This window comes from Vulpes vulpes, chromosome 5, assembly GCF_048418805.1.
Source record: "Vulpes vulpes isolate BD-2025 chromosome 5, VulVul3, whole genome shotgun sequence".
Lineage (NCBI taxonomy): Eukaryota > Metazoa > Chordata > Mammalia > Carnivora > Canidae > Vulpes > Vulpes vulpes.
In genome coordinates, this window is record NC_132784.1 from 745,630 (window position 1) to 1,033,987 (window position 288,358).

Sequence of the window (288,358 nt, forward strand, 5' to 3'; positions counted from 1 at the left end):
TGGTTCAATTAAGAGTTTACTAAAGTCTTATGAAGATTTAAAAAAGAAATGGGCACTTGATGGATGAGCACTGGATGTTATTCTGTATGTTGACAAATCGAACACCAATAAAAAATAAATTTATTATTAAAAAAATAAAAATAAAAAAGAAATGGACTCACAGAAAGCATAGCGCTTAGCCGTCTGGCTGACAGTTGCTTACAAGAGCTAGATTTGCCCATGCTGCTGCCATCTGGAGGCACCCTTTGTACTATCCACTCAGGATAACACATCATCTGCTCAAAGGTCTGACCCCAAAGAACAAGAATGCTCCCTTCCTGCCTAGTTGGCCTCCTACTCAGTTTCAGGCCCCCACTCATTCCTCCACGGGCACACACCAAGCACCCAGCCTGCAACAGGTGCCCAGCAGACACCTATAGGGGCAGGCAAGAGGTACACAACAAACCAATAACAGATAAGTCCTGTGAAGGATAAATGAAGTTTCACTGAGAAGATAACAGTTGCTAAGATCTTCTTTATCCATTCATCTTTCGATGTGGTCTATGTATACAATGGAATATTCCTCAGCCATTAGAAACGACAAACACCCACCATTTGCTTCAACGTGGATGGAGCTGGAGGGTATTATGCTGAGTGAAATGAATCAATTGGAGAAGGACAAACATTATATGTTCTCATTCATTTGGGGAATATAAATAATAGTGAGACGGAATAGAAGGGAAGGGAGAAGAAATGTGTGGGAAGTATCAGAAAGGGAGACAGAACATGAAGACTCCTAACTCTGGGAAACGAACTAGGGGTGGTGGAAGGGGAGGAGGGCGGGGGTGGGGGTGACTGGGTGGCGGGCACTGAGGGGGGCACTTGACGGGATGAGCACTGGGTGTTATTCTGTATGTTGGCAAATTGAACACCAATAAAAAATAAATTTATTATTAAAAAAAAAAACAGTTGCTAAGATCTGAATATTGAGAAGGAGCCAGTACCTTAAAAAAACAAAAAGAATAGCATTCCAGGTAAAAGGAACAGTCAGTGCAAAGACCCTGAGGCTAGAAGGAGAAACAGCAAGGTGGCTACAGTGGCTGGAATGCAGAGAGCAAGGGATGGGGGAGATAGTAAGAGTTGCAGAAATAGGTCAGAACACAGAGGGTCTTTCTTGCAGGTCTGGCAAACTGTGAAGAGATGCTTCTAGAGGGCTTGAAGGAGGAGCATGAAATAGTATGATTTATATTTTAGAGCTCCCACAGGCTGCTCTCTGGAATAAGTAAAAACAACAACAACAACAACAACAACAACAACAACAAAGAAAAAAACCAAGATGTCTTCCAAGCACAGTGTGATAGTGGTAGCAGTAAAGACATGGACAACTTTGACACTTATTCTGGAGGCAGAACCCAGATTTGCTAATGAGTTGGGAGAGGTGTCTCTTGATCTGGGCCTCACGCTGACAATGACCACCTCCTTCCTGAGCAGTTCTTCCCACCCACAAGAGTTTATCTCAGAGTCCTCAACCAGAGCCACACATGAATGAACATGGGGGGACCCTCCTTGCAGTACTGCCCACAATCAGGAGCATGGGAAGGGAAGAGTTGTTCTTCCCAGGGGCAGGAAAGGATGGTAGGAGGTGTGCATTCCAGGTATGGGGGAAAGTACACAGTTTTCCCAGACAAGTAAAATAAATTGAGGGAGGGGTCTTCAAGATGCAGATCGGCCGAGTCACCCTCCAGTGCCCATCAATTAAACACCCAACAACACCATTTTTGCCTTCTGCTTGCATAGAGCTTTGTGCTTTACAGGAATGTTGGCGTGGCAATGTCCCCAGCCCCTGCGTCTGGTCATAGCAGCAGGTATTAGTGTACTCGTTTGATAGACAACAGAGGCCCTACAAGAAGAGGAGTTAGAAATCTATAAAGATACAGGGTCCTTACGGTACAGAGCTGGGAGCACATATCGCTTAGAGAAGGAGATGGGCCACAGGAGGTGGACCCCAAATGCAGGGAAGGGGAGAAAAATGACCTTTACCACCATGTACCCTATACTAGCTGGTGTGTGGCAAGTACCTCTCATTTCCTCCTCATTATCCATAATCCTTCAGCCACTTTACAACTAGCTGCGTAGGACGCGGAGGAACGATGCTGGGGGTAGGGGGCTGGGAGGGAGGGTCAGCAGCCCCGAGCAGCCCGTCTCCGTCCGTGTTGGGACTTACCGTCTCGCACGTCACCTGCACGACCCAGTGTCCTACTGTTTTCGCTTCCCAGGTTTTGCATTTCACGTGAGCACTTCTCGCTTCCTCGTTCTTACTTGGAGCATTGGAGGTGCGTCACCTTTGGAGCCCAGTGCACGAACCCACGGAGCGTTCACAGGTGTCCGGAGGGATCGGAGGGAACAGCAACGTGCTTCCCTAGTCTGCGCATCCCCCGGGAGCGGACCGCCCCTGCGGTCTCGGGTTCTGGCTGGTGCTCCCGTTTGCACCTGTGCCTGTCACTGGGCTGGCCCGTGACTCTACTTTGCAGCGTCTCTCGGCCGCGCAGGGCACCGGGCGGCGACCCCGGGCTGCCCGGCCGAGGCGTGGTGGGCCCGGGGCCGTGTCCGGCGGGCGCCCCCGCTGCAGGGCTGGGCTTGGTCCCCGCCCCGGGTGGGGCCCGCAGTCCGGGCTGGACCCTTGCAAAGAAAAGGCCGCGCCCGCCGGGTGCCCTCGCGGAGAAGGCCCCTGAGCCCACGCGGCGCTGCGGGCGAGGATGCCCCGGCCCCGCGCGCCGCTGCAGGTCGGACTGCGCGTGCCCAAGCGCGTGCCCCCGGGTCCGCGCCCGCGCCCGCACCGCACCCGCATCCGCACCCGCGCCCGCGCCCGCGCCCGCGCCCGGTCGCCGCCGCTGTGCACCGCCGGGCTGCCGGGGCCGGGGCCGGGGCCGGGGCCGGGCGCTGCGCCCCGCCGGGTCGGGTGGCCCCCGGCCTGCAGCGGAGCCGCGCGAGCCCCGTCCCTGCGGAGCCCGAGCGGGCGGCGGCCGGGAGCCTCCTCGGCGGGGCCCCGTGATGTCAGCCCGAGCGGAGCCGCGGCCGTGCGGCGGGGACGGGGACGGGGACGGGGCCGAGGACGCCGCTGCGCGCCCCTCGCCCTGCCCGGGCCCCGGCGCCCCCGCCCCGCGTCCCGGCAGCCTGTGGCTGGAGCTCGGGCCCGCCTGCACCGGGGCGCGGCACTGCCCGAGCGAGTCGAGCGGCCCGACCAGCGGCGACCTCGGCAGCAGCGGCAGCGGCAGCGGCAGCAGCAGCGCGGGGCTGTCCCCGGGCTCCGACTCGGACAGCAGCGGGGTGGTGTGCGGCGGCCGCGGGCGCTGCGGGGGCTCCGGGGGCCCCGGGGGCCTGCGCCGCGCCCTGTCGCGCTCCTGGAGCCTGGAGAGCCTGCGCTCGGCCACCGCGGGTAAGGGCGCCGCCCGCGCCCCCACCTCGCGCCCCGCGCCCCGCACCCCGCGCCCCGCACCTCGCACCCCGCGCCCCGCGCCTCGCACCCCGCGCCCCGCGCCCCCACCTCGCACCCCGCGCCCGCCCCCCGCACCCCGCGCCCCGCACCTCGCGCCCCGTGCCCTGCGCCCCGCACCTCGCACCCCGCGCCCGCACCCCGCGCCCCGCACCTCGCCGCCCGCGCCCCGCACCTCGCACCCCGCGCCCCGCACCCCGCGCCCCGCGCCCCGCACCCCGCACCCCGCACCTCGCCGCCCGCGCCCCGCGCCCCGCGCCCCGCGCCCCGCACCTCGCCGCCCGCGCCCCGCACCTCGCACCCCGCGCCCCGCACCTCGCGCCCCGCCCCCCGCACCCCGCGCCCCGCGCCCCGCACCCCGCGCCCCGCACCTCGCACCCCGCGCCCCGCGCCTCGCACCCCGCGCCCCGCGCCCCGCGCCCCCACCTCGCACCCCGCGCCCGCCCCCCGCACCCCGCGCCCCGCACCTCGCGCCCCGTGCCCTGCGCCCCGCACCTCGCACCCCGCGCCCGCACCCCGCGCCCCGCACCTCGCCGCCCGCGCCCCGCACCTCGCACCCCGCGCCCCGCACCCCGCGCCCCGCGCCCCGCACCCCGCACCCCGCACCTCGCCGCCCGCGCCCCGCGCCCCGCGCCCCGCGCCCCGCACCTCGCCGCCCGCGCCCCGCACCTCGCACCCCGCGCCCGCACCCCGCACCCCGCGCCCCGCACCCCGCACCTCGCCGCCCGCGCCCCGCGCCCCGCACCTCGCACCCCGCGCCCCGCACCCCGCGCCCCGCGCCCCGCACCTCGCACCCCGCACCTCGCCGCCCGCGCCCCGCGCCCCGCGCCCCGCGCCCCGCACCTCGCCGCCCGCGCCCCGCACCTCGCACCCCGCGCCACGCACCCCGCGCCCCGCGCCCCGCACCCCGCACCCCGCACCTCGCCGCCCGCGCCCCGCGCCCCGCGCCCCGCACCTCGCCGCCCGCGCCCCGCACCTCGCACCCCGCGCCACGCACCCCGCGCCCCGCGCCCCGCACCCCGCGCCCCGCACCTCGCCGCCCGCGCCCCGCACCTCGCGCCCCGCGCCCGCCCCCCGCACCCCGCGCCCCGCACCTCGCACCCCGCGCCCCGCGAGCCAAGCCCCCCAGGTCCGGCCTGGCCCCCCCCGCCTCGCCCTCCCCGGCTTGCGTTCCCATCCTCCGGCCCTTGCTCCCCATCGCCGCGCCCCCCGCACCCCTGTCCCGTTCCCGGGTCGCTCCCGACCTGCCGCCACCACCGCCTCCCACGTCCTGCGCGTCCTCGCCCCCGCCCGCGCCGGGCCCACCCTTACACCTGTCACCTGCGGGACCCGCTCCGCCCCCTCCCTCCCCAGCAGGGCGCGTCGTCATCGGGAAACTGAGAGCTTGAGGTGAGAGAGAATCGGGTCCTTGCTGCGCCGTGGCCCTTCCCCAAGGTGTTGGCGACCAGGCACGTGTGTGGCTTTCAGAGCCGCGGCCTCCGACCTGGTAAAACACACGGGGGAGGGCTCCTGGCCCAAGGTGGGCGGGATCCGGCGGATTTGTCCTGCTTCAGGTCACCCCCCCCCCCCCCAGGATGGTCTTGGACCTTCTGAAACAAGCCGCGCAGTTTCTCTGAGATGGGACTGTTCTGAGGCCCACAGGACCCCGTGCTCCCCTCAGCGCGCCCCTTCCTACTCGCAGGACCGAATTCTGGGCACAAAGTGAGAGGAAGACGTTGACCCTAAATATTAATTAAGGAAGTCCAGAGTGATTTTATGAATGGTGATCCCCTGCCCTTGGTTAATTGACAGCCTGGATTGTTTGTATTTTACTTCTTGCAAACATGCAACAAGTCATGCCATAGGAGCTACAAAGGAAGATACGTGCTGCCCAATAGTCTGAAAGGGACCCGGGGGACAGAATGCCTGAGCCATGCTTATACATGGGGTAGGGGTGCAGCTGCTGAGAGCTGCATGGTCCCACCGAGGTGGTGCAGGGGAGGCTCTACCGGCGCCCTGGTCAGAGCAGCAAAGCCAGAGAGGAGCAGGGGGCCCATACAGAGAGCAACCCCCCCCCCAAGAGTGGAGCACAGGCCATGTTGGGGACTGCACTTAAAGCTTGTCTCCCAGGGGTGTCTCCCAGGGGTACTCTCGTACCCTCACTGGCAGATGCAGGGTTGGGACTCTGCTCTAAAGCCAGTGGGTTGCAAAAGGCAAGTGAAGGATGCCCAGACCCTTATATTGAGCACTCTGTGATTCTCATCTGCTCTGTCCCAAAACAAACACTGAAACTCAGAAAAGTTGGGGTCTCCTCCAAATGCAAGTTTTTTAGAATTCTGCATCTCTGACTCCTTCCCATCCCAATTCCTTGAAACTCTCCTTTTCCTCCCTCCCCGGGGTGTTTAAATATAACCCGACTTGAGAAAACCAAATAAGACAATACCCTAAGGGAGACTGTAAGGAGACTGACAAAGTACCCTTCTTCCTCTGTGCCCAAGTGGCACAAGCTGTGGAAGGAATTCCACACCCAGCGTGAGAAGGCGTACCTGCTGCACCTCAGCAATTGGCAAACAGGCTCAGAGAGGCTCAGAGAGGTGGCCCGGTGCCCCCAAGAATTCCTTTGCCCCAGGGCAGGGGTGAAGCAGATGGAAATGGCAGAGACCCAGGTTTATTAGGTGACCCTGAGATTTAGGGACTCCCCAGACCACACCAGGGGCACTGAGGCCACCAGATGAGTTTCAGAGACAATAGCCATATGTATATGAAGGTGTGGGGTGGGGTGTATATGTCTGTCGAGAGGTGAAGCAAGGTCACCTAGAGTCCAGAACCTTGAGGGGTTCAGAGATGTTCCTACAATGGGAGGACAGGGTTTAAAGCAACATGACACTGGGAGAGATGATGTGAGAGACCCAGAAGCAGGTGCCATGCCTCTGACAAAACACAGGTATCGTGAGGTATATGGACAGCACACTGCCCTCGCTCAGGGCGTCCTGCTCAGTAACCAACCACAGAGGCTCAGGACTTGAAGGTATTTGAAATCACTTCTTCATCCTCTGCCCTCAGTCCCATCCCTCAGCCCTCTACCACCTGCCTTTTTCTGGGGACTCTGTATCAGTTGTATTCAATACTAGATTTGTAGTGGTGCTGCCACGAACCCTGTAGAGTTTTGTGAGCCCATGAAGCCATCTCAGCTGGGTTCCTGGGGAGGATTAAGCCCTCATGTCCTAAGACTTCTACTATATGCAATGGAGGAATTTTCTTCTCTTTTTCTAGAATGATACTAGCTATTTGCCATCCTTGAGAGGAATTGAGAAAATAGGCATTTACGTAATGCTCTTTGGATTTGTGGTTTAGATGAGGAGATCTGGTTGGATAGGCTGCCCTGGAGGGGTTTTGATGGGAAGAACAAAGGGAAAGTAATTTGTTGAGCATCATGCACCATGTTACCTGCTTTACCACATAAAAATCCAGTGAGGTAAGCATATCCTACAACTCAGGCACAAAAACAGGGTCAGAGAGATGCAGTAATCTAACTAGGCCATGTCGAACTAGAGCTTCGGGCCTGGATCGGTGTGATTTGATAAGGGCTCTTTACCAAGTTTGGAGTGGAGGCTCCAATGAAGGGCCAGATCCAGAGAGAAAAGCTTGTGTTGGGGCAGAGAGAAAGGATGGAGGGACATATTGTAATCATGTCTTGGCTACTTGCATGCTGTTATCTTTACTCGACAGTCACGGCTTTTTTCTAGATCCCAATTAACCCATTTTCAGAATGAAGACATTGAAGTCAAAGATCTGACTTCTTCTCTAATCAACTATAAAATTCCATAATTCTAGTCAGAGCTGCTGATTTGGGATGGATACCCTCCGTGAGTTGGCGTTTGCTATATATTGTATTTCTGTTTGGTCTGTGGCCCTAAGACGAAGCACATGTGTGTTTAATTGAACTGTATTTCTCTATTAAGAAAGATTAGGAATTACCAGTAAAAGATCCTTAGCAAACTTAATTATTATTTTTGTGATTTTTGTTAAACATTTTTGTAGTTGTCAGCAAAAACCAGAAAGGCTAGTACTTGAAGCTGGAATCGCAACTTAACCCACAGGGCAGAACATCAGCTAGAGAATCTAGCAGAGAACTGTAGATTCTCCTTTATTTCCAAAAGACTTCTTGAATTTTAAATGTCCAATCTTGGCATTTTCCACTGAAATTTCACATTTCCTGGTGTGGAGAGGGCTTTCCTTAAAGGCGGAATCTAAAAATTAAACATAGTTGACAAGGTGGAATTTCTACACCCTTCTTTCTGCCCCACTGTTCTCATCTCCCCCTAAGCAGGTGCCTATAGTCTCCCCGGCCCTCAGCTATGTTTACCACACTTCTGCTCCGGGGCTAAGGCTTTTCACGTTTCTATTCTGGATGCCTTGTCTGACAGGATTATTTCTCAGTTCAGGTTTCTGGGGTTGACAGTTTTCACCACCTGTGCTTTTGCATGGCTAATGCCATATGACTTCTTGGAGAGAGTGCTTGCTACTTCTGCATTCTTCTGCAAGTCCCTGAGGCAATTTTCTGACTCAGAAAGGAATCAGACTTATCAGAAGGCTGGGCCTCTCTCGCAGTCAAATGTTTATTTAACACTTATGATGTTCCAGCCATAGCACTAGGCACTAGAGATGGTAGGCAAATCATACAAGGTTCTTGGCCTTAAATAAATGACATCAGAGTGAGGCAGACAGTGACAGGTCATTATAAGGGTCCTGAGAGAAATAAACCCAGTGAGATGATACTTCAGGGGTGCCCAAGCCACTTTTAGTGGATGAGTCTCTAGAAGACCCAAAGGGCTCAGAAAAGCTGTTACACCCATGGTTCCAGTTTATTACAGCAGAAGCATACAGATTAATATCAACCAAGGCAAAAAGATGAATAGGGCAGAGTATAAGAGAACCCAGGTGCATACCTCCACATGTTCCCTCCCATGGTCACTTGGACCTTGCTTAGCTCTCCCAGAAGCTGGGAGAGTTCACCAAAGCCTTGGTGCTCAGGGTTTTTATTGGAGGTCAGTTACTTAGGAATGTAGTGTCCACAAGACTGACCTTCATTACTTAGTCTCCAGGTTCTCCAGAGTTCACATTGATACAGTACAGCCCAGGGCTCCCATCATAAATCATAAATCATACACACACACACACACACAAAGTGTGTTTTTTTGTTTTTGTTTTTGTTTTTAAGCTGAACTTTTATTTCCTCTCTTTGGAAGTTCAGCTTCTGATTTTGACCTTTGGGAAAAGTATAATGAGAAAACCAGCAGAGGCATTTCATATCCTTAGTTCCAAGGTCTGGGTTGGCTAAAGACCTGAGGTTTACAAAGTCATTGTTAGCAGGGAGGATGTTCCAGGGACTTAGAGCCAATCTCCCCAGAACCAGCTGAAGGCCAGCCCTTTCTTCCTAATGTGTCAGGTTGAAACATTCCCAAACCTTTACTGCTCAGATGAGGAAGCTCAGAAGAGAGGCACCAGACTACACTGATTGTGAGGGACAGAGATGGGGAGGAAGAAGTCAGAGAAACCTTTCAGGAGAAGGTACTGCCTGAGTCTTACTGCCTGCAAGTTAGCTGTGTGGGAAGGAGTAGAAAGAGCCTTTGTGAGGAAGAGCCAACATAAATGCAGAAAGATATATAAAGGAAGGGAGCCTGTGTTTACTGAGCACCTGTGCTAGGTTCTGTGTCAGGTGTTTTAAATATTCAAGAATTGCAAATAATAGGGAATGAGGAGCATAGGAAGAGAAAATTTGCAAGACCACGCTGTGGCTCCATGCTAAGAACTGTGTACTATTAGCTCTTGAGGCCATGGAAAGGTATTAAACAGGACATTAATGTGGCCAAATGTTTGCATACTTGCTCTTCTTATTTTTAAAGTTATGCACAGTAAAAATTACTCTTTTTGGTGTATAGTTCTGACACTTGTATACAGTCATGTAACTACCACCATCATCTAAATACAGAAGAGTTCTATTACTCTAAAACCTGAATGCTGCCCCTTTGTAGTCAACACCTCCCCCCACACCCAGCGCCTGGCCAGCCTTTACTCCATCTCTATGACTTGACTACTTCAGAGTGTCATATCCATGGACTCATATCATATTGCCTTTGAGGCTGACTTCTTTCACCCAGCAGGATGCATTTGAGGTGTATCTGTGTTTTTGCATGTATAGATAGTTGTCTTTTCCTTTTATTTGTTGAATAGTATTCCGGAATGGATATACCACAGTTTGCCTAATAGTTCACTGATTGAGGGGCATGTGGGTTTGTTTCCAGTTTTTGTCTATTATAAATAAAGCTACTGTGAACATTAGTGTACGATTCTTTGTATGGACATAAGTTTACATTTCTCTTGGTTAAACACTTAGGACTAAATTGTGGGGTCACTTTCTAAGTAAGTGTTTAACTATAGGAAATCACCAAACTCTTTTTCAAGGTAGCTACCATTTTCACTCTCACCACCAAAACATGATGGTTCCCATTGCTCTGGATTTTCTTTAGTACTTAGTACTGCCAGTGTTTCAAGCCATCCTGTTAGGTGTGTGATAACTCATTTGGTTTTAATTTGCGTATCCCTGGTGACTACTCATGTTGAACATTTTTTTGTATGTTTATTGATTGTATGGGTATCTTCTTTAGTGAAGTGCCTGAATCTTTTGCCCGTTTTTTATTGGATTGTTTATTTTCTTACCACTGCATTTTGAGAGTTCTTCATATATTCTAAGTACAAGTGCTTTATCAGATATGCAATTTGCAAATATTTTTTCCAGTCTGTGCCCTGTATTTTAACTATTTATCAGTATCTTTTGCAGAGCAAAGGCTTATAGTTTCAGTGGGATCCAATTTATAATTTTTCTTTTATGGATTATACTTCTAGTGTTGTATACTGGAACTCCTTTATTGAACCTGAAGACACAGTTTCCTGCATTTTCTTCTAGATGGTTTTATAGTTTTACATTTTATACTTGGATCTTTAATCCATTGTGAGTCAGTTTTTATATAGTTTAAGATGAGGGTCAAAGTTCATTTTTTTTTTCAAAGTTCATTTTTTTGCATACCTTTACATACCGTTTTGCATACTAGTTTTGCAGCACCATTCATTAAAAAGACTATCATTTCTCCACTGAATAGCCTTTGCACTTTTGTCAAAACTCAGCTTTCTATATTTGTGATCTATTTCTGGATTTTCTGTTCTGTTCCACTGATTTAAGGGTCTTATCTTTTTGTCCATACCATTTGTCTTAATTACCGTAGCTTTATAGTATGTCTTGAGAAAAGTATGTGAACTTCCTATTTTATTCTTCTTTTTCAGTACTACTGTAATTATTCTATTTTTTCTTGCTTTCCATTTGCATTTTAGAATCAATTTGTCAATATCTCCAAATGTCCTCCTTGATACAGATTATAATGAATCTGTAAATAAACTTGGGGATAATTGAAATCTTGACAATATGGAGTCTTCCAATTTATCAACATTGTACATTGGAGACTAGGAAGCTAAGCCATGGACCACGCACCAGTCACTGGCAGTACATATAGATTTGGATGAATTCCTCCCTTCTAAAAGTTTCCAAAATATCCTAATGTTTCTAGACCTGCCAGATAGTGACCTTCCTCCCTGACCTATAAAGCTGGGAACTCTATAAGCCCCAAATCAGACCAATTTTTTAAGATGGCTTTGTAAGCATTGGCTGCATGAAGTCAACTTTAGCTTCTTAAAAACGTCTAGGTGTATGTTATTAAATTCATATTCTTAAATATGACATTCTATTCAAGGCCTTGGTCATATAACCAAGTTTCCAGATATTCCTTCTGTTAACAAGGAGGACAGATTCTTATTAAACCTATGGGAACAATTATATTGCTATGAAAATAAGAGTACTCAGAGTATCCAAATTCTAGAGGAGTCAGGCAGGGAGAAAAAGGCATAATTAACAAATGTTTCATTTGATAAAAACATAGTCTGGCTATTTACAGCTATAAATGGCTATTTAGCAATTAAGGATAACTTAAGAGAAAAAATAAGGAGTTCCTTATGTATCAAGAAACTAGAACATTAAAATATTAACAATGTTACAAATAAAATCCACAATCCTCCTTCGTCAATTCATTCAGTTTAATGTAGTTAATTACACCTGGATTTGTGATCTCTTAAATCCACCTGCTTCTCTGCTAGAGTTTTAGAAATCCACGTTGGAATGTCAAAGTTGATTATGTAATATCATCAGAACTCTACACCCAAAAGTACCTGGCGTAGTCCCTTTCATGGGGGTACTGAGACAGTTCTTTATGGAAGAGGAAACTCTCAGGCCAATAGCTATAGCATCAGAATACAATAAAAAACTATCTGTGGAAAACTTAAGGTGGCTATGATTAAATTACTGCTAATAATTTTAAAAGTGAAAGAAGATAGTTAATATTACAGCTAATTTATTAAAATGAATGAGCATAATCTCTACAGAAAAAACTTCAGATATAATATGTAATAATCCTGGAGTTCCCTGGGTGGCTCAGGGGTTTAGCGCCTGCCTTTGGTCCAGGGCGTGATCCTGGAGTCCCGGGATCGAGTCCCACGTCAGGCTCCTGGCATGGAGCCTGCTTCTCCCCCTGCCTGTGTCTCTGCCCCTCTCTCTCTCTCTCTCTCTCTCTCTCTCTCTCTGTCTATCATGAATAAATAAATAAAATCTTTTAAAAAATAATATGTAATAATCCTGACAAGCTTATTATGAATAGACCAACCATGTAGTTAGAATACCAAGAATATCTATAAAGAGGTTAAATCAGTCTGGAGCAGATCCTAAACATCTGTATATTAATATAATTGCATAGGTTACATTATTTCAATCCCCAGTTGAAAATTACTGGCCTCTGAATTGCTAGATTCAAATTAAAGAAGTAAAGCAACCAACTTGACATTTAAAAATAAATGAAATCATCACTTATAATATTATATTATTGTCATATAGGCAAAGTAGCACCAGTACTCTGATGCAAGGGCATTGGTAATTCTCTAGGAGGTTTCCATAAAGCATACAATTTCTGAAGTATTTATGTTAACATTTTATCCATTTTTTTAAAGATTTTATTTATTTATTCATGAGAGGCACAGAGAGAGAGAGAGACAGAGACACAGGCAGAGGGAGAAGCAGGCTCCATGCAGGGAGCCTGACATGGGACTCGATCCTGGGTCTCCAGGATCACACCCTGGGCTGAAGGCGGCGCTAAACCACTGGGCCACTGGGGCTGCCTTATCCACTCATTTTTAACCTAGGAAAGTTAGGCATCTCTCTAATTTGGCATCTCTTCCCATTCAACTCATCTGTGATAACACATCAAATAAAGCTAAACATTTCCAGCACTTGTCTTTTTCACAAGATGAAAGAACAAATGCTTTATGATTTTCCAAGGACCCTCTAGGAAATATCAAAGGCAGTTTCAGGTTCTAAGGATTTAATTTTGGAAGGGCAAATATCAAAAGCTGTCAAGAGATTTGAACGCTGATTAAGATAAGATCATGCGTTACTGAACAATACCTGACTAGATGTTTAACCAAAGTAACAAAATATTTCTAAAATAAACACGATTATAAGGAATCTTAGCTCTTTTCTAACTAAGAAACTTTTTTGATCTGTGGTAATCAGAGACATGGCAAAGTCAACAGAAAACACAAAGAATGATTTTCATAATATATCGAATCTCTGCTGTCTAGGCAGATGACACAGAAAGCAACAAATAACCTTCTCCAACTTCTTATTAAGAGCAAATCAATAATCCAAGAAAATTTTGTCATTTTAACAAAGAAAACCAAATTTTTTTACATCAGTATAATATTCAATACTACAGCTCCTTTTGCAAGTCTTATAAAACCTACCAACTCTTCATCAGTTTTGACCGTAGCAAGTTGAATTCTTCCCTTACAATTTTCTAGTTCTGTGTATATCCCTTATGTTACACTTCTCAAGATGGGAAAAGGAAACACATGTTTTCACAGGCCCAATTATATGTTTGTAGTCTCTCTGTAGCAACAAAAAATAAGAACACTTAAATTTAAATTATGTTTAGCAATCAATAAACGATTCAGTATTCTATCATATTGAAATAATCTAAATATCTATTGAATATCCACTAGTTAACTGCAAGGTTGAGTGACACAAAAATCTTAGAAATTATCTTCAAGCTAACATACCTAGTGCTGAAAGAGAGTTTGTCAGAATAATGACTCAGTTTTGTTAAATACATGTACATTTTTCATAATGGTAAACATTTAGTAAAAGTAATCCTAGCTTATACAATCAGTAAGCCTATATAAGTTTAGGAAGAACATATCCAAGTAGAATAAAAACCTACACATATATTATTTGGCATTGGTAATTATTTAACATAGAGAAGACATAGTTTCATTTATTAAGTCAAATATTAAACTAGTATTGCCTGTCAAAGATTTACCTAAATTATCTGAACTTGAATAGTTAAAACTGTTTCTGAGTCATATTTTTTTCACATTGAAGATATTTGATGTTCTGGCACCTGGGTGGCTCAGTCGATTAAGTATCAGCCATCGGCTCAGGTCATGATCCCTGTTCAGCGGAGAGCCTGCTTCTCCCTCTACCCCTTCCCCCCACTCGTGCCCTCTCTCACTCTGGCTCTCAAATAAATAAATAAAATCTTAAAAAAAGAAAAGAAAATATTTGAGGTTAAATTTCTTTAACTTCTTATAATATTAGGAATATTCAGTTACTACAAATGATAATTTATTTTTAAGCTGATCAGAAAAGAGCTCCTTTAAGAGATTTTATAATCTAATTTGGTAATACTGCCTGAAGTTAGGAAAATATTATATATTTGCACAATGAGAAGCAAAGTCCTTTCTGAATTACAGTCAGGTGAACATACACACAGAGAAAGTTTATAAGCTTCGTTTATAAAATTTCAGCCATTTTACATGCATACAAAACTCACCAGTCCAGATACCACCTCCTGGTGGGCATGAGATTCTTAATTGACTTGAGCTTAAGATAGACAAACAGACAAGCAGAAGACTAACAAACCAGATTCTCTGCCATCTTCACTCAACAGTTTTCAGAGATCACCAAATGGTCAGACCATGAAACCAAAAGACGTCAGCACCAGAAATTAAGTGAGCACTCAAAAGGAGTCGGAATCGAATCCTTACCATGCTCCTGCTGGACACAGGTCCGGAGCTCAGGACCATAAGCCTGACACACTATTGTTTCTGAATCACCAATCAGGAAGGAGAGACTCATCACCATCACCTGGGGGGACCAAATTGGGATCTGAAGGCTGGCTCTGGGACGGCACAAATCACAGCACCAAAACCACTGAAGATGAAGTGCACTGGGCAATTGAGATGGTTTGATTTAAGCCATTGCAATAGGGAGAAAAGAGAGAAAATTTGGGGTTTTATTAAACAAGGGACAGAAGTGGTCTTATCTCAAGATATGGGAGATAAGGGTGGTCCTTTGTATTCTCAGAATACAGAAGGATCACAAAAGGAGGGAGGTTTTCCTGTTTTCTGGGAACACAGGGCTCAGCTAACATTCAACATTGTTGAATTGTTCTTTTCTATGTCGAGAGGAGATTATGTAGATTTGGGATTATTTTTCCTGAAGTGTTTAATGGAATTCAACAGTAGAGTTATCTAGGCCTGGGGAAATTTGCTGTTGTGGTCTTTTTTTTTTTTTTAATTTTTCAGTCAATCTAACTAGAGGTTCGTCAATTTTATTGACTTTCCAAAGAACCAACTTTTGGCTTCATTCACTTTTTTTCTGTTTTTAATCTCATTGATTTCTTCTCTTACCATTATCATTCCCTGTCTTCTGCTTTCTTTGTTTTTTTTGCTGTTTTTTCCTAATTTCTTAAGGTATAAGTGTAAATAGTTAATTTGAAACCTTTCATCTTTTCTCATAGAAGCATTTAAACTTGAGTCTCCCTCTTAAGCACTGCGTTAGCTATATCTCACAAATTTTGATGTTATATTTTTATTTAATTTAAAATATTTCTTAGTTTCCCTTGTGACTTCTTTTATCTGTAAATTACGTTGATTTTTTTTTAATTTCCAAATACTTAGGGATTCTTCCAAATATCTTTTATTGATTTCTGCTTTAATTCAATTATGTTCAAATAATTTAATTCAAATATGTTCAATAGAGAACACATTTTCTATGACTTATTTCCTTTAAAATTTTTAAAGCTTAATTTTATGGCACAGAGTATGGTCTATCTTGGTTAATGTCTTAAAAGATCGTTTTCGTTTTTATATAAGGAGAAAAATTAGGAGTCCATCCTGAACTGCACTGGGCTGAAGTTCCCACATATTGGAGTAACTAATTAACACCAGCCAAAATGAAGCATCACTCAAGCCTTTGATCACTCACTATGATATATAAGCAAGACGACAAAGCACTGGCTCCCCCAGTGTTTCATTTCCCCAAGTATCAGAGCTGGTGGGGAGAATGTCTCAGTGCTGAGAGAGGATAGAACAAAAGACTCCTGACTTGTTAGGGACAGGGGGCCAGGGTTGGGAGCAGAAGTGCTAGGTCCTGAGTCAAAGTGAAGAAAAGAGTCTTCAAGGTTTCTCTCCTCCCTACTATTATAAGGAAGTGTCTGTAGAAGCACCTGAGTAAGGCCTTGCCTGAAGGCCCCAAATAAAGAGATCTCCAAACAGAGGCACCTAGGCTAGGAATGCAAGTATATGTGGAAGCATGGCTGGCCGAGACGCCTGAGCCCTGACTACAACTCCCTTCAGAGACTGCAGGTGTAATTGCCTGTGATCAGACCTGAAAGTTCCAATATAGATTTCTGGCCAGAAGGCAGACTCCCTAGAGTCTCTTGTGGTTATCTAAGCAACACATGACAGTGGCCATGAACTAAAACACTAAGAGTAGGGGAAGACTTGAAAGCAGACCTCACAGATGTGGAGTAGGAGATGTTGCCAAAACTTGGTAATAGATTGGTGCCATGGGTTGGGTTACCTGAGAAACAGACTCAGACACAATCAATATCTATGAAATGAGAGGAAGGACCTTCAGAGTGGTCTTGATTTGGGCCAAGATGGCTAGACCTCTATCCTTCCACATAGACTGCCGGACCACTGGATAGAGCAGCAAAGCCCTGGATAAGGTGGCTCCCTAAGGCTATGACAGTCCCTCCAGGAACTGTCACTGAAGGCTACCATCACTTTCCAGCATTGGGCAGGAAGTCCTTTGTCTATGACAAAAGTGTTTGACTTGGATGCCTGGGTAGATGGAGATACTCTCTCTAAGATAAGTAGTCCGGGACAAACAGGTTTAGGGAAGGAAGATGCTGACCTAAGTTCTGAACATGTTGACAACTTGGGAATCAATAAACGGCGGGGATCAGATCCCCTTCTTCTGAGTGTACAAAGAATTGCATTTGTCACGCTTTTATTTGCGAGTGCTTTGACACTTGGGGCCTTGCCAACACTGGAGAGGAAGCCACTCCCAGGCTGCCTCTTTCCTGGGAACAAACACTCATCTGAGCCATTCTCTTTATATATTTTTTTAAGATTTTATCCCTCTATTCATGACAGACACAGAGAGAGAGGCAGAGACACAGGCGGAGGGAGAAGCCGGCTCCATGCAAGGAGCCCAATGCAGACTCAATCCTGGGTCTCCAGGATCACACCCCAGGCCGAAGGTGGCGCTAAACCACTGGGCCACTGGGGCTGCCCTGAGCCATTCTCTTTATTTATTTATTTATTTTTTTAATGGGGCAGCCCGAGTGGCTCAGTGGTTTATTTTTTTTAATAATAAATTTATTTTTTATTGGTGTTCAATTTGCCAACATACAGAATAACACCCAGTGCTCATCCCATCAAGTGCCCCCCTCAGTGCCCGTCACCCATTCACCCCCACCCCGCGCCCTCCTCCCCTTCCACCACCCCTAGTTCGTTCCCAGAGTTAGGAGTCTTTATGTTCTGTCTCCCTTTCTGATATTTCCCACCCATTTCTTCTCCCTTCCCTTCTCTTCCCTTTCACTATTATTTATATTCCCCAAATGAATGAGAACACATAATGTTTGTCCTTCTCTGATTGACTCATTTCACTCAGCATAATACCCTCTAGTTCCATCCACGTTGAAGCAAATGGTGGGTATTTGTCATTTCTAATAGCTGAGGAATATTCCATCGTATACATAAACCACATCTTCTTTATCCATCATCTTTCGATGGACACCGAGGCTCCTTCCACCTGCAGAAGAATGAAACTAGACCACTCTCTTGCACCATACACAGAGATAAACTCAAAATGGATGAAAGATCTAAATGTGAGACAAGATTCCATCAAAATCCTAGAGGAGAACACGGGCAACACCCTTTTTGAACTCGGCCACACTAACTTCTTGCAAGATACATCCACAAAGGCAAAAGAAACGAAAGCAAAAATGAACTATTGGGACTCCATCAAGAGTCATTCTCTTTAAATGCAGGCTAACCAATCCAGAGCTCACTCTCCCAACCACCTCCTTTCTGGGGCTCTTACACTCAGCACCACTGTCCTCCAGACTTAATCATCCCAGCCTCAGAGACCAGGCAACTGGAGGCAATCCCTAGACCCCAGCATCTGCTGAAATTATTCAAACTAGTTAAGTCTAAGCCTGGTTACTCCATGTCACCTTGCTTTCCCCACTGAAACCACCCATGTTTCCCCTATTCGGTGCTACCTAACATTGGTGCTTCCCCCATGTAGCCCTGTGTGGCAGATCATCTTTCCTATGTGTAGGAAACTGTATTAACTTATGCCTTCATGACGGTCATTTCCTTGTCCACGTGTCTTACCGTATCTGATGAAAACAAATCGGGACATTTTAACACACTAATTTAGGTGATCCAGACCTGAGGGTTAGGCACCTCTCCACCCACCCTCTGCAGTCAGTAGTTGAAAGAACACTGTACAAATGAGGAAGAGAAAGAAGAAATGGCCCATTAAGGATTTTTCTATGTTGTCCCCACAACCATCCTATTTCATAAATAAGAGAAATGGGAGCTCACAGAGTTTAACTAACTTACAGTGATCACATTACACAGCTGACTAATTATTTTCGAGTTGACCTCAGGTCTATCAGATTTCCATGTTTGTTCCATTCTAGCTGTCTCTAACCTGGGGCTTCTGTTTGGTCTGTTGAAAAATAAGGAAATTGGTGCATGGGGAGCTTGTCCAAGGCCATTCGTATGAAAGTGAAGCTCGAAACATGTATCCCAGAGTATGTGGCCTGGAGCACCAGTCTTGATCAATGTTCAGTGAAATATCAAATCTTTTGGAAATCATTTGGAAAATGCAGGTTACAGTGTCTCAGAACCATAATTTTCTAATCTTTATGTAGTGCTTTTTTATTTCATAATTCTTATGTGTGTGTGCATGTGTGTATGTGTGCACATGTATGTGTATGTCTGAGGAACACAGGAGAAATGCCGACTTCACTGTTCAGTTTCTTGCCTGCATCTGCCCCATGGGGTGCCGTAAGCCATTCCTGGACTCTGAGGTTAGGCTGTAGGGTGAGAAGTTATAAAGGAACCTCTGAATTATGCTCACTAGAATCAGCTGGTAATAGTGCCAGCAACTAACTGACTTTGAGGGGCAGAGTAGAAATGAAGGTGGAAACTCTTCCTCCAGGAAATTTCAGAAAATCATATGGACAGCTCTCAATGAATCTAAAAGTCTTCACTGAAAACCCGACATATGTTAAGATCCACTGAAGAAGAAAGGATGGGCTCCCATAGACTAGAGGCAAGTGATGTAAAATAAGAGATACTAGTTTAGGCAAAAGAAGGGATATGATATAAGAAAGCCAGAATGCAGTCTAGGAATCTGGCAGGTGCTTATGTGTCTTGTGTGTCTGTGTGTGTGTGTGTGTGTGTGTGTGTGTGTGTGTGGTGTCTTATGCTGCTTTTCTCTGCATCAGCTTCCGTCTTAGTCTGTTTAGAAAAGAAAGTAGTACCTTCTGCAGGTTTCCTGGAGCAGCCCACAGTGTCCGAGGTCAAATGTTACAGCCTGTTCTCATAGAGAAGTCAAGCGTCTCTCACTCCCAGTTAGCGATCCTTTGAGGAGGATCCTGATTACCTTAGCGTGTGTAACCATCTGAAGCCAGCACAGTCATAACTGCCATGTGAGCCAGACAGACATTCCAAGAGGTATGTACAGCAGGGAGTTCCTAGTCTCATTAAAAAGCTGCTATTTATACACAAAAAGCAGTGGAGACACTGTTGCTAGAAAGCGTAGCTCAGACACCCCTGCTAAGGAGGCTGAAGGGAGAGAGGATCCTGTGTAGGCTGGAGAGGTTGACTTTGAGGGCTTTGAGCCTGAGGAATGTGGAAGGGCAGCAGGTCTGTACTCGGGAGGCAGAAGGGAGCTGGCAGGGGACTGCAGGATAGAGCTCAGGACCTCCACTAGCAAACTCATGGGCAGACTGGTTTGGAGCCCAGTAAAAAGAGCTCTCCTTTGGATATGCTTCATTTCATCAGTGCCTCTGCCTCCTTTTCAGATTGCAGGCATCTGCCCCAAGAGAAAAGGATTTTAAAGGCACTAACTGATGTGAGAGACAGGTGAAATTTTGGGAAAATAATTGGCAGTAAGTGCCTAATAATTGTTGGCAAGTACCTGCTCTCCCAGATTACCCCTTCATCTGGCTTCTCCTTTCTCCTGCTTCAGGCAATTTAGCAGGTTTTAAAACAGTCTTCTCCACCTCCCTCCCTCAACACTGTCTGGAGTGCCTTGGGGTGCACTGCCCCAGGTGGTCTGCATTAATGGAGGGGTGAAGTCAGGAAGAGCACTTCCCTGGCCTTGAAGCAGCAACAGGGAGAATGAGACCCCTTCAGTGTACTGTCGCATCTCACCCACATCTCGAGTAGACCCACTCTTCTGTACTTCCAATAAGGCTCTCTTCAGGCATGTCTGCCATGGTGCTGTAGCAGCCCCATGACCAATGACAAGAGTGCAGCCAGTGTGCACAGGCAGACAGTGGAGGGGCACTGACCTTGCGCTGTGCGGCTCATGCTAGCCCATGAACATGGGGCCAGGACACAGCCCAAGGCACAGAGCGCAGCCCAAGGATGTACTGCACCATTCTGACCCTGGATGCATCAATGCAGGGCCACAGGGAGACAGCTCCATGAGGCCGAAGGCAGCCAGCCTTCTTGCTGTTCAAGGTCCAAACACGATGGTGATTCTTATTACGTAGAAAAATTTCCCCATTCTCTTGGGGGGTCCTAAGCAGAGAGCCTGCAGACCTTCAACAGTGGATGTTATGAACTATGTCGAGGCCACATTAGGTGTGGATTTTAGTGGAGAAGCAGCTTGTGAATGTGGCAAAAGATGTGGATTAATGTTCTATGTGTCAAGATAAAATTTTATCTTTTGATTTTTAAAAAAGATTTTATTTATTTTTTTGAGAGAGTAAGTATAAGCCAGGAGGAAGGGCAGAGGGAGAGGGAGAAGGAGACTTCTCACGGATCAGGGAGCCTGATGTGAGGTTTAATCCCAGGACCCGAGGGTCATGACCTGAGCTGAAGGCAGACGCTTAACCAACTGAGCCGCCCAGGTACCCCTCCTCTGATGTTTTAAAAAGAAATAGCCCATGGGAGGTACTGGAGGATTGTGAAGGACACCAGACTTGGCAGCCACATAGATCCTGGGTTTGGATCCCGGCCTCTTGCCGTAACAAGCTGACAGGGGATCTACTTCTCTGCCCTTGGTTTGTCATCTGTAAAATCAGACGCATTAGATGATTTTGAGGGTTTTCATGAGGAATGAAAGCAGTAATATGTGTAAAGTTCCTGATTTACTGCCTAGCACATAAACACTAAGTGCTCAGTAAACCTATGGAAAGAATGAATTGCTGGTAGAAACACACATCAGATAAGTCCACCATGGATGAGATCTATCTGTGCCCCAGGAGTACTCAGGGAACCTGGCCGTCCACCTGTCTGTGCCCAGGAGTACCCGGGGAACCTGGCCATCCACTTGTACCATTGGCTCTGGCCGGTGGCCAGGGGATGCATTGGCAGCCTAAGGGCTGTCCCAGGGCTCTCTCAGGAGTCAGCCTCAGAAGCTTCCTGCTGGCCTTGGACGACCAGGACTCACAGTTCCAGGCCTGCACCTGGGTAGGCAGTGTTTCATCCCTGGGAGAAGCTCAGGCCTCATCACCACAGGTTAGAGATTAGGATCACCTGCAAGTTGCAATAGATGGACACACAGAAATGAAATTGGATCTGGGGTTCAGGAGATTTAAGAATTAACTTTTCATCGACTATTATTACAAAAGCAACGTATGTTTGTTATAGAATTTCGTTTGAAAAACCACTCATAATCTCCTAACCTAGAAATCATCGCTATTAACATTTTAGTGTATATTTGGCCAACTGTTATTCCATCTATAAATTGTTTTCTTAACAAAATAGAGCTCCTACTGTATGTTTTGTTTCAGCATGTATTTTTGTTCCCTCCACTTAATATATTGCGGCTTCTCTTGATGTCATTAAATATTCCTATTATTTTCATGGCTACATTTTATGGACATATCATAATAGTTTTAGTTTATATTCTATTATTAAGCATTTAGGTCTTATTTACAATTTTTTAGTGTTTTAAACAGCACCTTAATGGGTGTCCTCCACATATATCTTTGTATTCTTCCGTGATTATTTTCTTAAGCCAAACTTCTAGAAATAGATTTGCTGAGTCAAAATGTATCTAAAATTTTAAGGTTTCTGATAATTCGAATTAAACTTTGATTGCAATCTTATTTACCTCGCTACAAATCTCTAGAACAGGATTATCTTCTATATTTTCAATAATATATTAAAGCCAATACATTTATGTTATGAAACTACACTACATCATAAATAAGATTTTTTATAAAACATTTAATAGAAGCACATTATATTGTTAACAATGAGAATGACTATGATAAAAAATATCTAAGAATGAAAAAGCATAAATAGGACAAAATTACCTGTAATCCCTTTTCCCAATTAGATTTATTCTTAACATTTTAGTATTTTCCTTCCATATTTTTTTCTATTCATTTAAACAGAGCTGAGATCATTCTATACCCTTCATTTGGTACTTCTGCTGGTATGATTTGTGTGTAGTAAAGTGCGCTTGGCCTTCTCCATCAGGTTTTTGATGGCAGGGCATATGTTTTATCCCTCCTTATGGCCCAACATTGCATAGCACTGTCACAAACACCAAGCAGATGCTCTATATAGACCTTCTCTGAACAGATTTGAGAGTCAGGAAAAGCAAAGGTAAAATCAGTGTTGTGACCATATGGGTGGGGAATTACTGCCGTGTAGTTAAGCCTCAGAGCCTCTGCCCTTCCAGGATTATCTTACATTGCTGCTTCTCAGAAGTCAGGAGAAAAACAGTTCCCTATACACAAATCCCTTTGCAGTTCTGTCAGCAAACACAGTGATCATTTCCCCTACACACTTCCACACTACTTTACTGGGAGCTTCCTAACCCCTGCTGTGTTGGGACCCATTCAAATTTGCAGCTTTGGAACGTAGAGAGGTTTAGAACCTCTTTTTGGTTTCACATAAGCTTTTAGGGTTTGGCACATTCCAGAAAAATATTTTATACATTAAATGAATTGTTATGCAAACACAGCTCAGCCTTCTGAAGATGAGCAAATTGCTAATTCTATTGAAAAAAAAAAATATTCTGAATGGCCAAGGACTACATAGTAAACTCTTTCTGCTTGAATATTTTTGCATTTTTATCCTAAATTTGAATGCATTTCTTTCCCCTTTCTATAAGTGAGCCTAGAGACTTTGATATATTTTTTTCTTTATAATTAAGTGTCAGCAGATATTGTAACAGTTTTTGTAATAAAGTAGACCTAGCATGGGCTTCAAGGTCAGACCCAGCTGAGATTAAGCCCTGTCTCCAGCCTTGGTCTGAAAAAAGAGAAAAAAAATTAAGAGACCACGAGGAAAGGCTTAGGGAAATAAATGATAGCCTCAGAAGGAAGAATCTATGTATAATTGGAATTCCAGAAAATGCCAAGAGGGACAGAGGGCCACAAAGCATATTTGAACAAATCATAGCTGAGAACCTCCCTAATTTGGAGGGGGAAACAGGCATTCAGATCCAGAAGATAGAGAGGTTTCCCCCTAAAATCAAAAAACTGTTCAACACTTTGACACTTAATGGTGAAACTTGCAAATTCCAAAGATAAAAAGAAAATCCTTAAAGTAGTGAGAGAAAAGAGATTCTTAACTTATATGGGGAGAAATATCAGATTAACAGCAGACCTATCCACAGAGACTTGGCAGGTCAGAAAGGGCTGGCAGGATATATTCAGGGTCCCAAATGGGAAGAACCTGCAGCCAAGAATACTTTATCCAGCAAGGCTCTCATTCAGAATAGAAGGAGAGAGAAAGAGCTTCCAAGATAGGCAGAAACTGAAAGAATATGTGACCACCAAACCAGCTCTGCAATAAATAGTAAGGGGGACTCTGTAAAAGAAAGAGGAAGCCCAAAGAAATAATCCACAGAAACAGGGACTGAATAGATATTACAATGGCACAAAACTCATATCTTTCAATAGGTCCTCTGAATGTGAATGGGCTAGATGATCCCATCAAAAGACGCAGGGTTTCAGACTGGATAAAAAAGCAAGACCCATCTATTTGCTGTCTCCAAGAGATTCATTTTAGACCTAAAGACACATCCAGCCTGAACATGAAAGGTTGGAGAATCATTTACCATTCAATTGGTCCTCAAAAGAAAGCTGGGATAGCAATCTTCAATCAGATAAATTAAAGTTCATTCCAAAGACTGTAGTAGGAAATGAAGAGAGACACTATATAAAACTTAAAGGCTTTATCCAACAAGAGTACCTAACAAACATGAATATTTATGTCCCTAATGTGGGAGCTGCCAAGGATATCAATCAATTAATAACTAAAGTAAAGACATACTTAGATAATAATGCACTAATAGTAGGAAATTTCAACACAGCACTTACTGCAAAAGACAGACATTCTAAGCAGAACATCACCAAAGAAACAAGGGCTTTAAATGATACACTGGACCAGATGGATTTCCCAGATATATACAGAAATTTACATCCGAACAAAGCTGACTACACATTCTTCTCAAGTGCACATGGAACTTTCTCCAGAATAGACCACATACTGGGTCACAATTCAGGTCTCAACCGATACCAAAAGATTGGGAATGTCCCCTGCATATTTTCAGACCACAATGCTTTGAAACTAGAAGTCACAAGAAGAAATTTGGAAGAAATTCACGTACATGGAGGTTAAAGAACATCCTGCTAAAAGATCAAAGGGTCAACCAGGAAATTAGAGAATAATTAAAAAGATTCATGGAAACTAATCAAAATGAAGATACAATGTTCAAAATCTTTGGGATACAGCACAAGCAGTTCTAAGAGGGAAATACATTGCAATACAAGCCTCCCTCAAAAAATTGGAAAAAACTAAAATACACAAGCTAACTAGGGACTAAAGCAACTGGGCAGTCCTGGTGGCACAGCAGTTTGGCGCCACCAGCAGCCTGGGGTGTGATCCTGGGGACCCGGAATCGAGTCCCACGTCGGACTCCCCGCATGGAGCCTGCTTCTCCCATTCTGTAGGTTGTCTTTCAGTTTTGTTGACAGTTTTCTTTGCTGTGCAGAAGCTTTTTATCTTGATGAAGTCCCAATAGTTCCTTTTTGCTTTGTTTCCCTTGCCTTCATGGATGTATCTTGCAAGAAGTTACTGTGGCCGAGTTCAAAAAGGGTGTTGCCTGTGTTCTCCTCTAGGATTTTGATGGAATCTTGTCTCACATTTAGATCTTTCATCCATTTTGAGTTTATCTTTGTGTATGGTGCAAGTGAGTGGTCTAATTTCATTCTTCTGCATGTGGCTGTCAAAATTTCATTGCATCATTTATTGAAGAGACTGTCCTTTTACCAGTGGATAGTCTTTCATGCTTTGTCAAATATTAGTTACCATAGAGTTGAGGGTCCGTTTCTGGAATCTCTATTCTGTTCCATTGATCTATGTGTCTCTTTTTGTGCCAGTACCACACTGTCTTGATGACCACAGCTTTGTTGCACAATCTGAAATCTGGCATTGTGATGCCCCCAGCTCTTATTTTCTCTTAATATTCCCCTGGCTATTCAGGGTCTTTTCTGACTCCACACAAATCTTAAGATGATTAGTTCGAACTCTCTGAAGAAAGTCCATAGTACTTTGATGGGGATTGCATTGAACGTGTAAATTGCCCTGGGTAACATTGACATTTTCACAATGTTAATTATTCCAATCCATAAACATGGAATATTTTTCCATCCCTTTGTGTCTTCCTCAATTTCTTTCAGAAGTGTTCTATAGTTTTTAGGGTATAGATCCTTTACCTCTTTGGTTAGGTTTATTCCTAGGTGTCTTATGCTTTTGGGTGCAATTGTAAATGGGATTGACTCCTTCATTTCTCTTTCTTTAGTCTCATTGTTAGTGTATAGAAATGCCACTGATTTCTGGGCATTTTTTATCTTGCCACATTGCTGAATTTCTGTATGAGTTCTAGCAATTTTGGAGTGGAGTCTTTTGGGTTTTCTATGTACAGTATCATGTCATCTGCAAAGAGGGAGAGTTTGACTTCTTCTTTGCCAATATGAATGCCTTTTTATTTCATTTTGTTGTCTTATTGCTGAGGATAAGACGTCTAGTACTATGATGAGTAGCAGTGGTGGTGAGATTGGACATCCCTGTCATGTTCCTGATCTTAGGGGGAAGGTTCTCAGTGTGGCACTGTGGGAATGATATTTGCTGTGGGCTTTTCACAGATGCTGAGGAATGTTCCCTCTACACTCTGCTCCCCCTACACTCTGAAGAGTTTTGATCAGGAATGGATGCTGTATTTTCAAATGCTTTCTCTGCATCTATTGAGAGGATCATATAGTTCTTGTTTTTTCTTGTTGATATGATCTATCAAATTGATCACTTTATGAGTGTTGAACCAGGCTTACATCCCAGGAATAATCCCACTTGGTCATAGTGAATAATCTTTTTAATGTACTGTTGGATCCTATTGGCTAATATCTTGTTGAGAATTTTTGCACCTGTGTTCATCAGGGATATTGGTCTATAATTCTCCTGTTTGGTGGGGTCTTTGTCTGGGTTTGGAATTAAGGTAAAGCTGGCATCATAAAATGAATTTGGGAGTATTCCATCCTTTTATATCTTTTGGAACAGCTTTAAGAATAGGTATTGTTATGCTGAGTGAAGTAAGTCAATCGGAGAAGGACAAACAGTGTATGTTCTCATTCATTTGGGGAATATAAATAATAGTGAAAGGGAAGAGAAGGGAAGAGAGAAGAAATGTGTGGGAAATATCAGAAAGGGAGACAGAACATGAAGACTCCTAACTCTGGGAAACGAACTAGGGGTGGTGGAAGGGGAGGAGGGCGGGGGGTGGAGGTGAATGGGTGACGGGCACTGAGGGGGGCACTTGATGGCATGAGCACTGGGTGTTATTCTGTATGTTGGTAAATTTAACACCAATAAAAAATAAATTTATTTAAAAAAAAGAATAGGTATTGTGAAGGAAAAAAAAAAGAATAGGTATTGTTTCTTGTATAAACGTTTGATAGAATTCCCCTGGGAAGCCATGTGGCCCTGGATTTTGTGTCTTGGGAGGTTTTTGGTGACTGCTTCAATTTCCTCACTGGTTATCAGCCTTTTCAAGTTTTCTCTTTCTTCCTCTACCAGTTTTGGTAATTTTTGGTTTTCCAGAAATGTGTCCATTTCTTCTACATTGCCTAAGCTATTGGCGTATAGCTGCTCATAATATGTTTTTAAAATCATTTGTATTTCCTTGGTATTGGTTGTGATCTCCCCAATTAAATGTAGTTTTTTCTTCTGAAGCTGTCATTTATTGCCCTTAACCTTTCCTCATGATCTTTTAATTGCTTTTCTTTTTTTTTTTCCTCAGCTTCCTTCCTTGCCATCAACTTGTCTTCTATGTCACTCATTCTTCTACCTCATTAACCCTTGTCGTTAGGCCCTCCAATTTGGATTGCATCTCATTTAACTGATTTTTAATTTCGGCCTAATTAGATCTAAATTCTGCAGTCATGAATTCTCTCAAATCCTTTATGCTTTTTTCCAGATTCACCAGTAGCTTTATAATTGTGCTTCTGAATTGGCTTTCTGACATCGAATTGTAATCCAAATTCCTTACCTCTGTGGGAGAGAGGACTGTTTCTGCTTCTTTCTTTTGTGGTGAGTTCTTCTTTCTAGTCATTTTGCTCAGTGCAGAGTGGCTAAAAACGAGTTGTACTGGAAAAAAGAAGAAAAAATAATAGAAAAAAAGTAAAAACAAACAAACAACAACAACAACAACAAAAGGCGCTGTGTCCTCTGCTTCTATATACTGTGAATCCCTCAACCTCCCCTGAGCTTTCCAGCGCTGTTTGGTCAAGAACTTGCTCTTCCCTTGTCCTACAGCTGATCTTCTTGGCAAGGGTCATGCTGTGCTCTCAGGTGTGTGCACAGCTCAGTGGGACCTGTTTACCCCATGAGGCCTCTGTTCCTTGGGCCCCCACTCAGTCCCGGGCACAGGGTGTCACCAGGAAGAACAATCGCACTGGCGGCTGCCAGCTCCCCAGCCCCAGAGTCAGCTACCAGCAGTAACTACCAGGCTCCCAGTGCAGATGCTGGAAGGGGGGACAGGGGGCACTGATCTGCACAGCTCCGGGGCGGGGGGCACAGATCTGCATAGCTCTGGGGCTCCCGGTGGCAGGAGCATCCTTGCTGTCCTGGGCCCTCCCAGCCTCTGCCTGTCCCAAGGGGAGTGCAGGATTCTGGGATGTGTCCCCCAGTGCCCTGGGAATCAGGGCCTACACCACTGGAATTGTGTTCCCTGGCATGCAGCCCCCTCCACCTGGAGCCGCCACCTGAGCTTCTCCCAAGGCCCTGCCGGGCGCGTGCTCCAGCCCTTGATGGATCCTTCTGCCATGTGTGGTACACTCTCCCCCAGGGCACACTTCCTTTGTTAGAGACCCCGGGAACCTGGGGGCTCCACTGCCCTTCTTGGGATCCTGCCCAAGTTCCCTGCGAGCGCCTTTCCCTCTGGCAAGAAACCGGTGCAGATTTTTAACGTTCTTGCTTCTCTGGGACTGGACTTTCCTGTCCTGGAGGCTTTCGCTGACCCCCTCTGCCTGGCTCTTCGCGGGGCCATCCCCCACTTGATTATTTATTTATTATTTATTTATTTATTTATTTTCCGTCTTCCTACCTTGTTAGAAGCGCAAACTCTTCTCTTTGTAGCGCTCCGGCTGTTCTCTCTTTAAATCTCAGGCTGAATTTGTGGGTTTTCAGGATAATTTGAAAGTTATCTAGGTAAATTGGTGGGGACAGGTGACTTGGGGACCCTACTCTTCCACCATCTTGCCTGAACACCCCATTTTAATTTCTTTTTTCCCCCGTTTTAATTTCTTAGACTTTTGTTGGTTCAAGTTTTCTTTTATGCCAGTTTTACCACTAATGTACATTTTTACTATTTAATGTACTTTTTCAGAATTTATTTTATCTAGGTTTTCAGATGTAGAATTGAACGACAAACTGAAACTACAGCAAAACCTAAAGGGAAAGATATATGCCTTAAAATAGAGAAAGGGGCGCTTGGCAGTTCAGTTGGTTCAGCACCCAGCTCTTGGTTTCCTCTGGGTCATGATCTCAGTGCCCTGATTTGGGCCCCAGTGGGGAGTCTGTTTGAGATTCTCTCTCCCTCTCCTTCCCTCTACCCCTCCGCCCACACACCTGCATACACATGTATTCTGTCTCTCTCAAAAATAAATACATAGATAAAATCTTTTTTAAGAACTACAAAAGTCTAAGAAGCAACATACAAGTCACATCACACCCTTCAAATTGACAGACACTTTAAGTGCAAATGCCAAATACTGGTAAGTATATACAGGGTCAGGAATTCTTATAAGCTGCTGGTGGTAGTGTAAATTTGTACAGGTCCTTTAGAGAGTGGTTTGCTAATATCTAGTAAAGTTGAAGATAATTTTTCTGTATAACGGATAAAGTCATCAGTACATGCATGAGGGGACAGCTATGTGTTGACTGGTATTTCAAGGTTTAGTTTTAACCAAGGAACATAGAAAAAGCAGGCTTTAGGATACATGCAGTATGATCTACTTATGTAAATGTGTAAAACAGAAATAATAGAATCCATAATAGTATACCTTTGGATATATATATTTAGTATTAGTAATATAGTACTCCCTTTGGATATACACATATTTAGTCAGATTATAGGAAGTGCATAGTGAAGTATAGGAAGTGAGAATAAATGACAATTTTAAGTACAAAGATATACCTCTGGAGAGGAAGATAAGGAATTAGCATGAAAGGTGGGACTTCAGATGCTCCCATAGTATTTTGGGAGATAGCAGAGAATACAGCAAAATGTTAATACTTGTTTAATGGAAGATTTTTCCATTTTACTTTCTATGCTTTTCTGTATATTTAGTTTGCATTTATTCAAAAAATATTTACTGAGCACCTGCTAGCTGTCAGGCTTTGTTCTGGATGCTTAGAATAGAGCAGTGAACATGGTACACATGTTGCCCAATGCTCATGGAGTTTACAGAGTTTTAAATGTTTCAGAATTTAAAAAAATAAAAGGTTTCAGAATTAAAAATTTTTAATGCTTAAGATAATTTTTTAAAAGACCCATTTGGGAGCTATTCCTTCTTTAACACTCTAATTACACTTCTAAATATATTCAGCTTCATTCTCCTTATCCCTGGAATCAGGAACTTAAAAAGCTGTGGGTAACAAACGTGCCATGCCATTCTGGTACAGAACATTGATAGAGGAGGCTGCAGGGGGCAGGGGGTGTATAGGAACTCACTGTACTTTCTGCTAAGTTTTGCTGTTGCTGTGAACCTAAACCTGCTCTTAAAAATAGTCTATTTAAAAGGAAAAAAAAAACGTGGGGAAGAAAGCTAACTGCTCCTTATAAAATTAGCCTTTTCATAAATGGAATGTAAAGTCTAAATGAGCTATTGGTCTGACTTCTGTACAAGGTTTTCAGCATTATGGTTTATACTTTTTAGGTCATAGAATGAGCACCTCAGGTCTATAGTGCTGCAAACAGTCATTTACAGGAACTGTTTTAATGAATAAACAAGGATGGCTTCTAATTACTGTATTCATGGAACAGATTTTGGGTACCCTTACTTTGTGCAAGACTAGCATACAGGACAACAGGAGCAACAAGAGGGCAACAAGCAGAGATCTGCCCCTAGAGGTCCAATAGTATTTGTAGTAGTAATGAGTACTAGTAACAGCAGCTGTGACCGTTTGCTGTTCTACCTCCTGCATCAATTCTCCAAAGACCTGGAAGATTGAAGTCATTAGAGCAATCATGCAAGGATTGCCATGCCCAGTACTCTATACCCAGAGATTAGGAAGCCAGAGACTAGGAAGTCGGTAGTGGTTGAAGCATCAGAAAGGAATGGTAAAGGGGCACCTGAGTGGCTCAATCAGTTAAGTGTCAGACTCTTGATCTCAGCTCAGGTCTTGATCTCAGGGTTGTGAGTTCAAGCCTCACATTCGGCTCCAAGCTGGGTGTGAAGCCTACTAAAAAAGAAGAGAAAACAAGACAAGACAGAAGAAAAGAAGAGAAAAGAAAAGAAAGGGATGATAAAGGAGGACCCTAAAAGATGAGCAAGTACATGCTGACAGCCTTTTCAACCAGAGGGAATGGCCTGGGTAGAGGCACAGGCCTGCCCAGAAAATGTCAGAGCAGCAGAGTGCTCAGGGGAGGGAGGGCATGTATCAAGCTAGTCATGCTTCATGGGAGATTTTTGAAACAGGGTGAAACAGAATTTTGAAACAAACATGAACAAAAGGGCCAAAGGGGAGGAAGAGAGAGAACAAGAGAAGGCCAGAGCAGAACCCCAATACCTGTGTTTTGGGGTGTGAACAGCATGGGATAAGGTAAATAAGGAACAAGTACAGTTGTCCTGTGCTTCTGGGCCAAGGGTCTGGGTGGGTATGACAGGTGTTGTGCATGCCATGGGCCTGCCAGTCTGGCCAGGACTGAAAACAAGGAGCACTGCCTGACCATGCAAACCCTGTGTACCTAGATTAGTGGGAAAAGTTCCTCCATGAAGGACCAGTATTCACAGTTGGCAGTAGTCGTGGGGCTGGTGGCATCCTGACTGAGCCATGGTACAGTTGTCTTAGCACAGACACTGACAAGAGTCATATACAGTAGGCATCAGATTGGGGTTCTAAAAGTTCTGTAGGACTTGCCACAGGCCATGTTCCAGAGCTAGTGAGGACCTATTGCCCTTGGGCTCCCTCACTCCATTCCTCCCATATGCTCCAGATGTTGTTATCCTTGGCCACGACTTGAGTTCTGGACTTTTGTTGGGTGGATGGCTTGTTCTTGAGGACCTGGTCAGTCTCATTTATACTTCTGAACATGGTGTTTGAGAATGGCCCAGAGAAAAGCAGAGACCACTATTGGCAGCCATATGTAACCAAAACAAAGCATTCGATCCGGGCCTTCCCCCTCACAATCTCAAATGAAACCACAGACCTAGAGGATGGCTGCCAAAGGAGACCCTCTGGGACCCATGTCTGGTAGTTGGAATGGTATGAGCCAGACATTTGCACCCAAGTTGTATGGGTACCCAGTGTGTTTCAGGCCTTGTGCCAGGTGGTGGGATACAGTTGGGACAAAAAGTTGTCCCTGGTCTTTACAGGAAGTTTACCCTAGTAGAGAACCCAGAGCGATAGAAAGGCAGTGAAACATACATTTGCCAGGAATGACTACAGAGGGTGAGGTTAGTATTTCTGTAGACAGAAGGGCTAGGTGCTGTAGACGTCAAGGAAGGAGGAAGCTCACTAATCTAGGGAGTCCCAGATGTCCCCGGGGACACATGAAAAAGCCACAGCTAACATCCTACTTAATGGTAAAAGACTGAAAGCTTTCCCCCGAAGATCAGGAACAAGGCAAAGATGTTTGCATTCACCACTTGCATTCAGCTTTGTAATGGAAGTTCTAGCTAGAGTAAGTAGACAAGAAAAGGAAATAAAAGGCACCTACATTGGAAAGGAAAAAGTACAACTATCTCTATTCACAGATGACATGATTCTCTATATAAAAATTTGAAAGAATACACACACAAAAAAATTAAAGCTAAAAATGATCCCAGGATATAAGTCACACACAAAAATGAGTTCATTTCCATCCTCTAGTGCTGTACAATTTGAAGGTGAAATTTAGAAATCAGTTCCACTTATAATAGCATCAAAAAGAAAAGTTTTAGGAATAAATTTAACAAACAGTCTAAGACTTATACACTGAAAACTATAAAGCATAACTGAAATAAATTAAAGAAGACTTATCTAAATGGAAAGACATTCCATGATCAACAGACTCAATGCCATCCCTATCAAAATCCCAACGGTCTGTTTCTGCAGAAATTGAAAAATGATCTTTACATTAATTGATATGGAATTGCAAGGGAACCAGAATAACCAAACAACCTTGAAGAAGAACAAAGTCAAAGAACTCATACTTCCCAATTTCAAAGTATAACACAGAGTTCTTGGAACTAAGACACAGTATAGTGCTGGCATAAGATACACATATAGGTCAATAGAATCAGCTTGGTGGTCCAGACATACATCTATACATCTATGCTAAATTAATTTTCAACAAGTGTGCTGGGACCATTCTCTGGATAAAAGACTGGTCCTTCAACAAATAGTGCTGAGACAACTGGACATCCACATGCAAAACAATATAGCTGGGCCCCTACCTCATACCGTATTAAAAAATTAGCTCAAAATGTCTCATAGACCTAAATATAAGAGGTAAAATTTTAAAAACTTCACTACACAGGGCAGGATATGGGAGACATGGCTCCATAGGAGAAAAGCTGCTGAAGGGCTTTAGTTGACAATTAAAGGAGTCAGAGATAGGGTGAGGAGAACAGGCAAATTAGGACACTCTTCCCAGCATTAGGCTGAGGTATTTGAAATCCAATTTTGGATTGATTGGTTAGACCATTGCTAAGATATTGCAGATATGTGTACTACAATGTTTGAAGGACAGAGCAATCCAGAGTGTGCTCAGAAGTGTGCCCAGGCTCACTCCGCTGTGGCCATTCCTTCTTTGAGATCTGTGTTCTGTGTGTGTGTGGCAGCACTATCGCTTTTCCTGGGTGGTGCACAGGCACACACGTTACCAGTTCCGGGTGTGCCAGGTGATGAGCAAGACTGAGAGGCACTTCTGCCTGCCGTCCATGGCTTTCCCCTGTTTGAGTGGACCTTTCCACCAGGGTTCACTTCCTCTGATGCCTTACATACATCTGCTGCTCTAAGATAGACTCTACAGTACCACCATGCTTGTTTCTGTTTGTGTGTCTGTACTCATGCATTTTGAGTTCCTTCCTCATTCCTCTCTCTTTCTCTCTCTCTCTCTCTCTCTCTCTCTCTCTCTCTTCAAACCTACCCTTCCCTGGCCATGCTAGCACATATCTACCTTTCACAGCTCCTTTCTGGGCTATTCATTTACCCCATCATAAGCATAGAGCATCAGCTGTAACATTCCGACCAGGCCTAGACAACTTCTCAGGCAGACTGCTGGGGTCAGTTATTGATGTGTATCACAGGGAGTGGCAAGATTGCCATTACCTGTTCTATTTCCAGCTTGGTTGATGTTATTTGCATTATTGCCTCATGGTGTGTCAGGCATTGTAGTTTCATTAGGCAGATTGTCCCAATTTCCATAGTTTATAGCAGGAGTATTAGGCACATGGTTATAATTCAGGAATGCCTGTCCCTTATTACCTTACCAGTTCTCCTGACTCTTTTATCTTGGGACACAATTGTGTGACTCCATATTGAAACCTGGAGCCAAAAATATTTGTCATCCAAAGAGCTAATTCCACAGGGGTTTGAAGCTACTTATACTTCTAGCAACATTCTCTGTCTTCATCTTTCCAAAGTTCTCTAAACAAATCTTCCTTCTGCAGGGCCCCTCACAGTCTTCCTGATTCCTGATTCTGCCCAAATGAATGCCTTGCCCCATCTTCTGCCTATACAAAATCCCAACCACAAGTAAGATCCAGCTCCAGTGTCTCTTGTTCTTAGAAATCTCCTCGAGCCAGCATATCTCCCTTTGTGTCTGTACATGGAAATGCCAATAATTCCTCTACATTTGGTTGTATTGTCTGTGTTCACCTTGGTTCTCACTGGAATTAGTTTGCTCTGGGTATAGCTAGACTTCACATCCATACCCTCCTACTTACTCCAAATCACAGCTGGCCTGAGCCTCACTCAGTTCCTTGTTTATAAAACAGTGGTGATTCTTGTTTCACCATCTTTGTAGTAAGTGAAATAATACATATGAAATTTTCTGGTACTTGATATCCTCTCAATAAATGTTAGTTTTATTTTCTTCCTTCTTGGGCATGAGAACTCTCTCTTAAAATTTCTCCAGTAATCTCTGCAGAGAATTCTCTTCACCGAGCAGACTTCTAGTCAAAGCAGGACACTCAGTAAACACTGTCTTATGGGAATGTATGGTTCACTGAGTCCCCAAAAGCTCTAGACAAGTGGCCCGTAGGCAGATGGCTGAAAAAAATCTAAAAGACACTCTGTCCAGACTTACTGAGTCACTGAGAAAGACAACAGCCCAACCATTTACAAGGGTATGCCCTGTCTCAGAGACTCAAGTGATGCTGATGTTAAGATTGAGATAATCTTTTCTGAGCTTCCAGTTAGCCAGCAGTCTGCCTTGCATTGGATAGTATGTGACAGCACTTGCTAAAATGCTGCTAAACTGCAGAAACATTGAGCAGAAAATAATATCTGACAACCTGGCCTAGAAATCTAACCCTAACCAAGTATATGTCCATCAGCTGGTGGTTTTCAGATCTGTCTTTTGGAGAATAGACTTTCGTAAAACTGATGGGTTTAATTGGAAAGAACTTACATAGGCTAACTGGACAATAATAATTTGGAAATTGTTATGCAGGGATCCTTTGAAAGAAGTTTTCTTGAAGTCGGACTTTTTTAAGCCCAAAGCTTTCAACAGCCAAGGGCCATCTTGGGGGGGCCATGACAGGAGCTTCACCCACAGAGCCTAGCCTCCCAGTGCCCCTGGTGGTCTGCTCGGACTCTGGGAGAGACAAAGAATGGAGGATCCTGGGTCCAGTGTAGTGTGAATTCTGGGCACATCTTTAGATTCAAGATATCCATTAGTTTTTAAAATGCATTCTGAAATGTTTCCATTCTGTGATTGTCTTTTCTCCTCAAAACAAAAAGAAAGGCTCCGGGACAGAAATAGGTTGATGAAGCTTACTCAGTAGCAGAGCTAAGCCTTCCTAGACATACCCCCAGAGCTGGTATCAATAGTCCTTCCAAGGCCATGTCCCAGACCCTGCCTCCCTGGCATGTATACTGGGGCCGCATGTATACTATACCTGCCACCTCAGCCAACCCCTAGGTATGTGCAGCGTCCTGTGTCCCACCCATATCCTTACAGAGTCCAGGCCTAGATCTCTGTACTGGTGTGAGAATGAAGCATACATGATCTGTATCCAGGGAGCACACATTTCAACTGATACCTTCTGGTGACAACATCTTCACTTTTTAATCTAATCCAGTGTTGGCATGTAGCTTGCATATTGTTTTATGGTTGCCCCATGGAGGCAGGATCAGCTCCCTGCTCAGCATCCCAAAACCTGGGGTAGATGTTGAGTCTGATGACACCACATACAGACCAAGAGATTATGGAAAATTTCATTGCTCACATAAGGGGGTTCTCTGGGAGAGCAGGGTAGATTCCCAGCATGTGTGGAATAGCTGGAGCAAAGAGTGGTTAGTGGCTGAGGATCTAATTGTAGATAGGGCTGGGCTGGAGTGAGTGCTCCTCACTTCCTCCTGACTCAGATGGGGCCATAAAATGCAGGGGATCCTCAGAGAGACACGGCCATGAGCAAAGTCATTCCTAAACTATGGAGAGGACTCTACCTTTCTGAGAGATACAATCTAGCCCTAAGCTATGCTGTAAACAGTATGAATAGGCTTATTCTATAGAAAAGATTTACTTAGAGTAGTTTTGGTTGAAAGCATGGATTTTACATTCAGGTTAAAGTCAGGTTTTGGAGCTAGAATTGCTGGATTTGAATCCCAGCTTCACCATTTCTTTGGCTATGTGACCTTGGGCAGGTTAACCTAAATGCTCTGTGCCTCAGTTTCTTTAAACTGAGATAATAGGGCTCAGTAGTTGGGCATCTGCCTTTGGCTCAGGTCATGATCCCAGAGTCCTGGGATCAGGTCCTGCATTGGGCTCCTCGCAAGAAACCTGCTTCTCCCTCTGCCTGGGTCTCTGCCTCTCTCTCTGTGTCTCTCATGAATAAATAAATAAAATATTTTAAACAAATAAACAAACTGAGATAATAGTGGCCACCAAGAGGTTTGTTTGGATTAAGTGAGAGTATAATAAAGCACTAACTGAGTGTCTAATACATAGACTCAAAAAAATTTTTTTATTATTCTGGAGGTACCAACACATGCAAGTAAAATAAGAAAATAAATCAAAGTCATAAAAATTGGAAAGGAGGAGACAAAGGTATTATAACTTGATGATTATTATTTATTCCTGGAAAACCAAAGAGAATCAACTTTTAGATGTAAATAGATTCAGTAATGTAATTGGTCACAAAATTAGTGCATAGAATTATATTTCCAACATAAAAGGCAAACTTAGTAATATATTTAAAAACCAACAATTTTGGGGGGACACCTGAGTGGCTCAGTCAGTTGAGCCTCTAATTCTTGGTTCTGGCATTAGTGGTGATCTCGGGGTCACGAGATTAAGCCCCACATCAGGGTCCAAGCTCAGTGCAGAGTCTGCTTGGGACTCTCCCTTTCCCTCTGCCTCTCCCTCCTGTGCTCTCTGTATCTGTCTCTCTCTCTAAAAATGGATAAGGGGATCCCTGGGTGGCTCAGTGGTTTAGCGCCTGCCTTTGGCCCAGGGTGTGATCCTGGAGTCCCGGGATGGAGTCCCACATCAGGTTCCCTGCATGGGGCCTGCTTCTCCCTCTGCCTATGTCTCTGCCTCTCTCTCTCTCTGTGTGTCTCTCATGAATAAATAAATAAAATCTTTAAATAAATAAATAAATATCTTTTTTAAAAAATCAAGTTTTTTAATATATTAGCAAGAATAATCCAAGAAAAGATGTCACATAAATCTCTAACCAAAATTTAAAAATATCTTTGTATCTTGAAAAGAAATATGATGGAGGTATATGAAGAAGCTTTTAAAATTCTACTGATGGGATCCCTGGGTGGCGCAGCGGTTTGGCGCCTGCCTTTGGCCCAGGGCGTGACCCTGGAGACCCGGGATCAAATCCCACGTTGGGTTCCCGGTGCATGGGGCCTGCTTCTCCCTCTGCCTGTGTCTCTGCCTCTCTCTCTCTCTCTCTCTCTCTCTGTGTGACTATCATAAATAAAAGTTAAAAAAAATAAAAAAATTCTACTGAGACAAAACTTGAAAATTAGAAAACTTCTTTTTAAATATCATAAAGTAAAACATCATCTTTTCCCCAAATTAATCTAAAAATTATTAGTTAGTTCACTCATTTATTCAAAAAATATTGAGCATTTTCTGTCCTTCAGACATTGTGCTAGAACTAAGACTGTGGCAACAAGCAGGTCGGCCATGGCATCTATCATGATACTGGAGGTAGCCGGGTGCTGGTGTTTATAACAAGTGGAATGACGAAAAAGTTTAGAACATTGTGAGGCTCGTTACACAAAAGTAGGTGCCCCAAACACAGTGGTCTATCTTTCTGAGTTAGAAGAAGCTGAAGAGATATAGCAATCAAATACAGAGTGTAAACACTGTCACCTCTTCCTGATACGTAACACCTGATACCACACCTGTCCCCAAGTGGTAGGTTCATTCATTCATCAAATTGTTGTTAAGGGATTGCCCTGGGCACTGAGATACAATGGAGACAGAAACCAGTTATAAAAACTTCTTTTGGGGAAAATTAGGAGCCTTAATGTGGCTCTAGGCTAGTCAATATTATTGAACTAATGTCAATTTTCTAATATTTGATAATAGTATTGTGCTCATGTAAGGGAATGTCCTTCATAGGAAACGTACACTGATGCTTTGAAAGGGAAGTGTTGCCATGGCCACAATTTCCTTTTAAACACAAAACAAAGTACGTGACATAAATCACTTACGTGTTGGAGGAAAATGTATGTATGGAGATAAAGAAAGACCTACAGAAGTGTCACTTAAGAGTACAAACTTTCAGGGTGCCTGGGTGGCTCAGTTGGTTAAGCATCTGCTTTCAGCTCAGGTCATGATCCTAAGGTCCTGGAATCGAGTCCCGCATCAGCCCCGCCCCTGGCTGGGCTCCCCCTTTGGCGGGGAGTCGGCTTCTCCCTCTGCTCCTCCCTTTCCCCCTCATGATCTCTCAAATAAATTTTAAAAATTAAAATTTTTTAAAAGAGTGCAAACTCCAACTAGTAGCTATATAAGTTCCGCAGATCTAATGCACAGCAAAGCGATTATAGTCAACAATACTGTATTGTAAACCTAAAAGTTGCTAAGAGACTAAAGTCTACATGTTCTCACCACAAAAAGGAAACAGTTTTGTGTCTGAGTAAGGTGTTAGCTAATGCTGCTATAGGGAGGTAATCATAGTACTATATGTAAATCATCAAATCAACATGTTGTGCGCTTTAAATGGAACTTGATATTATGAGTCAATTATACCTCAATTTAAAAAAACTAGATAAAGTAAATGTGGCAAGTGTCAGCAGTTGATGAATCTAGGTGAAGCAGTATCCTTTGAGGTTTGCCATTTTCAAAATAAAAAGTGGGGGGAAGTCCAGGTTCTCTTTCTATACAGGTACCTCCTAAGACCCCATGCCCCATTTGAGAACTGCCTTGCCAGAAGCATTTGGAAGACCTGTGACCTGAGACGGGGTTGGGGAGCTTTGATACTGAAGAGGAGAGAAAACCGTATCCCCACGTTAGCAGGTCAGCATTTGAAAGATTGAAAGCTTCTATTTCACAAGTCATGGTCACGTGCATTAGAAAGGAGTTATGCGATCTGCCTAATAAAACATTAAGAAGCTGTCACTTGTTGAGACTGTTAGATCACGTCTGGTTTATATAACTCAGAGTTCTCTGAGGGACCAAATTCCTTCATCAGTAGCAGGTTAGTTGTGAGGAGCAGCGCCTCTGGCAGCCTTCAAGAGACAGGATGTGCAAACATGAAGGGTACGTGAGAACTTAATGAAGACAGTCCTGGGTTTAAAGTTCCTAGGCACTTAGTAGAAAAGTCACTTTATCTTTCTTCACTTCCACTTGCTTAGCTTTAAAATGGGGATGATAAAATCTACTTTCTGCGTGTTATAAGGATTAAAATAAATGATGTACTCATATGTGGAATATAGGAAACAGTGAAAAGGACCAAAAGAGGAGGAGGGAAACTGAGTGAAGAAAAATCAGAGGAAGACAAACCATGAGAGACTCCTGACTCTGAAAACAAATGGAGGGTCACTGGAGGGGAAGAGGGTGACTGGATGACAGGCACTAAGGAGGGCACTTGATGGGATGAGCACTGGGTTATCCTATATGTTAGCAAATTGAATCTAAATAAAGAAAAAAAACAAGTAAATGGTGTAAAGTTCCTGGCATAAGCCTGCTATTTTAGCATTCGATGCTCAGAGTTTCCATTTTTCCTTGGATTAATGTTAAGAATCATATACATATGTATTTGTATATGAGTTAAATTTTGAAAAGCTAAATCTTGACATATATGTTCGTGTATGTGTACAGAATATGATCTAGAAAGTATGTCAAAAAAAAGAAAAATGTATGTCAAATTATTGATAGTATTTTATACAGGGAGAGTGGTGGGCAGTCTTCCACTATTTAGATACTGTTTAATATTTTTTCCTTTTTCTTTTTCTTTTTTTAAAGATTTTATTTATTTATTCATGAGAGACACACAGAGAGGAGAGAGGCAGAGACAGAGGCAGAGGGAGAGGCAGGCTCCGTGCAGGGAGCCCAATGTGGGGCTCGATCCCAGGACCCCTGGATCAGGCCTGGCCCGAAGGCAGACGCTCTACCACTGAGCCACCCGGGGTGCCCTAATTTTTTTTCAATGAAAACTTTCTTGTTTCATAAAAGAGAAAAGAAAGAAAGCTCAACTGTGTAAATGCGCTGGAGGTGGAGGTGGGTTCCCCACAACTGAAAGGAACCTTGTGATGAATCCTTTTGTAGACTTTCCTTCCATTCGCCTGCAATCATGATTTTATATGCAAGAGTTACTGTTTTTTCATGAAGTATCCTAGAGTTCTGGCTGTTAATGGGACATGGCAGGATGGGAGGAGAACAGAATGTGATTTTAAAAAAAAAATCTGTTCTGGGGCTACCTTGGCTTGTGCTCCCCTTGCCTCCTCATTTCTTTCTAAGAGGATAGGTCTGGGCTCTGCTGGAAATACTCTGGCTGTGAGAGTCAGTCTGGAGCTCTCCTCTTCTATTCAGTAACACTGTTTAATATTTATTTATACTGTTAAATAACAAGAACCCAGCTGAGGAATTTAAAAGATTGAACTGACTGATCAATTATTGAAAACTACAGCTGAAGCGAATGGGTACTATATGTTGCCAATTGAATTCAAGTTCAATAAACAAACAAACCAACAACCTGGCTTTACAAAACCATTATGAATTGGGCAGCATCCCATTCAGCAAATTGAAAGGAGCGCTGTAAAGCTAGAGAAGGGGAGGTTTTGGGGATCCCCGGGTGGCTCAGCGGTTGAGCATCTGCCTTTGGTTCAGGGCCTTGATCCCAGGATCTAGGATGAGTCCCACATCAGGCTCCCTGCAAGGAGCCTGCTTCTCCCTCTGCCTGTGTCTCTGCCTCTCTGTGTATGTCTCTCATGAATAAATAAATCTAAATCTTAAAAAAAAAAAGAAAAGGAAAGGAAAAAAGAAAGAAAGTAACCTTTTTAAAGGGAGAGAGTAGAAAAAAGGGAATTAGCAAGGGATCCATTGTTTTAAGCAAGGTGGCCCTCAGGAAATGGAAGGGGTCTGTCAGTAGTAAGGTCTATCCTAGTGCTGCCCAGGAAATTCCTGTTGATTTGAAGGCTAAAGGTTACATTCTTGGGGGGAAGAGGAGCTGAAATTGCAGATGGGTTAGATATGAAGTTTGCTGATATGGTGACTCCATTTGGGGCCTGTGGTTTTCTCATGGGACAAGCATGCAGTGGTACCACATGCAGGGAACTAAGGCCCGTCTTGTGTCTTTGCAAAGAGAAGAATATCACAAATGGCCAAAGTCCATTCTGGTTTGATCATTAACCATAAGCAAGAGCCCCTGCGTTATTACTTACATCAGGTATCTCTCCTTCTGCCCTGATGGGACACATTAGTCTTAATTTAGGAAAATTTTACCGCTTTAGAAAAAGCTTCCTCCTTATGCTGGGCCCAAATCAGCCTTCCTGTAGCTTTTCATTCTTCTTCATACCTTAAAGTAATTGAAATAAAGTTTTAGTTTTCTTAAATGTGACATACCTTAAGAAGTCTGAAAACCTTTCTCATCACTCCTGCCTCCAAGTCTTCCCTTTGCCAAGATAATCATCACTAGTTCTTACGACTGTTCCTGATATCTATAGACATATCTTTGTCCCAATTACTTTCTACCAGACACATGCTCATTATTTGTGGGGGTCCCTCTTGAAAGTGTGTGGCCAAGAGCCAGACAGAATATTCCACATATGTTCCACCAGAAACAATGGAACCCATACCTCCTTGGACCATGACAGTACTACATCTAAGATGTGTGTATGTAACTAAAGAAGTTAGAAGAATGGAGCAAAAGCTCTAAACAAGAAATTAACAAATCAAATTCTGCATTGTGTGAAAAAGGGATCATCTAACCCAATTACATTTTCAAAAATCAGTCAATAGGTACAACTACTCTGGAAAATAGTTTGGCAGTTTCTTAAAAAGTAAGCGTATACCTACTGTATTACTCACTCCACTTCTTTTGGTTTAATCAATTCCTTTTATTAAATCCCATTTTTATTTAATATCAGTTTGGCACTCTGCCTTTGCATTGTTTTGTAATGGTTGCTCTAGAGATTATTATATATATCCTTAACTTTTCACAGTCTACCAAGAGTAATATTATACCACTTCATGTAAAATGTAAAAACTTTGCAATTATACAGCCTTATTCATCTCCTTCTCATCTTTCATAATAAGGCTGCTGCATACATTTATCTATATACACTATAAACCCCATAATATACTGGTATAAATTTTGCCTTTATTTTAGAGAAGTCGGATTTTTTTAAGTAGTGTGTTGTGTATGCCCACATTTTATCACCTCTGGTGCTTGGCATTCCTCCTTGAAAATCAGAGTTTTCATCTGTTATTTCACCTCAACCTGAGGAACTTAGTATTTTTTGCAGTTATGATCTGCTCATCACTAATTCTCTTAGTTTTTATTTTTCTGAGGATGTCTTTATATAACTTTTATTCCTTTTTTCTTTTAAATTTTATCACTTATTTTTTATTTTGAAAGATATTTTTGCAATATGTAGCTGAGCTTTCCCTACCCTCAGCAATTCAAAGATACGTTACACATCTCTGTTCCCATGATGAGAAGTCAACTGTCATTCAACCAGGGTCTGCCTAATCATGTTTCTATTTATACTGCTTGGGGATCACTGATGTCCCTGTACATTTTGTCTTTTACCAAATTTTTGCAATATTTGGCTGTTATTTCTTAAGATTTGTTTCTGCCCCCATTCACCCTCTCCTCAGATATATTAAACCTCAGGTATATCATTTGATATCGTCCCACAAATCACAAAGGTGCTATTTATTATTCTTCATTATTTTTAAATCTCTTTTTCAGATTGGATCATTTCTTTGGTCCACCTTCAAATTCACTTTTTCTTCTGATATCTCCCATGTGCTAATAAGCCTATCCAGTGCATATTTTTATTGAAGGTACTATATTTTCCAGTTCTAGAATTTCTATTTGGTTCCTTGTTATAATTTCCATTTCTTTGCCATTTCTATTTCTTCACTCATTAGAAACATGTTTTTCTGTATATTTCTAAGCATTGTCACAATAACTTATTTGCTAATTCTGACATCTGGATCATTTAAGTATTAGTTTCCATTGATTAACTCTTCTCTGGAGAACCAGTCACATTTTCCTTTTCTTCATATATCTAATAAATTTGGATTGTATATTGGTCATTGAATGATAAGTTGTAGAGTATAATCTGTTTCTCTAAAGAGTATTGAAAGGGGAGGAATTTTTAGCAGGAAATTAAGGTGATTGAGTTAGAACTTCACATTCTTGTTCATTTTTTTTTTTTTTTTTTTTTTTTTTTTTTGCCTTAGCTAGATTTCTTAGTCTTCCCCATACCTTCACAGTTCAGGAGTCAGCCAGAAATTTGGGCAGTTCCACTCAGCAATTATTTGTAGCTGTCCCCTTGCAGCTCTCTCCTTTCTAGGATTGTCTTTCTTGTTCCAGCTTCTATGATCTCCCTGAATTATGTTTTCTGATTCTTCTGTCAGTGAGACTATGAATGCAAGGTTTCTAGCTGAGTTTTAGCTAGATCTTGGAGCCTGCCCTAAGGCAAAAAACTAAGAGCAGGAAACTTACCTGGTAGTGTTCCGTTTTTCTCACCTCTAATTTCTTCCTGCTTTGGGTCATTCTCCAGGGCCATCAGATTGTTGACTTTCACATTTTTTCCCAGTGGTATAATTATCCACGGGAGAGTTTTTCTGATAGAAGTTACTCCACTAAAAAAAAAAAAAAAAAAAAAAAAAAAAAAAAAAAAGAAGTTACTCCACTATTAACTGGAAGCCCTTTAAATAAAAATATCTCATTTATTGAGTAGTTGAGGGAGATATTTTTACATTCTCTGATATGGGAAAATAAGTAAATAAGTTTTGCTTGACCTTAACCATCTCTAAGTAGAATAATTAAGGATGGTTGAATCACAGTGTTAGTGTTGTAACTGAGATTAATTTATTTGCATACTTGGCATATAATAAATGGAAGTTAGCATCCTTACAGAGCCCCACATTTCATAATATTTCAGGGGACTTTCCCATTTCAGAAATCAAATTCATTCATGTTTGTGTTTTAAAAGCACCCAGGGGCACCTGAGTGGCTCAGTTAGTTAAGCACCTGACTCTTGATTTCATCTCAAGTCGTGATCTTGGGGGTCATGACATTGATCCCACCAAGCATCAGGCTCTGTGGTCAGCAGGGAGTCTGTTTCTCTCCCTCTTCCTCTGGCCCTCCCCTCCCCTCCCCTCCCCATGCTCTCTCTCTCTCACTCTCTCTCTCCCAAATTAATAAGTAAATCTTTAAAAAACAATAATAAAAGAAGATCCAAAATGGACACTGTCTTTAAGTTAATTCTTGACAGGTCTTCAGAAAAAGAAAAAAGCAAGATCTGGGTAAATTGGTAGTGCAAAGGTATGAGTGTCAGTCTTGAAGCCATAGGACTCAAGTCTGTGTGTGAGTTCTACTGCCCCTTTTTCCATGACCTGATAGACTCTCCAGGTCACAGCATTTCTCTCGTGTAAAATTAAGACATATAATTTAGTTTACATGACAGAGAGATAAATATTTGCTAACTCTGAATCTGAAAGGTTTAGATTGGACTTTCTTGATAGTAAAACAAAACAGTCGAAGCATGTTAGTACACCTGTTCTTCTAGCTCTCTTTGTCCCAACTTTAACCCCTTTACCCCACCCTCCAGATTATTCTAAGTTTCACAGTGTTCAAACCCATGACCAGGGATTTTATGGGAAATATTTTTACAATGAGAGAAAAGTAGCCTTGAGCAGATTTGTTTTATCTATCTGAAAGAATATGATGATTTGAATTGACAGCGTCAGGATTAATAGGAAAAAAGATAGTGGCAGAGAAGAAAAATGAAATTTCTAGGAAGTCTGAATGATTCCAACAAAATTTACGATTTGAGTCTCAAATATCAGGATGTTAAATATGCCTCTCTCTCTCTCTGTATCAACTACTTTGGCCAGAAATACATGCTATTAATGTCCACATTAGTGGTTTCCTGGTAGCTTGCATCAAAACTAGTTATTCCTCAGATTGGTTAGGAGCCCGCAGGAGCTGGAGAGGAGGGATAGGGGCAGAGAGAAGAAATGAGGCCAGACAAGACACAGGCCATGGGCACTAAGGTAAAGACTTTGAGTTTTACTAGAAAGTAAATGGGGGCATTTGCAAGTTTTAAGTAGAGGAGTGGTGTGATCTGATTATATTTTACCAAAGAACACTCTGGCTGTAGAGGACACAGGCTCAAACAGGGAGATAGCGAGGAGGCTCTTGGGTCACTCAGTGGAGGAGGGAACAATGATGTGATCTGCGCCAGAGGTTAGTGGTAGAGCGATGAGAAATGGTTGGGTTCTGCGGAATAAACCACCCTCGGGAAACTGTTACAATGACAGCAGTGCAAAAATGCCCAATATCTGAGTGTGAAACCAAGTGTGAGGGTGGCAAGCAAAAGATAGCTCATGCTGACACTTATACAGCCGTACACCTCAGAGCACAGCGTGGAAACAACTTTCATTGTGAAACTACTTATTCATACAGCAAGAGTCAAAGCATATTGCAAGCACATTCTACAGTTGGCTCTGTGGACCCACAATGGAAATGAAGTCTCCCAATATTTCATTTACATGTAGAATGTGAGAGGCTTACATACAAACTGCATCTTCAAGATCCAAGAAAAACAAGTCTGATTCGAATAATCACGGCAAAAGGATTCGCCTCAGCAATTACCTGGAACTAATGACAAATACAATATCTTCAAATATTAAATGGTGAAACTGAAAAATCATCAGCCTCAAAAGATCAAAGCATAAAGATACCCATAAAACCATTTATAGAGAAATGGTCATCAAGATTAGTATAAAACATAAGTTCCTCTAGGTCTCTCCAATCTAGCAATATATGTATTTATATTTGTTATTTAAAATGTTTAACTCTATGTTAGGGAGGGTCTTCTTTTTGTAATAAATAGGCTAAAGAAAGTCTGTATGAATGTCTGATTTAAACCAAAAAAAAGTGCAGGTCTTCCAAAGAGGTCAGCTAGAACGACCATCAAGGTAAAGCCCAGCTATACTGAAGGTTCCATTGTGCACGTGAAGACATAGCAGTATTACCTGAAACTAGTATAGGCACGCTCAGCCCCTATGGGCTGAACATTAAAGCTTACATGCATGGCCTCACCTTGTTTAAGGACAATTTTACCAAATTTTATTTTACTTTGTAAGAACATTTAACATGAGACATACCCCCTTAGCAATTTTTTTAGTGTACAATAAATTATTGTTGACTATAGGTAAAAAGCTATAGAGCAAGTCTCTAGAGCAATATGATCTTCCTTAACTGAAACTTTATGCCCATTTATGAGTAACTATCATTTTTCCCTCCTCTCAGCCACTGGCAACTACCATTCCATTTTTTTATTCTATAAATCTGATTATTTTTTATTCTACAAATAAGTGGAATCATGCAATATTTATCTTTCTGTGACTGGCTTATTTGACTTAGCATAATGTGTTCAAGTTTCGTCCATGTTGCATATTGCAAAATTTCCTTCTTTTTTTAAGATTGAATAGTATTCCATTTTATGTATATACACATCATCTTTATCCATTCTTCCGTTGATGGATATTTAAATTGTTTCCAAATTTTAGCTATTATGAACAGTGCTGAAATGAACATGAGAATGCTGATATGTTTTTGAGATCCTGATTTTAGTTCTTTTGGTAAATACTCAGACGTGGGATTGCTATTGCTAGATCATATGATCATTCTGTTTTTAATTTTTTGAGGAACTTCCATTCTGTTTTCCATAATGGCTGCAGCATTTTGCATTCCAACAAAAATGTACGTGGGTTCCAATTTGTCTACATCCTTTCCAAGATGTGTCTTCCATTTTTTTGATACTAGCCATCCTTAGAGGTGTGAAATCAAAACCTGGCGGTTTTGATTTGCATTTCTCAGATGATTAGTGATGACGAGCATCTTTTTATTACCTCCTGGCCATTTGTAAAACTTCCTTGGAAAAATGTCTATTCAAGTGTTTAGCCCAGTTTTTGGATATTGATGTATTTATTTTCGAGAGAGAGAACATGAGTAAGCACAGTGAGGAGAGGCAGAGGGAGAGAGAAACTCAATCAGATTCCCTGCTGAGCATGGAGCCTGACACAAGGCTCAATCTCACGACCCTGAATCATGACCCTAGCTGAAACGAAGAGTCGGACACTCACCCTACTGCACCACCCAGGTACCCCAGCCCATTTTTTAATTGGATTATTAGTTTTTATGCTATGGAGTTGTAGGAGTTCCTTGTATATTTTAATGAGAATTACCTTGTGTCAGATATATGGTTTGCAAATACTCTCCCATTCTATAGGTTACCTTTCTACTCTGTTAATTGTTTCCTTTGCTGCGTGGTACCTTTTTAGTCTGATGTAGTCCCACTTGTTTGTTTCTGTTGCCTATTCTTTTTGTGTCATACTCATTAAATCATTGCCAAGACAAATGTCATAAGCTTTTCCCCTATGTTTTCTTCTAGGAGTTTTACAGTTGCAGGTCTTACATTTAAGTACATTTAAGTATACTTAAGTATACTTATACTTTTGTATGAGGTATATGATAAAGGTCCAGTTATCCAGTTTTCCCAGTCCCATCTGTTGAGGAGACTGTCTTTTCATTGTTGTGTATTCTTGGCATCCTTGTCAAAGTTTAATTGACCATACATGGTAGAGATGAGGAGAGGTTTCCTCTCCTGCTACATTGGTCTATATGTCTCTTTTCGCCAGTACCATATTGTTTTAATTACTATAGCTTTGGGGATCCCTGGGTGGCGCAGCGGTTTGGCGCCTGCCTTTGGCCCAGGGCGCGATCCTGGAGACCCGGGATCGAATCCCACGTCGGGCTCCCGGTGCATGGAGCCTGCTTCTCCCTCTGCCTATGTCTCTGCTTCTCTCTCTCTCACTGTGTGCCTATCATAAATAAATTAAATTTAAAAAAAAATTCTTTAAAAAAAAAATTACTATAGCTTTATAACATAGTTTAAAATCAGAAAGTGTGATGCTTCCCGCTTTGTTCTTCTTTATCAGGACTGATGTGGCTATTTGTGGTCTTTTGTGCTTCCATATAAATTACACAATTTTTTTTCTATTTCTAAAAAAAAATGCCTTTTGGATTTTGATTGACATTACATTGATCTGTAGATCACTTTGGGTAGTATGAACATTTCAATAATATTAAGTGTTCCAATTCATGAACACAGGACATCTCTCCACTTTTTAGTGTCTTCTTTAACTTCTTTTTTCAGCATTTTGTGGTCTTCAGTAGACAAGTCTTTCATCTTCTTAGGCTCATTTCTAAATATTTTATTCTTTTTGGTACTATTTTATTTGATTTTTTATTTTTTTAATAAATTTATTTTTTATTGGTGTTCAATTTGTCAATATACAGAATAACACCCAGTGCTCATCCCGTCAAGTGCCCACCTCAGTGCCCGCCACCCAGTCACCCCCACCCCCCGCCCTCCTCCCCTTCTATCACCCCTAGTTCATTTCCCAGAGTTAGGAGTCTTTCATGTTCTGTCTCCCTTTCTGATATTTCCCACTTATTTTTTCTCCTTTCCCCTTTATTCCCTTTCACTATTTTTTACTATTTTAATGGAATTGTTTTCCTTTTCTTTTCAATAGTTTTTGTTAATGTGTAGAAGTGCAACTGATTTGTGTACTTGATTTTGTATGTCCTTCAACGTTATTGACTTCATTTATTAGTTCTAACAGTTTTTTCAATAGTCTTTAGGGTTTTCTATATATAAGATCACATCATCAGCAAACAAAGACAATTCTACTTCCTTTCTAATTTGAATGAAGTTTTTTTCCTAATTACTCCAGCTAGAACTTCCAGTACTGTACTGAATGGTAAGAGTGGTCATCCTTGCCTTATCCCTGATGTTAGAGGAAAAGCTTTCAGGCTTTCACCATTGAGTACAATGTTAGCTGTGGGGTTTTTATACATGGCCTTTATTATGTGGAGGTACTTCTATCCCTAGCTTGTTGAAAAAATTTTTAAAAGATTTTATTTATTTATTCATGAGAGACAGAGAAAGAGAGAGAGAGAGAGAGAGAGAGAAGCAGAGTGAGGAGCAGGCTCCATACAAGGAGCCCAAGGCAGCACTCGATTTTGGGACTCCAGGATCACGCCCTGGGCCGAAGGCAGGTGCTAAACCACTGAGCCACCCAAGGATCCCCTGTTGAAATTTTTTAGCATGAAAGGATATTTAATTTTGTCAAATACTTTTTTTTTTGCATCTATTGTAATGATCATGTGATTTTCATCCTTTATTTTGTTAATGTGGTATATCATATTCATTGATTATCATATGTTGAACCACCCCTGCATCCCAGGGGTCACGGTATATGATTCTTCTAATGTGCTGTTGAATTTGATTTGCTAGTATTTTGTTGATGAATTTTGCATCAATGTTAAACAGGGTTATTGTTTTGTAGTTTTTCATGTCATGTCTTTGGCTTTGGCATCAGTTTGGAAGTGTTTCCATCTCTTCAGCTTCCATCTCTCTCTAACAGAAGAGTTGAGAAGATTGCTATTAATTCGTCTTTAAATGTTTATGCAGAGACACCTTTTAGATACAATCAATTTAAAATAACTGGTTCAGTTATAATCTTCCATGAAAGTCATGATATTTTATTTGGTATTTAATTTTTTGTAGTGAAAATTATTTTAATAATGTATGATATGGTTCTATTACATTGCAAAGTATCAAGGTAAAAATGAAAATTTTCATTAAAGCATGTGATATCATTTTATTATACTACAGAGTATTGTATTATATTGATTACCAAAACCTTACCAAAAATTTGGTAAAAGATACTGCCTTCTTTGGATTTGTACTCCAAAAGTCCATGATCTAGAACATTAATTTGTGGGATGGTTATATTAAATGAAAAATCAATGTCATTGCCTAAATTTTGCAAGAGTCTAAACTTAGAGGAACAGTTATTTACTGTTCCTTAGCACTTCATCCTTAGCACTTCACATTTGCCTAACATAAAATTGCCATGTGTCAAAATCATGTTTTACTTCTTGCTAAAGTATGACATGTCACATTTTTAATGTAATTTCTTTCTGAAGTAATTGTGACCAGAAAATCTCTATTATATGTAAAGATCTGTACTTTGATTAATTTAGGTGCTTAATTCTGTAAGTAATAGGGAACCGTTGCACCAGTCAGGTGCAAGAGGGCGGTTGATGGGCAAGAAGGCTAGGGGAAAGCAAGGGGCCGGTGTGCTTATGAAGGCAGGACAGCAAAAGAGGTCCTCAAGAACTATGGGGAAGAGCATGGGCATTTGGGCAAGTTAAAAAATTTTTTTTATTTAAAATCAATTTAATTAACATATACTGTATTATTAGTTTCAGAGTAGAATTTAGTGATTCATCGGTTGCATACAATACCCAGTGCTCATTACATCAATGACCCCTCCTTAATGCCCATCACCCAATTACCCCTTCCCCTCCCCTACTTCCCTCCCAGCAACCCTCAGTTTGTTTCCCGTAGTTGAGTCTCTTATGGTTTGCTTCTCTTTTTGTTTTCATCTTATTTTTCTTTCTCTTCCCCTATGTTCATCTATTTCGTTTCTTAAATTCTATATATGAGTGAAATCATGTGGTATTTGTCTTTCTCTGACTGACTTATTTTGCTTAGCATAATACCCAATGATGTCCCATCCATATTGTTGCAAATGGCAAGATTTCATTGTTTATGATGGCTGAGTAATAGTCCATTGTATATAAAGCTAGGTATGTCTCCAAAGGCAAGGGAAACAAAAGCAAAAAGGAACTATTGGGACTTCATCAAGATAAAAAGCTTTTGCACAGCAAAGGAAACAGTTGACAAAACTAAAAGGCAACCTATGGAATGGGAGAAGATATTTGCAAATGTCTTATGAGATAAAGGACTAGAATCCAAAATCTATAAAAAACTTATCAAACTCAACACTCAAAAAAACAACAAATCCAGTCAAGAAATGGGCAGAAGACAATGACAGACATTTCTCCAAGAAGATGTACAAATGAGCAAGTTTTAATCCTGCCTCTGCTGCTGGCTGTAAGACGAGCAAGCATCCAACCTCTGGGAGCCTCTTTATCTGTGTGATGTGTCTAATAAAACCTGTCTCCTGAGTCAGCTTGAATCTGATGTGTAAAGCAGTCGGCACATTGTAAATGCTCAGAAAACAGTGTTTGCTCACAGCAGTGAGAGGAAAGGAAGATTAGCAGGGACAAGAGAAGTTCAAAGTCTTTCCTGTGAGAAAACCTGCAAGTAGGCTTTGTAGGACAGAGGGGAATTCAGGTTTGCTGCTAGGGAGGCCATAAAGCTTTATTTGTCAAATGAACAAAGCTCTCAGAAGCTTAAGTGAGCCTTCATGCAACCTGAATAAAAAATCTTGAGCTAAGGAGATCACTAAATGTGATACGGGACGCTGAAATAGAAAAAGAACATTAAGGAGATGCTGAGGAAAAACTAAGGAGGGTATGGACTTTAGTTAATAATAATGTACTTCTATTGGCTCATTCATTGTAACAAAAGTAGCGTAAGACCTTAATGAGAGAAACTGGGTGTGGGGTATGTGAGGACTCTCTGTACTATCTACTCAATTGTGTAAAGTTAAAACTTCTCACAAATAAAGTCTATCAATCAAAAAAAATTTTTTTTAACCTGGAAGCTGGACAATATCTAGAGCAGAAGGTCGATTCCAGCTCATGAACAAAGGCACCAGAGCAAACAAGAGCACATGAGGAGAGATAAGTAATGTCAGGGGGCCAGCCTGGGATCCAGACCAGTGAGGTATGGGCCCTGAGATACCCACCGTCTGCACCCTAGGTCCCCACTCCTGACTCCCCAGACCCGGCCTTGGAGTGCGGCGCAGGGTGTGGCTGCTGGACGTGGTTACAGCTGCGAGGAGCTGCGGGGCCACGGATAGGTGCTATGGGCTCCTCTAGCAGTAAACACAGACCTTACAAACCCTGTCTGACCTGCCACCACCCTTCGTGCAGAAGAAAAGCAATAAATGTAAACAGTCTAGTGAAAGCAGCCCAGAGATCTGGCTGGCGTCTGAGCTTCGACTCCTTGCTAACTGGGTGGTTCTTCTGAAGGAACTTGAACCTCTCTAGACTCCTGATTCCTCATCTATAGAACAAGATATATCACTTAACCTTCCCTGCCATACCACTAGGGTGTAGTGAGAAGCCCGTGAGGTGACAGGCTTGCTCAGCAAGGGACTGTCTAGGATAACACTGCACCAGCTGTCCTTCCCAGGAAATGACCATCAGACCTCACCTCTTCCCTCTCTTTACCCTTTCTCTATTCCTGGAATTCTAAGACTCTTCCATGTCCCTGGGCAACCCCACCTTCTTGCCTCTGGGGCCCGATGCTGCTTCCATTGCCTGGTATATCCTTGGCTATCCTCTCTCATCTCCCCACAGGTCCCTTCCACCTCGAGGTGTCTGGGACATCTCAGTCTCGGCCAGGATCTCCTGTGCTTGCTACTTCATGGCTCTGCCACTTGGCATCATTTAACTCCTATGTTTCCTGCCAGACCCTGAATCCCACAGAAGCACCACATCCCCAGAACCCAGCCTGTATCTTGTGGTACACACACAATGGCTGCTAAGTACTTTAGAGTGAATTCAGGCATAGATGGAATAAGTGGAAGGTCTCTGATTAGCTGGTGCTGGGGCGAACAGCCAAGGCTGCCTGTACCCCTCCAGATGCTCTGACAATCTGGAATTCCTGTTTCTACTCTGAAAGTGTGTGCCAGGCTCTTTAGACTGTTGTAAAAGGGCCCTGAGGCCACCCTCAATGACTGTATTACCTGGATCTGCTGGAGCAGAAATTTCCTAGGAGTTAGTAAGTCACTTTGTTAAGGACTGTTGACTGAGAGCAATAATCTCAGACTTTCAGCCCTGCACCTGTGTCACTTGGGCGGCTGTTAAGCACAGCTTGCTAGGTCCCACATCAAAGGTCTGGGGAGAGACCCCAGAAACCGGTGATCTGGGGACCATACTTTGAGAACCACTAATTTCCAGGGCTCTAGGGCAGTACAGAAAAGAATCCCCTGGGACTGTCTCCCTCTGTTGGCTGAGCCATAGCCTTTCCCTGTAAGCAGAGACAAGGAATTGTTTGGGTGCTGTTCATCAGAGGTAACAGGGTTTTGCTGACCTTTTGTCTAGAATCTGAAATTCGTAGCTGTGTCGCTGTCTAAATGTTCTAAATAGTTAAAATCTCGGAATGGATCAGACAGCTGACTTGGCTTCCTATATAGAAATTAAAAATCTTAAGTGAAAAAAAAAGGAAAAAAAAAATCTTAAGTGAAGACTGATGGTGTTGACCAGGCCATGTTGTGGTCATGTATTTATTCACCCGAAGATGCTCATAGAGCACTTGCTTCACCCTCTAATGCATTCATACAAGCTAACTGGTGTGAATCTTCCACTGGCCTTGCTTTCTAAGGAAGGAATTTGGGCCACCTCTGAGACGGCAAGTGACTGACTCTGCCCCTGGCTATTTGCACAGACCAGCCAGGGCCTGGGTGTCCTAACCTTAATCCTAGAGTCATTCTCCCACTATGGCTTCCACTCACCCCCAGGAATTTCCCTTTCTTTTCTTTCCCTTCTTTTAATGCAAACACCATCTCTGTCCCAGACGCTGTGATGGAAGCTGGATATTAGATGATGAGTAAAAATACTGGGACATTCATGTTGAAATGTGCTTTTCTTTTCTCTCAGGTCTGAGTTTGATAGGTGAGTAATACTTCTGTGAGCTACTGAAATCCCAGCTGGGACTGGCTAAGAAAAAAGCCAAGAAAAGTAGTGATTCTTACACAGAATCTGTTTTATTTCTCCCCAAACCACTGATTTTTAAATTCCTCAGAGAAGAAGGATGGGGGGGGGGGGAGAGAGAAAGAGACTGTATATCTTTTAAGACATATTCTATAGTATTTATAGATTAAATTATAGAATGTCTGGGATTTGCTTTAAAATAAGGCAGTGCTGAAAGAAATTTTTAAAAATCTAAATTATGGAGAGATATTTCATATTCACAGACTGGAGGACTTAACAGTCTTGTAAAGATGTCAGTTATCGCCAAATTGATACACAGTTTTGTTTTTTTTTTAAATTTTTATTTATTTATGATAGTCACAGAGAGAGAGAGAGGCAGAGACACAGGCAGAGGGAGAAGCAGGCTCCATGCACCGGGAGCCCGATGTGGGATTCGATCCCGGGTCTCCAGGATCGCGCCCCGGGCCAAAGGCAGGCGCCAAACCGCTGCGCCACCCAGGGATCCCGATACACAGTTTTAATGCAAGTTCTGTCAACTCTCAGCAACTATAACTGTAGTTTGTAACTATAAACAAGATTATCCTAAAATGTATATAAAAAGAGCTCCTGGGTGGCTCAGTAGTTGAATGTCTGCCTTGGCTCAGGTCGTGATCCTGGTGTACTGGGATTGAGTCCTGCATTGCGGTACCTGCAGGGAGCCTGCTTCTGCCTCTCCCCATGTCTCTGCCTCTCTCTCTGGGTCTCTCATGAAGAAATAAATAAAATCCTTTTAAAAATAAAATAAAATGTATATAAAAGGCAAAGCAACAAGAATAGCTAAAATAATTCTGAAAAAGAATAAATTAGGAAGAACCACTGTACCAAATTTCAAAAATTATTATGTAGCTACAGAAAACTGTGTGGGGCAGACTATATGGTATTGGAGGAATAAACAAATAGATCATTGGAACAGAACAGAGAATTCAGAAATAGTGCCAGGGAAGTATAGCCAACCAGTGTTTCCAACAGCTTTATTGAGATATAAGCCATATACCATACAATGCACTTACAGTATAAAATTCTGTGTTTTTTTGCTATATATTATTATTATTATTATTAATTTTAGTAATATATAAAAATAAAATATATATATTTTAAAAATTGCCATTTTAACTGTGTAATTCAGTGACATTATTTTCAGGTGTGCAACCATCACCACTACTTATTGCCAAGCTTTATCTCCCTAAATGGAAACTCTGCAACTATTAAGCTATAACTCCTGTTCCGCTATCTCTATAGACCCTGATAACCTCGAATCTATTTTCTGTCACTAAGAATTTGCCTATTCTGGGTACCTAACATAAATGGGATCCTACAACATGTGTCCTACTGTATCTGGCTCATTTCACGTAGCATAGTGTTCTCAAGGTTCATCCATGTTGTAGCATGAAATAGAACTTTGTTCCTTCTTATGACTGAATAATATTCCATTGTGTGTTATACCGCATTTTGTTTATCCATTTATCGGTTGATGGACTTTTGAGTTGTTTCCAATTTGGGGCTATTGTAAATAATGTTGCTATAAATACTGGTGTGCAAGTATCTTTTCGATTCCCTGATTTCATTCTTTTGGATACATATCTAGAAGTGGAATTGCTAAATCATATGGTAATTCTATGTTTTGCTTTCTGAGGAACTGCCAAACTGTTTTCCAAAGCAGCTGCACTGTTTATGTTCTGACCAATAGTGCCTGAGGAACCCAGTCCCTCCAATCCTCCTCAATGCTTGTTATTTCCATGTTTTCATTTTTTGGTGTTTTGTTCTTTTTTTTAATAGCCTATCCTAAAGGGTGTAAAGTGGTATATCATTGTGGTTTTAATTTGCATTTCCCTAATCATCACTCATGTTGAGCATCCTTTTATGTGTGAAGAAATAGCTATTCAAGACCTTTGCCTTTTTTAATTCAATTTGTTATTCTTTTTATCCTCAAACTGCAACGGTTTTTGCAAATTCTGAATATTAATTTCTTATCAGACACATGATTTGCAATTATTTTCTCCTAATCTGTGAGCTGCCTTTTCACTCACTTGAGACTATCCTTTGATGCACAATACTTTCAAATTTTAATGTAGTCCAGTTTATTTTTTCTTTTGTTCCCCAAACTCTTGGTGTTATATGCAAGAAACCATTTTCCCACCCAATGTAATAAAGCCTCTCCTCTGTTTTCTTCCTAGAGTCTTAAACAGTTTTCAGTTTTCATTCTTATGTTAGGTCTTTGATCCATTTTGAGTTAATTTTTGTATATGATATAAGGTAAGGACCCAACTTCATCCTTTTGAATATGGATATCTAGTTTTCCAACACAATTTGCTTTTTTTAATAAATTTATTTTTTATTGGTGTTCAATTTACCAACATACAAAATAACACCCAGTGCTCATCCCGTCAAGTGCCCCCCTCAGTGCCTGTCACCCATTCACCCCCACCCCCCTCCCCTTCCACCACCAGAGTTAGGAGTCTTTATGTTGTGTCTCCCTTTCTGATATTTCCCACACATTTCTTCTCCCTTCCCTTATATTCCCTCTCACTATTACTTATATTCCCCAAATGAATAAGACCATATAATGTTTGTCCTTCTCCGATTGACTTACTTCACTCAGCATAATACCCTCCAGGTCCATCCACGTTGAAGCAAATGGTGGGTATTTGTCGTTTCTAATGGCTGAGGAATATTCCATTGTATACATAGACCACAGCTTCTTGGGATCCTGGAGACCCGGGATCGAATCCCACGTCGGCACCCGGTGCATGGAGCCTGCTTCTCCCTCTCCCTATGTCTCTGCCTCTCTCTCTCTCTCTCTCTCTCTCTCAATCTCTCTCTCTCTCTGACTATCATAAATAAATAAAATTTTTTTAAGAAAAACTTCTATAAAAAAAGAAACCACATCGTCTTTATCCATCATCTTTCGATGGACACCGAAGCTCCTTCCACAGTTTGGCTATTGTGGACATTGCTGCTAGAAACATCGGGGTGCAGGGGTCCCGGCGTTTCATTGCATCTGGATCTTTGAGGTAAATCCCCAGCAGTGCATTGCTGGGTCGTAGGGCAGGTCTATTTTTAACTCTTTGAGGAACCTCCACACAGTTTTCCAGAGTGGCTGCACCAGTTCACATTCCCACCAACAGTGTGAGAGGGTTCCCTTTTCTCCGCATCCTCTCCAACATGTGTGGTTTCCTGCCTTGTTAATTTTCCCCATTCTCACTGGTGTGAGGTGGTAGCTCAGTGTGGTTTTGATTTGTATTTCCCTGATGGCCAGTGATGCGGAGCATTTTCTCATGTGTGTGTTGGCCATGTCTATGTCTTCCTCTGTGAGATTTCTCTTCATGTCTTTTGCCCTTTATCTGATAGGTCATTTGCAAATATCTTCTCCCATCTGTAGGTTGTCTTTGAGTTTTGTTAACTGTATCCTTTGCTGTGCAAAAGCTTCTTATCTTGATGAAGTCCCAATAGTTCATTTTTGCTTTTGTTTCTTTTGCCTTCATGGATGTATCTTGCAAGAAGTTACTGTGGCCGAGTTCAAAAAGGGTGTTGCCTGTGTTCTCCTCTAGGATTTTGATGGAATCTTGTCTCACATTTAGATCTTTCATCCATTTTGAGTTTATCTTTGTGTCTGGTGCAAGAGAGTGGTCCAGTTTCATTCTTCTGCATGTGGATGTCCAATTTTCCCAGCACCATTTATTGAAGAGACTGTCTTTCTTCCAGTGGAGAGTCTTCCCTCCTTTATCGAATATTAGTTGACCATAAAGTTCAGAGTCTACTTCTGGGTTCTCTATTCTGTTCCATTGATCTATGTGTCTGTTTTTCTGCCAGGACCACACTGTCTTGATGACCACAGCTTTGTAGCACAACCTGAAATCTGGCATTGTGATGCCCCCAGCTATGGTTTTCTTTTTTAAAATTCCCCTGGCTATTCGGGGTCTTTTCTGATTCCACACAAATCTTAAAATAATTTGTTCTAACTCTCTGAAGAAAGTCCATGGTATTTTGATAGGGATTGCATTAAACGTGTACATTGCCCTGGGTAACATTGACATTTTCACAATATTAATTCTGCCAATCCATGAGCATGGAATATTTTTCCATCTCTTTGTGTCTTCCTCAATTTCTTTCAGAAGTGTTCTATAGTTTTTAGGGTAGAGATCCTTGACCTCTTTGGTTAGGTTTATTCCTAGGTGTCTTATGCTTTTGGGTGCAGTTGTGAATGGGATTGACTCCTTAATTTCTCTTTCTTCAGTCTCATTGTTAGTGTAAAGAAATGCCACTGATTTCTGGGCATTTATTTTGTATCCTGCCATGCTACCAAATGGCTATATGAGTTCTAGCAATCTTGGTGTGGAGTCTTTTGGGTTTTCTATGTACAGTGTCCTGTCATCTGCAAAGAGGGAGAGATTGACTTCTTCTTTGCCAATTTGAATGCCTTTAATGTCTTTTTGTTGTCTGATTGCTGAGGCGAGGACTTCCAGTACTATGTTGAATAGCAGTGGTGAGAGTGGACATCCCTGTCTTGTTCCTGATCTTAGGGGAAAGGCTCCCAGTGCTTCCCCATTGAGAATGATATTTGCTGTGGGCTTTTCATAGATGGCTTTTAAGATGCTGAGGAATGATCCCTCTATCCCTACACTCTGAAAAGTTTTGATCAGGAATGGATGCTGTATTTGGTCAAATGCTTTCTCTGTATCTAATGAGAGGATCATATCGTTCTTGGTTTTTCTCTTGCTGATATGATGAATCACATTGATTGTTTTACGAGTGTTGAATCAGCCTTGTGTCCCGGGGATAAATCCTACTTGGTCATGGTGAATAATTTTCTTAATGTACTATTGGATCCTAGTGGCTAGTATCTTGTTGACAATTTTTGCATCCATGTTCATCAGGGATATTGGTCTGGAATTCTCCTTTTTGGTGGGGTCTTTGTCTGGTTTTGGAATTAAGGTGATGCTGGCCTCATAGAATGAATTTGGAAGTACTCCATCTCTTTCTATCTTTCCAAACAGCTTTAGTAGAATAGGTTTGGTTTCTTCTTTAAACGTTTGATAGAATTCCCCGGGGAAGCCATCTGGCCCTGGACTTTTGTGTCTTGGGAGGTTTTTGATGACTGCTTCAATTTCCTCCCTGGTTATTGGCCTGTTCAGGTTTTCTATTTCTTCCTGTACCAGATTTGGTAATTTGTGGCTTTCCAGGAATGCGTCCATTTATTCTAGATTGCCTAATTTATTGGCGTATAGCTGTTCATAATATTTTTTTTATTTTTTTTTATTTTATTCATTTATTCATGAGAACACACAGAGGGGAGAGAGAGAGAGAGGCAGAGACACAGGCAGAGGGAGAAGCAGGCTTCATGCAGGGAGCCTGGCATGGGACTCGATCCCTGGTCTCCAGGATCACACCCTGTGCTGCAGGCGGTGCTAAACCGCTGAGCCACCAGAGCTGCCCCATTATATGTTTTTAAAATCGTTTGTATTTCCTTGGTGTTGGTAGTGATCGCTCCTTTCTCATTCATGATTTTATTAATTTGAGTCTTCTCTCTCCTCTTTTTAATAAGGCTGGCTAATGGTTTATCTCTCTTATTAATTCTTTCAAAGAACCAACTCCTGGTTCTGTTGATCTGCTCCCCAGTTCTTCTGGTCTCTATTTCATTGAGTTCTGCTCAAATCTTTATTAACTCTCTTCTTCTCCTGGTGTAGGATCTATTTGCTGTTTTTTCTCTAGCTCAGTTAGGTGTAAGGTGAGCTTTTGTATTTGAGTTCTTTCCAGTTTTTGGATGGATGCTTGTATTGCGATGTATTTTCCCCTCAGGACTGCTTTTGCTGCATCCCAAAGATTTTGAATGGTTGTATCTTCATTCTCATTAGTTTCCATGAATCTTTTTAATTCTTCCTTAATTTCCTGGTTGACCTTTTCATCTTTTAGCAGGATGGTCCTTAACCTCCACGTGTTTGAAGTCCTTCCAAACTTCTTGTTGTGATTTAGTTCTAATTTCAAGGCATTATGGTCTGAGAATATGCAGGGGACGTTCCCAATCTTTTGGTATAGGTTCAAACGTGATTTGTGACCCAGTATGTGGTCTATTCTGGAGAAAGTTCCATGTGCACTTGAGAAGAATGTGTATTCAGTTGAGTTTGGATGTAAAGTTCTGCAGATATCTGTGAAATCCATCAGGTCCAGTGTATCATTTAAAGCTCTCGTTTCTTTGGAGATGTTGTGCTTAGAAGACCTATTGAGGGTGGAAAGGGCTAGATTGAAGTCACCAAGTATAAGTGTATTATTATCTCAATATTTCTTCCCTTTGGTTATTAATTGGTTTAAATATTTGGCAGCTCCCACATTCGGAGCATATATATTGAGGATTGTTAAGTCCTCTTGTTGGATAGATCCTTTGAGTATGAGATAGTGTCCCTCTTCATCTCTCACTACAGTCTTCAGGGTAAATTTTAGTTTATCTGATATAAGGATGGCAACCCCTGCTTTCTTTTGAGGACCATTTGAATGGTACATGGTTCTCCAACCTTTTATTTTCAGGCTGTAGGTGTCCTTCTGTCTAAAATGAGTCTCTTGTAGACAGCAAATAGATGGGTCCTGTTTTTTTATCCAGTCTGAAACCCTGGACCTTTTGATGGGGTCATTAAGCCCATTCACGTTCAGAGTTAGTATTGAAAGATATGAGTTTAGTGTCATCATGATATCTATTCAGTCCTTCTTTGTGTGGTTTGTTCCACTGGACTTCTTCTTAAAGGGGAATTTTAAGAGTCCCCCTTAAAATTTCTTGCAGAGCTGGTTTGGAGGTCACATATCCTTTCAGTTCCTTCCTGTCTTGGAAGCTCTTTATCTCTCCTTCCATTCTGAATGAGAGCCTTGATGGATAAAGTATTCTTGGCTGCCTGTTCTTCTCATTTAGGACCCTGAATATATCCTGCCATCCCTTTCTAGCCTGCCAGGTCTCTGTGGAGAGGTCTGCTGTTACCCTAATACTCCTCCCCATAAAAGTCAGGGATTTCTTGTCTCTTGCTGCTTTAAGGATCTTCTCTTTATCTTTGGAATTTGCAAGCTTCACTATTAGATGTCGAGGTGTTGAACGGTTTTTATTGATTTTAGGGGGGGATCTCTCTATTTCCTGGATCTGAATGCCTGTTTCCCTTCCCAGATTAGGAAAGTTTTCAGCTAGGATTTGTTCAAATACATATTCTGGCCCTCTGGCCCTTTCGGCGCCCTCGGGAACCCCAATTAAACATAGATTTTTCTTCCCAAGGCTTTCATTTATCACCCTTAATCTATCCTCATGATCTTTTAATTGTTTGTCTCTTTTTTCTTCAGTTTCCCGCTTTGGCATCAACTTGTCTTCTATGTCACTCACTTGTTCTTCCACCTCGTTATCCCTCGTCGTTAGGACTTCTAGTTTGGATTACATCTCATTCAATTGATTTTTAATTTCTGCCTGATTGGATCTAAATTCTGCAGTCATGAAGTCTCTTGAGTCCTTTATGCTATTTTCTAGATCCACCAGTAGCTGTAAAATAGTGCTTCTGAATTGGCTTTCTACATTGAATTGTAATCCAGATTTTGTAAGTCTGTGGGAGAGAGGACTGTTTTTGATTCTTTCTTTTGAGGTGAGGTTTTCCTTCTAGTCATTTTGCTCAGTGTAGAGTGGCTAAAAACAAGTTGTATTTGGAAAAGGAGAAAAAGAGAGGAGAGAAAGAAGGAAAGAAAAGAGAGAAAGAAAAAAGGAAGAGAAAAAGGAAAAAAAGAAGAAAAAGAGAAAGACAATGAAAGAAAGGAAAAAGAAAAGGGTGGGGTAGCAAACAGAAATCAAAAAGAAAAAAAAAATGAACAAAAAACAAAACAAAACAAACCAAACACGGGGGAGTATCCTCTGATTCTGTATACTTTAAGTCCCTTGACTTCCCCTGGAACTTGTCCTTCTATCTAGTCTTCTGGGGGAGGGGCCTGCTGTGCTGATTCTCAGGTGTTAGCACTTGGGGGAGCTGCTCTGCCCCTGCCTGGTGCAGGGCTCAGTGGGGGTTGTTCACCCCGTGAGGCCCCAGGAGGAACAACCACAGTGGCGGGGCCAGCTCTGCAGCCCTGGAGTCAGCTCCTGCAGTAGCTCCGGGGCTCTCCGTCTGCAGGGCCTGGAGGCTCCGGGTTGGGGCCGCTGATCTGCTCAGCTGGGGCAGGAGTGTCCTCGCTGTCCTGGGCCCTCCCAGCCTCTGCCTGTCCCAGGGGAGGCCGGATCCTGGGCTGTGTCCCGGCGCCCTGTGCTCCGGAGCCTGCGCTGTTGGATTCGCTCCCGCCCCGCAGCCCCCTCCGCGGAGCCGCCCCCGAGCCCCTCCGAGCTGCTCCGGGTCCCGCCGTGCGCGCTGCAGCCCTTAGGGAGCTCGGCGCACTCTCCCGGGGCGCAGGTGCCTGTTAGTGTCCCCGGGAGCCTGAGGGCATCCCCGCCCTCCTGGGTCCTGCTCTAACTCCCTGCGGGCCCCTTTCCCCCGGGAAGGTCGGTGCAGCTCCTGCTCCTCCGGGACGGGGCTCTCCTGTCCTGGGGACACTCGCCCCGGCCTCAGCCCGGCTCCTCGCGGATCCCTCCACCTTGGAGGCCTTTTGTTTCTTTATTTCTTTTCCCCGTCTTCCTACCTTGATAGAAGCGCGAACTCTTCTCCCTGTAGCGTTCCAGCTGGTCTCTCTTTAAATCTCAGGCCGAATTCGTAGATTTTCAGGATGATTTGCAGGTTATCTAGGTCATTTGGTGGGGACAGGTGACTTGGGGACCCTACTCTTCTGCCATCTTGCCCCTCCCTCCTCCAACACAATTTGTTGAAATGACTGTCTTTCTCCCACTGATTGTCTTGGCTTTGTCAAAAATCAAATGGCCATATGTCTGGCAGTTTATCTCTGGGATCTCTATTTTATTCTATTGATCTATATGTCTATCTGTAGGATAGTACCACATTGTTTTGATTACTGTGGCCTTGTATTACGTTTTGAAATCAGGAAATGTGAGTCCTCCAGCTTAATTTTGGAATTTTTTTTTCAAGATAATTTTGGCTATTCAGGGTCCCTTTAGATTCCATATGAATTTTAGGATAACTTTTTTTTTCAGTAAAAATGCCATTGGCATTTTGATAAGGGTTACATTGAATCTGTAGATTGCTTTGAGTAGTAATGTCATCTCAACAGTATTAACTCTACCATTTCATGAACATGGAATGTCTTTCCATTTACTAAGTTTTCTTTAATGTCTTGCAGCACGTTTGATCATTTTCACTATACACATTTTTTGCCTGCTTGGTTAAACCTATTTTTAAGTATTTTTATTATTACTTTCTTTTACACATTTTTAAAAATTTAAATTAAATTTGCCAACATATAGTATAACACTCAATGTTCATCCCATCAAGTGCCCTCCTCAGTGCACATCACCCAGCTACCCCATCCCCCCTCCACTTCCTCAACCCTTTGTTTGTTTCCCAGAGTTAGGAGTCTTTCGTGGTTTTATTATTTATAATATAACTATATTGCAATTAAATTTTTTTCCTTTTCAAATTGTTCATTGCAAGTATATAGAAATAAAGCTAACTTTTATGTATTGATTTGTACTCTGCAATTTTGCTGAATTTATTTATTAGCCTTAATGATTTATTGTGGATTCTTCAGCTTTTCTATACATAAGATCACTTCATTGGTGAATAGAAATAACTATACCTCTTCCTTTCCATTTTAGATGCTTTTTTTACCCTCTTTCTTGCCTAACTGCTCTGTCTAGGACTTCCAACACTGTACTGAATAGACGTGATTAAAGTGGGGCATCCTTGTTTTATTCCTGATCTTAGAGGAAAAGCTTTCAGTTTTTCACCATTGAGTATATTAGCTATGGCTTTTTCACACATGACTTTTATCATGTTGAGGAAATTCTCTTTTATTTCTAGTTTGTTGGGTATTTTTACCATGAAAGGGCTTTGAATTTTGCCAATGCTTTCTCTGCATCAATTGAGATGATCATGCAGTTTTTCCCCTTCATTCTATTAATGTTGTATATTGCATTGAACAATTTTCATTTGTTGAACCATTCTTGTATTCCAAAAATAAGTCCTAGTAGGTAAAGCTATATAATCCTTTTGATATGCTATTGAATTCAGTTTGCTAGTTAGTTTACTTGTTGAATTGAGCTTACTAATCCTTTGCTGAGGATTTTTGCATCTGTATTCATAAGGAATATTTGTCTGCAGTTTTCTTCTAGTGTTTTGTCTGGCTTTAGTGAGTTAAGAAGTATTCTCTCTTCTGCAGTTTTTGGAAGAGATTGAGAAAGACTGATGCCAATTCTTATTCACATGTTTGGTGAGTTCACTAGTGAAGGCATCCAATCTTGGGCTTTACTTTGTTGGGTAGTTTCTGACTACGGTTTCAATCTCCTTACTAATTTTAGGCATATTCAGATTTTCTGTTTCTTCTTGAGTCAGTTTTGGTAGATATATGTTCCTAAGAATTTATCCATATCATCTAGTTTATCTAGATGTACAACAGTTGACCAAAAAAAGAAAGAAAAAAACCCACAACTCAAAATGGATCATAGATTTACATGTAAAAATGAAAACTAAAGACTTTTAGGATGTTATTCTGTATGTTGGTAAATTGAACACCAATAAAAAAATTAAAAAAATAAAAAATAAACAAAAAGTTTTAAAAAAAGACTTTTAGGAGAAAACATAACTGATAATCTTTTGGAACCAGGGTTTGATGATGAGTTCTTAGACATGATTCCAAAGGCATTACCTGTTAGAAGGAAAAATCAATAAATTGAACTTTATCAAAATTTTAATTTTTTTGCTCATGAAAGAGGATGAAAAACTAAGCTCCAAACTAAGAGAAAATATTTGCAAATCACATACCTGACAAAGAACTCCTATCTAGAATATATAAAGAATTTTCAGAGGTGCCTGGATGGCTCAGTTAGTAGAGCATGTGACTCTTGTTCTTGGGGTTATGAGTTTGAGTCCCACACTGGGTATAGAAATTACTTTAAAAATCTTTTTAAAAATTTAAAACTTAAAAAAAAAAAGAATTTTCAGGATGCCTCACTGGTTCAGTTCATAGAGCATGCAACTCTTGATCTCATGAATTTGAGCCCCACATTGGGGATAGAGTTTAGAGTTTACTTAATACAAAAAAAAAAATTTAAGAATTTTCAAATTTCAACATCAAAGCAATAAATATTCTAACTGGAAAAGAGGCCAAAAAAATGAAGAAATACTTCAGCAAAAAAGATATATGGATGACAAATAAGCACATGAAAAAACGTTCAAAGCACTTGACCTTTGGGAAATGCAAATTAAGACCATGATGCAATATCACTATACACCTATCAGAATGTCTAAAATATAAAATTGTGACAGAGACATCTGGGTGGTTCAGTCAGTTGAGTGCATGACTCTTGGTTTCAGCTCAGATCATGATCTCAGGGTTGTGGGATCGAGCCTGGCTTTGGGAGCTCAGAGCTTAGCAAGGAGTCTGCCTGAGATTCTCTCTCTTCCTCTCCCTCCACCCCTACCTAGCCCCACTCTTGCATGCTCACTTTCTCTCTCTCTCTCAATAAATAAATAAATAATCTTTTAAAAATATATAAAATTGTGACAATACCAAATGCAGGTAAAGATTCTGAAAAACACACATTGTTGATTGTGAGGTTGTAAAATGGTACAACTGCTCTGGAAAATAGTTTGGCAGTTTCTTAGAAAACTGAACACTCAACTGCCATATGACCCAGAAGTTACAACCCTGGGCAATTGCATTTGTCCCAGAATAATGAAAATTTAGGTCCACCCTAAAACCTGTATATAGATGTTCATAGCACCTTTACTTAAAACAGCCTAAAATTAGAAATCACTTGGATATCTGTCAGTGGGTTGAATGGTTGAACAAACTTGCATATACATTGCATGGGATACTAGTAAGCAATAAAATGAATGAGGTATAGATCTCAAGGGCATTTGGCTAAGTGAAAAAGCCATCCTCCAAAGCTTACATACTGGTTGCTGTAGTGGTTACACAAATCTACACAGATGATAAAGTGATGTAGGATCATATATACACATTATACCAAGGTTATTTTCCTGGGTGTGATACTATACTAGAATTCCATAGGCTATAACCACTGGGTAAAGGGTACACAGGACCTCTGCATTACAGTTACAATTCTCTGTGATCTATAGTTATTTCAAAATTTTAAAACAAGTTTTTTAAAAGAGTTATTTATTTATTTTAGAGATGGGGAGAAGAGCAGAAGGACGAAGAGAGAATCTTAGGCAGACTCTGCACTGAGCACAGAGCACCACGAAGGGTTCGATCTCAAAAACTCTATGATCATGACTTAAGTGGAAAACCATGAGTTGGTCACTTAACCAACCATGCCCTAAAATGTTGCTTTAATGCCCTAGAGGAAAAGGTATGCCACTAAGACAACCTCTGATGGATTATAGTTTGCTTTAGATGTGTTTTGCAGCTACAATTTTTATGAAGACTAAGTCCTCATCTCTTATATAGTATAGTATTTACAGATGGAATTATGTCATATCTGGGACCTGGGGGAAGGGGATACATACAGATGGCGAAACAAAATTGCCCGCATGTTGAGAATGGCTGAAGCTGGTTAATGGGTGTACAAGATTCATTACATTGTCATCTCTCCCTTTGTACATATTTAGAACTTTCCATAATAACACGGTTAAAAAACATAAATGAAATAAAAATGATGATGGTTCCCTGGGACTCTTGACTGTGTGGACCAGGGGCAGGGCTCTTAGCTTCTGCCCCTAAGCTGGGCTCAGATCTTTGCTGCCAAAGAGCTTTCCAGGCAGTTCCAGGGACAGAGTGCTGCTCTCAAGTCTGTGTCCATATTCAGCCACATGCCTGAAGCTTTGCCTGGCATTGGCTCTGCTGTGCCTCACGGGCTCTGCCTTCCATTACTTGCCATCATCATCCAGCCAGGCCGCCCTGCATTCACTTTTTCATCTCTCCATTTTTTATTCATCAGTTCAGTCATCCCTGTGTCCACCATTCTCTCATCTATGTCTTTACTCATTCATTTCTTTAACACTTAACTAAAGTCTATATAAAGCATGGTTGCTGCCTTTAGGGGAGACAGTCAGACAACGCAATGTATAAGGGACCACAGTAAATGCCACGGCCATTGTCCGTACAGAGCACGTTGGGAGTGAGACAGAAGTGGATGTCAGTCCTTGCAGTGATGGTGTCAGATAAGACTTGCACAGAGGTTGTAATGCTTGAGATGAGTCTTCAAAGTTATTTTCACTTATGTTAGGGTCACCTGGGTAATCTAGGATAATCCCCCTATTTGAGATCAGCTGATTTGCACACTTATTCCATCTGCAATCTTAATTCCTCTTTGTCATGTAAAATAACATATTTGTGGGTTTCGGGGATTAGGACTTTGTTGTCTTTTGGAGGCCATTACTCTGCCTCCCACAAGAATAGAGTCCAGACCTTGATTTCAAGCCAGAGCAGACATTGTGGACACTTAGGAAAAGACTGTCTATCCCATAACTGGTGCTGAGAAAATTACTTATCCTTACAGAAAAAATGAAATTGGATTCTAAAGGTTCTGGATCCCATTCTCCAGTGTGTTCTCATTACCAAGCAATTTCTCAGATATCAGCAACATGTCCTACAATTCAGTGCAATCCTCACACTCTCCACCTGGAGATAGCATCAGATCCCACAGGTCAAGGGCTCAGTCCTACAAGAGTACCCTTGTTCTTCCACTTCAGACACTAGCCACAAGCCCAAGGTACTTCTGGTCAACCGGCTATAGATTGGAGGTTCCAACAAACTCCTGCCTTGGGTTCAATCAATTTGCTAGAGTGGGTCTCAGAACTCAGAGAAACATTCTACTGACTAGATTACCGATTTATTATAAAAGGATATAACTCAGGAACAACCAGATGGAAGAGATGCGCAGGCAAGGTATGCAGGAAGGACCACAGAGCTTCCATACCCTGTCCTGGCTCACCACTCTCCCCAAATCTCCGCGTGTTCACCAGCCCAAAAGCTCTCTAAACACTGTCCTTTGGGTCTTTACGGAGGCTTCATTATGTAGGCCTGACTAAATCATTGGCCACTGGCTATTAAGCCAGCCCTTGTCCCCTCCCTAGAAGTGGGATGGGGCAGCCCTATCCCTGGGTTACCTAGGGGCTTCCCAAAAGTCATCATTAACATAACAAAAGACACTTTTTATCACTCTTATCACAGGACGTTCCAAGGGCTTTATGAGCTCTGTGCCAGGAAAGGGTCAAAGACAAAATATATATTTCTTATAAATCACAGTAGCACAGATTTTTATCTACACAATACACAAAAATCATTCCCAAGTGCAATAAAAATTTAATGTCAAAAGAAAAGCTATAAAACACTTAAGGATAACATAGGAGAGTAACTTTGCAACTTGGAGGTAGGGATGTCCTAAAGGCAAAACATATAAACCATACAGGACAAGATTGATAAATTTGTCTAATGAAAATTAAGAACCTCTGTTCATCGAAAGCACCTTAAAGAGATGGGACAGGCCACAAAGTAGGAGATGATACTTGTGATAATGTGGGTGACAAAGATTTAGTATGCAGAATGGGGGCAGTGTATATATATATATACACACATACATAGAAATGTATTTTTTATATTATTGATTACATTAAAGACCAACAGCTCAATAGACACAGATTTTCCACATTAAAGGAAATACCAATGGCCCATAAATATAGACAAGGTGTTCACTTCATTAGTGATCATTAGTCATCAGAGAAATGTAAATTCAAACGACAGTAAGATTCCATTCCATATCCATCAGCTTGTCAACAATGTCTGAGGATGCCAGTCTAGAGCTGGCTAGGATGTGGTGTAGTGGGAACATTCATACACACTGTTAGAAGTTTTTCTTAAGATTTATTTATTTTAGAGAGAGAGCAGGGGACAAGGGCAGGAGGAGAGGAAAGAGAGTCTTAAGCAGACCGCGCAGATTGCAGAGCCTAAGCGGGGCTCCATCCCATGACCCTGAGATCAGGACCTGAGCTGAACCGAAGAGTCAGATGCTTAGCCAACTGAGCCACCCAGGCGCCCCACTGTTGGAAGTCTTACATGGTAGAATAGCTTTGGAAAACAATTTGGCACACCTAGGGCCCAGGGATGCCACACCTCAGTCCTACACCCCAGAGCATGAATTCACACCGAACGGGGCAAAAATCTAAGGTGTGACAATGGTTTGTGGCCTTCCAAAAGCCATGGAAAATAACAAATATACAGTATATTTGTGGTATTAATATTTCATGGGAACAATTAGGAAAACAATGTATGAAAGGCTTTTTAGAGGGTAATAATGAAAAAGGGGTTGAGAAACACTGTCTAAGGGGAAACTCTGGAACATGTACCTAGGAGGTATGTGGGTATGTTTGCAATACCATTATCCATACCAGCAGCAAGACAGAGAAGCACCCACTGCTCTCCAGCAGTGAAATGGATGTGTAAAATTTGACATATTCATAAAATGCAAGTTTGTCCATCAGTGAGAATGAATCATTCACAACTATATAAGCAGTTGAGTAAAAAAAAAAAAAAAAAAAAAGTAAAAAGCAAAAAATCCAGCCAAAGCAGAAAACCTACTCGATGGTCCCATTTATATAAGGTCAAACTATACAAGATTCAACAGAAATAAACTAAAACACAGCATGGGTGTGACTTATAAAAATATTGGATAGCTCTAAAAGAAAGAGAGGGGAAGAGGGGAATACAGTTGGAGTAGGTCATGCCGGTGGTTGAATTCTAAGATTCGGGTATTTTTCTTTAGCAGAGTAAGTACTGTGGGAGTTCATTTTATTAATCTCCAAACTATGCTTCAATGTACATACTATATATTTCTTTGGATAATATATATTTCACAATGAATGCTTAGCATTATTCCTATAGGCCTTCTACTATACCTGGCACATTGGTAGATGGTTTTGAATTGAATTCAGCTGGAGGGGACTCTTGAGTGTCACACTCTTACAGATATTTCTGTTTCCTTGTTTAGGGAGATAGTGGAGATTGAAATGGTAGGTGATTACCAGTGATGGGGCAAAAGTCGGCCTGTGCATTCTTTCAACCAGATCATGATTTGCAGTAAAAATGGTTTGAGAAACTAGTTCCCAGGTCTTCTCCCTCCTCTCAAAGTAGTAGCATTTATCCTGAAAAGGTTCATCCCTTCTCTACCTGTTCCCCTTCCTCAGCTCCTCTTTGCCAGCTGGTATCTCTCCTTCCAGCTATCCCTGATGGAGTTCTGGACACAGCCATCCGTGCTGATGAGGCGGGGAGTGAGGAGGACCTGTATGAAGACATGCACAGCTCCAGTCACCACTACAGCCACCCCGGAGGGGGTGGGGAGCAGCTGGCCATCAATGAGGTAGGGTCAGGGCTGCATGGGTGAAGGGACGGGCTGGGACAGATGGTCTGGATGTCAAGGTGAACCCAGCATGCTCACACAGGCTGTCCACAGTCTCTGTATTCCGAGCAGATGGCAGTGGCTCCCACATGCACGCAGCACAGTTTCAGCCTATGGCTCTCACTTACCCAAATACAGGACCTGCCTCTCTGCCCTCCCGAGCCTACAGAGAACCCAGAAGGGAAGGCATGACCCAAGACCTATGATGAAAGAACGCTGGTCTGTCCTACCCTATGACAGCCCGTAAGCCATCCTGGATGAAGCAAACTCTTCTTGGTAGAGTGGAGGTCACAGCTTAGCCCACCATCCCTCCAAGAAGTTGTCTGGGCAGGATGGGAAGCAAGGGAAGTGAAAATTAATTTTTCTTTGACTCCAAGAGCTCAAAAACCATTGTGGTTGCTATGACAACTGTGTGCAAGTTTGTGTGCTGGTCCTATCTAAACAGAAGAAATTAGTGACAAACTTCATCTAGGCAAGACTGGTTCCTTTTGCATTCTCCAAGCACAGAGAAATTCAGAGACCTTCACTCCTCTCTTTTTCTCACTTGTGCTCCTATTTTCTTGTCCTCTTCTCTTTTACTTAATTCAGTGGTGGGGCAGGGCAAGCCATAGACATAATGTGGTCAATCACCCACATCCATAATACCACATTCTCTTCCTGGTCATGAGTTACCGCGTATTTCTGCCTCGTCAAAACCTGGATCTGACCCCCAGGATCTTGCAGCACCTCAGGAGGGATGGATTTACAGACAGTCCGAATCAGTGAAGGGCAGGTGGGCTTCTCGGAAACCCTCGAGGAGTGTGCTGTCCCCGTTACCTACTCAGCAGATGCGTACAAACTGTAAACGGTGGATGACCTCTTCCCCAGGTCTGGGTCTGAATAATGATTTAAAACAGTCATTAGAAAATGCTTTATTCCGCATCGATGATGTGTTAAGTGACACACACCCAAGGAAGTTGACTTTTCTAATACATAAGTATCTAATAGCAGACGATTGTATCCCGGTACAGTAGTACTCTTTGATGACTATTTTGAATGAAAGATGTTCTAAAATGATGTTATTTAAGCCGAATGCACAGATAATGGTTTTCTTTTCCTTGAAGTATTGGGCCGCCCTCCTCAGTGCTGGGCCCCGGCCCTGGGGGTAGGCAGCATGGGGGGGGGGGTAGAATCTGAGCCCCGGGGCCTCCCAGACCTGACTGGGAGCTCCTCCTGCCCAGGAGCAGGTGCGGGGCTCTGAGCGGGTAAACCTGGACGTCGGGCTTACTGGACTGTGAGGTGGGACAGCCGCGAGGCTCCCCGAAGGGACCGAATCCCGTAAAGACCCCGCGAGCGGTGGGTCCCCAGTAAACTCCGGGCAGTGGGGATGATAACAAAGAGGAGCGTGGGTGCTCCCTGCCTGGCCGTGGTGCCGCCCGGCTGGGGCTCCGGTGTCTGCTTTGCTTAGCTGCGGTCTCTTACCTGATGGTGGAATTCTGGTCTGTCCCGTTTTGCTGCTGGCGAGGAGGTGCCTTCTGAGGCCCTTGGCAAGGTTGGCATCCTGTGCTTTGAACGAGGGAAGCCGAGGGCCAGAACCCTAAAGGAACAAAAAGGCTCTGGCAAACAGCACCTTTCTGAGGGCAGCGAAGGCAACTCATTATGAGTGGGATAGCAGCATCCGGGCTACTCAGGGTTTGTTTCCTATTTGGTTCTAAGGCCTCTCTTGGTATTTGAGGTTCCTGCGTAGACCAGGTGCTAACGTTGTTGCTTGTGTTAGAGCGCTCGGTGCATCCCAGCGTACTGGTCCCTCCTGGACGGGCCTCAGTGGGGAAGGACGTGTCATGTCACAAGCAGGGCAGCCACATCAGACTGAGGAGCCCCTTTCCAGGGACACAGTGAGCAAATGCAGGCTGGAGACTGGGCTCCGGACTTGGTCAGTGGCCACCAGGCTGTTCTCCTTCATGAGACACACCAGCACTTCGGGGTCCTCTTTCAGGCCAGTACAGCATAAAGGACAAGGCCTGGTTTGGAGGCTGCCAGCCCCGCATCTTCCCCCCATCCTGCCACTAGCTAGATACCCTCCCTCGGGGCCTCAGTTTCCTCTTGTGGGGTGGATGTGGCACCTGAGGCCCCCCGGCAGCTGCAGGAGGGTCACTGTGCCCAGGTGTACAAGATACTCAGGAAAGGCAGCACCTGTTATGATCCGTCGGCAGCATTAAACAGATCCGCTTTGCCAGAAACTGAAGAGACATAAACGGTGATTCTCCAATAGCGCGCTAGTCCCCTTGGCCTCCTAGAGCCGCGGAGTCCCGCTGCACCTCCCCTGAACCCTCCGACACTTACCGCTGCTCCCCATACATGGCAAGAAGACTTGCTAGGGTCAATGTGTTTCATACTCAGAGATTATAGAAGCAGCACACGTCAAAGAGAAGCCCGCACTGACGAACGTTGCTTCGCTTTGACGTCACACACTCACTCGTACTCTTAGATGCATGTGAGTAGCATGTTCTTACCTGCGACACTCTCCTGTTTGTACTGACTTCAGAAGGAGAGACCGCAGCTCAATTTCCAAGCAGAAGGGGGCTCCTGTGGCCCAAAGAGCAGTAGATGCGGGGGAGCAGTGGCACACTCTGGTATTCTGGGTACAGAAGAAAGGGGTGTCATGTGCCCACAAACACGCACATGAAGATCATGAGTGCGATGTGCGTTTGTGTATGTTGTATGCATGTGACGGATCTACCGAGTATCTCATGAGCGTCAGGCCCTGGGATTTAGGGCTGTGGTGGTAGGGAGCAGCCATTCATGGATGTGCCCTGACAGAAGCAAGCGGGGGCACTGTATCACGTTCATTCTGTATTCCCTGCATCTCACCCCTGCCCTGCCCCTCACGGTAGTCCAGACCCTGTTACATGAGTTAACTTCAGTGCCTAGAAGTGTCCCATCTTGTTCAGCATTGTCCCACTCAGTGCCTTGCCCAGATGCCCATGACCCAGGCCTGGGTCATTCTGCCTGGCTCCTCACCTCTTCCCAGCCTCTCCTTTCCTCTCAGAGCTCTGAGCATGCCCTGCTGGGCTGGGCTGTGCTCCCTGCAGTCAGGCCTGAGGGTATCCTTAGCCCAAGCATATTTTCTGGAGTTGTAGGCAGAAAGGAGGCGGTGTCTTCGGAAGATGTTATTCTCTTTTCGTTTCCACCCAGCTAGCCCCTGCTCTCTGCCCAGTTATGAGTTGGGACCAGAGGAGGGGAGGACATGGCTCCTGGCTCAGAAGTCTGGGGTCTTCTGATGCCCTCTCCATTGTGCTGTGGATGGCAGTGTCTCCCAGATGGGCCAGCTCACAGCTGCATTACAGGAGGGCACCTGTGTGGAGCTGGTCTTGCTCTCAATTCTGCCCACCGCCTGCATGACTCTGAGGGCCTTGTCATGTTCAGGTCTACTCCAAACACTGTTCTGATGTCCCTGGTCCAGGAGGGCAAGCTGGGGACTGGGGACCATTCCTGGATCCTCTTACTGAGAAGAGACGAAGTTTGAACTAGAGGGCAAGCAGACACAAATCTTGTCCTCCACACCGGAGCTCAAAGCATAAAAGGAGCTCTACCAGTAATTAGGCCAGCAGAGCAGGTGGGAAGTGAGACTGTCCTGGCCCACTAGGCCATAGGGTCACCCGAGGATAGAAGGATAGAAGACAGTCTTGCCATCCTCAAGCCCCCAGGAATTCTCTGTGGAACACTAAAAGGACATTGCAGGACACCAGACCAGCTCGTGACCACCATCCATGAAGCTAGTCTGACATTCTCTCCAGGTATTTCTGTCTTCCCCAGGACCTGTGACCCTGGGTATCCATCCCAAGGCCTGACCTGGCTCTTATACCCCTTCCTGCACCAGCTTGAGAGAAGAGCCTGATACCAGCCAGTGCTCCAAATCCCTCTTGCATGCCCTGTTGTTGGTCAACAACTGTATTTGACTCTCCATAAGGTGGGGTAGCATCGGCTTGCAGACTCCCACGGCCAGGACTGCAAGTTGTCCAGTGGCCAGCATACCCAGAGCAGCTTCCTCTTCCCTCTCCAAGACACAGTCCCCCATAGCCCAGGGACACTTATGTCCCTGCTCCATCTCCCTGCTAGTCCTGCTACCTTGGCAGCCTGGTGGGCCACTTCCTGCAGCCACCTCCACTTACTCTCCCCTCCCTGGCATGGAATTATCAAGCTTGAATCCCTCAAGGGCCTAAGGCTTTGCTTTCAAGTCATGAAACACGTATAAAAAGGATGTTGCCACTGTGTTCCCTGCTATATACCCATTTCATCAGGAGTTAGAGTCTGAGTGCTCCCAGGTAGGGCAGAGGGCACCTCTGAGTTCTTGATCCCAGTCCAGGTTCAGATGTTCTTCTGCCCCAGGTTGGTCAGCTACAGGGGAGACACAGAGGCCTTATCCCAGAACTGGGCCTTGGATGAAGCCTTAAACATGCCCCAGGAGGCCAGTACAGCAGCAGATAGAGTGCTACAGACTCACGGTGCTCAGCACTGCACTGGCCAGTGGAAGTTCTCCAGAACTTCCTTCTGTCCCTTCCTCCTTGTTATCTAATGGCTTTGAAACCAAAGGGCACAATAAAACATCTGGCCCCAAGTCAAGGCTTCCAAGCCACGCCCTATCCGAGTGCATGCCACACAGCCTCACCAGAGGAGCCCTGGTATTTGGGGTGGCAAGGAGCCTTGGATGCCTCCTCTTCCTCCACCATTCCCCTGAGAGCTCAGGGGAGCAAATCTTTTTTTTTTAATAAATTTATTTTTTATTGGTGTTCAATTTACCAACATACAGAATAACACCCAGTGCTCATCCCGTCAAGTGCCCCCCTCAGTGCCCGTCACCCATTCACCCCCACCCCCCAGCCTCCTCCCCTTCCACCACCCCTAGTTCGTCTCCCAGAGTTAGGAGTCTTCATGTTCTGTCTCCCTTTCTGACATTTCCAAGGGAGCAAATCTTGAGCCTAGTTTCCTGAAAAACTGAAGAGATGGAACAGAGAGAAAAGCTTCCTCTCACAACCAGACAGATGGGACCAGGCTGAACCTTCAGATCTGAGGAAGGCAGCCAGGCTGTCTGGATATAATCCTGACCCTCCCCTGGCACACACACAGGTACCCACATACACAAATACATCCCAGCATTTGCTTGGCATGTTCAGTGGGAGGGTGGTGCCCACAGGTGCACTCATCTGTACTCACTTACAGGCATGTTACTGACCCACACATGGAAACCTGAACATACAGAAACAAAGTCACCCACATGTGAACACCCATCTCTGCACATATTCCATGATTTCTGCCTAAGGAGGCACAGTGTTGAACATGGAACCTAGAAATCTCTACTCACTTCTTACCTGCTTTTAAATCTCCTCGGCTCCCTCCACTGCAGCCTTCTGATCCATCAGAGGGGCAAGGTGACTGTGACAGAGCCCACTGTTGAGACACCTGCACATGAGCTTTGAGCCCTACAGCATTAAGTTTGCAGCCTCTGTCAGAGAGACAGTGGAAACTCCTGCATAGCTGACATAGGGTTTTAAATTTTTTTAAAAGATTTTATTTATTTATTTGAGAAAGAGAGAGAGAGCATAAATGTGGGAAGGAGCAGAAAGAGGAAGAGAAGCAGACTCCTCACTGAGCAGGGAGCTCTACTTGGGACTTGTTCTGAAGACCCTGGGATCATGACTTGAGCCAAACACAGACACTTAACAGACTGAGCCACCCAGGTGCCCCTGCCATAGGGTTTTTTGTTTTGGTTGTTTTTGTTTTTGTTTTTAAAGCTGCTTGGGGAAGGCCTGGGTGGTGGTTGAGCATCTGCCTTGGGCTCAGGGTGTGACGCCAGGTCCCAGGATCGAGTTCCACATTGGGCTCCCTGCATGGAGCCTGCTTCTCCCTCTGCCTGTGTCTCTGCTTCTCTGTCTCTCTGTGTCTCTCATTAATAAATAAAATTTTAAAAAAAAGGCTGCTTGAACCACATGCAAAAGAATGAAACTGGGCCCTTACCTCACAACATACACAAAAATCTACTCAAAATGGATTAAAGACTTAAACCAAAAACCTGAAACCATAAAACTACTAGAATAAAACAGAGAAAGGCTTCTTTTTTAAAATTTTTTTATTATTTTTATTTTTTTATTTTTATTTTTTTCAGGGAAAGCCTTCTTAACACTGGTCTGGGCAATAGTTTTTTGGATATGATACCAAAAGCATAGGTAATGAAAGTAAAAATAGGTAAGTGAGACTACACCAAACTATAAACTTCTGTACAGTGAAGGAAACTGTCAAGAGTGAAAGGGCAATCTGTGGAATAGGATAATATATTTGCAAACCATATATCTGACAAAGGATTGATATCCAAAATATATTAGTAACTCATACAACTCAATAACAAAAAAAACCCAGATAACTCATTTTAAATGGACAAAGGACCTGAATAGACATTTCTCAAAAGAAGATATACAAGTGGCCAACAGATATGTGGACAGATGTTCAACATCATTAATCATCAGGGAAACGTAAATCAAAACTACAATGAGGTATCACATCTCTTACAATGCCTATTACTAAAAAGACAGAAGATAAGTGTTGGTGACAATGTGGAGAAAAGGGAACCTTTAGAAACTGTTAGTGGGAATGTAGATTGGAAAATATAATGGAAATTCCTCAAATAATTTAAAAAGAATAATTTGATCCAGATGCTCCAAAAGAAATGAGATCAGGATCTCAAAAAGAAATCTGCATTCCCATCTTCACTGCAGTATTATTCACAGTAGCAAAGACATTGAAGTGACCTAAGTGCCCTTTGACGGATGACTGGACAAGGAAACTGTGATGTATATACCGTGGACTATCATTCAGCCTTAAAAAAGCAAAGTCCACTATTTGTGACATCATGGATCAACCTGGAGGTTATTATGCTAAGTGAAATAAGCCAGACATAGAAAGATGAAAAAATGCATGATCTTACTTATAAATGTGTAATCTAAAAGTCAAACTCACAGAAGCAGAGAGAAGGATGGTTGCCTGGAGCTGGGGGAGGGAAAAATGGGAATATGTCAGACAAAAGGATACAAGGTGTCTGTTTTGCAAGATGAATGGGTCCTGGAGATTTAATGTGCGGCATGGTGACAGTAGCTATCAACACACTGTTGTGCACCTGAAATGTGTCAAGAGGATAGATCTTAAGCGGTGTCACCACACAGACACGCAACTGGTAACCGTGTGCGGTGAGAGAGATGGTGGTCATTAGCCCGATGGCGGTGACTACTCCACGGTGTATACCATTTCAGAATATCAAGTCGCGCACCTTAAATATCCACGGTTTCTGTCTGTCCGTCATACCTCAACAAATTTGGGAGGAGGCAGGGATGCGGCAGCTGCTTTTCCAAAGGAACAAAATGCTGCTGTGATGGAGAGGTCCTGAGTGAGGACCTTCCCGGAGCACCTCCATGTGGATGACCTACGTGTGTCCTGAGCCCAAGTCCTGACTCCAGCATCCCTGTATCCCTGTGCGACCTGATCTTTCAGCGCTGGGCTTACTCCTGCGCAGATCCCCTGTCCCCCCGCGGCTCCGCGGCCCCCGCCCTCGCCCCGAGCATCACCGCGGCCCCCTGCGCGCGGCGGCCTGGGCACAACCGCCGGTGCGCGTCGAGGTCCCCCCAACCGCCCACCACCCAGAGGCGCCCAGAGCCGCCCAGGGCCGCGCGGACTCCCCAGCCTCCTCCCTCCTCCCTCCTCCCTCCCCCCTCCTCCCCGCTACCCCGCCCCCGCGGCGGGCTCGGTTGCCAGGGCTGCGGGGCCTGGCGACGCCCCGCGCACGTCGCGGCCGAGCCGAGAAGCCCCGGGCCCGGCGAGCGCAGCGGCTCCGCCCCCCCCGCCCCCCCCGGGTCCCGGCCGCCGGCTCCCGCCCTGTCGCCGCGGGATCTCCGGGCCGCGCGGAGCCGGGAGGCCGGGCGCCATGGCCAGGGTCCCGCAGTCCCGGCGACGCCCCGCGGCCCCCGGGAGCGCCCTGCGCGCCTTGCTGCGCTGCAACCTGCCCCCCGGCGCCCAGCGCGCGGTGGTCTTCGCGGTGCTGGCGCTCCTGGTCCTCATCAACGTCGTGCTCACCTTCCTGCTGGCCTTCCGCTGACCGCCGGCCGGGCGCCGCGGGGAACCGCGCAGTGGTGAGTGGCGCCCGCGCTGCGCTCCTCCGGCCGCCGCGCATCACCCCCCCCCCCCCCGCCGCGCATCATCCCCCCCCCCCCCCCCGCCGCGCATCATCCCCTCCGGCCGCCGCGCATCATCCCCCCGGCCGCCGCGCATCATCCCCTCCGGCCGCCGCGCATCATCCCCCCGGCCGCCGCGCATCATCCCCTCCGGCCGCCGCGCATCATCCCCCCGGCCGCCGCGCATCATCCCCTCCGGCCGCCGCGCATCATCCCCCCGGCCGCCGCGCATCATCCCCCCGGCCGCCGCGCATCACCCCCTCCGGCCGCCGCGCATCACCCCCTCCGGCCGCCGCGCATCATCCGGCCTCGGCCTCGGCCTCCCAGGGGCCGCTCCGGCCTCCCTGGGCCACTGCTCCAGCCCGCAGCAGCCCGTGCGGCCCCCCGAGCCCCGCACGGGACCCACCCTGGGACGCCTCCCCCACCGGCCCCGGGGACTGAGGCCAGGCGTGCGGGTGACTCAGGGCATGGTGACACGGGTGCCGCAGGCCTTTCCACCTGCCCTTCGTGCCATGTGCGGCGTGTGTAGGGCTAAATGGTGCATCTCCGTGCACCTGAGGCAGCAGAGGCTGTTGTGGCCACGGCTGTGTGCTTGTCTGGAAACTGTACATGTGACTGTGTGGGAGAGGGACTGGGGTGGAAAATGTCTGGGAAGATGAGTCGGCTCCTCTTTACATGTCATCTGCAGCTGCTTTCCCCATTTTCAGTCTTAGGTGTCTCCATCAGCCTGCCCCCACTACAGGCAGAGCCCCTTCTGCACCCCTCCAAGGTAGGCATGCTGGCTATCCCTGTCCCCTCCTGTACAGGGACCCGAAGGAGCTGAGCCTCATTCCTTCCCAGACTGTCTGACTGGAATCCTCCACCAGCATGTGTGAGAGAGAGGAGGAGGTGGGGCAGGGTGGGCAAGGTGGTGGGTAGTCATCAGGGGGACCTTGAGGCCAAGCCTGGCTTCCTGAACCTGTCACGTTCTCTAGGGTACAGCAGTGGATCCTGCCCCCTGCCTCCTGCCCCCCACCCCAGAGCAGTTCCTTGCCTGCCTGCACCTAAACATCCCCTGTCTCACAGCCAGCTTGTGCTTTCCGCTGCCCGGCCAAGAAAGAGCATGCAAATCCTGCCCCTCAGCCTGCTGGACTTGAATCTGGGCTTCCATGCAGCTGCACATCAGACAAGGAGCATCAGAGTTTCTGCCCAGAAACTCATCCAGTGAGGGCCCTGGTGGCCTCTGGGCTGTCCTGGAGGTAGAATGCATCTCTGACCTCTTGGAGCTATATTTCGTCTTGGTGACATCACAGAAATTATTCATGTCACTGCTCTAACTTGACGGAGTGCTCCCATTTGTGGAGCTATCAAGGAGCTGTGTGGACCAGGGAGAGCACATTGTCACGGTGCATCAGTCGGAACCAAAGCACAGGGAGTTACTCACAGCTGTGTCTCTGTCACGTACCTCCTGTGCACAGCAAGGTACTGGAACAAGGAAGTGACAAAGGTGACTGCCCCCACCACCAATAAGGGCTTCTGGACGGATGACTGGACAAGGCAGATGTGAGGGCTTGTCCATAAAGGTGCCCCGAACTTTGGTCTCTCTAGGGAGCCCTACCTCTTTGTCTCATACCTAGAGTCCTTCCTCTGCAGCTGTATAGGAAACCACCTGGGGAGGATCTGTACCTCTCTGCAAGGGCTGGCAGAGAAAGCAGCAGGAGGAGGCACCGGGCCACACAAGAGGGCTCATCTGAGAGAACCTGGGGTTAGGAGGAGACACCTGACCTGGTTAATATCAGTGGGGCCCAAGCTGGGATGGGAAATGGTGGGAAGCTGGGCTGCATGGGCTACGTCTGTATTACATCCTCCCTGCTGAGCTCTGGCAGTGAGGGGCAGCCTCCATGATGTCCTGGACACCTGCCTGTGCAGCTGGTGTGAACTTAGGACGGACAGCATTCGCCTGCAGTATGGCAGACTGTTCTTGAGAGATCAAAGTGTAGCGTGCCATTAGTGAGTGTATAAATGTGTGTTGGCAGGTGCATGTGTGTGTGCAGGATGAGGGGGTCTCAGAATACCTACCTCTCAAGGGTCAAAACTACCCAAGTAGGCTATAGTCACACATTCCCTCCATTGTGATGACACACTTGCCTGAGGTCACACACACCCTCTGTCCTTATGCTCACACTCACACATGGTCACACATACCTTCTGTTATGATGCACCTGCTTACCTGGGATCACTGTCCCTGAAAGAGGACATTCACCTGCATCCCATATTCTCACAGGCCCACCCGCACCACCCTCGAGTACTCTGTTTCTTCCTTGTCTTCAGGCAAGATCCTTGGAGGCTAGTGGTGGTAGCCTGCTTGTGTGGAGAGTGCCAGCTATGGGCTGCCTAGTCTAGTGCCTGTTCCCTAGGTACAGCAGGCACTGTCATGTGGCCTCGCTGAGTCCTCTTGTCTCATCTTGTTCATACAGCAGCCAGGAGGTCTTGATCCGGGGGGCCGGGCCTTCCTGCAGGAGAGGCCATGCCTGTAGTAGATCTTTTTAGCAGGGGTGAGTGCCATGGTCCCTTGAAGAGGCATGCAGTCCCCCAGAAATAACCCAGTGCTTGGTGCCCAGGGTCCCTGGGTGGGCATCAGGAATCTGCAGCTGTCACCCCTGACATGGCTGTCGCATGTGACAGTACGTGTACAATAGGCTGTGGATCATTCTGAGGAGTGGTTTCATCAGGGTTTAGAGCAGGTTTAATCCCCAGAAAACATGAACTGGAGGTTTCTGAATGTGCTTACTCAGACTGAAGGAAGGCCTGAGTGGGTTCTGGTACCCCAGTAGCCTACCCCACCCCTCACCCTGCCCATTTGGGGGCTCAGGGAGACCTCCTAGCTACTAGAACTCTCAGCTGGAGACCCAGACAGTCCTGCTACAGCCCCGCTCTGGTCCCATTTTGGTCTGAGGAATAGCACACACACTGCCCTGGGAGCACCCAGAGAAGGCTCCACTGGACCTGAAGCCAAGGGAGGATTCACACTCATGAGTAGGGACAGGGGCAAGCAGCTCAGAGGAGGAAATAGTGTACAGGGTCTGACTGGTGATGCTCTGAGGCCTTGACTGCCAAAAAGAGCCACCCTGTGGCTGTCAAGGCCAGAGCCAACACTTGGTCCTAGCAGAGAGGGGCAGGGATCTCACCTCTTGTATAGCCCCCAACCTGCGCCCTCCTCTTGTCATAAGCCCCAGAGCCATTCATTATTCATGGAGCAGAAACTGAGCCCACATTGTGGGAGGGCAGGCATCAGCCCAACAAGAAATGGAGCTCTAAGAACAAGGCTGCTTGGGGCATGGGGGAGGAGGGAGTCCCGTGTCCCTGCCCCTTGGGGCAGGGGCCCATCCCTCCTGATGGGAGGTCCATTACTGTGTGGGAGGAAGGAAACACACCGAATTATTTCATCAGAAAGAAATTAATATAAGGAATTGTGAGCCAGGTATAAAGTGCTTGACTCCATAACCAAGTGGCAAGAACAAGCCTGAGGTATCTGTTACAGAGGTGGCAGCTGCAAGATGTACCCACCTCGCCTAGAGCTAGGGAATAAAGGAAAGGAGCTGGAACGATTAAAGCTGAGGATCCCGTGGGGCCTGGGACCGAGGATGGAGGGAAAGGTACCGCTCCGCTAGCTGGAGCTGGTGGGGGCAGCGGGCAGGGCCGAGAGGCTGGTTGGGCAAGTGTCCAGGACCACAGGACCCGACCCAGCTAGTGTGATGGCTGCGCGCCCCTGCCCGGAGGAGCAGCGCTGTTCTCGCCAGACGAACCCACGGGTAATGCGAGTCCACGGGAGGCCAGCAGGAGGGAGTGAGCCCCTTCTCCCTGCAGCCCTGTGCTCCCCTCCAGTGCCACATCAGGAGAACCTAATGGGGCAGTGGCACAGCGGAAATGCAGTTTGCCGAGCTCAGTCACAGCATCACAGAGCAGAGGTGACCAATGAAACTGGGAGCAACGACTTAATCCCTGGCCCAGGAGGTTGGGAGGAAGCTGCGCCCTGCGCAGGGGAGGAACGTGCTTGCGTCTCAGATTCTGTGGCTCACCAGGATCCTAGTGTCACGTTCACTTCAGCTTCATCCTGAGCCCTGCCCATGTAGACATGCCCGGGGCATAGTCTTGTCCCCCGAAGAGTGACTGGCTCGGAGGGAGCCTCCGCTCACTCCTCTGTAACATGAGCCGCGCTCCCCTCCGCGGGCCTTCCAGGCTTAGAGGGCAGGAGCGCCCTGTCCCACGAGTGGGCCGAGTGGGCCGATGGCAGCTTTAGTCACTGATCTGCCTGTCTGTGGCTCTCTCCGCAGCTCATCAGTGATGGCAGTGCGGTCTGTGCCGAGGCACTCTGGGACCATGTCACCATGGATGACCAGGAACTGGGCTTCAAAGCTGGGGATGTCATCGAAGTAATGGATGCCACCAACAGAGAGTGGTGGTGGGGCCGCATTGCGGACGGCGAGGGCTGGTTTCCAGCCAGCTTCGTGAGGGTACGCGCCCAGCGAGCTTCTCCTATGCCCGGAGGAGCCAACTGGCTCTGCTCGGAACTGCCAGCTTGGACCTACTCTGGGCTTCCCCTCCCGGCCCCACCCTCGGGGCAGTGCTTGGGCTGCCAGGCTGTGGGGTGGGCATAGGGTGGGAGGCTCAAGAAGGCCAGCCACAGAGCTGTGGGGGGCCCTGCTCCTGCCTGCTCCCATGCCTCCCGCCGGTGCCCGGTGCCCGCGGCGTCCAGAGAGGAGCGGTCAGGGACGCTGGTGGGTGGACTCCTGCGGGGACCCGCGGGCCAGGATCCCACCTGCACACACACTGAGTACCGGGCACTTCTGACAGGGGCAGGAAATGTGGGGGGTCCTCGCAGTGTTAATTTTCAGATGCCCTGGGAGCTGGGAACAGCCACTTGCACCCAAGAAAATTGAGGCCTGCGCCCCTAGGCCGTTGGCACAGGAGATCCCAGAAAGGGGGCCCAGGGCCTGTTCGCAGCCTTTGGTCTCACGGCGCCATCTCAGAAACCAGGCAGAGGGCAGAAGGGAGGAGACAGCCCAGGCCTTGGGGGCATCTCTTGCTTCTCTTGCCCCAGACCCCGGGGATGAACCTCCAGCCTGTCCTACCCACGGGGCGGGGCGCCAGGAGGGCTCCACCCCGCGGCCCTCGTCACAGCCTCTCGAGGGCTGGCCTGGTGCCAGCGGGCATCGTTCCCGAAGTCCCTAAGGGAGTAAGAATCTGCTCCACTCCCCGCCCTGAGCCCAGGACCCGCAGGGCAGGGGGAGGCGGGAGGGGCAGTGGGTGCTGCTGGGCCTGCCCGCCTCAGTTTCCCGCTGCGGCCGCGTGCCGGTCGCGGGGCGCTGACCCTCGGTGGGGTCGGCTTGGGGCGCTGACCCCGCGCGCCGCCGCCTTGCAGCTGCGGGTGAACCAGGACGAGCCCGCGGACGACGCGGCTGTGCGGGCGGGGGACCGCGGGGCCGAGGACACAGGGGCCGAGGCGCAGAGCAGCAGGGACCAGATGCGGACCAACGTCATCAACGAGATCCTCAGCACCGAGCGGGACTACATCAAGCACCTGCGGGACATTTGCGAGGTGAGGGGCGGGGCGGGAGGCAGGGTCCGGGGAGACACCCGACGGGCCGCGGCGGGGGGCGAGGGGGCGCGGAGAGGCCTGGGGGGTGATGGGCCGTGGAGAGGCCTGGGGGTGACGGGGCGCGGGGAGGCCTGGGGGTGATGGGCCGCGGAGAGGCCTGGGGGTGATGGGCCGCGGGGAGGCCTGGGGGTGATGGGCCGCGGGGAGGCCTGGGGGTGACGGGCCGCGGGGAGGCCTGGGGGGTGACGGGCCGCGGGGAGGCCTGGGGGTGACGGGCCGCGGGGAGGCCTGGGGGTGACGGGGTGCGGGGAGGCCGGGGGGTGACGGGCCGCGGGGAGGCCTGGGGGTGATGGGCCGTGGAGAGGCCTGGGGGTGATGGGCCGCGGGGAGGCCGGGGGGTGACGGGCCGCGGGGAGGCCTGGGGGTGATGGGCCGTGGAGAGGCCTGGGGGTGACGGGCCGCGGGGAGGCCTGGGGGTGATGGGCCGCGGGGAGGCCTGGGGGTGATGGGCTGCGGGGAGACCTGGGGGTGACGGGCCGTGGAGAGGCCTGGGGGTGACGGGCCGTGGAGAGGCCTGGGGGGTGACGGGGCATGATGGGCGCGGAGAGACCTGGGGGTGACGGGCCGCGGGGAGGCCTGGGGGTGACGGGGCGCGGGGAGGCCTGGGGGTGACGGGCCGCGGGGAGGCCTGGGGGTGACGGGCCGTGGGGAGACCTGGGGGGTGACGGGGCATGATGGGCGCGGAGAGGCCTGGGGGTGATGGGCCGCGGGGAGGCCTGGGGGTGATGGGCCGTGGAGAGGCCTGGGGGTGACGGGCCGCGGGGAGGCCTGGGGGTGATGGGCCGCGGGGAGGCCTGGGGGTGATGGGCTGCGGGGAGGCCTGGGGGTGACGGGCCGTGGAGAGGCCTGGGGGGTGACGGGGCATGATGGGCGCGGAGAGACCTGGGGGTGACGGGCCGCGGGGAGGCCTGGGGGTGACGGGCCGCGGGGAGGCCTGGGGGTGACGGGGCGCGGGGAGGCCTGGGGGTGACGGGCCGTGGGGAGGCCTGGGGGTGACGGGGCGCGGGGAGGCCTGGGGGTGACGGGCCGCGGGGAGGCCTGGGGGTGACGGGGCGCGGGGAGGCCTGGGGGTGACGGGCCGTGGGGAGACCTGGGGGTGACGGGCCGCGGGGAGGCCTGGGGGTGACGGGCCGCGGGGAGGCCTGGGGGTGACGGGGCGCGGGGAGGCCTGGGGGTGACGGGCCGTGGGGAGGCCTGGGGGTGACGGGGCGCGGGGAGGCCTGGGGGTGACGGGCCGCGGGGAGGCCTGGGGGTGACGGGGCGCGGGGAGGCCTGGGGGTGACGGGCCGTGGGGAGACCTGGGGGTGATGGGCCGTGGAGAGGCCTGGGGGGTGACGGGGCATGATGGGCGCGGAGAGACCTGGGGGTGACGGGCCGCGGGGAGGCCGGGGGGGGGGGGGCGACGGCCGCGGAGAGACACGTGGGGGCCGCGCAGGGCTACATCAGGCAGTGCCGCAGGCGCGCCGACATGTTCAGCGAGGAGCAGCTGCGCACGATCTTCGGGAACATCGAGGACATCTACCGCTGCCAGAAGGCCTTCGCCAGAGCCCTGGAGCAGAGGTTCAACCGGGAGCGCCCACACCTGAGCGAGCTGGGCGCCTGCTTCCTGGAGCACGTGAGCAGGCCCGCCCGGACCCTGCTCCCGCCTAGGCGAGCCCCTGCCCCGTGTGCCCCGTGTGCCCCTGCCCCAAAGGCCTCAGCCCCAGCCGGCCCTGGCCCGGGCTAGACCGCCCCCTGCCCGCCCTCTGCTCCGCCGCTGAGATCCACCCGCCCTAGCCCCCTGCCCGGCTTCAGCCCCCCGCCCCATCAGTTTCTGCGGGGGGGTCCCCACTCCCCTACACGCACACACATCCTGGCCCCAGCACACGTTAGCCTCCCTCTGCTCTTTCCTCCCATGCCTGCCTCCTCTCCGAAGTCGACCCTGCAGGCTAAAGCCCCAGCAACTGGCTGCTCTTTTCCAGAAGCTTCCAGGCCCCACATCCTATTGCCCAACTGCCCTCACCCTCCCACTGTTCTAGCGGTGTCTCTGCTTGTTTGGGAGAGAAGCTCCTTGGAGCAGGGGTGTCTGGGCATGTGCCTGGAAGTATGTGCTTGGGCTAGAGTAAGGAATAGACAGGGCTGGGCTGGGCTGGGCCACCTGTTGAGCATCCTCAGAGCTGCTCATACAGGTTCTGGGCTGTGTCACGCGGTGGGAAAACTGGAGTCTGTGAATATTCAGGGCTTAGTTCCCATCTAAACGCCAGTGGGCAATTAGCCAAGGTCCACTGGACTGGTCTGGGCACATGGACTCCTTCTGGCTTTGCTGGTAACGAAGGCACATGTCACTACCTCTCTCCTGTGGCAGCCAAAGGGGGGGTGGAGCAGAGGATGCCACAGCCAGCCCCTAAGGACAGTGTGGGCTCCTTCCTGCTGCTGGGAAGGCCCTGGCACCTCACTCCAGTGGCAGGGGGAGAACTGGACAGGGAGACCTTAGACTCCCTGAGCAGGAGCCAACAGAGGCTAAGAGCACCTGAATGGGTGTGACATTTGCAGCGAATCATTCAGCAGACAGGACTGTGGTGCAGGGAGGGGCAGGCACTTTGTGCATATTACCTAGCGGGACTATCACAGCAACCCAGCGGAGCCACACTGCTGTCGCCATCCTTTCCCACCTAAGTCCATGAAGTCCTCGTCACTAAAGGACTACCTGGCCTTCCTCTGGCTCCGGGTAGATGGAATTTTAAAAAAAGGGGTGGGGGAGGCCCTGTGAGTCTCACGCAGGATACACACACAACGTAGACGCACCTGTCACGTGTTGGATAAAGCAGCAGAGCGGCCATTCACGTATGAAATCGGAGCTTTGGGAAGGAGAAGCCAGACCTAGGCTGAGGATGAAAACACCACAGGGGACACAGCCAGACCCTGGCATCCATTTAACCTCTTAATCTCTTTCTCTCCTCTCTCTCCCTCCGTCTCTTCTCTTCTGTCTCTCCCTACCCCGTCTCCTCTCGCTCTCTCTCCCTCTCTCCTCCTCTCTCCCCTTCTCCTCTCTTTTTTCTCTCCCTTCTCTTTCTCTGGTGTTTGGCTTTGATAGTGCTTCTTTACTAGCATCATTGATTTCATCCAAAAACCAGACACAGAGTCAAAATACCTGCCCAAGGCCCGGCTGAGAAAGCCGGTGGTGACAGGGCGCGCACAAGGCCGGTTTGCAGCCCGCCCGCATCCCTGTGCCCAGTTCCATACAGTGTGTGCCCAGTGGAGCAGGTAGCAGAGCCACGGCCCTCTCGGCCCAGCTCCTGAAGGAAACGCAGAGGCTCCTGCTTCCTCCCGACACTGTGGCTGGGTTGCTTGGGTGGCCCAGAAGGGCGGGGGTCCCCATGCTAACGTGCGTGTGCCCCCAGCAAGCGGACTTCCAGATCTACTCGGAGTACTGCAACAACCACCCCAACGCCTGCGTGGAGCTGTCCCGGCTCGGCAAGCTCAGCAAGTACGTGTACTTCTTCGAGGCCTGCCGGCTGCTGCAGAAGATGATAGACATCTCACTGGACGGCTTCTTGCTAACACCGGTGCAGAAGATCTGCAAGTACCCCCTGCAGCTGGCCGAGCTCCTCAAGTACACGCCCCCCCAGCACAGGTAGGAGGCCGCTGGGGTGGGGGCCCGCCGGAGGCCCCGTGTGGGGCGCAGGTGGCGTGGGGGTACCGCTCCAGGCACCGGCCCGCGCACAGTACAGCAGCCCCACTGTCATGCGCTGTTGTAGCGAGGGAAGAGGACAGAGGTGGGGTATTTAGGAGGACAGGTGTGCATGGGCAGAGCCCCAGAGGGAAGCAGCTGGGGCGGGGGGGCTCTCTGCTCTCTGTAGTGCAGCCTTCTCCCATCTTGCTCCGCCCCAGGGATTTCAAGGACGTGGAAGCAGCCTTACATGCCATGAAGAATGTGGCCCAGCTCATTAATGAGCGGAAACGGAGGCTTGAAAACATCGACAAGATCGCTCAGTGGCAGAGCTCCATAGAGGACTGGGAGGTGAAGGCCCCATACCTCAGAAAATACCATGGGGCATGGCCCCTGGCTCTGCCCCTAAAAAAATCTAGGAAGGAGCCGAAGCAGGAAGCCGTGCTCTTGGGAGCTGGCAAATAGGAACTAGTGGCAGGAAAGCTGGTCCTCTGCCCCATCCAACCCACCGGAGCACTGAGCTACAGGCCTGATGGCCCCTTTCAGGGTCAAGAGAGGAGCAAATGTGTGAAATAGTTGTTGCTCCTAGTAGGGCCAGCCAGCCCAGCGGGACAGGCCAGACCCCAAGTTTTAGTTAGCGCCCGGGCCTCCCCACAGAAGGGTTCAGCCCTGCCATAGCATGACCAAAAGCATGGGTCAGAGGCCCCTGGTTCCATTCCGGCTTGCACACACCCCTTATATCTGCCAGTCTTGTCTTTGTGCTTGACCTAATGGGGACATTCCTGTCCTCCAAAGGTCTTCTATCCTGTTCCCTCACCTCCACTCACCAGCCATGAAATGTGATGAAAATACAGGTTCCTGGACCCCACCCTAGAAATAGGGAATTAGAATCTCTGGCGGTAGGGCAGAGCACTGTGGTCTTTGTTTTGTTCCGGGTTTTTAATTTTCCCGGTGACTGGTTCTGAGCCCCAGCCCTGGCTAAAGACCACTACAGACTCACTTAGCTCAAACTCAAGGGCTGCGAAGAACTCCCGGATGTGGTTTGTATTCCCCAGGAGGACCCGGAAGGGGGAAGGGCCTAACCTGAAAGTTTGAAGTCTGATGATGGGGCTTCAGGGATCAACTAGTTAGCTGGGAAAACTTCCTTAGCCCTAAAAGACCAGGCTCATGGGTGACTTCTAGCCAGGTCTAGTTACTCTCGGGAACAGCACTTCCATCCTATCTGATGGAAATATCAAGGGAGCCACGTAGGTAATCGTGTGTGTTCTAACAGCCATCTCAGAACAGAAAGAAAGCAGGCGAAATTAATTTTAATGTTTTAAAATTTTTTAATGTTTTAATTCAATATATCCAAAGTATCATTCCAGAGCGTACTCAGCAAAAAATCGTCAGTGAAGTATTTCACATTCTTTATATAGTCTTCAACATGGGTGTTCTTTTACTAGTATGATAATCTCAGCAGGGATTAGCCACATGTCAAGTACACATGCCACTGGCTGTCATAGGGCCCCATTTTGCTGAGATAGCAACTTCCAGGTCAAATGACCTTCTCACCACCCCCAGTAACCCCACCACTTCCTTGGGCTTCAAGAGCAACCCCTCCCCCGGTGGTCTGCTGCTTGCTACTTGCCAGTGGAGGCCACAGGCAGGCCAGGCCAGTGGGGAGCCTTCCCAACTCTTGATGGAGGCAGGAGGCAGGACCCAGTGGAGGGGGCTTCCAGCGTTGAGTACATTCAGCTCACAGCTCTCCTTGGGGTCTCCCAGGGGGAAGATCTCCTGGTCAGGAGCTCAGAACTCATCTACTCGGGGGAGCTGACTCGTGTTACACAGCCACAGGCCAAGAGCCAGCAGAGGATGTTTTTTCTCTTTGACCACCAGCTCATCTACTGCAAGAAGGTACCAGAGTTGCTATGCCCTGCTGGGATGAGCCATTTAGAGCAGGAGGGAAGGGGTGAAGCTGAGGGCTGGGAGTTAGCTGCCAGAGAAAAGGAGCCACACAGTGGTGGTTCCCTTCCCACCTTTAGGAGAGCAGGCTCTTCCCTGGTCAGGTCTGTAGGGGCCAGAGGAGGGTGACTGCAGAGGGAGCCAAGTAGCCCACAGACCACGGGATGGCCCTTATAATCTGGCCAGGGCCCAGTGCTGTTGAGAACAAACACCCTCCTTCCTGATCTAGCCCCTACTTGCTTCTAAAGCCACCTCTCCTGTCCCTGCAAAACTCAGCTCCCCTTGAGCCCTTGAGTCCTCTGCTTCTGCTGCTTCTTCACTATTAGCTTCTACTTCTCTCAACACATGGCTCAAGGGGCCCTGTGCATGTAACGTGCCTGGCACTGGCCCTGGGCCCAGCCTGGTAAGCCTGGTACCCTTCTTTATCATGCAACATGGGCCCTCCCCATGAGACTGTGAATACCCCAAAGACCCTCCAGGCCAGTCAGTAAATGTTCATCAAAGGAACGAGGCCCCTCCGTTATAGGTTCAGCAGAGTTGTGGGCCAAATCACACTCACTCTGCCCTCATGAGCTCACCATCTGCTGGGAAAGTGGGTGTGCCGCCCACTGGCCCTCCCAATTGCAGGGTGCCAGGTGAGGAGAGTGGTTCAGAGGCCTGGGAGGGACCCAACAAGCAGGATAGGTCAGGAGCTCACGGAGTCTCTGGCAGGACCTTCTCCGCCGGGATGTGCTGTACTATAAGGGCCGAGTGGACATGGATGGCCTGGAGGTGGTGGATCTGGAAGATGGGAAAGACAGAGACCTCCACGTGAGTGTCAAGAATGCTTTCCGGCTGCTCTGCGGCGCCACAGGAGAGAGTCACCTGCTGTGTGCCAGGAAGCCTGAGCAGAAACAGCGCTGGCTCAAGGCCTTCGCCAGGGAGAGGGAACAAGTGCAGCTGGACCAGGAGACAGGTGCGAGACCCTACTCAGCCTTGCTCCACTGTGAGAGCCCACCCGGCCCTCCTGACTCCTGAATGTGAGGTCAGGAGAGCCTTGAAACAGCGTGTCCCACAGCCCAAGGGCCTCAGGGTTTAGCAAGGTTCCAGGACATCTCTTTGTTTCAGCCCTGGGGCATGGGCCCCCTGGTCTGTTAGGCTTTGCTTCCAGAACACACACATATACACATATGCATGCACACTCCATAAAGTGGGGGCCCTCTGCTCAGCTGCAGAGACCTAGCGAAGCCCTTTTCTAGCACAATCCATTCAAGTAGGATTTGGGAACTGGCTTTGAGAAGCCTCCTCCACTCCAACATAAGCAAGGCACCTCCCACTGCATTTCTCTCTTCTTGATGGGCCCCTGGGCATCATGTTCAGAGTGACCAGATTGGCTGCTCTTGGTCTGGGAAAGGAGTCTCTACCATAGTGGAAAGGACGGACACTAGATGCTTGATACATCAAGGATTGGGTCAAGGTGAGAGATGGAGTATGGAAAGCCATGTGGGAGGGCCCTTGGGCATGTAATGTCCTCTGCCTTGTTGGCCAGGGCAGGCTGTCTGGGCAGAATGCTGAGCTTCTGCAGCATGTTGGGACCCAGGCCCTATGGGAGGTGCAGAGTACCCAGAGGATCACACAGATACCAGGAGGCACTGGCCAAGAGGAACACTGGATGGGGAGGAGGGAGGAGGCAGAAAGGCAGCCAAGTCCTCAGAGTAAGCCAAGTGCCCTTTGTGTGGCTCTTCCTCTCAGGCTTCTCCATCACCGAGCTGCAGAGAAAGCAAGCCATGCTGAATGCCAGCAAGCAGCAGGCCGCTGGGAAGCCCAAAGGTAAGTGGATGGTCCCCTCTCTTCTAACAGCAGCCCAGCCCTAGCCACGGTCAGACTCTTCTCTGACCCCCAGGGCAAAGCCAGCTAGCCCCTGGGGCCCATCTACTGCCCACTGCCCACTGCAGGTATTTGAGGCCACCAGTGACAAAGCTTTAGTGTGAGCAGTTGATTTTGCTCTCGATTCCCGTGGGTCTCCCAAAGCAGCACCGTTAGTGACATCACAGCTCCCCATGCAGGACTGTTCCTGGCACGCCTCCATGCAACCCCCTGCCAAGGAGCTCATAGCTCCACTTCTTCAGAGATGTGAAATGCCTGGCCTGGGGCCTATGCTACGGAGCAGCTCCAGGACCCACACTGTCCCTGGCCCCTTGTCCATGTGCTCTGCAGGCCAGAGGGTGGCCCAGGCCACTGGAGGTGGTTGCCCTTATAGGAAGTTCCCTCCCGTGGGACAGACCTTATCCCACTCCCCTACCAAGCAAAGGCTGCTGCTCTGCCCTGTGCCACCCGGCTCCCTAGGCACCTACGTACGATCCCTTTCTTCTGCCTAGCCCTCAGCCGGCCCTACTACCTGACACGCCAGAAGCACCCGGCACTACCCACCAGCCTGCCCCAGCAACAGGTCTTAGTACTGGCAGAACCCAAGCGGAAGCCTTCCACCTTCTGGCACAGCATCAGCCGGCTGGCACCCTTCCGCAAGTGAGCCAGCTTCCCATCTGGCAGCACTCTTGGGACCTGGCCCGGCAGTGGGCCTCCAGCCTTTTCCCCTGAGGCCCAGCGCATGTGGCCTCCTCTGCCTCATGCACACTGGAAGCTACAGACTGAGAGAGCTGCTTGGCCCCCCATTTGTGGGTTCTTCCCTACGACTGGTGCACAGAAGACACCAGCCGGAGGGGCAGGGGCCCACAGGAGTGAGCCTCCCACTGCCCCCTGGACTTCTGTGGGGCCTCCTGGGAGCCACAGTGCAGAGCCCCCGGCCAGGGCAATGTGTGTGAGAAGACTGGCTGCTCTGAACCCTCTTCCCTGGACATTTAATCATCCCTCCTCCTCTTTTCTCTGGGCAGGAAACCATCTGCCTTTAGCCTCTGCAAAGTTGGGCTCTGTACACCTCTGCCCTCCAAATGCCCCTCAGGCCCCCGGTCCCCAGCTGCTGGTGCCAGGCAACTTGCATCGCTGGAGGGTGGGAAGTAGAATTCTGTGCACAAAAATGTCCAGCCCAGAGCCTACTCATTTCTGCCTCCCAGCCCCTCTAGACACCCCTGGCTGCTGGACACCCTCCTCACTTGTGATGTGTCTGTTTATAGTGGAGAGAAAACAAAACCATAGTCACTGCATACATCTGTCAGGGTTCGTGACCAGTCCACATAGAGCTGTGGGTTGACTCCACAACCTGGTCCCATTTTTTTTTGGTTTGGATTGTGTGGTTTTTCTAACAATGGGGAAAAGAATTGTTATTAGTGACACAGAAAGATTGCCTTACCCTAAGTGAGTGTGAGAAGCCATAAGGACTGAATTCTGTGGCCCAGCACCCAGGATTGACCCACCAACCCAGAGGCCGGTGGGCATGTGAGTTAAAGAGAAGCCCACATCCCACTGAGAAGGGTTTCCCATAGTACAACCAGAACCTGAGCTGTCTCTTGCCCACGGGGATTCAGCAGCATGTACAGTCAACTCTTGCACTATACCTTCTCCAAGCCAGAAACCACATTTAATTTCATAAAAAACTTATGAAAAATAACCTGGCTGCCAGCCCTTGTTTTTCCATTTTTGTCTGTGTATTTTCTCCTTTGCATTCCCTGTTCTTCCCGTACCTCTTACCTATCTCTGCCCTGGGCATTTCCTTCAACAGAAAGGATACAGCATCACTCAGTGCTGTGGGAGCTCATTTATTTGCAGACCATGCCCTCAGAGCTTTGGTGGTAAAAAGCAGAGGTGATGGGAGAAGTACTTCAGAGGCTCACAGGGAGCTGGGAAAACAGTGTATGGCCTGGGAGCTGTCCTGGCTCAGCGCCTGCAACCCACTCAGGCCTAGAAGCCCACTGCCTCCTTCACTGCTCCCAGAGTCCATGTTTAGCTGAAGTTTAGCAAATGTGAATTTGAGGGTCAGGCAGTCTGCGATCTTTCTGGGTCTTAGCATCCTCCTCAGTGAAATGGAGAATGTGTCCCCCCAGGAGGACCCAGGCCAGAGGACCAGAAGAGGAAGAGGGCCGGCTTTCCCTCCCTTCCTCTTGGGGAGACAGTCCCCACAACCTGTTGCCTCCACACACCCTTACACCCGACACAAGGTCCCTGGGGCTGAGCACCACAAGGCCCTCTGCCCCCAAACCCTGGATTTCCTAACGTGAAAGAAGCTACATCACCTCCCAGCAAGGCCATGCCACCTCAAAATAAAACCTACAGGGGAAAAAAATTTAAAAACCGCAATATGCAACACAAGTCAATCTTTATTGAAAACTGCAGTATTAATACATAACAATTCTTGTTACAATAAACGTGCTTTTAAGAATTTTAAATCTGAGCTCATCTACTCATCAGATTGCATAAAAAATTAAAATAGTATGAATTTACACATAATGGAACTGGCTCAAGATGGATGTTCCATTCCTTTATATTGATTGACACCGTAAGTTCAATGCAGAGGTGAGGGATGCCTTTAACACTGGAAGACAATGCTGACTTAAGCTTAAAAAAAGTACCAAGAGAACGGTCTAAAAAAAACCAGTATTTAAAAATTAAAAAAAAAAAAAAAAAAAAAAAGGAACCATTTCCTAGTCAGTCTGAATCCATGTGGCTCCTTGGGGGCTCTCCTCCATCACAGCAACCCTGCCAGGAGCAAAGCAGAGCCCAGCTATTTTACTGACCACTAGTCTACATAAAGACCCAGGGGGGTACTGACAAGGCTCACCTCCAAAACACCAGCCCTGGGAGCTCCTGAAGACCACCGCAGGCTCCCTGAACAGACGCCTGCCTCTCTTCTGTCTCCCTGTCCCAAGTGAGCGGACTTTAGTCTTTGGGATTCAAATAAGGTTACCCCTAGGATTTTCTGCTCTTCAAATGAATAGGGGTGGAGGAGGGGGGACAAATCCTCTGAAACATGTTAAGATCAACTTTGCAACTTTCTACCCAAAAAGATAGACCGTCCTCTGTAGCAGGTCATCTGCAAGTCTGTTCAAAAAAAGTCTGAAGGACCTTCAGGAAAGCTCAGGCTGAATAATAACCAGCTCAGGGAAAAAACACACACAAACATTTGAGACATGCTAGAGGGAAGAGAGCTAAGCAGTCTGCTCTTCCCCTGAGCCAACCACACTCCTCTACAGATACCCCCACCCATCCTTAGAAAGCACCAGAGAAGAACCAGAAGCTGCCCCCCACCCTCAAGCCACTCACCCTTAAAACTGCCTGCGAGCCTGCTGAGGGGTCAGACAGGCATCCTGTCCCGTCTGGGCAATACTCAGGTTGGCAATGACTGGGATATCCAGCCATTAGCTGCCAGATGGGGAGAAGGTGGCCCAATTAGAGAAATATTGTTTCCAAATGTTTACAAGAACAGGTGAACAAGTCTGGATTTCCATTTTGAAGTAGGCCCCAATATAGATGTGGTTGGTGTTTGCCACTTTTTACTACCAACTGGCAGGCACACTCATAGCAACCCCTGGGCCAGATATCAGCATATCCAAAGTGCCTTAAAAATGTACTTCCTCTCATTATAGAAGTGATGGTGCCACCAGATGGAGCAAGGCACTATATGCCCAGCATGGGAAGGGCAAGATGTCCACCAACCAGGTGCCCAGCCCAAGGTTCAAGACCTCTCTCATCTCCTGTAAATACTACATTTGCATAGCACTCAAAAGACACAGATTCACAGAATAGCAACTGGCAGGCCTAATAACCATACCAACGAGAATGTTCTAAAAAGATTTAACACAAGAGATCTAAAAGGTTCTGGAAGTACCTTGCCTCTGTGCCTATCACATGAATGGACCTGGCCCTGATGATAGTCTCACTTTTCAGAGGCAGCAAGCTAATGGGACCATCGCTCATTACTAAACACTCAAGTCACCAGCCCGGATCCAAACAAAATCTCCATAACCAGAAAAACAGACCTCCCAAACCTTAGAAGAAAAGCTGTAGAACAAAATTTTTTTTAAATACCCATGACGACATCCTTGTTTAAAAAAATTAGGTCCTTTGCTTGCCTATCTCCACTTCTAAGAGAACCATAATTCAGCTGAAAGACTCTCAAATTAGGAATGTCACATTCCCCCCCGCCCCCCCCCGACCAAAGTTAAGTTTCTCTGGATGTTCCACTATTATGCTTGAGATATCAAATTATGAACTTTATAATAGAAATCTATTCCTTAATTTTACTGGAATTCAATGCTGTTAAAATTACAACCTATGATAGTTTTGCTACTATTCATATGTCCAAATTCTTACCTGCTAGACAAGATCTACCTTTCATTATCATATTTGATAGCTATGCCCTGATAGGTTCAAAACTGAAAAGATTTCCAGATGTATTCCATTATGCAAAAATATTTGATAAAGTCTTCAAACACACCTTCACAAAAGGGAAAAAGATCTTAAAAAATCGTAAGGGAAAGTTTATGAAGCTGATGTAAATGGGGGCAAAATGCAACCCACCCTCCTTGCTCTCAAAAACACCAATTAATTCAGTGCTTGTGAAAACACTCGCCCTGTGTGTGCCATGTCTTAAGCAAGCCCAATGAAGCATCCTATATAACTTCTGTTCAATTCAAATAATTCCATCCCTTACATATAGTTGTGTGTGTGTGTGTGTGTTCCCATTCTGGTGCTAGGGCTTTTTTTAAAGCATACACTAAAATCGTATTTTCTCCTAATCTATTACACTAAACTGGGGAAACTGACTTTTCTGTTACTTGGTCAGTTCAGCCCTGGATCCCTTAGAACCTATCAGATATTTATTACAAACCATCTATTATACAGATGGAATTACCAACAAAGAGTTGAAGAACTGGACACAAACCATGTGCCTGGAGTAAATGGTTCACACATATACAATCTCGCTTGCTCTCTCAAACACACATGTGGGTTAAGTGCTAATGAGCAATTTAAAGAACTTATCAGTAAGCACACTACATTAATAGACATTAGGAATAAGGAATCTTCTGTTTACAATGATCCATGCAAAAATATTCCTAAACTTCTTATAAAATAAAATGTGAAAACGAAAATTATGGGGTACTTACCATAAAAAAATAAGGTTACCAAAGGCTCAGAGTTCAGGTGTCCCACTCAACAAATGAGGCCAAATGCCAAACCAGTGCCAGAGCCCTGACCTAGCTGCCAGAGACAGAAGAGTAGGGTCCCCTCCCCAACCAAAGCCCATAACACTTGAAACAATGATGGGGTGAACAGGAGCACACCCCCACCTGACAGACTGCTGAAAGGGAACAAAACCCTCACCCTCCCACCCCTTCTTTGAACAGACGCACACTCCCTCAATACAAGCTGAGCATAAATCCTCTTTGTTTCTTATATACAATATTCAGACCTTAAACACAAAAAGTCCTTTCCAAATAAATCCCAGCAGGCAAATATATTCTGATTCTGCCTGGCCCTATGTTGTCCATACCTGCTTTGTGCTAAAAGCCCTCAGCTACAAGACATGGCAGACAAGGCTCACAGACGAGGTACCAGCCCTTCCCTCACACCTCCACAGACCCATTTCCAGGAGCCACCTCCAAACGGTTTCAGATGACAAGTCTCCATCAGGTGGATGGGCCCCAACACAGCCACAGGCCTGCCTCTCTAAAAGAAACAACTTTAAATAAAGTTTTGTTCCCGTTTAAAATAGTTCTTAAATATACAACTTTCTTCATAACAGCTGAAATCTTTGCCCTTCTTTGGCGGGGGGGAGACGAGACGACAGCAACGCCTACATACGTTTTCAATGGACTGAAACATTTCAGGGGAGGTGGGGGGGGGAATGGTTTTCTAAGCTAAATAAAGGAGAAGCCAATACGTCCTCCAAGTGTGGCTGTTTCTCCTTCATGTACCTTCCATCCCAGAAAAACAATTTATGTTCTACATAGGACTTTTCCAGTAAAGATACAGAAAACCTCTATCCGTAAGAGGCTTATTAGGAAAACTTAGATGGCAGAGAAAAGTGCTTTGCTGATACAGACACCACTTCTTGCCCCTAACTGTACTGGCCACACAACTCTACACTTTTATGATCATCTTTAAGAATGTCCATACCACAATGCCCTGGCAAGACTAAACGGCAAGAAAGAGATGCCCAGTAAACTGGCTGCATCCCAGGCAGTGGTGGCCCTCCCCATACTCTCCCCCATTCCGTGCAGTCAGTGTGAAAAAAACAGAATGCTGAAAAGTCAAAGTCCACGTTATCAACTGGCAACCCACCTCAACCCCAAAGGCTGAAGAATCATCTAAGGGATTTCAGATACTCTATGAAGAAATTCACTTTAACACTTATAACTTTAAGACTCTGGATACATTACAACAGTGCATTAGTGATACATGTTATAAAATGCTTTTCCATTCCTTTGGGTTTGCATATGATGGTTTTGCATCAGTCACTGCAGGTAGATTGAGCAAGCTTTGTTTTTGTGTTTGTTTTTTTAAACATGCATTCAACTAGATATGATTCAGAATAGATTAATACTCCCCTTTTTATCATTACAGTTAGCTAAAAAATTGCCAGGCAGCCCACAAAACAGGATTTACTTTAAGACCAACCCACAGAGTTAGTTGGAGACTAATGGCACTGGACCTGCTGGGCCGGGCCATAGTAGTGTTTAGCTAAGTGTCGAGAGCATTAAGAAGAAAGTCCAGGTTGGAGGCGCGAGGCCTGCAGCACCAGCTGTGGAACCTCCATGATGTGACTGCACAGCTCCATCCTCAAATCTGGAAGGGAGAGAGAGAGACATGGAGTCAACAAAGAGCGCCTCTGGCACCGCTGCTCCAGAAATAGAGGTGTTTCATTCAACCCAAGGAAGACAAAATCCATTAGGACCAGAAAGGGCAGTAGCAGGAAAGGCTATTGCTTCCAGTTCCCATGGACCTCAGAGACACTTCCAGTTACAATTAGAATCCTGTTTCCTACAGAAGGCAGTGGGAGATTAGAGCATGGAACAGGAAAAGAATAAAGTCTATAGGGTACAAAGCAAGTAGTCAATGGTTTCCTTCCTTCTACTTTGTAGAGTCAGTAAGAACAAAAATTTAAATACCACATTGCTCTTAGGTTAACAGGTAGCATTTTTCTCATTAGTGCTTAAAATATGGTAGATGTGCCATTCTGTACTGAAAAAATGCACCTTCGTCAAGAGCTGACACAGGCTTCCCAGTCACTTACGTTTGCAGGGTGATCACCACTGAGGGGGCACGTAGCTGTAGGTGGGAGTTCCTGGGGCCCGATATGTGGGCACAGTGACTGGGTGGGGGGCAACAGGAGTTGGGGAGTGGGCGGTCAGCAGGGTACCTGGAAGAAAGAGCAGCTGTGTCAGTGGCAGGCAGCACCACCCACACACAAGGCTGCCTGTAACCAAACAGCTCCATGCTGCCTGGCAAGAGAGCTCTGGGCTGGCCTGCTCTGAAAGTAAAAAGGGGTAATCTTGACCTACAGTGCTATCAGAACTCTGATCATACACAACTCAAAGTTGTACAAAGCAAGCTCGAATGATAATATCTGTAGAAGGCTTTGTGCCTCCCCTTCATATGAGAATACTCCGTGATTTTTATAAATCAGATGATCACTGACAAAATAAAAAAATTATTATTCAGCCTTAAAAAAGGAAACTTGTTACATACTATAACATGGATGAACCTTGAGGATGTGCTAAGTAAAATAAGTAAGTTACAGAAAGACAGAACCTGTACAGGTTCTGTACAGGATAAGGTGAGTTGTTATATTTAATGAGCACAGACCTTCAGCTTTGCAAGGTGAAAAAATTCTGGAGATCTGTTTTACAAAAAAATGTGAATATACTGAACTATATAGTTAAAAATGGTTAAGACGGTAATAAATTGAAGGGAGGGAAGGAGATTTCAAAGTACATGAGCTTCTGAGTATACAAAGATAAATGTATTTCTCCTATAACTACAGAACTCAGCAATTCTCTGAGCCCATTTGTAGATAAGAATAACCTCAAACCTAACAGCCTCACCTTGCTTCTCTTCACTTCCATCTCCCTGCCCACAACGGACCCACAGCCTGCCAACCCTCCCTCCTCCACATGCCTCAAACATGCAGTTTCTGTCTCTTCACAGGTAGGTATGGGAAACCCAAATACAATGGAGATCTGGGCAGAAAAACACAGTATCCTAACATACCTTTTTCTCTAGCACAATCTCCCTACTTTGAAGTTTGTTTTTTGTTTTTTTTTTAAAGGGAGGGGAACTTTAAAAAAAAAAAAAAAAAACAACCACAGCCACAGGCAAGCAAGTGCATCTTGTGTACCTGGCCTCCCTGCCACAAGACCTCCTATGCCTAGTGGAGGTTACCTAGTCCCTAGACATCACATCAAGCCCCCAGGGCCTCCACATTTCCAAGAAGATGTATTCATCCTACCCAGGAGACTCATCTCTCCATGGTTTATTTTTCTGACCAAGGGAAGCCTTGGGAAACAAAGTCGACCAACGCCAAAGGGTTTCTACAAGTAGCTGTTACATCTATTAACACAAAGCCAGTTTTCTTAGATTTATGTAAACACCAACATTCACACAACTTGCCCTGCAAAGGGAGCCCACACTGAAGGGAGGTACCAGAAGGGCCAGCCCACCTAGATCAAAATAATCCCCTCCTGCTCAAGTTTGGTGTGCTCCTCAGGGGGACCAGCCACTCCTCAGCCCTACTGCCAAGGGCTCAGCTCAGTCGTCAAATACAGAGATCACTATCCACTCACTCGTGCCTACAGGGAGGGTACTTGGTTCTTGGCTTGTCACTCTCAACTCCACACTCAGTCTCCTCTCAACTGAAAGGACAAGAGGAGGAAATGAAGGGAAGGGAAAAAAAAAAGATCATATGCTATTCCTTTCCTGAATCGTATGTCCTTCCATGCAATTCGAGCCATGAAAAATCAAACTAAGGATCAGAGAATTGGTGAGCTCTCCCTTCCCTTGGCTCTCATGCCATCATAAAACAGGCGACCCAGGGTCAAGGACTCACCTGCTGACATGGCCATAGTGGTCCCAGCCACCATGCCCATGGTGACGCCGTTGCCTCTAGGTGGAGGGATGGGAGCAGGGTACACTGTCGCCGGCATGCCATTGGGCTGCACCACTGTGGTGTGGTGGATGACGTGAGGGGGTGCTGCGTACAGGGGCTGTGTGTAGTACGTGCCTTGCTGTGGAGAAGAGGAGAGACAACTGCCACAGGGGTCCACGCCCCATGGATCAGAGAGCCCAGAGAGAACCAACCCTTCCCATACACACAATACCCATGAGCACCATTAAGAGACCCACAGCACACCCCAGGCCTACCTGCGCGTAGGGGCTCTGCTGGGGGTAGGCACTTCGCACAGGGTACACAGCGGTCTGGTAGGGGTTAGGGGAGGAGGAGTATGGTGGCACTGCCCCGCTGGTGGGGGAACAGGACACTTTGTAAGGTGTGCCAGGAGTATAACCTGAAACAAAAAAGCCAATGGCCATGAGAAATCCAGAGCTTTTCCTGTTAAGATCAAGAACAAGACAAGGATGTCCACTCTCATCACTGTTATTCAACATAATACTGGAAGTTCTAACCACAGCAGTCAGACAAGAAGAAATAAAAGGCATCCAAAATGGTAAGAAAGAAGTAAAACTGTCATGCAGATGACATGGCACTATTTAGAGAAAACTCTAAAAGACTCCATCAAAAATCAGAATAAATGAATTCAGTAAAATTGTAGGATATGAAATATACATAAATCTGTTGTGTTTCTACACACTAATAACAAGGTAATAGAGAAATTAAGAAAGGAGGCCCATTTACAACTGTACCAAAAAGAATAAGATATTTAGGAATAAATTTTACCAAGGAGGTGAAAGACTTGGGGAAAAAAACTGAAGGCAACACAAACAAATGGAAAAATACACCACAATCATGGACTGGAAGAATATCATCAAAATGTCCTTACACCAAAAGCAATCTACAGATTCAACACAATCTCTATCAAAATATCAACAGCGGGGGATCCCTGGGTGGCGCAGCGGTTTAGCGCCTGCCTTTGGCCCAGGGCGCGATCCTGGAGACCCGGGATCGAGTCCCACATCAGGCTCCCGGTGCATGGAGCCTGCTTCTCCCTCTGCCTGTGTCTCTGCCTCTCTCTCTCTCTCTCTCACTGTGTGCCTATCATAAATAAAAAAAAAAAAAAAAAAAAAAAAAAAAAAAATATCAACAGCATTTTTCACAGAACTAGAACAAACAATCCTAAAATTTATGTGTAGAACCACAAAAGACTTCAAATAGCCAAAGAAATCTTGAGAAATGAGAACAAAGCTGGAGGTATCATAATCTCAGATTTCAAGACATATTACAAAGCAACAGTGATCAAGACAGTATGGTACTGGCACAAAAATAGACACATAGATCAATGAACAGAATAGAGAACCCAGAAATAAACCCATGCTTTCATGGCCAATTAATCTACAACAAAGGAGACAATATACAATGGGGAAAAGACAGTTTTTAAAATAAATGGTGTTGAGAAAACTGGAGAGCTACATGCAAAAGAATGAAACTGAACCACCTTCTTACACCAGACACAAAAATAAAATGGATTAAAGACCTAAATATGAGACCTGTAATCTTAAAACTCTTAAAAGAAAATATAGGTAGTAATCAATCTCTTAGACACTGGCCTTAGCAACATATTTATGGATCTCTCAAGCAAGGGAAACAAAAGCAAAAACAAACTATTAGGACTACATCAAACCAAAAAGCTTTTGCACAGGGGTGTTGGGTGGTGTACTCGACTGAGCATCCAACTCTTGGTTTTGGCTCAAGTCATAATCTTAAGGTCATGGAATTGAGCCCCCTGCCAAGCTCCCAGCTCTGCACTAAAGGAATCTACTTGGGTTTCTCCTTTCCCTCTGCCCTCCCTCCTGTGTTCTCTTTCTCTCGCTAAAAGAAATAAATCTTAAAAACACACACCCACAAAAATAAAAAGCTTCTGCACAGAAAAGGAAACCATGACAAAACAAAGACAACCTAGTTACTGGGAGACAAGATCTGCAAATGAAAAATTTGATAGGGGGTTAATATCCAAAATACATAGGCAACACCAAATAAACAAGCAATCCAGTTAAGAAATGGACAGAAGACCTGAATAGACATCTTTCCAAAGAAGACATACAGATGGCTCACGGACACATGAAAAGATGATCCACATCATTCACCATCAGGGAAAAGCATATCAAAACCACAATGAGATCTTACCCTGCACCAGTGAGAATGGCTAGTATCAAAAAGACAAGAAATTTTAAGTGTTGGCAAGGATGAGGAGAAAGGGGAACCCTGGTCCACTGTTGGTGGGAATGTAAAACTGGTGCAGCCACTACAGAAAATAGTACGGAGGATCCTCAAAAAGTTAAAAATAGACATACCACGTGATCCAAAAGTTCCACTACTGGGTATTTAACCAAAGAAAATAAAAACAGTACACATACAGGGAAACAAGGATTGAGTACATCATTCCTATCTAGGAAACCAGCTCCACTGTCGTCAATAAATAAATATTTAACAGTGAGGGGGGGTCCCTGGCAGGTGCTAAGAGGTTCCCAGCACTTTCAGACGTAGAGCCTGGTGGAGAAGGAGACAGTCAAGTTGCCAGCTCCTGCTGAGATTCTCCAGCAGAAGCAAACTGAAATTACAATAATAAATAATAACACAACAGTAATAAAAATAATATGCTTTGACAATTATCACAAAACCAACCACACATTATAAATAATTTTCTCCTGGAGGACCTGACAGCGCAGAGAGAACAGTGTTGCTTTTCCTGGGGCGTAAGTAGGCCGCCTGGTTCACGCACCTCTCCGGCCTGGGCTTGTGCAGAAGTCCTACCAGAAAATGTGTGTTTGGTGCTGTCCTGAGGGGACAAGCAGGTTCTGATTTCCCCCTTTTTGGCTCTTCCAAGCAGCCTCTGTCCCCAGCTGCACCCCCAGCTTCTAAGGTCTTGCAAGGGTCATCGTGGTCCCTGACCCCATTTCCCCCAACACTCCTGCTTATTGTAGCATTATTTACAATAGCCAAGTTATGGAAGCAACCCAAGTATCCAAAGACAGAAGGGATAAAGAAGATATTGTACATACGTCTGTATGTGTATGTACGTACGTACAAATATACACACACAAACACACACACACAGGAGTATTACTCAGCCATAAAAAACGAATGAGATCTTGTCATTTGCAACAACATGGATAGACCTAACAGGTATTATGTTAGGTGAAATAAGTCAGATTGAGAAAGACAAATACCATATGATCCAATGATTTCACATACATGTACAATCTAAAAAACAAAATGAGAACCATGGACTCATAAATACAGAATAAAGCAGTGGATGCCAGGCTGGGGGTAGGGGGAATGGTTATGGGTAAAACAGGTGAAAGAGGATTAAGAGATACAAACTTATAGTTATAAAATAAGTCTGTCATGGAGATGAAAACTACAGTACAGGGAATATAATCAAGAATACTGTAAAAACACTGCATGGTGAAAGACGGCGAGCAGACTTACTGTGCTAAGCAATGAGCAACACATAGAAATGTTGAATCACTATGTTTGTACACCTGAAACTATTGTAAAATTTTAAAAGAAAAGGATAAAAGGCCATAATTCAAACCCACTTTCAGGCCTGGCCCTGGGAGGAACCAAGTGTGCAGTGAGGAACAAGGCAATGTTCCAGCCCTGACTGCAGCCAAAATCTGACACCACGGTGGCCTTGTCTAACCTCCACAAAAATAGGACTTCATTTCCAGACCTGATGTGCAAGAATGTATGTGAGGGGAGTAAAGGCAGGTGGTATTTGGGGGAGAAGGGAAAAACAAAGGAGAAAGTTCGACTGAGAGTATACTCAACATAAAGAAATACCTGTCCTGTGGGAATAGAAATTAGTACACTTTCCTGGGGTACAATCTGGCATTAAAAGTATGGATTGGAACAGACCAACTATAACAATGCTCATCACAGTGTTGGTTATTACAGCGAATTAAAAGGGGAGGGGGCAAACATGTCAAACACTAAGGCTACTACAGTAAAAAGGTCTGAGTTAAGACAGGAAGTTGAACATATACGTTTGCCATCCAAAGTGACAATAAATCAGATTAATAAGTAAAAGATGTAAAGTCACACGGATGAAGAATGGGAAAGAAGACAACACTTTAGAACCTAAAAGGCAAAAGTGGAAAATGAGTTGGCAGACTCAAAATAGCTGCATCGCAGCCAACAGTGAAGAGAAGCTACCAGGAACACCCTTTCCTCAACACCTGGAAACTGTTAGCACCTGCTTCCAGGAGTTTACAGAGGGCTACAGTGGAAGAGTGCCTAGAGTCTATTTGGTGAACAGGCAGAAGACGTCTACTCCCCTTCCTGCCTCCCCTTTCCAACACAGAACAGAGGCTTATTCTCAAGGGAGGCTAAGAGATGGTCTCTGAGCTGCTATGTTCATAGCAGGTTTATTCATAATGACCAAATGTCCACCAGCAAACTACTATACCCATACAATAAAAGACTAGTCAGCAACCAAAAAGATACAACTGCTGATACACACAACATAGGATAAGTCTCAAAAAAACTGTAAGATGCAGAAGTCAGACATAAGAACACATGTTGAGGGTGCTGGGCTGGCTCAGTTGGTGGAGCATGCTACTCGATCTCAGGGTTGTGAGGTCAAACCCCCATGTTGAGCATGAAGCCTACTTAATAAAATTTAAACAAATTTATATATACAAAAAGATTTTATATACACGCTAAATTCACTGATAAGAAACTCTAGGAAAGACCAACCTAATCTTCAATGATAGCAAACCAATTAGTGGTGCTTAGGGGCCAAAGGGCATGAGGGAACTTTTCAAGAGAGGGAAGTCACTTGGCTGTGGTGGTGTTACACAACTGTATGCTTCTGTCTAAACACACCACACCATATGCTTTAAAAGATAACTTTTAGTATATGTAAATTATACCTCAATAAAATTGCTTTCTAAAAGTATCTGAAAGGGGCACCTGGGTGGTACAGTTAAGTGTCGACTCTCAGTTTCAGCTCAGGTCATCATCTCAGGGTCATGAGATCAAGCCCCACTTTAGGATCTACACAAACTCAGGGGGGAGTCTGATGATTCTCTCCCTACCCTCTGGCCCTCTCCACACCTCTCTCTCTAAAATAAATAAATCTTTAAAAACAATTTTTTTAAAGTGTCTGAGATACTACTTCTCATTTATTACAAGGGCTCACTCACACTTAGTTCATGGGAATGTCAAACAGCACAACTTCTCATAAAGCTAGAGAGATACTTTCTAGAGGACCCAGATATTCACTCTTAGATATTTGCCCTAGAAGAATAAAAACATACATCCACAATAAGACTTAAAAGAAAAATGTTCACTTCACCCAAATTTATTCATAATAGACAAAAAATAGGAAATAATCCAAATGTTCATCAAAAGGAGAATGGATAAATTACACTACATCCAAATATATACTACTCAGTATCAAAAAAGAAAAAACATGAATAAATCTCAAACCATGTTGAACTTTTAAAAGATGCCAGACACATAAAAGAGCACACATTGTACAATCTCATTTTCAATACCTAGCATGCAAGTATACCTATGGAGGCAGAAAAGGGAGGGTGGTTTGGTGAGGGTGGAAGGAAAGTGTCTGGGATGATCAAAGTGCTTGATTTTGATTCAGGTGGTAATCACATGAGTATATACAATAGTCAAAATCCGTCTAACTGAATACTTAATACATGAGTGTTTGTGCATAAATTACACCTCGAGTTTAAAAACAAGTCCACCTGGGTGGCTCAGGTGAGCATCTGACTCTTGATTTTGGCTCAGGTCATGGATCTCAGGGTCCTGGGATCGAGCCCTATGTCGGGCTCTGTACTCAGTGGGGAGTCTGTTTGAGATTCTCTCTGTCCGTCTCCCTCTGCCTTCCACCTTCTGCTCACATGCACTCTCTCAAATAAATAATTAAATCTTAAAACAAAAAAGCTGAGTATTAAGAAAATTAGAAAAATTTAAATGACATTATTGGACTGTGGTTAGAAGTGTACATATATTTTGTTTTTAAGGGAGAAAGAGAATGAATAACTCCCAGGAAATTAATGTTTGGTTTTTCTTAATTTATTTATTAGAGAAAGGGGCAGAGTAGAGAGAGAACCTCAAGGAGGCTCCCCACTGAGCAATGGAGCCCAACCACACAGGGCTCAATCTCACCACCTTGAGATCATAACTTGAGCCGACATCAATAGTCAGGCACTTAACCAAGTGAGGCACCCAGGCACCCTGAAATGCACTAGTTTTAAATGATGCTTTTTTTGAGCCACAAGGATCAAGTCAGTCATAGAGGTCCTTCTTAGAACTGTCATGTACTTTGTGTGCCTTGGTTTCACTCCCCAAAATGTCCTGCATGGCATTCATTATGAAGATGCTGATAAAGATACTACTGGCCAAAATGTCACACAGTCCTGTGTAGCAGAGTGGGCACAACCCCAGATCTGGATATGAATCCTGACTCCATTGTCCAAACCAGGCAACTCCCAAGCTCAGCTACTTTCAGTTTGAAGAGTGAAAAGACCCTCCCAGGTTTTTCTGTATTATTCTGAAATTCATTTTAACTGCTATGTCAACTGTAAGTAAAAATAACAAACAGCCACTTTGCTCAGGTGGAATGCTTCCATCACCATAACTGGGCCACAAGTATGCCCACCATGTACCAGCATCTCATTGATCCCAATATGATAAACTGATTCTGCAAAAGCAGCAGCTATTTGAGGAAGTGAAAACACACAATGAATTCATGAAAAAAGTGAAGAAAATAGAGTCTCTAAAAAGTCTATCACTATTCCTTTTTTTTTTTTTTAAGATTTTATTTATTGATTCATGAGAGATACTCAGAGAAAGGCAGAGATATATAGACAGAGAGAGAAGCAGGCTCTATGCAGGCAGCCCGATGTGGGACTCAATCCCAGGACCCTGGAATCACGACCTGAGCCAAAACCACTGAACCACCCAGGGGTTCCAGCCTACCACTGTTTCTAGTAAGAAAGTCTAAGACCATTTTGTCACTATTCAAAATGCAGAAGGAGCTCGGAGCTCGGATTGCATACAAAATGGAAGTTCCCAACCTGAATGAGCCTCCACAAATACAGTATAAAATCAAAACAAGGAAGATCCAGGTATACAGCCCTTCACAGAGAGATTCTCTGACTCAGAAGCACTCTTTTGACCAACCACATCCACTGAAAAAAGGTAAAGTCCTTCACACACAACCAATGAATGGTCAACCTATGCCTTTCATTCTTCTAATGGAGGCCCAAGGCCTACTGCTGCGGAAATCCCTCCAGCTGGCCCCAAATCTCTTAATCACCTGAAGGTGTCCTACAGAAGAGGATGAGATGATTCCAAGAAGCTACTATGTGCATACACCTGTCAGAATGCAACCAAATAGTACAGTTAAAATGTGTGCATCACATGTAAATTTCACCTAAAAAGAAAACTAAAACAGAACTGCAAACAAATATTAATGATATGTACACTGAATTAAACGAGTAAAGTGTATTAACATCCACAACCTACTCCGAAACACATTAAAAAAACAAGATGCACTGCAGGTAGAGGGAGGTACACATAAGTGATACAAGTAAACTGTTAATTTTATTTATTTTTTTACTTATTTGAGAGATAGAACAAGCATGTGCACGCACAAGCAGGGAGGAGGGGTAGAGGGAAAAACAGACTCCCACCGAGCAGGGAGCCTCTATGCAGAACTCGATCCCAGGGCCCCTGGGATTATGACCTGAGCTGAAGGCAGACCCTTAACCGACTGAGCCACCCAGATGCCCTAAAATGTTAAATTTAAAAGAGGATTTTAGGGGTGCCTGCCTGGCTGTCAGTGGGGCACATGACTCTTGAGCTCAGGGTCAAGAGTTCAAACCCCACAGGGGGATACAAATTACTTAAATAAAACTTTAAAAAAATAAGTTGATTTTTTAAAGGTTTAATTTAGGGATGCCTGGGTGGTTCAGTTGGTTAACCATCTGACTTGATTTCAGCTCAGGTCATGAGCTCAGGGTCAGGAGATTGAGCTTTGTGTGGGGCTCTGCACTGGGCATAGAGCCTGCATAAGATTCTTTCTCTCCCAATCGCGCATCCTGACACTCTTTGTGCACAATCTCTCTTTAAAAAAAAAAAAAAAAAAGTTTAATTATAGAATTTTGGCAGTTTACATGTAGATGTTCACTGTGAACTTTTTTCAGTTTCTCTGTATACTGAAAATTTTCACAATAAAAATGTTGGAAAAAATAGTCACCCACTATTTCTATCAATGACAGCAATGATTTTTTTTTAAAGACTGACTTATTTTAGAGAGAGAGGGAGTGGAGACAGGAGCAAAGGAAGAGGCAGTGAGAATCTTAAACGAACTGCCTGAGCACAGAACCTAACTCGGAGCTCCATCTCAGGACCCTGAGATCATGACCTAAGCCAAAATCAGGTCAGACACTCAACAGATTCTGCCATCCAGGTGCTCCAGCAATGATTTTTAATATGTGCTACCTCATTGCAAATTTGTATAACTGTGAGCTATGTCCTAATACTGACCAGAAAATATATTTTGTTTTCTTATATAGATACTTTCTATCCAACACTAAAGACAAATCAGTTTCAAGAAAACAAATATATTTCCTAGTCAGTTAAAACGGAGTATGTGCTAGGCATCCTACTTTTTGTGTTTTATGCAACACTAGCTCCAATGTATCACACAGAATCTCAACAGGAAGCTTAAAATACACACACACACCCCTCTCATAGTATCCAAAACTGACATGGCCTATCTAAAATAATTTTTAGCCTTGTCAACCATTCACAATACAAAACCAAATACATTCACTACACAATCTTTAAAAAAAGTAATAGCTTTCCAGAGTCTCCTCTCCTACAAAGACCATCATATGAATGCAACAAAGACAACAAAATGATTAGAATCTTTCTCCGTTCACTTTTACCAAATAAGTGAGTCATTGCTGGCTAACTTCCTCTTAAGGAAAAACTCATGTAAAGGCCCACTGTTCTTACTCTGCTGTGAAGTGCCAAAAGCTTTTTACATTCAAATAGATCATTTCTTCCAAAACTGCTGTATACCACAAGAGATTTTATATAATTTTCTTAGTATAAAAGACATTTATTTAGAAACTTCAGAATAGGGACACCTGGCTGGCTCAGTGTGAGGAGCATGCAAGCCCCATGATGGGTGTACAGATTACTCAAATAAATAAAAAAATTAGAAAAAAAAAATCTTCAAAAAATATTAAAAAAGAAAAAAGAAAATCCTGAACATAAAATGTGAGAAGGAAAGACCTGCACCAAAACACAACATCAAGAAATTTCAAAACACTGGAGACAAAAATAGTAATACAAGATTACCAAAGAGAAACCCAGATTACAGTCAATCAAGCATCAGCAAGGTATCACAATTCTCAGCAGCAACAATGGAAGCTGGAAAACAATTAAGCAAGGTCCTCAAAATTCTGGGGGCCAGAGGGATGGGGACAGATAACTGCTAGCCTAGAATTCTATAACCCAACTATTAAAGTAGAAGTGCAGAACAAAATGTTTTCAGACACGAAAAAAATCACAAAAATGTGACTCTTCCATACTGTTGGGAGACTACTAAAGGAGATCCTCCACTAAAACCAAAAGGTAAACTAAGACAAGGAATCGACCAGAAGGGAAAGGGATAAGAAGTCCCTGACATATTGGAGAAGAATGACCCCAGGCTAAGGCCTAACCCAGGATACCAGGACCAGGGAAGGATAAAGCAGTTGCAGAAGAAAATAGGCACACATTCATCAAAGGATGCTCACACAGTCACAGGGATGGGAAGGAATGAGGTTACCTTCAAACTAAGTGCATGTAAACCCTTAATTAAAATGAAAGAAACAGATTACATGACCCCACGACATGCTAACATTCTAAGGCTTTTCTCTTTTTCTGGCTGCTATAAGTGAAGTTTTTCTTAAACAAACCTGCGGCCTTACTTCATGAACATAATTCAAATCTTCGCCAATTTATTCTCCATCCAGCCCTGCATGGCATGACCAAGGAAACTATTTCATCACTTAAAAGTGATGAAACATTTTTCTCCCTTTAAAATGTGTACTAGTAGGTAGGGGAATAGGTTAAATAGTTCATGGGTATTAAGGAGAGCAATTGTGTTCAATACTGGGTATTGCATGTTAAGAGATAAAACACTAAATTCTGTACTTGAAACTGATATTACAGTGTATGTTAACTGGAATTTCAAAACTTGGAAAGAAAAAAAATACCCCCTCATGTGCTAATGTAGTGTTTAAATCACTTCTTAAACAGAGTTTATTGTAGAGAACTGAATCTTCTCTTGAAGACTTCAGATGATCATTGCAAATATTAATTATAGATACTCACAACTGTAAATGGGAGAAGAGAAGCCTGAATGTGCAGCCTCAGGGTGTGCATACTGCCTGCCAGAATCCTCAAATAACACAGCTGAGAGGATATGTTAATTCATTATACAGATGCCAAAAATGAAATAAAATCACTTTCCCAGAAGTGATACAGCTACAATCTGAGCCACATCTATCTAGCACACTCCAACCCCAAACTCTTTCCAATATATTGCTCTGATTCCAAAAAAAGACAACCCACTCTGGCTGCATGGGTACTCAGCCTACTACGCTTATCCATGAGGATGAAATGAATGACACCTCCATCTCCAGGCTCTGAGTAATGGAATCTTTCAGCAAAAGACATGACATCTCATCACAAGGTTCTCTAAACCCTTGCTATGTCATACTTAGAGGAGTTAAGAAACAATAAGTGGCCTTAGGATTGCCAAAGTGCTTCAAAAGCCAATCTCCAGAAACACACCACCTGTGTGTACTACACATCAGCTTTGTCCACAAATCTGATGCTGAGAGAACCAACCAGAAGGCAGCTGAGAAAGCAGCAGAACTGAACACAAAATTTCTTTTTAACTTTTTTATTGTGACAACTCTGGCTTGCTCATCACGTAAGATAAGTAAGGCCCACTGAAAAGGAAAAATTTTTAAATTGACAATAGGAAACATTGAGCAGATGCCAGAAAAAGATAGGAGCACTGCTGTGGCCCAGACTCAAATCAGGTAGCTGAAGCACTGGGGGAACGCTGGTGGGACCTTCAAAGTGCTTTCATTTTCACATCTGCAAATTTCATATACATCTTTATCCCCAGCCTCTTCCTGCTTATTTTTTATTCTCAACTTATTTTGTCATTTACAAATTTCACATACATCTTTATTAACAGCTTTCCCTAACGATCAGAGGGGTCTGACAATACTGGGCCAGCAGTCTGGCAGCTGACAACTCTCTAATATCTGTCAGCAGATGTCCCTGTGAATACGGCAGGCACTGCTGGCAACCACCATCCCCAACAATCCCATTACTCCTACCTGCCTCCAGCTTCTGGGGTTACAACAGCAACTTGAGAGCAGCTTTGGAAAAGCAGCAAGAAAAGGACTCATCTCTCAAAGAGAAGATGGAAGACATACGTTCTACAGGTTGGCCCCAAGGCACCCCAAAGGAAGAAGCTAACCAGACCTAAAAACACCAAGCTTCCTCTTGGGGGAGTACTATACTCTCCAGGCAAGAAAAGCTTTGACAGCCTCAAACAACTTGAGGCTCTTTTTGTAAAAAAAATAAAAAAAAGAGTTGGAAGCTTTTAGCACATTTTTGTTTAAAGATTTATTTACTTGAGAAAGAGAATGCATGCGCCTGCACAGGGGGGCAGGGCAGCAGGAGAAGAGAGAGAATCCTAAGACGACCCCGTGCTTGGGACGCCTGGGTGGCTCAGTGGTTTGGCTCCTGCCTTTGGCCCAGGGAGTGATCGTGGAGACTCAGTATCAAGTCCCACGTCAGGCTCCCTGCATGGAGCCTGCTTCTCTCTCTCTCTCCCTGTGTCTCTGCCTCTCTCTCTCATGAATAAATAAATAAAATCTTAAAAAAAAGAAAAAGAAAAAGAAGACCCTGTGCTGAGCATGGATTCCAATCCTACGACTCTAAGGTCATAATATGGGCCAAAACCAAGAGTCAGACGCTTAATCAACTGTGCCATGCAGGCATTTCGCTTTTAGTACATTTTTACATTAACTTGTTGTACTCCAAGGAGAAACTGAGTACAAATGAGCTACCAGGGAAAATTCTAGAATGTGACATTTTATGGTAGTTTGCAGCATAATCACATACAGTAACAAACAACTAAATTCTTAAGCAAAAAAAAAAAAGAACTTCAATCTATTCCTCTCATCATACATAAAAAGTAAACAAAATGGGACACAGACTTAATGTAAAACTTAAAACTATAAACCTTCTAGAAGAAATATGAGAACATCTTTGTGATTTGGGTTAGGCAAACATTTTTAGAAATGACACCAAACGTATGACCTACAAATGAAAAAAACAATAATCTGAAAATTATTAAAAACTCTTGCTCTTGGGGTATCTGGCTGGCTCAATGGAGTGTGTGACTCCTGATGTTGGAGTTACAAGTTCAAGCCCTAAACTAGGTGTAGAGATTACCTACAAATAATCTTTAAAACACACACAGAACAAATTAAAAATAAAACTCTTGCTCTTTTAAAGACACTGTTAAAAGAATGAAACAAACACAACCAGGGGAAAATATGTGCAAATCATGTACCTGTAAAAACAAGTAAAACTGAAAAACAAGTAAAACTGAATAAGAAATTCAAAACTGATATACAGTAAAAGATGTACACACCTAACGAAAGATGTTACAAATGGCAAATAAGCTCATGAAAAGATGCTCAACATTACTAGTCCTTAGGGAAGTTCAAATTAAAACTGGGATGACACATTACCATACCCCTCCACCAAAATGGCTAAAATTAAACAGAATGACCATACCAAGTGTTGAAGGTATGAAGGTAAAGGAACTGGAACTCTCATACACTGCAGATGAGAATGTAAAATGGGACAACCATTTTGGAAAAACAGCTTGGCAATTTTTTTACAAAGTTAAGTATACACTTGCCATGAAACCAACCACTCCCCTCCTTTGTATCTACTCAAGAAAAATGAAGCATTACATCTACACAGACTTGTGCAGAGATATTCACGGCAGTTGCATCTTTAACAGCCCCAAACTGCAAATAATCCATAGGTTCATCAACTAGCAAATGCATAAGCAAATTGTGGTATTCCCATACAACAGAAACCCACAATAAAAAGGAACTATGACATGGATGTTAATTATGGAGAATGAAAGCAGTCCAAAAAAAAAAAAAAAAAAAAAAAGAAAAGATAAAACTACATTCCATAGGACTCATTTATACAAAATTTTAGAGAATAAGACAATCTACAGGGGAAAAAAACAGGTCAGTGATTTCCTGGATCCTGGTGGAGATTACAAAGGGGCAGGAGAAAGCTTTTAGAGATGAGAGCTATGTTCACTCCCAACTGTGAGGGTGATATACAATGCATCAAAAATTACCAAACTATACACTTCAAATATGTACAATTTACTGTATGTCACCTATACCTCAAGAGAACTACTTTATTTATTTATCTGACAGAGAGAAAGAGAGCAAGCACATGCAAGGGGAGTGGCAGGCAGAGGGAGAAGCAGTCTCCCCACAGAGCAGGGAGCCAGATGCAGGACTCCATCCCAGGACCCTGGGATCATGACCTGGGCCAAAGGCAGTCACTTAACCAACTGAGCCACCCAGGCGCCTTTAAGAGAACTACTTTTAAAACGTTACACAACGTAAGAAGTTTTACAAAAGGAGATGGACAGTGACATTTAGCTGTTAAAAAAACCAGTGAAGAAAAAAAATAAAAACAAAAGAAGAATAAAACAAGAAGCCAGTGAATAATAATATAATATTGCTAATCCCGGGAAAAGGATTTCTTTCTATAGGATCCCAAAAGATAAGCAACAAAGTAACAAGTACTCTAGGCTACGTGGGAGAGAAAGAACCTTAAGTAAAAGCTGGCAAAAACACAAAACAGAAACTATTCTGGAAAGAACAGGCCAATGTGTCAAAGAACCAGAGATTAAAGGAGAGTCTCCCCCTCAGTCACAGGAAACCTTCATTGGGGAACATTACTCTGGTGTAAGCAAGCAGGAAACATGAACTAGAGGAGAAAAGGCTTGGGAGCAAGAAGACCAAGCCAAGATCTTTGTCTAGGTGTGAGCTATTGGCTGAACAAATACAGTCAGAGTAGGAAGAGAAAAGGAGAAAGGGACAGAAGAGTCAGAGAAGGAAGAATTTTATGATTAGCAAAATAGAATTCAGGGAAAGGATACTACGCCTCTCTCTTTTTCTGTCAAAGTTAACTGTGTGCAGCTAGGGGTTCCGAGGTGAAAAAACTGAAGCACCCCAGCAGATCCATGAGGCCAAGCCTTCAGGTCAGTGTGGGCCATCACTACTGCAGCAGAATCACGAAGTCTAGTCTAGGTGAGTAAAGCCTGGAACGAGCCCACACTAGAGCATAAGCTCACAAAGTCCCACTGTCTTTTACAAAGTTCAGATCCAAAACAAGTGGACTTTCAACTGTATCACTGATTTCTAAAATCTAAAAATATTCTCACGCATTTGAAATTAAGACTTTGTTTTAAAACTATACAAGACACAGCATAGGGAATATAGTCAATGGAATCAATGGAACTGCAATAGGGTTGTCCAGTGACAGTAACTCTATTTGTGTAAGAAAAACATAAAGTAGATTTGTAGAAATCACTGTGTTGTACACCTGAAATTAATGTAACATTATCAACTACACTTCAAAGAAAAAATAATAATAGTAAAACTATAATCGAAGTGCCAAAACAGTATGGAGAAATCAGTCATCTCTAAAACCGTTAGCAACATGGAGATTCCATCTATTAACTTGGGAAAAAGATCTTTAGTTTCTAGTAATCAAAACTATTTCATAAATATGTAATCTGGTACTAGTTACCTATAAACAATGTATGATTAGAATACAGATCTATGTTGTGGAAGAACATCAGAAATGCAGTGTCTAAAGTGTTATGTGCAGTACGAATAAAGTTTTTATTTCACTAAAATAAAGGCTAAACTTATGAACCAAGAAATCAATTCAACCCCAAATCCTAATACTATACCCAACCACTTTACATTCTCCTCTCCCCCGGCCATGAGGATAAAGCACTTCTGCCGCCAGCACACATATGCTGCATACCTGTTTGGAAGGTAGGATTCGCTCCAGGGTACATGTTGGGGGAGTAGGCAGGAGCTGCAGCTGCGTAGCCCATGGGGAAACCAGCTGGAGAAAAAAAACAGAACAATGTGATGTCACCACCTGAAGGAGTTACACAATTTTACAAACATGGCTCCCACAGACTCAATCCTTCTTATCCCCTTCATTAAACTCCACATACTGATTTAGGAAGCCCAAGAGTACTACATATGCCAAGCAGTGTCACTACTAGTTGTTTCCTTTCCTCAGAATTGGGATGGATCACCGATGTCCATTAACAGATGAATGGTTAACAAAGATGTAGTGTATATACACAATGGAATATTACTCATCCATAAAAAGAATGAAATCTTCCCACTTGCAACAATGTGCATAGAACATTGCTGGGTATTATGCTAAGCAAAATAACTCAACTAGAAAAAGACAAATACCATGTGATTTCACTCATATGTGGAATTTAAGAAGCAAAATAGATGAACATTAAGGGGAAAGAAAGGAAAAATAAAGATTAAAAAAAGTGGAAGGCAAACCATAAGAGACTCTTTTTTTTTTTTTTTTTCATAAGAGACTCTTAACTATAGAGAACAAACTGGGGGCTGCTGGTGGGTGAGGGAATGTGGTAACTGGGTGATGGACACTAAGGAGGGCACTTGATGTAATGGGTGTTATATGCAACCAATGAATCACTAAACTCTCCTCTGAAACTAAAATACACTATATGTTATCTAACTTGAATTTAAATTTTAAAGAAAGAATTGGAATGGGTCACAAATATAATCAAGTCTTTTTAAAACCTGTCAGTAAATGCTTACAACTTCCTACAATTGAAAAAATTTGGGCAGCCTGGCTGCTTAGCGGTTTGGCACCACCTTCCGCCCAGGGCATCTGATCCTGAAGACCTGGGATCGACTCCCACATCGGGCTCCCTGCACGGGGCCTGCTTCTCTCTCTGCCTGTGTCTCTGCGCCTCTCTCTCTCTCTCTCTCTCATGAATAAATAAATAAAATCTTTAAAAAAAAAAATTTGGCAGAAAACTGAATTAGAATGCCAAAAAATAACACACGAACACAAACCTAAGCTGAAGTCGGGAAATTCCTAACACTTCTAGCAGCTTTATTCTAGACTGCTAATAATTTATTACTTAGCAACAATAAGAATGCTAAGATATCATGTGGTGAAGGGGCTGTTAACTGGCACCACTGACACATGGAAATGGGAAAAATCCAGTCTTACAATCCACTTGCAAGCAACCTAATCTTTATTAATATAAATGAAGAATCTTTTTTTTAATTTTTTAAATAATAAATTTATTTTTTATTGGTGTTCAATTTGCCAACATACAGAACAACACCCAGTGCTCATCCCATCAAGTGCCCCCCTCAGTGCCCGTCACCCATTCACCCCCACCCCCCGCCCTCCTCCCCTTCCACCACCCCTAGTTCGTTTCCCAGAGTTAGGAGTCTATGTTCTGTCTCCCTTTCTGATATTTCCCACACATTTCTTCTCCCTTCCCTTATATTCCCTTTCACTATTATTCATATTCCCCAAATGAATGAGAACATACACTGTTTGTCCTTCTCCGATTGACTTACTTCACTCAGCATAATACCCTCCAGTTCCATCCACGTTGAAGCAAATGGTGGGTATTTGTCGTTTCTAATGGCTGAGGAATATTCCATTGTATACATAGACCACATCTTCTTTATCCATTTAAATGAAGAATCCTTAATAACACTAAACCATAACTACTACTAATTCATGTGAATACAACAAAAATATCAAGTAAGACAGTAAGTGTCACAGTCAAAATCCTGGCTTCTTGGCATCCACCAGCAGAGGGGCAGGCCTCAGTTACCCGGCTCCTGGCCTCCTCAGAGCCTAGGGACCCCTGGTAAGGCCCATGCCCAGAACTTCCCCTGAGCCATCTGGTTCACAGCTCAAAACGCTCCATTCATGTGACAGCTGGAGGATTAGAATCTACTTCCTTATATGGGTACAGAGCCAGTGAAGATGACCCACATTCCCTAGTCTTTACTACTGTCACAAACTAGCTGTGAAAAGCTGTTAACTTGTCTATCCATTTTTCCCTTCACGGGTAAATAAAGTTGAAATGGAATGGCAGACTTCAAAAGACACCATTGAGGAGACTTAGAGGGAGTGTCTCCTAGGGATATTTAAGGTACCGTGGTTGTCAAGAGTAACCAAAGTGAAAAAATGAAAGGTAGTAGGGTAATATAAAGGAGAAAGAGATGTAGAGTTCACAGTAGAATTTCAAAACTAATCTTTGTGAGTCTGGATGTCATTTGTAAAGATTCTGGATAAAGCGCCTTACAGGAATCCCTGCAGTCTCCAGCATAGCAGGATGCCCTTGCTCTGCTGCACCTCCTGCTCTAGCTGTCTCGTAAGTTCCACGGGTCTCCTCAGAGGCAGGTACAGAAATGTTCAGTAGCACTGTTCCCAAGGGATCTCCACTTGCAGGTGCTCAGTTCTCACCTCACATACAAATCTTGTGCTTCAGAGTCACCTTCTTCTTTCTCAAAACTGATTCTCCTCTACCTCAGCAAAACCTTTTTTGAGTTTCTTTCATAAATTATCATTTTCTCACTTTCCCAATTAATTAGAAAAGAGTGTGAGGGGATGAAATGCTGAGCAGATTCACTCATTTTGGATATTAAGGGCAGATTCAACTTGAAACACACCTAAAATGGCTATTTTTTAAAAGACCAGGAAAGTGGCTTTCCTTTCTTCTTTTTTTTTTTTAGTTTTGAGTATCTAATACGTTTGTGGTTTTTTTTTTAATTTTATTTTTTATTGGAGTTCAATTTGCCAACATATAGCAGTGGCTTTCAATCTGTGTTCTATGAAGCCTAAGCAGTTCCTTAGAAGCCTCAACTGTGAGCAGCAAGAAGCCAACCAGGCTCTAGAGCCTGCCTTCAATTCACTCTGGGAGATGCTCTAACTTATCCTAGAACTAAGGAAATACTTACAAATCTTTTCTAAGGTCACACTGTTAAAAACAAAGCTTAAAATACTACTGACCTAGATCATAACTGGTAGACTTCTGCAACAATTCCCTCAAAATCCAAATGTCCTCAGCTCTACCAATAAATCTTCCAGAGGCATTGTCTGCTCTGTACTTGCCTTGTGTCTGAGAGTTCCTGGGACACTATTATTATGGTCTGCTTGGCCCTTCCTATCCTAACCTTCTAACAATGAGTTAACATGCTCTAAAATAAGAGAAAAGCCACATAACAAGTATTTAAAACAGCATAATTAACCACCAGCAATAGGACATCCTCTACTTCTATGTCCACGCACAGAAGTACACCTCCCTTGCACACAGGTCACATACCACCAGATCCCACACATACACTACCACCCTGACCCAGAACCCCAGAAGAGTTGACCCCACTTACTCTAGTCCAGAGGTTTCCACTGTGACCACACAAAACCTCCACATGGAAATCCCTGAAATGACTACCTTCCTGGATCGTCACAAGCACTGTTTTAACTGGTCCTGGAGGTAACATCTTCTGTTTCTGGATTTTTAGAAAGTTGAGAAGCACTGTTCCTTCCTATTCCTGTCAATCTTTCTGACCACAACAGTGTCTTCCTAAAAATGCACTCACAGCAAATACTATACACTATTTCCTTCAACATCAGGTCTAGGTCCCTTCTGGGACAGAAACATTGGAAAGCTAGAAACTACACTGCCCAGATACCTCTCTTGTAAGAGATTATAAGTGATCCCAAATTCTACTCATTTTTATGAAATTAATTACTTCATGAAAATAAAAACTTCAGAACAGCAGAAAATACCATGAGCTAAGTAAAGAAAAAAATACTTGCAAATTATATAGACAAAAACTTAATACTCTTAATATATAAATACTTCTTAAAACTAAAAAAACAAAGACCCAATAAAAAAATATAAAACAACAGAAGACATGGACAGAACTGCCAACTTCGAGTACACTGATGTGATTTCTGACATCAGACCACTAAAAGTCCAAAAGCTGAAAACACACTTGTTGGCAAGACTGTGGAGAAACCACCACCTCACACACTTCCAGTAGGAATACAAAACAGTAAAAATTCTATGGAGGGGAAATCAGAAGCATCTTCAAAATTGCAAATGCATTTACCCTCTCACCCAGCAATTTTATCTTAAGGAGCCCATCCTGAAGATAATTCCCACAATCAACATAAGCTGCAGCATTATGGGAATACCAAAAAACTTCAAACAACCTATCTATCCAAAGAACTGGTTGAATTAGCTATGGAAATCCCACAAGATGCAGGTTTACACAGCAGTACTATGCAAAATATAAAAGAGAACAAAGCAAACCTCTGTAACTGATGTAGAATAATTTCTAGAACATTCTGAGTTGACAAAGCAAAGCAAACATCACCACCTAAATCTCTATTCTGGAAAAGAAGCCCCTGTTCAGCCATGAACACTGCGTGGGCTGACAGCCTCTGGCAGCAGTGCCTCCTGAGGGCCTGCCTCCTCTCACCTCCAATCCTTCCCTCACAGCTCCCCCATGAGCTGGCTAAAACTTAACACGGAGCACAGTCCTGAGGTTCTCCCTACCTGATTAGGTACGTTCTTCATTAGAATGTTCACGAAGGTTCCCCCCAAAAATGCCTATTTCCCCTAATTTCATCTGAGTGTTCACTACCTTTTGTATAATGAAAGAATAATTAGAATATATGGACAAACTGGCCTGGGGGATTGCTATGAACTAAATGAGTCTCCTCCAAAATCTGTATGTTGAAATTCTAATCCTCAAACATAATAGTATTTTAAGATACTAAATTGTGGCAATCATTTCACAGTGAATACGTATATTAAATCATTACATACACCTTTAAAAAAAAACATGATGTACAACCTAAGTATCTACAATTTTTACTTGTCAATCATGTATCAATGGAAGGGGCCCCACGAGGAGCCAAGCTAAGTAAGGCCAGGCAGGGAGTGCCCCCAGGACATGAAAGCCCAGTCCCAGAGAAGCAGAAACTTTACCAATCTTCCAGGACGGTAAGGTGCTGGCAAGGAACTCGGGCAGGATCCCAGGAGGGGCAGTAGAGCCCCTAGGTTCCCAGGGTCACTAACAGAGAAGCGCGCCCCAGGGGAGAGTGTGCCACACACTGCCTGCAGAGCTCCCTAAAGGGCTAGAACATGTGCCCGCGGGGCCTCAGGAGTTCAGGCAGTGGCTCCCTGTGGAGGGGGCTGTGCCCCAGGAGAAGCTCAGGCGGTGTCTCAGGCAGTGGCTCCAGGTCGAGTGGCCTGCGCACCCCGGGAACACAATTTAGTGGTGCAGGCCCCAGAGCCCAAGGCTCTGGGGGACACAGCCCAGGATCCAGCGCTCCCCTTGGGATAGGCAGGGGCCAGGAGGACACAGGAAAACGAGGACACTCCTGAGCTGTGCATATCAGCACCCCCCGCCCCCGGAGCATCCAGGCCAGTGTGGACTGGGAGCTGCGGGAGTTACTGTGGGAGCTGACTCCAGGGCTAGAAAGCTGGACGCCGCCAGTCTTGTTGTTCCTCCCTGTATCACCTTGTGCATGGGACAGAGCAGGGTGCCAGGAAACAGGGGCCTCACAGGATAAACAGCTCCCACTGAGCCATGCACCTGGCAGGGGGCTGGGCAGCTACCCCAGGTGCACACACCTGAGAATCAGCACAGCGGGCAAGATGAGCAAGTTCTTGACAGAGCAGCTCTGGAAAGCTCCAGGGGAACTTGAGGGATTTACAGTATATAGAATCAGAGGATACACCGCCTTGTTTTTGTGTTTTGTTTTTATTTTTGTTTTCCTTTTTTCTCTTTTTTCCTTCCTTTTTCCAGTAATACTTATTTTTAGTCACTCTGCACTGAGCAAAATGACTAGAAAGAAGAACTCACCACAAAAGAAAAAATCAGAAATAGTCCTCTCTCCCACAGAGTTAAGGAATTTGGATGACAATTTGATGTCAGAAAGCCAATTCAGAAGCACGATTATAAAGATACTGGTGGCTCTGAAAAAAAGCAAAAAGGATTCAAGAGACCTCATGACTGCAGAATTTAGATCTAATCAGCCCGAAATTAAAAATCAATTAAATGAGATGCAATCCAAACTAGAGGTCCTAACAATAATGGTTATGAGGTAGAAGAATGAGTGAGTAACACAGAACACAACTTGATGGCAAGGAAGGAAACTGAGAAAAAGGGGAAAAACAATGAAGAGACCATAAGGAAAGGTTAAGGGAAATAAATGATAGCTTCAGAAGGAAGAATCTATGTATAACTGGGGTTCCAGAAAACGCAGAGAGAGACAGAGGGTGAGACAGTATATTTGAACAAATCATAGCTGAGAACTTCCCTACTTTGGGGAAGGAAACAGGCAATTCAGATCCAGAAGATAGAGAGGTCCCCTCCCCAAATCAGTAAAAACTGTTCAACACCTCGACATTTCATAGTGAAAGTTGCAATATCCAAAGATAAAGAGAAAATCCTTAAAGCAGTGAGAGACAAGAGATCCTTAACTTACATGGGGAGAAATATTAGATTAACAGCAGATCTCTGCACAAAGACCTGGCAGTCCAGAAAGGGCTGGCAGGATATATTCAGGGTCCTAAATGAGAAGAACATGCAGCCAAGAATACTTTATCCAGCAAGGCTCTCATTCAGAAGAGGAGAGAGAAAGAGCTTCCAAGATAGGCAGAAACTGAAAGACTACGTGACGATCAAACCACCTCTGCAAGAAATATTAAGGGGAACTCTGTAAAAGAGAAGTCCAAAGAAACAATCCACAAAAACAGGGACTGAATATAAATTACAATGACATTAAATTCATATCTTTCAATAGTAACTCTGAACGTGAATGGGCTTAATGATCCCATTAAAATGTGCAGAGTTTCAGACTGGATAAAAAAACAAGACCCATCTATTTGCTGTCTACAGGAGACTCATTTTAGACCTAAGGACACCTACAGCATGATATTAAAAGGCTGGAGAACCACTGACCATTCAAATGGTAATCTAAAGAAAGCCGGGATACAATACTCATATCAGATAAATTAAATTTTATTCAAAGACTATAGTAAGAGATGAAGAGGAACACTCTATCATACTTAAAGGATCTATCCAACAAGAGGACCTAACAATCATGAATATTTATGCCCCTAATGTGGGAGCTGCCAAGTATATCAAGTAATTAATAACCAGTTAAGATATACTTAGATAATAATACAATAATAGTGGGAGACATTAACACGGTACGTTCTGTAAATGACAGATCTTATAAGCCCAACATCTCCAAAGACACAAGAGCTTTAAATGATACACTGGACCAGATGGAGTTCAAAGATATTTACAGAACTTCACATCAAAACGCAACTGAATACACATTCTTCTCAAGTGCACATGGAACTTTCTCCAGAATAGACCATATACTGGGTCAACCAATACCAAAAGACTGGGATTGGCCCCTGCATATTTTCCGACCATAATGCTTTCAAACTAGAACTCAATCACAAGAAGAAATTTGGAAGAAATTCAAATACCTGGAGGTTAAAGAGCATCCTGCTAAAAGATGAAAGGGTCAAACAGGAAATTAGAGAAGACTTATAAAGATTCATGGAATCTAATGAGAATGAAATTATAACTGTTCAAAATCTTTGGGATACAGCAAAAGCAGTCCTGAGAGGGAAATACATCGCAATACAAACATCCCTCAAAAAACTGGAAAGAACTCAAATACAAAAGCTAACCTTGCCCCTAAAGGAACTGGAGAAAGAAGAGCAAATAAAACCTACACCCAGGGCAGCCCAGTGGCTCAGAAGTTTAGCACAGCCTTCAGCCCAGGGCCTGATCCCGGAGACCCGGGATCGAGTCCCATGTCAGGCTCCCTGCATGGAGCCTGTTTCTCCCTCTGCACCTCTCTCCCTCTCTCTCTCTCTATCTCTCATGTATAAATAAATAAGATATTTAAAAAAAAAAAACCTACACCAAGCAGAAGAGAGTTAATAAAGATTTGAGCAGAACTCAATGAAATAGAGACCAGAAGAACTGTGGAACAGATCAACAAAACCAAGAGTTGGTTCTTTGAAAGAATTAATAAGATAGATAAACCATTAGGCAGCCTTATTAAAGAAGAGAGAGAAGACTCAAATTAATAAAATCACGAATAAAAAAGGAGAGATTACCATCATTACCAAGGAAATACAAGACACAAGAGTCCAAGGCCAGATAGCTTCCCAGGAGAATTCTATCAAACGTTTGAAGAAGAAACAGTACCTATTCTACTAAATCTGTTCCAAAAGATAGAAAGAGACGGAATACTTCCAAACTCATTATATGAGGCCAGCATCACCTTAATTCCAAAACCAGACAAAGACCCCACCAAAAAGGAGAATTATAGACCAATTTCCCTGATGAACACAGATGCAAAAATTCTCAACAAGATATTAGCCAATAGGATCCAACAGTACATTACGAAGATTATTCACCATGACCAAGTGGGATTTATCCCTGGGATGCAAGGCTGGTTCAACACTCGTAAAGCAACCAACGTGATAGATCATATCAACAAGAGAAAAACCAAGAACCATCTGATCCTCTCAAAAGATGCAGAGAAAGCATTTGAAAAAATACAGCATCCATTCCTGATCAAAACTCTTCAGAGTGTAGGGATAGAGGGAACATTCCTCAGCATCTTAAAAGCCATCTACGAAAAGCCCACAGCAAATATCATTCTCAATGGGGAAGCACTGGGAGCCTTTCCCCTAAGATCAGGAACAAGACAGGGATGTCCACTCTCACCACTGCTATTTGACATAGTACTGGAAGTCCTCGCCTCAGCAATCAGACAACAAAAAGACATTAAAGGCAATCGAATTGGCAAAGAAGAAGTCAAACTCTCCCTCTTCGCAGATGACATGATACTCTACAGAGAAAACTCAAAAGCCTCCACCCCAAGATTGCTAGAACTCATACAGCAATTTGGCAGCGTGGCAGGATACAAAATCAATGCCCAGAAGTCAGTGGCATTTCTATACACTAACAATGAGACTGAAGAAAGAGAAATTAAGGAGTTAATCCCATTTACAATTGCACCCAAAAGCGTAAGACACCTAGGAATAAACCTAACCAAAGAGGTCAAGGATCTCTACCCTAAAAACTACAGAACACTTCTGAAAGAAATTGAGGAAGACACAAAGAGATGGAAAAATATTCCATGCTCATGGATTGGCAGAATTAATATTGTGAAAATGTCAATGTTACCCAGGGCAATGTACACGTTTAATGCAATCCCTATCAAAATACCACGGACTTTCCTCAGAGAGTTAGAACAAATTATTTTAAGATTTGTGTGGAATCAGAAAAGACCCTGAATAGCCAGGGGAATTTTAAAAAAGAAAACCATAGCTGGGGGCATCACAATGCCAGATTTCAGGTTGTGCTACAAAGCTGTGGTCATCAAGACAGTGTGGTCCTGGCACAAAAACAGACACATAGATCAATGGAACAGAGTAGAGACCCCAGAAGTGGACCCTGAACTTTATGGTCAACTAATATTCGATAAAGGAGGAAAGACTATCCACTGGAGAAAAGACAGTCTCTTCAATAAATGGTGCTGGGGAAATTGGACATCCACATGCAGAAGAATGAAACTGGACCACTCTCTTGCACCATACACAAGGATAAACTCAAAATGGATGAAAGATCTAAATGTGAGACAAGATTCCATCAAAATCCTCGAGGAGAACACAGGCAACACCCTTTTTGAACTTGGCCACAGTAACTTCTTGCAAGATTCATCCATGAAGGCAAAAGAAACAAAAGCAAAAATGAACTATTGGGACTTCATCAAAATAAGAAGCTTTTGAACAGCAAAGGATACAGTCAACAAAACTCAAAGACAACCTACAGAATGGGAGAAGATATTTGCAAATGACGTATCAGATAAAGGGCTAGTTTCCAAGATCTATAAAGAACTTATGAAACTCAACACCAAAGAAACAAACAATCCAATCATGAAATGGGCAAAAGACATGAACAGAAATTTCACAGAGAAAATGCTCTGCATCACTTGCCACCAGGGAAATACAAATCAAAACCACAATGAGATCCCACCTCACACCCGTGAGAATGGGGAACATTAACAAGGCAGGAAACCACAAATGTTGGAGAGGATGCGGAGAAAGGGGAACCCTCTTGCACTGTTGGTGGGAATGTGAACTGGTGCAGCCACTCTGGTAACTGTGTGGAGGTTCCTCAAAGAGTTAACAATAGACCTTCCATACGACCCAGCAACTGTACTGTTGGGGATTTACCCCAAAGATACAGATGCAATGAAACACTGGGACACCTGCACCCCGATGTTTCTAGCAGCAACGTCCACAATAGCCGAACTGTGGAAGGAGCCTCAGTGCCCATTGAAAGATGATGGATAAAGAAGATGTGGTCTATGTATACAATGCAATATTCCTCAGCCATTAGAAATGACAAATACCCACCATTTGCTTCGACGTGGATGGAACTGGAGGGTATCATGCTGAGTGAAATAAGTCAATCGGAGAAGGACAAACATATGGTCCCATTTATCTGGGGAACATAAAAAATAGTGAAAGGGAATAAAAGGGAAATGAGTGAAAATATCCGTCAGGATGACAGAACATCAGAGACTCCTAACTCTGGGAAACGAACAAGGGGTAGTGGAAAGGCAGGTGGGCGGGGTGATGGGGTGACTGGGGGACAGGCACTAAGGGGGGTACTTGACGGGATGAGTACTGAGTGATATGCTATATGTTAGCAAACTGAACTCCAATAAAAAAATAAATAACTGTAAGTAGTATGTTAGAGAAAAAAGAAAATGGAGTACATGAAAAAATTAAACTCAATAAACAGGTTCTATAGCAAATTAGAGAAGAATTAGCAGGCTAGTGAAAAATGGAAGCAGATCAGTATAAAATACCCACATTAAGACTCACATAAAATAACAAACTACAAAAAGGATGCAAGAAACGTGAGAAAGAGTGAAATGGTCTAATATACTTATAAATGGAATCCCAAGAGAAGAGGGAGAGCAGAAAAAAAATACCTGAAGACTCACTGCTATTCCTGGAAAAAAAAAAAAATCAACCTACTGAGGCGGTTTTCAGTGTTACTGAAATACACACACTCTGGAAAGGCAGAGCTGAGGAGGTACAACAGAGACGCTATGGCTCATAAGCCTGAAACACGTACATAAAGTCTGTCCAACCCTGCTTTTGACCAACCAAAGAATAGAAACAACATCCAGACACACACCTATGAAGCATGACAGGCAATCAATGTTTTATTAAAAAGACTATCAGGTAATGCTAAAGCCATCAGGTTTTACCTATTATTTCCCTTGATCTATATCCACTCAGGATTTCAGGAAGCTATTTGGCATTCTGTTTAAACAGAATTATTTAAATTATCTTAATAATTTAAAATTACCTTTTACCAATTCTGGAAAATTCTGTCACTCTTCTTCTATATTCACCCCTTCTGGAGCTCTTAATTCATCCCAAATCTTCTCATTGAGACATCTCGATTTCTTAACTAGTCTTCTATAGCTACCCCTTTCCTTATTTTGCATCCTGGGTCTCCCATTTAGCAGTGTCATGCTTGCAATGTAACCTGAATTTTGCTCAAATGCCATTTCTTTAAGTTCAAGTTGGTTCTTTTGGTCCCTCCCATGTGTTATTTCCCTCTTATATTCTGATTCTTTCTTTCAGATCTTCAATTATTCTCAACTTGCCCGATGTGGTATCTATTTGATGTTCTATTCCTGCAGTCTATCATAACTAGTAACTCTTTCTTGATGAAGTCACATGTTTTAAAATAACTCTGCATTGTTAACAGGCAGAATTTTGTGGGAAACCCACACTACCTGGAATACAAACATATGCCTCTACAGGAGCTCTGCTTTTGCTGCTGTCAGGTGCGGGGGATAATGCAAGCTGCAGACTATGTTTCATGTTAGTTTCTCAATTATGGACAGACACTGGAGCGCGCGCGCGCACACACACACACACACACACACCCAGTAATTACAAGTAATAACAAAATAGAGCCTCCAACATCCTTGACTGGTTACAAAGTCTGAAGAAAGATTTCCCCTTCCTAGAGCCCAAGCAGACACTAAATTCCCTTGTGGAATCAGTAAATGGAATTTTTTTTTTTTTATTCTACCTCTTCCCTGGGAGTATCACTCTCCAAGCCCCAAACCCTAAACTCAAAAGGCCTCACTTTCTGTCCCCACGTAGGTTGTCAAAATCCACAAAAAGCAAATGTTCCCAGCACAGGAACATCATTATTAGCTCAATGGCCAAATACACTGGTTTTTACGTCACTTTCATATTCAGCACAGATATTTTGTTTACTACCCTACAAGTTCAGTTATACATTTTTTAAATGTTCTGTCCAATTTTCTACAGACTTTTTTAGCAACAGGATTTGAAGATGATCTGTTCCCTCATACGATCAAAACGCATAGTTAAATTGTACCATTACAAATAATCACTCATTGGATATCACCAGGATGACCATTTGCTATTTTCAAACAACCAGTTCCTATTCCCCCAAATTTTGTTTTACCACTTCCCTCATAGCCCATGTTCAACTCGCTGACTCCCATAAGTGGGGAACGTGGGACGCCTGGGTGGCTCAGTGGTTGAGCTTCTGCCTTCAGCTTATGGTGTGATCCCAGGGTCCTAGGATTGAGTCCCAATCAGGCTCCCTGCATGGAGCCTGCTTCTCCCTCTGCCTAGGTCTCTGCCTCTCTGTGTCTCTCATGAATAAATAAATAAAATCTTAAACAACAAAACCAAACAAACAAACAAAAAACGGGGGAACATAGTCCAGGCCTCAGTTAATCAGTAGAATCCCCTCCCTGGCTCAGAGACGGAAGCTGAGTGCAATCAGAACACACCCAGGACTGGTCTGATTAGAAAAAAAGAAGCCCCATTGGGGTTTCCTATAGAACAGAGATAAAGAGGCTCATAGGGTACTGCTGACCACCACAGAGACCACAAAGAGAAGTGTAACCTGGGACCAACACTGAGCCAATCATGAGTGAGCTGAGTTCAGAAGGTAGGAACTAGATCCTGGCACTTACTGCTGGAGCAACCAGATCAAGCTTTGACCAAAGCCAGTCCTAGCTCTTGAGATTTTTTTTTTGTTCCATGAGCTGAAACATTTTCTCCTTGTATAAATTACTTTGAGCTAAATTTGTCAACTGAAAGCATTCTTACCAACATGGAAATTTCCCAAGTGTTCAAAGTTCAATAATGAAACAAAGTTTTACTTTTGCTTACCTGGATAACCAATTCCTTTGGCATTTGCATAGGGAACCCCAGAAGAACCAGGGCTATAAACAGGATTCATGATTTCAGAACTAAAAAAGGAAAGAAAAGTGATTTAGCCAAGCACTTTTATTCTCCAGTTCTCTCCAGTATCAGTCACAAAAGAAGTCCCTTCTCTAGTTTACTAAAAACAAGGCATTTCATGCTGCTGCCAACCAACACAGAAGTCCTGATGAAGGCCCACCCAAACATTGTAAACTTTCCTTTACAAATTCTTCAGTCGGTCAAAAGCTAGTAAGAAAAAACTGTTCTCTATGTCCCTGCTTAAAACAGTGAAAATATGTTCTTATAATCTAAATGTCCTTTTATTTTTTATAAAGATTTTTATTCATTTATTCATGATAGATATACATATATAGAGAGAGAAACGGGCAGAGACACAGGCTCCATGCCAGGAGCCCGACATGGGACTCGATTGCGGCACCCCAGGATCACGCCCTGGGCCAAAGGCAGGCGCCAAATCACTGAGGCACCCAGGGGTCCCCTCTAAATGTCCTTTTAACAAATAGTTAAGGAAACCAGATCTATCCAGTGTATGAAATATTATATAGATACTTGTTAAAGTGTTTAAAAACATGACTGATACTATGTTAAGTGAGGAAAAAGATAACAATGCTGCATGATGCAGTTATAATAAAAAAAAAAAAAACTGCACCTACATGTAATAACTACAAATAGTACAGGCATGTGCACTTCCAGCACAAACAGAAAAGGTTGGGAGAATATAAAAATGTGAACAGAGACAGTCTCTAGATGGGGTGGGTTTAGTGTTCTTTTTATACTTTATTTCCTTTTTCTTTATTTTTTTAAGATTTTATTTCTTCATTCATGAGAGAGAGAGAGAGAGAGAGAGAGAGAGAGAGAGAGGCAGAGACACAGGCAGAGGGAGAAGCAGGCTCCATGCAGGTAGCCTGACGTGGGACTCAATCCCAGGTTTCCAGGATCATGCCCTGGGCTAAAGGCGGCGCTAAACCACTGAGCCACCTGGGCTGCCCTTTATACTTTATTTCTTAAATAACTTCTGTTAAATATGCATATATTTTCTTAAAAATACAAGTCAGCTATAGCCTAGCAACTCTATTAACCCATTCAATGCTTTTTTCATAATCTTTTTTCCTGAAAAGTTCAAGAACTTGCATAGCCATAACCATGATTTTACTCCTTACCCAACAGAAATAGGATTTTCATCAGTATCGCCAGCAAGCTCCTCTGAATTCTTTCACCCACTATATTCTGAAAGCGTGAGTTTAAAGACTGTTCTGTATTCCTCACCTAGTAAGTCACTCACTGATTTATGTGGTAGTAAGGATTAAGGGGATCTTAAGTTTAAAATAAAAACAGCAGGGTGCCTGGGTGGCTCAGTTGGTTAACTCAGGTCATGATCCCAGGGTGCTGGGATCAAGCCCGAGGCTGGGCTCCCTGCTCAGTGGGGAAGTCTGCCTCTCCGTCTCCATCTGCCTCTCCACTCACTCATGCTCTCTCACTCTCTTTCAAATAAATAAATAAATAAATAAAATCTTTAAAAATAAAAAAAAAAAAAAAACAGCACAGGAAAGGGAGCTAGCTAACAGGCAACAAGTATCATGAGAACTCTTTACTTTCTGCTCAAATTTGCTATGAACCTAAAACTCCTTTAAAAAGTCTAATTAAGAAATCCCTGGGTGGCTCAGCAGTTTGGCACCTGCCTTCGGCCTAGGGTGTGATCATGGAGTCCCGGGATTGAATCCTACATCAGGCTACCTGCATGGAGCCTGCTTCTCCCTCTGCCTGTGTCTCTGCCTCTGTCTCTCATGAATAAATAAATAAAATCTTAAAAAAAGAAAATCTAGTTAAAAATATATAGGGGCACCTGGGTGGCTCAGGTCTTGGATTTCACAATCATGAGTTTGAGCTCCACATTGGGCTCCACGTACAGCATAGAATCTACTTTAAAATAATTAATTAAAAATAATAAAAAATAAATAAAAAATACACATATATACTAAATAGTGTCTGCCCCTACCACATCCCCAATCAGAAAGTAGGCCCATGCAGACAAGGAACAGAGACTTGGTCCTATTTACTGCAGTTACCTCTAGCACCAGTAACAGTATCTGAAACAATACAGGTGCAAGTACCTGCTGACTTTCTAAAAACATATGCACCTTCGAACATTATATAGGTATTAAATTCCAATACAAAGATATATTGTAAAAATTTAGCACTTCTTAGCTTACCTGACTCATTTAAAATATTCACAATCAACAGCAACCCTCTCAGGTCCCCTCCCTCCCCAGGAACTTTATTCTATCACTTTACTATCACTCAATAAACCTTGCATTGCTGCCCACCATAAATAAATAAATAAACAAACAAACAAATAAATAAAATTCACAATAAAAAATATACCCAGTCACATCCTTAATCTTTGTAACAAGATTTAGTCTAAACTAGGAAAAAATCGGGGATCCCTGGGTGGCGCAGCGGTTTAGCGCCTGCCTTTGGCCCAGGGCGCGATCCTGGAGTCCCGGGATCGAATCCCACATCGGGCTCCCGGTGCGTGGAGCCTGCTTCCCCCTCTGCCTGTGTCTCTGCCTCTCTCTCTCTCTCTGTGTGTGTGACTATCATAAATAAACAAATAAATAAAATTTAAAAAAATTAAAAAAAATAAACTAGGAAAAAATCGAGAAATCAGTGATTGATTGGAATGTTCTTGCTAAATAACTGTCTAATTTTTTTTTTTTAACTTCTAAGTCAAACTTACTGTGACATCCACAATTCCGGCTAAGACATAAGTCTAGATCAATGCTGGCCAACAGTACTCTGCAGCAATGAAGATGCCCTGTGCCTTCTAATATGGCAGCCATTAGCTGAAAGTAACACCCAAATATGTGGCTAGTGCAGGATCTGATTTTTCAACTTTATGGGACTGCAACTTATATTCATTTTCTTAATTTATGTATTTATTCAACTGATCTCTACACTCATTGTGGGGCTTGAACTCAAGACCCTGAAATCAAGAGTTGCAGGCTCCTCCAACTCAGCCTCAACTTAAATTTAAATAGTCATTGATGTCTAGGGGCTACAGCGGACAGCATGTGTTTACAATACAGATGAGAGAAAAGAAGAATAGGAAGAATATAAAGAAAGCAGGAGAATCTATTACGTATCTCACCACACAGTTTAAGAATAAACAAACTGGGGGCACATGAGTGGTTCAGTTGGTTAAGCGTCTGACTTTTGATTTCAGCTCAGGTCTTGATCTCAGGGTCTTGAGTTCAAGCCCTGCCTTGGGTTCCACGCCCAGCGTGGAGCCTACTTAAAAAAATAAAATAAAATAAAATAAACAAACTGGCAACCAAGCCCTATTATCCTGCATTTTTAACCCATTCTTGGTGGATCATCCACAGAAGAATTGTGGAAGGCCTTGTAAATTCCATCTATCTCCCCGCTTCAACTATGATCTGTTGAGAAAGTACATACTTCCTAAAATTGTTTCTCTATGCTGTGCCAGAATCTTATTCTCAGTTGAATTCAAGATAAGCAAAGCACTATGCAGAGTCCACAGAGAAAACAAAAAAAGCAAGTCACAATCCTGCTTCTGAGCAGGAATCTAGGAAAGTGCTTGCTATCCAATAAAACCTTCTACAAAACTGAGAATGTATGGCTACTTTCCATGTAAAGCAGCCACTAATGGCTGGCTACTGAACACCTGCAGTGTGGCTAGCACAACTAAGGAAATGCATTTTAGCTTAACTTATCACAGTCACATGCAAGTAATGGCTATTGTATTAAGAGAACTCAGGTCTATAAGATAAAAGACATGAATAATGGTGATACAGAGCAAAGAGTATTAATATTATCAGTCACATTAAGTACCATAAAAGAATGAAGTGCTCTGAAGGTTGAGTGGAGAGAGCAAAATTCAACAGGCGAGGGGAAGGATGGCCAGGAACTTGATTACAGAGGTGGTATTTCCAATGAGCTCTGAACAAGTATCCCAAAAAGCCCACAGAAGTAAAAAAAAAAAAAAAGAAAGAAAGATGCATACATAGGAGTATTGGGCATTTGGGCTTGTAGGGAATCAGCAAAGATGACTATGGAAACACAAATTAGATTCTTAAAACCATCATGTAGAGACCCTTAAATGTGGTCGGCTGAGCAAATGTCATCTACTAACTCATAAAGAGCACAGCAGTTTAACACAAGAGTTACCAGATGATCTGGTAATTCTACTCACTGGTAAATACCCAAGAGAAGTGAAAACATACATCCACACAAAAACCTGTACACGAATGTTTATTATTCATAATAGCCAAATATCGTAAACAATTCGAATGAAGCACTGAACACCACAAGTTCTCCTGCCATAAAGATCTCACAGTGTAAACCAATAATACAATTTACTATAAGCTTGCCACTAAAAAGTATATAGAGCTGTATCTGAATTCTCAATACCATAAGTTACAAACTACCCAGAAGTTATATTTCCTAAAAGCAAAGGTGATGTTTCCTAAAGAGATTGAAAAATCTTAATTAAAAATTATAGGCAAGAAACTATAATAAGATTGATAAAAGAAAATGTTGCGGTCAGTTCCCCTTCCTACTCAATAAAAGGGCTTAATATAAAGACAAACTATGTGAACTAATGTGTAAAAAACAAACAAACAAACAAACAAACAAAAAAACCTTCTTAGGTCACTTGTTCAAATAATGAGATTCTCCTCCCAAGATTCTGAGCCTCAAGGACAGGGAAAATACTTTGTTCAGCTCTCCTTCATGTATCTCACCAGTGCTTGGCATATAAGTAGCTTATATATATCTTCTGAATGTTTTTGAACAGAAAAACTAAAAGGATATATAATGTTTCACAGCAATAAATATGAAGTTCAGGGGTGCCTGACTCCTGATCTCAGGGTAACTGAGTTCAAGCCCCATACCTGGGTGTACAGTTCACTTAAAAAAAAGTTGAGACATTTATTTAAAATATAACTCAGGGCGGTGCCTGGGTGGCATCTCAGATAGTTAAGCATCTACCTTCAGCTCAGGTCAAGATCTCCAGGTCCTGAGATCAAGCCCTACACTGTGCTCCCAGCTCAGTGGAAAATCTGCTTTTTACTCTCCCTCTGCCTCTCCCTCGCTTGTGCTGTCTCTCTCTCACAAATGAATAAAAAAGGAAGTATTTAAAATATAACTCAGAACAGTTGAAATACATCTGTTTCTTGATTAGTGGCTATAAAACCTGAACCAGTTGGCCAGTTTTAACATCACCAGAAGACAAACTCTTTATTTATCATTATGTACATCCTTATATGATAGAATTACTCTGCATCACCTAAGGCGTACTGCTACAAAAACATTACAGTCCGAATCTAATGGATCTTTTACACCCAACTTCTAGTTTACAGAAAAAGAAATTGAAGGAATAAGATGAACACAATGAAGCAACCCGACAAATCCAAAAGGCAGGGCATCTTGGAGAACAAATAACCCCAGTTTCTTCAGTAAGTCAATGGTCTGAAAAATGGTGAGGATGGGGAGGCTGGAGAACAGTTCTAGATTAAAATAGATTTAGATGTAAAAACCACCAGGTAGATTTTGTTTGGATTTTTAGATTGAAAAACTAAAAAGATCTTAAGGATTTGGGGACGCAACTGATTATGGGGCTAAGTATTAAAAGGCATCAACTGTTCATTTTTTTAAGTGTGGTGATAACATTTTGGTTGTGTAAAGACACCATTTTTTCAGAGGTACATGCTAAGGCATGGAAGATTAAGACTTTAAAAAAATGACATGATGTCTTTAACAAAGTACTTTTACAAAAAAGGGAAATTACAGTAAAATGCTAATAACTGTTACACTGAAATGTTGGGATGTATATTGTATTATTACACCTTTTAAGTTAGCATAACAACAACAACAACAAAAAAAACCCAAGGAAAAACCCATCACCACCATTCTACCTGGGATCTTAGTGCCACTGTCTACCCAGAAACCACCAATTTCCCAAGTCTGATTTAGTGTAGGCCAAGGACTTGGATTCCAACACTGGGTCCAAAGAGTACCACTTTTTTTTTTTTTTAAGTTTCCTATTTAGAATCATTCAACTGCCAGAATACCTACAATACCTACAATACCTATCCAGAGAGTACCACTTTTTTTTAAGTTTCCTATTTAGAATCATTCAACTGCCAGAATACCTCCGCTTGGCACCTGCAGCGGAATAGACAACTCTCAGATTTCCCTTTAAAAAAGATGACAGCAAAAAGTTTCTAAATTTGAAAATCCGGTAATAATTAGAAACATATTAACACCCATCACTGTACTATTTTCTCTATTTTCAAAAAAGACCATGATCTAAACAAAGTTCCTATGCACAATAACTATAAAACTCTAAAAGCGTTTTATATTAGTATTTCATATCAACAAAACTAATTTCAAGAAGCTTAAATTTTATTTCTGTCAGAGACCTCAGTATCCAAGATAAAATACCCCTTAGCACAAACACTGGAAATTCTCGGCAATGTCTGATATTATCAAGAAGACCAAATAAGGGAGAAAGTTCTCAACTCCCTCAAACTCGACCTTCACTACTTAGGTTTGCAATGTACTGGCAGAAATTCATGTACTTCTCACAGGACAGGACACATCTCAGACACAGATGTAGAAATGGAACAGACACGAGAAAACTAACTATGACTCTGCTGCACGGGTGTACGACTGTTTTAAGTGTTTCCACCGGGTGCCTGGGTGGCTCAGTAGGTTCAGGTCACCAGCCCTGCTCAGCCAGGAGTCCGGAGTCCAGGAGCCCGCTTCTCCCTTTCCCTCTATACCACCCCCTTGTCATGCTCTCTCTCAAATAAATAAAATCTGCAGACAAAAAGAAAAAAGTGTTTTAATTGATCTAGGAAAAGAAATTGTTGGGGATCCCTGGGTGGCTCAGCGGTTTGGCGCCTGCCTTTGGCCCAGGGCGCGATCCTGGAGACCCGGGATCGAATCCCACGTCGGGCTCCCGGTGCATGGAGCCTGCTTCTCCCTCCGCCTGTGTCTCTGCCTCTCTCTCTCTCTCTGTGACTATCATAAATAAATAAAAAAAATTAAAAAAAAAAAAAGAAATTGTTTAAGTGAGTCAAGTCTGATAGACAAAAATTTCCCTTTAGACTTCAGAGCCTGTAGGGTGCCTTGGTGGCTCAGTCGGTCAAGCCTGTGGCGCTCGGTTTCAGGGTCTTGGGCTCAACCCCATGCTGGAGCTTCAGCTCAGCATGAGCCTACTTAAAATGTTTTTTAAACTACAGAACCAAAAAAAATTTAAAATAAAAAAAATAAAAAGTTAGAATATGTTTGTGTGAAGTTAATGTCTCTTTTCTTTTTTTTTTTTTTTTCCAGTTCTCATCCTCTACCTCTGTGGCAGTGTAACACTGTCCCGAGGTTCGGAAATCCCAATACTCTCGGCAAGACGATTCTAAGCGCAGCACGGAAGTCGGCCGAGGAGCAGATGCAGAGCGAAACAACTCCGTGTCCTAACAGGTGTGTGAGGACCCGATAGGCGGGCAGGGGCCACAGCAGGACGCGGTGATCCCCCGAGCTGCAGCCCCTTCCCTCCACACACACACACACACACACACACACACACACACACACACACGACTCTTGCACAGTCTTCCCACTGCTCGCAGGGGCAGGGGCCAGCAGGCGGGGATGCTCCGTGCTCGGACCCCAGCGGGACGCGCGGGCAGCCGCTGCCTCTGCCCCGCCGCAGCTCCCGGCCGTGCAGTCCCCGCAGACCCGCCGCTTCACGGGCCCGAAGGGACCAAAAACACCTTCACGACGTGGCCACACCAGCTTCGACGGTGGGGGAGGGAGGAAAAAACAAACAACAAAAGCCTCAGGTGGTCAGAGCGGCCGTCCCCGCAGAACAGCTGCCCCTGCGCCCCCACGCACCGAGGCGCAGGACGCGCCCCTAGAACCGCCGCCGCACGCAGTCCCCGTCTCAGCTTCCCGCGCCCGTCCCCGAAGGCCCTGAAGTGCGCGCGGCGGCCGGAGCGCTCCAGCCGCGGCCGGTCGAGCCCTTCCCGCCACTGTAACGGGGCAGGGACCCACTCGGGCCGTGGGAGCAGAGCCCGAGCTGGCGCGCAGGCCGCGGGGCCGCTCCTCGTCCTCGACGTCAACGCGCCCGGTCCCGGGCACCCCCAGGAGCCGCTCAGCGGCCGCCGCGCACCGGAGCTTCCGCCGGGCCGCGCGGTGACCCCGCCTGGCGCGCAGACAAGGCGACGGCGCACGGCAGCACCCGGCGCAGCACTGCCCGGCCCGAGGCACAACGCGGCGGCCCCCCCCCCCCCCGCCCACACGGCACCTGCCCGCCCCCCGCGCCCCGCCCGCCGCACGGGGCGAAGCGCAGCCCGGGCGGTCCGCGGCCGCCACCACGGGGTTCCCCGCCCGGGCGACGGCGGCCCGAGCCGCGGGCCCGACCTTGGCGCCGCCCCAGCGCCGCCGCACAAAGCGCCGCACTTCCGGCCAGGCCGGCCGCGGCCCGCCCGGGCACACAGGGCGCCGCGTCCCCCGCCCGCCCCGCCCCGCCCCCGCCCGCACTCACCGCGCCGCGGCGGGGGCGGCGGCCTGGACCTCGGGGACCGGCGCGCGCCGGCCCGGGGGTGGGGGGAGCTCGGCGGTGGGCTCAGCCGCGGGGCCCGCTGCGAGGGAAGGGCTGAGGCGCGCTGTGCCCCGCCGCCGCCGCCGCCGCCCCCCGGCCCGCGCTCCCCGCCGCTCCGCGCCGCGCCGCTCCGCCCTGCCCGCCTCCCCGCAGCCCGCGCCGCCGCCGACGCCGCGCAGCCACCGAGCCGCCGACCTCACTTCCGGCCGGAGCGCGCCGCGACGAGGACGCGCCGGGCACGTGACGGGACGGCGCGGGGCGCGGGGCGGGGCGCGGGGGGCGGGGCGGGGCGCGGGGGGCGGCGTGCGCGCTCCCGCCGCGCGGGGAAGGCCCCGGATGGAGGCGCGGCGGGGGCGGGGCGAGTCGCGGGGCTGCAGGAGGGCGGCGCGGACTGCGCCTGCGCGGGCTGTGCTCGCCGCCTAAGGCGAGGCGAGAGGGACGCGGCGGGACGCGGAGTCACTGATCCCCTAGAAGTAAGTGGGTCTTCGCCCTGGTGTCTTCAGAGCAGCCGCCGTATCGCCGGAGCTCGTGTGTGATGCAGGAGGCCGCGGCGCTGCCGTGTGACCCGGCCCAGGCCGCGCTGCTCCCCGGGGACACCCGAGGCGACGACCAGCGCCTCCAGGAGGCCGGGACCAGCGCAGCCGCGGGACCGGGCCGCACCGGGGCCTTCGTGGAGCCCTGAGGCCGCAGCACCGGGCCTGCGTGGAGCCCTGGGGCCCAGCACCCGGCCTTCGTGGAGCCCTGAGGCCGCAGCACCGGGCCTGCGTGGAGCCCTGGGGCCCAGCACCCGGCCTGCGTGGAGCCCTGGGGCCGCACCGGGGCCTGCGTGGAGCCCTGGGGCCCAGCACCCGGCCTGCGTGGAGCCCTGAGGCCGCAGCACCCGGCCTGCGTGGAGCCCTGAGGCCGCAGCACCCGGCCTGCGTGGAGCCCTGGGGCCGCACCGGGGCCTGCGTGGAGCCCTGAGGCCCAGCACCCGGCCTGCGTGGAGCCCTGAGGCCGCAGCACCCGGCCTGCGTGGAGCCCTGAGGCCGCAGCACCCGGCCTGCGTGGAGCCCTGGGGCCGCACCGGGGCCTGCGTGGAGCCCTGAGGCCCAGCACCCGGCCTGCGTGGAGCCCTGAGGCCGCAGCACCCGGCCTGCGTGGAGCCCTGAGGCCGCAGCACCCGGCCTGCGTGGAGCCCTGGGGCCGCAGCACCCGGCCTGCGTGGAGCCCTGGGGCCCAGCACCCGGCCTGCGTGGAGCCCTGGGGCCGCAGCACCCGGCCTGCGTGGAGCCCTGGGGCCCAGCACCCGGCCTGCGTGGAGCCCTGGGGCCCAGCACCCGGCCTGCGTGGAGCCCTGGGGCCCAGCACCCGGCCTGCGTGGAGCCCTGGGGCCGCACCGGGGCCTGCGTGGAGCCCTGAGGCCCAGCACCCGGCCTGCGTGGAGCCCTGAGGCCGCAGCACCCGGCCTGCGTGGAGCCCTGAGGCCGCAGCACCCGGCCTGCGTGGAGCCCTGGGGCCGCAGCACCCGGCCTGCGTGGAGCCCTGGGGCCCAGCACCCGGCCTGCGTGGAGCCCTGGGGCCGCAGCACCCGGCCTGCGTGGAGCCCTGGGGCCCAGCACCCGGCCTGCGTGGAGCCCTGGGGCCCAGCACCCGGCCTGCGTGGAGCCCTGGGGCCCAGCACCCGGCCTGCGTGGAGCCCTGGGGCCGCAGCACCCGGCCTGCGTGGAGCCCTGGGGCCCAGCACCCGGCCTGCGTGGAGCCCTGGGGCCCAGCACCCGGCCTGCGTGGAGCCCTGGGGCCTCAGCGCGCGCCCCGCACCCCACGACAGCAGAGCCGCACCGCAGAGCAGCACCGACCCCGCCTGCTCTGCCACTCACCGCGGCCCGCACTCATCAGACCGTCTAATACCCGCGATCATTTCTCGTAGGAGGGAACGGAGACACAAGGAGGCTGACAAGCTTTCAAGGAAACGTCACCAAGAGGCCCCCCAGGACTCCAACCCCGACGTCAGGCTCCCGGACCGTGCGCTCCTAAGGACGAGTCCCGCGGGGAAGTTTCCCACAACAGCGGTCGCTGCGGGTGCGATCAGTTCCCTGCCCGAGCCAGGAGCCTGGGAGCCCGCCCTGGGGAGGGCTGCAGTGCGGGAGTCCCACGCTGCGGGTGGGCTGGGTCCTCTGGAAGGGGCACCCCTGCAGGCAGGTGCTCAGCCGAAGGTACAGGGAGCTTGGCTCGGCGGCGACGCAGAGGACCTGATAGGGAGGGAGACTGTGTGTAGAGTCCCTAGAGACTCTTCACCTGGTACATCTGTGAGAATTCAGTGTGGGTCAAAGTAGTTGCAAACGACGTGATTTCTGGCAGTCTGCAAATGTCAACGGTTTTTTTTTTTTTTTTTTTTTAGATTTGCTTGCGGTGGGCCCGAGCAGAGGGAGAGGAAGAGAGATCCTCAAGCACGCTCTCCGCTGAGGTGGGCCGGGTCCAGAACCCCCAGATCATGACCTGAGCTGAAATCGAGACTTGGCTGCCCAAAGACGGAGCCGCCCAGGTGCCTCTGAAGATTTTTTAGTAATCTCTACACCCAAAGGGGGGCTGAAATTACCACCCCGAGATCAAGAGTCACAGGCTCCAGTAACTGAGCCGCTGAGGGTGCTCAGTGTTGACAGTTTTAAATGAAATGTTATTCTTTAAAACGACCACTAGAATATAAACACTCTGCCAATTCAACGCCCATCTCTTTCCATTTTAATTTTTACATGAGTAAGGTCTAAAACAAAAAATGTAATTATTCCGTTTTCTCCTTGACTGTTTCAATTTCACTGCCCTGCAGAATTTTACCCTAATATACTTGTGTGTTGATTACCCCCCCCTTTTTTTTAAATTATATATATCTGTCAGGATAGCCAGGAAATACTCCAGTAACAACAAACCCAAAATCTTAGTGTCTTCACACAACAGAACTTTATTTCTTACTTATGAATCAGGTCAAAAGCAGGTGGGATCATCTGAAAAACAATAGGAGAATTCAGCAACAATAAGAGAATTCAGCAACAGTAATCAAAATGAAAAAAATGTATGTAGCTACCATGCATCTACATAACAAACAATTGGAAGGTACAATGAAATCATATAAAAGAGAAATATTATACAAAGAATATATAAATATAATAATTACTACCAATAAACTTTTATAAGAATTGAAGATCTATGTGTATTAAACTTTAATCCCTGAATGGCACAGAAGAACACCTAAGCACATGGAGAAAATACACATACTCTTAGATGAGAAGGTTTAACATAAAAAAGGTATCAATGCAAAAAAAAAAAAGATATCAATGCTCCCTAAATTAATTTATAAATGTAAATAAAATTCCTATAAACGCCAATAATTATTTTTAACTAAATGAAGTAATTCTAATTTACATCTAGGAAAAAAAACAAGAATAATCAAAAGAAAGAATCTGCCAGGAAAGTTTTGAAAATAAAGAGTAATATGATGGTGCCTGGCTACTAGATTAGAAAATGTATTTAAAAGCCTCAATGGGGGCAGCCCTGGTCACCTAGGGGTTTAGCACCGCCTCCGGCCCAGGGTGTGATCCCAGAGACCTGGGATCAAATCCCATGTCGGGCTCCTTGCATGGGGCCTGCCTCCCCCCCTCCCCCCCCCCCTCATAAATCAGTTTAGCATCTGCCTCTTGAGATCAGGTCCTGGTCCCTGGGTGCTGGGATTGAGCCCTGAGTTCTCCCTGCTCAGAGGGGAGTCCGCTTCTCCATCTCCCTCTGCCCCTTCCCCTCTGCTCCTGTGCTCTTCACACTAGCTTTCTCTCTCCCTCCCAAATAAATGGATACATACACTCTTTTAAAAAGTAGAAATGAATAAAAGGCTCAATGAAGGGCACCTGGCTGCCCTTCAATCACTAAAACAACTCTTGATCTTGGGGCCACAAGTTTGAGCCTCACATTGGGTGCAGAGATTACTCTAAAAATTTTTTTTAAACCTCCAAAAGGAGCACCTGGGTGGCTCAATTGGTTAAGCATCTGCCTTTGGTTCAGATCATGATCCTGGTGTCCTGGGATCAAGCCCCACCTCAGGCTCCCTGCTCAGCAGGAAGTCTGCTTCTGCCTCTGCCCTGCTCATGTGCCCTTTCTTTTCTTTTTTCTTTTCTTTTCTTTCTTTCTCTCTCTCTCTCTCTCTCAAATAAATAAAATCTTTAAAAAATAATAAAGAAAGCCTCAATAAATCAATGTGTCACTGATGCATGAATAGACAGATCAATGATATGTAACAGAAAATCAAAAAAGATACCCAAATGATTTTAGGAAATCACCAGGGATAAAGATAGATTATTCAATAAATGGTATTGAGGGGGATCCCTGGGTGGCGCAGTGGTTTGGCGCCTGCCTTTGGCCCAGGGCGCGATCCTGGAGACCCGGGATCGAATCCCACATCAGGCTCCCGGTGCATGGAGCCTGCTTCTCCCTCCGCCTGTGTCTCTGCCTCTCTCTCTCTCTCTGTGACTATCATAAATAAATAAAAAATTAAAAAAAAAAATAAATAAATGGTATTGAGACAAAAATACAGCCATCCAAAATAAATAAAATAAAATTGGGTCCATACCTTACACCATACCAAAGTGAAACTCAACTCAAAAAAGATATGAATGTGTAACAGTGGAATTATAAAAGGACAAGAAGAAAACGAGGGAAAAAATCCTTTTTAACCTTGGAGTAAAGAAGGCTTTTCAAACTCCTGCTCAAAATCCAGAAGCCATGACTATGAAAAGCATTGGTTTGGCAAAAAACATCATGAATGTAGTCAAAAGACATGATTAACAAGGAATAAATAGTTCCAACATGTGATAGACAAAGAGCTAATCTCCATTGCATAAAGGAATTTCAGAAGTTAGTAAGAAGTCCTACAAGCCAATAAAAAACAAAAAGGACAGTTCACAGAAAAGAAAGTACATGGCTCTTAATCATATGAAAAAAAAGTTCAATGTTAGTCATTAAGAGAAACATGCAAGCTAAAACTCTTTGAGATAGCATTTTCCCTCTATTTGATTGGCAAATATCCAAAAAAAAAAAAAAATGATAGTACACTTTACTGATGTGGCTGTGGTGAAGTAGGCACATTGCTGGTCTGCAAAAGAGACTGGTGATGTACAATTACAATTATACACAAAACATTTCACCCAACAATTTCACTTCTGGTAATTTGTCTACAGAGAGGCTCTGTAGTGTGTAAAATGAAATAGGTGCAAGCTTATTCATTGCAGCATTGTTGAGAGTAGCAAAACATTAGAAACAGCCCTGCTATCTATTAATAGGGGACTGGTTGACTGGTTCTATCCATACAATAAATTACAATTCAAAATACAAATGAGCAACCTTTCGATATATTGAAATGGAAATATCATCTAGGTAGACTGTTAAATGAACAAAGCAAAGGATAGAACTGTTTTCATAGGTTGAATTATGTTCCCTTACCACATGTAAAAGCTCTAACCCCCAGTGCCTCTCAGATAACTATATTTATGGATAGGGCCTTTAAAGAAGTACTTAGGTTAAAATGAGGTCAGTGGGGTGGGCCTAATCCAATCTGATATCTTTATAAGAAGAGATGAGGACACAGACAACATAGATGACAGGACAGCCATGTGAGGACACAGTGAGAAAGTGGTCATCTATAAACCATGGAGAAAGACCCCGGGAGAATCCAACCCTGCTGGCGCCGTAATCCTGGACTTCCAGCCTCCATAACTGGGAGAACATAAATGTTCATCGTCTAAGCTGTCTTGACTGTGATATTTTTATGGCAGTCCTAGTCCACTAATACCACTGTGTTAAAGAACATCGTGTAAAAAAGGGAAATGAAATATGTATTAGTATTTACTTGTGTATAAAAACAGAAATAATTTCTTGGGCACCTGGGTGGTACAGTTGGTTAAGCATCTGATTCTTGGTTTTGGTTAAGGTCATGATCTCAGGGTCCTGGGATCAAGACCTTCATCAGGCTCCAAGCATGGAGTCTGCTTGAAATTCTCTCTCCCTTTCCCTCTGCTCTTCCCACTTGTGCTCTCTCTCTCTCTGTAAAAATAAATATAATCTTTAAAAAAATACAGAAATAACTTCTAAAATCCAAGAGACTGGGTGCATATGTGGCTTAGTTGGTTAAGTGACTGCCTTCAGCTCAGATCATGATCTCAGGGTCCTAGGATGGAGCCCTGCATTGGGCTTCCTGCTCATTGAGGAGTCTGCTTCTTCCTCTGCCCCTCTCCTCTACCGATGTGCACACACATGCACTCTCTCTCAAACAAATAAAATCTTAAAAATAAAATAAAATAAAAATAAAATAAAATCCAAGAATGATACCTGTCATGAGGCCAGGGACAGAGTTGACCCTGAGCAAATGGAGGATGGAGGGAGAAGAATAATTTTCAAGGTTTGTTTCTCTCTCGAAATATATGAATGTATTACATTTTCTAAAATTGAATTATAAATAAATAAAATCTAATATGTTTTAAAGGAGCGTAAAATGGTATAATCATTTTGGGAAAAGATCTGGTTGTTTCTTTAAAAACTACACACACCTATCCAACACCTAATACATGGTAGGTATCTGCCAAAGAGAGATGAGAACATACATCCATTCAAAGGAATTGTACAAACATTTTCATAGCAGTTTTGTTGATAATGGCCCCAAATTGAAAAAAGTATACACATCTATCACCAGGAGAATAGCTGAACAAGCTCAGTAGGATGACTGGGGTCTGCTTACAATGACCTGCACTAGCTCCTAAAAGCCAAAGGATACATTTTCAAGAATTTGGAAAGACATTTGGCAAGCACAGCCATTATTAATTATAGAAATTTGATGTTAAAAACAAAAGAAATAAATATTCAAAAACATCCTTTCCTAATTCTTGGGTTTTATTGTTGCCTGTTCTGTGAGGCTCTTTGCAGCTATTGGACCTGTCTGGTGGAAATGCTCTATAACACTAGGCTGCAGGGCTTCCTTTCTTGCCTCCCCTCTATGAGGTCACACTGTAGCCTGAAATCAACAATGGTAGGAATATCTACACACGCAATTTGTCCAGTGATACTAATCAGGACTTAATTTATTGTTTGCTAATGTTCTGGGCTTAAGAAGATAATGGAGAAAATATTAATAATGTAGATTAAACTTAAAAGGGTGTGATGTCTGTAACTGTCACATTATGAATATCACAGAAAATTTAGGACATATTCTTCTAATATCCAAAAATTATTATCTTACACAGCAAAGAAGTCACTCACGTCACTGACAAGCAACGGAAGTTCCAACAAGCTTATTTCATTTAAATCTTACTGGTTAACACAAAGGGAATTATCAACCTGGGGTACTATGCGGCATGGTAATAGCAAATTGTTTGAGGCCATTAAGTTTGGGGGTGAATTGGTTTGCAGCAGTAAGTAATCAGAGAAACCCTTTCTCTTAAACTACAGTCCCAGGTCATGAAATCAATCTGATGATTTATTGTGTGCATTTTAAAAAGTGAGCTGAATGGAATGAGCACTGGGTGTTACACTAGATGTTGGGAAATCGAACTTCAAGAAAAATAAATAAATAAAAATAAAAAGTGAACTGAACTAGAAATAAGAAAATAGAGTGCTAGCACAAAAGTATGCTTAAATATTGTTTTGTAAAACTCTGTATATATGTTTTTACATATATTATATACTGATCACTGAAAAACTATTTCATTTGTTTTAATTTGCATTTGTTAGAGTACAGGCAAGATTCATTTAAAAATGTTTGCTGCAGGGGCACCTGGATATGTCAGTTGGTTAAATATCCAACTCTTGATTTCTGCTCAGGTCATGATCTCAGGGTCATGGGATCAAGTTTTGTGTATGTGTGTCTATGTCAGGCTCTACCCCTGGATGTGGAGCCTGCTTAAAATTCTCTGTTTCTCTCCCCCTCTGCATTCTCATTTTCTCTCTCTCTCTAAAAAAAAGAAAAACATGTTTGTTGCATTTGCTTTTTCTCTTATGTGAATGACTTACTCATATATATTTCTGCCTGTTTTTGTACTGGAGTTGTCTTAGTGTTTTTCTTATTAATCTATTTGGGTTCCTTCTATATAAAAATTGAGGGGTTAATAGGAAAGCAGCATTGTTTTCTGTTCATGATTTAGCTGGATGCAAAGTTTTTGAAAGGGCAGATTTTTTGGTATGGTTTGGTTCAGCACATAGGATTGAACATAGGGATCTACTTCCCTCCTCTTCCAAACCCTATTTAGTTAAAAGAAAAAAAAAATATATATATATTTTTTATGTAGGCTCCACTCCATGCCCAGCATAGAGCCCAATGTGGAGTCCCAAACTCATGACCCGAAGATCAACACCTGAGGTGAGATCAAGAGTCAGATGCTCAAGCGACTGAGCCACCTAGGCACCCCCCAAAAATAGTATTTTTCCAAGAATCAATTCTGAATAGTCCTGGAAAACAAGTTAAGGGTATTATCATTAACCAGACGTTAGGAGACAGTTGAGCAGGATAGAAAGCATTTGGGGTTGGAGGCTTCTGACTCAAGATGGCAGAACAAACACACTTTGGCCTTCTATTCTTCCCTTAGACCTTTATGAAATAGATAGTAGGTATTTAAACATAATAAGCAACACAGCAAACGAAAGCAGTAGTAGAAGTCATAGTGGGTGGGGGGAGGAGAGGGCCTCACCTTCGTGTGGATGGTTTCAAGAAGCAGAGCAGGAGAGGGGAAGGGTGGTGAGAAATACACCTGTAAACAGAGACAGTAATAGTAAGGCTGCCTGTGCCACAGCCCTGCCCTGTCTCTTTTCCCCACTCTTGTATGCATGGACAGTTTCATGTTTATAGTGGGCAAAAACACAAGTGCTCTCCCCAGAAGAAATGGGCTCAACTACCTGAATAAAACTAATGCTTTTCAGTAGATGTTGAGAGCAAAATAAAGTCAAATTTAAACACTCAAGAACTCATTAGAGAAAGTTTCAGAATTTCCTTCTAGGAAGAGCAAAAGTACAGCAAGCTGAGTAGAAAGGCTTCCTAGTCCTGGACCAGACTTGGCTTTGGCTTGACCAAAGAGCCACGTCTGTTTCTTACTAGGATTCTGGTTCCAAGTTATGTCGGGTGTGGCATGGAAAGACATGACATATTACTTCATGTTCTATTAATTTTTTTAAGATTTATTTATTTTAAATGATTTATTAAAAAAATTTATTTATCTGAGAGAGAGAGAGAGTGTGGAAGCATGGGAGGGGCAGAGGGAGAGGGAGAAGCATGCTCCTGGCTGAGTAGGAAGCTGAATGTGGATGGAGGTTAGATTCCAGGACTCTGGGATCACAACCTGATCTGACTGCAGATGCTCAACTGCCTGAACCACCCAGGTGCCCCTATTTATTTATTTTAGTAATCTCCACACCCAACACGAGGCTTGAACTCCCAACCAAGAGATCAGCAGTCACATGCTCTACCAACTGAGCTAGCCAGACACCCAGATGTCCTATTCAATTTCCTTTTTTAACCACAAAAAACTTACACTTTCTTTTTTCAATTTCAGTACTAGTAATTGGGGCAAAAAAGGGAGTGGGGCTAATCAACACATAATTTGGCTTGAACAAGTTGAACCACACATTCTATGGAGCCATGGAACCAGGCAACTGAGGACTGCAGAGTCCCAGTGTAGCTCCTTGAAGCCTTGTTTCAATTCTAGACCAGAGGCTACATATTCAGTATTGGCAGATGTGGGGCTGGAATTTAGGTGTTCTTACCTGCAGTTGGTCTTCTTCCTCCTGCACTTTTCTTGTCGGCAAACTTGGTCAGAAAGTCAGTTTTACTGGGCACTGTTCCTTGTGAGAGAGCTCTGCAACCATCCTGGGACATGTAGCACTAGGCCCAGCGGCAGCAAGCTGGCTGTGCTGGGCTCAGAAGGACTTAGGTGGGGCACCTGGGTGGCTCAGTGGTTGAGCCTTTGGCTCAGATTGTGATCCTGGGTTCCTGGGATTGAGTCCTACTTCTCCCTCTGCCTATGTCTCTGCCTCTCTCTGTATTTCTCATGAACAAATAAATTAAATCTTACACACACACACACACACACACACACACACACACAATGACTTAGGTGATTTGGGAGCATGTCAGAACACTCCAGAGGAGACTTTGGTTTACTTCCTGCTTCCACTTATGGAATCCCAGGAGTCCGGAATGTTTAGGATCTGAATGTTGCTGTTCTTCGTATCACCCGTCACTGGTGATAGTGCACTATGATTTTCAATTCATATTTATTGAATAGTATTTGTAGCTATGCACAAGTCATAGTGCTGGTGAGTGCTTATGAACTTTGCCAATTATGGTGAAATACTGTATTAATAGCCTAATACTGTATTAATAGCCTAATAGCCTTGACCTGAATTTGGGTTAAAGAGATTAAAGAATTAAAGAAAAAAGAAAGAAAAGAAAGTTAATTTTACTAAACCAGGAAACTTACTAGGAGACCTTTCCTGCTCTAACTCCTGGAACATCTGCATAAACCAAACTGGGTTCAAATATTACTTTTTTCTGGGGCACCTGGGTGGCTCACTTGGTTAAGTGGCTACCTCTTGAACTCAGCTCAGGCCTTGATCTAAGGGTTGTGAGCTTAAAGATAGATAGATATAGGGCAGCCCGGGTGGCTCAGCGGTTTAGTGCCGCCTTCAGTCCAGGGTGTGATCCTGGGATTGAGTCCCACGTCGGACTCCCTTCATGGAGCCTGCTTCTTCCTCTGCCTGTGTCTCTGCCTCTCTCTCTCTCTATCCCTCATGAATAAATAAATATTTTAAAAATATAGATATGTATAGATATAGATATATCTAGATATAGATATATATGTATAATTTTTTCCTATTGTCTAAGTGATTTTAAAGTTAAGTGATTAATTGAAGAAAATTTGGAAAATACAGAAAAATATGAAGATGAAAGACAATGTTTGTGTATGTTTGGACACTCCAAATCCAAGCCTTCAAAGATACCTAAAACTAACACAGAATATAGGGCTAGCTTTACCACTTACTGAAAGAGATCAGGAACTTCAGTGATGTGAGGCAATTGGCTCAAGCTAGTGCTTGGGTGGTGGGACCAGGAAGAATTCTAGGTGAATCTTTGAACTGTTTGTTGACTAAGTCACACTATTTTGCAGAAGATTAGATTGGAAGGCATCACAGGATTCCCCACCCTGTATTACTCTTCAGAGAGGAGCTGGGTTAAGACGTGAGCTTTTGCCATCAGAGTCTGGAGGTTTGTTGTTTTTTTTTTTTAAGATTTATTTGTTTGTTTATTTATTTATGATAGACGTGGAGAGAGAGAGAGGCAGAGACAGAGGAGGAGGGAGAAGCAGGCTCCATACTGGGAGCCTGACGCGGGACTGGAGTTTTGAAGACCATTAACTACTGGCCTTTCCTATAGATTTTTTTAAAGTGTGTGTATGTGTGTGTGCGTGTAGAGAGAGAGTGCAAAAAAGTTTACATGCAGATGTTAAAAATGAGAAAGCAGTCCCAAAATGGAGATACTTTTGCTAAATTCCACACTAGCAAGCCAAGATTTAATACCTAACCTAATTGTAGTTTCAATCTCCCAGGAATAATCTTTAACCAGACAACATGGAATTACCTGGTAAACATAGTGAGATAATCCTCTTGATAGACCGTTGCTGATCTCCTTAGGCAGACAACCTTGCCTGAAGCAGTGCATTCTTTGCTAATAATTTTCTTTTCCTATCCCTTTTCACCTTGAAAAACCTTTCCTTTTCTACAGCTCACTGAAGCTCCTTTCTATTTGATGGGTGTGATGCTGCCTGATTTGTGAATCGTTGAGTAAAATCAATTAATCTCTCAATTTATTCAGTTAAATGTCTGCTATTCACCACAGAGAAGAAAACAAACCTGAAGTGTACAGCTCGGTAAATGTCTAAAAAATTCACCTTTTTAAAAATTCCCATAAAGGGTCCGTACCCTGATCCTAGAGGCCCCACAGGGTCTTAAAAGCATCTTAAACGTTCAGCAGTAAAGGTAACTAACGTTTCTGCTTTTTCCCTCCATGGTCTTTTTTAAATGAACTTTTTATACTGGAATACTTTTATTCGTTTATTTTAATATTTTAAATATTTCATTTATTTGAGAGAGAGAGAAAGAGAGTGAGCACAGGCAGGGGGAGCTGCAGGAGGGAGACGCAGGCTTCTGGGCGGGGAGCCTGGCGCGGGGCTGCGTCCCCAGACCTGGGGTCATGGCCTGGGCCAAAGGCAGATGCTTAACTGAATGAGCAACCCAGGTGCCCCTATTTTTTTTTTTTTTGAAGATTTTATTTATTTATTCACGACAGACACAGAGAGAGAGGCAGAGACACAGGCAGAGGGAGGAGCAGGCTCCACGCGGGGAGCCCGACGCGGGACTCGACCCCGGTCTCCGGCATCACATCCCGGGCCCAAGGCAGCGCCAAACCGCTGGGCCACGGGGCTGCCCAGGTGCCCTATTTTGGGACGACTCTAAGTTCGCAGGACAGCCCGCAGGCTCTTCGCCCCGCCCCCTAACAGGGTCCACGTCCCGCACCGTCACGGGGCGACCGTCCAGACTCGAGCTCGCAAGGACTCACGATCCATCAAGGCGAAGACTCTCTCCGGGATTCCCCAGCGTCCTCACTCACCCTCTTCCAGGTTCCGGCCCCACCCAGGACCCCGCGCTGCATCCCCCAGCGACAGCTTGCGGCGCTCCCTTGTTTCCCACGACTCCGAGGCCCGCGGGCTGCCCCGCTACCCCCGCCTGCTCCCCGCGGCCGGTCCCGGCTCCGCACCGCGGCCCCTCGCCGGTCTCCGGGGGAAGCGATCGGGCCGAGGCGGGCGGGGTCGGCGCGGGCCGGCGGCCCCCGGGTGGGGAGCGACTCCTCGGGGTTCTCGTACGCGGAGCCTCGTCTTCTCCGCATCAGGCCGCCTCAGACCAACGGATCCTCGCGTGTCTGTGCCACGCTCCAGGCGGCGACCAGCGCCGAGCATCCCCCCGCGGCTCCCACACGCCTCCGCCGTCACAGCGGCTTCCGGCGGCCCCACTTCCGGCCCCGCTCCCCCAGCCCCGCCTCCCTGCCCGCCGCGGCCCCGCCCCCGCCCCCGCCCAGGCCCGCCCAGGCCCGCCCCTCGGGCACGGCGCATGCGCGCTGGGAACGCTGACGTCGGACCGCGGCCAGGACGCAGGCGCGAGGCGGGCGGGGCGGGGCCCCTGGCGGCGTCCTGCGCTCCCCGGTCCTGCGCGGCTGCTGCGCTGCGGTTCGCAGGTAAACGCGCCGGCCCCGTGGGGCGCCCCGGGCGTCCTTCTGCCCCGCATCCCCGAGGCGGCCCCTCTGCAGCCTCTCCTGGAGCTGCCCGGCCCGACCCTGACGGGACCGCCCAGACCCGCCGCCGCCCCCGCCCGCACCCCGGGCCCCGGCTCCGCCCTCCCCGCGGGGATCCCGGTCCCCTGGCGCCGCCGACCCAGCGCCCGTCGGAGGCGACGCCCCGCCCGCCTCGCCGCCCTTCCCGGCCCCGGCCCCGGCCCCGGCGTTGGCGCCCCGGAGCCTCGGGAAAGGCAGGTCTGGCCGCTGGAGCCTGCTCCGGAGCCGCCGACCCCTCGGCTGCGCCGCGCTCACACCGCCCAGCCACGGGCCGCCCCAGAGGGGACGGTCCTCGGCCCTCGGCCCTCGGCCCTCGGCCCTCGCCGCCCGCTCCCTGGACCCGGCGCCGGACTCCTCCCGGCCCGGGTTCCCTCTCGCCTGCCTGGGGCCGGCGCCTCTGAAGCCTTCCCGGGAGCTGCGCAGCCGCGCCCGAGCTCTCCTGCGGCGCCCCCCTCCCCGCAGGTGCGGCTCCCCCCCCCACAGGTCCTCCCCCCCCCCCCCCCCGCAGCTCCCCCCGCAGGTGCGGCTCCCCCCCGTAGGTCCTCCCCGCAGGTGCGGCTCCCCCCCCCCCCCGCGCAGGTCCTCCCCCCGCAGGTGCGGCTTCCCCCCCCCCGCAGGTCCTCCCCCCCCGTAGCTCCTCCTCCCCGCCCGCACCCGCACCGGCGCCCGCACCTGCACCCGCACCCGCACCGAGACCGCCCTCTCCTTCCGGAACCCGCTCCGCCGTTGCAACTGTGCGCGGGCGGATGTACCTGCTCCTGGCTGTGCAGCGAGGGGGTCGCCCTGGGGCCGCGGTATTACGTTGTCTTTTCCCCACTTGAACCTTTCACTCAGCCGGACCGGGACCTCCGGAGCTCGGGGGTTTTAGTTTTGCGTCCGCACAGTTTTGCTTTTACCCTATATGTACAGTGACTTGCGTAGAAGAGGCCTCATTAAAGTGAAGGAAAGTAAGTTCCTGGTCTTCAGGGTGGGTGGAGGGGATGTGCTGTGATGCTCATCCCGCCAGAAAGACCTCGAGGAACGTGGGTCACTCCCATTCCCAGCCCGCTGCTCCTGGAGAATCCCTTTTTTTTGTTTGTTTGTTTGTTTTAGTGTCTCCTCTGACTAGAACAGGGTGGAGCCACTGCCAGAGCCCAGAGCCTTTGCGTCCAAAGGGAGGGAAGTACCTGGGTCTGCTGACGGTCAGCGCAGGAAGTGAGTCGTGCGACATCACGAGGGGACTTTGGGCCAGGGCCAGGGCCAGGGCTTCCTTGTGGCCTCCGATCTGTGTCCAGCAGGCGGGGACTGCAGTGTCGGGGTGTAGGTGCTTGGGCCAGGGCTTCCTGTGGCCTCCGATCTGTGTCCAGCAGGCGGGGACTGCAGCGTCAGGGTGTAGGTGCTTGGGCCAGAGCTTCCTCGTGGCCTCCGATCTGTGTCCAGCAGGCGGGGACTGCAGCGTCGGGGTGTAGGTGCCTGGGCCAGGGCTTCCTGTGGCCTCCGATCTGTGTCCAGCAGGCGGGGACTGCAGCGTCGGGGTGTAGGTGCTTGGGCCAGAGCTTCCTGTGGCCTCCGATCTATGTCCAGCAGGCGGGGACTGCAGCGTCAGGGTGTAGGTGCTTGGGCCAGAGCTTCCTCGTGGCCTCCGATCTGTGTCCAGCAGGCGGGGACTGCAGCGTCGGGGTGTAGGTGCTTGGGCCAGAGCTTCCTCGTGGCCTCCGATCTGTGTCCAGCAGGCGGGGACTGCAGCATCGGGGTGTAGGTGCCTGGGCCAGGGCTTCCTGTGGCCTCCGATCTGTGTCCAGCAGGCGGGGACTGCAGCGTCGGGGTGTAGGTGCTTGGGCCAGGGCTTCCTGTGGCCTCCGATCTGTGTCCAGCAGGCGGGGACTGCAGTGTCGGGGTGTAGGTGCTTGGGCCAGAGCTTCCTGTGGCCTCCGATCTATGTCCAGCAGGCGGGGACTGCAGCGTTAGGGTGTAGGTGCTTGGGCCAGAGCTTCCTCGTGGCCTCCGATCTGTGTCCAGCAGGCGGGGACTGCAGCGTCGGGGTGTAGGTGCCAGGGCCAGGGCTTCCTCGTGGCCTCCGATCTGTGTCCAGCAGGCGGGGACTGCAGCGTCGGGGTGTAGGTGCTTGGGCCAGGGCTTCCTGTGGCCTCCGATCTGTGTCCAGCAGGCGGGGACTGCAGCGTCGGGGTGTAGGTGCTTGGGCCAGAGCTTCCTCGTGGCCTCCGATCTGTGTCCAGCAGGCGGGGACTGCAGCGTCGGGGTGTAGGTGCTTGGGCCAGGGCTTCCTGTGGCCTCCGATCTGTGTCCAGCAGGCGGGGACTGCAGTGTCGGGGTGTAGGTGCTTGGGCCAGAGCTTCTTTGTGGCCTCCGATCTGTGTCCAGCAGGCGGGGACTGCAGCGTCGGGGTGTAGGTGCTTGGGCCAGAGCTTCCTCGTGGCCTCCGATCTGTGTCCAGCAGGCGGGGACTGCAGCGTCGGGGTGTAGGTGCTTGGGCCAGAGCTTCTTTGTGGCCTCCGATCTGTGTCCAGCAGGCGGGGACTGCAGCGTCGGGGTGTAGGTGCTTGGGCCAGAGCTTCCTCGTGGCCTCCGATCTGTGTCCAGCAGGCGGGGACTGCAGCGTCGGGGTGTAGGTGCTTGGGCCAGAGCTTCCTCGTGGCCTCCGATCTGTGTCCAGCAGGCGGGGACTGCAGCGTCGGGGTGTAGGTGCCTGGGCCAGGGCTTCCTGTGGCCTCCGATCTGTGTCCAGCAGGCGGGGACTGCAGCGTCGGGGTGTAGGTGCTTGGGCCAGAGCTTCCTGTGGCCTCCGATCTATGTCCAGCAGGCGTGGACTGCAGCGTCAGGGTGTAGGTGCTTGGGCCAGAGCTTCCTCGTGGCCTCCGATCTGTGTCCAGCAGGCGGGGACTGCAGCGTCGGGGTGTAGGTGCTTGGGCCAGAGCTTCCTCGTGGCCTCCGATCTGTGTCCAGCAGGCGGGGACTGCAGCGTCGGGGTGTAGGTGCCTGGGCCAGGGCTTCCTGTGGCCTCCGATCTGTGTCCAGCAGGCGGGGACTGCAGCGTCGGGGTGTAGGTGCTTGGGCCAGAGCTTCCTCGTGGCCTCCGATCTGTGTCCAGCAGGCGGGGACTGCAGCGTCGGGGTGTAGGTGCTTGGGCCAGGGCTTCCTGTGGCCTCCGATCTGTGTCCAGCAGGCGGGGACTGCAGCGTCGGGGTGTAGGTGCTTGGGCCAGAGCTTCCTGTGGCCTCCGATCTATGTCCAGCAGGCGGGGACTGCAGCGTTAGGGTGTAGGTGCTTGGGCCAGAGCTTCCTCGTGGCCTCCGATCTGTGTCCAGCAGGCGGGGACTGCAGCGTCGGGGTGTAGGTGCCAGGGCCAGGGCTTCCTCGTGGCCTCCGATCTGTGTCCAGCAGGCGGGGACTGCAGCGTCGGGGTGTAGGTGCCAGGGCCAGGGCTTCCTGTGGCCTCCGATCTGTGTCCAGCAGGCGGGGACTGCAGTGTCGGGGTGTAGGTGCTTGGGCCAGAGCTTCCTCGTGGCCTCCGATCTGTGTCCAGCAGGCGGGGACTGCAGCGTCGGGGTGTAGGTGCTTGGGCCAGGGCTTCCTGTGGCCTCCGATCTGTGTCCAGCAGGCGGGGACTGCAGTGTCGGGGTGTAGGTGCTTGGGCCAGAGCTTCTTTGTGGCCTCCGATCTGTGTCCAGCAGGCGGGGACTGCAGCGTCGGGGTGTAGGTGCTTGGGCCAGAGCTTCCTCGTGGCCACCGATCTGTGTCCAGCAGGCGGGGACTGCAGCGTCGGGGTGTAGGTGCTTGGGCCAGAGCTTCTTTGTGGCCTCCGATCTGTGTCCAGCAGGCGGGGACTGCAGCGTCGGGGTGTAGGTGCTTGGGCCAGAGCTTCCTGTGGCCTCCGATCTATGTCCAGCAGGCGGGGACTGCAGCGTCAGGGTGTAGGTGCTTGGGCCAGAGCTTCCTCGTGGCCTCCGATCTGTGTCCAGCAGGCGGGGACTGCAGCGTCGGGGTGTAGGTGCTTGGGCCAGAGCTTCCTCGTGGCCTCCGATCTGTGTCCAGCAGGCGGGGACTGCAGCATCGGGGTGTAGGTGCCTGGGCCAGGGCTTCCTGTGGCCTCCGATCTGTGTCCAGCAGGCGGGGACTGCAGCGTCGGGGTGTAGGTGCTTGGGCCAGAGCTTCCTCGTGGCCTCCGATCTGTGTCCAGCAGGCGGGGACTGCAGCGTCGGGGTGTAGGTGCTTGGGCCAGGGCTTCCTGTGGCCTCCGATCTGTGTCCAGCAGGCGGGGACTGCAGTGTCGGGGTGTAGGTGCTTGGGCCAGAGCTTCCTGTGGCCTCCGATCTATGTCCAGCAGGCGGGGACTGCAGCGTTAGGGTGTAGGTGCTTGGGCCAGAGCTTCCTCGTGGCCTCCGATCTGTGTCCAGCAGGCGGGGACTGCAGCGTCGGGGTGTAGGTGCCAGGGCCAGGGCTTCCTCGTGGCCTCCGATCTGTGTCCAGCAGGCGGGGACTGCAGCGTCGGGGTGTAGGTGCTTGGGCCAGGGCTTCCTGTGGCCTCCGATCTGTGTCCAGCAGGCGGGGACTGCAGCGTCGGGGTGTAGGTGCTTGGGCCAGAGCTTCCTCGTGGCCTCCGATCTGTGTCCAGCAGGCGGGGACTGCAGCGTCGGGGTGTAGGTGCTTGGGCCAGGGCTTCCTGTGGCCTCCGATCTGTGTCCAGCAGGCGGGGACTGCAGTGTCGGGGTGTAGGTGCTTGGGCCAGAGCTTCTTTGTGGCCTCCGATCTGTGTCCAGCAGGCGGGGACTGCAGCGTCGGGGTGTAGGTGCTTGGGCCAGAGCTTCCTCGTGGCCTCCGATCTGTGTCCAGCAGGCGGGGACTGCAGCGTCGGGGTGTAGGTGCTTGGGCCAGAGCTTCTTTGTGGCCTCCGATCTGTGTCCAGCAGGCGGGGACTGCAGCGTCGGGGTGTAGGTGCTTGGGCCAGAGCTTCCTCGTGGCCTCCGATCTGTGTCCAGCAGGCGGGGACTGCAGCGTCGGGGTGTAGGTGCTTGGGCCAGAGCTTCCTCGTGGCCTCCGATCTGTGTCCAGCAGGCGGGGACTGCAGCGTCGGGGTGTAGGTGCCTGGGCCAGGGCTTCCTGTGGCCTCCGATCTGTGTCCAGCAGGCGGGGACTGCAGCGTCGGGGTGTAGGTGCTTGGGCCAGAGCTTCCTGTGGCCTCCGATCTATGTCCAGCAGGCGTGGACTGCAGCGTCAGGGTGTAGGTGCTTGGGCCAGAGCTTCCTCGTGGCCTCCGATCTGTGTCCAGCAGGCGGGGACTGCAGCGTCGGGGTGTAGGTGCTTGGGCCAGAGCTTCCTCGTGGCCTCCGATCTGTGTCCAGCAGGCGGGGACTGCAGCGTCGGGGTGTAGGTGCCTGGGCCAGGGCTTCCTGTGGCCTCCGATCTGTGTCCAGCAGGCGGGGACTGCAGCGTCGGGGTGTAGGTGCTTGGGCCAGAGCTTCCTCGTGGCCTCCGATCTGTGTCCAGCAGGCGGGGACTGCAGCGTCGGGGTGTAGGTGCTTGGGCCAGGGCTTCCTGTGGCCTCCGATCTGTGTCCAGCAGGCGGGGACTGCAGCGTCGGGGTGTAGGTGCTTGGGCCAGAGCTTCCTGTGGCCTCCGATCTATGTCCAGCAGGCGGGGACTGCAGCGTTAGGGTGTAGGTGCTTGGGCCAGAGCTTCCTCGTGGCCTCCGATCTGTGTCCAGCAGGCGGGGACTGCAGCGTCGGGGTGTAGGTGCCAGGGCCAGGGCTTCCTCGTGGCCTCCGATCTGTGTCCAGCAGGCGGGGACTGCAGCGTCGGGGTGTAGGTGCCAGGGCCAGGGCTTCCTGTGGCCTCCGATCTGTGTCCAGCAGGCGGGGACTGCAGTGTCGGGGTGTAGGTGCTTGGGCCAGAGCTTCCTCGTGGCCTCCGATCTGTGTCCAGCAGGCGGGGACTGCAGCGTCGGGGTGTAGGTGCTTGGGCCAGGGCTTCCTGTGGCCTCCGATCTGTGTCCAGCAGGCGGGGACTGCAGTGTCGGGGTGTAGGTGCTTGGGCCAGAGCTTCTTTGTGGCCTCCGATCTGTGTCCAGCAGGCGGGGACTGCAGCGTCGGGGTGTAGGTGCTTGGGCCAGAGCTTCCTCGTGGCCACCGATCTGTGTCCAGCAGGCGGGGACTGCAGCGTCGGGGTGTAGGTGCTTGGGCCAGAGCTTCTTTGTGGCCTCCGATCTGTGTCCAGCAGGCGGGGACTGCAGCGTCGGGGTGTAGGTGCCAGGGCCAGGGCTTCCTCGTGGCCTCCGATCTGTGTCCAGCAGGCGGGGACTGCAGCGTCGGGGTGTAGGTGCTTGGGCCAGGGCTTCCTGTGGCCTCCGATCTGTGTCCAGCAGGCGGGGACTGCAGTGTCGGGGTGTAGGTGCTTGGGCCAGAGCTTCCTCGTGGCCTCCGATCTGTGTCCAGCAGGCGTGGACTGCAGCGTCGGGGTGTAGGTGCTTGGGCCAGGGCTTCCTGTGGCCTCCGATCTGTGTCCAGCAGGCGGGGACTGCAGTGTCGGGGTGTAGGTGCTTGGGCCAGGGCTTCCTGTGGCCTCCGATCTGTGTCCAGCAGGCGGGGACTGCAGCGTTAGGGTGTAGGTGCTTGGGCCAGAGCTTCCTCGTGGCCACCGATCTGTGTCCAGCAGGCGGGGACTGCAGCGTCGGGGTGTAGGTGCCAGGGCCAGGGCTTCCTCGTGGCCACCGATCTGTGTCCAGCAGGCGGGGACTGCAGCGTCGGGGTGTAGGTGCTTGGGCCAGGGCTTCCTGTGGCCTCCGATCTGTGTCCAGCAGGCGGGGACTGCAGTGTCGGGTGTAGGTGCTTGGGCCAGAGCTTCCTCGTGGCCTCCGATCTGTGTCCAGCAGGCGGGGACTGCAGCGTCGGGGTGTAGGTGCTTGGGCCAGGGCTTCCTGTGGCCTCCGATCTGTGTCCAGCAGGCGGGGACTGCAGCGTCGGGGTGTAGGTGCTTGGGCCAGGGCTTCCTGTGGCCTCCGATCTGTGTCCAGCAGGCGGGGACTGCAGCGTTAGGGTGTAGGTGCTTGGGCCAGAGCTTCCTTGTGGCCACCGATCTGTGTCCAGCAGGCGGGGACTGCAGCGTCGGGGTGTAGGTGCTTGGGCCAGAGCTTCTTTGTGGCCTCCGATCTGTGTCCAGCAGGCGGGGACTGCAGCGTCGGGGTGTAGGTGCTTGGGCCAGAGCTTCCTGTGGCCTCCGATCTATGTCCAGCAGGCGGGGACTGCAGCGTCAGGGTGTAGGTGCTTGGGCCAGAGCTTCCTCGTGGCCTCCGATCTGTGTCCAGCAGGCGGGGACTGCAGCGTCGGGGTGTAGGTGCTTGGGCCAGAGCTTCCTCGTGGCCTCCGATCTGTGTCCAGCAGGCGGGGACTGCAGCGTCGGGGTGTAGGTGCCTGGGCCAGGGCTTCCTGTGGCCTCCGATCTGTGTCCAGCAGGCGGGGACTGCAGCGTCAGGGTGTAGGTGCTTGGGCCAGAGCTTCCTCGTGGCCTCCGATCTGTGTCCAGCAGGCGGGGACTGCAGCGTCGGGGTGTAGGTGCTTGGGCCAGAGCTTCCTCGTGGCCTCCGATCTGTGTCCAGCAGGCGGGGACTGCAGCGTCGGGGTGTAGGTGCCTGGGCCAGGGCTTCCTGTGGCCTCCGATCTGTGTCCAGCAGGCGGGGACTGCAGCGTCAGGGTGTAGGTGCTTGGGCCAGAGCTTCCTCGTGGCCTCCGATCTGTGTCCAGCAGGCGGGGACTGCAGCGTCGGGGTGTAGGTGCTTGGGCCAGGGCTTCCTGTGGCCTCCGATCTGTGTCCAGCAGGCGGGGACTGCAGTGTCGGGGTGTAGGTGCTTGGGCCAGAGCTTCCTGTGGCCTCCGATCTATGTCCAGCAGGCGGGGACTGCAGCGTTAGGGTGTAGGTGCTTGGGCCAGAGCTTCCTCGTGGCCTCCGATCTGTGTCCAGCAGGCGGGGACTGCAGCGTCGGGGTGTAGGTGCCAGGGCCAGGGCTTCCTCGTGGCCTCCGATCTGTGTCCAGCAGGCGGGGACTGCAGCGTCGGGGTGTAGGTGCTTGGGCCAGGGCTTCCTGTGGCCTCCGATCTGTGTCCAGCAGGCGGGGACTGCAGTGTCGGGGTGTAGGTGCTTGGGCCAGAGCTTCCTCGTGGCCTCCGATCTGTGTCCAGCAGGCGGGGACTGCAGCGTCGGGGTGTAGGTGCTTGGGCCAGGGCTTCCTGTGGCCTCCGATCTGTGTCCAGCAGGCGGGGACTGCAGTGTCAGGGTGTAGGTGCTTGGGCCAGAGCTTCTTTGTGGCCTCCGATCTGTGTCCAGCAGGCGGGGACTGCAGCGTCGGGGTGTAGGTGCTTGGGCCAGAGCTTCCTCGTGGCCTCCGATCTGTGTCCAGCAGGCGGGGACTGCAGCGTCGGGGTGTAGGTGCTTGGGCCAGAGCTTCTTTGTGGCCTCCGATCTGTGTCCAGCAGGCGGGGACTGCAGCGTCGGGGTGTAGGTGCTTGGGCCAGAGCTTCCTCGTGGCCTCCGATCTGTGTCCAGCAGGCGGGGACTGCAGCGTCGGGGTGTAGGTGCCAGGGCCAGGGCTTCCTCGTGGCCTCCGATCTGTGTCCAGCAGGCGGGGACTGCAGCGTCGGGGTGTAGGTGCTTGGGCCAGGGCTTCCTGTGGCCTCCGATCTGTGTCCAGCAGGCGGGGACTGCAGTGTCGGGGTGTAGGTGCTTGGGCCAGAGCTTCCTCGTGGCCTCCGATCTGTGTCCAGCAGGCGGGGACTGCAGCGTCGGGGTGTAGGTGCTTGGGCCAGGGCTTCCTGTGGCCTCCGATCTGTGTCCAGCAGGCGGGGACTGCAGTGTCGGGGTGTAGGTGCTTGGGCCAGGGCTTCCTGTGGCCTCCGATCTGTGTCCAGCAGGCGGGGACTGCAGCGTTAGGGTGTAGGTGCTTGGGCCAGAGCTTCCTCGTGGCCACCGATCTGTGTCCAGCAGGCGGGGACTGCAGCGTCGGGGTGTAGGTGCTTGGGCCAGAGCTTCTTTGTGGCCTCCGATCTGTGTCCAGCAGGCGGGGACTGCAGCGTCGGGGTGTAGGTGCTTGGGCCAGAGCTTCCTCGTGGCCTCCGATCTGTGTCCAGCAGGCAGGGACTGCAGCGTCGGGGTGTAGGTGCGTGTGCATCCCGTCGCTCGTGCCAGCCTGCCCTTGGGGGTGAGCTTGCCCGGGCTTTGCTTCTTGAGTTGCTGATTGTTTTTTACTTGACTCCCCTCTCCTCTCCCCAACGTACTGATCTATGAGGACAGGAATCCAAAATGTCACAGCATCCCCCTGGCAGACAGCACAGTGAAGTCGATGCTCCCTAAAGGAGGCTGCAGAGAGGAACTCAGCACCTGACAGAGGCTCTTTACTAGCATATTTTTAATGGTGTTAGCACATCCTGTAAGTAAAATTCCCAATAATCTCGGGGACTGAATTTGTAAAATTTGTTCACGATTGGTAGTGGTTATCGAATGAATAGATTGCAATCTCCAATCTTCTTGTGAGAGTCGTGTTGCTTCCTGAAGGACAGACTTTCTTTTCTTTTTTTTTTTTTTTTTTTTACTCCTTCTAGAATCTTTACTATGCTTCCCAGCTTGCTACCCTGTTAATAATTGGTTTCTTTCTCCTTACTTCTGCCTTTTTTCTTTCTTACTGAGTGTCCAAAGAACAGTATTAGTGTCTGTAAGTATGAAAAACTGCAGAGTCAGCTATTAAACATGTTACAAAAAGTGGGCTATTCACGTTTTATTGGTCGTATGTTTGCATCTGAATTTGATCATGGGGACAGAAAGTCGAACTTTCTTGCCTGCCTAGTGGGTCTCCTCATTGGTAAGTGCTTGTATGAAGCTTGCTATTAAGAAATGGTTGCTGCCTGTCAGTGGCCAATGCTACAAATGAACTGACGTCTAAATGATGGGTTACCCAGTGCTTGTCCCCTGTATTTAGAGAGGCTGGAGAATTCTTATTGCCTTTACAGTATTTTTTTTAAGATTTCATTTATTTTAAAGACTTGAGAGAGTGTCTAGACAGAGTGTGCACACACAGATGCAAACATGATGGGAAAGGGCAGAGGGAGACAATCTTCAAGCAAACTTAACACTAAGTGTGGAGCCCAGCGCAGGACTTGATCTCACACTTCATGAGATCATGACCTGAGCCAAAACCAAGACTCAAGTCACTTACTTAACTGACTAAGTGTCCAGGCACCCCTAAAGATTTTTTTAGGTAATCTCTACACTCCTCATAGGGCTCAAACTCTATGGGCTCATCCCTGAGATCAAGGGTGGCATGCTCTACGGGGGAGACAGGTAGGTGCCCCCACATTATCATTTTGGAAAAACAGTTTTCCTCCATTTGATAAGGTAGTAACTTTTACAGTCGAATTACAGAGAGCGCTGGCTAGAGGAACCAGGGTATTGTGAAGGAGTCCGTCGTAGACAAGTAATTCTGAATTGCAGCTCTTTTTCTTTTCTCTCTTCTTTTCTCTTCTCTTCTCTCTCTCTCTTCTTTCTCTTCTCTTTTCTTTTCTTTTTTTTTCTTTTCTTTTTTTTCTTTCTAGGTTTTATCCATCTATTCATGAGAGACACCGAGAGAGGAGAGAGAGATAGAGAGAGGCAGACACAGGCAGAGGATAAAGCAGGCTCCATGCAGGGAGCTCAGTGTGGGACTCTGTCCCGGGACTCCGGGACCACACCCTGAGCCAAAGGCAGCTGCTCAACCGCTGAGCCACCCAGGTGTCCCTATTTACTTTTTTTGAGATGGAGGGAGCGCACACAAGCAGAGGGAGAAGCAGGCTTCCAGCTGAGCAGGGAGGCCAATGCAGGACTGAATCCCAGGACCCTGGAATCATGACCTGACCTGAAGGCAACCGTTTAACCGACTGAGCCACCCAGGCATCCTTGAATTGCACTTCTTAGGAAAAGTAATAATTATAGCCATTCTCTCCTTTTGGAGCAGCTCCTATGGGGCGCTTTGGGCTTATTTCAGTTAATTCTCACACTAACCTTATGAGATAACAGTAACGTCCTGTCGAATAGGTTAAAAAAAAAAAAAAGTGGGTCTTGGGAGGTTTAGCATTGTGCTCAAAGTCATATGTTAGTAAAAAGGTAGAGCTCAGAACTACCAGATTCCAAAGGCAATATCTTTCTGTTGATCTCTTTTGGATGCACCTGGGTGGCTCAGTCCCTTAAGCATCTGCCTACAGCTCAGGTCATGATCCTAGGACCCTGGAATCAAGCCCCACATTAGGCTCCCTGCTCAGCAGAGAGCCTGTTTTTCTCTCTCCTGCTGCACCCCCCACCCCCGCGCTTGTATTCTCTTTCTGTCAAATAAAAATCTTAAAAAAAATTGATCTCTCTTGGATTCAGTGTTTTGTTTTAAAGATTTTGTTTGTTTGTCTTAAGATTTAATTTATTCATGAGAGACACAGAGGCAGAGACATAGGCAGAGGGAAAAGCAGGCTCCCTTCGGGGAGTCTCTGTGGGACTAGATCCCTGGATCCTAGGATCACACCCAGAGCTGAAGGCAGAAGCTCAACCACTGAGCCACCCAGGTGTCCCTATTTATTTTATTTTAGAGAATGCATGCACGCATGAAGTATGGAAGGGCCAGAGGGGGAGGGAGAGAAAAATCAGACTCCCTGCTAAGTGCAGAGCCCCATGTGGGGCTTGATCTCATGACCTCAAAATCACAACCCGAGCTGAAACCAAGAGTTGGATGCTAAAGCAACTAAGCCACCCAGGCACCCCTGGATTCAGTGTTTTTAAGATAATTTCAGTTCACATTTAAAATAATTTGAATTGTTGAATATAGTTTGTATTTAAAAACTTCTATAGATTTACTGGCATGTGAGTAATGTGGGTATTTTGCAGCTAGTTTGCTGGTGTTTTATTCTGTGGAGACCACCAGCAGGCCTTTTTTCTGATGGGTTTTAGTTTATGCAATAGATCTTGCTCCAGGACATAAATAGTGAAATTTTAAGTAAGTTGCGAAGTGATGTGGAATACAGCAAGGTAAGGCAAAGAAATACTCTTGTTCCCCAAGAGAGGTATTTGGAGGGGCACCTGGGTGGCTCAGTCAGTTAAGCATCTGCCTTTGCTTAGGTCATGATTCCAGGGGCCTAGGATTGAGCCTTGCTTTGGGCTGCCTGCTCAGCAAGGAGTCTACTTCTCCCTCTGCCCCTCCCCCTGCTTGTGCTCCCTTTCTCTCTCTCTCTCTTTTAAATAAAGAAACTCTTTGGGTGGGAGGGGGGGAAGATGGATTTGGTTATGTATAATGGGAGGTTTGATTTTTTTACGATTTTTTTTTTTTTTAATTTCAGGGGCACCTGGGTGACTCGGTGGTTGAGTGTCTGCTTGGGGCGTGATCACGGGGTCCTGGGATGGAGTCCCTTATTGGGCTCCCTGCAGGGAGCCTGCTTCTCCTTCTGCCTAGGTCTGTGCCTCTTTCTCCATGCCTCTCATGAATGAATAAATAAAATCTTAAAAAGATTTCATTTATTTGAGAGCAGCAGAGAGAACACATTTGGGGGGGGGGGGCAGAGGGAGAAGAAGACTCCCCACTGGACAGGGAGCCTGATCAGGGCTTGATTCCAGGACCCTAAGATGATGACCTGAGTTGAAGGCAGACGATTAACTGAGCCACCCAGGTGCTCCTCGGGAGGTTTTTTGTTTTTTGCTTTCACTTCTAGTGTATATGTGTTCAAATTTTGACCTTCAAGGGTATCTTAATTTATTAAGTCTGCAAAGTCATTCTTCACAGCCTAATATTCTTCGGCCTTCTGGAATGTTTTGGGCAGATTTTAGTCAGGTGGCTAGTGAGGAAATATAAGTGATAATTGCTGTGTGAGCAGCTCCCATTTCTTGAGTTTTTGTAAATGTCAGATATTATGCCAAACATGTTATTTTACCCAATTTTCCAAATGTCTGTCAAGTAGGTATTGGTATTCTCATTGTACAGATCAAAAAACTAAGGCTTGGAAAAGTTAAGTAACTTGCCCAAGGTTATTTATTTACTTATTTCCCAGCCCCTGCCCCTCTTGTTCAAGGTTAATTATAAGTGAGTGAGTCAGGATTTGAACAAGTGTAAAATCTATATTTCTTGAACATATGTTCAAATCCTGACTTTTGTCTCTACTGCTGGTGTCTTTGTGATTTATGCCTTGTTTTCCCCCTAAGTCATTTTAGTTGCATTTCAGGAGGGAGCAGAGTTAGCTGTTTGTGCTCCTTATAATCCATCACTGATGTTGAAAATAGCAAAGCAGTCACTGGCATGGGTAATCTTGACATTACTGGTGTATCTTTTGTCTTGGATTCCCATTTTAAGATTTTTTTTTTTCCATTTTAAGATTACTATTGTGTTTTCTCTCTGAAAATAACTCTCATGTGAATTCCAGTGTTTAGTGACAAGAAATACAGATTTTTGCATATCTATGTAATATATCCGTTTAACACAGAGCGAAAAATGAAAAGATGGACGTTTAAAGTCGTGTGGTCCCCCCACCCCCCCCATTGTTTCCAGGTAATCTCAAGGCAGGGCAGGCTAGCAGGATCTGGGATCAGGAATTGGGCTAGGCTGATGAGTAGCGTACTTCTTGTAGGCAGTGGCATTGAGTGCTCTGTAAGGCTGAGGGGCAGGTAGGCTCAGGGATAATGTCCCTTCCTTCTCTGCTTTGTGGTCAGGATTCAGGAGCTTGGTAGGGTACGGACTCTAGACAGGAAGATGTAGCTGTGGTCTAGCTTAGGTGAGGTGAGTCATTTAAGGAGCAGGTGATAGCAGCTACTTATTTAAGGACTTGTTGCCTTTGGTGTATCTTATTTGTAGTGCCCAAGGTGGAGGGTCTCTATTGTGTTACATACTGCTTATGGGTTGGGAGCCAGAGGCTAGGATGCTCTGGCTTTGGAGGCTGAGACTAAGGCTGATGAGATAATATGCTTTCTGTGGTGGTGGTGGTACCAAAATGATGCCTTGACAGAAGAAGCTAGTAGGCACAAAGGACACACATCTCTTCAGTGGAGTTAAAGAACTTGTTTTCCAGCATTCAGATGAGTGCCCATCTGTTTTCTGTTAGTTGACAAAACGCCCTGGCCTCCAGTCTTCCAAGAAGATGTGCTGTGGTGGGCCCAGTTAGAGTGAGGATCCCACAAGGGGCTTCAGGAAGCTTTCATTATCATGAGACTTTAATATTTTCTTGGTTCCTTTTGACTTTTCTGGAGACTGTCTTGTAAATGCCTGCACAGCAAGTGCAAGTAACCAAACTCAGTGTATTCCTGAGGGTGTGAATTCAAGGCTTTCTCCTGAAAGTCCTTCTTTTCAATAGTCTAAATTTTAGGCTGCTTCAAAATCTATTCCTCCAGTCTTCTCTGCTGCCTAAGCTTTGTACACTTGAGTTCTTAACTCAGAAGTCCAGACTTTTTGCTAAAAAAGAAATTGTAGCATGTTAGCGAACACAGCAAATATCTCTTCCTATTACCACAATAACCATTTGCATTATGTACTGAGGAGAAGGTACTCTGCAAATCAGTGTTTCAAGTTTTTTTTTTTTTTAAGTCTGTCCCGTTGTGTGGAATCTGAACTCACATTGGAACTTGTGTTTTCTCTACCACATCCCATAGCATGTCTGTTCATGCCATTTGTCCATTTCTTGAATTGGATTTGTTGGTTTTTGAGTGTCGATTTAGATAAGTTCTTTATAGATTTTTTAAAATGTTTTTTAAAGATTTTATTTATTTATTCATGAGAGACAGAGAGAGAAAGAGAGAGAGAGGCTGAGATACAGGCAGAGGGAGAAGCAGGCTCCATGCAGGGAGCCTGATGCGGGACTCGATCCTGGGACTCCAGGATCATGCCCTAGGCGGAAGGCAGATGCTCACCTGCTGAGCCATGCAGGCGGCCCTCCATAGATTTTGAATACTAGCCTTTTATCTGATACGCCATTTGCGAATGTCTTCTCCTAGTCCATAGGTTACCTTTTAGTTTTGTTGATGTTTCCTTTGCTGTGCAAAAGCCTTTTATCCTGATGAAGTCCCGAGTTTTTTTTTTTTTTTTTAGATTTTATTTATTTGAGAGAGAGTGCGCACATACACATGCCAGCATGAGCAGAGAGGGGCAGAAGGAGAGGCAGAAAGAATTTGAAGCAGACTGCACTGAGTGTGAAGCCTGATGTGCGTCTCGATTCCACAAACTCAGGATCGTGACCTGAGCCGAAACCAAGGGTCAGATGCTTAACCGACTGAGCTACCCAAACGCCCCCCAATAGTTCATTTTGTTTTTGTTTCCCTTGCCTTGGGAGGCATGTTTAGCAAGAGGTTGCTGCAGCTGAGGTCAGAGAGGTTGTTGCCTGTGTTCTCCTCTAGGATTTTGGTGGATTCCTGCCTCACAATTAGATCTTCCATCTATTTTGAGCCTATTTTTGTGTATGCTGTAAGAAAATGGTCCAGTTTCATTCTTCTGGATGTGGCTGTCCAATTTTCCCAGCACCATTTGTTGAAGAGACTGTCCTTTTTCCATTGCATGTTCTTCTTGCTTTGTTGAAGATGAATTGACCGACCATAGTGCTGAGAGTCCATTTAAAAGATTTGCAAAGATTACCACAAAAATTCAGGAAACTCGTTTTTATTGCTCCACATTTTTACACAATCACCAACTGATCACTACCAGCGAAGTTGTATGACAGCATTTCAGCCAGGTTTTATATTTATTTGTATTGTGACTTGGTAGCTCTCAATAGCTGCTAATAATTTTTGGCCTATTCCCATATATTTTCTTTTTCACATGAAATACAGATTGAGAATTCACCTCATGATAGTAGGGCATTTGAGTATAATTATCCAGGATTTGGCTTGTATGAATACTGTTTTATTAGATGTAAAGATTAGGCGTAACACCACCATAAAGATGTAATGCTGTCTATAACATTGCATCACCTATCTTTTTAATTTATAAGTTTAACCTGTTACTTCTACAGTGTAAGCTACATGAAAACAGGGACTTTGGCTTGGTCACTGCTGTGTCCTTTGTGCCTACAAGACTGGGCTCATATTAGCACTCAGGGAATATTTGTTGGGTGAAAATATGATGGTGTGTGTTTGGAAGGTTTTAGGCTGCGAGGTGTTCTTTTGTTTTTGTTTTTTTTGGCTACAACTTTTAGGACACCATTTCAACCCACGTTAAATAATTATCTTTTTGCCTAACAGAGAGCCTTGGATTAGGATGGGTTTCCTGGTCAGTGATAGGTGGAATTAGCCCTACAATCAGCTGCCTTTGGGCTAGTCCTGTCCAGTCAGCAGTGAGTGGAATCCATATCTACTGGGAGATAGGGGAGAGACTGCCTTTCTGTTTCTGGTTTACTTGGGACTGTATGTTTGAGCACCTAATTGGGAGAAAAATGAAGAAAGGTGAAAAACTTACTGACTTTCTTGGAGATGACAGACAGCATGAGTTGGCAGAAATCACAAGGACATTAGGAACCTTCACAGTATGAGATTTTGGAATGCTGGAGTATAGGATGAACCAAGCTTGTACAGCTCTTTTTGTAAAGGTTTGGAGAAAGGTAAGAATTGGGGATCCCTGGGAGGCTCAGCGGTTTGGCGCCTGCCTTCGGCCCAGGGCATGATCCTGGAGTCCTGGGATCAAGTTCTGCGTCAGGCTCCTTGAATGGAGCCTGCTTCTCCCTCTGCCTGTGTCTCTGCCTGCCCCCCCCCCCCCCCCTCTCTCTCTCTCTCTGTCTCTCTCACATTAATAAATAAAATATTAGAAAGGTGATAATTTAGTTATACTTAGAAATGGAAAAATTAAAGGGTTGTGGGGAGACTTGTTTTTTTCAGGTGCACACTTAGGCTTTTCTTCCATTTTGCTATCCAGCCCTTAAGGAGAATACCTAAAAATGCTAAGTAGAAAACAGTTTGGCCCAAATAAAATCTCCAAATAAGATCTATTTTTTTTTAAAGATCTTATTTATTTATGGGAGTCACAGAGGGATAGGCAGAGACATTGGCAGAGGGAGAAGCAAGCTCCCTGCAGGGAGCCTGATACAGGACTCGATCCCAGGACCCCAGGATAACAACCTGAGCCAAAGGTAGAGGCTCAACAACTGAGCCACCTAGGTGCCCCAAGATCTTTTTTTTTTTTTTTAAGATTTTATTTACCTGTTTGAGACTGTGAACACAAGTAGGGGGAGGGGCAGAGACAGAGTGAGAGGGATAAGCCAACTCCCCACTGAGTTGGGACCCTGACTTGGGGCTTCATCCCAGGACCTCAAGATCTCAATCTGAGCCAAAGTCAGACACTTAACTGACTGAGCCACCCAGATGCCCCTATTTTTTTTAATTCAAAAAAATTTAAAAGTAATTCCTATTCCCAACATGTGGGCTTGAACTCACAACCCCAAGATTAAGTGTTGCATGTTCTACCAACTGAGCCAGCCAGGGGCCCCTAAAATCTATTGATTAAAGAAAAAGGATATAACACATGCAAATTGTTAAATTTAAGTATTAGCAGAAGGGTGTAATAGGACTGAATAGTCACTTTTTTTTTTAAGATTTTATTATTTATTCATGAGAGAGAGAGAGACAGAGACATAGGCAGAGGGAGAAGCAGGCTCCATGCAGGGAGCCCAATGCTGGACTTGATCCTGGGACCCTGGGATCACGACCTGAGCCCAAGGCAGAGCTCAACCACTGAGCCACCCAAATGTCCTGTCATCTTTTTTTTTTTTTTTTTAATTTATTTATTTTAGAGCACACATGCTCGATGAGGGTGGGTGACAGGCAGAAGGAGAGAGAGTATCAAGCAGTCTCTGCACTGATTGTGGAGCCTGACGCAGGGCTCAGTCTCACAACCCTGAGCTTGCTACCTGAGCTGAAACCAAGAGTTGGATGCCTAACCAGCTGTGCCGCCCAGGTGCCCCTAGTCACCTTCTTTTGTGATACATACACAGTGTTGCCTCATTTCTTTGCCCAGAGATCCATGTCATTAACAGTTTCTATGATTCCTTGCACAAAACGATTGTGTGGGTATCAGCACGCTTTGTTCTACATCCTTTTTCACATCTGCATACTGATGTGTCAAGTATGGAGGTGCCCTTTGAACTGTCTTCCAATATGGATCACTTTGGTTGAGGCTACTGCTTGGCAGTCCAAGTGATGCTGCCGTGGATATACAAATTCTCTGGGTCAAAGTTCATGAACATTTGAAATTTTGATAAATGTCAAAACTTTTTACCAGAAGTCTGCAAACTTCTTCATTTCTGCCATTATGCTTACTCCTTTCTGGGTATCAAAGTCTTTGTCATTTGTGCCCATGTGATAGGTAATATCGTTAACTTGTGTTTTGATTTTGTCTTTTGAATTGAAAGAGAAATTGAGTATCTTATGAGTTTATTGGCCGTTCATGTTTCTTTTCTTGTGAACTACCAGATGATTGTCATTTCTCTTGTTTGTGAGCTTTGTACATGAAGGGAATTAGCTCATTGCTGCCATATAGTTGTAAATGTTTTTTCTTAATCTTTGTCTTTTTGACTTTCTTTGCCACTCAGATTTTTATTTTTATGGAGTTAAATTTTTTTTTTAAAGATTTTATTTATTCATGAGAGAGAGAGAGAGAGAGGCAGAGACACAGACACAGGCAGAGGAAGAAGCAGGCTCCATGCAGGGAGCCCGACATGGGAATCGATCCCGAGACTCCAGGATCACGCCCTGGGCTGAAGGCAGGTGCTCAACCACTGAGCCACCCAGGCGTCTCTGGAGTTAAATTTATCACAGTTTCTCTTTACTTCCTGGTATTCTACTCTGACTAGGCTACTCTGCCTATTGACACCAGTGCACCTGTATCTGCCTGGGCTATGTTAAGTCCACTGGGCACACCAGGTATAAAGCTGAGGCAGGACGCTGGGCATGTTAGGAGAAGCCACACGTCCCTGACGGAGCTAAATCTTAGCGTTCCTGGCCTGTGTTGTTTCTGTTGAGTGGCGTTCACATTTGGAAAGCTGGGCAGAGTATTGAGGCCAAAGTCTGGAGTGGGAGGTGGCGGTGGTGGGGAGGAGGTGGGGTGAGGAGTTGTATTGGTCCCACTGAGGAGGTATTAGGTAAATGCCAGATGGCCGGTGAGGTAGAATGGCTTTGGTCCCTCCTTCGGGTGACACAGAAAGGGATCAGGATGGAGAGTTAGACCAGATGGCTGTGATTTGGTGATATAACAAGAAATATGTGAACTTCTAAAACCCCTGCAATTTCCTGATAGAGGTGCTTAGATTATCTTGTTATTCATAATAAACCCTTTTCAACCATACCTAACTCTATGCAAATGAGATTGCTCTTGGTAGGTTCGTAGATAACTTTAGGATAGACCAGCCGGAGGGAGAGAGGCTGGGGATTTAAGTTCAGTCACCAGTGGTCAGTAATGTAATCAATCACGCCTACCTAATGTAATCTCCCTTAAAACCCTTAAAGGCCAGGGTTCTAAGAGCTTCTGGGTTAATCACATAGAAGTGTTCAGAGGGGGTGGTGTGCCTGCAGAAAGCATGAAAACCTTCTGTAGTTTTACCCGTACTTTGCCCTGTGCCTCTGGCTCTTCGTGAGTTGTATCTTTTTCCAAGAAACAGGAAATAGTAAGTAAAATGCTTTCTTGAGTTCTGTGAGCCATTCTAGCAAAATTATCAAATTTGAGGATAGGCTATGGGAATCCCCAGTTTGTAGGTCAGAAATAGCTGTGGACTTGTCTCTAAAGCGGGAGCTCTTGGGGAGCTGAGCCCTTAACCTGTGAGGGCTGATGCTAATTTCAGGTCAGAATCCAGGTGGATCAGTAGATTTCCAGTTGGTGTCCTGAGATTTGGAGAATTGGTTGTTAGTGTGGAAAGACCCCACATGTTTGGTGTCAGAAGTGTTGTGAGTGAAAAACAACTTGTATGGGCCATTCTCTTTTCTCGGTATAACCTTGAACCCGGCTGTTTCTTTTATAGGTGAAAGATGGCGTTTGTGAAGAGCGGGTGGTTGCTGCGACAGAGTAAGTACAGGACCTGAGGCCGGGGGCCTGGGATCAGTGTTGCTTTACAGTATGTGTTTATTTCTTTTGCTGAAACAGATCACACCTAAACAAATGGCAAAGTCTTCTTAATGATGTTGCTCTGGATTTCCCCTGGGAAACTTTTAGAGCCCTATGAACTGTGTTTCTGCTTACACAGAGTTCCTTCTTGGTCGCTACCTTGACAGAGACCCGGGAGTCGTGGTAATAATCCCTGCTGGTCTCTTTTCTCACTAGCATGCCCTGTTAGGCATGGCTGACCTGAGTCCCTGTTGGAACCTAACTGAGCTGAGCTCTGATATATCAGCATGGAGGTCCTGCTGTCTTTGTGGGAAATACCTGTCTTATTTGGGGATTGAACAGCGATTAAGATTCTCAAATACTAGAGACTTTAATTATAGGGATGAAGATTTGACTTGAGGGAATGAGTTTATCTAAAACTAGACTTTTGGCTCTCCAAAATAACTGCAAAATAGAATCAATTCTTTTTTCTTTTTTTTTAAGATTTTATTGTTTATTTGAGAGAGTCTGAGATAGTGACAGAGATAAAGACAGTGTGAGTGAGGCCGAGAGAGAGAAGCAGACTCCCCAGTTAGCAGGAAGCCCGGTGTCGGACTTAAACCCAGGACCCTGGCATCATGACCTGAGCCGAAGACGGATGCTTAACCAACTGAGCCACTATCAATTCTCGGTGCCCCATCAATGCTTTGTTTATGGGACTGAGATCACTTCTTAGATTCACCTGTGTGTGTGACTATCTTTCATATACTGTCTGCTTATTTCTGAGGCTGCTATCAGTAGTAGGATTCCTGGTGTGTTCTAAAGCAGGAAGAACCAACTCAGTTTATTGGGGAAAGAGTAAACAGATCATTCTGCTGTCCTTTTAGAAAGAGCAGGGTTTAAGGGAAAGTGACCACTATATCATTTATTACTAGCTGGAGTTAATACTGTTTATTGTTCAGATGTAAGTTTCTGTTGGAGGGATACCTTCAGAACTTAGCGAAAATTGAGACTAACAGTAAAGAATGGGCAACATGTACACTTTGGATGATTTATAAAACCTATTATTTATGAAGGTTGGTTGTGATCTGGTTATACTGATTTTACATATATTACATAATTATCATAGGGGCTCTGTGAGGTAGGTGGCATTATCTTGATTTCTAGTTGAGGAAATTGGCTTTCAATGATACTAGGTAACTTATTAACACTGTGGGTGGCAAAGCTGTATTCAGACTCAGGACTGTCATTTCAACATTGACACACTTTCTACTAGGAGGCAAGCCTTCGGTTTATTTCCTGTCACTAGTTCTGTATTCCCAGACCCACAGCTGAACCAGGTGTCCTTTCAACGTCTGTGACAGGTTTTGTATTCTAAGAATAGAGTTGTTACCATGTTGGCTTACTTATTTTTTAAGAGATTTAATTAATTTATTTGACAGAGAAGAGAGAGCACAAGCAAAGGGGAGTGGGAGCAGGAATGGGAGGGGGAGAAGCAGGCGTCTGATAAATAGGGAGCCTGATGCGGGGCTCCATCCCGGGACCCCGGTATCATGGCCCAAGCTGAAGGCAGACATTTAACTGACTGAGCCACCCAGGTGCCCCACGGTGTTGGCTTTAAAAAGAAAGTCCTGGTATATTGGAGCCTAACCCCCATCTTTGTGTAAGTTTCTTTTCTTGGGTTTTGTGGTCCCATCCTTCCCCAAATTGTCAGAGGATGCAGAGAGCCTTACTTGGACCTTGAGGATGTGCCTTCCTTTCCTGGCCCTTTGGGTGTCTTCTGATTTTGTCTTTAGGCTTTACTGTGCCCTTGTTTGAAGGCAAGCTTTCTTTTCTCCACTATAACTCAGTGCAAATGTTCTGTCAACATAAATGAGCAGTGGCCATTTTGACGACTATTTTTGCTCTCAAAATTGATTGCTCCCAGTCAATGCCCAGCATAGTGACATACACAAAATAGATGCTTTTTAGATAAGTTGTACAGACTTTTCTAATGTCCTGGTCCATGGAAATCTTGAAGTGTATATTAGGAGGGCTTACTCCATTTCCTCATCTTTCAGTGTATGAGTTGATTTTCCTTTGTGAAAATCAAAACTGTCAATCACAGTAAAATGAGATGAGATGTATTATATTCACTGGGTAGCAGAGGTACACAGATGGTTACATGTATGCAGAGTAGTCTGGAGGATTCCTTTTATTGCCATTGCCACACAGACACTGAGGACTCTGGAGGACAGTCTGATTTGGGAATCTACAGTCAGGGCTTTGGTGGCAGGTGATGGGTAGAACTCCCTAATCTGGTGATTTCATCTGTCTGTTTTTGAGTGGCTTTGTTTGGTAGTTTGTGTATAGCTCAGGAGCTGCCAATCAAATGAATGCTGAGTTACTTACTTATCAGTTTGGGGCAGTGCTGTAGATGCCCCTCTTAGCAAGGAGGGTGCCTGATAATAGTAAAAGAAATTTGAAAGGCTGATATGGTACATATTTTAACACCCCACTGGTGGCTATGGAAGCATAAGGAGGGGTACATGGAATGGGGTTTGTACATGATGGCCAAGAAAAGTGGAATCTATAGGAACAAAGGATATAGGTAGGCAGTGTCTTGGTGTGAGGAAGGGGTAAGGGTGACCGACTTGGCCTTTTAGTTTTCCCTTTTGGCTGATAGGGAAATTGAGATTCACAAAGTTAAGTGCCTTGTCCAAAATTAAAAACGATGGGATGAATTCCTTAAACTGATAGGGACGTGTAAGGTAGCAGGACAGATGCACACAGAGTGGGAGTCAGCGTCCTGGCTGTGGATACACTGTTTCTCCGTCTGTCTGAGGCAGGGAGACCCTCCCATACTATTGGCTTTAAGGGAAGGTGAATGTTAGAGAAGAATATACCTGAAAACCCTTTGAAAAAAAAACAAAAACAAAATGGTATTTTTCCAAAAGAGGAAAGTATTATTGTTATTTGTATATAGAAACTATACAGTCCAATGCTCTCTGATTAGTCTAGCAAGGTTAAATACTCCTGGGAAAGTGTATACTACATTGGAAAATTAAATATTACATGTTTCATTATCTTAAAATGAAGGATTTTTAAAATAAATTTATTTTTTATTGGTGTTCAATTTGCCAACATAGAGAATAACACCCAGTGTTCATCCCGTCAAGTGCCCACCTCAGTGCTCATCACCCAGTCATCCCCACCCCATGCCCACCTCCCCTTCCACCACCCGTAGTTCATTTCCCAGAGTTGTTTACAATTTTTTTTAAAGATTTTGTTTTATTTAATTAATTTATTTTTTATTGGAGTTCAGTTTTTTTACTTATTTTTTTTTAATTGGAGTTCAATTTGCTAACATATAGCATATCACCCAGTGCTCATCCTGTCAAGTGCCCCCCTCAGTGCCTGTCACCCAGGCACCCCAAACCCCACCTACCTCCCTTTCCACTACCCCTTGTTCATTTCCCAGAGTTAGGAGTCTCTCATGTTCTGTCACCCTCACTGATATTTCCCACTCATTTTCTCTCCTTTCCCCTTTATTTCTTTTCACTATTTTTTATATTCCCCAAATGAATGAGACCATATAATGTTTGTCCTTCTCCGATTGAAGATTTTATTTATTTATTCATGAGAGACATAGAGGCACAGAGAGGCAGAGACACAGGCAGAGGGAGAAGCAGGCTCCATGCAGGGAACCCAACGTGGGACTCCATCCCAGGTCTCCAGGATCACACTCTGGGCTGAAGGCAGAGCTAAACTGCTGAGCCACCCACGCTGCCAGAGTTTAAAAAATTTTTTTGAAAATAATTGGCACAATGTTACTTTGGTTTCAGATGTGCAACACTGTTTTGCTATGCTGTGCTCACCACAAGTGGAGCTGCCATCTGTTTCCATGCATCACTATTACGTTATCATTGACTGTATTCCTTAGGCAGTGCCCTTTATTCCCAGGACTTATTCATTCCGTGACTGGAAGCCTGTATCTCCTGTTCACCTTCCTCTGTTTTGCCCATCCCCTCAGCCCCCTTCCCCTCTGGGAACCATCAGTTTGTTCTCTGTATTTATGTGTCTGTTTCTGACTTTTTTTTTTTTTTTGAAAGATTTTATTTATTCATGATAGAGAGAGAGAGAGAGAGAGAGAGAGAGGCAGAGACACAGGCAGAGGGAGAAGCAGGCTCCATGCCAGGAGCCTGATGCAGGACTCGATCCTGGGACTCCAGGATCCCGCTCTGGGCCAAAGTCAGGCGCCAAACCGCTGAGCCGCCCAGGGATCCCCTATTTCTGCCTTTAATGTTTGTTTATTCATTTGGGTTTTTTTTTTTAGGTTCCACATGAGTAGAATCATGGTATTTGTCTTTCTTAGTCTGACTTATTTCATTAAGCATAATACCCTCTAAGTTTGTCCATGTCGTCACAAATGACACAATCTCATCCTTTTTTAATGACTGCATAATATTTCATTGTATACAAACATCACATCTTCCTTAATCCATTTGTCTGTTGATGGACACTTAGCAACTTAGGTTGCTTCCATATCTTGGCTATTGTAAGTAAAACTGCAATAACATGGCACATATATCTTTTTGAATTAGTGTTTTTGTTTACTTTGGGTAAATAATAGTGGAACTATTGGACCATATGGTATTTCTATTTTTAATTTACTGTTTTCCACAATGGCTATACCAATTTACATTCTCACCAACTTGGTTCCTTTTCTCTATATCCTCACCAACACTTGTTATCAAAATCAAGGTTTTATCGAGCTTTTAAAAAAAATTTTGGAAAAAAAAATTGGGGGGACTATTAAGTTGACAGCATTTTTAGTATCTTTAGTGTAAGCTGCATATAGTCCTTCCTGGTACGGCATGGGTGTTTGGGCCTTTGGAATCTGCTTTCATCTCCATTTTGATGTAGTGCTCTGGGCAATTGTGTGCCTGATACTTACGGGGCCAGAGGAAAGTTTTCTTTGTTTCTGTTACCTGTGAACTAGAGGATAAAGGCCTTGCTTTTTTGGCTCCAAGCCAACCTTTCCTGTTTTTTTCAGGTACTATTTTGAAGCGTTGGAAGAAGAATTGGTTTGACTTGTGGTCGAATGGTCACCTGATCTATTATGATGACCAAACTCGGCAGAGCATTGAGGATAAGGTCCATATGCCAGTGGACTGCATTAATATCCGCACCGGGCGGGAGTGTCGGGGTGAGTCTCTCATGGCCAGCTTCTGTCCTCTACCCTTCCCCATTCTTAGGAATTGAATCATCCTCCTTACTCATTTTGCTTTTATTAACAGACCAAAGGAGGGTTTCATCTGGGAGGTGATACAGTGGACACCCAGACACTTGGATCATAGATCATACAGTTAGGGCAGATTACTTTTCTCATCTGAATCAGATCCAGCAGTCCACATTCCTTGTTCTGTCATGGAGAAGGTGGTGGAGAACAACCAGAGTGCTGAGATCCTCAAGAAAGATAGAATGAGCCTGGGTAGTTATAGGTTTTGTGACTCAGAAAGGGGCATCTTATTGATAACACCACCAGTCACTTAAAAATCCATGATGCCTTGGTTTCCAGGAGTTATTCCTTATATTCATTTTAAAGGAATAGATTTTTAATAAGTATGGACTTCTATTCAAGGGCATATGTAGACTTCCCTGTTTATTAGCTCTGTTTCTATTTGGAATAAAGAGTCTGTTTTAATAAACAGTAATGTTTGAAATCTTGTTTCTAAATAATAGTATTTAAGTTAAAGGGTCACAGATGGCATATCTGCTTGTAATAACCATTGGTGTTGTAACATCTTGCCCTTGCATTTTTTCTTAAAGATTTTATTTATTTATTCATAAGAGACACACAGAGAGAGGCAGAGTCATAGGCAGAGGGAGAAGCAGGCTTCCTGTGGGGAGCCTAATATGGGACTCCGGGATCACACCCTGAGCCGAAGGCAGACGCTCAATCTTTGAGCCATCTGGGCATCCCTGCATGTTAGTTCTTGAAACACAAGTGTCCATGGACTAACTAGCTGTTTAAGTATCTACCTAAACCAGGCTCAAATATTATAGACCTTATTTCTTGGTACACAGAGCTACTTTAAAAATATGATTTTCACTTTTAAAGTAGTGATCCAATTTAGTAGTTCCTGTGAATAAAAGTAGGTTTTATCTGATGCTTAGTAACAGTTTTCATCGTTTGGGACTTATTCTTCTAATATCTGGACCGTTCTATACATCCAACTGTATGTGGAGATAGGTCTCTTGAAGAGGCCTGCTTTTTCTTCCTGCAGGAAGTTTAAATTGGAACAGAGTTGTGAATCATATGCTTGGTTCTACAGAGCAGGACAGAGATGTTTTGTTTTTGGAATGTTTTGAATACTACTGGTCCTTTGCTTATATGAGCTATTAGGTAAGAAATCCTTTAAAAAAAAACTATATAAATATTCCTTTTTTCTACTTATTTTTCATAGATATTCAGCCTCCGGATGGGAAGCCAAAAGAATGTATGCTGCAGATTGTTTGCCGAGATGGGAAAACTATCAGTCTTTGTGCAGAAAGCACAGATGATTGTTTGTAAGTTTTGGGTTTTTATGTGTTTAATTTAAATAGTTTTCTTTGTTTTGTTTTTTATGTTTAAAGGTTTTATTTATTTATTTGACACAAGAAAGCATAAGCAGGGGAAGCAGCAGAGGGAGAGGGAGAAATAGGCATCCTGCTGAGCAGGGAGCCTGATGCGGGGCTCCATCCCAGGATCCTGGGATCATGCCTTGGGCCAAAGGCAGACTCCCAATGGCCTCAGCCATTCAGGTGGCCCAAAAAGTGTTGTGTTTTAATTTCCAATTGTCAGAAGGGAAAAGAATGAGAATGGAGTTTTCCTTTAGGCAGAATAAGTGACTAAGAGGATGTGTGAAAGAAATGTAATAGGGCCTTACTCCATGCCTGATAACCCTGGTACTAGTTTCTGCCTCTCCAGAGCTGTCCAGGTCAGATCCTATTACAGTGTAAATGACAAAGTCTTTGTATATAGCTAACTTTCCACCTTTTTTCATTATTATACGTACATTGGGTAATGGACATAGTTGAAGGCTTCTTAAATCTTGTTCTTTTTATATAAATACCTTTTTAAAAATACTGACATCTGTGTATGTAGTCTTTTTCTTCCTTTGGTGGCTCCTCCTCCATTTGTCATCTCTGAAGAAGGAATGAAGAGTTACAAGGAAGAAGACCCAGGTTTATCAGTTCTCAGCCTGTTAAAACATTGGCAGTGAAGTTGGATCAGAATCTTGAAAACACTGATTAAATACGATTTGGGAGTGGGGGGGCACCTGCCTCAGTTGGTTAAGTGGCTGACTCTTGATTTTGGCTCAGGTCATCCTCTCAGGGTCCTGAGATCAAGTAAGTTGGGTGTGGAGCCTGCTTAAGTCTCTCTCTCTCTCCCTCCCTCCCTCCCTCTCTCCCTCTCCCTCCCTCTCCCTCTCTCCCTCTCTCTCCCTCTCTCTCTCTCCCTCACCCTCCTCCTCTGATGGAGCACAAGTACATGCGTGCTCTTCCTCCTCTCAAAAAAAAAAAAAAAAAATTTTGAGGGAAAGAATTTTTTTCTGACCACTCTATGTCACTCTCATGAGTTAACTCTAGGTTTTGTGAAAATCGACTAACAGATTATTGTAATATTCATTCATATTTAAAATATTCATATGTAGGTGACTATTTTCATAAAATCCAAACCAGTTTGTCAGAGTGCCTGCTCCACATTTCACATATATGTTTACCTTCAGTATAAACATTTATTTCATGCCGAACTCAATAGAGTTTACTTTAAATCCCATATGTAGCTGTTTTTTTACAGTCTTCTGGTGAATCTTAAATGGTACTTCCTGGAAGACATACAGCCTTTCCTATAGACTGGTGGAGAAATTACCACATGTAAAGTCAGTTTGCCACTTTTTAATAAACTGGACCTGTATTATTACTACTAAAGAATTTACGTATGTTGAACACTTACTTGGCACTAAGCACTGTGCTAACTGCTTTATATATGTTTTTTAATCTTCACTATATCTTATATATGCTCTTCTTGTTATAAGAAATTTAGGCCTTGAGATGCCTGAGTAGCTCAGCAATGGAGCGTCTGCCTTCAGTTCAAGGTGTGACTCTGTGGTCCCGGGATTGAGTCCCACATTGGGCTCCCTGCATGGAGCCTGCTTCTCCTTCTATCTCTGCCTCTCTCTCTGTGTGTCTCATGAATAAATAAAATCTTTTTTTAAAAAATATATTTTTAAAGATGTTATTTATTCATGAGAATACACAGAGAGGAGAATGAGAGAGAGGCTGAGACACAGGCAGAGGGAGAAGCAGGCTCCATGCAGGGAGCCTGACGTGGGGACTCGATCCCAGGTCTCCAGGATCACACCCCAGGCTGCAGGCGGCACTAAACCGCTGAGCCACCAGGGCTGCCCTGAATAAATAAAATCTTAAAAAAAAAAAATTTAGGCTTAATGAGGTTAAGTAACTTCCTGTATCACTTTTTTAATGTCTCTATAATAAATTACCCTGAGCTTAGGGGCTTCAAACAATACAAATTTGTGATTGCATTTCTGGAGGTCAGGAGTCCAAACTGGGTCTTATAGTGTTGTCAGGGCCATGGTCTGTGATCCCTTTGAGGCTCTGGGGGAAAATCTGTTGGCTTTCCCTTTCCAGCTTCTAGAAGCTTCCTAGTTTCTTGGCTTCTGGGCCAACCCCTTTTCTTGTGGTCGTCTCTTTGGTTCTTTGCAGCTGGGGAAGGTTATATATTTTTTAAAGACTTAATGAGGGGATCCCTGGGTGGCGCAGCGGTTTGGGGCCTGCCTTTGGCCCAGGGCGTGATCCTGGAGACCCGGGATTGAATCCCACGTCGGGCTCCCGGTGTATGGAGCTTGCTTCTCCCTCTGCCTGTGTCTCTGCCTCTCTCTCTCTCTCTCTATCATAAAAAAAAAAAAAAAAAAAAAAAAAAAGACTAATGAGTAGTGTGGACCAACCTGGACAATCCAAGGTAATCTCCCCATCTCAAGGTCCTTAACCTTCATTACAGCTGTAGAGTCCCTTTTGTCCTGTCAGGTAACATTCACAGCTTTTCAGGCTTAGAATCCTGACATTATCCTGTCTACCACACTTCCCAAGATTTTAGAGCTAGTAGACTAGATTCAGGATTTGAACCTGTCTCCAGAGCTCTTTGTTGTACTATACACTGAGGTGTCACATGGAATGTTTTTTATAAATAGTGGAAAAAATATCTGGTACGAGCAGTAATTAGTCTGATGATGTTTATGATCTCAGTAAATGTGAACTTTTTAAATTATCCTTAAAAATAAGATCTGAGATTGGGTAAAAAATACAAAGTCTAACTATATAGACTGTTAAGCTACACACTTGAAATAAAATGACTTAGAAAGGTAAAAAGTAGTTTCAGGAGACAGTTTCCCATGACTGTCACAAATTGGGTGCCTTAAAACAACAAATGTATTCTCTCACAGTTTTGGAAGCTAAGAGTCTAGGCTCAGTGTGTCAGCAGAGCCATGCTCCCTTTGAGACTCCTGAATAGAATCCTCCTTCCTAGTTTGGGTTGTGGGTTGTGATCCTTGACATTCTTTGGCTTGCCACTGCATCAGTTCAATCTCTGCCTCTTTTGTAATGGCATTCTCCGTGTGCGCCTGTGTCCAGATGTTCTCTTAAAAGGGACACCAACTGTATTAGAGTAAGGAACCATAATTAATTCATTAATTAATTGAGTCCCTCTGTAAAAATCTTTCTTTCTTTCTTTTCTTTCTTGGATTTATTTATTTTTTTTTTTGAGAGATAGAGCACGTAAGGAAGCACATGCGCCTGGGAAGGGGCATTGGGAGAGGGAGAGAGTGTCCTAAGCAGACTCCATGCTGAGTGTGGAGCCTGACATGGGCTCACATGGGCTCAGGATCTCATGACCCTATAATCATGACCTGAGCTGAAGTCAAGAGTTGAACACTTAATTGATTAAGCCACCCAGGCACCCCAAGAATTTATTTCTTTTTAATTTTTTTTTATTATTTATTTATGATAGTCATATATATAGAGAGAGGCAGAGACAAGGCAGAGATAAAGGCAGAGGGAGAAGCAGGCTCCATGCACTGGGAGCCCGACATTGGATTCGATCCCGGGTCTCCAGGATCGCACCCTGGGCCAAAGGCAGGCGCCAAACCGCTGCACCACCCAGGGATCCCCAAGAATTTATTTCTAAGTAAGCCAAAGGTACTGGATACCAGTGCATTTTTTGGCAGAGGACAGAGTTCAGCTCATAACTGAGACCTTTGAGTAGAAGTGGTGAAATGAAGGAGAAATCTTTCAGCAGTAAAGAAGTTCAGCTTTAAGCATCGTGTACAAATAGTGATGGCCAACGAAAGAAATAGGAGATTTTATTGAGATGTATCATTGTTTTTATCCCCAACTCTCAGAAGCAGTAAGGAGGAGTTAAGTCTTGTAAATTTTCAATAATTGTGAGAGGGATGTTAATTAAAAGAATAAGGTGCTTTTGGGGAGAGCTAAGGAAAAACCCTTGGGAATAGGATATCCTTAGGACCTCAGTGGAGAGTAGTGGAAGGTTCCCCTCAGGGTTTGTCATTCCAGAGCCACTGGAAGGGTTCAAAGGTCACAGGAGTAGGATAATTCTGTGGCTGGTGAAGTGAGCCCTAGCATGAGACATTCAAGAGAATATGCTTGGAAGAGTGTAGAAGCCAGGTTTTTCAGAAAGGACTTAGTGCTACAAGAAATTTTATTCTCTCCCATTATTATTCCCTCTGATTAAAGAAAAGTGATTGAGGGTAACATCCAGTCATCACATTGTTGGGGTGGAGTGAGGTGGAGCTGCCAGTTGATGTCAGATTAGGAAGGGTGTCAAGAAGAAATAACACATAGTATAGCAAATCCAAGTTTTAGGTGTCATTTCCCTTGTTAAACACAAGACACAAAGAAATGGTGTGACAACTATACTGTAAAGGAAGAATAGGAAGGAAAATATAAGAGCCTCCTCATCTGTGGGAAAAGAAAACCCATGAGACAACGGAATTTTCCAAGAATGCTTTCCTGGCTACCAATTTAAAAATATAACCCCCTCCCTTGCATCACTCACACACACACACACACACACACACACACACACACTTAACCATCTAACGAGCTGCTTGTTTACCGTGTTTATCTCTTTTTATTAGAGCATAATCTTCATGAGAGAGAGAATTTATGTTTTTTTGGTGCCCTTTTGCATCTGGGTAACCACGGTGGTCCATCATAGGTTATATCTGCCATTCATTTTATAATCTAATGTAAAGGCACAAATCTTGGCTCCCTTCCTTGGGTTACAAGCCCATCTAAAAAATGAATTACTGGCGTGAAGGAAGGGCTTGAGAATACTCTCAGAGAAAGCAAGGGGAAAAGATTAAAGACTTTAGAGAAAAGATCAGAACTATGTTAGACAAGTTAACAAGTTAAACAAGAGTTTATCAGGAAGATTATTGATGTCTGAAAGGTGCAGAACCCAAGAAGGTAGTTAGAAAGTCAGTGCAAGAAAAATTTTCTGAAATAATAGAAGGGAATTTGCAGACCAAAGTCCATAAGAGACAATATTAAATCCAGATATAATATATTCACAATCAAATAGGATACCCTTTATTTAGTGAAATAAATGACAATAGTAAAGTGCTTGTAAATCTTTTGGGGAATTTTGCAGCTTTACTGCATTCATTAGAAAACCAGAATGTTTGAAAATAACTCACCTTGAAAATAACTTAGCAAAGCTTTCAACTCAAGGATGTAGTGAAATGGCAATAAAACAGAAAAGGGAGGCACCTGGGTGGCTCAGTGGTTGGGCGGCTCAGTGGTTGAATATCTGCCTTTGGCTTAGTTCATGATCCTGAGATTGAGTGCTGCTTCTCCCTCTGCCTGTCTGTGCCTCTCCCTCTGTGTCTCATGAATAAATAAATAAAATCTTAAAAAAAAAAACAAAACAAAACAGAAAAGAAACTGGTATAGATGAGAGCAGAAGGATGGGGAGTCATTAAGAAAGGGAAGGGTAAAGGGATGAAGGAGGGAGAACTGGAAATTTGTGAAATTTAAGACTTAGGGTCTAGTTTTTGTGATTGTATATGGGCAGTTAGTAGGAACAGAATTCGTTACAACTTTTTCCCAGGGTCATTTGGCAGTACCCACTGAAGTATGTTTATATTTCCTGACCCAGCAGTGTAACTTGTTGGCATTTTCCCTATAGAAATGTTTACATAAGGGTGCAAAGGTAATGAGAATGTCAATATTAATAGTAGCATTATTTTTATATTGACCAGTCCACCGCTAACGTATTTAACGGTGACAGGTTGGAAGCTTTCCCACCAAGATTAGGGATAAGACAAAGATTGCCCACTCTTACCACTTCTATTTAATACACCAGAAGTCTTAGCTAAAGTAGTTAGGCAAGAAAGAGAAGTAAAAGACCTCCAAACTGGAAAGGAAGAAGTAAAATGATCTTTTTATAGATGATTTGATCTCTATATAGAAAACTCTAAAGACTCCACCAAAAAATTGCTAGACCTAATAAATGAGTTCAGTAAAATTACAGAATATAAACCCAACATACAAACATCAATTGCATTTCTATACACTCACAAGGAACTGTCTGAAAAAGAAACAATCCCATTTGTAATAGCACTAAAAATAATAAAATACTTAATAATAAGTTTAACCAAGGAGATGAAAGCTCTGTACACTGAGAATTACAAGCCATTGATGAAAGAAATTGAGGATGATACAAATGGAAAAGATATCATGTGTTTATGGATTGGAAGAATTAATATTGTTAGAATGTTCATACTCCTCAAGTCATCTGTAAATTCAGTGTAGTTCCCATCAGTTTAAATGCCATTTTTCAAATAGAACAATCCTAAAATTCAAGAGCACAAAAGACCTTGAATAGCTAGAAAAAGAACAAATTTGGAGACCTCGCAATTCCTGATTTCAAACTTTATTACAAAGCTATAGTAATCAAAACAGTGTGGTACAGGCATAAACATAGACACATAGGCCATTGTAACAGAATCAAGAGTCCAGAAATAAACCCATGCGTATATAGTCCATATATATTTTTAAAATTTTATTTATTATTTAAGTAATCTCTACACCCAGCATATGGCTCAAACCCATGACCTGAGATCGAGTGGTGTGCTTTTCCGACTGAGCCAGTTAGGTGTTTTTGATGAGGGAGCCAAGGATACTCAATGATGAAAGGATAAACTATTAAATGATGCTGGGAAAACTGGATAATCCCATGCAAAAGAATGAAATGGGAATGCTAACTTAGACCACTCACACAGATTAGTTCAGAGTAGTTTAAAAACTTAAATATAAGAAGAGCCTAAACTGTTAAACCACTGGAAGAAAACATAGGGAAAAAGCTCCTTTTCTCTTTTCTAAATTCTTGTAAGTTAACATATAATGCTGTATCACTTTGAAGCGTACAATACAGTGATCCAATAATTCTGTACATTACGTAGTGTTCATTGTGATAAATTGTACTTTTAATTATCTTCACCAATGTCACCCATATCTCCCACTCACCTCCCCTCTAGCAACCATCCACTTGTTCTCCATGGTTAAGACTCTGCTTTTTGATTTGTCTCTCTCTTTTTTCCTTTGTTCTTTTATTTCTCAAATTCCTCAAATGAGTGAAATCATATGGTATTTATCTTTCTCTGACTGGCTTACTTTGCTTAGCATACTACTGTCTAGCTCCGTCCATGCTGTTGCAAATGGCATGCAAGATGCCATTCTTTATGTCTGAATAATATTCCTGTGTGTGAAAAAAAAAAAAAAATTCCTGTGTGTGTGTATACACGTTATATACACACGTGTGTACACATACATACTTGTATATGCATATACATAACATTCATGTTTAGATATACATACACACACTACTTTATCCATTTATCTATTGATAGACATTTGGACTGCTATTTGGCCACTGTAAATAATAGTGCGGTAAACATAGGGGTGGCATATACCTCTTCAAATAAGTGTTTTCATATTCCTTGGGTAAATATTCAGTAGTGCAATTACTGGATCATAAGGTTCCATTTTTAATTTTTTGAGGAACCTCTGTACTGTTTTCTGTGGTGGTTTCACCAGTTTGCATTCCCACCTTCAGTGCAAGAGGGCTCCTTTTTCACATCTTCACCAACACATATTTTTTTGTGTTGATTTTAGTTATTCTGGCAGTTATGAGCTGATATCTCATTTTGGTTTTGATTTGCATTTCCCCAGTGATGAGTGATGTTGAGCATCTTTTCGGCCATCTGGATGTCTCTTTGGAGAAATGTCTTCATGTCTTCTGCTCTGTTTAATTGGATTATTTGGTTTTTGGGTGTTGAGTTTTAGAAGTTCTTTATATTTTTTGGATACTAACCTATATCGGATCTGCCATTTGCAAATATCTTTTCCCATTTGGTAGGTTTTCTTTTAGTTTTGTTGGTTGTTTCCTTTTTTTTTTTTTTTTTAAATTCTTATTTATTTATGATAGGCACACAGTGAGAGAGAGAGAGGCAGAGACACAGGCAGAGGGAGAAGCAGGCTCCATGCACCGGGAGCCCGACGTGGGACTCGATCCTGGGTCTCCAGGATCACGCCCTGGGCCAAAGGCAGGTGCTAAACCGCGGCAGGCGCTAAACCGCTGCGCCACCCAGGGATCCCTTGTTGGTTGTTTCCTTTGTTGTGGGGAAGCTTTTACCTTGATGTAGTCCCAATAGTTTATTTTTACTTTTGTATTCCTTGCCTCAGGAGATATATCAAGAAGTTCCTATGGCTGATGGGTCAGAGAAGTTACTGCCTGTATTCTCTTCTTAGGTCCTTAATCCATTTTGAGTTTATTTTTGTGTATCATGTAAGAAAGTAGTAGTTTTGGGGGGAAAGCTCTTTAACATTGGTCTTGGCGATGATTTTTTTTGTATAACTATAAAAGCAAAGGGTAAAAGTAAACATGGACTACAGCAAATTGTAAAGCTTCTGCACAGCAAAAGAAATGACAGAAAAATGGAAAGGCATCCTATGGAATGGGAGAAGGTATTTGTAAACTATCTACATAATAAGGGCTTAGTATCCAAAATGTATAAGGAACTTGTACAACTTCATAGCAGAAACCCACAGTTTTATTTCAAAATGGGCAAAGGACTTGAATAATTTTCCAAAGATCTACAAATGGCCAACAGGAAAAGATGCTCAGCATCACTAATCACCAGGGCAATGCAAATCAAAGTCATAATGATATTACTTCACATCTCCTAGAATGGCTGTTATTAAAAAGATGAAAGATAAGTGTTTGTGAGAATGTAGAGAAAAGGGAACTCTGGGCACTGTTGGCAGGAATGTAAATTGGTACAAGCCACTATGGATATATTATGGTGGTTCCTCAAAAAACTACCATATGATCTAGCAGTCTCCCTCTGGATATACGTCTTGGAGGAAGTGAAATCATTATCTTGAAGAGATACTTGCACCCACGTGTTCAGTGCAGCATTATTCACATTTTCCAGGACATGAAACAGCCTCAGCAGTTGTTGATGGATGAATGGTTAAAGAAAATGTGACACACACACACCCGCGCAATATTTAATCGTGAAAAAAAGAAGGAAATTCTGCCTTTTGCGATAGCATGGATGAACCTTGAGGGCATTGTGCTAAGTGAAATAAATTAAAGACATACTGTATATTCTCTCTCTCTTTTAGAATCTAAAAAAGCCAAATTTCTAGAAATAGTAGAATGACTGGTGGTTTCCCAGGGCTGTTGGTTGGGGGAAATGGAGAGATGTTGGTCAAAGGGTACGAACTTTCAGCTATGTGATGAAGAAGTTCTGGGCATCTAATATAGTATGGTGATTATAGTGAACAAATGCTTTATTATATACTTGAACAGGTTAAGGGAGTAGATTTCTAATATTATCACCAGAAAAAAAAAAAAAAACAAAGCAGTTATGTGAGGGGATGAAGGTATTAATCTTACTGTAATAATCATTTTGTTATATATATATATATGTATATTTATGTATATAAAACAAAATGATTATCACAATATATATATGAGATCATCATGTTATATACCTTAAACTTAAATGTTATATGTCAGTTTCTAAAGGTAACCAAAAAAATACCAGCATTATTTTCAGTTACCAAAAAATTGACAATCTAAATCTCATATCATGGAACATTATGTAGCCATTCAAAAACAAATGCAGTAGATCTGTGTGTGACCTGAACTGAATAAAGCAAGTTGCAGTATAGTAAGCAGAGTGCGTTTTCTATTTACCAAAGAGTGAAGCAAAAACTGTATAGTAATAGATTATGCTTTAAATATTATATAGTGTATATACCACAGATATGTATTTTTTGTGTATTATGTATTTCTTGTGCATGTCTCAAATGCTTTGAATGAGTCTTGGGGTAAGGGCTGAAGACTTGTTCTTGAAACAAGTGTTTTCAGAAATTTTGATACCAACACAGGCTTGAGAATCATTGAACTAGATGTTGGATTGCTTTATATGAAAACATTCCTTTTTCTTTTCTCTAGAGCCTGGAAATTTACACTCCAGGATTCCAGGACAAACACAGTAAGTTGCTAAAGGCAGTCACCAGAAACGTTTTCATTTAGTCTTGCTGTAACAAATGAGAGCCTGAGGGATTAGGAAAGGAAAATGGGGATGGGTCTCTTGGCCATGTAGCCATGGCTGGATAGTCATAGCTGGGCGGGGCACCTTTTGCTGATATGAGAGCAAGTTAGATTCTGCCAAACCTTTTAAAAAGGCAAGAGGAGCCCTCTGAATATAGGCAGCACTGGTTCAAGTGTTAGCTCCTAGAAATGTCTGTTATCTAGAAATTTTTGCAACACTTTGGGTTCTGTGATCTACAGGGATGGCTCATAAAGGACTGCAGAGTCCTTTCTATTGCATAGCATCTCAGCCTTGTGAAACAAGCATTTTTGGAACTTGTACTTGACTCCAGTTCTGCTTCTGAGGTCACTGAGACAGGTAAATCCCATTTGTAGGGGCTTATAATGCCATGCTCATGTGTGTCAGAATCAAAGCAACTTTTGTGGTCAACATTTTTATTCTTCAGATGGGATTTTTTTCTTTTATCTCTCTAGGAAGAAAAAGTAGAGGGAGCTTATAAAACAAAGATAATTTGTGCAGGTGGAAAAAGAAAGTACAAAAGACTTAATATCCAAATGTCATTGTTTCCTACTCCTGTTAGTCCAAGATAGTTCCTCCTAAGCCTATTCTGCAACTCCAGTTACCTTTTCTTTGATAAAAATCTTCTTGGCTGAAATCAGTATTAATGATCCATATAGTTAGAGGTAAGATTCCAAGATGATTCTTTGTATGGATTTTTTTTTTTTTGTATAGATTTTTTTTTAATAGTGCATAGATTTTTCTTTTCACTGGGAAGTAATTTAATGAAGAATTTTTTTAAAATCAAAAGACTGTAGAACAATCTCTGACTGCTATATTTCAGAGTGTAGGATTTTTATTCAACAAAAGAGTTGTTGAGAGTGACACATCTTTGAAAAGGCCTGGGTAATGGAGACTCTGTGCCTCCCTGGGCCATGAGAGCTTTGTTCTTGCCTCCTGCAGGTGGCTGAAGACGCCCCCCCTCCTCCTGAATTCAAAGGTTGCTAGAGTTCAGGGTTGAAAGGGAATGGTGGGGAGATACTTCTGTTCACTGCTTCTCACAGAGCTGTTGTATTTGCTGTTCTAATTTTTAAGAATTTGCTAAATAAAATATATATGCATAGAATCCTAAGAACCTATGGTTGCTTTGTGACAACCTCTTTCGTTCTTTGTCTCTTCTCATAGGCGTATGTTGGCTCAGAAGTCCTGTATGATGAAACAGCTGTGGCTTCTTCCCCACCGCCTTACACAGCCTATGCCACGCCAACCCCTGAGGTAGGGAGCGGATCTTGGCATTTTGGAATCCAAATGAAGGGAGGTTGGGGTCTCTGTGCCACTATCCTTTTATTTTAAGAAATAAATTTTTTAAGAACCCCTTGAACCAGTAAGAGATTATTTTCTTTCATAAAATTTATAATCTTCATGTTTACATTTTTTAAAGATAGATCTAAAAATGATTCATGTTAATGGTAGTTGCTTTCATAATATGGTATTGATGATTTATGGTTTATACTTAATGATTTACTGGAATTCTCTTTATAATCTGAAAAACTGCTTTAATTTTGCTTTTAATTTTTTAAACTGCTTTTAATTTTTTAAAACTGCTTTCAATTTAAAAAAAAAAACAAAACAAAACAAAAAAACCCAAAACCTTAAAAAATCACATACCAAATACTTTGGGGGTATCTCCTAGTTAGAATTGCCAAATGCTTAGTCCTACATATAGAAGTCTGTTGTGGAAGGTACTTCTGTTTTGTTTTTTTGACTTTTAATTTTGAAATAATTATAGATTTACAGGAAGTTGCAAAAATAATATGTAGAGATCCTATGTACTCTTCACCCAGCTCCCCAGTTGTTACTTGTTAGATAAAATGAAAACCAGGAATGTGAAATGGGCACAATATTTATGCCTGGTTTTGTGTCACTTTATCATATGTATAGATTTGTGTAACCAGCTCCTCTCCTCGGTCAAGATCTAAAACTTCACAAAATCTCCCTTCTACACCCTTACGTAATCCTACCTCCTTCCCTTTCCTAACTCTGTGGTTTGTTCTCTGTCTATATGATTTTGTCATTTCCACAGTGTTACATAAATGGAGTCATACAGCATGTGATCACATGAGTTTTTTTTGAGTTTAGTATTTTTCACTTAGCACAGTGCCCTTAAGACTCATCCAGATTGTTGCATGTGTACCCCATTAAGTATTGAGGGGCATTTACCTGTTGGACTTGTCGCAGAGTTCTGGCTATTACCAATAAACCTACCGTGAACACTCATCATGTACAGGTTTTTGTACAAACATAAAGTTGATTTCTCTGGAAAAAATGCCTCCAAATGGAATTGCTGGATGGTATGGTAAGTACGTGGTTAGTTTTTTAAAAAGCTAACAAACTGCTTTCCAGAATGACTGTACCATTTCACTTATGAGTGTTCTAGTTTCTCTGCATCCTCCCCAGCATTAAGTGGTATCTCTGTTTGTTTTATTTTAGCTGTTCTAACAGGTGTTTGTCTGAACACCTGTAAGTGATCTTACACATTCTGATCTTTTTTTTGTTTTGTTTTTAAAGATTTTATTTATTCATTCATGAGAGACAGAGAAAGAGACAGAGGCAGAGACATGGGCAGAGGGAGGAGAAGCAGGCTTCATGTAAGGAGCCCGACACGGGCCTCAATCCTGGGACCCTGGGATCATGCCCTGAGCCAAAGGCAGACACTCAGCCATGGAGCCAGCCAGGCGTTCCACACATTCTGATCTTAATTTGCGTTTCCTTAACAGCTACTGATGTTGCCATTTTTTATTACTTGCGATCATATATCCTGTTCAGTAAAATGTCACCTCATGTTTTTTGCTTGTTTTCTAATTATTATTTTTTTAACACTGACTTTTGAAATTCTTATATATGTTTGAGATAGCAACCCTCTGTCAGATATGTGTTCTGTAGCATGTGTTTTTATTCTCTTAATAATGCCTTTCACAGAATTTTAATTTTCATGCAGTCCAATTTATCACTTTTTATGGTTTGTGCTTTTGTTGTCACATTTCACACTTAACCCAGACCAGGTTTCCTAAGGTTTTCTACTATGTTATTTTTTGAAAGTTTTATAGTTTTATAGTCTCAGGACTTACATTTAAGTGTTTTCTTTTTTTTTCATTTTTTTCATTTAGGTGTTTTCCATTGTGAGTTAATTTTTTTTGTAATGTGTTAGAGTTAAAAGTCTTTTTTTTTTTTTTTTTTTTTGAGTATAGATGTCTAATTGTTCCACTACAATTTGTTAGAAAGACTTTTAGTTCTTTTTGGAATTGCTTTTGCATTTCTGTCACAAATCAGTTGGCTGTATTTGTGTGTGTCCATTTCTGGGTTCTCTGTTCAGTTCTATTGATCTGTGTGTTTTTCTTCCTCTGACACCACACAGACTTGATTACTATAGCTGTATAAAAAGTGTTGAGATTGGGTAGACCAATATCCTACTTTATTCTTCCTTCTCAGAATTCCCTTAACTCTACTGGTTCCATTTCCTTTCCATATGAAAGTCTAAATCTACAATAAAATCTTCTTGATAGATTTTGATAGAAATTGTTTTAAACCTATGTGTCAGGGGATCCCTGCCTGGCTTAGCGGTTTGGTGCCTGCTTAGGCCCAAGATGTGATTCTGGGGTCCTGGGATTGAGTCCTGCATCGGGCTCCCTGCATGGAGCCTGCTTGTCCCTCTGCCTGTGTCTTTGCCTCTTGTTCTTTCTGTGTCTCTCACGAATAAGTAAATAAAATCTTTTTAAAAAATTAAAAAAATAAACCTATGTATCAGGTTTTTTGGGGGAGAATTGACATCTTTATTATGTTGAGTTTTCCAGTCAATGAATGGACTGTCTTTTAGATGCTCTTTGATTTTTTTTTTTCACCATTTTGTAGTTTCAATATAAAAATCTTGTACGTTTTGTTAGATTTATACTTTAGTATTTCTTTTTTTTTTTAATCTTGTCTATGATATTTTATTTTAAATTTCAATTTCCCCAAGGTTTTTGATTTTTGTTGATCTTATAGCTTGTGAACTTACTAAGCTCACTTATTGGTTCTAGGAGTTTTCTTTTGTACTTCTTTGGGATATGCTACATAGACAACCATGTCATCTACAAATAGAGTTTTACTTCTTCCTTTCCAATCTGTGTGCCTTCTATTTCCTTGCCCTGGTTGGAATTTCTATAGTAAGTTGAGGAAGTTCCCTTCTTTCCTAGTTTTCTGAGAGGGTTGTTTTCTTTTGTTTTGTTTTGTTGTTTTTTAATCATGAATAGGTGTTGAATTTTGTCAAATACTTTTTCTACATAATTTCATGTGGCCATGTGATTTTTTTTTTTTAACCTGCTAATATGATGGATCATTGATTTTCAAATACTGAACCAGCCTTGCATCCCTGGAATAAACCTCACTTAGTTGGGTGTATAATTCTTTTCATTTGTTGCTGAATTCTGTCTTTGCTAATATTGTTAAAAATGTTTGCATTTATATTCATGAAGGATATTGATCTGTAGTGGGGTTTTTTTGTACTCTTATTTTGGTATCAGGTAATACTGGATTTATAGAATGAGTTTTGAGAAGTGTTCCCTGCTCTTCTATTTCTTAGAGAGATTATATAGAGTTGGTGTTTCTTATTTAAATATTTGGCAGAAATCTCCAGTGAGACAGTCTGGGCCTGAAGATTTTTTGGGGGGGTATTTTTAATTACAAATTCTATTTTCTTAATAATTATACGACTGTTCATCCTCTGTTTCATATTGAGTGGGTTGTAGTAATTTGTACTTTTTGTGGAATTGGTTCTTAGCATATAAGTTGTCTGATTTACATGTGCAACTCTGTTGTTTGGTCAAGAGGTATTTATATTTTCTTGGTGGATTAACTGTATTATAATGTAATGACCCCTTCTGTTTCTTTTGTCTGATGCCTGCTCTGATATTGATATAGCCACTTCTGCTTACTTTTTATTGTTTGCATGCTCTCTCTTCCCATCTTTTTTCTTTCAAGCTACATATATCATTACATTTGAAGTGAGTTTCTCATAGGCAGTATGTAATTGGGCCATCTCTCCTTGTATATATGACAAATTATCTTGTAATTGATATGTTAAGGCCATTTACATTTAATGTAATTTTTGGTATGTTAGGTTTAAGTATGCCACTTGTTTTTTGTTTTCCTTTGGTTCTCTTTTTAAAATTATTCTATGTTCTCTTACGCTTTTTGCGAGTTATTTGAACATGTTTTAAAATTGCATATTTTAAAAAGATTTATTTATTTTAGGGTGGGGAGAAAGAGAGCGGGAGGAGGGGCAGAGTGAGAGAAAGAATCCAAAGCAGACAGAGCTGACGTGGGCTTTATCTCACAACCCTGAGCTCGTGACCTGAGCCCAAACAAAGAGGGGGCACTTGACGTGGTGAGCACTGGGTGTTATTCTGTATATTGGCAAATTGAACACCAATAAAAAATAAATTTATTATTAAAAAAAAAGAGTTGGATGCTTATTTAACTAACTGAATCACTCAGCTGCCCCAAAAATTGAATTTTAATTTATCTGTAATGTTTCTTGAGTGTATCTCTTTATATTAGTGGTTGCTCTAGTGGTTTTAGTGGTTGCTCTAGTTATTATGTTATTCATATATATGTATTTTTCAAAATCAGGTGTTTACATTTCTTTTATATATGAGAACCACATTAGATGATATTAGAGATTTTGTTTCAGCTGTCAGACTTGTTAGAAAAGTCAAGCTGTGAAGAAAAGTTTATTATATTTACATGCATTTCTGCTCTGACCATATTTTCTTACCTCCTGATGTTTCAAGATTCCTTTTTTCAATTGTTTACTTTTTGCTTGGTGAACTTCCTTTTGCCATTCTCTTAGGATCAGCTGGTAGCAAATTCTGTTTTCCTTCACCCAAGAATGTCTTGATTTCTTCTCTATTTCTGAGGGATATTTTCACTAGTATAGAAGTCTGAATTGACATTTCTTTGGACATTTGGCAAGTGTGTGCTATTTCCTTTGGCCTTCATAGTTTCTGAGGACAAATCTGCTATCATTAAAATTTCTTCCCCCATGTAGGTAGTGCATTGTTTCTGGCTACTTTCTTTGTCCTTAGTTTTGAGAATTTGACTATAATGTGTTTTGGTATGGATTTTGCAGGGGCTTATCTTGTTTGGTATTCAGTTTCTTCAATATGTAGATTTTTTTTTCTAAATTTGGGAAAATTTAGGCCATTATTTCTGCAATGTTTTTTCAGTCCTGCCCCTTTTCTCTTTTGAACATAATGACATGGGTGTTAGATATCTCAGATTCTGTTAATTTTTTTTTCATTGATCTATTTTCACCAATTTATACTCAGGTTTACTAATTCTTTTTCTCTGTCATTTCTGTTATTAAGATCATTCACTGTATTTTTTTATAGATTTTTTTCTAAAGGTTTCATTTTTTATATTTTGAAAATATATAAATATGTGTATGTATATTTACATAGTTTTTCCTGAGATTTTCTGTTTTCGTGGAGACTTTTTAAAATGTATTTCAGACATGTTCATAATTGCTTCTTGAAATATTTTTATGATAGCTGCTTTAAGAACCTTTCTAGATGATGCCAACATCTTTGTCATATTGATCTCTTTTGTTTTATTCATTTTGAAATCTTCCTGATTCTTGATATGATGAATGATTCTTGATCAAAACCTGGACATTTTCAGTATCATAAGACTGAATCTTAACTTAAATCTTGTATTTCAGTGCACTTCCTCCCAATGCTGTTATGGGTGAAGAGACAGTTACTGTGTTGCTGCCATGTAGGGATGGAAGTGTAGGTTCTCCACTAAGCCAAACTCCCAGGGGGTGGGTTTCTTGTCACCTTCTTGTCAGGAGGGTTGGGAATTTAGGCCCTCCTCCAGGTCTCTGCTGATATCAGCCTGTATGGGAATTGGAGGAGTCCTCTTTACTGCTCCCCACTAGCCTCCACTAATACTGTGGTTACTGATGAGTACTTGTTTGCCACTAGGTCTCTGTTGATTGTATCCCACAAGTCTGGAAGGGGCATTGTTTGTGCCAGAAAAAGGTGGGAGTTCTGGCTCCTTACGTGGTCTCCACTAACACCATGGCATGAGACTAGAGGGGTGTGTGTTGTTTACCTCCGGCGGGGTGATATTCTCAGCTCCTTACTTGGCCTTCTCTGATATTACTTTGGAACAGGGGCAGGGGGTGCCTTATTGCCGCCAAGTATAGAGAATGGAAGTTTACTTTCTGTACTTGGTATTGCTGGTCGAAGTTGGGGTGGGGCCACAGTTATTTCTGTAGTATTGGATGGGAGTAGAGCAGTCACTGCCTAAAAATGGTCTCTCTTGCCAGATGGCACCTTTCCTCCCAAGGATTTTGGGTAGACAGCAGGCTTTTATTGAGACCTTTTTGTCTGTACTTAGTGGTTCCTCTCTTCTCCTTTAGCTAGTCTAGGATGTAGGAGCCAAAAAGGAAACCCAGAGAGCTCACCTTCTGTCCTTCTTAGGGTCCTGAGGTCCCTAGTCAGTCTGCCACCTTTTTTGCCATCTTTCAGAGTCTCCTTATGTTTCTTTTATATATTATGTTCAGGATTGTTAGTTATACTTAGCAGGAAGAATAGGGAACATCTGCATTTTTGCCATCTTCCAGAAGCTTAACTCCTGTGCTCTGCTTTTATAAGACAACAGGTTTAAACCATGTAGGTATTTGTCTGACAGCAGCAACCTATTCTTCCCTGTGTCATATAGTACTTGTCACATGACAACCGCAATTGTAATTGTCTGTACACATGTCAGTCCTCCCCTTCCCCCCACCTGCAAGTTTATAAAGAAGGCTGGGCCTTTTGTCTCCAGATTTCCCAGAATATAGTAGTCATTCACTTGGTCAGTGAAAGTTGGGTCCACTTCCCATTTCTGGCAATGCCCATTCATAGATGTGTGTTACTGGAAGATTGCCCAGTCACCTGCTGAGTTCTTAGACCTCAGGGTCTTCCTACCCAGCAACTTTCCTAGTGCTTCATATTCTTCCTGGAACTGCTGAAAATTACTTAAGGGGGTTCTGCTGCTAGGCTGGCTTCCTCGCCTCCCTCAGCCTTCACAGAATTGAAGTGAGTCAGGGCTTTGCTAGGGGTTAGACTTTGGCTTAAGGAAATGTTGGACTGGTTTGATTTTCTATTCAGACTACTCAGACTTTCTCCATATTAACTATATGGCTGTTTCATTTTCTTACCATTTGTATGTTCACTGGAGTGGCACTTTTAAAGATTTTATTATTTATTTCAGAGAGAGAAAGAAGATGAGTAGGGGGAAGGACAGAAAGAGAGAGAGAATCTCAAGCAGACTGCATTGAGCATGCAGCCCGATGCAGAGCTCCATCTCAGGACTCTGCGATCATGACCTGAGCCAAGATGAAGAGTTGGAGGCCTAACCAGCTGAGCTACCCAGGCACTCCCCCGAGTAGCACTTTTAATTTCCTTCAAGAACTTTTCCCCTGCATTCGCAGTTTGGCTAATTGCTTGGTGAAGGAGGCCCAGCGTTTGGCCTGTCTTGGCTTTCCATATGCCTTCCTCACTAAGCTTAATCATACCTAGGTTCTGATTTAAAGTGAGAGACAGGCGACTCTTCCTTTCACTTGAACACTTAAATACCATCCCAGGGTTATTAATTGGCCTCATTTCAGTATTGTTAGGTCTTGGAAATAGGAAGGCCTGAATGGGGAGAGGCAGGAACTAGTGGTTAGTGGAGCAATGAGAACACACAATATTTATCAATTAAGTTTGCCCATTTTATGTGCATGGTTTGTGGCACACCAAAACAAAGACCGCTGATCAGATTGGTGTAACAAATATAATAATAATGAAAAAGTTTGAAATATTGTGAGAATTTGCAAAATCTGACACACAGACATGAAATGAGCAAATGCTGTTGGAAAAATGGTGCCAGTACACTTGCTTGATGCAGGGTCGCCACAAACCTCCAACATGTAAAATTATAGCATCCACAAAGTGTAGTAAAGCAAGGCACAATAAAACAAGGTATGACTGTATATCTTTTTGAGTCATGTTTTCATTTTCATCCGTTTTTATACCCAGAAGTAGAATTGTTGCATCTTACGGTAGTTCTGTTTTTAATTATTTGAGGAACCTCCATGCTATTTGCCATAGTGGCTACGCTAATTTATGTTCCTGCCAGCAGTGCACAGGGTTTCCATTTTTCCACATTCTCACTGCCACTTTTTACTTGTTTTTTGTTTGTGTTTTTTGATAGTAGCCATTCTAACAAGTGTGAGGTGATTTCTCATTGTGTTTTTGATTTTCATTTCTCTGATGATAAGTGATGTTAAACATTCTTATATTTGTCTGTTGGCTGTCTGTGGAAAAATGTCCATTCAGATTCTCTGACCATTTTAGTTTCGTTGTTGTCATTAATGAGTTGTATGACTTCTTTTATATGTTTTGGATATTAATCCCTTATCAGATAAAATGATTTGCAGATATTTTCTTCCATTTAATAGGTTGCCTTTTCTTTTTTTTTTTTTTGATTTTATTTATTTATTTATTTATTCATTCATTCATTCATTCATTCATTCATTCATGAGAGGCACACAGAGAGAGCGCCAGAGACATAGGCAGAAGGAGAAGCAGGCTCCAGGCAGGGAGCCCGATGTGGGACTCATCCTGGAACTCCAGGATCATGCCCTGAGCTGAAGGCAGATGCTTAACCTCTGAGCCACCCAGGCACCCCTAAGTAGGTTGCCTTTTCATTTCATTGACCGTTTCCTTTGCTGTGCAGAAAATTTTTATTTTTTTATTAAGTAATTAGGAGGAGGAGGAGCAGAGGGAGAGAGACTCTTAAGAAGGCTCCGTGCCCTGTGCTAAGCCTGATGTGGGGCTTGATCTCATGACCTGAGCCAAGATCAAGAGTTGGCCATTTACAAAAGACAGGAACAGAAATCTCACAGAGGAAGACATAGACATGGCCAACACGCACATGAGAAAATGCTCCGCATCACTTGCCATCAGGGAAATACAAATCAAAACCACAATGAGATCCCACCTCACCCCAGTGAGAATGGGGAAAATTAACCAGGCAGGAAACCACACATGTGGAGAGGATGCGGAGAAAGGGGGACCCTCCTGCACTGTTGGTGGGAATGTGAACTGGTGCAGCCACTCTGGAAAACTGTGTGGAGGTTCCTCAAAGAGCTAAAAATAGACCTGCCCTACGACCCAGCAATTGCACTGCTGGGGATTTACCCCAAAGATTCAGATGCAATGAAACGTCGGGACACCTGCACCCCGATGTTTCTAGCAGCAATGTCCACAATAGCCAAACTGTGGAAGGAGCCTCGGTGTCCATCGAAAGATGATGGATAAAGAAGATGTGGTTTATGTATACGATGGAATATTCCTCAGCCATTAGAAATGACAAATACCCACCATTTGCTTCAACGTGGAGGGAACTGGAGGGTATTATGCTGAGTGAAATAAGTCAATCGGAGAAGGACAAACATTGTATGTTCTCATTCATTTGGGGAATATAAATAATAGTGAAAGGAAATAGAAGGGAAGGGAGAAGAAATGTGTGGGAAATATCAGAAAAGGAGATAGAACATGAAGACTCCTAACTCTGGGAAACGAACTAGGGGTGGTGGAAGGGGAGGAGGGCGGGGGGTGGGGTGAATGGGTGACGGGCACTGAGGGGGGCACTTGACGAGATGAGCACTGGGTGTTATTCTGTATGTTGGCAAATTGAACACCAATAAAAAATAAATTTATTATAAAAAAAAAAAGAGTTGGCCATTTAACTGACTGGGCCACCCAGGCACCCCCCAGAAGATTTTTAGTTTGATGCAATCCCAGTTGTTTATTTTTGTTGTCAAATCAAAATATTGCCAAGACTTATATGGCAGATGGCTTAATGCCTGTGTTTTCTATTACAGTTTTTTGCTTTCAAGTCTTATGTTCAAATCTTTAATCCATTTTGAGTTGATTTTTGTATATGATGTAAGATGATGGCTCAGTTTTATTCTATACATGTGGCTGTCCAGTTTTTCAAACAACATTTATTGAAGAGACTGTCCTTTCCCTATAGTGTATTCTTGGCTCCTTTATCATAGATTAATTGGCCATATGTGTGTGGGTTTGTTTCTGGGTTCTCTGTTTTGTCCCATTGATCTGTGTGTTTGTATTTATATCAATATCATACAGTTACTACTGTGGCTTTGTCGTATAATTTGAAATTTGGGAGTGGATGCTTCCTGCTTTGTTGCTTTTTTCCTTAAGATTGCTTTGTCTTTTGGGGTTTGCTTTGGCTATTGGGATCTTTTGTGGTTCCATAAAAATTGTATAACTGTTCTGTTTCTGGGGAAAAATGCCATTGGAATTCTGATAGTGATTCCATTGAACCTATAGATTGCCTTGGATAGTTTTGACCTTTTAACTACTCTTATAATCCATGGGCACAGAATACTTTTTCATTTACTTGTGTTTCCTTCAGTTTTTTTTTTTTTCCTTCAGTGTCTTGTGGCTTTCAGGGTACAGGTCTTTCACTTCTTTGTTTAAATTTATTTCTAGGGTTCTGTTGTTGTTGTTTTTGATTAATCATAAATGGAGTTGTTTCTTAATTTGTCCTTCTGATAGAAAAGAAACAATAGATTCATATATATTGATTTTGTATCCTGTAATTGTACTGAATTCCTTCTTTTAGTTTATTTTTTTTGTAGTTTCTTGGTTTTCTTTCATCTGCAAATAGTGACAGTTTTACTTCCTTCCCAATTTATTTGCCTTTCATTTCTTTTTCTTGCCTGATTGCTCTGGCCAGGACTTTATGATGTTGAATAAAAATGGTAAGAGTGGGCATCTCTTTTTCCTGATCTCAGAGGAAAGCTTTTAACTTTTCACTGCTGAATATGATGTCAGCTGTGGGCTTGTCATCTATGGCCTTTATTATGTTGAGGTACATTCCCTCCCCACCCACTTTGTTGAGAATTTTATTACAAATTGATGCTGAATTTCAAAATTTTATTTCTGATGGGCCTATTTCTTTTCAGACATATGGCTGTGGTCCATACAGTGGTGCATACCCACCAGGAACTCAAGTTGTCTATGCTGCAAACGGGCAGGCTTATGCTGTACCCTACCAGTATCCATATGCAGGTAACTCATGCCCACCTTCCATTCCTTAGTTCTCTTCGTTTAGTGGGTAGATCAAGGAGTCCTGAAGGACATGTATTTCTGTTTAAGGATAAGTGAACTATGTTTCTGACTATAGAGCACAAATCATTCTGGTACTATGTTTAAAAAAAAAAAAAAACGTGTATTTTTACACTCCCTTAGAAAGTTAGGGTAGGCTTTTCAAAACTTCACTATTGTATCTAGATTTGTTCCCGAGGAGAGGATTTGTATTTACTGGTATTCACTTATATTAAGAAGCAACCAAACTAAGAGGCCAGTTTTAAGGGTAACATTGTCCTGTTTTTCTCTTCTGGTAACATCCTTCAAAAATTATCACTGCTCAGGTGATACTCCCTTTTGCAGGTGAAGTAAAGACTTGGAAGGTACTTGTATTTATTCTGGGCTTTAAAGTTTTTTTTTTATTTTATTATTTACGATAGTCACACAGAGAGAGAGAGAGAGAGAGAGAGGCAGAGACATAGGCAGAGGGAGAAGCAGACTCCATCCACCGGGAGCCCGACGTGGGATTCGATCCCGGGTCTCCAGGATCGAGCCCTGGGCCAAAGGCAGGCGCTAAACTGCTGCGCCACCCAGGGATCCCTTTTTTAAAAATTTTTTTAATTTTATTTTATTATTTATGTCTGGGCTTTTGATGCACTTCTTTCATTGTTCACCTTACCTGAGAAAGATTATAGATGTGAGTAACTGGCTTGTGTAGGTAGGATAGCTCAAGTCCTGGGTGCACTTTTGGCACTGGGAGGTGTCAGAGAATGCTGGCTATGAGGCTGGGGCCTGCAGTCAGGGTGAGGGGACTGAGAGCCATGTGACTGATGTACTGAAGATCAAGGCCACACCCAGGTGCCTGGAGAGCATAGGAAGTCAGTCAGGGGCAAGTTGCAGTGGACATGGCATGTCAGATCCACATATAAGAGAATGAGCTGGCGAATAGCCTAGAACAAGAACAACAGAGATAGGAAATCTGAGGGGTTTGTGAGCAAATGTAGTGCAGTGGAAGGAGTGGAAGGAGAATCTGTTACCAGAAAGGTTAAGTGGGCACTGATGCTAATGCCAGAGATCACTGGCTCCCGAGTCAAAGTGTCTTTGACCTTCTAATTATTGGTGGTTACTTTGGTTTCTCATACTTGTAGCGCATGAGAGTTTCTCCGCTCATCTGTTCCTGCAGTCTGATGCAGTTCACTCAACTAGCACGGACTATGAGAGATTCTGCTTGCTTGACTTTTTTTCATGTCAAGTTGAAAACCAATAAATGATGATGCTAGAAAATGAAGTATTTGTTAGTCCTGTGATCTTAGCACAACTATTTTTGTGTGAATTACCTTCCTCATATAAAATGAATTTTTCATGTTTGCAATTTTGTATTTTTGCATTTCTTTTCTCATTTTAAAATTGTATATATTTTGTCGTATTCGCTGTTTACTTCCTTTTTTCTTGTTTGCAATCATAGATACTGCTTTAAACATCTCTGATTTTCTTTTTTATTCCTGTTAAATCTTAGGATACATTTTTTATTTGTGCATATTAATATGTCAAAGAGCATAGACACTTATACTTCTTTTGATACATTGAAATGTATAAAAGTTCTCAAACATGTGAAAGTAGACATGACAGTAGTGTCATGAACTGTCATTTGTCCATTATCAGCTTCAGCTACCACATCATGCCTAATTTTATTTCACTTCTATCTCTTTTTCTCTTCTCTGGATTTTTTTTTTTTAAGATTTTATTTTATTTATTCATGAGAAACACACACACAGAGAGAGAGAGAGGCAGAGACACAGGCAGAGGGAGAAGCAGGCTCCATGCAAGGAGCTTGACATGGGATTTGATCCCGGGTCTCCAGGATCATACCCTGGGCTGAAGGCAGGCACTAAACTGCTGAGCCACCCGGGCTGCCCTCTCTGGATTGTTTTTGAGGGAAATCTGGACTTTATAACATTTTATCTGACAGTATGACAATAAGTCTTTTTTTTTTTTTTTAAGATTTTATTTATTCATGAGTGACACAGAGTGGAAGAGACATAGGCAGAGGGAGAAGCAGGCTCCCTGAGGGGAGCCTGTTGCAGGACTTAATCCCAGGATCCCAGAATCACTCCCTGAGCCAAAGGCAGATGCTCAACCACTGAGCCACCCAGGCGTCCTGTCAAGTGGTTTTAATTAACTTTTCTGCGATGACTGGTGAAAATAAACATGGTATAATTATTTATAAATTTGATTTCTTTATCCATTTATCTTGGAGTTGGTGATGGGTTTTTAAGCCCTAGCCTGACCAAGCCATGAGAGCCAGCCTCTTAATTCAGCTCCCAGACTGGCATAATCTCAGCTGTTTCTTACTGTTTGAAAGAGCACAAGTTTTGTGCAAGTGCTTATAAAGGGAATTTCTGTAAATCAGATTCTGTCTTTATCATTGACTTGCCTTACAGAAAAAGATAACACTCTCATGTGCACCCTCAAGATACTTGCTGTAAAGGGCAGAGTCAAGTAGGTGGGCATTCAACATTAGCATTGTGACCCACTAGTAAGTATACTTGCTATAGAGGAGCCGAGTTGGTTTGTGGTCATCCCATAGTAGCATTGTGCTGATAACCAGGCAGGAGCTTCTCAGCATTTCTGGATGCTCCAGTGCTTTGCCAGCTTCATGACATACTGTTGTTGCCTTTTGTCCTTTTGTCCATGCATAGAGCAGGTTAAAGGTGCTCTCTCTCTCTCTTTAAAAATTTTACTTTAATTTCCACACCCAATGTGGGACTCAAACATAAGGCCCCGAGACCAAGAGTTGCATTCTGTACTGTCTGAGCCGGCAGACACCCCCAAGCCCTTCTCTGTAATATGATTGGAGCCAGTGGTCAGTCAGCCAATGTAAAAAGTACAAAGGGTGCTGTGTGCACACTGTAAGTGTTCTGTTTTAATTTACCCGCATTAGTGGATGGTTGTTCAGCTGTCTTTTGATGTGGGCTCTAGGTCTTCAAGTTGGCTTCTGTGGTTGGAGTTTTCTGTCTTACAGAGATTGTACTGATGACATTATTGCACTGCAGTTTTCCCTTGGCAAGTACAAATGACAAGTCCAGATTTTCTGATTCTTCTATAATTTACTCAGTTCCTTGCTTTGATAGTAATTTGTAAAGGTTATCTGCCTTTAGTTTTCCCTAAAGTATCTAATTTAGTAATCCTGGGGAAACAATATCTGCCTGTTTCACATTCACATTTTGGCCATTTATGGAAAACTCAGTTAAATTAGGTAATTATAATAAGCACAACTTGGAAATGTCTCCAGCTGACTTGGGTAAGGACTTCACTCCTTGGTAGGAGCAGAGGTGAGCAGGAGCTGCAGGAGAAGGCTCTCCTGGTCATGTGGTATGGGAGTCCCTTGGTGTGACCTTCTGTGGGAAATGTAGATTTAGATTGTCCAAGGGATCTTTTTAATTAAATCAGCTTACAATTTTTTACTGTCCTACATTTCATAGTTACAGTTGCCTAACTGAAAACTTTAAAATTTTAAGGCTGTGAAAGTAAGTTTTTACAGTTCCCTAACTTTGAGATTTAAGCATTGCATAAAAGATTGTTGGTTTCCAGTGCTGTTACCTGTACTTGATCAGCCCATAGGTTTATAATGGTCTCATTCTACTATATAGCTTTGGGGTTTTCTCCTCTCTTCTCCCCCTCCATTATATTTGAGGCATTAGTGGTCCTGAGCTTACAACTGTAGCCCTAGTGCCTGGGTTTTCATGTCTTAACTGCACTTAACCCCTGTGTGCCTCACTTTTCCCCATTGGTGTAAAATGAGGATAATAGTAAACGCCTTTTACAAGGTTGTGAGGATTAAGTGTCAGTACATGTAAATGCTTGTAGTACTCTAAATGCTTAGAGTGATAAACACTTCTAAATGTTAGCCTTTATTTTGCTGTTGGTTCATATCTGCATGTATATATTACTATTGGATTAGTTTCTAGATCCCTCCCCTAGGGTTGAATTGTTAAGTGAATAGTGGGTCAGGAAGGAAAGTTAACGCTGTTTATATTTGAGTAATTTTAAAGCTGATTAGCTATTAGACAACATAGCTGTGAAGTATAGAACAAATGATACATTCCAGTTGTAAACTTTAATCATGCAAATTAATATTAAACTTGTTTAGTTTGCTTTTTAGAAGTTTTTCTGCTAATATAAGTATTTTCCCCCATAAAGACATGATTAAAAATGAAAAGCAAGTTATATTAGCAGATTTAAGGTTTAATTTAAAAATGGTTTGCATGAATATCACGGAACTAATTAGCTTTTAAATGGCTTTTACATATTTAGCTTTAGGTGCAGATTCTTGGCTCTTGCCTTGTTGCAGCTTTGTGTATCTCCCACGCTGTCCCCCATCTACCTGTCATCATGTGGAAGGCAGACACTGAAGCTTACAGCTTCATTAGGATCCTGCTGTTTGCAGTGGTTGGGGCTTTGGACTTTGGAAAGTTGAGCACCTTGATTTCCTCTTAGTGCAGTCTTAGAGACCATTACCTTAGCCTTTGGTGGAGGAGAGCTGAGGAGCACCCACTCAGCCACCCCGCACCTCTCCAGAGGAAGACGCACTGAGAGGAGGGACACAGATGTAGGGAGATGTGGCCTCTACCATTTTCAGGATGCGCTGTCTTTCTGAGGGAATGTTGGACTTCACAAATTGCTTCTCACAGGTTCTGCTTTTTACTTTTTTTTAGGACTTTATGGACAACAGCCTGCCAACCAAGTCATCATTCAAGAGCGGTATCGAGACAATGACAGTGATCTGGCACTGGGCATGCTGGCTGGAGCAGCCACGGGCATGGCCTTAGGGTCTCTGTTCTGGGTCTTCTAAAGTCCTTCATATCTGGATTTGCATAGCTTCTGATGCCCTGTGTGCAATACTATAATTTGCAGGGTGTTTCTGTTGGTGATAAATGTTTTTAATAATAGTTTGAATAGTTCTTTTGAAAGTGGTGACATCATAGTTTAATCCATACACTTACTGTAGAGAAGACTTCTGACTTCTGCTTAGCTAAAACATGAACTTTTTGGGGCACTGGTTCATTCCAGGAGTTTCTTTGTAGAACTCTCTGGAAGATCTTATTTTGAGCACACCTGTTTTGAAAGGCATTTTCTTTTCAGAGTTAGGTGTTAGTGCTTAAGGGACAAGTACTTTACTGTTATGTTAATAGTATGGTGATGTATGAGTGAGTGTTGTGGAAAGGAGTTGATGCAGTTGCAGTTTCTGTTAAACATCAAATTTACAAGCCTTAGATCAGAACTGGGTGCAAGTAACTTCAGGAATCCTGGGCTGTTAAGCTCTCAGGAATTTCCCTGAGGCAGTGGGGTTGATATTCCCACCATCTATAGGGCCAGTGACTGCTCAGGATGATGGGGGAGGGGCAGCCCTCCCTCTTCCCCTTTAAATAATGCTTCATTTTAGTCTTTGTTTTCTTGGTACTGATCCTTGGAAAATATCTCACATTAGGAATTGACATAAGCCTCAGAGTTTTTTTTTTTAGGGCTTTATCCTTTAAAATTTGAAGAAGGCAAAATAATTACAAGTATGTGGAGGTAGATTGACTTTATTCAGAGACATTATGTTTTTAGTGGCTGCTTTGAGTATTTTTGCCACCTCAGACTACTTATAGCTTATTTTTCTACTTGTTGAGAAAGTGCTATTAAAAGAATGGTGAGGAAAATGGAATGAGAGCCATAGGTATGATGTTACTGTGTCAGGCCTCCAGGGATTGCACTGTGTAGAGGATGCTCTTTTCTGTCCTTCTGAAGGCTGTTAAAGAGCAGGTGTCTTGTATTGTGCAGGATTGGGGCACTGTAGCTGTCCCCCAAGCACTGAGGTGCATGGAGCCCTGGTGGTAGCATACTGGGGCTCTTGGGACCATGGCTGTGGGGGAGACTCAGGTTATAGATGGGAAATGAGGCCAAAGGACATGAATGACCTGCTGTTGTCAAGATATTACTCAACCTGACAAGGACACCAGCTTTGTTTTTATTCCTGACTCAGGTGTCATAGAGAAGTGTAAACATTTAATTTTGAGCCCCAGCAATGTGTGAAGCCCTGGAAAACCCCATAATACTGCATTTCCATTATTTATGTGAATTTATAAAGCCCCTGATTAGTCCATTTTACTGTCCTGCATACTTTAGAAAATGTTAGCACAGTAACAGTGCCTGTCCTCGCACTCTCTTGTGGCCCGTTTCCACAAAATACACTCCTAGTACCACAAATTTTATTTTCATTTTCTGTGGCCAGTTACATACATAACTCATGTGTCTTAGTGGTCAACTGACTCCATCTCTGAGCAGATTTAAATAGATCTCCATGTGAAAGCATCTGCCACAAATGACCTTTATGGTGACCACAGGCAGGCCTGGTTTCCTGGACAGTTCTGGTGAACTTATGGCCACTGTAGAGTCTGTATCTAGCTGAAAGGAAGTGCACTTGACTGTCATTTCTTTGGATATTTGATATAGCGGAAAATTGCCAGATGATGTGTGACAACGCCAGTTTTGTTGGTTAAAAATGTTGCTTTTATGATTTTACATCCTACATAGTAAGAATGGCTTTATTCAGATTATAGTCATTACTAGAGCTGTATGCTTTACTAACAAAATATTAAGCAGTTTTTAATGTTGAATTGGGGTATTAATTTTGAACTTAGAGTTACTGGAACCACACACTATTGAGTTAGGTCACTGAAATGCCCAGGAAGCAGAGTTCCCAACTGACAGAAGGGGAAGATGTGAACTGAAGCTTAGGCATTTGTGTGTGCAGCCTGTTGGCCAGCCCGACTGGGCAGACACAGTTGAGCCTGGAAATTCACTGTTGCCAGTGACTTGATGCTGATACGAAATGCACAGTGGTTGTAAAGATGGGCTGAGATACTTCATTTCCCTGGTCCAGCTTCCAAAGATGTTAACTTTGTGATCTCAATTTAGGTAATCCTAAGTAAAAAAGTTAAGAGGTGGAAGCAGCTTGTTCAGGCGTGAGTAGGCATTTCACCGTCATGTACACCTCTATACAATGTACCTGAAAGAAGTTGGCCACTGACCTTGCTCACATGCCAATCTGATCTTTTAATTCCTGGAGTGCACTTCAGAGTCTTCGTAAAGAGAAGGGAGAGACCAGTGGCTGTGTTTCAGGTGATCGTCCTGAAAGAGGCCAGACCAGAACCCCCAGGATGTTTGTACGGTTGAGACAAATGGCCCAAGTATATTTTCTACATTAGTTATGATCCTGTTTCATTTTTCTTCTTCCCAAGTTTATGTAGACACAGGCATGGAATGCAGTTCCATTTTTCACCCCTAGAATTGATCTATTTTCTGATTGCTTCCCTGTCTCTGGTATTCTCTTATGTCCTCAGAACCTGTTTTTTCCCTGTATATGCAAAGTGTATCTTTATAGGTGAAAATGTTAATACATTAAATGACTAACCTTAAAGCATATTTCATGGTGACTTGCATTTTTTTAAATTTATTTAAACTAAAAAATAAAATCCAGCTTATCCATTTCTCCCACCCCCAACGTCTGACAGCCACTAATCTTTTTTTTTTTTTTTTTGATTATTTTACAGTAACACACTGTCAGCTATTTCTGCTGCATCATGAGGAATATGAGTGGCACTTAGTGAGAATTCCCTAAGTGCTGGGGAATGTGTTACCACATCAGAAAACAGTGACTCGTTAGATTCTTGTATTCACTGTATGACAGGTTATAATCATCCAGGTTATGTTGGCGAAATAGGCTCAGAAGTTAAATACATTTCTTAGGAGCACACATACAGTAAATGAAATGGGTTTGTATCTGATACTAAAGCACATTCTTTTTATTCCTGCTGTATGCATATCAAGGTACCATTTCTACATGAACGTATGGTCAGCATGTATAATAATTCTTCTAAGATGACTAGTAGAACACTGTACCATTATCCTCAGATCCACTTGGCAGTGTAGGTTCAGTAACTTATCCAGTATTTTTGGGTGCATGACTTTGTGTTTTTGTTGTTGTTATAAATTTTCTTTAGATCCTGAATTACCTCGCTTTTCTTTGGGCTAGTTTTTCTGTTTACCTCACCTATTGCAGACTTTGATTAAATGGTGATGTGTGGGTACATGGTATAGTTTAAGATGAAGAGTTTCATACCATTAGCTCTGGGTCTCTTGGTTTCATCTCTATAGAGAAGAATCCTCCAGAATTTTGCCCAGAGATGGTTTTTGGATGTGGAGGAACATAGATACTCCATACACAGACTGCACCCCTTCCCCTTTTCAGCCTGACTTTGTCCCCATCTCCTGTCAGGCTGACCGCTGCAGCCTCCATCTCCTCTTAAAACTTTTTTTGAATAGGCTACATACATTTTCATAGCTCCAGAATTTTTTTTTTTTTTAAATGAGAGCTTGAGTAAGGGGCTTTCCACCTGCCTGTTTCCTACCCTCTCTTTGCTTAACCACTACTGGTTTATTCTTCATGAGATCCTTCATGCGTATATAAGCTAGTACAAAGATATTTTTCTCCCCTTTTTACACAAAGGGTGGTGTATACACCCCTGCTACTTAGACGTTTTAGATTCAGGATCCTTTCATACTGTTAAATTTTTGAGGCCTCCAAAGAGTTTTTTAAATGTGAGTTATACTTATCAATACCAATATTATAAAGATACTTAAAAATTTTTAAAAAGGCAAAGCTATTATATAGTGATGTTTTAGGCCTACAATTTGTAAAATGCATTTTCCAAAACAAAATCAGTGAGGCAAAGCATTTTCACATTTGAAGACCTTTCTTTAGTATAGGTAGAGTATAACAAAACAGCTGGTTTGTCCTATCTGCTTCTGCATTCACTCTGTTGTGATTTGGTTTTTAGTTGATGGGTAGAAGGAAATATGTAGTTGGAACATGTAGTGAAATATGTAGTTTCCAACATGTAGTTGGAAAGAGAGGACCTAGCAGACCCCCTGAAAGGATGTCGGGCACCCTTAGGGGTCCTTGGGTCATACCTTGAAAACTGCTGATGTATGATGTATGGTGTCCTATACCTCTTTTTTTTTTTTTCATATAACGTCGAATATTTCCATATCAGCCCATAAGGAGCTTTGTCATTCATTTGATTTACCCTTTAGTCCAGTACCCATTTGACTTCTGCGGTTATTAATTATGCTATAATGAAGGATATTGTACAAATGTTACTCATCCCAGGGGGGCTCTTGAAGGGGTTCTGTTCTTGTTGACTTTGTGGAACTAGTGAAAAACAAGCTTCCCGGGAGCATAACCATCCAAAGCTCTTACCGTAGTCTACACCTGCAGGATCATACCAACATGTGGAAATGAGAGTTGCATCACTGGATGTAATGGCTGACTGCTGTGATGGCCACTTTAGATCTCAGGAGCTGATCACAGAAAGTCTTACTGTCTTAAATCCCTGTCCCATGGTTTGAATAGGAAGGGGAGACTTATGCCCCAGGCTGTTATTAGGGGACCACACTGCCTCGTCTAGTTGTCTAGGAGTATTCCATGGATTCTTCTGCATCCCACTGGAAGACAAAGATGGTGAAGATAACCCATTCCTCAGCTTGGCAGTGGTGCTCAAAAATTTTTTTTCTATATTTTTATTGGAGTTCGATTTGCCAACATATAGTATAACACCAAGTGCTCATCCCGTCAAGTGCCCCCCGGAGTACCCATCACCCAATCACCCCATCCCCCCCGACCTCCCCTTCAACTACCAATTGTTCTTTTCCTGGAGTTAGGAGACTCCTGTTTTGACACCCTCTCTGATTTTTAGCACTCATTTTCTCTCCTTTTCCCTATAATCCCTTCCACTATTTTTTATATGCCCTGTATGAGTGAAACCATATAATTATTGTCCTTCTCTGATTGACTTACTTCATTCAACATAATACCCTCCAGTTCTATCCATGTTGAAGCAAATGGTGGGTATTTGTCATTTATAATGACTGAGGAATATTCCATTGTGTACGTAGACCACATCTTTATCCATCATCTTTCGATGGACACCGAGGCTCCTTCCACAGTTTGGCTATGGTGGACATTGCTGCTAGAAACATCGGGGTGCAGGTGTCCTGGCTTTTCACTGGATCCGTATCTTTGGGTAAATTCCTAGTAGTGCAATTGCTGTGTCGTAGGGTAGCTCCATTTTTAACTCTTTAAGGAACCTCCACACAGTTTCCCAGAGTGGCTGCACCAGTTCACATTCCCACCAACAGTGCAAGAGGGGTGCCCTTTCTCTACATTCTCTCCAAAATTTATTTCCTGTCCTGTCAATTTTCACCATTCTTACTGGTGTGAGGTGATACCATTGTGGTTTTGATTTGTGTTTCCCTGATGGCAAGTGGGTGGAGCATTTTCTCATGTGCTTGTTGGCCATGTGTATGTCTTCTTTGGTGAAATTTCTGTTTATATATTCAGCCCATTTCATGATTGGATTGTTTGTTTCTTTGCTGTTGAGTTTAATAAGTTCTTTATAGATCTTGGATACTAGTCCTTTATCTGACATGCCATTTGCAAATATCTTCTCCCATTCTGTAGGTTGTCTTTCAGTTTTGTTGACAGTTTCTTTTGCTGTGCAGAAGCTTTTTATCTTGTCAAAATAGTTCATTTTTGCTTTTGTTTCCCTTGCCTTCATAGATGTATCTTGCAAGAAGTTGCTGTAGACAAGATCAAAAAGGGTGTTGCCTGTGTTGTCCTCTAGGATTTTGACAGATTCTTGTCTCACATTTAGATCTTTCATCCATTTTGAGTTTATCCTTGTGTCTGGTGCAAGAGAGTGGTCCAGTTTCATTCTTCTGCATGTGGATGTCCAATTTTCCCAGCACCATTTATTGAAGAGACTGTCTTTCTTCCAATGGATAGTCTTTCCTGCTTTGTAGAATATTAGTTGACCATAAAGTTGAGGGTCCACTTCTGGGTTCTCTATTCTGTTCCATTGATCTATGTGTCTGTTTTTGTGCCAGGACCACACTGTCTTGATGACCAGAGCTTTGTAGTACAACCTGAAATCTGGCATTGTGATGCCCCCAGCTATGGTTTTCTTTTTCAATATTCCCCAGCTATTCGGGGTCATTTCTGATTCCACACAAATCTTAAGATTATTCCAACTCTCTGAAGAAAGTCCATGGTATTTTGATAGGGATTTCCTTAAATATGTACATTACCCTGGGTAACAGTGACATTTTCACAATATTAATTCTGCCAATCCAGGAGCATGGAATATTTTCCATCTCTTGGTGTCTTCCTCAATTTCTTTCAGAAGTCTTCTGTAGTTTTTAGGGTGTAGGTCCCTTACTCTTTGGTTAGGTTTATTCCTAGGTATCTTATGCTTTTGGGTGCAATTGTAAATGGGATTGACTCCTTCATTTCTCTTTTCTTCAGTTTCATTGTTAGTTTAGAGAAATGCCACTGACTTCTGGGCATTGATTTTGTATCCTGCCACATTGCTAAATTGCTGTATGAGTTCTAGCAATCTTGGGGTGGAGGCTTTTGGGTTTTCTATGGGCAGTATCATGTCATCTGCAAAGAGAGAGAGTTTGACTTCTTTGCCACTTTGAATGCCTTTAATGTCTTTTTGTTGTCTGATTGCTGAGGCGAGGACTTCCAGTACTATGTTGAATAGCAGTGGTGAGAGTGGACATCCCTGTCTTGTTCCTGATCTTAGGGGAAAGGCTCCCAGTGCTTCCCCATTGAGAATGATATTTGCTGTGGGCTTTTCGTAGATGGCTTTTAAGATGTCGAGGAAAGTTCCCTCTATCCCAACACTCTGAAGGGTTTTGATCAGGAATGGATGCTGTATTTTGTCAAATGCTTTCTCTGCATCTAATGAGAGGATCAGATGGTTCTTGGTTTTTCTCTTGCTGATATGATGAATCACATTGTTTGTTTAATGAGTGTTGAACCAGCCTTGTATTCTGGGGATAAATCCTACTTGGTCACGGTGAATAATTTTCTTAATGTTTTGTGGATCCTATTGGCTAGTGTCTTGTTGAGAATTTTTGCATCCATGATCATCAGGGACATTGGTCTGTAATTCTCCTTTTTGGTGGGGTCTTTGTCTGGTTTTGGAATTAAGGTGATGCTGGCCTCATAGAACGAATCTGGAAGTGTCCCATCTCTTTCTATCTTTCCAAACAGCTTTAGTAGAATAGGTATGATTTCTTCTTTAAACGTTTGATAGAATTCCCCAGGGAAGCCATCTGGCCCTGGACTCTTGTGTCTTGGGAGGTTTTTGATGACTGCTTCAATTTCCTCCCTGGTTATTGGCCTGTTCAGGTTTTCTATTTCTTCCTGTTCCAGTTTTGGTAGTTTGTGGCTTTCCAGGAATGTGTCCATTTCTTCTAGATTGCCTAATTTATTGGCGTATAGCTGTTCATAATATGTTTTTAAAATCGTTTGTATTTCCTTGGTGTTGGTAGTGATCTCTCCTTTCTCATTCATGATTTTATTAATTTGAGTCTTTTCTCTCTTCTTTTTAATAAGGCTGGCTAATGGTTTATCTATCTTATTAATTCTTTCAAAGAACCAACTCCTGGTTCTGTTGACCTGTTCCACAGTTCTTCTGGGATTTCGTTGAGTTCTGATCGAATCTTTATTAACTCTCTTCTTCTGCTGGGTGTAGGATCTATTTGCTGTTTTTTCTCTAGCTCCTTTATGTGTAAGGTGAGCTTTTGTATTTGAGTTAATTCCAGTTTTTGGATGGATGCTTGTATTGCGATGTATTTCCCCCTCAGGACTGCTTTTGCTGCATCCCAGAGATTTTGAACAGTTGTACCTTCATTCTCATTAGTTTCCATGAATCTTTTTAATTCTTCCTTAATTTCCTGGTTGACCCTTTCATCTTTTAGCAGGATGTTCCTTAACCTCCACGTGTTTGAGGTCCTTCCAAACTTCTTGTTGTGATTTAGTTCTAATTTCAAGGCATTATGGTCTGAGAATCTGCAGGGGACGATCCCAATCTTTTGGTATCAGTTCAGACCCGATTTGTGACCCAGTATGTGGTCTATTCTGGAGAAAGTTCCATGTGCACTTGAGAAGAATGTGTATTCAGTTGAATTTGGATGTAAAGTTCTGTAGATATCTGTGAAATCCATCTGGTCCAGTGTATCATTTAAAGCTCTCGTTTCTTTGGAGATGTTGTGCTTAGGAGACCTATCAAGTATAGAAAGAGCTAGATTGAAGTCACCAAGTATATGTGTATTATTATCTAAGTATTTCTTCATTTTGGTTATTAATTGGTTTAAATATTTGGCAGCTCCCACATTCGGGGCATATATATTGAGGATTGTTAAGTCCTCTTCTTGGATAGATCCTTTAAGTATGAGATAGTGTCCCTCTTCATCTCTCATTACAGTCTTTGGGGTAAATTTTAGTTTATGTGATATGAGGATGGCTACCCCTGCTTTCTTTTGAGGAACATTTAAATGGTAAATGGTTCTCCAACCTTTTATTTTCAGGCTGTAGGTGTCCTTCTGTCTAAAATGAGTCTCTTATAGACAGCAAATAGATGGGTCCTGCTTTTTTATCCAGTCTGAAACCCTGCGCCTTTTGATGGGGTCTTTAAGCTCATTCACATTCAGAGTTACTATTGACAGATATGAGTTTAGTGTCCTCATGATACCTATTCAGTTCCTGTTTTTGTGGATTGTTCCATCGGATTCCTTCTTTAAAAGGAATTTTTAGAGCCCCCCTTAAAATTTCTTGCAGAGCTGGTTTGGAGATCACATATTCTTTCAGTTCCTGCCTGTCTTGGAAGGTCTTTATCTCTCCTTCCATTCTGAATGAGAGTCTTGCTGGATAAAGTATTCTTGGTTGCATGTTCTTCTCATTTAGGACCCTGAGTATGTCCTGCCAGCCCTTTCTGGCCTGCCAGGTCTAATATTTCTCCCCCTAAAAGTTATAGATTTCTTGTGTCTTGCTGCTTTACGGGTCTTCTCTTTGTCTTTGGAATTTGCAAGCTTAACTATTAAATGTCGAGGTGTTGAACGGTTTTTATTGATTTGGGGGTGGGGGGAATCTCTCTATTTCCTGGATCTGAATGCCTGTTTCCCTTCCCAGTTTAGGAAAGTTTTCAGCTAGGATTTGTTCAAATACATATTCTGGCCCTCTCGCCCTTTTGGTGCCCTCGGGATCCCCAATTAAACATAGATTTTTCTTCCTCAGGCTGTCATTTATCACCCTTAATCTATCCTCATGATCTTTTGTTTGTCTCTTTTTTCCTCAGTTTCCCTCTTTGCCATCAACTTGTCTTCTATGTCACTCACTCGTTCTTCCACCTGGTTAACCCTCGTTGTTAGGACTTCTAGTTTGGATTACATCTCATTCAATTGATTCTTAATTTCTGCCTGATTGGATCTAAATTCTGCAGTCATGAAGTCTCTTGAGTCCTTTATGCTATTTTCTAGATCCACCAGTAGCTGTATAATAGTGCTTCTGAATTGGCTTTCTGACATTGAATTGTAATTCAGATTTTGTAACTCTGTGGGAGAGAGGACTGTTTCTGATTCTTTCTTTTGAGGTGAGGTTTTCCTTCTAGTCATTTTGCTCAGTGCAGAATGGCCAAAAACAAGTTGTATTGGTAAAATGAAAAAAGAGAATAGAAAGAAGAAAAGAAAAAGAAAAAAAAAGAAGAAAAGAAAAAAAAAGGTGTGGGAAAGCAAACAGAAATCAAAAAACAAAAAACAAGGGGGAGTATCGTCTAATTCTGTATAACTGTAAATGCCTCGAGTTCCCTGGAACTTTCCAGTGCTGCTTGGTCAATAATTTGTTTTTCCCCTGTTGGTCCAGCTGGTCTTCTGGGGGAGGGGCCTGTTGTGCTGATTTTCAGGTGTTAGCACTTGGGGGAGCTGCTCTGCCCCCAGCCTGGTGCAGGGCTCAGTGGAAGTTATTTAACCTGTTTATCTGGTGTGGCCACTGTGAGGCTCAGTGGGGGTTGTTTTTCCTGTGAGGCCCCAGGAGGAACAACAATAGTAGCAGCTGGAGTCAGCTCCTGCAGTCACTATAGAGCTCTCAGTCTGCAGGGGCCTGGATGCTTTGGGGCTGGGCCGCTGATTTGCTCAGCTGGCTGCCTGGGAGCAGGAGTGTCCTTGCTGTCCTGGGCTCTCCTGGTTCTGCCTGTCCCGGGGGGCGGGGGGCGGGAGCGTTGGACCTTGGGCTGTGTCCCCCGGGCCCTGGGCTCCCGGGCCTGAGGTGTTGGAATCGCGCTTCCAGCAGCGCAGCCTCCTCCTTGAGGAGCCTCTGCGGGAGCCGCTTCTGAGCGCTCTAGGGCCCTGCAGCCCCCTCCGCGTGGAGCCGCTGCCTGAGCTGCACCCGCTGCAGCCCTTTAGGGAGCTGGGCAGCAGTGTGGGGCGCTCTCCCTGGGGCGCAGGTCCTCCTTAGTGTCCCAGGGAGCCTGAGGCCATCCCCGCCCCTTCTGGGATCCTGCTCTAAGTCCCTGCCAGTGCCTTTCTGTTCTGGAAGATTGGTGAAGCCCCTCCTTCTCCTGGATGGGGCTCTCCTGTCCTGGGGCACATGCCCAGGCCTCAGCCAGGCTCCTCGCGGGGCCCCTCCCCCTTAGATGCCTTTTATTTCTTTATCCCCCCCCCCTCCTACCTCGATAGAAGTGTGAATTCTTCTCACTGTAACATTCCAGCTGTTCTCCCTTTAAACCTCAAGCCGAATTTGTAGGTTTTCAGGATCATTTGAAGGTTATCTAGGTAATTTGGTGGGGACAGGTGACTTGGGGGCCCCTACTCTTGCCCCGCCTCGATCCTCATGTTTCTGAGTTTTTTGAGGTCTGTATGTTAGAAGATGCTCATTCCCAAATTTATATAAACCAGAAATACTTATAGAAGGCCCCAACATTGACCACCAAAACATAAATGAGATAATAGAGGGGGGCATGAATGCGAATGAAGAGAGAATATAATCTCACAATATAACTGGCATGATGTTCCTCTTGGTTCTGGGTGCATCTGGTCATGTTTTACAAGGTATTAACTTCTGCCATTGTCGAACACAGTGAGGCAGAGAAAAAACAGAAAACAACAAAAAAATATCTTGTAAATCTCCCAAATTAAGTTGATTATGTTGATGGGAATCTAGAAATTGAAAACATATCTAGGACATGTAATTGTAGAAATATGAAAGTCAACAAGGAAGAATCTTAAAAACGAAGTGGTAAAATATTGTACTTAAGGTGGGAAAAGAGAAAAAAAAGTGGAATTTTATAGCCTGTTATAAAAACCAGTTGTACTGGATAGAGGAAGAACAAAAATCAGAGTGGTCTCCGCTGGTTTTATGTAGTGTAAATCCCTTGCCTTTCCCTAGAGCTTTCTAGCACCTGTTGGTCAAGAACTTGCTCTTCCCCTGTCCGTCCAGCTGGTCTCTGGGGGAGGGGCCTGCTGTGCTGATTCTCAGGTGTGTGCACCTGGGGGAGCTGCCCTGCGCCCTGCCCCCTGCCGGGTGCCGGGCTCAGTGGGGGCTGTTTATCCCGTGAGACCCGTGTTCCCCTGCGGCCCCACCTCTCTCAGGCACCTGGTGAAACAAGGAGGAACAACAACACTGGCGGGGCCAGGTCTCCAGTCTGGAGTCCGCTCCCGCAGTAACTGCCGCAGTCTCCCAGCCCACTTTGGCCTGGACGCTCCCGGGGTGGTGCGGGTACGCCGATCTGCACAGCGCTGGGTACCCAGTTGCAGGCGCGTCCTTGCTGTCCTGTGCTCTCTCCGCCTCTGCTCGTCCTGGGGGGAGTGTAGGATCCTGGGCTGTGTCCGCTTGGCGCCCTGGGATCCAGGGCCTGTGCTGCTGGAGTTGTGCTCCCAGGGCCGCGGCTCCTGAAGGCAGCAGGCGCAGACCCCTCCATCCGGAGCCCCTGCCTGGTGCCTCAAAACTTTTACATCCCGGTGGTCACGTCGCCCTGGCCACTGTGCAATGCAAGCTCAGGAAGAAGCGCGTTGACTGCAGGTGCTGACGAACATACAGTAACCAGCAGACAGGAAAGGCCGGTGTCCTGGACACGCCACGGAAATCAGTTTCCGCGAACCCTATTTGCAGGGTATTTACTGGTCAGCACATTGGGTAGTTGCAAATGACCTAAATGAGTGGTTCACACATACAAATGTCATTTGGTCACAGATTTTTGTTGTTGTTGTTCAGTAATTTCTTTCCCTACTCACCAATTAATGGGCAGATTGGGACCTCGAGAAGGACGGTCACTCTTTCTGGCAGTGAACGTGGTCGTCGCATCCGTCTGTTAAACTCATTCATCCCATCGAGTACTTCCTGGCGTTGTGGCAGATGACGTCATGGCCCGATTGTTCCTTCTCCTCCCTTCTCTGAGAGTCACACATTCCTGCCTGCTCCGCCGATGGGAGGACCGACCTCCGTGTTTTAACCTGCGGCGTAGTGTGTAGCACAGCGAGGCTGCGGTGTCCACGTGCTGATGACGAGCGCATGTTCCTGGGGCTCAGGAAGCTCAGGGGTCCAGGCTGCACTGCAGTCTTTGCGCTTTCACCAGTCCCCGGGGCATTCCTTCCCGCCTCAGCACCCTGGGCCCAGCCTCTCCAAGCCCTGCCCGCCTGGAGCACTTCAGCTGTCCTCTCCTCTCTGCCAGTGGCACCTCCCTTCAACCCTTGCTCTGCCTCCTGACGTCCTCGGGAGCCTTCCTTCCTCTGCCAGCTCCAAACAGCGAGGAGGGGAGGGATGCGGTGGGAGGCGGCGGCTTGGCACTGGCTTCACCAGCTCTCCAGCTGTTCCCTGCCTGGCCACGGATGAATCCCGTCCGCGGCACCGTGCCTGAGCCCTAACCATCTGGATGACCTTTCTCAAGCAGGATTATCTCCCGATGGACCGTGAGCCTTGGGTGTTCCTGAGCAGCCCCTTAGGCAGAGCCCTTCTGGTGACCTGTCAAAGGCCAAGTGAGCATCTCCTGGGCACAGGATAAGTGCATCAGGCACAGTGGGAGGCCGAACCCTGGAGTCCTTGGGGAAGGTGTTCATCCCGGTTCTCAGGAGCCACCTCTCATGCCCAAGTGGGGAGGCTACATTTGCTCAGCAGATGTATGGGAAGGACCCGGAAGGGCTTCGGGGCCAGCACTACGGGCATATAGCGTGGTGATGACAGAGCCAGCCTGTAGGCAGCACCAGCACAGGTGTTCCTTTGCGCCTCCCATTTCTTCCCTAGACTAGTGGTTCTCCGTGTTGTCCCAGACCTGAATGAGCAAGTCAGCCAAGTTGACCCCACTTCAAGTTCCCGTCTTAAGAACCACTGGCCTAGAATAGACTCCCTGCTACAGCCCCTCCCACCCTCTCCCGCTGTCCCCCCTCTCTTCCACCCTACCCCCTCTCCCTCTTCCTCTGCCCACCGCCCCACTTCCCTGCAGGGGAGCAGCTGCACTTCTCCTTGGAGCAGTCGGTTCTGAGGATCACCACTGGGTGTCAGAGCAGCCCCAAGAACGTCTCTGCTGTCAAACCCCTCCCAGGCCTGCCTGTCTCCTGGGGACTGCAGAGTCACAAAGCCCCTGCCTCCAGGCTCCTGCTCCTTGGTCACCGACTTGGGCTGAGGCAAGTGTTCCATGTTACCCTGCCCTCTGTTTGCCGTGTTTTGGGGCTGAGAAGGGGCTTCAGGGAGAGGTCCTAAGAGGGGAAGGGCCTTGTGAGGGGCCACCCTGAGACTTTGTCAGGGCAGAGGCTGTTGCCCTGTCATTCCTAACTGCCCAGGGTGAGCCATGTGTGCACTGAGGTGCACCATCTGCAAGTGTCTGTGCGGTGGAGACCAGGGTAGCCCTAGCACCATGTGGGCTGCCAGGAGGGGTGTGTGCTCCACACCCATCCCTCACTTCTGAAGTGCATCCCCCATGCCGGTGCTCCCTCCACAGGGCTTCTCTAAACTAGCTTTGAGTCCTTCTGTGAGCCCTGGCCTGGGCCTTCCAGGCCCCTGAGGAATCCTCTATACATGTCCAGTCTACATAGTTAGGCCTCCCCTCTCTGCCCATCCTGCCATACTGATGTCAGGGTAGGCCCTAGGTGGCCTGTCTCAGGCCCTGTCCAACCTTGTGGCTGCTCCTCCTTCCACATGGAAGGGCAGCTTGTCTCGTCCTGAACACCCACCCCAGGCTTTGCCCACAGTCCCTGCTGCGTTTGACCCACTCAAACTCTCTCCTCCATTTAAGGCCAGAGTACACCATCCTTGCACTCAAAACATACTGGGCTCTCCTCAGGGCCAGGCATGGGGCTGGATACACAGACTAGTTTGCTGCCTGTGGAGCAGCCACCCCAAATTAGTGGGTGCTGCAGAGCGGTGGAAGGGGCTGTGATGGAGGGTGGGGGATTATGTTGGGTTTCCAGACCGGGACAGAGCCACGAGTGGCCCTAGGCAGGGTGGCTCTGGGGACAGAGGACTTGGAGAAGTGTTGGGAAGTGCTGGAAGCTGTGTGGTGGGAAGGCACACCCTGGGGTCATTGGAGATGTGTTGTCAAGCAGCCTTAGCAGGACTTGCTGAGGTTTGGCTGGAGGATGGAGGGGGGGATTCCTGACCAAGCTCCGAGGCCCCATTCTGGGCACCTCAGACTGAGACTTAGGAGTGTGCTGTGTGAAGGGTGAGGTTTCTCCCAAATGTCCCGATGGGAAGACTTGGAGGGCAGGACAGAGGGCTGAGTACAGGGACTGGATCAGGTGTCCGTGGCATGCTCGTGGACACACCTACTGAGATGCGAGGGAGGCGGAGGGCCAGAGGTCATGGAGTAGTAGCCCTGGCTGAAGAGGGTGCAGTCGGTGATGTGGCCAGGTGAGGTGGAAATAGAGGGTGGCCGTTGGGTTTGGCAGTGAAGGTCACCAGTGCTTTGACACATGTCTGTGGAAAGCAGAGAGGACAGGAGTGGGTCTGGGCTACTTCCCCTCCCTCAGGCCTTTATGGCAGGGGCCTGCCAGCTGGTGCTGAAGCTCCTCTTCCTCTCTAGGGACTAATCCTCTGAGCATACCGGGTGCCGTGGGCTGAGCGCCTTAGAGAGATACGGACCCTTGCATGGGGGCCTGTGGCCACGTGGGGAGGGGAGGGGCCCAGGTCGGTGTGGTTCTGCCCTCAGGAAGCTGCACATGCACCTGCCTGCACATGCACATGGACCCTGTGTGCACCCTAGGGACAGCATCCTCCAGATGTGCCTGGCATCCAGCACCTGCCATAGTTACCACCGTCATCATCTCAGGTGTGTCACAGATCGGGCCTAAGTCACCCAGCTCTGTGAGTGGCAGTCCCCTATGCCACAGGGCCTTCAAGGGAAGCCTGGTCACCGGTGCAGGAAGGTGAGCACCTGTACAGTGGCAACCAGGAAGGATAGCCCAGAGGGAGAAGGCCCCAGCTGTCTCCTCTCCCTGCTCCCATCATCCCTGAGCCTCAGCGATCTCATCCTTAAAATGAGGACGTGACAGAGCTGCCTGAGAGGGGTGCGCGATAGTCTAGCTAACACTTATAAGACGCACTTACAATGTGCCCAGCTCAGAGAGAGCACCACATGTGCTGCACTTAGGTCATTCCTGCAGGCCAGGACGCTCAGGCATACAGGGTACTGCTGGGCTCTTGCCAGGACCCTCTCAGAGCTGGGTTCTCACGTGCATTCAGCACTTGGCACGGAGGTAGGGGCTCAACTATCCTGAGTGGGGCCATCTGTGAGGGACCAGCATCAAATACCCTGGGTTGAAGCCTGGGCCTGTTCAAAATGGTCGGGGTTTCCAGATCACACTGTGAAGGTAGCAGACCTCTCGTGCTGCATGCTGGGAAAGGCCTCTTGGTCAAGTAGCTGAGAATCCTTAGCACCATGGAGAGGCTTTCCATCCCGCATTTGATTCAGGCTGAACCCCTCCCAGCCCAGGGCTGGCCTGGGCTGGGCCTCCCCTAATTCCACCCTGGTGCTTCTGGCCCTGGTCCTTCATACTCGATGTTCTCTCTCCCTCCACGGACACTGCTCCCTGCCTCAGGGTCCCCCACCCCTACTTCTTTTACTTGCTGTCACCCACTCATGGACACTGCTCCCTGCCCCAGTGTCCTTCCATTCCTCACCCCACTCTGGAGTCCTCCCAGCACATAACCACTCCCAGATCATCCTTTATAAATGTTTTAAAAAGGTTTGTTTACTTGAGGGAGAGAGCAAAGAGAGTGAGCACGAGCATGGGGCAGAGAGAGAGAGAAGTAAGCTCCCCACTGAGCAGGAGGCCTCCGTGGAGCTCCACCCCAGGGCACGGACGTCATGGTCTGAGCCAAAGGCAAGCTTAGCTGACTGAGCCACCCAGGTGCCCCAGATCGTAACTTGTAAAGAATTCATCCGTTGTTTCTAGATTGTCCAATTTGTTGGCATATGATTGTTCACAGTAGTCTGCTATGGTGCTTTGGACTTGTGGCATCAGTTGTAGTGTCTCTTTTATTACTGGTTTTATCTGAGCCTTCTCTCTCTTTTTTGTGAGTCTATCTAACAGTTTGTCAATTTTGTTTATATTTTTAGGGAACCACTGCTTAGTCTCATTGATCTTTTCTATTGTTAGTCTCAATTTCATTGATTTCCACTTTGATTTTTATTATTATTTTCCTTCTACTAACTTTAAACATCATTTTTCTTCTTCCAGTTGCTTTCGATGTAAAGTTGAATTGTTTATTTGAGATTTTTAGTTTTGGCCTGACTATATTTTTAGCAATATTATTTATGCATAAAGGATTCTCTGGTGTCTTCTAGGCAGTTTTTCAAGCCCAACTAGTAGTATCCTTATAATTAAAAGAAATTTTTTATCTAAATTCAATTTAGTTCACATATAGTATACTATTAGTTTCACGGGTAGAATTTAGTGATTCATCAGTTGCATATGACACCCAGTGCTCCTCACATCAAGTGCCCTCCTTAGTGCCCATCACCCATTACCCCTTCCGCCCACCCATCTCCATTCATACAATTCTCAGTTTGTTTCCTATAGTTAAGAGTATCTTATGGTTTGCATCACTCTCTGTTTTCATCTTATTTTATTTTTCCTTCCCTTCCTCTATGTTTATTAGTTTTGTTTCTTAAATTCCACATATGAGTGAAATCATATGGTATTTGTCTCTCTCTGACTGACTTACTTCATGGAGCACAATGCCAACAATACTCCAACCATGACTTTGCAAATGGCAAGATTTCATTCTTTTTGATGGCTGAGTAGTGCGTGTGTGTGTGTGTGTGTGTGTGTACATATCTACACACTACATCTTTATCCGTTCATCTGTCAGTGGACATCTGGGCTTTTACCACAGTTTGGCTATAGTGGAGAGTGCTGCTATAAACACTGGGGTGCATGTGGCCCCTCGAATCCCTATGTTTGTTTTCTTTGTATAAATCCCCAGTAGTGCAATTGCTGGGTCAAAGGGCAGGTCTATTTTTAACCTTTTGAGGAACCTCCACACAGTTTTCCAGAGTGGCTGCACCAGTTCACATTCCCTCCAACAGTGCAAGAGGGTTCCCCTTTCTCCACATCCTCTCCAATATTTGTTGTTTCCTGACTTTTCCCCATTCTCACCGGTGTGAGGTGGGATCTCATTGTGGTTTTGATTTGTATTTCCCTGATGGCAAGTGATGCGGAGCATTTTCTCATGTGCTTGTTTTCCATGTCTATGTCTTCTTTGGAGAAGTGTCTGTTCATATATTCTGCCCATTTCTTGACTGGATTTGTTGTTTTCTGGGTGTTGAGTTTGATAAGTTATTTCTGGATGTTGGATACGAGTGAGCCCTTTATCTGATACGTCATTTGCAAATCTCTTCCCCCATCCTGTAGGTTGTCTTTTAGTCTTGTTGACTGTATCCTTTGCTGTGCAGCTTTTTATCTTGATGAAGTCCCAATAGTTCATTTTTATCTTCGTTTCCCTTGTTTTAGGAGGCATGTCTCACAAGAAGTTGCTGTGGCTGAGGTCAGAGAGGTTGCTGCCTGTGTTCTTCTGTAGGATTTTGATGGATTCCTGCCTCACATTTAGGTTTTTCATCTGTTTTGAGCCTATTTTTGTGTATGGTATGACAAAATAGTCCAGTTTCCTTCTGCATGTGGCTGTCCAATTTTCCCAACACCATTTGTCAAAGAGACTCTTTTTCCATTGGATGTTCTTTCCTTTGGTCATAGAGTTGAGAGTACATTTCTGGGGTTTTCTATTCTGTTGCAGTGATCTATGTGTCTGTTTTTGTGCCAGCACCACACTGTCTTCATGATTATACCATGGTAATACTGTTTGAAGTCAGGCATTGTGATGCCCCCAGCTTTAGTTTTCTTTTTGGGGGGATTCCTCTGGCTATTTGGGTGTATATTGTGGTTCCATACAAATTTTAGGATTATTTGTTTCAGCTCTGTGAAAAATGTTTGATAGGGACTGCATTGGATGTGTAGATTGCTTTGGGTAGCACAGGCATTTAAAAAATTATTTATTCTTCCTATCCATGAGCATATGATATTTTTTCATCTCTTTTGTGTCTTCCTCAATTTCTCTCATAGGTGTTCTATACTTTTCACAGTATAGTTGCTTTACCTCTTTGGCTAGGTGTATTCATAGGTATTTTATGGTTTTTGGTGCAGTTGTAAATGGGATGGATTCCTTGATTTTTCGTTCTTCTGTCTCATTGTTAGTGTATAGAAATATAACTGACTTATATGCATTAATTTTATATCTTGTGACTTTGCTGAATTCCTGTGCAAGTTCTAGTAGTTTTTGAGTGAAGTTCTTGGGGTTTTCTAGATGGAGTATCATGTCATCTGTAAAGAGTGAAAGTTTGACTTCTTCTTTGCTGATTTGGATGCCTTTTATTTCTTTTGTTCTCTGATTGCTGAGGCTGGCACTTCTAGTACTATGTTTAAGAGCAATGGTGAGAGTGGACATCTCTGTCATGTTCCTGACCTCAGGGGAAAAGCTCTCAGTTTTTCTTTGTTGGGGATGATATTTACTATAGTTCTTTTGTATATGGTCTTTAGATGTTAAGGTGTGTTCTCTCGATCCCTACATGGAGGAGGGTTTGTATCAAGAAAGGATGTGTAGGATTATCAAAGGCTTTTTCTGCATCTATTGAGAGGCTCATATGGTTCTTATTCTTTCTTTAATTAATGTGGTGGATCGCATTGATTTGTGAATGTTGCACGACTGCTGCAGCTCAGGAATAAATCCCACTTGGTCATGGTGAATACTCCTCCTAATGTACTGTTGGATCCTCTTGGCTAGTACCTTGGTGAGAACTCTGGCATCCAAGTTCATCAGGGATATTGGTCTGTAATTCTACTTCCCCCATTCTGTAGGTTGTCTTGTAGTTTTGTTGACTGTATCCTTTGCTGTGCAAAAGCTTCTTATCTTGATGAAGTCCCAATAGTTCATTTTTGCTTTTGTTTCTTTTGCCTTCGTGGATGTATCTTGCAAGAAGTCACTGTGGCCGAGTTCAAAAAGGGTGTTGCCTGTGTTCTCCTCGAGGATTTTGATGGGATCTTGTCTCACATTTAGATCTTTCATCCATTTTGAGTTTATCCTTGTGTCTGGTGCAAGAGAGTGGTCCAGTTTCATTCTTCGCATGTGGATGTCCAATCTTCCCAGCACCATTTATTGAAGAGACTGTCTTCTTTCCAGTGGATAGTCTTTCCTGCTTTATCGAATATTAGTTGACCATAAAGTTCAGGGTCCACTTCTGGATTCTCTAGTCTCTTCCATTGATCTATGTGTCTGTTTTTGTGCCAGTACCACCCTGTCTTGATGACCACAGCTTTGTAGTACAACCTGAAATCTGGCATTGTGATGCCCCCAGCTCTGGTTTTCTTTTTGAAAACTCCCCTGGTTATTCGGGGTCTTTTCTGATTCCAGACAAATCTTAAAATAATCTTTTCTAACTCTCTGAGGAAAGTCCGTGGTATTTTGATAGGGATTGCATTAAACGTGTAAATTGCCCTGGGTAACATTGACATTTTCACAATTTAATTCTTCTAATCCATGAGAATGGAATATTTTTCCATCTCTTTGAATCTTCCTCAATTTCTTTCAAAAGTGTTCTATAGTTTTTAGGGTATAGATCCTTTACCTCTTTGGTTAGGTTTATTCCTAGATATCTTATGCCTTTGGGTGCAATTGTAAATGGGATTGACTCCTTAATTTCTCTTTCTTCAGTCTCATTGTTAGTGTATAGAAATGCCACTGACTTCTGGGCATTGATTTTGTATCCTGCCACGCTACCAAATTGCTGTGTGAATCCTAGCAATCCTGGGGTGGAGGCTTTTGGGTTTTCTATGGAGAGTATCATGTCATCGGCGAAGAGGGAGAGTTTGACTTCTTCTTTGCCAATTTGAATGCCTTTAATGTCTTTTTGTTGTCTGATTGCTGAGGCGAGGACTTCCAGTACTATGTTGAACAGCAGTGGTGAGAGTGGACATCCCTGTCTTGTTCCTGATCTTAGGGGAAAGGCTCCCAGTGCTTCCCCATTGAGAATGATATTTGCTGTGGGCTTTTCGTAAATGGCTTTTAAGATGTCGAGGAAAGTTCCCTCTATCCCAACACTCTGAAGGGTTTTGATCAGGAATGGATGCTGTATTTTGTCAAATGCTTTCTCTGCATCTAATGAGAGGATCACATGGTTCTTGGTTTTTCTCTTGCTGATATGATGAATCACATTGATGGTTTTACAAGTGTTGAACCAGCCTTGTGTCCTGGGGATAAATCCTACTTGGTCATGGTGAATAATTTTCTTAATGTGTTGTTGGATCCTATTGGCTAGTATCTTGTTGAGAATTTTTGCATCCATGTTCATCAGGGATATTGGTCTGTAATTCTCCTTTTTGGTGGGGTCTTTGTCTGGTTTCGGAATTAAGGTGATGCTGGCCTCATAGAACGAATTTGGCAGTACTCCATCTCTTTCTATCTTTCCAAACAGCTTTAGTAGAATAGGTATGGTTTCTTCTTTAAATTCCCCAGGGAAGCCATCTGGCCCTGGACTTTTGTGTCTTGGGAGGTTTTTTTTTTTTTTTCTTTAATAAATTAATTTTTATTGGTGTTCAATTTACCAACATACAGAAAACCACCCGGTGCTCATCCCATCAAGTGTCCCCCTCAGTGCCCGTCACCTATTCCCCCCCATCCCCCACCCTCCTCCCCTTCCACCACCCCTAGTTCGCTTCCCAGAGTTAGGAGTCTTCATGTTCTGTCTCCCTTCCTGATATTTCCCACACATTTCTTCTCCCTTCCCTTATATTCCCTTTCACTATTATTTATATTCCCCAAATGAATGAGAACATACACTGTCCTTCTCCGATTGACTTACTGCACTCAGCATAATACCCTCCAGTTCCATCCACGTCGAAGCAAATGGTGGATATTTGTCGTTTCTAATTGCTGAGTAATATTCCATTGTATACATAGACCACATCTTCTTTATCCATCATCTTTCGATGGACACCGAGGGTCCTTCCACAGTTTGGCTATTGTGGCCATTGCTGCGAGAAACATCGGGGTGCAGGTGTCCCAGCGTTTCATTGCATCTGAGTGTTTGGGGTAAATCCCCAACAGTGCAATTGCTGGGTCGTAGGGCAGGTCTATTTTTAGCTCTTTGAGGAACCTCCACACAGTTTTCCAGAGTGGCTGCACCAGGTCACATTCCCACCAACAGTGTAAGAGGGTTCCCTTTTCTCTGCATTCTTGGGAGGTTTTTGATAACTGCTTCAATTTCCTCCCTGGTTATTGGCCTGTTCAGGTTTTCTATTTCTTCCTGTTCCAGTTTTGGTAATTTGTGGCTTTCCAGGAATGCGTCCATTTCTTCTAGATTGCCTAATTTATTGGCGTAGAGCTGTTCACAATATGTTTTTAAAATCGTTTGTATTTCCTTGGTGTTGGTAGTGATCTCTCCTTTCTCATTCATGATTTTATTAATTTGAGTCTTCTCTCTCTTCTTTTTAATAAGGTTGGCTAATGGTTTATCTATCTTATTAATTCTTTCAAAGAACCAACTCCTGGTTCTGTTGATCTGTTCCACAGTTCTTCTGGTCTCGATTTCATTAAGTTCTGCTCGAATCTTTATTAACTCTCTTCTTCTGCTGGGTGTAGGATCTATTTGCTGTTTTTTCTCTAGCTCCTTTAGGTGTAAGGTGAGCTTTTGTATTTGAGTTAATTCCAGTTTTTGGATGGATGCTTGTATTGCGATGTATTTCCCCCTCAGGACTGCTTTTGCTGCATCCCAGAGATTTTGAACAGTTGTATCTTCATTCTCATTAGTTTCCATGAATCTTTTTAATTCTTCCTTAATTTCCTGGTTGACCCTTTCATGTTTTAGCAGGATGGTCCTTAACCTCCACATGTTTGAGGTCCTTCCAAACTTCTTGTTGTGATTTAGTTCTAATTTTAATGCATTATGATCTGAGAATATGCAGGGGATGATCCCAATCTTTTGGTATCAGTTCAGACCTGATTTGTGACCCAGTATATGGTCTATTCTGGAGAAAGTTCCTTGTGCACTTGAGAAGAATGTGTATTCAGTTGAATTTGGATGTAAAGTTCTGTAGACATCTGTGAAATCCATCTGGTCCAGTGTATCATTTAAAGCTCTTGTTTATTTGGAGATCTTGTGCTTAGAAGACCTATCGAGTATAGAAAGAGCTGGATTGAAGTCACCAAGTATAAGTGTATTATTATCTAAGTATTTCTTCAGTTTGGTTATTAATTGATTGATATATTTGGCAGCTCCCACATTCGTGGCATATATATTGAGGATTGTTAAGTCCTCTTGTTGGATAGATCCTTTAAGTATGATATAGTGTCCCTCTTCATCTCTCACTACAGTCTTCAGGGTAAATTTTAGTTTATCTGATATAAGGATGGCTACCCCTGCTTTCTTTTGAGGACCATTTGAATGGTAAATGGTTCTCCAACCTTTTATTTTCAGGCTGTAGGTGTCCTTCTGTCTAAAATGAGTCTCTTGTAGACAGCAAATAGATGGGTCCTGCTTTTTTATCCAGTCTGAAACCCTGCGCCTTTTGATGGGGTCATTAAGCCCGTTCACGTTCAGAGTTACTATTGATAGATATGAGTTTAGTGTCATCATATCTATTCAGTCCTTGTTTTTGTGGATTGTTCCACTGAACTTCTTCTTAAAGGGGAATTTTAAGAGTCCCCCTTAAAATTTCTTGCAGAGCTGGTTTGGAGGTCACATATTCTTTCAGTTCCTGCCTGTCTTGGAAGCTCTTTATGTCTCCTTCCATTCTGAATGAGAGCCTTGCTGGATAAAGTATTCTTGGTTGCATGTTCTTCTCATTTAGGACCCTGAATATATCCTGCCAGCCCTTTCTAGCCTGCCAGGTCTCTGTGGAGAGGTCTGCTGTTACCCTAATACTCCTCCACATAAAAGTCAGGGATTTCTTGTCTCTTGCTGCTTTAAGGATCTTCTCTTTATCTTTGGAATTTGCAAGCTTAACTATTAAATGTTGAGGTGTTGAACGGTTTTTATTGATTTTAGGGTGGGATCTCTCTATTTCCTGGATCTGAATGCCTGTTTCCCTTCCCAGATTAGGAAAGTTTTCAGCTATGATTTGTTCAAATACATATTCTGAACCTCTGTCCTTTTTGGCGCCCTCAGGAACCCCAATTAAATGTAGGTTTTTCTTCCTCAGGCTGTCACTTATTTCCCTTAATCTATCCTCATGGTCTTTTAATTGTCTGTCTCTTTTTCCCTCAGTTTCCCTCTTTGCCATCAACTTGTCTTCTATGTCACTCAGTGGTTCTTCCACCTCGTTAACCCTCGTCGTTAGGACTTCTAGTTTGGATTGCATCTCATTCAATTGATTTTTAATTTCTGCCTGATTAGATCTAAATTCTGCAGTCATGAAGTGTCTTGAGTCCTTTATGCTTTTTTCTAGAGCCACTGGTAGTTTTATAATAGTGCTTCTGAATTGGCTTTCTGACATTGTATTGTAATCCAGCTTTTGTAATTCTGTGGGAGAGAGGACTGTTTCTGATGCTTTCTGAGGTGAGGTTTTGCTTCTAGTCATTTTGTTCACTACAGAGTGGCCAAAAGCATGTTGTATTGGGAAAAGGAGAAAAGGGGAGAAGAGAAAGAGGAAAAGTAAAAGAAAAGAGAGAAAAAAGGAAAAAAAAGAATGAAAAACGAGAAGAAAAGAAAAAAGAAAGAAAAAAAGGGGGGGGGGAAGCAACAGAAATCAAGAAACAAAAAACAAGGGGGAGTATCCTCTGTATACTGTAAATCCCTTGACTTCCTCTTGAAATTTCCAGTGTTGCTTGGTCAATAATTTGTTTTTCCCCTGTCGGTCTAGCTGGTCTTCTGGGGGAGGGGCCTGCTGTGCTGATTTTCAGGTGTTAGCACTTGGGGGAGCTGCTCAGTCCCCTGCCTCGTGCAGGGCTCAGTGAAAGATGTTTAATCTGTTTATCAGGTGAGGCCACTGAGAGGCTCATTGGGGGTTGTTTATCCTGTGAGGCCCCAGGCGGAACAACAACAGTGGTGGCAGCCACCTCTGGAGCTCTGGATTTAGCTCCTGCAGTAACTGCAGGGACAGGTGACTTGGGGCCCCTACTCTTCTGCCCCTACTGATCCTGCAGCTCTTAGTCTGCAGGGGCCTGGATGCTCTGGGGTTGGGGCCGCTGATCTGCACCGCTCAGGCCGCCTTGCTGTCCTATGCCCTCCTGGCCTTTGCCTGTCTTGGGGGGAGCGCCGGATCTTGGGCTGCATCCCCCCGTGCCCTGGCTTCTGGGCCTGTGTTGGTGGAATTGTGTTCCGGGGTCCGCAGCTCCCTCCCCCCGGAGCCGCAGCCCGAGCCGCCTCTGAGCTGCTGCTCCCGGGTCCAGCCCGGTGTGTGCTGCAGCCCTTTAGGGAGCTCCGCTGTGGGGTGTGGCGCGCTCTCTTGGGGCGCAGGTGTCTGTTAGTGCCCCTGGGAGCCTGAGGGCATCCCCGCCCCTCCTGGGATTCTGCTCAAACTCCCTGTGAGCACCTTCCCTCCGGGAAGATTTTTTTTTTTAATAATAAATTTATTTTTTTATTGGTGTTCAATTTGCCAACATACAGAATAACACCCTGTGCTCATCCTGTCCAGGAAGATTGATGAAGCTCCTGCTTCTCCGGGACTGGGCTCTCCTGTCCTGGGGGCACTAGCCCTGTGGCCTTAGCCGGGCTCCTCACGGGGCCCTTCCCCCTTGGATGCCTTTCCTTTATTTCTTTTTTTTTTTAATTTTTATTTATTTATGATAGTCACACACACACACAGAGATGCAGAGAGAGAGGCAGAGAAACAGGCAGAGGGAGAAGCAGGCTCCATGCCCCGGGAGCCCGACGTGGGATTTGATCCCAGGCCTACAGGATCACGCCCCCGGCCAAAGGCAGGAGCTAAACCGCTGAGCCACCCAGGGATGCCTCGTTTCTTTATTTCTAACCACCCCACCCCATCTTCCTACCTTGATAGAAGCCGAACTCTTCTCACTGTAGCATTCCAGCCGTTCCCTCTTTAAATCTCAAGCCGAATTCATAGGTTTTTCAGGATGATTTGAAAGTTATCTAGGTAATTTGCTGTGGACAGGTGACTTGGGGCCCCTACTCTTCTGCCACCTTGCCCCACCTCTCTCCTAATTGATTTTTAATTTTGTACTGATCATATCTAAATTCTGCAGTCATGAAGTGTGTAGAATCATTCATGCTTTTTTCCAGTCACCAGTAGCTTTGTAATTGTGCTTCTGAATTGGCTTTGTGACATTGAATTGTAATCCTTATTCTGTAACTCTGTGATAGAAAATATTGTTTCTGCTTCTTTCTTTAGTGGTGATTTTTTCCTTCTAGTCATTTTACTCAATGCAGAGTTGTTGTATGAGTGGGCTGAGTCAAGTATATCAATAACAACCTACTGAAGTTTCACCCTAGATGATTCTGATGAGGTCAGAGACCAGAAAATGTAAACAAAGATCAGAACAAATGAAAACAAAAGGACCACTAAATTGAAAACAAATTTTAAAACAAAATAATACAAAATGAAAGTCCAAGAATCCCAAAGAAGAAGAAAGAAGAAGAAAGAAAATAAGAAGAGATAAAAGCAAAAGTAAAGAGGAAAAAAAGAAAAAAGAAAAAGAAGAAGAAACAAGGGGGGTATTAGGAGACGGTGGTGGTGAAGGGGTTGTAGTGGCAGGAGAATGTAGCCCCTATGAGGGGTCCTAAAGGGTGATCATCTTAGTTCTGAGTTTATTAAGTTCTGTATGTTAGAAGATGCTCAGTCCTAAATTTATGAACCAGCAATATTTGTAGATATCCCCAACATTGGCCACCAAAAGATAAACAAGATAAAAGAGGGGGGCAGAATGGGAATGAAGAGAGAATATAATCTCACAGAATGAACCAGCGTGGTATATACCACTTGGTTCTGGGTGCACACTGGTCATGTTTTAGAAGGTATTAATTTCTGCCATTGCAGAACAAAATGAGTCAGAGAAAACTAAAAATACAAAATGAAAAAACACCTCATATATCTCCTAAAATTAAATTGAGTATGTTGAAGGGAATATAGAAGAGGAAAATATATCTAAGACTTGTAATTTAGAAACATGAAAGTCAAAAAGGAAGAAACTTAAAAATGAAGAGGTAAAATATTGTAATTAAGGTGGGAAAAGAGAAAAAATATTGGAAATTTTTAGTCTGATATTAAATCGATTTGTAGTGAAAAAAGGGAAAAATAAGGGGGGGGGTACACCATCTAGGTCTATATACTCTAAATCCCTCGACTTCCCCTGGAGCTTTCCAGCACTGTTTGGTCAAGAATGTCCACAATAGCCAAACTGTGGAAGGAGCCTCGGTGTCCATTGAAAGATGATGGATAAAGAAGATGTGGTCTACGTATACAATGGGATGTTCCTCAGCCATTAGAAACGACAAATACCCACCATTTGCTTCAATGCAGATGGAACTGGAGGGTATGATGCTGAGTGAAGTAAGTCAATGGGAGAAGGACAAACATATCGTCTCATTCATTTGGGGAATATAAAAAATAGTGAAAAGGAATAAAGGGGAAAGGAGAGAAAATTAGTGGGAAATATCAGTGAGGGTGACAGAACATGAGAGACTCCTAACTCTGGGAACTGAACAAGGGGTTCGTTCCCACAAGGGAAGTGGGTGGGGGAATGGCGTGACTGGGTGATGGGCACTGAGGGGGGCACTTGATGGGATGAGCACTGGGTGCCATGCTATATGTTGGCAAATTGAACTCCAACAAAAAAATATACAAAAAAAAAAAAAAAAAAAAGTACTTGCTCTTCCCCTGTTCTTCCAGCTGGTCTTCTGGGGGAGGGGCCTGCTGTGCTGCTTCTCTGCCTGGGGGAGATGCCCCACCCCCTTCCAGGTGCCGGGATCAGTGGGAGCTGTTTATCCTGTGAGGCCTGTGTTCCCTGGAGGCCCTGCCTCTCCCAGGCACTAGGTGAAACGAGAAGAAACAATAATGCTGGAGGCCAGAATTCCAGCTCCGGAGTCAGCTGTCCGCTAGTAACTGTTAGTGCAGTCGCCCAGTCCGCACTGGCCTAGGTGCTCTCAAGCCGGCCCGGGTGACTGTTCTGCGCAGCTTGGAGGCGCCCAGTAGCAGGAGAGTCCTCACTGTCCTTTGCCCTCCCTGATTCCGCCTGTCCCAGGGGAGTGCAGGATCCTGGGCTTTGCTTGAAGGCCCTGGGATCTGGGGTCCTCCACTGCTGGAACCGTGCTCCCAGGGTACAGGGCTCCTGAAGGCAGCAGGGCAGGCACCTCAGTCTGGAACCTTCCTAACCCCCTGGCTTCTCCCACATGCCCCGCCGGCTGCTTGCTCCTGCCCTTTAGGTCCACAGTTTGTGGGGCGCTTCCCATTGGTGCCCCTTCCTCTACTAGTGACTCTGGGAAACTGGAGCCTTCACTGCCCCTCCTGCGATTCTTCCTGATTCCTCTGCTAAGCGCTTTTTCATCCGGGAAGAATCCGGTGCAAATTTTTAAAGTTCCCGCTTCTCTGGGGCTCTACTTTCCTGTCCCGGAGGCTTAACTGCCTGGCTTTAGCCCAGCTCCTCACGGTGCCCCTACCCCACGTGATTCTTTTTTATTTTTTTCCTCGTTCCTACCTTGTTAGAAGCGAAAACCTTTCTGTAGTGTTCTGGCTGTTCTCTTTAAATCTCAGGTCGAATTTCTAGGTGTTCTGGATGTTTTGAAAGTTATCTAGGTAAGTTCACCAACTTAGCAGGTGAGCTGAGGACCCCTCCTCTTCTGCTGTCTTGCCCCGCCCTCCAACTTCCTTATTTTCTATTATTTTATCTTATATATCACTGATTCATTCTTCTGATTTCCTCATCTTTGTTTTTATGGCTTTCACTTGTGACTACATCTCAATAATAGCAGTTTTAATTTCAGCCTGACTAGATTTTGGGTGTTTTATTTCTGCAGTAAGGGATTCTTTATTGTCCTATATACTTATTTCAAGCCTAGCTAGTGATTATCTTTATGTAAAAATGATTATTTTTATAATAATTTAGAGGCAGGATATAGTCATAGAGAGGCAGAAACAGGGAGAGGGAGAAGCAGGCTCTCTGTGAGAAGTCTTATTCAGGACTCGATCCTAGGTCCCAGGGATCATGATGTGAGCCAAATGCAGATGCTTAAGCAGTTGGCCCCCCAAGGCGCCAATAATGATTGTTTTAAATTCTAGTTTAGACATCTTCCTTATATCCATATTGATTACATCCCTGGCAGTGAGTACTACCTCCTTTCTTTTGGGGTGAATTTTCCATTTTGTCATTTTATTCAGAAGGAAAAAAGAAAGTAAACAACAACAGAAAAAAAAAGACTCTCAACAAAAAACCTCATTAGATCCTGTGTGTTTTAGTCTGCTTGTTAAAAGAAACTGGATCCCAAAATAAGAAAGAATGAAATAATATATGCATAATAAAACCATGAATAGAGGCAGGGCAAAATGGGAGAAGAGTAGGGTCCTCAGGTGACCTGTCCCAACCAAAATACCTAGATGACCTTCCTTCAAATCATCCTGAAAATCTACGAATTTGGCCTGAGATTTAAAGAGAGACTAGCTGGAACGCTACAGTGAGAAGAGTTCGCGCTTCCATCAAGGTAGGAAGACGGGAAAACGAAATAAAGACACAAAAGGCCTCCAAGGGGGAGGGGCCCCGAGAGGAGCCGGGCTGAGGCCGGGCGAGTGTCCCCAGGACAGGAGAGCCCGGTCCTGGAGGAGCAGGAGCTCACCAACCTTCCCGGGCGGAAAGGGGCTCCCAGGGGGCAGAGCAGCTCCCCCAAGTGCTAACACCTGAAAATCAGCACAGCAGGCCCATCCCCAAGAAGACCAGCTGGACAGACCAGTTCCAGGGGAAGTCAAGGGACTTAAAGTATACAGAATCAGAAGATACTCCCCCGAGGTTTTTTTTTTTTTTCTTTTTGATTTGTTTGCTTTCCCCACCCCCTCTTCCCCCCTTTCTTTCTTTTTCTTTCTCTTTTTCTTCTCTTTTTTTCCTTTTTTCTTTTTTCTTTTTCTCTTTTCTTTCCTTCTTTCTCTCCTCTCTTTTTCTCCTTTCCCCAGTACAACTTGTTTCTGGCCACTCTGCACTGAGCAAAATGACTAGAAGGAAAACCTCACCTCAAAAGAAAGAATCAGTAACAGTCCTCTCTCCCATAGAGTTACAAAATCTGGATTATAATTCAGGATCAGAAAGCCAATTCAGAAGCACTATTATACAGCTCCTGGTGGCTCTAGAAAAAAGCATAAAGGACTCAAGAGACTTCATGACTGCAGAATTTAGATCCAATCAGGCAGAAATTAAAAACAATTGAATGAGATGCAATCCAAGCTAGAGGTCCTAACGACGAGGGTTAACGAGGTGGAGGAACGAGTGAGTGACATAGAAGAGAAGTTGATGGCAAAGAGGGAAACTGAGGAAAAATCAGACAATTAAAAGACCATGAAGATAGATTGAGGGAAATAAATGACATCCTGAGGAAGAAAAACCTACTTTTAATTGGGGTTCCCAAGGGCGCCAAGAGGGACAGAGGGCCAGAATACGTATTTGAACAAATAGCTGTAAACTTTCCTAATCTGGGAAGGGAAACAGGCATTCAGATCCAGGAAATAGAGAGATGCCCCCCTAAAATCAATAAAAACAGTCCAACACCTCGACATTTAATAGTGAAGCTTGCAAATTCCAAAGATAAAGAGAAGATCCTTAAAGCAGCAAGAGACAAGAGATCCCTAACTTATATGTGTAGGAGTATTAGGGTAAGAGCAGACCTCTCCACAGAGACCTGGCAGGCCAGAAAGGGCTGGCAGGATCTATTCAGGGTCCTAAATGAGAAGAACATGCAGCCAAGAATACTTTATCCAGAAAGGCTTTCATTCAAAATGGAAGGAGAGATAAAGAGCTTCCAAGACAGGCAGGAACTGAAAGAATATGTGACCTCCAAACCAGCTCTGCAAGAAATTTTAAGGGGGACTCTTAAAATTCCCCTTTAAGAGGAAGTTCAGTGGAACAATCCACAAAAACAAGGACTGAATAGATATCATGATGACACCAAACTCATATCTGTCATTAGTAACTCAAAACATAAACGGGCTTAATGACCCCATCAAAAGGCACAGAGTTTCAGACTGGATAAATTAGCAGGACCCATCTATTTGCTGTCTACAAGAGCCTCATTTTGGACAGAAGGACACCTACAGCCTGAAAATGAAAGGTTGGGGAACCATTGACCATTCAAATGGTCCTCAAAAGAAAGCAGGGGTAGCCATCCTTATATCAGATAAACTAAAATTTACCCCGAAGACTGTAGTGAGAGATGAAGAGGGACACTATCTCATACTTAAAGGATCTATCCAACACGAGGATTTAACAATCCTCAATATATATGCCCCGAATGTGGGAGCTGCCAAATATATCAATCAATTAATAACCAAAGTTAAGACTTACTTAGACAATAATACACTTATACTTGGTGACTTCAATCTAGCTCTTTCTATACTCGATAGGTCTTCTAAGCACAACATCTCCAAAGAAACGAGAGCTTTAAATGATACACTGGACCAGATGGATTTCACAGATATCTACAGAACTTTACATCCAATCGCAACTGAATACACATTCTGCTCAAGTGCACATGGAACTTTCTCCAGAATAGACCACATACTGGGTCACAAATCGGGTCTGAACTGATATCAAAAGATTGGGATCATCCCCTGCAGATTCTCAGACCATAATGCCTTGAATTAGAACTAAATCACAACAAGAAGTTTGGAAGGACTTCAAACACGTGGGGGTTAAGGACCATCCTGCTAAAAGATGAAAGGGTCAACCGGGAAATTAAGGAAGAATTAAAAAGACTCATAGAAACTAATGAGAATGAAGATACAACCGTTCAAAAGCTTTGGGATGCAACAAAAGCAGTCCTGAGGGGGAAATACATCATAATACAAGCAGCCATTCAAAAACTGGAAAGAACTCAAATACAGAAGCTCACCTTACACATAAAGGAGCTAGAGAAAAAACAGCAAATAGATCCTACACCCAGTAGAAGAAGAGAGTTAATAAAGATTCAAGCAGAACTCAACGAAATTGAGACCAGAAGAACTGTGGAACAGATCAACAGAACCAGGAGTTGGTTCTTTGAAAGAATTAATAAGATAGATAAACCATTAGCCAGCCTTATTAAAAAGAGGAGAGAAAAGACTCAAATTATTAAAATCATGAATAAGAAAGGAGAGATCACTACCAACACCAAGGAAATACAAACGATTGTAAAAACGTATTATGAACAGCTCTACGCCAATAAATTAGGTATCTAGAAGAAATGGGTGCATTCCTGGAAAGCCACAAACTACCAAAACTGGAACAGGAAGAAATAGAAAACCCGAACAGGCCAATAACCAGGGAGGAAATTGAAGCAGTCATCAAAAACCTCCCAAGACACAAAAATCCAGGGCCAGGTGGCTTCCCAGGGGAATTCTATCAAACGTTTAAAGAAGAAACCAAACCTATTCTACTAAAGCTGTTTGGAAAGATAGAAAGAGATGGAGTACTTCCCAATTCGTTCTATGAGGCCAGCATCACCTTAATTCCAAAACCAGACAAAGATCCCACCAAAAAGGAGAATTACAGACCAATATCCCTGATGATCATGGATGCAAAAATTCTCTACAAGATAGTAGCCAATAGGATCCAACAACACATAAAGAAAATTATTCACCATGACCAAGTAGGATTTATCGCCGGGACACAAGGCTGATTCAACACTCGTAAAACAATCAATGTGATTCATCATATCAGCAAGAGAAAAACCAAGAACCATGTGATCCTCTCATTAGATGCAGAGAAAGCATTTGACAAAATACAGCATCCATTCCTGATCAAAACACTTCAGAGTGTAGGGATAGAGGGAACATGCCTCAGCATCTTAAAAGCCATATACGAAAAGCCCACAGCAAATATCATTCTCAATGGGGAAGCACTGGGACCCTTTCCCCTAAGATCAGGAACAAGACAGGGATGTCCACTCTCACCACTGCTATTCAACATAGTTCTGGAAGTCCTCGCCTCAGCAATCAGACAACAAAAAGACACTAAAGGCATTCAAATTGGCAAAGAAGAAGTCAAACTCTCCCTCATCCCCGATGACATGATACTCTACATAGAAAACCCAAAAGCCTCCACCCGAAGATTGCTAGAACTCATACAGCAATTTGGCAGCATGGCAGGATACAAAATCAATGCCCAGAAGTCAGTGGCATTTCTATACACTAACAATGAGACTGAAGAAAGAGAAATTAAGGAGTCAATCCCATTTACAATTGCACCCAAAAGCATAAGATACGTAGGAAGGAACCTAACCAAAGAGGTAAAGGATCTATACCCTAAAAAGTACAGAACACTTCTGAAAGAAATTGAGGAAGACACAAAGAGATGGAAAAATATTCCATGCTCATGGATTGGCAGAATGAATCTTGTGAAAATGTCAATGTTACCCAGGGCAATTTACACGTTTAATGCAATCCCTATCAAAATACCATGGACTTTCTTCAGAGAGTTAGAACAAATTATTTTAAGATTTGTGTGGAATCAGTAAAGACCCCAAATAGCCAGGGGAATAGTAAAAAAGAAAACCATATCAGGGGGCATCACAATGCCAGATTTCAGGTTGTACTACAAAGCTGTGGTCAGCAAGACAGTGTGGTCCTGGCACAAAAACAGACACATAGATCAATGGAACAGAATAGAGAACCCAGAAGTGGACCCTGAACTTTATGGTCAACTAATATTCTACAAAGCAGGAAAGACTATCCACTGGAAGAAAGACAGTCTCTTCAATAAATGGTGCTGGGAAAATTGCACATCCACATGCAGAAGAATGAAACTAGACCACTCTCTTGCACCATACACAAAGATAAACTCAAAATGGATGAAAGATCTAAATGTGAGACAAGATTCCATCAAAGTCCTAGAGGAGAACACAGGCAACACCCTTTTTGAACTCGGCCACCGTAACTTCTTGCAAGATACATCCATGAAGGCAAAAGAAACAAAAGCAAAAATGAACTATTGGGACTTCATCAAGATAAGAAGCTTTTGCACAGCAAAGGATACAGTCAACAAAACTAAAAGACAACCTACAGAATGGGAGAAGATATTTGCAAATGACGTATCAGATAAAGGTCTAGTTTCCATGATCTATAAAGATCTTATTAAACTGAACAGCAAAGAAACAAACAATCCAATCATGAAATGCGCAAAATACATGAAGAGAAATCTCACAGAGGAAGACATGGACATGGCCAACATGCACATGAGAAAATGCTCCGCATCACTTGCCATCAGGGAAATACAAATCATAACCACAATGAGATCCCACCTCACCCCAGTGAGAATGGGGAAAATTAACAAGGCAGGAAACCACAAATGTTGGAGAGGATGTGGAGAAAGGGGAACCTTCCTGCACTGTTGGTGGGAATGTGAACTGGTGCAGCCACTCTGGGAAGCTGTGTGGAGGTTCCTCAAAGAGTTAAAAATAGACCTGCCCTAGACCCAGCAATTGCACTGTTGGGGATTTACCCCAACGATCCAGATGCAGTGAAACGCCGGGACACCTGCACCCCGATGTTTCTAGCAGCAATGTCCACAATAGCCAAACTGTGGAAGGAGCCTCAGTGTCCATCGAAAGATGATGGATAAAGAAGATGTGGTCTATGTGTACAATGGAATATTCCTCAGCCATTAGAAATGACAAATACCCACCATCTGCTTCAACGTGGATGGAACTGGAGGGTATTATGCTGAGTGAAATATGTCAATTGGAGAAGGACAAACATTATATGTTCTCATTTTTGGGGAATATAGATAATAGTGAAAGGGAATAAAAGGGAAGGGAGAAGAAACTTGTGGGAAATATCAGAGAGGGAGACAGAGCATAAAGACTCCTAACTCTGGGAAATGAACTGAGGGTGGTGGAAGGGGAGGTGGATGGGGGGTGGGGGTGACTGGGTGATGGGCACTGAGTGGGGCACTTGACTGGATGAGCACTGGGTGTTATTCTGTATGTTGGTAAATTGAACACCAATAAAAAATAAATTCATTAAAAAATAATAATAATCAAATAAAACTAATAAAACAATGAAATGAAACACAAAGTAAAAATATACATAAAAATAAAAATTAAAAAAGAATAAAAAAAGAATTAAAAAATGGGAAAATAACTGAATAAAATTTTAGAGGACTAAAGAATATAAATTCAAAGAATGGTACGTGCTGTTTTTCCTAAAGCTGAAGATTTCCAGCCCTTTGTAATCAGTAACCTTGATGGGAGCAAGTTGTTTATATGGGCTTTCTGGGGGAGAGGCCTGTTGTGCTGATTCTCAGTGGACTTGCCCTTGTGTAAAGGGGCCTTCAGTGAGCAGAGGCAGGTCTCAATGTCATTGGCTCCAGACTGGGTGAGGTGGTGCCCTTTTGCTCCCTGAAGCTGTTCTGCAGTGATGGCTGTGATGAATATGGCTGTACCCCACTCTCTAGCCCTTGAGGGGAGAATTCATGACCCCTGCTCTTCAGTGAGCCCTCACAGAAAAGGAATCAATCACTCTTGTCTCCCTGGTTTCAGTCAGAACTCTGTGTTCTCTCTGCCTGTGAGTGAGATTTTTTTTTAACTTATTTTTTATTGGTGTTCAATTTGCCAACATATAGAATAACACCCGGTGCTCATCCCGTCAAGTGCCCCCCTCAGTGCCCATCACCCAGTCACCGCCACCCCCCATCCACCTCCCCTTCCACCACCCCTAGTTCGTTTCCCAGAGTTAGGAGTCTCTCATGTTCTGTCTCCCTTTCTGGTGTTTCCCACTCATTTTTTCTCCTTTCCCCTTTATTCTGTTTCACTATTATTTATATTCCCCAAATGAATGAGAACATACACTGTTAGTCCTTCTCCGACTGATTTACTGCACTCAGCATAATACCCTCCAGTTCCATCCACGTTGAAACAAATGGTGGGTATTTGTCATTTCTAATGGCTGAGGAATATTCCATTGTACACATAGACCACATCTTCTTTATCCTTCATCTTTCAATGGACACTGAGGCTCCTCCCACAGTTTGGCTATTGTGGACATTGCTGCTAGAAACATCGGGGTGCAGGGGTCCCGGCGTTTCACTGCATCTGAATCTCTGGGGTAAATCCCCAGCAGTGCAATTGCTGGGTCGTAGGGCAGATCTATTTTTAACTCTTTGAGGAACCTCCACACAGTTTTCCAGAGTGGCTGCACCAGTTCCCATTCCCACCAACAGTGTAAGAGGGTTCCCCTTTCTCCGCATCCTCTCCAACATTTGTGGTTTCCTGCCTTGTTAATTTTCCCCATTCCCACTGGTGTGTGGTGGGATCTCATTGTGGTTTTGATTTGTATTTCCCTGATGGCCAGTGATGCGGAGCATTTCCTCATGTGCATGTTGGCCATGTCCATGTCTTCCTCTGTGAGATTCCTGTTCATGTCTTTTGCCCATTTCAGGATTGGATTGTTTGTTTCTTTGCTGTTGCATTTAATAAGATCTTTATAGATGTGACTGAGCTTTTTTATCTCAGGCATGCATAGCTAAGTTCAAAACTCCAAATTCTAGGGACTCCTGTGGTGTGGATACGTGCTACTGCTCCCAGTGAAGGGGTTTTCTCTGTGTGCTTCTTCCTTTTGCTGGACCCTTCCCAGGAGAACAGTCATACGACCCCATGGTGGTTCACAGTTTATGGGGACACAGAGGACAGCACCTAGACTCACTGTTCTCAGCTGGCTTCCCGGCTCCTATGCCTGGGAACTCTGCTGCACTCAGGCACCATCTGTTCTTGTGAGCCAGGGATCCTGAGGTCATTTTTTCGCACCCCAGATTCCACTCCACTTCACCACAAGAGCACCTCTAAGCCAGGCACATCCCCCGCTGTAGCAGACTCCTAAAAGTTCTGCTTTTGCACTCCACTGCTTGTAATGCTGAGTGGCAGCCTCCTTCCGCCGGGTCCCTCTTCTCCGCCGTGCCCTTAGCTCTATCATCGCAGATTCAAGTCTCCACACCTCCTCCCTTTGGAACCATAGTCACTTTTCTATTGGTAAACTTGCAGCATTTGCTTTCTTAGATATCCAATTGACTTCTCAGGTGTTCAGAGTGATTTCATAGGTATCTAGTTGTATTCAAAGGATGAGATGAACTTACTTCTCTGCTATATTTACTCTCCTCTGTCCTACTTGATGCTTTAAATTCTACTTCAGACATCTTATTCTGTACTGATGAAATCTCTGGCTGTTTCTTCCTGTTCTTTCTTTTGGGGTGAATTTCTCTGTCTTGTCATTTTGTCCAGAAAAAAAAGAAAGGTGGATCCCAGGTGTGTTTTGGTCTGTTAAAAGAAGCTAGATCCAGGGGGCACCTGGGTGGCTCAGTGTTTGAGCATCTGCCTTTGGCTCAGGTCGTGATCCCAGGGTCCTGGGATAGAGTCCCATATTGGGCTCCCCACATGGACCCTGCTTCTCCCTCTGCCTATGTCTCTGCCTTTCTTTGGGTGTCTCTCATGAATAAATGAATAAATTCTTAAACAAAAGAAGCTAGATACAAAACAATTTTTAAATAATAAAAATAAAATGAAATAAAAACTAGTAAAAATTGTAATAATAAAGTTAAAAGGAAAGGTTGATCCTATTTCCCCTAGAGCTGAAGCTTCGGAGCACCCTACAATCAGTTGGCTTGGCTCTAGCCAGGGGTTTGTGCTGGTCCTCTGGGGGAGGGTCTGTTGCACTGATTCTGAGTTGGACTTGCCCCAGTGGAGATGCACCTGCAGGGTGCAGTGGGGCTGAGCTCCATGTGAATGACCCCAGACTCCAGGACATGGCGCTGTGCTGCTCTCTGAAGTTGGTCAGCACTGGTGGCAGGGTGAGAGCCCAGGAGTGGGGATTTCCTGCCTGCTACTCTTCTGGAGGGCCTCACAGAAAAGCCAACAGTCATGTCTCTTGTGTTTCCTGTTTCTGTCAGATCCCCAGCTTCACTGTGCCTGTATCTGAGCTGTCTGCCTGCCAGGTGACACAGTAGCTTGTGTCTTATCTCAGGTGTGTGGCTTGGTTTCAAAACTCCAAAGTTTAGAGATCTGTGCAGTGCCGACCAGTGTGATCCTCTTGGGGAGGGTCTTGCTATGCTGTGGCCATTGGCCAGTTTGTCCAGAAATCTGTATAACCCCGCAGCAGTTCAGGTTTATGGTGAAGCACAGCAGAAAGCCAGCAGCAAGGTTCTCTGTCCTCAAACAGCATCCCCGATTCTGTTAGGGAACGGGCAGCTCAGTGGCTCTGGCCAAATCTTTTGCCCAGAAAGGTCATATCCCCTCTCCCAAATGCACCCCAAGCAGTGGACCTGCTTCTCCTCATGTGACCCAGGGGATCCTCCGACCAAACTGCTCACTCCCAGGTCTCTGTCCTTCTTCCCCGCCAGAGCACTGCAGAGCTCACCAGGTGTGACCCTGGTAGTCACAGACCCCTGAAACTTCTGTGTACCCCGCTGTTTACGAAAACCTGTGGTAGTTTACCCTTCTCATTTTCCTAGTCAGTGGATTTGGGGGACAGTTTTTCTTGGGCAATTCCCTGCACTGCACTTCTGCTCTTTCTCTCTTCCTTTCTCCCTTGCTCCTCTCTCTGCCATCAGGGCTCCCTCCCCGTCGTAACACCCATCGTAGCTCTTCTCTACCCAAATCAACTCTCCACAGCTCCTACCTTCCCACAACAGTGTTTTTAGTTGTGGATTTTTACTCTTTCAGTCCTCAGATCGGTTTCTTGGGCGTTCAGAATGATTTGATATTTATCTAGCGGTGTTTGCCGGAGGAGGCAGGCCAGGGTCTTCCTACTCCTTTGCCATCTTAACTCCACCCCTGGGTTCTATTAAATCTCCTAGTTATGTTTAGTGCACATATTCTTGTCTACTTTTTGTTGGTTGTGGTTTCAATGGCAGCCGAATTTTCAGAACCTTGGAGGTGATATTTTATTCTGATTGATTTATCTGGTGCTGATGGGGCTCCTGCTGGTCCACAGTGGTACTTTGTGGGGGCGGGGTGGGGGTAGGGGTTTGTCCAGATTGAGAGTTTGGAAGACTCAAGTCCCTGAGGACAGAGAAGTTTCTCTGATAGTGTGTTTTTGGTGGGGTCCATCTGTGTGCAGGGCTGGAGTGTACCTCCTGAGCTGTGCACTTACTGTGCCTGTGGATGCCCCCAAATACCTGATGTCTTTGGGTCAGAAAGTAGAATTTCAGGTCTGTTGAGGGAGGCAAAGAAGCTTTCAGGGCTAGACCACTCACTGTGGCAGAATGCTTCTTGCTCCTGCTACTCAGCTGCCTCCATGCCTCTTGGCAGGCGGGTGGGGTGAGGAGAGGGATCTCAGGCCCATGTGTGCAAAGATGATTTTGGGGTCCCTGCTTTTTGCAGTGTTTCCCCCCTAGTGGTCTCAGTTTCTCCCAGTCAAGGAGGGGAGTCTCTGGCTCAAGGGCACAAAGAGGCCTCTTTGCCTAGGTCATTTGTTGTAGTGGAAGCCTTGCTTGCCCTTCCTGTCCCTCATCCCTGCCCCTGGGCCATCTAGTGTGGAGGATAGTCTCAGGCTCCCAGGCATGAAGAGATTTCCTGGGCTGGGCTACTTGTTGTAATTGGACCACTCATGCTGGTGCCTCCCAGATACCCCGGTATATCTCAGAGTTGGAGAGTCCCAGCCATTTATTGTCATTGGGAGCCCTGATTGATCCCTTTGCTGGTGGTGCTGGGCTGGCCCGGTGGTGTTGGAGGGATTCCTGTTCCAACTAGAGGAAGCCTGAGCCTTCCTGTGCCATCTTGTCAGACTAGGTTGGGAGTTGGGAAAGAAATGCCAGGCCTGCATTGTCTTCTGGTGGGAGGAGGGATATAAGATGCCCTACGTTGTGTTCTAGTCCTAGTTTGGGTTCCTAAGCTAGTTTTCCTTTCTCTTTCCACCTTTCAGAGTTCTCCTTGGTTGCTCTTTGTTATTTCCAGGGTTTGTAGTTATATTCAGAGGGGAGAAGCAGGAAGAAACAGCTCCGTGCCATCTAGTCCAGACTGGTAGTTTTCTTGCCTTTTTGTTAAAAATTTTTTTTAAATATTGAGTATATTTGTTACTTGATGTTACATTAGTTTCAGGTGTGCAGTGTAATGATTCAACTTCTTTATGTGTGATAGTGTAGCTGCCGCCTGTCGCCCTACAATGTTATCACAGTACCATTGACTATATTCCATACACTCTATCTTTATTCCTGTGACCTATTCATTCCATAACTGGAGAACCTCTATCTCTCACTGCACACATTTTGCACATCCTCTGGCAGTCATCAGTTTTTTTCTCTGTTATTTAATAGGTCTAATTCTGCTTTCTGTTTGTTCGTTTGTCTGTATTTTGGATTCCACATGGAATTGAAATCACAGGGTATTTGTCTTTCTCATTCAGACTTATTTGAGTCAGTATCATACCCCCTGGGTCTATCCATGTGAATGGCAAGTTCTCATTCCTTTTCATGGCTGAATAATACTCCATCTTCCTTATCCATTCATCTATCGGGGGGCCCTTTGGTTGCTTCCATATCTTGGCTATTTAAAAAAATTTTTGAGTATAGTTGACACGCTATGTTACACTTGTTTCCCATGTACAAAACAGTGATTTCACAACTCTACATGATGCTGTGCTCACCACGAGGGTAGCTACCATCAGTCATGTGCCATATTATTACAACATCATTGACTATTTCCTGTGCTAGACTTCTCATCCCCATGATTTACTCATTTCATAGCTGGAAGCCTGTATGTCACACACTCACCTTCACCCATTTTCTTGCCTTTTAAAAAAATGTATATGTATTTTTATCTCTTGCTCTTTCTATTGTATTAATAAATTTTTTTAACCCTCTTCCTTCTCTGACTTGGAGATTATACATTCTAGTGCTTGCTCTTAAGTCTGCATACCAGGCTTAATAAAGTCCAGTTTTCTTCCTCACTGACACTGGATTCTTAAAATGTTTACCATCCATCGCCTCCATCCATTCTTACCTATCATTGTCCAGTAAGTTTAGCTCCTTCTTTTTATATCCATCTTCATTCCGATTATGTTTCTCAGATCTTTCTTTTGGTTTACTATTTTTCTCTTCAAGTTATCGAATTTACTACTGAACCCATCCATTTGGATATTTAATTTAAATTAATATAGTTTTCATTTTAGGAAGTTCTATTTGTGTTTCTTTGAAAACGCTGTACTTAAAAAAATTGTGTTATCTTTATGTTCCTGGGTACTCTGTAGATATTACTACTTAAGCCTCTAATTTAGGTTCAAAACCCCTCAACCCACTAACTGGGCAGTCACAGCATCAGCTTATATACTTCAGGGTATAGACGTTAGCTCTTCTTTTGTTTCTGGCATATAAAGACCTGTCTTATTTCTTATGAGCTCAGTTATGCATTTAAAAATTGTTATTCTTAATGTAGTACTTCTTGAATTTTGTTGCAGAAAGGGTTTGAGCGTCCTTTCAGTCCACCATCTTATAAGACTTGGGAATCAGTACATTATATTCGTCTGAGGAAACTGTGTCATAACAGGGAAATGACTTGGCCAATATCAACCAGCAAGTCAATTGCAGAACTTGAGTAAGAACTCGTATCTTGGGACACCTGGGTGGGTCAGTGGTTGAGCATCTGCCTTTGGCCCAGGGCATGATTCCAGGATCCAGGATTGAGTCCCACATCAGGCTCCTTGCAGGGAGCCTGCTTTTCCCTCTGCCTATGTTTCTGCCTCTCTCTCTGTGTCTCTCATGAGTAAATAAATAAAATATTTTTTTAAAAAGAACTCATATCTCTTATATAATACATAAAATAATGTTTTAATTTTGGGGCCATTGAAACTCAAAGGCTTAGTTTCCCAACAGTGAGTAACTGGGCCAATCCCTTTAAGCATTCATGGTTTATAATATATTATCCATCCATCCATCCATCCATCCATCCATCCATCCAGTATTGCCTTCAATAGGTGTTTGTGGCATGCTGGTCATGTGCCTGGCTGTGTTAGTGCTGGAGATGTGGCAGTAGGGAAGCACTATCTCTGTTCTAAAGGAGTTCATACTGTGGTGTCAGAGAGAAAAGTAACTAGATGCCAGTGCAGGACTGGAAAGCCCAGAAGAGAGCTGAGCACCCAGGTGTAGCACTAAGTTTAAGGAGACGGTTGGAAGAAGGTGGTTTCAGGGCATGATCACCCCAGATGTCATGACTGAGATGAGACCTTGAGTGTGGGTTTGAGGGGAGAGTTTTTTTTTTTTTTTACCTGAGCCGTGGCTTGCAGCTGCCTGGAGACCTGGACTGTCCAGATAACTGCAGGCCCCTGAGTGATCTTAGTGAGGCTGAATCTCAGGGTAGATACGGGGAATAAATATCAAGAAGCAAAGTCAAGAAGGTCATTGAAAGCCATCAAAAATTTGGACTTTATCTTGAGATGATTAGGAGCTATTGAAGGGTGTAACAGAGGGGTGAGATTGGCTGAAGGGAAGGTCAAGAAGCTGTTGGTGTAGGGTGAGGGGCCAACCAGGAGGCCACTGCAATAATCCCAGCCAGAGACAGTGGAGGTGAAAAGGGGCCAGGATGCAGCTGTCCCAGGAGACCGTGTGTCTGTGTCTGAGCATTGTCTCTACTTGTACTCAAGAGTGGGTGCCCATAAAGCACACATCTTCTTCAGTTCACGCATCAAGTGCCTCCACACAGTAGGCCTGTCAGGCAGGTCAGTTTCTCTTCCTTTCTGCAGTGTCCTCCCAGCTGTCCCCACCAAGTGGAAAATGGGCCATGGGACTCTTCATTACCTACATAGACTGTCCGGCCTCAAAATTTCCCCCAAGACCCAGAAAGTGGTTACAGTGTGTGTGTGTGGCGGGGGGGGGGGGGGGGGGGGGGGGGGAGGTTCAAATGCTTTCCTCAAGAGCACGGAACAAGTCCTTGTGCTGAGCCAGGTCAGCTCTGTCTGCAGACATAAACCTTTCTGCTGAGTAGGGCCTGATCACACCAGGCTCAGCTGTGGGCTGCTGGCTCCCTACTCCTCTGTAAGGCTCACTCTACCTCTTCCTGTCCCATGTCGTGGCTGCCCAGGCTCAACACTCCCTTCTGTGGCAGGAATACCTGTTATTGTTTTACCTGGGTATCTGAAGTTAGGGCCTCTCAAAGAAGGCAAGATACAAACGATGGATGCCCTCATTGGCTGTGCAATGAGGGACTATCACCCCCAGGTGCTGGGAGCCCTTCCGCTAGCCCATAAAAAGGATAGAAAGATGGTTCAGGGATATGAAATTGTCTACAGCGAAAACAGATAAATTAACTGATGTTTATGCTTGTGCTCATTGAAGCTCCAAAGACAACTTATGTGAAAAGCCGCCACCTAAATTGTGGTAGAGGAAGAATCCAGATTAATTGAAACAGTAAATCAACATTGTGTGTGTGAGGGAGAATACATTTCCAGCACATTTTTCACCAGGTCACCAAAGCAGGACTGTTTAGCATGCTGATTTACAAATAGAAATGGGAATGACTAGGACATCAGATTGCTTCGATGTGCTACCAAGTAAAAGGATTTCTCTGAAAAATTCACTCTTTGGGTTTGACTGTGGAGTCAGGCCATCTGTATTAGGTGAGGTCCCACTTTCCCTAGTTCTGTTGGCCTGAAGCTATACAGGGCTGTGCTCTGGCCAGCTGGACAAGCAGGCCAGTGGCAAATGCAGGGCCCCCAAAATATTACTTCACTGAGAAGGACTTCAGTGGTAGATGGTAGATAAGGACTAACATATGCTGTGCTAGCATTACCCATTGGGTTTTTTCCCTTAAGAATTTAAGACTATCTAACAGGCTTAATCTGTGCATTTACTGCCTGTCTCATCTCATTAGCATATAAGCCCCACAAGGGCCAAGGGACTGTTTCATGCCCTGCCTCATCACTAGGCCTAGATAGATCTGGCACATTATAGCTACTGCATGGGCGTTTGTTGACTGAGTGACAGACCCAGCTCCGGTGCGGGAACCTGCCCTGTGCACGGCTGTGTTCTGCTTAGCATACTCTGTTCTCACTACAGAGCCTGCATGCCTGTGTGAGGCCAATTTCATGATGTCACTCCACAGGCATTACGGGATATGTCTTGCTGGGAACCTCACGTTGGCTGAGAAGAAAAGAGGAGCCAGAAAAGAGAAGGCATGAATTCCTCGATCGCCCTGTCCTTCTGGAGTGGGTGCTGAAGCCAGGATGCTGATTTGTTCCAGTGGAGGGAGCCCTGCCCTGCGGATCTTCCTCCTGTAGGGCATGTGTCAGAGCAGCCTTCCCGGTGGGCATAAGCAGATGTGTTTGGCATTGAGTGGTCTGGGTTTGGGGTGCCAGCTATTTATAGGAGCTGCCCAGCACCTGGACACTGTGGTCCTACAGACAGCTGAGCTTGGCTAGTCTTCTACCACTGAGATTGGGGGGGCGCCTGCTCATACCTGGTTCATTGTTTGGGCAACCTAAAGGGAGCCCTAAGCTTATTTTTGGAAAATCTCTCTCATTGCACCACATTTTATGCTGAGGAAACAGGCACAGAGGGTTGGATAATTCGCTCAATGCCATATGCCTGCCAAAGTGGCAGATATAAAGCAGATTTGACTCCTAAGACCATTGCCCATTGACGTCCCACTGACTCATCCTGCCCAGACTCTTACAAGCTGCTAAGCAGTCTGGGGGAGGTGACCCTGGGCATCAGCACTGGGCTACCTCTGGAGGCCCTTGTGTTTGTGGTGTGGACTCACAGGTGGTTGAGTCTCCTGAGGGGGGCAGGCAGGAATGGAAGGGAGTGGCCTTTGTTAGGGTCTGCTGAGTGCCCAGGGTTTGTTTGTTTGTTTATATTTTATATATTATATATTTTTTATTGCCCGGGGTTCTTTTTAAAAAAAATGTTTTTTTATTGGAGTTCAATTTGCCAAAATATGGCATAACACCCAGTGCTCACCCTGCCAAGTGCCCCCCTCAGTGCCCCTCAGTGTCCGTCACCCAGTCACCCCAACCCCCTGCCCACCTCCCTTTCCACTACCCTTTGTTTCCCAGAATTAGGTGTCTCTCATGTTTTGTCACCCTCACTGATATTTTCACTCATTTTCTCTCCTTTCCCCTTTATTCCCCTTAACTAATTTTTATATTCCCCAAATGAATGAGACCATATAATGTTTGTCCTTCTCCGATTGACTTACTTCACTCAGCATAATACCCTCCAGTTCCATCCATGTTGAAGCAAATGGTGGGTATTTGTCGTTTCTAATGGCTGAGGAATGTTCCATTGTATCCATAGACCACATTTTCTTTATCCATCATCTTTCATGAATTCATCCTTCAGCTCCAGAGCCAGTCATTTCTTCAAGGAGCCCTGGTTTCTTTTGGTGAGGGGGTATTTAGAAACCAAAAACTTCACTCTGAGTGTGATCATTCCTGCTGGGATATCAGTTTCTTGGCCCTTTCAGTGGGTAAGAGGTAGGAAACTTATTTTTTAAATCATGAGTTTGTATTAGTATTTTTATTTTTTAAAAGATTTTATTTATTTATTTAAGAGAGAGAAAGAGAGAGCAAGCACAGTGCGGAGGAGATGCAGAGGGGAAGGGAGAAGAAGGGGAAATGAATCTCAAGCAGACTCTGTGCTGAATGTGGAGCCCAATGTGGCGCTTGATCCCATAACCCTGAGATCATGACCTGAGCCAAAACCGGGAGTTGGATGCTTAATCTAATGAACCACCTAGGTACCCTTAAATTAATATCTTAAATTTCACATTGCATTTTTTTTACTTTTTTAAATATTTGTATCTTTTTTCTCTTAATTTGATTTCTAATTGTATTAACAGAAGTGTCTCCTTTTGTTTCACACCCTGGTCTTGACCCTGTTTACCTGGTCTTGACAATTGTCTGCCCATTTTTCACTCTGCCACTGGGGCCCCACTAAGCCCAATTTTCAGGAGAACACCATTTCCCCAGCACCCAGCAACCCTGTTGACTCTCCAAGTCGAGCCCACAGGATTTTGCTGTTCACCATGAGAAAAGTGGCAAGTAACAAAAGTTAAATTAGGGAGAAATTGCAAAAACTCCAGTCTGTGGTCTTCTCTAAAAGACACTGACTATTATTCTAAAAGGCACTCTAAGGCAGCTGCAGAAATGGGAAGATAACATCTATGTGCTCTTGTCTTTCCTTTTTTTTAAATAATAAATTTATTTTTTATTGGTGCTCAATTTGCCAACATACAGAATAACACCCAGTGCTCATCCCGTCAAGTGCCCCCCTCAGTGCCCATCACCCAGTCACCCCCCCATCCTCCTCCCCTTCCACCACCCCTAGTTCATTTCCCAGAGTTAGTTCTTTATGTTATGTCTCCCTTTCTGATATTTCCCACACATTTCTTCTCCCTTCCCTTATATTCCCTTTCACTATCATTTATATTCCCCAAATGAATGAGAACATATAATGTTTGTCCTGCTCTGATTGACTTACTTCACTCAGCATAATACCCTCCAGGTCCATCCACGTTGAAGCAAATGGTGGGTATTTGTCATTTCTAATGGCTGAGGAATATTCCATTGTATACATAAACCACAGCTTCTTTATCCATCATCTTTCAGTGGACACCGAGGCTCCTTCCACAGTTTGGCTATTGTGGACATTGCTGCTAGAAACATCGGGGTGCAGGTGTCCCGGCGTTTCCCTGCATCTGAATCTTTGGGGTAAATCCCCAGCAGTGCAATTGCTGGGTCGTAGGGCAGGTCTATTTTTAACTCTTTGAGGAACCTCCACACAGTTTTCCAGAGGGGCTGCACCAGTTCACATTCCCACCAACAGTGCAGGAGGGTTCCCCTTTCTCCGCATCCTCTCCAACATTTGTGGTTTCCTGCCATGTTAATTTTCCCCATTCCCACTGGTGTGAGGTGGGATCTCATTGTGGTTTTGATTTGTATTTCCCTGATGGCAAGTGATGCAGAGCATTTTCTCATGTGCTTGTTGGCCGTGTCTATGTCTTCCTATGTGAGATTTCTCTTCATGCCTTTCTTTAAACTGTTAAAACTTCTATAATTCTTCAATAACTCATATTACTTTTTTAAAAGATTTTATTTATTTATTTATGAGAGAGAGAGAGAGAGGCAGAGACACAGGCAGAGGGAGAAGCAGGCTCCACACTGGGAGCCCAACGTGGGAGTCAATCTCGGGTCTCCAGGATCATGCCCTGGGCGGTGCTAAACTGCTGAGCCACCTGGGCTGCCCACTCATATTACTTTTTATGCTGACACCTTGAAAAACCTACAGGATTGTCATAAACCTTGGAGTGGTGAGGTCAATAGTGCAGCTGAGAGGAAGGTCACCCATTTGGGGTAGTTTCCTGGAACTGAGAATGATTTCTGCTCCTTCTACAACTTGTTGACAAGGCTCTGTGATTCCTTCATGTGAGATTACATAGTTTCTCCCATTTGACATGTACCTAGGATGGGATGTTCCCATAATGTTCCCATTACTTCATCTGATCACATGTGCGCTCACTCATGGAGGTGTGTTGAGTGCATGAAGCCACTATGCACCCCCAGTGGTGGCCACAGCATGGCACCACTCTCATGGTTGGTGGGATGTTCACACAATCAGCCAGTGATGATGAAGGGTTATTGGAACAGATAGAGGGACTCAGGCTGCAGGGGGGCAAAGGAAGACAGTTTGGAGGGTTGGGGCTGCTTTATTCCCACATTGAGTTAAAGGATGAGCAGGAGTTGGCCAGAAGGGAGGGGAGAGGATTAGTGGAGGGAACCACACAATGGAAAGTGAGAGAGGGAAGATAGCATGTTCTCTGCAGGTGTGATGCTGTTTGGGCTTCTGGTATGATGCTGGGGCAGGCTTGCAGGAAGTGACTGGGGGGTTTGGTGTCACCTTAGTTTTGCTGCATGGGTCCTGCCATGGAACCCCCACTACCCGCCCTGCCTTGCCGAGCTATAGTGTTTGAAAAACTCCAGAACAAGGAACAGCATGAGCAAGTCTTAGGCAGTTGACCAACTGGCATAAGATATACAAGGAGCTAACACGGGGATGGGTCTAGACTTCCAGCTGTGACTGCCAGGGCCGGGCCTCCGGGATGAGCCAGACAGGCCGTCAGGTTGGTCAGTGTTCTTTGCTTGAATTGGCATTTGCTGTGCTCAGAGGGCTCAGCCGAGGGAGAAGCCACGGAGGCCGGCTTGTCCTGCCAGACCTGGAACATGGTGGCTGAGCTAGTTACTGTGGCTGACAGGGACTGAAAGGTCTCCCCTTTCCGGTGTAGAACACCTTGAGCTCCGGCCACTGGCCTTTGAGGTGTTTGTCAGGTGGGTGCAGTGCAGTCAGTAGCACCCATAAGTGATGAATCACCTGCCTTCCCACTGAGCCCTGACAGGCCCTAGGGAGAATGAAGCCCTAGAGAAGTATGAAGCGTGGTTGTATCTCCCGGAGTAAAGGAAATCTCTCTATTGATCGCCCTGAAAGCTCTGGGTTGTATCTGTGCCAACTTTGGTGGTAGAGCCAGTCAGGAGAGATCTTTCTTTTCTTTCTTTCTTTCTTTCTTTCTTTCTTTCTTTCTTTCTTTCTTTCTTCTTTCTTTCTTTCTTTCTTTCTTCCTTTCTTTCTTTCTTCTTTCTTTCCTTCCTTCCTTCCTTCCTTCCTTCCTTCCTTCCTTCCTTCCTTCCTTCCTCTTTCTTTTTTCTTTCTTTCTTTCTTCCTTTCTTTCTTTCTTCTTTCTTTCCTTCCTTCCTTTCTTCCTTCCTTCCTTCCTTCCTTCCTTCCTTCCTTCCTTCCTTCCTCTTTCTTTTTTCTTTCTTTCTTTCTTCTTTCCTTCCTTCCTTCCTTCCTCTTTATTTTTTCTTTCTTTCTTCTTTCTTTCTTCTTTTCTTCCTTCCTTCCTTTCTTTCTTTCTTTCTTTCTTTCTTCTTTCTTTCTTTCTTTCTTTCTTCTTTCTTTCTTTCTTTCTTTCTTTCTTCTTTTCTTTCTTCCTTCCTTTCTTTCTTCCTTCCTTCCTTCCTTCCTTCCTTCCTTCCTTCCTCTTTCTTTTTTCTTTCTTTCTTTCTTTCTTTCTTCTTTCTTTCTTTCTTTCTTTCTTTCTTCTTTCCTTCCTTCCTTCCTCTTTCTTTTTTCTTTCTTTCTTTCTTCTTTCCTTCCTTCCTTCCTTCCTCTTTCTTTCTTCTTTCTTTCTTCTTTTCTTTCTTTCTTTCTTTCTTTCTTCTTTTCTTTCTTCCTTCCTTCCTTTCTTTCTTTCTTTCTTCCTTCCTTTCTTTCTCTTCTTTCTTTCTTTCTTTCTTTCTTTCTTTCTTTCTTCTTTCTTCCTTCCTTCCTTCCTCTTTTTTCTTTCTTTCTTTCTTTCTTTCTTTCTTTCTTTTTTTTCTTTCTTTCTTCTTTCTTTCTTCTTTCCTTCCTTCCTTCCTTCCTCTTTCTTTCTTTCTTTCTTCTTTTCTTCCTTTCTTTCTTTCTTTCTTTCTTTCTTTCTTCTTTCTTTTTTCTTCCTTCCTTTCTTTCTTTCTTCTTTTCTTTCTTTCTTTCTTTCTTCTTTTCTTTCTTTCTTTCTTTCTTTCTTTCTTTCTTTCTTTCTTTCTTTCTTCTTTTCTTTCTTTCTTTCTTTCTTTCTTTCTTTTCTTTCTTTATTCTTTTCTTTCTTCTTTCTTTCTTTCCTTTTCATTTTTATTGGTGTTCAATTTGCCAACACATAGCATAACTCCCAGTGCTCATCCCATCAAGTGCCCCCCTCAGTACCCATCACCCAGTCACCCCCACCCCCCCGCCACCTCCCTTTCCACCACCTCTTGTTCGTTTCCCAGAGTTAGGAATCTCTTATATTCTGTCTCCCTTTCTGATATTTCCCACTCATTTTTTTAGGAGAGATGTTTCTTGCTTCATTTGGATTCCAGACACAGAACTTGGCTTCAATGGGAAGCTGGTATTGGATGAGGAGAGCCGTGGAAATCAATGAGAAAAATAGGACTGTTTGAGAAGTGAGTTGGCAAAACTGTATAGATATCTGGGGGAAAGGAGAATTTATCTACCTCCTACCTTAGACCAAAGTAAGTTTTGGATAAACCAAGGCTTTAAAAATTAAATATAAAACCATAAAAATAACTAGGAAAAACTTGAGAGTTAAAATTTTTTTTTGGTAATTTATTTTAGGGAACGCTAAAAGCTTATTTTAGTAAAGCTGCAAAATCATAAATGAAAATTGATGGATTCAACTATAAGACAGTTAAAAAAGGTTCCACATCGAAACCTAGAAATATATAAACAATGTCAAGAAGCAAACACAGATGAAGGTAAATATTTACATAAAAAGCATTCATGTCTTTACTAGAACAGTTCCTACAATAACCCACAGAAAAGTGGCAAAGGCTGTAAGGACACACAGAAAAGCTTTGCAGGAAAACAAAAGCAACTAGCTCTTAAACTACCACCACCACCAATAAAAGTTCAGCCTCACTTCTCACTTCTGATGAGAGAAATACAATTAGAAGTCCAATGAGTCCATGATCCTTGTTGGCAAATCTGTGGGGTTATAGGCATTATCATATGTTGGTGAAGGGAATATCAAATTGATCTAGTGTCTGTGGAAGGCGCTGTGTCAACGCAGAAAGTGCTCAGAAATTGTCTTGCAGCCGTACAATCATTCATAGGAGTGGCATTTTTCCCAGGATGTGCACAGCGATAGTGTTAGCAGTTGCAATATATTTGCCTCACTGTCTATCAATAAGGCACCAATTAAATATATTCTTATATATTCAGGTATGGAATATAACTAAAAATGCACGGAAGCTCCCTAACTGCGGATGTGCATTGATTTCCAAAGTGAAAAATGTGAGATGAGGAGAGTGCTGTGTGTTCACTGTGGAGTGAAATTCAAGCAGGAATGTGCACGGCCTTATGTCTGGGTGGAGGCCTAGGACATAGGGGTTGAAGGGAAGGAGGCAGGGGATATTTTCACTATAAGGCTTTTGTATCTGGTTTTTTTTTTTAACATTTTATTTATTTATTTATTTATTTATTTATTTATTTATTTATTTATTTATGAGAGACACGGAGAGGGAGAAGCAGGCTCCGTGCAGGAAGCCTGATGTGGGAATTGATCCCAGGACCCCAGGATTACGCCCTGAGCTGAAGGTAGACACTCAACTGCTGAGCCACCCAGGCATCCCATTGTATCTGTTTTTTAAAGCTACATTTATATATGTGTGTGTGTATATATATATATATATATATATATATTTAAGATTTATTTATTTATTTATTTTAAAGATTCTATTTGTTTATTCATGAGAGAGAGAGGCAGAGACACAGGCAGAGGGAGAAGCAGGCTCCATGCAGGGAGCCTGATGTGGGACTCGATCCCGGGACTCCAGGATCACGTGCCGGGCCGAAGGCAGGCGCTAAACCGCTGAGCCCCACAGGGATCCCCAGATTTATTTATTTTAGAAGGGGTGGAACAGAGGGAGAGGGAGATAGAGGATCTTGAGCAGATTCTGCCCTGAGCATGTAGTCTGACATGGGGCTTGATTCCCTTACCCTGAGATCATGACCTGAGCAGAAATCAAGAGTCAGACATTTAACCAACTGAGCCACCCACGTGCCCTGAAGGCTTTTGTGTCTTTTAAACATTTCCATGTTGATATTAGGAGTAATGTATTATACATTAAATTTTACATATTAAAAATATTTTTAAAAAATTGCTGGAGAAAAAAATTGCTAGAAAGTGGTCCTGTTGATGGTGATACGTTTCTTCCAGGGAGTCCTGTATCACACCTCTGACCATGAGGAGAGGTGATAGTTTCCAAGGCCACAACTGGGAGCCCTAAGGCCATGTGGGGATCTGTGGGCATCACTTCCAGGATATGATGATCATACCTTAGAGAAAATGGGGGCCTAGAGAAAATGCTCTCTGTATAAGTCAGCTTTTGCTCTGCAAGATATGCTCACAACACCTCTAATTCTTACAGCCAGCAGCATCTATTTCTTGCATTCATGTCTGTGGGTGGCTGGGAGGCAGCAGATACCCTCATGCTGGCAGGGATGCAAGAGGGTATCCAACTGTGCAAGCATGAGCGTTGCATCTGTTAGCATCCCATTCGTCAAAGCAAGTCCCACAGCCAGGCCCCGGAGCCATGGGGTGGGGTAGCATGATGCATGGAGGGTGGATCAGGGAGGAAGCCTGCAGGCCTGCTTTCCTGCAGACTTACTTCGTGTGCCTGCCCCTCCCCCCAATCTGCAGAGCACATCACAGTTTTAAGGAAGGGTCTTTTTTTGTCCACCTTGTTTTCTTCCCAAAAGTTTCTTAGCTAAATTTTGGTGAGTTGATACAATTCCTTCTCTACTTGATGGAAAGCATAGAGAGGGGTGGAAATAACTAGAATGAAAGGACAAAAATCACTCAGCATGTTAAAAGTTAATACAATTGGGATCCCTGGGTGGCTCAGTGGTTTGGCGCCTGCCTTTGGCCCAGGGCTCGATCCTGGAGTCCCCAGATCCAGTCCCGTGTCGGGCTTCCAGCATGGAGCCTGCTTCTCCCTCTGCCTGTGTCTCTGCCTCTCTCTCTCTCTGTCTATCATGAATAAATAAATAATAATAAATAAATAATAAATAAATAAATAAATAAATAAATCTTTAAGAAAAGGCTAATACAATTACTGGAATATTGACAGTTCTGGAGCCAACCACAGGCTATGGAAATCTGTCTAAATGCCTCCCAAACACCAGTGGAGAAGAAAGGGTGGGTTGATGTATAGGGAGGTAGACCTCTGAGAAACCCCAGAATCCTCAGTGTCTGGCAAAGATAGTGCTAAGGGCTGTCCCACAACAGTGGTTTGGGGAGGATGCGGAGCGTGTTGGAGTGCTACACTCTGCTTCCCACAGCATCACAGTAGCAGTAACGTCGGCTCAGGAATACCCGGCTGGCCTTTACGGGCAGTGTGTGTGAGAGCTTCGGAGGAAAACTCTTGGCATGGATCACTGATGCAGCACTTGTTCACCTCTGCCCAAGAGGAGGCCAGGGAAGAATTTTGGCTGAAGGTGACGAACGCAGGTGGGTTAGACATTGTGCCCAGTAAAACAACTCTTTGTAAAACTGAGGAAGATCCATGCATCCAGGGAAGGAGCCAAACAGGCATGTGGAGCAGAAAGAAGGGATCCCAGGAACTAGCAGCACAGTTTTCTCTAACCGCGAGCTCTTCGGCTGGGGCAGTGTCTCTGAGATGTTGGTATACTTAAAGGTGACGGAGGCCAGTCTGGTGGGGAGTGACCATCCCAGGGGAGATCTGCAAAGGGCAGGAGTGACTGCCAGTGTTACGTTCTGAATACATGGGCTAGAGGCTGGCTCAGAATGGAACTACGAGTGTGGGCTCTACCACTAGCTGGTAAGCTGACCTCAGTGGCCTCCCTTGGATCATCAGGAGCATCCCTCATGAAGAGCATGTGATGTCCCTGACCGAGGTTTGTGGGGACCCCATTCACAATGTATGTGAATTCTGGGTACTTTGATAGGCTTGTTGTAGGGACATTTTATGGATGAGACTTTTATAATCCAGAGATAGGCCCCATTAAAACTAAGGTAATGAGAGCATAAATCTGCCTGCTAGGTGGATAGGATTTGGTTACATTGAGAGGGCCCTACTATAAAGAGGGAGTGACTCTTTATTTTATTTTATTTTTTTTAATTTTTTATTTATTTATGATAGTCACAGAGAGAGAGAGAGAGAGAGAGAGAGGCAGAGACACAGGCGGAGGGAGAAGCAGGCTCCATGCACCGGGAGCCTGATGTGGGATTCGATCCCGGGTCTCCAGGATCGCGCCCTGGGCCAAAGGCAGGCGCCAAACCGCTGCGCCACCCAGGGATCCCGGGAGTGACTCTTTAAAACATTGCTTCTGTTGGTACTATTTAATCCAGAAGGAGGTAAGCTCTGGGTCAGAATCCTTGCCTGGTGGCTTGCTGCCTGAATCTCTTCTACCAGGGCCCATCAGCGCTTGTGCTTAGCCATCCTGCAGTGTATTTGCACCTGACTGATTTTGTCTCAGCATATCCCCTGAGACGGGGTTAGGCCTGAGGGCTCTACTAGCAACCCTGTTACCTAGGCTGTACACAATCAGAATAATAGTCACAACCGAGGGGGGCATTTGTATTTGGCTACCTTGCAGGGGCCTCCTTTGGGACAAACAATCTGGATGCCGACCAAAGGCACGTGGCTACCTTGGAGCAAGAGGTCCTTTACTTCTTTCTCTATGGTTGGGTAGTGCCTGGCTGGGGTCTGCGAATAGAGACCACCAGATCCTAGGGTTTCTGCTTGGATTTCATTTCCTGATGTGGCTGGTATCTATGAGGTGAAGGGCCTTTTTTCCTCTGAGATTCACTCAGTTCTGCTATTTTCCCTGAAGCTGTAATTTCAATCTTCTACAAAATCTGATGAATTTGGTTTAATTAGCCAGCCTCTATAATCTGAATAGTGAGGCAAAGCTGGTGGCCTTAGCTTCATTCATGGCTGGTTACTGGACCATCATTTGGGCCAAGAAATCTGTAGAATCATGATCTCTAAGCAATTTGGTAGGGGTTTTCCCTTTGGACTTTTACCCAAAGGGGATCATACTGATCAAGTTGTCAGCATGTGGAAGATGGTGAGACAAGGGGCAGATCACAATGGTGAGAGGAGCACTTATCTAGTAAACATGACGTCTTCCCTGATGTCAAAGGAGAAGTTCCCCTCCTTTTATGGAGGGGGTCTTTGGAGAAGACTGGTAGTTGGTGGCGTGGGCATGGAGACCCGAGGGTCAGGAATCAAGCAGTATTGGAGGTTGGGGTAAATTTTCTGTCCATCTGGTGAACCACTTGTTTAAAAGCTTGAGGAGCACATCTTTGAATAGGCCATTGTGGCTCTCTGTATGTCTAGCTGCTTGGAGCTGGCAAGTTAGGCAGAAATTCCTCAAGATTCCAGTTATAGAGCCTGTAACTGATCCACCTCGGAGGTGAAATGTGTACCTTGATCTGAATCAATCTATGATGTCTTGTCGGGCAAAGGGGATGAGCACATATCTGGTTAAGAAGGATTTTCATGATGAGCAGGATCGGCGCTTTGGCATGTTGGTATCCTTGTGCTGAGCAGTGGCTCGGCCACTCCTGTGGGCATTTTACATTTAGTGAGGAGCTTGCTAACTCCCTGGGCACTTTAGATGATGGTAGGTGCTCGAGCCATTAGATCTCATTCCACCATGTGCCAGGGGTAAGAACCACAATATCCCATAGGGTTGGGGGATTAGGTGTAACAGCAGCAAGGTGCACAGCAATAGAAGAACTGAGCGCCTGTGCTGCACCTGATTCTGTGATGAGCCACAACTTCCTGAGTGAGGGCAGGGTGCCCCTATTATATTAGTTAGGACTTGGTGTTCCAGAGCCACCTACACACAGTGGGATCTCTTCCTGCTCCCAAGGTCATTGCCTGGCACCTTTTTTTATTATTATTATTATTTATTTATTTATTTATGATAGTCATACAGAGAGAGAGAGAGAGAGAGGCAGAGACACAGGCAGAGGGAGAAGCAGGCTCCATGCACCGGGAGCCTGACGTGGGATTCGATCCTGGGTCTCCAGGATCGCGCCCTGGGCCAAAGGCAGGCGCCAAACCGCTGCGCCACCCAGGGATCCCTGCCTGGCACCTTTTTGTGGAAGCCCATCCTTGGGTGAGGTTGCCATTAGCATGTCCTGGCTATTAACTAACACAACAGAACCTTTAAAAAGTCTTAGTCAATTCTACCAGTGGACAGCTAGGTCTACCTTTAGAGTTGAGAAACACACCCAAAATTGAATACCTGCTGGGGAAATTCATCCTCTGTGGTGTGTTAGCAGGCAAATGACACATTCAGGGCACCTCAAACAGCATCAGTGAGTGATACTTTGAAGTTTGGGATAATCCTGTTTGTTTCTTTCCCAACTTTCACTTTGGGATGGGAAATTGAAGCAGCAGTCTGCATAGACAGTATACGGCCAAGCAAAGCGTGTGAATGAACACTAGAAAGCAGTGGATCTCTCTCTAGATAGAACTGGCCTCCTGGAGAGCCAGCCCACCATTCACAGCTAAAAGGCATCCCCATTGGTCGATAGCAAGCATGCCTCTACCATCCTGTTTGTGATGCTTGTGTTAGATTAACATCTGTTCAGTGGAGCACAGGGTGTCGGATGGTGAGCCATGATTCAATAACAGACCACGAGAGAAATTGCAGTAGAGCAGTTTACTACTAACAAGTCCTAGAGCAAGGAAGGTCATGGCATGTCATGGGAAACCAAGCAGAGAAGTCAAGGCAGAGTGCAGACGGGGAGATCCATGGGACATGTGGCTCATGGACTTATTAGACTGTGGGTAGGGTGCTTTTGGGTTCCTGGGCTAAGGCCAGATTGGTTAATTCAAACCAAAGAGAAAGGAGTTTTGGGAGCTCTATGGGTGCTAAGGCGTGTCAAGGGGGAAAGGCTGGGAAGGAGGGGGGGTACTGTTGATCACAATGGCTATTGGGAAAGTCCTTTCAGGACCTAACTTGTGACTCTGTGGGCCATTATCTGGGGCGTGCACTTGCATGAGGGGCTAGTGTCAACTTAAGGTCCCCATAGGCCTATTAGCCAAATGAAATGGATGTTGAGGCAGCAGTACCATGGAGTAGCTTGGCTAAACTCTTGACAAGACCCAAACAGGTAATGGCTTAATACAACAACAGTTTATTTCCTATTCACAGGACTCACTTGGGCTGTGGAACAGATCTTATGGTAGCTCTTTTCCCTGTGGTCATTCAGGGACATAGACCGATAGAGGTTCTGCCATTTTGAACATGTGGTTTCCATGGGAACACGAGTGGGATATGCATGGGTGGAGCTCAGGCACAGGCACTCCCATGCGCAAGGAGGCCGGGAGGCGGCCCGGCTGTGTGTACAGGAGGACAGCGGGCTGCTGGCTGCCACAGTTACCTAAGGACGCCTTAGAGCTGTGGAAACCACCTGTGACCAAGGAGCCTCACTGTACTGCTTTTTAAGACAGTGAAAACCCTGGGGACCAACATGATATCTAGCAATGGGAAATTAGCAAAAATATCTGTGCAGTGTGACATCACACAGCTACTAGAGGTCACGTTTTGGGGGGTATTTACGGAAGAAAATGATAGCACAAAATATTAACTGCAAAGAGCAGGGTACCAAGCTGGATGTTCAATACTTCACCTCTGAAAAATATAGACCAGACAAAAATGTACTGAACTAATAATAGTGGGTCCCTCTGGGCAGCAGAATTATAGATAGCTTTTATTTCTTCATCTTACCCTATTTCCTCATTTCCTGTGGTGGATATAGATTTCCAATCAGGAGAAATGATGCAGAACTACATGCTGATTTACAAGGAGCAGACCTGAAGGCCCTTCCTCCTCTCATGTCTCTGTACGGCCTGGTCTGTGTTGATTGATTTTTGCAGTGGGCCGATAAGGGAGCCCTGCTGCAACCTGGCAGGCTACCCTGGCCATTCGTCTGGCTGACTCGGCAGCAGATTCCGGCATTCTCCGTCTCTCTCTTTTCTGTTCTGATTCGCATGGAAAGTAGAGCGTGGGCCCACGCTGTAGCTAGGCCTTTGAGGGAGAATGAGAGGAGGTCCTGAGGGGCGTGACCCAGGCAGACCCCACCTGGGCATCAAGGTGCTGTTGCTGGGGCGCCTGGGTGGCTCAGTGGTTGAGCATCTGCCTTTGTCTCAGGTCCTGATCCCAGCATCCTGGAACTGAGTCCAGCATCGAGCTCCCTGCAGGGAGCCTGCTCCTCTCTGCCTACATCTCTGCCTCCTCTGTGTGTCTCATGAATAAATAAAATCTTTTTTTAAAAAAGGTGCTGTTGCCGTCCTGGGAGGGCTGTAGAGAGACCACACTGCCGCATGTTGGCTGCATTGTCCACCCACTCCACAGACCGGCTCCGAAGTCACGCCTGGTCAGCCAGCCAATGAGAAGGCGGGTCCGGTGGGAAACAGCCAGGACCTGGTGAGAATGGAGACGAAGATGGGGCTTATTGAAAAGCCCTGCGGAAAAGTCTGCTTTCCTCCCACTGGACTGATAGAAACTCAGTGAGCTTTCCCTTTCCTGAGGAATGGGGCTGTAAGAGGACAGTGCTTTCCACTGAGCCAGAGGCTGTCATGACGTTGTGCCCTCCTGGGGCTTGAAGGCACTTCTCTGTTGGGAGCAGGTCCAGCAGGGTAGCCTGAACGCAGAAGGGTTAGCACCCAGGAGCCATAGAGACCAGCCTGGAGGTGTCAGCGCCCCAGGCAGAGCCCAGAAGCAGGCACCAGCGGGTGGATGCCGGTGAGCCGAGGGCATTTAAGGTGAGTCAGGAACAGCCGACCCCAAGAGGGTTTTGGTGCTGGTGGCACCATTTGGGGCCTGGCCCCTCCTGCACTGTCTTGCATTGCTGAACTTCATTTTTATTGCTATTTTATGTAAATCTCATACTGGTTCTGCCGGGAAGAGACTGGCAGTTTCTATTTACACAAGTAGAAGTTGACAGAGGATTTAGATACAGGTGTGGGGCCCTAGACAAGTGGCTGGCTGGGGAGCCGGTAGGTTGGTCCCATCCTCCTGCTCTCTGCTGTCACTGTGTGGCCCCTGATATGGGACTGGTCATGCTACAGGAGCTGAGAGGAAGCTCCCTAGACACAAGGCCCCTGGCAGGAGCCCAGGGCTCAGTTCCTGGCTCAGAGCTGCTCCAGGTGGGCCCAGGGTAAGGCAGGACATTCCTGGACTGCAGCTGGTGGGTCCCACAGGTCAGAATGAAGAGGCAAGAGTGATCACTTGTGCAGGGAGGGGGCTGACGACAGGCTAAGTCCAGCCTCAGAGATGGAGAGCCTGGGGCAGGGGCAAGCCCGATGGTCAACCCAGTACACAAGCAGCAGAGATAGGGACATGTCCACCTTGTCTTCAGTGACAGTGTCCCTGACACTGGATCTTCCCTTTCAGGATCCTGGGGTGTTCCTTTCTCTGTGTCTGATTAGTCTTACCTCTAACCCCCAGGTTAGCATCTGTGTTCAGGCAAGTGTTTGATACCATTCTGTGTAGGAACAAAAGCAGGCTTGTTGGTGGAGAAGGGCTGGGCTCCTGTGCTTATTGTCATCTCCCTCGGGCATGTGCTGGCCACGGCATGCTCTCCTGTAGGGATTTCTACTTCCAGTCTCATGCCTGATTAGATTATGGAAAACTTTGAGGCCCCAACCAGCAGATAGGAAATTAATTAAAGCATCAGAGCAACAGCAAAGATTTTTTTTTTTTAATGGGGTCTTCTTGGTAGTTGCAAAATCGCAGTAAAAATAATGATATTCAACCATGCTTTAATGAGTGCCCACCATAAAGCAGCACTTTTCCTACATTATCTTGTAAACCTTCATTTTACTGATGAGGAAATAAATCAGGGAGTCTAAGCAGCCACAGGATCCCAAAGTCAGTGGAACATGTGGCACCAGCCCAGTCTCCAGCACTGAACTACCCTAGTGGCTGCCAGCTCTAGGGGCCGGTGGGGCCCTCCTCCCCACCCCTCTGCTCTCCTTCCTGAATGGGTAGAAACCTAAGTCCTACTGTCACTGTCATGGCCATGGCACCCGTGCCGGGCTGCCCTTCTTCCCCTTCCTAGCCCTCCTCTGTGTGGCTTGTACCTTGCTGGTTTAGGCCTGAGCAGGGGTGGGGGAGGGGGGTGCGAGGAGGCAAATGCTGGGGCTCTGGGAAAGTTCTTTAGCTCCAAGCAAAAGTCTGGAGGAGGAAGACAGTCTTTCTCAGTGTTGGTGCTTCCATGTCTGGATGTGGCCTGTTCCTAGCTCAACAGTGATACCACAGTCAGCAGAGGGTATAGCCAAGGACACGGGGAGGCCGCAGTCTAGCCAGCCATGGCCACCTCGTTATGAGACCACGCGTTCTTACTGTCAGCGGTGCCTTCGGTTTGCTGTGTCTCCCTGCTGAAGTCGCTCTAAACGAGATGGCCCCAGGTCTGCACTAAGCATCTTTATATCTTATTGGTTTAAGTTTGCCGTATCCACTGTGCGACATAGTTTTTATTCCAGAATGTGGACTCAGTCATTTCAAGAAACCCTGGTGTGGTCTTCACAAACCCCGAATTTAAGATCTCCCAATTCTGTGTAAGGAACTAGATGTTCTGGAGACTTCCTACTTCTGAAAACCATGATTCTAGGGTTGAGCGTGGAAAATGCAGTTAGGCCTCTCTACCTGCGTAAATGCTTTCACAATCAAGTTTGCTTTTGGCAGAGGAAAAGACACATGGCACATGTATAATTTTTACAGTCTTTGTGAATACTAGGCACATATCTGAAGATCCTAAAGGCCTACCTGCATTTTCAAAAATGAAATGAGAAAAGAGAGGGAAACCCAGTGACACATGTGCAGTGAAATCAAAGGTGGCATCTGGTGTGAGCTAACAGGCAGACACTGAAACCCAACGTGTCCCACCCCTTAAATTGCTCTGCTGTGGCTCCTCCTGTCTGAGGTGCCCTTCAATGAATAATGATGAGAAATGGCCTCGATGGGATTACTGAGGATTTCCAGGTGAGAATTTCCAGGTGGTAGCCACTGCCGGACCCAGAGGAAAGGCTGTTTTAATCTGACTTCCCTAAAACTCTTTTTCCTAGATGATCACATCATGATTTCTCCTGGAGAATTTAATCTGACTATTGATCTTTTGAAATAGACCTTCTCCCAGTTTTTTTGACTGTTTTCTTTGCTGTGCAAAACCTTTTTATCTCGATGAAGTCCCAATAGTTAATCTTTACCTTTGTTTCTCTTGCCTTTAGAGACATACCTAGCATGAAGCTGCTATGGTTGAGATAAAAAGGGTTCTCCTCTAGGACGTTGATGGATTCCTGTCTCACAGTTAAATCTTTAATCCATTTTAAGTCTACCTTTGTGTAGGCTGTAAGAAAATGGTCCACTTTCATTCTTCTGCATGTGGCTTTCCAATTTCCCCAACACCATTTGTTGAAGAGACTGTCTTTTTTCCACTGGATATTCTTTCCTGCTTTGTCAAAGATTAGTTGACCATAGAGTTGAGAGTTCATTTCTGGGTTCTCTATCCTGTTCCATTGATTTCTTTGTCTGTTTTTTTTTTTTTTTTTTTTTGCCAGTACCATACTGTCATGATGATTACAGCTTTGTAATACAGCTTGAAATCCAGAATTGTGATGCCTCCAGATTTGGTTTTCTTTTTCAACATTTCTTTGTTTTTTTTTTTTTTTTTTTTTTTGTGGTTCCATACAAATTTTAGAATTGCTTGTTCCAGGTCTGTGACAGATGCTAATGGTATTTTGACATGGTTTTTGTTGAATGTGTAGATTGCTTTGGGTAGCATAGACATTTTAACAATATTTGTTCTTCCAATCCATAAGCATGGAATGTTTTCCCATTTCTTTGTGTCTTCCTCAGTTTTTTTCATAAGTGTCCTATAGTTTTCAGAGTACAGATCTTTTATCTCTTTGGCTAGGTTTATTCCTAGCTATCTTGTGGTTTTTGGTATAATTGCAAATGGGGTTGATTCTTTCGTTTCTCTTTCTTCTACCTCAGTGTTTAGAAATGTAACTGACTTCTGTGCATTGATTTTATGTCCTGCCACTTAATTCCTATGAGTCTGGCAATTTTTGGATTAGAATCTTTTGGATTTTCTACGTAGAAATAATGTCATCTGCAAAGTGAAAGTTTGACTTATTCTTTGCCAATTTGGATGCCTATTGAATGGGAGAAGATATTTGCAAATGTCTTATCAGATAAAGGGCTAATGTCCAACATCCAGGAAGAACTTGTCAAACTCAACACCCCAAAACCAACAAGAAATGGGCAGAAGATATGAACAGACATTTCTCCAAAGAAGACATACAGATGGCCAAAAGAAACATGAAAAAGTAACATCGGGGTGCAGGTGTCCCGGCGTTTCATTGCATCTGAATCTTTGGGGTAAATCCCCAGCAGTGCAATTGCTGGGTCATAGGGCAGGTCTATTTTTAACTCTTTGAGGAACCTCCACACAGTTTTCCAGAGGGGCTGCACCAGTTCACATTCCCACCAACAGTGCAGGAGGGTTCCCCTTTCCCACATCCTCTCCAACATTTGTGGTTTCCTGCCTTGTTAATGTTCCCCATTCTCACTGGTGTGAGGTGGGATCTCATTGTGGTTTTGATTTGTATTTCCCTGATGGCAAGTGATGCGGAGCATTTTCTCATGTGCTTGTTGGCCATGTCCATGTCTTCCTCTGTGAGATTTCTCTTCATGTCTTTTGTCCATTTCATGATTGGATTGTTTGTTTCTTTGGTGTTGAGTTTAATAAGTTCTTTATAGATCTTGGAAACTAGCCCTTTATCTGATACGTCATTTGCAAATATCTTCTCCCATTCTGTAGGTTGTCTTGTAGTTTTGTTGACTGTATCCTTTGCTGTGCAAAAGCTTCTTATCTTGATGAAGTCCCAATAGTTCATTTTTGCTTTTGTTTCTTTTGCCTTCGTGGATGTATCTTGCAAGAAGTTACTGTGGCCGAGTTCAAAAAGGGTGTTGCCTGTGTTCTCCTCTAGGATTTTGATGGGATCTTGTCTCACATTTAGATCTTTCATCCATTTTGAGTTTATCTTTGTGTCTGGTGAAAGAGAGTGGTCCAGTTTCATTCTTCTGCATGTGGATGTCCAATTTTCCCAGCACCATTTATTGAAGAGACTGTCTTTCTTCCAATGGAGAGTCTTTCCTGCTTTGTAGAATATTAGTTGACCATAAAGTTCAGGGTCCACTTCCGGATTCTCTATTATGTTCCATTGATTTATGTGTCTGTTTTTGTGCCAGTACCACACTGTCTTGATGACCATCATATCAGCAAGACAAAAACCAAGGACCATATGATCCTCTCATTAGATGCAGAGAAAGCATTTGACAAAATACAGCCTCCATTCCTGATCACAACTCTTCAGAGTGTAGGGATAGAGGGAACTTTCCTCAGCATCTTAAAAGCCATCTACGAAAAGCCCACAGCAAATATCATTCTCAATGGGGAAGCACTGGGAGCTTAGTTCCCCTAGGAACTAGAGGGTATTATACTAAGTGAAATAAATCAGAGAAAGACAAATGCCATATGATTTTACTCATATATGAATTTTAAGAAACAAAACAGAATAACATAGGGGAAGGGAAGGAAAATTAAATATGATAAAAACAGAGAGGGAGACAAACCATAAGAGACTCTTAACTATAGGAAACAAATTTAGTGTTGCTGGAGGGGAGGTGGGTGAGATGATGGGGTCATTGGGTGATGGATATTAAGGAGGGCACTTGATGTAGTGAGCCCTGGGTGTTGGTGTTATATGCAACTGATGAATCACTAAATTCTGCCTCTGAAACTAATAAAAAAAAAGAAATAGACTTTCTTCAAATTTCCTATAGTTATGAAGTTAGAAATTTCTGGCCTTCACTTCTCTGGAATTAAATGTTTCATAAACACCAGCAGGAGTGGAGCCTGTCATTTGCTTGAACCTTCCTGTGGGACATGGCTAAGTCTTTCCAAAACCTCTCCTCCCTAATGTTAATTTATTTAAATTATCTCTGTTTTTATGAAACACGTTTTTAAAGACATCGGAACAAAGAAACTTGACAGCTTTTTTGTCTTCTGACGTCAATTTCCCCTGCATTTGAGTTGCTAGAAATCCAGTCTTCCTATCAAGCTATCTTCCCTCTGTGTGAGTACGTCCTGAGAAGAGGCTGTCTGGTGAGTGCAGGATTTGAGGGGCACAGCCACATTTATGGCCACCCTTGGGAGAAGGGTCCTGGGATTTTCAGAAACCAGTTCTCTTTCACTGTGAAGGATCCAAGAGACCTACGGAGCTAGCTGTGAATGACTCTTCTGTGTGGCTTCAGACCGAATGTGCCGGCACATCTCCCAGGGATTTTGTCAAGGAGCATATGTGGGTTCAGCCATCCTGGGTAGGGATCCCAGGTTTGACATTTTTCACCGCTCCCAGATGGAGCCAGTGCTACTGGTCTGAGGGCCCAGAGCTCTCCTGGCCCAGAACAGGAGAGGGAGGCTTTTTAAAACTTTTATTTATTTATTTTTTTGAGAGAGGCTTTAAAAAATTTTTAATTCTAGTATGGTTAATATATAGTATTATATTAGTTTCAAATGTACAACTGAGTGATTTAAGAATTCTATACATTACTTGGTGCTCATAACAAGTTCATGCCTTAATCTCCATCACCTGTATCACTCATCACCTACCCCTACCCCACCTCCCCTCTGGTAACCATCAGTTTGTTCTCTGTAGTTACGAGTGTGTTTCTTGGTTTTCTTTTCTTTTATTCCTCCCTATGTTCATTTGTTTTGTTTCTTAATTTCCACATGTAAGTGAAGTCATATGGTATTTGCCTTTCTCTGTGTGACTTATTTCACTTCTTTACACTCTCGTTCCATCCATGTTGTTGCAAATGGCAAGACTTCCTTTTTTGTGGCTGAGTAATATTCCATGGAGGCTCAGAGGAGGGGTCAGCCCTTTCAGGGGGCAGAAAGTCAGAGAAGATGTTGGTCCTGCCAGGGGTCAGGAAGTCAGAGGAGGGGTCACCTCTGTCAGGGGTCTTTACAGAGGAGTTTGCTCCCTGCATGTGTCAGGAAGGACACACTGGGCAAATGGACCTAGTGGACTATGACATGAAGCATGGTTCCTTGTGTCTCACTCCATGTGTACATGTCTTGTCTCCGGAGAGGATCACAGGCTCCCTGAGGACGGGCCTGTGGTTCATTTGTCTCTGTGAACTAGGGGTTCATAGCTTGCATGCACAAGTGGCTGTGAAAATAAGCAGAACTAAACATCTACGATCTGAGGGTTCCATCTCCCAGCTACTGAAGGCAGATAAAAGAAAAATGATACCATTTTGAGGAAATAGTCCCATTAGCTAGGATTTGATAATGGCCTTTTTACGATGCTACCACGTTTAAAGGGGACACACCTAGTTAGGGTGGACATCAGGACTTAGTTTACAGAAAGCACTTTTTTACTTGGTTAACACTTATATATTTTTGATTTGTTTAGTCTGATTTTAGGAATCCATTTGAGGAAGCAGGAAGAAACTCACAGCAGAAACCCCTGGTGCTGTCAGAACTGTAGAGCTGGAGAGACCGTCTGTTAGTTGCACAGGAGGGCTAAGGAGAGGTTTGATGAGAGCTCTGTAACCAGTCATGGGCTTTGCTGGAGTTTGCAATAGCAGGGAAATGCTTATGCTTTGGTGGTAGGTGAGAAAAGGCTGATACCAAAACATGTGGTATCATTGCAGCATAATGAAATTTCACAGAGATGGAAAGAAACACACTGGAATATGACTAATTACCCTTGAGAGAGGCTGACTTAATTTATTTCTCTGTAATTAAAAAAAGTGGCCTGCTGTAAGCCTCCGAGAGTTGTCTAATAGACCTCAATACAAATAATCACTTATTTGTGTGAGACAACACAATTTTGGTTGAAGAAATGAGCAAAAGCATGGGGCGTGTATTTGTTTCCTAAGGCTACTGTACAAATTACTATTATTTTTAGCAGCATAAAACACCATAGATTTACAATCTTATAATTTTGGAGGCCTGAAGTCTAAAATGGGCTAAAATCAGGTGTTAACAGTATATTCCCTCCGGAGTCTCTGTGGGAGAAGTTGCTTCCCTGCCTTTCTTAGCTTCTGGAAGCTGCCTGCATTCCTTGACTTGTGGCCAGTCTCTCTGAGCTCTGCCTCTATCACATGACCTCTCCTCTGGTTCTGCTCTTCTACCTCCATCTTATAAAAATCCTGTGATTGCACCTGGCCTGCCTGGATAATCCAGGGTAGTTTCCCCCATCCCAAGATTCTAAACATAATCACAACTGCAAAGTGCTTTCTACTGTGTAAGGTAACGTGGTCACTGGTTGTCTGGATTAGGACACTGGCATCTTTGGGGGTGCCATCATTCTGCCTACCATAGGGGACAATTTGCCATGGGATTGAGAGTACCATGGCTGGAGCTGGAGAACCTACCCAGCACATCATCACCACCCTGCAGGACCGTGCTCTAAAATTCTCAGCAAATCCAGTGTAAGAGCCTGAGAAGGCTAAGTTGATTACCTATCTGATGTTATCAAGGTGGATGCTTCTTGGTAAATGCAACACACACAGAGGCCTCTGGTGGGGTTTGGTAGTGGATATCTGGATATCCGGGTTCCTGGAATTTCACCTGACAATTGACATTACAGATAAAAGCTAAGAGGAGCAAGTCCAGAGGGGCAGAAGACCATTTGAACATGACATGAGGCAACTTCTTGAAGAGTGGGAAACTGGGGCTAAGGATTGTATTCCAGAAATATGAAAGGAAGACAGAATTATGGGGAGTGGAGAAAAAACCTCATTATATCTGTACAGTGCTTCATATTTTGCATGATTTAAAAATATTTTATTTTATTAAATTAACATACAGTAGGGATCCCTGGGTGGCGCAGCGGTTTGGCGCTTGTCTTTGGCCCAGGGCGCGATCCTGGAGACCCGGGATCGAATCCCACATCAGGCTCCCGGTGCATGGAGCCTGCTTCTCCCTCTGCCTATGTCTCTGCCTCTCTCTCTCTCTCTCTGAGACTATCATAAATAAATAAAAATTAAAAAAAAATTAACATACAGTATATTATTAGTTTCAGAGGTAGAGTTCAGTGATTCATCAGTTGCACATATCAGATGCATCAGTTGCATGTAACACCCAGTGCTCATTATATCAAATGCCCTCTTTAGTGCCCATCACCCAGTTACCCCTTCCCCCCACCCACTTCCCCTCCAGCAACTCTTTTTGCTTCCTATGCTTAAGAGTCTCTTATGATTTGTCTCTCTCCCTGTTTTCTTCTTATTTTATTTTTCCTTCTTTTCCCCAATTTCCCTCTGTTTTGTTTTGTTTTCACGTATGAGTGAAATCATATATTTGTCTTTCTCTGATTGACTTATTTCACTTAGTATAACACCCTCTAAGTTCCATCCACATCATTGCAAATGGCAAGATTTCATTCTTTTTTATGGCTGAGTAGTATTTCATTGTATATATACATATATATATATATACCACATCTTCTTGATCAATTCATCTGTTGATGGACATCTAGGCTCTTTCCATAGTTTGGCTATTGTGGTAGCTGTTGCTATAAACATTGGGGTGCATGTACCCCTTTGTATCCTTTGGCTAAATACCTACTAGTGTAATTTCTTGGCCATAGGATAGCTCTATTTTAAACTTTTCTCATATTATTTTCCAGAGTGGTTGTACCAACTTGCATTGTTTCCTGAGTTGTTGATTTCAGCCATTCTGCTGGTGTGAGGTGGTCTCATTGTGATTCTGATTTGTATTTCCCTAATGCTGAGTGATATTGGATATTTTTTCATGTTTTGTTTCGCCATTTGTATGTCTTCTTTGGGGAAATGTCTGTTCATATATTCTGCCCATTTCTTGACCAGATTTGTTGTTTTTTGGGTGTTGAGTTTGAGAAGATCTTTCTGGATGTTGGATACTAGCCCTTTATCTGATAAGACATTTGCAAAGATCTTCTCCCATTCTGTAGGTTGTCTTTTGGTTTTGTTGACTGTTTCCTTTGCTGTGCAAGAGCTTATCTTGAGGAAGTCAAGGTGAGGAAAAAAATGAGGAAACATTTTGCCTTTGTTTCCCTTGCTTTTGGAGATGTGTCTAGCAAAAAGTTGCTGTGGCTGAGGTCAGAGAGGTTGCTGCCTGTGTTCTCCTATAGGATTTTGTTGGATTCCTGTCTCACAGTTAGATGTTTCATTCATTTTGAGTTTATTTTTGTGTGTGGTGTGAGAGAATGGTTCAGTTTCATTCTTCTGTATGTGGGTGTCCAATTTTCCCAGCACCATTTGTTGAAGAGACTGTCTTCTTTCCACTGGATATTCTTTCCCACTTTGTTGGACGTAAGTTGACCATAGAGTTGAGGGTCCAGTTCTGGGTTCTCTATTCTGTTCCATTGATCTATGTGTCTGTTTTGTTGCCAATACCACAATATCTTGATGATTACAGGTCTGTAATACAGCTTGAAGTCGAGAATTGTGATGCCCCCAGCTTTTGTTTTCTTTTTCAACTTTCTTCATGCTATTTTATGTCTTTTGGTTTCATGCAAATTTTAAGGTTGTTTGTTCCAGTTCTGTGAAAAATGTTGATGATATTTTGATAGGGCTTGCATTAAAATGTGTAGATTGCTCTGGGTAGCATAGACATTTTAACAATATTCATGCTTATGGATTGAAAGAACAAATATTGTTAAATTTTCCACGTGTTTTCTTGAGTTTTTTTACTTCATTTATTCCTTCATACATTAATTCAGCACATTTTTGGAGTACCTGTTGTGACAAAGGGGTTGAAGATTTTGTTCCAGTCCTGTGCCTTGCTGCACACAGTCCCTGTTCCTGGTTGGTGCAGGATTTATGCTTCAAGTCCAGAGTGAGTCCACCATGACATCTAAGAGGACCCAGGTCCAGAACAGGCCCCCTCTTATTCTGCAGAACTAGATAGAGTGTGTTCTAGAGACCCATGACTCTCCAGCTATATCTTTGGGTCTGCAGAGCCTCTTCCAGCTAGATCACAAGGCTTCCTCTACCCCTGCTGTGGGTCTTGGGGGGATAGGAGGTCCAGGCCACTGTCTTGTATATCCTGCCTCTCCTTGAAGCTGAAGCCCTCCTGAGCTGGTCCTTCCTCATCTCTCCCTGTCCTCCTTGCCTCCATTCTTCTTTCCCTACCTTTCTAGGACCTCTTTCTCATCTCCTACATGCCCATACATCCTTCCTTTCTCCCATTTTCTCTCCATAGAAATAACGTCCTGGGTGGACCCCAAATACCCTGAGGACTCCTCTCTGAGGGCAAGCCCTGCTCCTATTTCTTTCCGTAGTGTAAATGAAGGGACCCTTATCCAGGAGGCAGAGAAGATAAAGGAATAGCAGAGAGAAAAGAAAATAGTTTTGGGACAGGGCCTAGAGGCTAACTTCAGAGAAATAGAGCAGGTGGTGCTGCAGTTAGAGCCCACATCATCCCATTGATGGGACTGGTGCCCACTGAGAGGGAGGATGGGAGCCTGTGGGCGGCCATTGCCCCCTGCACTGTCTGCCTAATTCCACACAAAATGCTGGGGATGCAGAGTGGGAGAGGCTGTGTCCCCTGGGAACACCAGGTGAGTATCTGGGGCTAAATGGGCTGTCAGTGGGATCTGAAGGTGAAGTGAGTGGCTTAAGGCAGGCGGCTGCTGCTTTTCTCTGGACAACTTTAGTCTAAATGAAGGCTCTGTTTCCTGCAGTGAGCTCCCACTGGTGTGTTCTTGGAGTACCCACATCTTGTCATCTCTACTGACAGTGGGAGGGAATAGGCATAGAGGAGGACACAGGGTCTGGTGCCATCAACCCTTCTCCATGCCAAGGATCAAGGATTACTTGTTTCAGGGCCCAGGGCCAATGTCACTTCAGTGTCACAGGCCACTCCCAAGCCAGGCTGAATTGTGTCCCCCACCCCCGGGTCATATGCTGAAGCTCTAACCCTCAGTGCGATAGTATTTGGAGGTAGGACCTTTGACAGGCATTAGGGTTAGATGAGGTCATGAGGATGAAGCCTCCATGATGGGATTAGTGTCCTTATAAAAAGACACCAGAGAGCTTGCTGTCTCTCTCTGCCATGTGAGGACACAGTGAGAAGGTGCTGCCTGCGAGCCAGGAAGAGGGCACTCACCAGAACTCAACCACGCTGGCAACCTGATCTCAGACTTCCAGCCTCCAGAGCTTTAAGAAAACGACTTTCTATTGTGTAAGCCACTCAGTCTATAGCATTTTATTGTAGCAGTCCGAACTGCAAAGTATAGATTTTGGTACTGGGAAGTGATGTGCCACTGTAACAAACCCCAGAACGCATGGAAGTAGTTTTGGGATGGGGTGATGAATAGAGGCTGGAAGAGTTTTGAGGTGCATTCTAGAAATATGGATGTCAAGGGTGATTCGGGTGACACACAGATGGAAATGAGGAGCATGTTATTGGAAATTGGAGGAAAGGTGACCCTACTCATAAAGCTGCCAATAAATTGGTTGCACTATTTTCTAGCATTTTGTGGAAGGTAGAACTAGTGAGTAATAAAATAGGATATGTAGCTGAGCAGATTTCTAAAGTGTTAAAGGTGTGGCCTGGTGTCTCCCGACTGCTTATAGTAAAATGTAAAAGGAGAAAGAAGAATTAAAGATGGGATTGTGAAGCAAAATGGAACCAGAACTTGAAGATTTGGAAATTTCTCAGTCTATCCATATTGCAGACAACAAGGAGGCTTGTTCTTCAGAGGACACTAAGGTTGTGACTGAACAACCTTCTGATAAATAGGTCACGGGACAGGTGCTACTCATAGGCTTAATCAATCATCGTGGCAGAAACAAGGAGATGGCGTCATACTAGCTGAGGCATTGCCCATTTGGGCTAGAGGGGACAGAGAAATAGAGACAGAAGGAAAGAAGGCCTAGATCATACAGGACCTGACCAGGCTGCTATTTGGCCGCCAATGTGAGCCATCCTTCAAGAAAAGGGAAGGCCCCAAAGGTACTTTGGAGACTACCAGGGCCATTTCTTTAGTTCTAATAGGTCAGGTGGTCTCTGACTGAAGCCTTGGGACTGCTGTGGAGTCTTGGGAGGAGGCTGCTTCAGCGAGTCTGGAGGGGGGTGTCAAACCAAAGGCGGTTCTTCTCAGGCCTTAAGATGCGATGGAATTGGCCTTGCTAGATTTTGGACTTGTTTGGGATCTCCTTTTTCTCCCTTTTAGGAGGGGATCCTCTGCCTGCCCTACCACCGCCTTTGGAAGTATGTAAGGTGTCTGGTTTCACAGCTCACAGGTGGAGAGGAGTCGTCCTCAGGGTGGTCTGTATCCAGAGTCTTACCCACACACGACTTAGGTGATGATCACCTCTTCCTTCCATTCCTCCCTTCCTTCTTTCCTCCCTCCTTCCCTCACTCCTTCCTCCCCCTCCTTTCCTCCTTTCCTTCCTTCCTTTTTTTCTTTCTTTCTTTCTTTCTTCTTTCTTTCTTTCTCTTTCTTTCTTTCTTTCTTCTTTCTTTCTTTCTCTTTCTTTCTTTCTTTCTTTCTTTCTTTCTTTCTTCTTTCTTTCTTTCTTTCTTTCTTTCTTCTTTCTTTCTTTTCTTCTCTCTCTCTTCCTTCCTTCTTTGTATTTTTAAGTATATTTAACACAGTGCTATATTAGTTTCAGGTGTATAACAAGATTAAGCAATTCTATGCATTACTCAGTGCTCATCATGGTAAGTGTAGTCACCATCTGTCACCAAATAATGTTATTACCATCTTATTGACTGTATTCCCGATGCTATACTTTTCATCTCTATGACTTATTTATTTTATAACTAGAATTTTGTACCTCTTAAGATGTTTTATCTATGCCACTCATTCCCCCATTTCTCTTCCCCCTGGCAACTATCAGTTTATTCTCCACATTTAAGAGTCTGTTTTTTGCTTCTTTGTTTGGTTTGTTTTTTAGATTCCACATATAAGTGAAATCATATGGTGTTTTTCTTTCTCTGGCTGACTTATTTCACTTAGTCTTTATACTCTCTAGCTCCATCCATGGAGCTAAATCCAAGGAGCTCCATCCTTGTCAAAAATGGCAAGATTTCATTCTCTTTATGGCTGAGTAATATTCCATTGTGTATACACACTACATTTTCTTTATCTATTCACCTTTCCATGGACATTTGGGTTGCATCTATAACTTGGCTATTGTACACGATGCTGCCATAAACATAGGGGTTTGCAGCATTATTTACAATAGGTGATGTTTAGATGAGACTTTGGACTTTAGAGTTCAAAATTGGTGCTGGAATGAGTTCAGAGTTTGGGGGGCCGTTGGGATGGAATAATTGTATTTTGCATGCAAAGGACATGCATTTGGGGATCTGGGCTAGGATATCATGGACTGATTGGAGGCCTTTGCTGAGGAGTGCTTTGGACAGTGAATTTGCAGGGACATTTCAGCTTGCAAGGTGAGGTTGTGCCTGTAGTCTGACTTCTTATGCTGACTTGTGGGTGACAGGTGAGGAGGGGGGAATGCCTGGCCTCATTTCCTTTTCCAGGCACATTCCTATTGAGTCCTGGGACAGCCCCGGGAGGCACACAGGCACCCCTTGTCTTGCAGGGGAGCCAGGAATGATTGGGTTGGCTGGACCCCAGCCCTGTGACTATGCCCCATCAGCATTCTGTCTGCGGCACAGGCTTCCTGGTTTTGAACCAGGGTCACGGTCTGCATAATGATCACTTAAAAAGACTCAGGATTCCTTCACAGATGACCAGTTTTCTAAATAAGAGCAGGTGGAATAAAATCAGTGCATTTTTATAGTCTGCTGTAGGCAAAGTTTGGGGGGGTATGGTGACCTGGCTGAGAGCTATCTGAGCTGGGCTTGGCTTTTTTCACTTCGTACAATTCTGATTATGACCTCTGCTTTTTTAGCAGTGTTGTAAAGATTAAGATAACATGTTTAAAGTGCTTCATGAAGTGCTGCTCCCCTTCTTCTTCCTCTCCTCACTCCCTGCTACATCATTTGATCCACCCATAGCCCGTCTACCTTGGACACTGGTGGGGCTTGTACTGATGCTACCTCATCTACCTGGTCTCTGGACCTGGCTGTTTTTCCACATCCCCCAACTACACACTGAGGGTCAGCCATGTGCTCCTCAGTGTTCTAGGGACTAGAGATTTAGCAATGATCAAAACAGAAACCTCTGCCCTCCAGGAGCCTACATTCTGGGAGAAACAAACAAGATAAATTAAAAAAATGTGGAATAGGTGACATGAGGCACAGTAACTAAGAAGCAAAATAAAAGTTGAAGGGTGGGGTGTCAAATGGGAGATTTGTAACTAGAAATAGGCAGCCAGAGAAGTTGCTTGAGCAGAAGCCTGAAGAAGGTGAAAGAGGAGGCGAGTTGGAGAGGAGGGTTCCAGGCCGAGGGAGCAGCACATGCAAAGGCCCTGAAGGGGGTAAGAGAGGGCAAGATCAGAATTAACCAGGCCTGGGACACTGCAAGGACTTCAGCCCTTACTTTTAGTGAGATAGGAAGTGCGGAGGCAGCACAGTGAGGAAGATATCTACGAGCTGACTTTCACTGAAGCTCACTCTGGGTGTCTTGCCAAGAAAAAAACCTGACAAGCAATGGTGTGGTGGGTGAGCAGGGATGCAGAGAGAGATGGGGTGAGGCCAAGAGCTGGCCAGGTGGGTGGTGATGAGTGCTTGGAATCTGTGTCCCTTTGGAGGCAGAGACCTGGATGCCCTCTGGACTGCATGTGGGCCTGAGGAGGGGAGAGTCAAAGCTCACTCTGTGCTCACTCATCTGGCTGCCTGGAGCTGTGGTGGTTGATATGGGAAAGGGCAGGCTGCTCTGGAGATGGGAGGTGGCCTTGCCCTTGGGTTCCTGGCAGAGTGGGGAACAGACAGTAGCACACCTGGGTTTTGTTCAGAGTAGAGCCACAGATTGGACTGGCCACACCTCTGAGTTCTTAGCGAGGGGGCAGTTTACTTCCCAGGGTGCTGGATGATAGCAAGAAAGAACCCAAAGTGGCCAGAAAGAAGGAGGAAGAAGGAGGCCCAAGTTCTCTTTCTAGAAGTCAGACTAGGAGGAACTGCAAGTGAAATGGGAAGAGGAGAGGGAGGAGGAGAGGAATGAGTTGCCATGGCTGGGGATATGGGGGCAGCAGGGAGGGCCCCGATGTCAATCCTGCAATAGGAGTGTGGGGCACCGCCCCTCAGATCAGTGATCCTGGTCATGTTGGTTCAGTAGGGGATGGGGTAAGAGCCCTTCAAGGGAAGGAGCAGAGTCACAGGGAAGGACCAGCTCTATTCTGCCTTGGGCCCCTGTTTTTTATATATGAAATGAGGTTCTGAGCAGCAGTGCTGGCCGAGCTGGAAACGAGGTGAGTGAGGCCGGCGACTTTCTGGGCGAAGTCCGTCAGTCAGCGGCTTGCGAGGTGGACCCTGTGCTGCTGGGTGGTTGGCCGTGTGGACACTGTGCTAGGAGGCAGTTCACTGGGTGGAGACAATATCAATGAATGATTTGCTGGGTAAATGCTTGACCATTCTTGGCTCTACATTCCAGGGGACATTCACTCAAACTGGTTTTGAGAACAAGCGGGAATGCTTCAGAGTGGCTTCTGGGCTCAGACGTGGCTGTTTCTGTGGACTCAGCAATGTGACCAGGACACTGTCTTTCCCGTGTCTTGGGTCTGAGTTCCAAGCATCTCACTGTGACGTGAGCATTGAGGACTCCATGCCCTATCCTTTGGTCCCTTAATTGATGATTGCCGGGCACATGCAGGTGTGCTACAGTTAAGAGCTTTGTTTTCACTGGAAAATTCTGTCATTGCCCCACCTGAGGAGGCCTTTCAGCAGGAAAAGAAAATGTGTTTTACATTTGGGAAGGTGCCAGAGGAGCCAGCAGGTGGAGTGGGAGGAGCTGACTGCTTGACTCTGGTCTGCTGTGTCCTGAGGAACCCCCTGCTTGGGGGGGTGGCCTTGCCCGGAGATCACCTTTTGTAGGGACTCAGGGGGCATTCAGGGCCCCCAGAAGGGGGATTATGGAGGAGTCTGAGACCCCACAACGGTGGGGGTATGGAGGGTACAGGTGCCCTAGAAGAGTGGGTGCTGAGGGAGTCACGTGAGAGTGTCAGGGCCTTCTTTATGGGGATGAGGCCAGTTATTTTCTTGTCTGTATCTCATGGCTCAGGAGAAAGCTTATTGTTGTTTCTTCTCAGAGAAACCTTTTTCTTCCTTTTGGAGATTTTCCTCATTAGTCATAAATTCAATTTTATACAAATAGGGTTTGAAGTGTGGTCTCAAAAGTCTCACTTTTTAGCCATATTGGTCATCACAAGGTGGCAGAAAGGCAGGCACAGGTGTGTGGAAACTCTCAGTCTTCCGTGAGAATGTCCAGTTCTTCCCTCAACTCCAACGTATCAAAACAGGTTCCTGCAGTGTCTGATTGAACAAAGTTTACTACGACATATGGCTCCTCTGGCAGGTCTGCTGGGAGGCCAGGTGCAGAGGAGCAAAAGCCTGAGGCGTTTCCAGAGCGGAGGAACCTCAGCATCACAGTTATTGATATGATTGCAGAAGGCTCTCATGTCATTGGTGAAACCCAGACCCCGCTAAGGGTAGATCCACACAGTTCACAGGAAATAGTTACCTGGTGGGTCTTAAATTAGGTATTATGAATTTTTTGAAATTGAAAGCAACTAGTTCATCGTAATAGATATTTTAATATCAGGTTCGGGGAGAGTTTAAAGAATGTTTCACTTGTTTTATAGAAACCTTAGGGCTCTGATTTTCCTTCCCTCCTGGAGGAGGCATCGTACCCTTGAAGAGGAAGCATGCTGCCAGGCCCTGCCCCATGCTTATGGGGAGAAGGCGGTGTTAGCTAGAGTCCGTGTTATACTGCAGTGACAGAGCCTCGAAATATCAAGCTTAAGATTACAATAGTGTTTCCGGCTGCTGCTCCCAGGTGTCCTCACATAGTTCTGGGCTCATGTCTGCAACGTCAGGGGTGGATGAGATCAAGCAAATGCAGATGGAATTGTACCCTTCAAATGCCTCTGCCAAAAGCATCACTTCGTCCTGTCCACCGCATCCTGTTAGCTGAAGCAGGTCACGTTGCTGTGCTGAACTTCCAGGGACTTGGAGATGCCATCGTGCTACGTGTCCAGAAGAGGACTGGGATTTCGGTTACATGGATGGCTGGTTGAAGGGAACTAGGACGTCTCCGCGCCCCAAATAATGCAGCTTCCTGTGATCTCTTGAGGCCCTTCTTTTCTCCCAGCACAAGCAGAGGCCTCCTGCTGACTTGGGGGTTGCCTCAACCTGGCCCCCCCATCCTCTTGGCCATCCTCTTGGCCCACCCTTGCAGGATCTTGGACTTGGCCACACTTGGTTCAGACACAGTCTTTTGTCTCTGGATCCATCTGGATGTGTGACTCTGACCAGCTTCTTCTTTAGAGCTCTTCTTTCTGGGACCCCCTCCCCTCCTCAACCCCACAGGGACAAGTAGAGGGAGGGGAGGGGACATAACTTGTTATATAGAGCTAACTTTCTTCTTGTGTGGTGGACTTTCTCCCAAGGGGAAACAGAAGGCTCAGCCATTACAGAGAGAGAACTTTGGTTCTTATATATCGTGGCCCTTATATATTTTGACCTGGTTGTGGAGTGGCAGCTCTTGAGCCCTTTTAGTGAGCACCTCCTACGGACAGACGCTTCGCCTGTTTAATCTTTTTCAAGGGCGTTATCGATTTAACAGTGGAGAGACTGAGGCCCAGAGAGAGAAATGGAGTTTCTCTCCATTTGCCAAGCAGACAGTGCAAGCAGTCGCAGAAGGGAGACTTAAACCTCGATCATCCGGTGGGCCGGAACCCGGGCTCTTCCTGCTCCGTTGCCTGGTTCTTCACTGCTGCATCACCCCCCAGAGAGGAAGTTGCTGATGCTCACCAGGTCTGCTGAACTGCATAAAATAGAAAAGGGAGCTCTGGAAACCACCATGTTGGTCACAGATGGGTGAATGCAATGGTGCCTCCTTAGTACATCCCAGGGGCACCATCCATTGTTGGGAGGGGACAGCAAGGAGGTAGGAGCAGTCGGAGGCAAGAAGCCAGGCCCAGTGTAGGGGAGGTTTTGTTTCCTTTTCTTCTATCTCCCATCATCTATCTATCTATCATCTATCTATCTATCTATCTATCTATCATCTATCTATCATCTATCTATCATCTATCTATCTATCTATCTATCTATCTCTCATCATCATCTATCAATCATCTACCGTGCATATTTGTACCTATCATCTGTCTATCATCATCATCATGTGGATGCTGTTAGATTGGGTGGACATACACTGGTGTCCACACTGGTTTTTACTGGGAGGTGCTGCCTCGTGGTGGTCATCTGTCCTGCCTAGTGGTGGTCATCTCTCCACACAGGTCATTTGTGTCTCTGCCTTGCCTTGATTGCAAGGGCTCTCTGGGCTCTTTCTCTTTGCCTCAACCTCTCCACTGCCTTTCTTGCTTCATTGGGAACATATAGGACTTTTGACACCACTTTGGGGCTCTGGAAAACTGGACATGTCTCAAGTCCCTCTGCCTTATGGGATCTAATCCCCTTCTGCAGCTATTTTTCTTTCTTTTTAAAGAAAAGGCAGATTTACCATGTAATATTTAATATACAAAATGAAACATATACATGCAATGGAGCATGATGACAATATAATACTTTCCTGTGACTGTCCCTCACAGCTCATGTCCTGAAATACCCTAAAGCTACATGCTTCCCTTCTTAACCCTCAGCCTACCCAGAGGGGGCATCATCCTGAAATCTGTGTTTATTATTTCCTTGTTTAAAATTATTGTATTAAATATGTATTATTCCTAAATAATATGTCATTTAATTTTGCTTTTTTAAAAGTATTGAGTACTATAAAGAGGTCTCAGCATTATCAGATGGTGCGAAATTGTTTACCAATGGCTGAAGTAACGCAGAAGTTCCTTACTCTGTAACCTAACACACAGTATGAATATAGGTATGTATTTTTAAAAGATTTTATTTATTTATTCATGAGACACACACACACACAGAGACAGAGACACAGGCAGAGGGAGAAGCAGGCTCCCTACTGGAAGCCTCATGTGGGACTTGATCCCAGGACCCTTGGATCATGACCTGAGCTAAGGGGAGAGGCTCAACCACTGATCCACCCACGTGCCCCCTAATACACATTATTATCAGACTTCTTCACTTTTTTACCAATCTAATGGGGGTAAAATGATATCTCAATATGATCTTGATTTCTGTGTTCCTAATGATTAAAGAGGTTGAAATTCTTTACATACGTTTATTTGGCTTCTGTATTTCTTTTGTTATGAAATTCTTATTATGTCTTTTGCTTATTTTTCTATCGGGTAGTTTTTTTCTTTTTGATTTATAGGAATTCTTTTTTTTTTTTTTAAAGATTTTTTTTATTTAATCATGAGAGACACACACAGAGAGAGGCAGAGGCACAGGCAGAGGGAGAAGCAGGCTCCATGCAGGGAGCCCGATGTGGGACCTGATCCTGAGTCCAGGATCATGCCTTGGGGTGAAGGTGGCACTAAACCACCCAGCCTGGATAGTATAGGTATTTAAAAATTATTTTTGCTCTAACTCCCTGCAAGCGCCTTTCCGCCCGGGGAAGGTTGGTGTAGCTCCTGCTTCTCCAGGATGGGGCTCTCCTGTCCTGGGGACACTCGCCCCGGCCTCAGCCCAGCTCCTCGCGGGGCCCCTCCCCCTTGGAGGCCTTTTGTGTCTTTATTTCTTTTTCCCCCGTCTTCCTACCTTGATAGAAGCGCAAACTCTTCTCACTGTAGCGTTCCAGCTGGTCTCTCTTTAAATCTCAGGCCGAATCCATAGATTTTCAGGATGATTTGAAGGTTATCTAGGTAATTTGGTGGGGACAGGTGACCTGGGGACCCTACTATTCCGCCGTCTTGCCCCTCCTCCCGTTTTTACAAATTTATATATATATGTATATATATTGTTTATATGTATTTTTTATTGGAGTTCTATTTGCCAACTTATAGTATAATACCCAGTGCTCATCCCATCAAGTGCCCCCCTCAGTGCCAGTCACCCCATTCCCCCGCCCATCTCTCCTTCCACTACCCCTTGTTCGTTTTCCAGAGTTAGGAGTCTCTTATATTCTGTTTCCCTCTCTGATTCTTTCCACTCATTTTCTCTCCTTTCCCCTATAATCCCTTTCACTATATTTTATATGCCCCATATAAGTGGAACCATATAATGATAGTCCTTATCTGATTGACTTACTTCACTCAGCATAATACCCTCCAGTTCCATCCACGTTGAAGCAAATGGTGGGTATTTGTCGTTTCTAATGGCTGAGGAATATTCCATTGTATACATAGACCACATCTTCTTTATCCATCATCTTTTGATGGACACTGAGGCTCCTTCCACAGTTTGGCTATTGTGGACATTGCTGCTAGAAACATCGGGGTGCAGGTGTCTCAGCTTTTCACTGCATCTGTATCTTTGTATGCAAAAGCTTTTAATTTTGGTGTAGTCCCAAAATTTACTTTATTTTTATATAAGTTTATTTTTACTTTTGTTTCGCCTGCCTCAGGAGACATAACTAGAAAAATATTGCTAAGTTTGATGTCCAAGAGACTATTGCCTATGTTGTCTTTAAGGAGGTTTATTGTTTCAGGTTTCATATTTAGGATATGAATATTCAACTCATCCAGTTGAGTTTATTTTTGTGTGTGGTGGAAGAAGGTTGTACAGTTTTCATTCTTTTCCGTGTGGCTGTCAATTTTCCCACCACCATTTGTTGAAGAAACTTTTTCTCATTGCATATTCTTGCATTTGTCATAGATTAATTGACCATATAATTGGAGTTTTATTTCTGTGTTTTCTATCCTATTCCATTGTTTATGTGTCTATTTGATCACTATAGTTTTGTAGTTTTATAGTAAATCTTGAAATCTGGGATTGTGATACTATCAGTTTTCTTCTTTTCAAGATTGCTTTGGGTATTCAGAGTCATTTGTGGTTCCATACAATTTTAGGATTATGTGTTCTAGTTCTGTGAAAAATGCTGTTGAGTTTTGATAGGGGTTGCATTAAGTGTGTAGACTGCTCTTAATAGTATAGGTATTTTAACAATATTTGTCTCCCAATCCATGAACATGGGATATCTTTCCATTTGTTTGTGTCCTCTTCCATTTCATTCATCAGTGTTTTATAGTTTTCAGAGCAAAGGTCTTTCACTTCCTTGGTTAAGTTTATTGCTAGGTATTTTATTATTTTTGGTGCAATTATAAATGGGACTTTTTTCTTTCTTAATATCTACTTCACTCTTAGTCTATAGAAATGCAACAGATTTCTGCATATTGATCTTATATCTTGCAACTTTTCTAAATTCATTTATCAATTCTAGCAGTTTTTTTGGAGGAACCTTTCAGGTTTTCTATATATAACATGTCATCTGCAAATATTGAAAGTTTGACTTCTTCCTTACCAATTTGGATGCCTTTTATTTCTTTTTGTTGTCTGGTGCTGTGATTAGGACTTCCAGTACTATGTTAAATAACAGTGAGTGGACATCCTTGTCGTTTTCCTGACAACAGAGGAAAAGCTCTCAATTTTTCCCCATTGAGGATGATATTGGCTGTGGGCTTTTCATATAAGGCCTTTCTTATGTTGAAGTATGTTCCCTCTAAACCTGCTTTTTGATGGTTTTTATAATAAATGGATGTTGTACTGTGTCAAATGTTTTTTTTTTCATCTGTTGATCATATCATCCTTATTCTTTCTCTTATTAATGTATTGTGTTGACTGATTTGCGAATATTGAACCATCCTTGCAACCCAGGCATAAATCCCACTTAATTGTGGTGGATGATTTTTTAAAATGTGTTATTGAATTTGCTTTGCTAGTTTTTTTTTGTGGATTGTTAAATCAATGGTTTACTGGCCTATAGCTCTTTTGTTTAGTGGCTTATCTGGTTTTGGTATTAAAAGCTTTCATCCATGTGACTTATTCATTCCATAACAGCAAGCCTGAACCTCCCACTCCCTTTCACCCATTCTGCCCATTCGCCATGCCCTTCCTCTTTGGAAATAACCAGTTTGTCCTTGGTATTTATGGGTCTGTTTCTTTCTTTTTTTTTTTTTTTTTTTGCTTGTTCATTTGTTTTGTTTCCTCGACTTTATTTTATTTTTATTTTTTAATAATAAATTTATTTTTTATTGGTGTTCAATATGCCAACATACAGAATAACACCCAGTGCTCATCCCGTCAAGTGCCCCCCTAAGTGCCCGCCACCCAGTCACCCCCACCCCCCGCCCTCCTCCCCTTCCACCACCCCTAGTTCGTTTCCCAGAGTTAGGAGTCTTCCATGTTCTGTCTTCCTTTCTGATATTTCCTACCCATTTCTTCTCCCTTCCCCTCTATTCCCTTTCACTATTATTTATATTCCCCAAATGAATGAGACCATATGTTTGTCCTTCTCTGATTGACTTATTTCACTCAGCATAAAAAATAAGTGCAATCATATGGTATTCTCTTGATGATAGATGTTCTTAGTTATTAATGCAGTAAAATTTATTAGTCTTTTTATTTGTACTTTGTGCCTTGTTGGTCTGGCTTAAGAAAGACTTTTCTATTCCAAAGTCATAGAAATAGTCTTCTATGATTTTTAAGACAGATATACTTATTTATTTGAGAGAGCATGCAGGTATGCATGCGAGTAAGGATGGGGAAGGCCAGATGGAGAAGGACAGATAATTTCAAGCAGACTCCCCACTAAGCACAGAGCCCAATACAGGGCTTGATCCCAAGACCCTAAGACCATGATCTGAGCTGAAACCAAGAGTCAGACCACTTAACCATTTGAGCCACCCAGGCACCCCTTCTATGATTTTTTTTATTTTTACTAAAATTTTTAACATTTTGGTTTTATTTTATTTTATTTTTTAATAATAAATTTATTTTTTATTGGTGTTCAGTTTGCCAACATACAGAATAACACCCAGTACTCATCCTGTCAAGTGCATATGTCTATTTTTCCCCATCAAGGCAAACAGTGGCTCCAATATAATTTATCCTATGTATTGTGCATTGGATAGTCCATGCCTTCCTCAGTGAACTGCAACCTTACTTCTATTAACTGTTTAGTGTGCATGCATTGTTCACCTTTTTCTGAACTCTATATTCTGTTTCATTGGCTATTTTGATTGTCCTTGAACTGACAACTGATAATAACTGGTAGGGTGAATGCCTTTTCCAAATTCTTTGTGAATTCTTTGGCCTTTTTCTTCTATAAAAATTTGAAAGCAGGGGCACCTGGGCAGCTCAGTGGTTGAGTGTTTGCCTTTTGCTCAGGTCATGATCCTGGGGTCCTGGGATTGAGTCCTGCACCAGGCTCCTCACAGGGAGCGTGCTTCTCCTTCTGCCTATGTCTCTTCTCCGTGTCTTTCATGAATAAATAAATAAATAAATCTTAAAAAAAAACTTTTGAAAGCAACTTGTTCCTTTAAAACCTTATTGGGGAAGGGAAGGAAAAATAAAATAAGATGAAAATTGGGAGGGAGGCAAACCATAAAAGACTCTGATCTCTAGGAAATGAACTGAGGGTTGCTCAAGGGGAGGTGGGTGGGGAGAAGAGATAATTGGGTGATGGGCATTAAAGGAGGCATTTGGTATAATGAGCACTGGGTGTTATATGCAACCGATGAATCACTGAATTCTACCTCTGAAACTAATTAAAAAATAAAACTTTATTGGGATTTTGATTGAAATTATTTGAATCTATAATTCAATTTGGAGGAAACCAACTTCTGTATAATATTGATTCTTCCAATCCATAAATATTATCCACTTAGTTTAATATTCTTTATTTTCTTTTAATAGCTCTATGATTTTCTTCAGCTAGGTCTTGAATATCTTCTGTTAGATTTATTCCTATGTACCTTACATGTTTTGTCTGTATTGTAAATGGCATATATTTCTGGGGTTTTATCTTCTTCTTTCATTTGGAACATATTCCTCTGTCTCCTCATTTTTCTTACCTCCTCGTGTTTATTGCTCCGTATTAGATGAAACAGCTCTCTCTCCTATTCTTGAAGGAGTGTCCACATGTTGGAGATGAACCTTATCATTTAACCTTGCATTAGCTCTTAGTTGCATCTTGGATCTCTGTGAATATCTAAATAACTTGATTTTTGT

At 44.8% G+C, this 288,358-nt stretch overlaps 3 protein-coding genes and 1 long non-coding RNA gene across 20 annotated transcripts; 3 read left to right on the forward strand and 1 right to left on the reverse strand.

Moving 5' to 3' along the window:
* Nucleotides 1-2,939: 2,939 nt before the first annotated feature.
* On the forward strand, nt 2,940-93,981 carry ARHGEF4 (Rho guanine nucleotide exchange factor 4). 7 transcript variants are annotated; one of them, XM_072757421.1, is made up of 12 exons: nt 78,921-79,164; nt 79,914-79,975; nt 80,181-80,692; nt 83,520-83,699; nt 84,608-84,784; nt 86,280-86,459; nt 88,225-88,457; nt 88,715-88,844; nt 90,258-90,389; nt 91,149-91,392; nt 92,169-92,246; nt 92,795-93,981. In XM_072757421.1, the coding sequence occupies exons 4-12, from the start codon at nt 83,574-83,576 to the stop codon at nt 92,944-92,946; spliced, it is 1,452 nt and encodes a 483-aa protein (XP_072613522.1). In that variant the 5' UTR covers nt 78,921-79,164; nt 79,914-79,975; nt 80,181-80,692; nt 83,520-83,573; the 3' UTR covers nt 92,947-93,981. The 7 variants fall into 7 exon arrangements, with proteins under 7 accessions (XP_072613518.1, XP_072613520.1, XP_072613519.1 ...); XM_072757420.1 differs by having other exon boundaries at nt 78,937-79,164; nt 80,272-80,692; XM_072757422.1 differs by having other exon boundaries at nt 78,945-79,164; nt 80,272-80,667.
* A 688-nt stretch (nt 93,982-94,669) lies between these two features.
* On the reverse strand, nt 94,670-152,945 carry FAM168B (family with sequence similarity 168 member B). 5 transcript variants are annotated; one of them, XM_072757436.1, is made up of 7 exons: nt 152,859-152,945; nt 130,046-130,125; nt 116,695-116,778; nt 101,730-101,872; nt 101,416-101,593; nt 99,604-99,729; nt 94,670-99,155 (listed from the first exon to the last, which is right to left on the reverse strand). In XM_072757436.1, exons 2-6 carry the CDS (start codon nt 130,113-130,115, stop codon nt 99,617-99,619), a joined length of 588 nt encoding a protein of 195 aa, XP_072613537.1. In that variant the 5' UTR covers nt 130,116-130,125; nt 152,859-152,945; the 3' UTR covers nt 94,670-99,155; nt 99,604-99,616. The 5 variants fall into 5 exon arrangements, with proteins under 5 accessions (XP_072613537.1, XP_072613538.1, XP_072613534.1 ...); XM_072757437.1 differs by lacking the exon at nt 152,859-152,945 and adding an exon at nt 138,666-138,896; XM_072757433.1 differs by lacking the exon at nt 152,859-152,945 and adding an exon at nt 138,542-138,631.
* On the forward strand, nt 139,074-141,900 carry LOC140598959 (uncharacterized). The gene is made up of 3 exons (XR_012001466.1): nt 139,074-139,195; nt 140,632-140,783; nt 141,103-141,900. It is a non-coding gene; the product is annotated as an uncharacterized lncRNA (long non-coding RNA).
* Nucleotides 151,849-208,481, forward strand: PLEKHB2 (pleckstrin homology domain containing B2). Of its 7 annotated transcripts, none has more exons than XM_072757426.1 (9): nt 151,891-152,010; nt 161,383-161,518; nt 172,074-172,117; nt 177,171-177,323; nt 178,585-178,687; nt 188,727-188,766; nt 190,009-190,098; nt 200,891-200,996; nt 205,730-208,481. In XM_072757426.1, exons 3-9 carry the CDS (start codon nt 172,081-172,083, stop codon nt 205,864-205,866), a joined length of 666 nt encoding a protein of 221 aa, XP_072613527.1. In that variant the 5' UTR covers nt 151,891-152,010; nt 161,383-161,518; nt 172,074-172,080; the 3' UTR covers nt 205,867-208,481. The 7 variants fall into 7 exon arrangements, with proteins under 7 accessions (XP_072613526.1, XP_072613527.1, XP_072613529.1 ...); XM_072757428.1 differs by lacking the exon at nt 161,383-161,518 and adding an exon at nt 153,199-153,300 and having other exon boundaries at nt 151,940-152,010; XM_072757427.1 differs by lacking the exon at nt 151,891-152,010 and adding an exon at nt 161,125-161,175 and having other exon boundaries at nt 161,249-161,518.
* The last annotated feature ends 79,877 nt before the right edge of the window (nt 208,482-288,358 follow it).

What these genes read in the sequence shown, in the direction of transcription:
- FAM168B (XM_072757436.1), bottom strand. Translation starts at nt 130,115, where the DNA reads ATGAATCCTGTTTATAGCCCTGGTTCTTCTGGGGTTCCCTATGCAAAT. An exon ending in CAAAGGAATTGGTTATCCAG is followed by an intron (nt 116,779 to 130,045) that starts GTAAGCAAAAGT and finishes TTTTTTCTCCAG; the next exon opens with CTGGTTTCCCCATGGGCTAC. An exon ending in AGCAGAGCCCCTACGCGCAG is followed by an intron (nt 101,594 to 101,729) that starts GTAGGCCTGGGG and finishes TCTTCTCCACAG; the next exon opens with CAAGGCACGTACTACACACA.
- PLEKHB2 (XM_072757425.1), top strand. Translation starts at nt 172,081, where the DNA reads ATGGCGTTTGTGAAGAGCGGGTGGTTGCTGCGACAGA. An exon ending in GAAAGCACAGATGATTGTTT is followed by an intron (nt 178,688 to 188,726) that starts GTAAGTTTTGGG and finishes TCTTTTCTCTAG; the next exon opens with AGCCTGGAAATTTACACTCC. An exon ending in CTACCAGTATCCATATGCAG is followed by an intron (nt 200,997 to 205,729) that starts GTAACTCATGCC and finishes ACTTTTTTTTAG; the next exon opens with GACTTTATGGACAACAGCCT.
- ARHGEF4 (XM_072757417.1), top strand. Translation starts at nt 3,031, where the DNA reads ATGTCAGCCCGAGCGGAGCCGCGGCCGTGCGGCGGGGACGGGGACGGG. An exon ending in TACACGCCCCCCCAGCACAG is followed by an intron (nt 88,458 to 88,714) that starts GTAGGAGGCCGC and finishes GCTCCGCCCCAG; the next exon opens with GGATTTCAAGGACGTGGAAG. An exon ending in GCAGCTGGACCAGGAGACAG is followed by an intron (nt 91,393 to 92,168) that starts GTGCGAGACCCT and finishes TCTTCCTCTCAG; the next exon opens with GCTTCTCCATCACCGAGCTG.